Consider the following 246,273-nt stretch of genomic DNA (forward strand, 5'->3'; position numbering starts at 1 on the left):
AGGGGCCGGAGAGACAGTACAGCGGGGAGAGGGCTCGCCTTGCACGCAGCTGGCCTGGGTTCCCTCCCTCTCATCCCACATGGTTCCCTGAGCCTGTCAGGAGTAACCCCTGAGCACTGCTAGTATGGCCCAAATGCCAAAAAAGAAAGAAAGAGAGAAAACAACTTCCGGGGGGGGGGGGGCTGAATGATAGGACAGAGGGTAGGAGATTTGCCTTGCACACAGTCATCCCAGGTTCAGTCCCTGGCATCACCTACGGTTCCCCGAGTCCACCAGACGTGATCCCCGAGCACAGAGCCAGGAGTAAATGCACCGCCTCAAAACAATCAATCAAACAAACAAAACACCTAAAGCTTTCCAGATCAGATGTAGCTTCAAATCAAGCACCTGAGTCCAGGCAGAGAAGTGTCCACCTCTTGGCCAATCCTGGTGGCTCTGCCTGGGGAGAGGGGCTGGCCATAGAGTCCCAGACCAATCAGTGGAGGCGGAAGCCACCATTGCCATCGTGAGGAACGTGGCTGTGAGGACGCCAGGCCGGGCCCTGGGTCCTGGGCTGATGGAGGGGACAGAGCCCGCCGCAAGGAAAGGGCTGACGCTGAGACTCGGTAAGTCGGGGTGGAGGCAGCGCGGGGGATTCACGTTGCAGCTGCTGGATGTGGGAGAGCACCTGGCCGGTGGCCGGGAGCCATGGGGAGAGGGCCCGGGCCAAGGCTGGACTCGTAAATCTCCCAGGGCTCCGGCGAGGGGCAGGGGGGGCCGGCGCTGGGCTGCTTCTGGGCGGCCGCACGGGGCCAGGCCACGGGGCCAGGCCGGGGCAGGTGGGGGTGGGCCCCGGCCGCCTCCTCACCAGACCATATAAGTCCAACCTCACAGGCCTGTTTTTAAAGTCAAAGACAAGATCTTCCTGCTGGAGCTGGAGGAGGGAAGGAAGAGACGAGACCAACGGCCTTCCAGGCTGGTGGCACACAGTCCGCCTCACCTGGCGTGGCACGGGGCGAGCTGGCCTTGGGGGCACATGTGGGGGGGGAACAGTTGGAGCTGGCGGGGCCCCAAGGCATGGAGCATCTTCAGATAATGGAGGAGAACTTGGTTTGGACAACCCCCCCCCCCCCCGCCCCCGCCGCCCCGCACAGCCTTGCCTAGACTCCAGCCAGTGCCAAGGAACTTCAGATCACCGGGCCCCCAGGAGCCAAAGGGAGGATGGGGGGCTGGGGAAGGGAGGGGGAGGGGCCCGGGAGGGGCAGTAGCCAGAGATTAAGGGCCTCAAATTATAGGGATTAAGACTCTTGCCTTCCACCTGGCTGAGCCCATTTCAAACCCCAGCACTGCGAGGAGTGATCCCTGAACACAGACAGAGCCAGGAGTAAATTCTCATCATGGATCCAAGACCAAGAAAGCAAAACCAAACCCAGAAAGAACCTAACCATGGTTTTGGATCTTCAGGCTGCCCGGCCTCTTTCTACACTGTGCCGGGTAGTGCCTGGGGTCAGAGATCACCTCCCCCAGGAGAGCAGCCCCTGGCACCCTGATCAGTCGGGGCAGGGAGGGAAGGACTGAGTGGGCAGGGGACAGGGGACATGGCCTGGCTTAGGACTCACAGGATGGCTGGCCCTCTGGGTCATGCAGGGCCACTGCCCCATCCCAGGGCATCAGGCCCCTTCTCCCTGAGTCACCTGTGTGCTGGCTTAGAGGTGGGTGAGCTGCAGAAGCACAGGGGTGGGGCGGGCGGGGAGCAGAGCTGGCACAGCGAGAGTTGATGATGAAGCTGGAGACTGCGGGTTCTACCCAAGTGGGAAGCAAAGTCATTCCACAGAGGAGGCCGAGGGCTGAAGAGATCATTCGGGGATGTAAGAATCTCATCTCGAATCAGCAGACCCTGGTTCCGATCCCTGGCACTGATGTAGGCAGACAGACAGGGAAAGGCCCTCGGCAATGAAACTTAGAATTTTCCTCCCAGAAGTTATCTAAGACTGATCCACCCTGTGGATACGGAAAACAGAGACCTGATAAGACCTTCAGCAGCTGACTCTGAGGAGATTGGACCCCTCCCCATGAAGTTCCTCAAACCCTCAGACCTCTCCCTTAATCGATTAACTTTAGTGATTCAGCCCCGAGAAGACTCCAGAACTTTCTGGATCAAGACCACCCAAGAAGAGCCTATAAAAGCCACCTTGAACAAAGGAAGGGCGCGCCTATGCTGCCTGAGCACATGTGTTGCCTGCATCTCCCCTCTTGAGATGTGTACTTTCATGCTTTCATGTCTAGTGCTGGGATGTGTCTAGGGGCTCTCTCCGCCCTTGGAGAAGCCCATGTTCTCTCTTGAGCACGTTTCTCTGTCTCTCTGACTCTCCACTCTCTCCCACTTTGCCTCCTTCCCTTCAAAAACCCTCCAAATAAAATCTGTTTACTGCTTGTCTACTCCTGAAATTCCTTTCTGCGAGGTGAGACAAGAACCCAGGAACCCTGGGTTTCTGATGGCAGAGGCGGATGGGGAGAAAATGATCGTCTTTATCCTCCCCGCTTTACATGAGCCACCCGTGGGGTCCCCAACATCAGCACCACCAGGACTGACTCTGATCTCAGCCAATAGCCCCTACCCACTGCTGGGTGTGGCCCTCAAAAATCCCCCTCAAAAAAAGAAAGAAAAAGAAAAAAAAAGGAGAAAGGAAAGAAATGAAAGGAAAAGAAAAGAAGAGACCCATCTCTACTGAGAAATTCCATTTTCAGCCCTGTGGAAAAGGGCTGGGTAGGACAATGAATCAAATGGCATTTTCTCCTCCCTTTGGTGGCACACAAGTCCTACACCCAAGGCCCTAGAAAGTTTAATCTTTTATTTTTTTTTCTTTTTGGATCACACCCAGTGATGCTCAGGGGTTACTCCTGGCTCTGCACTCAGAAATTACTCCTGGAGGTGCTCGGGGGACCATATGGGATGCTGGGAATCGAACCTGGGTTGGCTGCATGCAAGGCAAATGCCCTACCTGCTGTGCTATTGCTCCAGCTCCAGCCCCGAAAGTTTAATATTCTTTTAAAAAAATAATTTTGTTGTTGTTTGGGGGCCACATCTGCAGTGGTCTTACTCCTGGTTCTGAGCTCAGGGATCACTCCTGGCAGGGCTTCTGGGTGCTAAGGTTCGAGCTCAGGTCAGCCAAAGGCAAGCAGGCTCCTTATCTGCTGTAATATCTCTTCCAGATCAGGAGTTGGCAAACAAGACCTCTGGGCCAAATTCAGCACATTCCTGCCACCACCTGGTTTTGCAAATAAAGTTTTATCGGAACTCACGTTCACTTATTTACATTCCCTATGGCTGCTGTTTTGCTTCGAGCAGAGTCCAGTAGCTGAGGTTGACGGTAGAGTCTTACATGGTTCCCATTGGATAATTTACAAAATCAGTGTGCTACCCTTCATTTTCTGTCAGACGTAGGGACAGTGTCTCAGGGAACCCTGGAGGCCCCCGAGTTCCCTACAGTGGTCTCAGTGATCAAAACTATTTTTATAATACCAACATGCCCTTTTCACTCTAATTTTCTCATTCACTGTCACTGTCATCCTGCTGCTCATCGATTGCTCGAGTGGGTGCCAGTAATGTCTCCATTCATCCCTGTCGCATGCTAGTATAGCCCAGTGGCATCTGCTCGCTCCAGGAACATGAAGAGCACTTTATTGTTACTGTTTTTGACATATCAAATATGTCACGTGTAGCTTGCCAGGCTCTGCCATGTAGGTGGGATATCCTCAGTAGCTTGCCAGGCTCTCCAAGAGGTATGGAAAATGAGTAGGGAGCGTCTTATGATGTGTCGCGGCTGTGCAGTCCAGGAATATGTTCACTGGTATGTGGAGCTTGGCCCGAATGTGTGGGAAGTGACCTGGAGCATGGTGGCAGTTGGGTTGTGGAGGTCAGCTGTAGGGGTGGGGAGGGCTCACACCCGCCCCCCTTAGGGGTGCCCCGAGTGGAAACAGCCTGGCGCAGAGTCCGGTGGCATGGTTATGGGGGCCTCATTTTATGCTCCCTTCCAGGAGAAGCAGCCATGAGTTCTGGAGGGTGGCCGATGAAGAGATTATCTGGCGCTGGCTGGAGGTGGCTTATGGGCGTGACGTGGGTCACTGGAGACTGGGGGAGGCAGGCAGAGGATCTCTGCTCCCAGGTCCCTTTGAGGCCAGAGTCCAAGGTCACAAAGTTCTGCATTACCTGGGTTCCGTGGGACTTTACTCATGCGTGAGGCTCTGCCCGAGCATGTGGGAAGCAGCATGGAGCGTGGTGGTGGTTGGGTTGTGGAGGTTGCCTGCCCCGGCTGGGTCCCTTGGGGCAGGAAGGGCTCTCACTCACTCCCCTCTGGGGTGCTCCGAGTGAAAACACTAATTTTCTCATTAGTGTAGAATTTTCCAGAAACTATATCCCACAGACATTGCAAGAGCAGCAGTTAGAAGGATTCAGCTATTATAGCAGATTTGATATTTGCAAAAGTGTAAAACAATGTCATAGACAAATATTTTCCATTGTGGAAAAGAATTGAAAATATGAATGCTGTATATACTCACATCTAATGTTCTAATTGCTATTTAAAAAAAATCTTTGGGGGGGCTGGAGGATAGCACAGCGGGTAGGGCGTTTGCCTTGCATGCGACCGACCCGGGTTCGATTCCCAGCATCCCATATGGTCCCCTAAGCACAGCCAGGGATAATTCCTGAGTGCAGAGCCAGGAGTAACCCCTGTGCAGAGCCAGGTGTTGACCCAAAAAGCAAAAAAAAAAAAAATCTTTGGGGGCCGGAGCATAGTACAGCGGGGAGGGGTAGGGTGTTTGCCTTGCACACGACCAACCCAACTTGACTTCATTTCCCAGCAACCCATATGATCCTCCCGAGCACCGCCAGGAGTAATTCCTGAATGCAAAGCCAGGAGTAACCCCTGTGCTTCGCCGGGTGTGACCCAAAAAGCAAAACATAAATACATAAATAAATCTTTAAAAAAAACTTGTCTCCTAATTTCTAGTTTGGGAAATATGAGTGGATATAAAATATAAAAGCAAAAACTCTTTGGACCTTAAGAATGTCTACAGGGTGGGGCTGGAGTGATAGCACAGCGGGTAGGGCGTTTGCCTTGCACGCGGCCGACCCGGGTTCGATTCCCAGCATCCCATATGGTCCCCTGAGCACCGCCAGGGGTAATTCCTGAGTGCAGAGCCAGGAGTAGCTCCTGTGCATTGCTGGGTGTGACCCAAAAAGCAAAAAAAAAAAAAAAAAAAAAGAATGTCTACAGGGGACCGGAGATATAGTATAGCGTGTGAGTGTTTGCCTTGCACGCAAACAGCTGGGGTTTGAACATTGCCAAGAGTGATCCCTGAGCAAAGAACCAGGAATAATTCCTAGCACTGCTGGGTGTAGAGCACACCTCCTTCATACACACACACACACACACACACACACACACACACACACAGAGTTTCTGAGTGAACACGGGACACTGGGTGAAGGCACGCAGAGGATGGAAGGACCAGCCCCGAGGGCTGTCAAGGGGAGCACCAAGGTGAGGGGTGTTGCTGGCATCTGGGGCTCTCTCTCCTTTTGGGTGTTTTGGTTTATAATACAGGCACTAAGCAGCCATCATGTTTGGTCCATAGTCTACTTTCAGCACACATCTATCATCCTGAGCGATCCCTCACACGTTCCCCCCAAGCATGACAGGAATGATCACTGTGCCAGGAGTGAGCCCTGAGAAATACTGGGTGTGTCCCAGAAATAGCAAAACAAAAGTTTAAAATTATAATTTAAATGTGATGGAGAAATACTTTTCTCAGGCAGGCAAGACTTAATAGGTTTTCATCACTCAGACCTGTTGGACAAGAAATCTTGAAAATAAATCTACATAGGGGCTGGAGCAATAGCACAGCGGGTAGGGCGTTTGCCTTGCACGCGGCCGACCCGGGTTCGATTCCCAGCATCCCATATGGTCCCCTGAGCACCGCCAGGAGTAATTCCTGAGTGCATGAGCCAGGAGTAACCCCTGTGCATCGCCGGGTGTGACCCAAAAAGCAAAAAATAAATAAATAAATAAATAAATAAATAAATCTACATGAAAAGAAGAAACGAGGGGCTGGAGCAATAGCACAGTGGGTAGGGCGTTTGCCTTGCACGCGGCCAACTCGGGTTCGATTCCCAGCATCCCATATGGTCCCCTGAGCACTGCCAGGGGTAATTCCTGAGTGCAGAGCCAGGAGTAACCCCTGTGCATCACCAGGTGTGAGCCAAAAAGAAAAAAAAAAGAAAAGAAAAGAAGAAACGAAATAACAAAAAACTTTGAGCAGAGAGTAACTAGACATAAAGAAGACGGAACATAAGAAAGGACTATGTGGCTGGAAAGATAGTACAGGGCTTAATTGCCTTGCATTCAACAACCCTGGTTCTAATTCCTGGCAGCCCTGAGGTCACAAAGGGTCACTCTAAGTACACAGTCAGAAACAGTCCTTGAGCAGGGGAGCGGGGGCTCAGGCAGTGACGAGCTGGAGGAAGGGCAGGCTGGGCACAGGAGCCAGGAATCGGGCCAGGCTGTGTAGAAGGTTCCGGACTCAGGCCTCGTATTCCCCCTGAGGGCAGAGGCGCTGTGAGTCTTCTTGAGGTGACCCTGCACCCCCACTGTGTGGTCTCTCCTAAGGCTCAGAGCTCAGGAAGAACTCAGCCAAGAACCCACTAGAAGTCAGCCAAGGAAAGCGAGTCACAGACTCTGGGAAACCCATATTCTCTGAGTGTTGAGAGAATTCTCAATATTCTCTCAGTATTCTCGGACAAACAGCCTGTCCGTGACTTGATGTGCCCCATCTATTCCCCTCACCCCAGTGCAAACTACTGTGAGAAGACCCCCGCCACCACCACCGCCAGACCTCCAGGCCCCCCACCTTGCTGGGTCAACCACACTTCCCTGTGACCCGACAGGCATGTGCCCCCAGAAGACCGACCGCAGTCTTTGTGGATGATGACCCCCAGAAGTAAGTCTTGGACCAGAGCGATAGGATGGTGCGTAGAGCTCTTGCCTTGCACACATGCACCTGGGTTCGATCCCCAGCACCCCATGTGATTCCCCCTGAGCCTGCCAGGAGTGGTCCCTGAGCACAGAGTCCGGAGTGAGCCCTAAGCCCCTCCAGGTGTAGCCCCAATACAAAAACTAAAAACTAAATAAAGAGAAGTGTGTCTCTTAGTGGAGCAGGGTTATTCTATTGCCCTACTCCAAACTCTGAGATCTGCTTCTCCTATCTCTCGTTTAGAGATAAGCCCCTCTCCCCGCCAAAACGGACAAACCAGCATTGAGTCAGCAGAAAAGAAACCTAAGCACTAAGGAGTGAAATGCCGCGAGCAGGAGCCCAGATGTTCCAACGGTGCTGATCCCCCGCCAGGGGGCGCTTGTGGGACTGGAGACCAGCCGCGCGCTGGACGTCCCGCAGGCGGGAGGGCAGCTGAAGTTTCTCACCCTGAAAAGAAGGATCAAAATAACGATCCTGGAACCAGAGCAGAAACGATCTTCCTGCCAAGGATTTTTACAATAAATCAGGCTGAACTGCAGAACTGTGCAGGCTGGGGCGGGTGAGAGCGACCGTCGCCAAGCTAAACGAACGTGGATGCGGGTCCCACATCCCTGGGACCACAGACCTCCTTACCGTGGCCACCGGGGCCCCTGGAGTTCTGGGGTCCCCCCAGAAGCACCTGGACCCTTTCAGGGAAGATGCAGACTTCGAGGGCAGGGGACGAGGCTCTGTGATGGTGGGCTAGCCTTTCCCCGGTGAGGCCACACAGAAGATGCCCTTGGGAACAGGTGTCCAGAGGGAGTGGCCGCCAGGGATGTGCCTGGCCCTAGGGCTGTCTGGCCGCCCCGGACCAGGCAGGTCCCTGCGGAGCAGTGGACATGGTCCCGTCTGTCTGTAAAGGGCTCCATGTCCGCAGCTCTGGGAAAGTCACCACATATGGCATGTGCTGAGCGACCAGTCCTTGCCCTCTGTGTGCCAAGGCTGGGGGGATGCACCTTGCCAGATACTCCACCCAACTGGCTGAGGGAGGGAGGCTCCCTTTGATCCGACCCCCACCCCACCCCACCTTGTGCGCACCCCCACGTCTACGTGGGACCAACCTTATTTCCCAGACATGCGGACAGACTTCTTTGATGTTGGACGATTATCTTAAAACTGTCGCTGGAGCCAGAAAGGTAACACAGGGGATATGTACAGTTGTACTTGCAAGGGCTCCAGGGGGTACTTATAGGGGTTCTACGAGGGTTAAGGCATAGACCTTGCATGCAGCCAACCCTGGTTTGATTCCTGGCACTGCCCCCCAAGCACTGCCAGGAGTGACCCCATCCAAGCCCAGAGCCACCCCACCCCAAAATGTACCATTGATCCAGACGAGTGGGACCCTCCTGTCCCTATGCCTATAAGAGGAATGACCACCTGTGCCACTGAAAGGTAGTCAGTGGGGACAGAAATGGTGTTAAGGAAACAGTGGGTGTTTCAGAAATTTGAGCAAGAAACAGGTGGCACCCAGGAAGTCTGAGGGGGCAACCCACTTTATTACTCATGTGGACTGAACCTGGCTATGGCCAACATGGGCCAAGCCTCAAACATGGCTCAAAGGGCACCTTTATAGGCTGGAGACAGCCCACATCATTTCCATGAGAACCATTTCCAGAAACACACACAATGGTTGCCAACATACATGATTCTGGGTATAATCAGTGATTCATACAATTTGTGTTTCGTTCAATATTGACATTTACTAATTGTTTCTGTGACACCATTTTGTTCCTGCCCAAGCAAGTTGATGAGTTGCAGTTATTTTTTCTTTTCTCCCTTGGTGATTTATGACCTATTCATCTTTGCCCTGTTCCTAGAATGGGTCATTCTGAGGTCCCGCCTCTAGTTTTTTGCTCTGCCTCCAATTTTCCGGATTCATGTGGAGCTTCTAGACTGTATTTTTGAGCACAAGACCCGGATTAACATTTTCATGGGCGGAGGGAGTGTGTGGGGGGCCACGTGTGAGTCATGGGGCATTGAAGAAGAACTTGACACTGCAAATCCTCCAAAGAAAGCTGCAGGCCTGCTTATCTAAAACCAAGATAAGGAAAGAAGAGGGCCAGAGTGTGCAGATTAAAAGAAGCCACTGTCAGAGCGAGAGGGACAGGCATAGAATGCTTGCACTCATCTGTGGGATATGAAGAAGCATAGTATGAGACTAATATCCAAAGATAATAGAAATGGAGGCCAAGAGAGCTGGTCCTTAGTAGAAAGCTTGCCACAATGGACCAGTAGGGGGCTTTGGGGAATTAGGGCGGGGGGGGGGGGAGGGGCAGGGAAACCATGGGTGCATCAGAGGGGATAAGAGGGTAGATACAGGGCGGGGGCGGGGGGGTCAGAGAAAAAACCACCCTGACAATGATAATGGAAAATGATCCCTCAGGACAAGAACTGGGTGCTGAAAAGAGGTAAAGTGATATGCATGATACCCTTTCAGTGACAGTACTGCAAACCACAGCACCCAAAAGGGAAAAAGAAAAGTGTCTGCCATTGGAGGCAGGCTGGGTGCAGGAGGGAAAGTAGGAGCATTGGTGGAGGGGAGTAGACCCGTGAAGGGATGGATGCTTGGATGTTGTACTGAAACTCAATCATGAACAATTTTGTAACTTTGTATCTCATAGTGACTCACTAAATTTTAAAAAATAAAATAAAGGGCTGGAGTGATAGCACAGCGGGTGGGGCGTTTGCCTTGCACGCGGCCGACCCAGGTTCAAATCCCAGCATCCCATATGGTCCCCTGAGCACCACCAGGGGTGATTCCTGGGTGCATGAGCCAGGAGTAACCCCTGTGCATTGCTGGGTGTGACCCAAAAAGCAAAAATAAAATAAAATAAAATAAAATAAATTTTAAATTAAGATAAAAAGAGAAGCCATGGTGATTAGTGCAGCTATGGACAGAAGAGTAGAAGTGCCTCTTTTTTTTTTTTTTTGGCTTTTTGGGTCACACCCAGTGATGCTCAGGGGTTACTCCTGGCTCATGCACCCTGGCGGTGCTTGGGAGACCATATGGGATGCTGGGAATCGAACCCGGGTCTGCCGAGTGCAAGACATACTATCGCTTTAGCCCCACAAATGCCTTTTTTTTTTGAATAGAGTTTTTCAGCCCTTGGGGTCAATGCCAAGAAGTGGAATTGCTGAATTCAAGGACCAATGAGGGGCCGGAGCGATAGCACAGCGGGTAGGGTGTTCGCCTTGCAATGCGGCCGACCCGGGGTTCGATCCCCGGCATCCCATATGGTCCCCCAAGCACCGCCAGGAGTGATTCCTGAGTGCAAAGCCAGGAGTAACCACTGAGAATTGCTGGGTGTGACCCCCCCCAAAAAAAAAAGAAAAAAAAAAGAAGGACCAATGAGCTGGGACTAGATAAACAGTACAGCAGGGGGGGCACTTGCCTTACTTGTACCCAGCCTGGGTTTGATCTCCCACACCACATACGGCTCCCGGGTTCCACCAGGAGAGATCCCAGAGCCGGAAGTAAGTAAGCCCTGGCTGACTGAGGTCCAAAAGCAAGCAAACAAATGAATTAACAGATGACAGAGATTGCACACCTTCGTTTCGGTGTGTTGCTTACACACATGCCCAGCTGGAATTGAACTGCTGGCAGCAGAGTTTGTACCTGGTTTATTTGTGGTGCTCACATACGCCTGCCTTCCCTGGTGCTTGCGGGGGTCCCGGGCAGGAAAGCTGCGGGGACCATGCAGGCACCAGGGCTCCCACTGCATAGCAGATACCTTTGGCCCATGAATCATCCCTGGGGCCCCAAGGGATTAGTTTGTTCCTTTATAATGTTGGGAGGATGATCTTTGTACAAAGTCAGAACTGGAGTTGTTTAGAAGTTTCCCAGGAAGACCTAAATGGACCAGGTGTCTCTGTTGAAATCGCGCCTCCGGCTTCTTTATCTTAGCCTCCGGAAGTTTGCATCCCACACCAAGAAGATCCTCCAGTTTGAAGCAACACCCAGCTCTTTCTAAACTGCAAAACTGGAAGCCCGAACTTTTTTTTTTTGGGGGGGAGAGGTGAGGGTTGGGGCCATACCCAGTGATACACAGGGGTTTCTCCTGGCTCTGCATTCAGGAATGACTCCTGGCAGTGCTCAGAAGACCATATGAGATGCGGGGATTGAACCAGTGATGTCGGTGGGCTCACGGGTTACTTATGTGAAGTGGGGAGGAGAAAGGTGGTCACTTTCTCCCCATCCGCCTCAGCCATTGGAGACCCAGGGTTCCTGGGTTCTTGTCTCGCCTTGAAGAAGGGCATTTCAGGGGTCTGGAGTGATAGCACAGTGGGTGGGGCGTTTGCCTTGCATGTGGCCAACCCGGGTTCGATTCCCAGCATCCCATATGGTCCCCTGAGCACCACCAGGGGTAATTCCTGAGTGTAGAGCCAGGAGTAACCTGTGAATTGCTGGGTGTGACCACACACATACACACACACACACACACACACACACAAAGCATTTCAGGAGTAGACAAGCAGTGACAACAGATTGTATTTGGAGTTTTTCTTTTTTCTTTTTGGGTCACACCGGCAATGCACAGGGGTTGAATCCTAGCCGCTATACTATCGCTCCAGCCCCTTGGAGGTTTTTTTTGAAGGTGTGGAGGGAGAGTGACAGAGAGAGTAATGCGCTCAAGAGAGAACACGGGCTTCTCCTGGGGTGGAGAGAGCCCCTAGACACCTTCCAGCATTAGACACCAAAGCATGAAAGTCCACATCTCAAGAAGGGAGATGCAGGCGACACACGTGCTCCAGTGACACATGTCTCGGCCACGTGGGCACGAGTAGCACATGGGCTCCCAGGTAGCGTATGTGGGCCCTTCCTTTGTTCAAGGTGGCTTTTATAGGCTCTTCTTGGGTTGTCTTGATCCGGAAGTTCTGGAGTCTTCTCGGGGTTAATCACTAAAGTTAATCGAATGAAAGAAGAGATCTGGGAATTTTTTTTTCTTTTTGGGTCACAAGGCAAACTCCCTACCCGCTGTGCTATTGTTCCAGCCCCTCTGAGGATGTTTTGAGAAGAGGAACTTCACGGGGAGGGGTCCAATCTCCTCAGGGTCTGCTGAAGGTTTTATCAGGTCTCTGTTTTCCGTATCCACAGGGTGGATCGGTCTTAAAATTTTCCTTCCCAGAAGTTTTGTTGACCTAAGTCTCATTGCTGAGGACCTTTCCCTGTCTACCTGCCTATAACACCAGGGTCTGCCGTGTGCAAGGTAAACACCCTACCCACTGGCCCCAAGAGGATGGCCCTTCTTGATCACTGTCACTGTCACTGTCATCCCATTGCTCATCGATTTTGCTCTAGTGGGCACCAGTAACATCTCCATTGTGAGACCTGTTGTTACTGTTTTTGGCATATCTAATAAGCCACGGGTAGCTTGCCAGGCTCTGCCATGTGGGCAGGATACTCTCGGTAGCTTGCCAGGCTCTCTGAGAGGGGCGGAGGAATTGAGCCCGGGTTGGCCGCATGTAAGGTGAACACCTACCCGCATGCCTTTCTTGATAGAAGCTGATAAATAGGGCTGACCAATTCTCTCATGACCTTTATCTTCTAACTGTTCCTGGACGAAGGAAGTCCTCTAGAGACACAGGCTGGCCGCGCACTTTGCATGCAGGAGGCCCCTGAACCCCTGAGCACCACTAGCAATGACCCCCAAACACCAAGCCAGGAGTAGCCCTTGAGTAATATGAGGTGTGGCCCAGGAACGCGAATGAACAAAAGAAATGGCAGGTATGAGAACACTTGGATTTGTAGAATAGTTTTTTTTTTTCTTTTTGGGTCACACCTGGCGATGCACAGGGGTTACTCCTGGCTCTGCACTCAGGAATTACTCCTGGCAGTGCTCAGGGGACCATATGAGATGCTGGGAATCAAACCCGGGTCGGCCGCATGCAAGGCAAACGCCCTACCCGCTGTGCTATTGCTCCAGCCCCCTAGAATAGTCTTCACCATGGAAAAGAATGAGCTGCCTTAGAGGCTCCTGCAAGGGCACCATACTTTCTCAGAAACGTTACTGAGGGTTTGGAGTGATAGGACAGCGGGCAGGAACTTGCCTTGTACGCAACTGACCCAGGTTTGATCCCCAGCATCCCAGATGGTGCCCTGAGCCCATCAGGAGTGATCCCTGAGCAGAGCCAAGAGTAAGCCCTGAGCACCACCGGGTGTGGCCCAAAAACTAAAAAAGAAAGAAAAATACCCCACAGGGCGCTTGCCTTGAGAAGAATGTTACCCTGAGCCTGAGTGACCCCCCAGCCGCTGTCGGCAGACGGTAATTGTCCTTGCTGGTGACTTCTCGCTTTATTTTTCTAGCGATGTCTTTGTCGTAAGGGTGCTCATCCAAGTGGCCAATTGTTGGCCATCGTTGTTCTTCCCGTTTCTCACGGCACAGAAATTTGAACTTGCAGATGCTGAGGAAGGCATGGAAGTTCAAATATTTTCTTGTTTGAGAGCCACATCCAGTGGTGATCTTGGCTCTGTGCTTGGAGGTCCATATGAGATGCTGCAGATCGAACCCGGGTCATCCACGTGCAAGGCAAATGCCCTTCCTGCTGACCTATCACTTCAGCCCTGAAGCTCAAAGGTTTTCATTTGAATGTTACATATGGCTTCAAATTCAAGTCTAATAGTTTATCAAAGACCCTTTGCTTACCTATGCTCAGTTTCAGAAGCTGAGCCAGGCCAAGAGAATTATGCCACAGAGCAATGTTATGTAAGAAAAAAGATCACAGAAGAGAGTAACAGAGGGGTCAGAGTGATAGTACCGCAGGTAGATGTTTGCCTTGTATATGGCCGACTCGGGTTCAATCTCTGGCATCCCACATGGTCCCCCAAGCACCACCAGGAATAATCCATGAGCATCGCCAGATGTGACTCAAAAAACCGAGAGGAGTGGAATTTATGTTAGTGGTGCTGGGGATCAAACCCAGGGCATCACATACAAAGCAACTACTCTACCACTGAGCTAAGTAAGTGGTAGAATGTTTGTTTTTCAAAAGCATCTACAAGTTTTTAAATGAATCCTTATTGGTTACTGAATCCTATACATACATTTGCAAAACTATTTTTTCTGTGTCTATATCTTAGTATACACCGAAAAAAAAATTAGCTGAGGTTTTTCTTGGGGGAAGAGTGTGTGTGTGTGTGTGTGTGTGTGTGTGTGTGTGTGTGTGCAGACACAGCAAGCAGAGCACTTGCCTTGAGTGTCTAAGGTACTGGGACCCAGCCCTGTACCACAGCAGTGACAACAGCCAAAACACAACCAGCAAAACACAAGATGGGGCCATCGCCGGGAGTCCTTGAACGAAAGGTCACAGCATACTTCCCAGACATTTCACAAACGGGAACCGTCTTGGTGACCCAGAGTGATGTGAGTTTATTTTATGTGAAATGTGTGAGTTCAATGGCTGGATGACCCAAGAGGCAAAGCGGGAGGGGGGAGATAAAAGCGAAACGCAGTCACTGAAAAGTTACTGCAAGAGAACTCAGTGTCCTTTCCGAATCGAGATATGCTCTGAGCAGGCAAGAAAAGCCTCCGGATAAACTGGTCTGATAGGGAAATCCCTCGGGAGGGGCGGGGGGAGGCATATCTTTGATGATAACAGTGAACTGATGGTTTGGGGATTGCGCTGAGCTCTGCCTCTGCAGAGTGTGGTCAAAGCAGCCTGCCAACGCTTTAAGAGCAAGACAAAAGGCTCTATAGTACCCTTATGTGACTACAGGGTACTTGCCTTGCATGCAGTCGACCCCAGTTTGGTGCCTGGCACCAACTATGGTTCCCCTGAGCACTGAGCCAGGAATAGCTTCTGAGTACTGCAGGGTATGGCCCTAATCACTGAAGCATAAATACAAAATACAGACATATATCCAACCCCAGAAAAACCTCCAAGTAATGGCCAAAGGGATAGAACCAGACCATGGCAAAGTCTGCCTCTGGGCCGGAGGGGGGAATAACCCCAGCGCAAGATGGAACCACTGTCTGAGTCTCACTGGGCTGATTACTTGATGAGACGATATCGGGTGAACATTGCTCAGAGGATTTAACAGAATGTAGAGCCTCGCAACAGACACTCAAAATATCAAGAATCAGACCAGAGAGATGGCTCAACGGACTGAGTGTAGGCATGGCATGCAGGAGATCTGGGTTCGAGTTCTGGCACCCCTTGGTCCCCTGAGCACTGCCAGGAATGACCCATGAAGACCAAGTCCTGAGCCCTGACAGGGATGGACAAATCAAACAAACAAACAAAACAATTGGGGGAAATGTGATAAGTTCTCAAAAATGGGGACGATAAAAATATTGTCAATTTCTTTGTAGAAGTGACCAATTCAGAGCAATCCCAGCACTTCATCAGACCTTAGTTCCAAGTTGAAAGTAGCCCCGGAACACTGCTGGGTATGTGCTCAAAAGATCTAAAGAAGGTCTGGAGTCATAGGACAGCGGGGAGGGCATTTGCCTGGCACGCGGCTTACCCAGGTTGGATCCCCGACATCCCATATGATCCTCTGAGCTGCCAGGAGCAATTCCTGACATCCCATATGATCCTCTGAGCTGCCAGGAGCAATTCCTGACATCCCATATGATCCTCTGAGCTGCCAGGAGCAATTCCTGAGCCCAGAGCCAGGAAGAACCCTTGAGCATCTGTGAATGTGACCCGAAGAGCCAAAACAAACAAACTGTAAAAAACTAAGGCACGCTGATGGGCGTGTGCACTCGCAGGCTCTCCAGGCGGCTCAGTCTCATGGCCCACGTTCAGTGCTCTGGAACCGCTGTATATGAGCTAGATCGGGGCTGTTGGTCAAGGACAGGCGAAGGAAGAACGAGGACCAAGCTGGTTGCTGATTAGTTACCGTTTATTCAATCTTCCATCTTTCTCATCCCCCACACTCCCAGCTCCAGCCTGTCTCTGGGTCTGCTGCAGCTCTCTGGATTCTCTAGTCTCTCCCCCTACTTGTCTCTCCCACCTTGCCCTATAGGCTACACACAGCCAGGTAGCAAAATCAACATAAGAAAGCCCTTCCTGAGGGCGGGTCATTCCAAAGCCCTTCCTGACTGTCAGCAGGTAAAATACCTCTTAAGGTTATTCTCCTTTCTTTAGTCCAAGAACTTATTCACATCTTAATACTAGTTATTTTTGTATGATATAATACTAGTTATTTAGCAAGAGATACATTGAGGCTTGCAAGGCAGCTCTCCTGGCAACATCTTGCCATGGACTCAGACTACAGCACTCAGGCCAGATTAATCATTCCTAACCCTAGCAGGGTCCGAATCTAGTTATCACTGTTTGGATCAGGACAGCATTTGTCCATGACCAAGCTCTTAACTTATAGTTAAGCATTAGGCCCTTTGGCCAGGCCCATCTCGATGCCAGGGTAGCACACAACTCACCGCTTGCCCTGGGTCCTCATCAGGACCTGATTTTGGGGGTGCTAGGAAGTAAGGGCAGCTGAGGCTTAGCTGAGAGAACATATGCCCAGGAGGAAAATATTGTGTAGAGTCAAATGACTCCCAGGTTACAAAAGCATAGCATTTGCTAAGTCTTCCTGTGTCCATACAAAAAGGACATTGCTCTGAATAAACTATGCAAAGGACTCAAAGAGAAAAACAATATTTACAAGTCAACAGAACACTAAGAAAGAAGCTACAAATAAACACAGAGGAATGGGAGCACTGTGATGGGAGTAACCAATAAACCTAAACTACCTGAGGCTATGTTATCCTATAACAAACAAACAAACAAAATGCCTAAAGAAAAAAACTAGAGCAGCTACTATAAACATGCTCTATGAAGAAAGAGAGTCTCTTGCCTGAGCGGCTGGCTGTCTTCCCTGGGGCCTCCTCGGAGGGGAGGGGCTCCAGCTTCCCTCCCAGCCCCAAGCAGAGCTCCTGGTGGCCGAAGACCTCCAGAACCTAGCCACAGCCATGCTCAAGGCCCCTCTCCACACGTTCGGACGAGCCTCACGCATGAAGGAACCGGCAGAGAAACCCAGGTGTGTGGGACCCGGGGCTGAGACCTCCAAGGCTGCTCGGATCGGGACTGGGCCTCCTCCGCCCAGATTTCCCATTTCCCAGTAGCTAGGCGGTCACACCCAGGGATTGCCCCCGGGCGCTGTGTAATCCTGTCAATCCTGTCAACGACCAGCGTCCAGAGACCTAAAAGCAAGCTCCTGGAAGCGATATCTTATAGCCTACTACTCCCTCTGGGAGAACCTGGCAGACTACTGGAAGTTTCCTGCCCACATGGGAGAGCCTCGCAAGGTCCCCATGGTGTATCAGTAACAAGCTGGGTCTCATTCCCCTGACCCTGAAAGAGCCTCCAGTACGGCATCGTTGGAAGGACGAGTAGAGAGAGGCTTCTAAAATCTCAGGGCTTGGACTAATGGAGACATTACTGAGACCACTCAAGAAATTTGACGATCAACAGGATGATGATGATGATGATGATGATGATGATGATGATGAAAAAAGAGAAACATTCTTTTTTTGTGGGAAGGGAAGGGCACCCCAGTGATCAGGAGTGACCCCCAGCATGCCAGGTGTGACCCAAATGCACCCATCCCCACCTCCCCCCAAAAGAGAAATACTCTTTTTCTGTTAATTTTTTTTTTCTTTTTGGGTCACACCTGGCGATGCACAGGGGTTACTCCTGGCTCTGCACTCAGGAATCACTCCTGGAGGTGCTCAGGGGACCATATGGGATGTTGGGAATCAAACCCGGGTCGGCCGCGTGCAAGGCAAACGCCTTACCCGCTGTGCTATTGCTCCAGCCCCTTTTTCTGTTAATTAAAAAAAAAAAAAACTGTTGTCTAGGTATCATGGTAATAATAGCGTTAAAAAGTTTATGATACTGATGTAACTGCACCCAACCTCCACCACAGCGCCTCATAAATTCTACCACTGTCCTCATGTGACCTCTGGTCTGACCTTCATTTGTTGGACACGGAGCGGGGGCAGGAGCAAGTCCATCATGCCTGGTTCCTGCTTCACATTTTGTTTTACTTAAATCTTTTTGTTTTTCTTAAGACCCCGTTTCATCACCGCTATTCACTGTCTATAGAAGCCACCCAGACACAAGCAGGGTGGGTAGCTGCCAGGATGTTCTTGAAAGCATGTCTAGATCACCTATCTGTGACTGCTTGTTTGTACTATTTGAAAGTATGCTTTCTTCTGAATTATGAAACTTGCATTTTCACTTATGCTATTGTTAAAATTCATAAGTGCAGGCTATGACGTAAGCACCGACTATAAAATTTGTGGCTTTTCTCTTGTTCGGGGTCTTGCTTTGGCCTAGAGGCTTGACCCCAGCTAGCTGGGCTTAATAAACTTCACTTCTGTGTTACATTACTGGCTGAATTCTTAGTGCGGGTTCGGAGAGGGGGAAGTTATCGACAATGGACCCTAACACATTCCTCACTCCCCGCCCTGTCAAGAGCAGCATTCTTTTTCTTTTCTATTTTCTTTTGGTTTTGGACCCCAGTTCTATCCCTGGCACTACTTTTGTATGGTCCCCTGAGCACAGAGCAAGGACTAAGCCCTGAACACCTCCAGGTATGGCCCAAAATCCAAAACCAACCTCACCCAAAGGAAAAAGATTCAAATAAAATGAAAAGAATTAAAAATTAAAGAAACCATACCACACGTTTTCTCCCTCCCTCTCTTCCTCTCCTTCTCCCTCCCCCTCTTCCCCTCCTTCCCTCTCTCACTCTTTCTCTGTCTCTGTCTTTCTCTCTTTCTTCCCTCTCTCAGTCTCTTTCTCTGTCTCTGTCTTTCTCTCTTTCTCTGTCTTTCTGTCTCTGTCTCTGTCTCTGTCTCTCTCTCAGGTCACATGTCACACCCAGTAACAATAGTCCCTGAGCACTGCTGTGTGGTTGAAAAACAGAAAACAAAGCAAAAACAAGACAAGATTAAAAAGCTTTAGAAACTGATTAGAAATATAGGCGAGGTGCCGGAGAGAGAACAAGGATTAAAAGGGTTAAGGAGCGTGGCGTGCGCTCAGCCAAGCCTGGTGAGGCCCTGGCATGAATATGATTTCCTGATTCCCACCAGCAGTGACCCCTGAGCAGAGCCAGGAACATGCCCCTTGAGCACTGCCGGGTGTGGCCCCAAACAAAACAAAACAAAAATATAGTCACAGGGCCAAAGCACATGTCCCGGAGCACACGTTTCCACACGGGAGTCCAGACTAGTAATTTGGCACCTCCGGGTGCCCCAAGAGAGTCAAGGTTAGCCCCTGCATACCCCGGTGGCCAAACTGCTCCCCCAAACCAAGTACCTTCGTGTTGGGGGTTAAGTCTCTATACCATAAAAAGTGGGAAGGGGCTGGAGTGTAGCACAGTGGTTAAGGCTTTTGCCTTGCACGAGGCCGACCCAAGTTCGATTCCCAGCATCCCATGTGGTCCCCTGAGCACCGCCAGGAGTAATTCCTGAGTGCCGAGCCAGGAGTAACCCCTGAGCATTGCCTGGTGTGACCCAAAAAAGCAAAAAAAAAAAAAAAAAAGTGGGGGGATAATTCAACCTGTATCACGATGATGGAAATGTTCTGGAATTAGGTGGAGCCAATACTGGCACAACTTCCCTTGATTTTGTATCTTTCAATAACCACCACCAGCACAACACCCAGAGTACTGGTGCCACCACACACTGGCACTAGGATGCTTAAATTTTGTTTTTGTTTTGCTTTGGGGGCCACACCCGGCAGTGCTGAAGGGTTACTCCTGGCTCTGTACACATCCTGGCAGTGCTCAGGGGACCCTATAGGCTGCCAGGGATTGACTCAGGTCATCCGCCTGCGAGGCAAGTGCCCTACTCATTGTACTATCTCTCCGGCCCCATATATTTGTTTTTTAAATTAAACAAAAATGACAACATTCAGTGCTGCCAAGACTGTGCAGAAACCAGAACAGTGCCAACATTCTGGAAAAGTTTGGAAGTTGCTTATAGACTTAAGCATACACATACCACAGATCCCAAGAATTGCGTTCTGGAATATTTACCCAAGTGAACTTAAAGTTCTGTTCACCAGAAATACGGAAAACCCAGAGGCCTGGAGGAAGACCTCGGTGCGTAGGTTGCTGTCTGGCAAGACTGAGTTCTCAAGTTCAGCCAAAAGCACAGCATGGCCCCCGAGACACGAGAGTTTCCACTCTCATGCAGTGGGCATTCGAGAGCAAGTGTGCGACCCCCGGCAAGTAGCACTATAAAAAGCTGTGAGGGCACTGTGCCCAGGAGGTACAACCCCTGCTGAGCTCCTCTGTGAGCACCAAAGTGACCCCTGGTGAGCAACGGAGAGGAGAGCCACATTCTGTGAACACCTCCCGAGTTTCAACCCCTGTTGGATAACATTGGTTTGTCCTTGCCCCTCCCACAGGGAGCTTAGATTTATTGAGTTACTTCCAGCAACAGTGCTCCTAAGGCACACCCAATTGCATCAGGCACTCCTAATCCTATACTGCATTTCTCTTTCCTTTATGTCCTTTGCATGGTTTAACAATGTCCTTTTTTTTTTGCTTTTTGGGTCACACCCAGCGATGCACAGGGGTTACTCCTGGCTCATGCACTCAGGAATTACTGGCGGTGCTCAGGGGACCATATGAGATGTTGGGAATCGAACTCGGGTCGGCCACGTGCAAGACAAACACCCTACCCGCTGTGCGATCGCTCCAGCCCCAACAATGTCCTTTTTGTATAGACACATGAAGACAGTTAATGCTATGCTTTAGTAACATGGGAGTTAGTTGACTCCGAATAATATTTACTCCTGGGCATCCATCATATACACTTGACTTAAGCCTCAGTTGCCCTTACTTCCTAACATCTCCAAAAGGAGGGTCCTGACAAGGAGTTGGATGGATTCAGGTCAAGCTGTGAGCTACCCTAGCATCGAAAAGGGACAGGCCAAGCACCATAAAACTTGTAATAAGCTAAGAGCACGGTCATGGACAAACTCTGTCATGACCCAAAAAGAAGTAAGAGATGGACCCTGCTGGGGCTAGGCGAGACTAACCGGGCCTGAGGACTGTGGCCTGGGATAGATAGTGAGATGTTCTCAGGAAGAGTCACCCTTTAAGCTTAATATAGCTCTTGCTGTGTTCATACAAAAATAACTAGAAATAGATGGATTACTAGCTAAGGAAAGGAGAAAGCAATATGTCCTGAGACGGAATCGGCCCTTGAGTGGATATCTCCTAGTAATCTAGAGTAATCTAGAGCGCTGAACCCCCAGATGAGATTTTTGTCCGTGAGTTAATGTCCCAGAATAATTTACCCTGAAGGAGGGGCTTTACATCTGTTTATTGTTATGATAATGTCCAACCTCACCTATGTGTACCCTCACCCTTCACGATTTCTATGTAATTACACTGTAAGAAAGAAGAAGACAGAAATAAACGGTCACTGATTGCCAACAAGCCTCGGGCCCTATTCCTCCATCCCTTGTTCCTTCACTATCTATCGCGATTGGCATGCGTCACATGCCCACCCACACTCTCTGAACTCACAAGCCCCGATCAGTGCCAGGGCTAAATGTGCGAGCACCCCAGTCAGGTACTCATACATGTGTGTGCACACATGCATTCACACATGATCCCTGATCATTGCAACAGCAACATCACTATCACCAACAACAGGACCCAAGAGAGGTTCCATGCCACTGACCCAGGTTCCGGTCCCCAGAGGGTCCTCTGAGCACCACCAGGAGCCAGTCGTGAGCACTGAGACGGGAATAGCCCTAAGTGCTGCCAGGTATGGCACAAAACCAACCAACTGACCAAACAACAACCAAAAAAATGCCCACAACAAAGGAAAGGAAAGGAAAAGGGGCAGAAATACATATGATATAATTTTTAATGTATTTATATATACACATGCATATATATTTTTTAGTACATAGGATTAACTTTAGTCTCATGCATACAAGGCATATGAGTTCCTGCTGAGCAAATGGGCCCTGGTCCCACGGAAATAGATAATTTCAAAAGAAAAAAAAAAACACCAGCTCCAAGTGTTTATAACAACTGTGTTCAAAATTGCTCCAAGTAAAAGCAATCCAATAAATCATGCATCCATAAAAAGAACAACTAATTGGCAATTAAAAGGCAAAAACTATTGGGCCAGAGAGAGATAATACAGCAGAGTGAATGCAATTAGTTTAGACAAGGTCGACCAAGGTTTGACCCCCAGTCTCCCATAGGGCTCCCCAGGCACCACCAGGAGTGACCCCTGAGCACAGAATCAGGAGTGCATGCTGAGCCCACCAGGTATAAAGCAAAAATAGGCAAAAACTGTTGCTATTACAGTGGCAGAGATGCACCAATGCACGTGAGGGGCCTGAAGCCGAGACAGCATTCTCCGTGGTTCACTCACATCACAGGGAAAGGCCAGAGTCGGGGTGCGGGAAGGTTAGGGGTTGCCTTTACATCCTGCGCCAAGCAGCAGACCTCCCCAACAGAATCCAGCTTTGCCCCCAGCACCCCTGCCGTGATTCGGGGTTAATCCTCTCTCCCCCTGCTCACCAGGTTACCTGTGCCTCCAGCTGCTTACTTTTTCCTGCCTTCATTCCTTCTCTTTTATTCCTGGTCTCCTCACTATCAGTCGGACTGAGAGCATGCAAACACACACTTGTCTTACGTGAGCCGTTTAATTAAGTCTCCATATGGTTCCCCAATCTCTGACAGGAGTGGCCCCTGAGCACTGAGTCAGGAGTGAGACCCGAGTACCACTGGGTATGGCCCCCAAACAGAACAAACCGAGAGACCAAAACCAACCCAATAACAAAATAAAAGACAGTGTTGAAGTGGAGGGTTGGTGATATAGATAAAACCCACCTTTTGTTAATTTTAGAATAGCAAGTATTTGAAAATGAAGAAAACTCACTGAATGTTTAATAACCATAACATGGGGCTGGAGCGACAGCACAGCGGGTAGGCTGTTTGCCTTTCACGAAACCAGCCCAGGTTCGATCCTCAGCATCCCATATGGTCCCCCGAGCACTGCCAGCTGTAGTTCCTGAGTGCAGAGCTGTATCACTGTATCACTGTCATCCCGTTGCTCATCGAATTTGCTCGAGCTGGCACCAGTAATGTCTCCATTGTGAGACTTGTTGTTACTGTTTTTGGCATATCGAATACACCATGGGTAGCTTGCCAGGCTCTGCTATACGGGTGGGATACTCTCGGTAGCTTGCCAGGCTCTCTGAGAGGAGCGGAGGAATCGAACTCAGGTCGGCTGCATGCAAGGCAAATGCCCTACCACTATGCTGTCACTCCAGTAACCCCTGAGCATCGCCGGGTGTGACCCAAAAAGGAAAAGAAAATTAAAAAAAAACCAATAACCATAATTTTTTATGTGTGGCAAATATTTTATTTTAAAAATACATATGAAAATACAAATACATGTGTAGAGAATACAGACAGATGTCTCCCTCTTATCCTTGTCTCCTTTTATTCATTTATTTATTTTTCTAGTATAGCCACATTTTGGATGGAGGGAGGCTTCCCAAACCGTGCTATGGTCCATATGGGATGCCAGGGATCAGGGATCGAACCAAGGATGGAGCCTGCTACCACCAGGGTGCGAGGTAAGTACCATCCTCCTCACTCCCCTCCCCCCACACACACACTCACGCACACACATCCGCTTCCCGCCTTTACCATCCTCTTTCCACTTGGATTTTGCTGATAGACTGAGGGAGGCGCCCACCAGACCACAGGCCTGGCTTTGGACACTGAGGACCCCTAGTGGATCATTCAGGTAGCTCATGGCTTCAGGGTCTGCAAATCAATGCTCAACAGAAGTTGGGACTGGAAAGATAATCCGTGAGTTACAGCTCTTGCCTTGGGTCCCAGCTACCCTGGCCCAAATCTCCAGTGTGGGGGTCACTCCTGAGCACCACTATGTGTGGTCCAAACATGGCCCCCTCCCCAAAAGTTGAACCAAAGCTTCAAGCTGCTCCCTGGATCCACTCCCATCTGGTACCTGACTCAACTCTGCCTGGACTAAACATTCTTTTGCACTGCCAGGACAGAATGTAGAACCCCCTACCCAATGGGCGTGCGCTAAAGTGCTGGCCTCACACCTCCGGCCAGCAGATTAATTTTTTTTTTCTTTTTGGGTCACACCTGGCGATGCACAGGGGTTACTCCTGGCTCTGCACTCAGGAATTACCCCTGGCCGTGCTCAGGGGACCATATGGGATGCTGGGATTTGAATCCGGGTCGGCCGCATGCAAGGCAAACGCCCTACCTGCTGTGCTATCTCTCCAGCCCAAAAATTTGTGGGTTTTTTTTTTTTCTTTTTGGGTCACACCCGGCGATGCACAGGGGTTACTCCTGGCTCTTCACTCAGGAATTACCCCTGGTGGTGCTCAGGGGACCATATGGGATGCTGGGATTAGAACCTGGGTCGGCCCCGTGCAAGGCAAACGCCCTACCCGCTGTGCTATCGCTCCAGCCCCAGCAGATTAATTTTTATATTTAGTGCAATTCCAGCTGAAGGTTAACAGGATTTATTGTTGTTGTTGTTGTTGTTGTTGTTTTGACTACACCTAAAACTGTTCAGGCCTCACTCCTGGCAATGCCCAGGAGACCATACGTGATGCTGGGAATTGAGCCGAATTGGCCTCATGCAAGCAAGCACTCTGTCTGCTCGACTATCTCTCCCGCCCTCTTAATAGGATTATTAAGTGGTGAGTTAATAATCCTGATTCTCTGGGCCAGCGAAATAGGTCAAAGAGGTTGAGGTCTCCGAGAACCACTGGGAATGAGTCCCGAGCCCATATTGGTAGTAATTCCTGAGCACCACCAAGTGTGGCCAAAAGGAAAAAAAAAATCCGATTCTCTTCTGGAAGAGAAAATATCTGATGGCAGCGAAAGTGAGGGTGGAGGTGACTGATTTTGTCCCAAAATCCATAAAGCTCTATAAACATCATACACATAGGTTTAGCAATACAGAGCTGAAGGACTGAAAGTAGGCAGATAGGTGAGTGGAACAGAATAAAGTGCAGGAACTCATCCACGTACAGGGCCCATGACGCTTACACGAGAGATGACACTTAAGCATACAAAGGCTACTTTTGCACCAACTCACTAGGCAGCTGCTCTCTGCAGGAAAAGCAGCATTTGACAAACCCTCCCGCCCTATCATACCAGACACGGATGGTGCAAACCATCAAATATTTAGAGAAAATAATAGTTTTGTCTTGGGCTCACACTCAGAGTGCTCGGGTTACTCTCAGTTTAGTGCTAGGAGGTCGCTCAGGAACTGGGCCAGGCTCCTGCTTGCAAATGCTTCAACTGACTGAGCCCCACATTCAAATATTTGAAAGACTTTTATTTTCTCTCTTTTATTTTCCCTTTTATTTTTTGGCCTTTCCAAACAGGTTTAGGAGACCCAGGGGCCACACCACATGGTGCTGACGGCGGCGGGGGGGGGGGGGACCCTTCAATGTCAAAGATCACATTCATGGCTAGCAAATGTCAGGCACGTGTTCTGGCTCTTTGAGTCATTTCCTTGGCCCTAACTTTTGTTTGTTTGGGTTTGGGGCTACAGTCAGCTATGCTCAGGGCTTACTCCTGGCTCTGTGCGAGGGGGATTACTCCTGGTGGGGCTCAGGGGGTGATGTGTGGTGCTCAGGGGATGTGTGCCAGGGATGTGTGGTACCAGGGATGAAACCTGGCTTGGCCACATGCAAGGCAAGTGGCTCACTTACCTGCTAGACTACGTCTCTGGCAGCCTAAAGGTTTTCTTTTTTGTTGTTTTTTTTTTCTTTTTGGGTCACACCTGGCGATGCACAGGGGTTACTCTTGGCTCTGCACTCAGGAATTACCCCTGGCCGTGCTCAGGGGACCATATGGGATGCTGGGATTTGAACCTGGGTCGACTGCGTGCAAGGCAAACGCCCTACCCGCTGTGCTATCGCTCCAGCCCCCAGACTAAAGGTTTTCTAGCTCTGTCTTTTTTGGGTAGAGGGATGTCTGGGGTTAAACTCAGGGTATCAGATAAACTCAGGGCAGGGGAGACAGTTCGAGTAATTGAGCCTAACATATGAGAGACACTGGGCTTGGATCTCCCACACAGCGAGGCTCTCACACACCTCCAAGTGTGGCTCCTATTAGAAAAAAAAATAACGGGGCCGAGAGATAGTACAATGGGTTGGGTGCTTGCCTTGCACAAGACTGACCCAGGTTCAATCCCCAGCTCCCTGTTACAGTCAGGAATGACCCTGAGCACCACCGGGTATGACTCACAAACAAAACAAAATAAAAATAAAGCTCAGATACACAGACGCACAGCACATGCTCTAACACGGAGTTCCAGTGCTAGCCCCCACATTTAAAGTGACAATAGGGTGAACAATGATTTCTCAAACAAGATAAAAGATACAAAACCCAGAAGCCATACGAGAACAACCTATTTGTTCTCGTAAAATTTAAAACTTCTGGGGCCAGAGTACAGTGAGTAGGGCATTTGCCTTACACAAGGTCAACCTGGTTCAATCCCATATGGTCCCCTGAGCACCACCAGGAGTAACCTCTGAGCATCACCAGGTGTGGCCAAAAACAACCACCCCCCAAAAATTAAAACTTATCTTTAAAAATATAATAGGGCCTAGAGAGATAGTATAGTGGGTAGACACTTGCCTTGTGTGCTGTCAACCTGGATTTCAACCTCTGGCATCCCATATGGTCCCCTGAGCACTGCCAGGAGTGATTTCTGAGTGCAGAGTCAAGAGAAACCACTGAGTATCACCAAGTGTGGCCAAAACACTTATATATATATATATATATATATATATATATACACACACACATATATATGTATATGTGTATGATATATACATGTATATATATACAATATATACATATATATATGAAGTTCAGCAGAGCCTGGCAAGCTACCCATGGCATATTCGATATGCCAAAAACAGTAACAAGTCTCACAACAGAGATGTTACTGGTGCCCGCTCGAGCAAATTGATGAACAACTGGACGACAGTGCTACAGTGCTATATATGAAGTTAAAAAGAAATTGGAAAGAGGGTCCAGGGAAGTAGTTCACCAGGCTGACACACAGGCTTCACTTTGCATGAGGGAGTCCTGGGTTCCAACCTCCACACTGCTTGTTTCCCCAAACTCCGCTAGAAGTGACCCAAAGCACAGAGCCAAGAGTAGCCCTTGTATACCCTCTGCTGCTGGGTATGGAAAAAAAAAAAAGAAGGAGAGAAAGGGGGGAATGTGTGTGTGTGTGTGTGTGTGTGTGTGTGTGTGTGTGTGTGTGGCATAGAATTAGTAGCTTAGATATACGTGTATATATTAAAGTTCTGTAATTGTTATTTAAATCAACAAAGGACATGGCTAGAAAATTCACTGAAAAATTTAATCTGAAAAGGAGGAGGAGGAGGAGGAGGAGGAACATAGGGATAAGGAAGTAGAAATGAGGGAAGAAGAAATGCAAGAAAAGGAAAGGAAAAAAATTAAAAGGCGTTCCAGCATACCAGCATTAAGACAGAAAATTGAGTTGGTTGGGTTTTGTCCTTGTTTGCCAAGCGACTTGATCTGTATTACAAAGACCACCTTTGTTTTGTCCCACTTTGGAGGGACCCTGAACTTTTATCCCACGTGACTGAAACTTAACTACAAGGACAGCCGGCAAATACAGGTTGGAGAAAACAGAGTTGACTGTTGGCAAGCTCGTCACCTAACCAGGTGAGCCCTGATTTGGGGATTACAGGCTTGTACACGTACATCATGGTATGACACATGACAAACATTTCCAACTGGCTTATAATGTCCAGATGAGTTTATCTTTAATATATCTTTAATTACTATATTTTTATTTATTATTTTTTGTTTTATTTTTTTAAAAGTTTTATTTATTTATTTATTTATTTTTTGCTTTTTGGGCCAGACCTGGCGATGCACAGGGGTCACTCCTGGCTCTGCACTCAGGAAACCATATGGGATGCTGGGAAACAAACCTGGGTCGGTTGCATGCAAGGCAAACACCCTACCCGCTATGCTATGGCTCCAGCCTCTATTTTTGTTTTTTTTTGAACTACATCTGGAGATAGTATACCCTATCCACTGTATTATCACTCCGGTCCCATAATCATCATATTTTTAATATGCTTCTTCAAAATCTTTCTCAAATATTCATATATATATGGCTTCAAAAAACATGTTAAGGGGCCAGGGTCATAGCACAGTGGGTAGGGCATTTGCTTTGCATGTGACCAACCCAGGTTCAATCCTTGGCATCTATATGGTCCCCCTGGGGTCAGAGACATAGTACAGCGGGTAGGGCACTTGCCTTGAACGTAATGAACCTGGATTCGATCCCTGGCATAACATATGTTCCTTCAAGCACCACCAGGAGTAACTCCTGAGTGCAGAGCCAGGAGTAACCCCTGAAAATTGCTGGATGTGACCAAGAATAAACAAACAAACAAACAAATAGCTCACATGAGTTCCACCAGGAGTCATCCCTGAGCATAGAGCCAGGTGTAAGTCCTGAGCACTGCTGGGCATGACCCCAAAACAAAACAAAACAAAACAAAAAAATAGGGGCTGGAGAGATAGTACAGCAGGTAGGGCGCTTGCCCTGCATGTGACGGACCCAAGTTTGGTTTCCGACATCCCATGTGGTCTCCTGAGCCCTGCCGGGAGGAATTCCTGAGTGCAGAGCCAGGAGTAACCCCTGAGCATTGCAGATGTGCCCCAACACAAAAAACGAAAACAAAATAAAACAAATAATAATAAATAAATAAGCACGTAAATGAAATAATACTTTTAGGACCAGAACACAGCTCAAAGGGTTGGATCACATGCTTTGCATGTGGCAGGCCTGAGTTTGATCCCTGGCACTTCAGGGTCGCCCAGCCCCCCATGTGTAACCCCTCCCTGAAAAAAATTTATTATCAGTGATAATTTGTTCAAAATCAGAATGTGTGGGGCTGAAGCAATAGCACAGCGGGTAGGGCGTTTGCCTTGCATCGGGTTTGATTCCCAGCATCCCATATGATCCCCTGAGCACCGCCAGGGGTGATTCCTGAGTGCAGAGCCAGGAGTAACCCCTGTGCATCACCAGTTGTGATCCAAAAACAAACAAACAAACAAACAAACAACAAAATCAGAATGTGTAAAAGGCACCAAGATGAGACATAGGCTTCCCACCCAGTTAAGACCCTGAGAGGCTGCCAAAGAACAGCTCCTGAATGGCCATGATCCTGGAGGCACACAAACCAATTTCGTAACCCAGTGGCTTCTGGGTTTAATTACTAAAATACCAGAAATCCAAAACCGCGTGGCCGCTGTCACGGCTGCGCGACCTCATATGCTCTTCAATATCAACAATAGAAAACATATTATCAAATGATGCCTTTTTGGCATGTCTGATTGTTTGGGGAAAATTCCAAATAATAATAGTGAGTTTTCTGTTGAAACATTGAATGTAATCAAAGTAAAGAGAGAGTAAAGTGAAAATCATCAGCCACGCAGGCAGGGTGGGGGGTGGATGGGGGTATACTGGGGTTCTTGGTGGTGGAACATGTGCACTGGTGAAGGGATGGGTGTTTGATCATTGTATGACTGAGGCTTAAACCTGAAAGCTTTGTAACTGTTCTGACGGTGATTCAATAATAAAAAATAAATAATTTTTTTTAAAAAGATGAGATATAAGGATCCCCTTTTGGCAGGCCCTTGTTAGCGTGAGTTTTCCTCTACTTTTCCAGAGCTGGTTAGTGCATTAGTAATGAGTCAAGGTATTAATATTTTTCCTCATTATTTTACTACAAAAATGCTATTCTATATTATTCTTTTATTTATAATGTGGGAGCACTGCTATTTATTCAGCCATTGAGTAAGCTGATTGAATTGGGCATGAACTCCACATAACTTTTTTGTTGTTGTTGTTAATTTTTAAATTTTATAAGTTAGTTCACAATGTTTGATTACATTCAATATTCAAACACCAATCCCACCACCATTACACCTTCCCACCACCAAATTCAGGATGTTTCCATCCCAAACCCCAATCCCTGTCCCAAAGCACAACCGAAATAATATATTTCATATTGTCTGTTATGAGGAACTGCTGAACATGCTTACAAAAAAAGCTCATATAGGAAACAGTGTGACGATTGTTCTATTTTGACAGGAGCCATTAAGACATTCTATAGGATATCACTAACATGGTGTTAAAGTTTGGGTGATGTGAGCTTCGGTATATATATCTGAAAATATGTATATATGCATATATATTTCCCTCTATGATTTGTTGTATGTGTGTGTATTAACCCATCTATGAGATCCCTCGGGCAGAGCGATGATAGCACAGCGGGTAGGGTGTTTGCCTTGACTGCGGCCAACCCAAGTTTGATTCCTCCCTCCCTCTTGGAGAGCCTGGCAAGCTACCGAGAGTATCCCTCCCGCATGGAAGAGCCTGGCAAGCTACCCGTGGTGTATTTGATATGCCAAAAACAGTAACAATGGAGACATTACTGGTGCCCACTTGAGAAAATCAATGAGCAACGGGATGACAGTTGCTACAGTGCTATATTTGTTGTCTACTATCTGAACCCCATCAAATGTGGTGTGGTAATTATGGAGAATGGGTAGGGAGTATTTTGTGATGTGTTGCAATGGCCACAACAGCGGCCTCACGGTCCAGGAATAAGGTTACTCATACGTGAGGCTCGGCTGGAGCATGTGGGGAGTGCCTTGAGCATGGTGGCAATTGGGTTATGGAGGCTTTTGGCCGCCAAAGCTGGGTCTCGTGGGGCAGAGAGGGCTCTTATCCAACCCCCTCTGGTGCAGGGTCAGGACTTTCTATGACACTCTCTTTTGGGAGTATTAGTTTATAGTCCCGGGGTCTTGGCCGTTGATGAGATCACATGGCAGGGGTAGTTTGTGGGTATGACTGCCAAACTACAGGAAAACTGGGGACCTGGGGGGAGGAGGCCCAGTCACGATCCAAGCGGGCCTAGAGCTCTCAGTCCTAGGTTCCCACCTACCTCTGCACTACAGGCCCTAACTGCATCTTTTGATCTCTTTTGAGATTTATGGGTCTCTGAAATAAGGCCAATAAATGAGCTTATATAGCTGAGCCGGAGGTGGTTTGTGGGTGTGTCTCCCACATACCTAACTTTTCGCCGTTTGATTTCTTGGTAAACTTGGCCCCAAGTTGTTGGGGTCTTGCCAAAGGCACAGCAGCAATTTTGGGGTATCTGGAAGGCACCATCAGGCTGTTAATGCACTTGCCCCACAGGTACAGGTTAACCTGCTGACAGCACTATACCCCCTATTCTATATTATTCTGCCTCTTGCTTGTTCGTCTCAACAAGAGTAATGTCCAGTGCCCTATGACATTAGTAGATTTGAATTTATAAAGGGAAATATTCCTGTTTGTTTGTTTGTTTGTTTGTTTGTTCTTTGGGCCACATTGGCGATGTTCAAGAGTTCCTTCTGGCTCTGCACTCAGGAACCACTCCTGGTGGGCTTGGGGGACCATATGAGATGCTGGGGATCAAACCTGGCTTGGCTGCAGTCAAGGAAAATGCTGTATTATCTCTCTAGCCCCTGGGAAATAGTCTTAGCCCCTATAAAACATGTGTACGGGGTTGAAAGCAAACCTTTGGGGCCAGAGACAGCCCTGAAGGGGCAGAGCACATGCTTTGCATGCCTGAGGCCTGGCTCAGATCCCTCGGATGGAGAGTTTCCTGAGCACAGAGCTGGGAGCAGCCCCTGAGCACTACTGGTTGTGGTTCAAAAAAACAAACAAAAAGAATAAATAATAGGAATGATAATGTTTGGCCTCTCTTAGAGTCTTTTGTGTGCTTGGGCATGTGAGGCCGTGGGAATGAAGCCCGGGCCTTCCTGCTCACTCTGGGACTTTCCTTCTTCCTTCCTTCCTTCCTTCCTTCCTTCCTTCCTTCCTTCCTTCCTTCCTTCCTTCCTTCCTTCCTTCCTTCCTTCTTTCTTTCTTTCTTTCTTTCTTTCTTTCTTTCTTTCTTTCTTTCTTTCTTTCTTTCTTTCTTTCTTTCTTTCTTTCTTCCTTTCTTTGTCACATCAGTGATGCTCAGGGGTTACTCCTGGCTCTGCACTCAGGAATTACCCCTGGAGGTGCTCAGGGGACCATGTGGGATGCTGGGGATGGAATCCCAGGTCAGCCCTGTGCAAGGCAAACTCTCTACCCACTGTACTATCACTTCAGCCCCTTTCTAAGTTTCTGTGTCATCTTGAGTCCGGGCCTGGCCTGATAACCTTGTTGCAGATGGCACTAGCAAAGCTTGAGCCCATAACCCCAAGGGTGTCTGGAGAGTGCTTTCAGTCATGGGACCTTCTTCAGGAGTCCCCGTCTCATGCCCTTTTCTTGGTGGGGGGTAACACTCGGCAATGCTCAGGGGTTTCTCCTGCCTCTGGACTCAGGAATTACTCCTGGCGGTGCTTGGGGGACCATATGGGATGCTGGGAATCGAACCCAGGTTGGCTGCGTGCAAGGCAAACGCCCTACCCGCTGTGCTACCACTCCAGCCCCATCATGCCTTTTGTTCATTTTGACTTGGGGACCACACCTAGTGGTGTTCAGGGGCTATGACCAGCTCAAAGCATATGGGGGGGCTCCTGGTTCTTCCTTGGGAACCCCGTGATTTGGGAGCTTCCTCCAGGGCCTCCTGCCTGCAAAGAATGTGCTCAGGCCTTTATCTCTCTGCCCACCCAGCTTGAGACTTTACCTCAAATTATTTGCTTGTGGTTTATTCTTACATGCAAAATGTACATGAACTAGTTGAATCGATTTGTTGCCAGATGTAGAGATAGGCGACATTCATGTGCTCCTGGTATGTGACATGCTTGGAAATATTTTGTACCATTTTGCTCAGCCTTCCCAGGGAGCCTGCTCCCCCTTGCATTTCTACACCAAGTCTTTGGGAATCAAGTTTGGCTGCTTTAGCCCGTGTATTATTTTCTTCCTCTGGTGTGGGAATGGTACATCTCATTTCTATTCTATGTGTTTAGTTCACACTTAAATGTTTCTGTTATCCATTTTTAATTTTTATCCTGTTCTCTGGACCCCAAAACAAAACACAAACTAATGAAAAATGGTCAGGTGGCCCCAGGCCCTGCGTCCATCCCACCCTGCCCCTCACTTTGTGCCCTTTGCATGGAGGGGCCGTATGCCTGTCAGCCACGCTGGCCAGGGGATCCTTCGGCCCTCTGGGAGGGGCTCGTCCGAGACCGGAGGCCTTGGGATTCTGGGGGCATTTGTGATGGGGAGAAGAGAAGGAACAGGTTCTGCGCCTGAGAACCGGGAAGAAAGCCAAACAATGGAGTGTTTTTCAAATACTCTGTGGGTCAGAACTCACCAGTAGGTCAGGCGTGAAACGAGTTGTACTGGCAATACTCGGCCGACCTGACCGCAGCAGAGCTGGGGCTGTGCTGGTCAGGGTGACACTCAGGTCCTGGGACCAGTAGGGCGTTGTGGTCCTCCAGGTACCAGGAATCAAACCTTCCTTACAAGTGCCCTGGCCCTGGTACTATCTCCCCAGCCCTCTGTTTTTTGTTTTTGTTTTTGTTTTGTTTTGTTTTGCTTTTTGAGTCACATCCAGCGACCTCGGGGGTTATTACTGACTCTGCACTCAGGAATTACTCCTGGCAGTGCTCAGGGGACCATATGGGATGCCGGGGCTCGAACTCGGATTGGCCGTGTGCAAGTGAACTTGGGTCAGCCGTGTGCAAAGCAAATGCCCTACCCACTGTACTATGGCTCTGGCCCGCCCCAGCCCCCTGAATAGTAACTTAAGAAGGAGCCGGAGATGGCCCGAGAGACAGAACCAGGGTTAAGGCACTTGCCTTGTGGAGGACAGATCCCGGCTCAATCTCCAGCATTGCACAGGGGCACCTGAGCCCTGGCAGGAGTGATCCCTGAGCACAGACCTAGGAGTAAGCCCGAGCATCACTGGGTGTGGCCCACAAACAAACAAAGGGGCAAGAAAGATAGCTCGGGGGTTAAAGTGCATGCATTGTTGGGTCCCTCCCTGGCACCTCATGCGCCCCCCCCCACCCCGGCACTGTCAGGGTGCTGGACCCTACTAGCAGCACTGGGCCAAGCCCTCAGCTGAGTATCATTGAGAGTCACCCCCTGGCCCTCTGAGCACTGCTTGAGAAGACCCACCTCTAAAAAGTTACATACAGGGGAACCCAGAAAACCGTCCAGAGACTCACCGCTGACAGTGTGAGCGAGAGGTCAGAGGCTGAGGGGCCCGAGTGATAGTACAGCGGGGAGGGCACTTGCACTCAGCCAACCTGGGTTAGATCCCCACATCCCGTATGGTCCCCAAAGCACCTCGCTAGAAGTGATTCCTTACTGCAGAATCAGGAGTAACCCCTGAGGCAGGTGTGAACCAAAAAGCCAAAGAGAAAAAGAAAAAGAAGAAACAAAAAGAAACCCTTTTGGAAAGAAAGAAAGAAAGAAAGAAAGAAAGAAAGAAAGAAAGAAAGAAAGAAAGAAAGAAAGAAAGAAAGAAAGAAAGAAAGAAAGAAAGAAAGAAAGAAAGGAAGGAAGAGAGAGAGAGAAAGAGAGAGAGAAAGAAAGGAAGGAAGGAAGGAAGGAAGAAAGAAAGAAAGAAAGAAAGAAAGAGAGAGAGAAAGGAAGGAATGAAGGAAGAAAGAAAGAAAGAAAGAAAGAAAGAAAGAAAGAAAGAAAGAAAGAAAGAAAGAAAGAAAGAGAGAGAGAGAGAGAGAGAGAGAGAGAGAGATGGGGCTGGAGCAATAGCACAGCAGGTAGGGCGTTTGCCTTGCATGCGGCCGACCCGGGTTTGATTCCCAGCATCCCATATGGTCCCCTGAGCACCGCCAGGAGTAATTCCTGAGTGCAGAGCCAGGAGTAACCCCTGTGCATCGCTGGGTGTGACCCCCCCAAAAAAAAGAAAGACAGAGAAAGAGAAAGAGAGAAAGAAAGAAAGAAAGAAAGAAAGAAAGAAAGAAAGAAAGAAAGAAAGAAAGAAAGGAAGGAAGGAAGGAAGGAAGGAAGGAAGGAAGGAAGAAAGAAAGAAAGAAAGAAAGAAAGAAAGAAAGAAAGAAAGAAAGAAAGAAAGAAAGAAAGAAAGAAAGAGAAGAGAGAAAGAGAGAGAAGAGAGAAAGAGAGAAAAAGAGTGAAAGACGGAAGGTCAGAGGCTGAGTCCCCAGAGCTGCCACACGTGGGAGTGCGAGCACCACCACTAAAGGATGTGAGTGCCCCACAGCTGGGAAGCGCGTCTGTGTGTGAACCCCGTGAGGACCCCCGCAAGCACAACAGCCTGAATGTTCTCGAGCATCATTAGATCCCGTCCCATCCGGCACCACTGCAAGCACCACGAGCAAAGGAGGGCGGGTGGAAAGGGCCAAGACCGGAAGTGTCGCTCCCGGCGAGCACCACCTCTAGACACTGCAGCTCCACAGCCAGGCTTGTGTGTGTGTGTGTGTGTGTGTGTGTGTGTGTGTGTGTGTGAGTGTGTGTGTGTGTGTGTGCGCGCGCGCGCGCGCGAGCGCGCGTGCGCTGGGTGAGCATGTGTGCCTGTGCGTGTGCGTGCTTGTGCGTACATGCGTGTGTGCGCGCGCGCGCGTGTGTAAAGGAGGGGAGGGGCCACACATAGTCTTTCTGTCGTGTCTCATCAGATACTACCTGTGTGCCACCCCCGTTCCCAATGGCTTGCTTTGAGCACTTAATTAAGATGGTATCTGCACGTTTCTCTCCCACGGTTATTTCCTCCCCACTTGGAATCAATAGCATTTTGTGCAGAGAGAAGCATTTAAAACCATATCAATAAAATAAAATAAAAACATCAACTCTTCCTCATCTAAGTTCTACCCATTTTGTTTTGTTTTGGGGGGCCACACCCTGCAGTGCTCAGGCTTACTTCTGGCTCTGCACTCAGGGGTCACTCCCGCCTGGCAGGGCTTGGGGGACCCCAGGGGGTGCCGGGGATGAAACCCGGGTTGACTACGTGTTAGACAACTGCCCTAGCTGCTGTCCTGTCACCCCAGTCCCTCATCACTTGGTTGCAGCAGGATGAGGTCCTGACTGTCCCTTCGGTCCCAGTGACCCATGACCATTCTTTTCGGGCTCTGCTTGTGCCGGATCTGGCGGGGGCGTCCCTTTAACTGTCCTGTTGATACGATCGTGTTCCTGGGGCAGATCTCCGGCGCTGGCACACGATGTCCTAGACATAACTGGTGCTTGGCCCTAGAAGTCCAGATTTGACTTTTCGAGGTCTCGAGGGAGCAGGGCTGTCGGTGTTGCCCGTGGAGAATGGTGGTGTGAGGCATGTGCTGCCATCGGACGGCTTCCAGACCCTTCCGCGGGCAGTGCCGCCTTCGTCCCTACCTGTGCCGTGTTTGTCTAGATCTGCTGGTACTGGGGAACCACTTCCTGTCGCTGCCGCCTTCGTCCCTACCTGTGCTGTGTTTGCCTAGATCTGCTGGTACTGGGAAACCACTTCCTGTCGCTGCCTCTTGGTTCCGCCCGTGCCCCGTGAGAAATGGGGCTTCCTTACTTCTGTATCCCCCAGAACGCAGGCGGCTGAGCCCCATCACTGTCTCTCATTGGAGGCTCCCCACCCCGGGCTGCTCCCCGCTTCCTGGGCTCTACTTCTGGGGGTTCACTCCTCACGACGCCCCGGCTCCCACGCCCCATCATGCTCCATCACTCTGCGCGGTGAACACCCGCACATCCACCGGACACGCTCACACAGGGCGGATGGGCCTCTCTGGCTGACACCCCATCTTGGGGCCCCCGACAGAGGCTCCCTGCTCACCCCCACTCCAGTCTACCACCTAACCAGCTCTTCTTCTTCTTCTTTTTTTAAAATAATTTATTGAGAGAACATGGAAAACTCATTACCCACCACCAGTCATACGACACACGCTCAGAAAATGTTTGTTTAGAAAGAACAGTATCTCACATCCTGACATATGTTCAGTGGAGTAGGATAAGCACACGATGGTCTGCAGGACTTCAAATGGTCCCTAGGAATAATTTTGGAGCTTTTTGAATCACCGTGAGATAGACCATTACAAAGCTGTTCGTGACTGGGTTTCAGAATACAATGTTCCGGCACCCATCCCTCCGCCAGCGCACCAGTGTACACCGCCAATGTCCCCAGTTTTCCTCCCACCCCCACCCCCTCCCCAACCTCAATGGCAGGCACCTTTCTTCTTCCTCTCTCTCTCTCTCTCTCTCTCTCTCTCTCTCTCTCTCTCTCTCTCTCTCTCCTTCCATGTGTTCTCTTTGCAATACTGGTACTAAGAGGTCATCATGTCTGTTCAGGGCGTTCAGTATTTCCTGTCGGGAAGGTACAGCCACCAGCAGCTCTTTCCCAAGGGACGGCCCCGCTTCCTCACTGCCCGGGCCCCCACCTGCCCCAGGTTCTGCCATCCTGTGCCCGTGCAGTGCTGGCTATGAGGCAGTGAACCAGATCCCCCCACACCCAGAGGGTGGGGAGAGATGGAAAAAAACGGCAACTTGGACCAGTACTGGCACCTCTGAGATGTTTTGTCTTGACATGCAGTTTTTCTGCTGGGACGTGCCCAGTGGCTAATTTATATGGGGGTTCTTGTGCTGCTCCGTCACGTATCTCCAGCTATACTCTGTCACGTCTCTCTCTCTCTCTCCGGAAGATCACACCCTCTGTTTTTCTTTTTCACCTGCTTTTGGGGGCCACAGCTAGCATGGTGCTCAGGGTTTGCTCCTGGCTCTGTGATCAAGGGTCACTCCTGGTGGTGCTGGGGTAGAACTCAGGTTGGCTGTGTGCAAAGCAAGCACCGTCCCCACTGCTGTCCCTGTCACACGGACCTGGACAGTCACAATCTCTGCACCTCAGCGCCCCCTCCGTAGGAATGCCGACCTTCTGCCTCACGGAACCTCTGCAGGAATGCCAAGCTCCTTCTGTCCCTCAGACTCTCCACAGGATAGAAATGAATTATCTGGAGAGGAAAATGAAAAAAATAATAGTGTCTATTTCCTGCAATTCTTTCTCCATCAAATGTTATTTTTGTTCATTTTGGGGCCATACCCAGTGGTGCTCAGGGCTTGGTCCTGGCTTTTCACTAGGGATCACTCCTGGTGGGCTTGGGGGACCATATGGGGTGCTGAGGATCGAATCTGGGTTAGCTGGATACAAGGCAAACTCCCCCCTGGCTGTGCTCTCACTCTGCCTCTCCCATAAAATATGTTAATAACTTAATGCAAGGGAGAGTTTTTGCATCATGATGTATGTTTTTGGCTTTTTATGTTCATTTGTTTTTGTTTGTTTGTTTTTAGCCACACCTGGCTATGCTCAGCATTTACTCCTGGCTCTGCACTCAAGGATCACCCCTGACAGTCCCGGGTGACATTATAGGATGCCAGAGGTCAAATCCGGGTTTGACCCACGGTACTATCCCTCCAGTACCATTGTATGCCACCTCCTCTTCCCTTTTCTTCTCTTTCTCCCTCCTCCCCTCTACCCTGCTTTTCTTCCTTTCTTTCTTTTTCTTCCTTCCTTCCTTTTTCTTCTTTCTTCCTTCCCTTTTCCTTCCTTTCTCCTTTCCTCTTATTTTTTTAATTAAAAAAATTTTTTTAAATAACGTAGGAGTACTGCTATTTGTTCAGCCATTGATTATTTAAGCTGATTGAATTGGGCATAAACTCTACATTACTTTTTTTTTTTTTTTTTTGCTTTTTGGGTCACACCCGGCAATGCACAGGGGTCATTGCTGGCTCATGCACTCAGGAATTACCCCTGGCGGTGCTCAGGGGACCACATGGGATGCTGGGATTCGAACCCGGGTCGGCCGCGTACAAGGCAAACGCCCTACCTGCTGTGCTATTACTCCAGCCCCTACTTTTTTTTTTTTAATTGTATCATCATGAGATATAGTTACAAAGCTTTCATGTTTGAAATTCAGCCATACAATGATGGAACACCCATCCCTCCACCAGTGCACATTTTCCACCACCCACATCCCAGTCCTCATCCTGCCTCTATGGCAGACAATTTCCCCAATACCCTCTCTCTAATATTTGGCACTGTGTTTTGCTTGAATTTTCCCACCACCATTCAAGCCTACATGCCAGGGGCAAACACTAGATAATTTATTTTCCATTACTCATTTTGAGTATCATGAGAGCTCGCACAACTATGATTGTAAATGTAAATTTCTAGATTGTAAATGATTGGGTTCCAGAGACATTTCTGTATGGCACTAATACATTTTGGGATTCAATTGGGAGTCTCTGGGCCAGGGCTGTTGGTGCGCTAAGATGGAGCCTAGAGACAAATTGTGGACATGACAGTCAGTCTTCTAGCAGGCGGGGACCTGGGGGGGTGGGCGGGGACAGCCCAGGTCCTCTGCCGCCATGTGGCCTGGAGATTCAGTCCTGGACCCGCATAACTGGGCCTTGCTTATGGAAGCTCCTGGTCACCGGGATTCCATCTGGAGTAGGCGGGGAGACTGCACCTGCTCCATCTGGGGTGCCCCAGTGAAACTGGCCCGGTATGGGGCCCAGAGAGATCTCCAGTGCCATGGTGTCTTCCGGGACTTGCTGCTGTGGCTCTGGGTCAGGGCTGTTGGAGTGCTAAGATCCACATTACACAATTTTCAGCAGATTATATCTTGGTGAGGTCCATCCTGAGACGGTGGATTCAGGCTGGGGGTATTGTGGTGATTTTGGATTGTGGAAGCAAGTGGTTGCCAGGGGCTCTGCTTGGGCAGGCACAGGCCAACCCGCCCCTCTCCAATTTATCCCAGTCTTTCAGCCATGCACAAGTCTGAGCTTTTCTGAAATCAGGCCAATAAATGAGCTTGTATAGCTGAGCCAGAGGTGGTTTATGGGTGTGGTTCCCACATACCTAACTTTTGGCTGTTTAATTTCTTGGTAAACTTGATCCCAAGTTGTTGGGGTCAGGCCATAGGCACAGCAGCAATTTTGAGGTATCAGGAAGCCTGAAGTCACCATCAGGCTGCTGATGCCCTTTCTTCTTTGTTTTTCTCTTCTTTTTCTTTCCGTTTTTCTCGTTTTTCAGCCACCCCGGTGGTACTCACAGGCTATTCCTGGTTCTGTGCTCAAGAGTGACTCCTGATAAAGCTTGGGGGGACCATAGAGGTGCCAGGGGTTGAATACTTGCAAAGCAAGTGCCTTTTAACCCCTGTAATTCTCTCTCAGTCCTATGACACATTTCTTAATGTGAGAATCAGTCAAGAACATTGAAAACTGTTGAAAGGTTCTAGAAAGGTTCTAGACCAATGCATCCAATGCCTCAGTTTTCTAGGCTGCTGAGGGACCCTGTCACCTGTGGGAACCTCCCCACCTTGCCCTAAAGGGACATTGTCTCCATGGAAATGTAATCTATCTGGGATGGGATGGGATGGGAGAGCCGGATTCAGCTCCAGTCAAGCCCTTGCGTGCCGAGCAAGCAGCTACCCCCGTCTGTTGGAAAAACAAATGCCAACTGGAAGGATTCCTCTCGTTAGAGGGAAGGCTGGGTGAGGGAGGACAGCTGCCCACAATGGGGATCACAGCCCCAGGAATGGACAGAGCTCTAGGCCCTTGGTCTACCCCGTGAATGTCGCATCCCTGAGAACAGGAAACCGCAGTTTCCGGATGGCCGCTGGATGCACCAGCCTGGGGCCAGCACGTCTGGAAGCACCGCGCTCTCGCCCTCGCTGCACAAAGCACCTTTATGAACCATGTCAGAAAAGAGGTGCTGGGCATGAGGCTCGCGTCTGAGCCCGGAACCAGCCCCCAGCTGCCGAGTGAGCACCATCCTGGGGATAGCGCTGTGAGACCCTAGAGTCGCAACCACCAATTGACTCCGCATACTGCAGCCAAGCGTGTGAGCACCTCACTAGAAAATGTGAGCACCTCACCCCAGAGAGTGTGAGCACCTCACCCCGAAGAATGAGCACCTCACCCCGGAGTGTGTGAGCACCTCACCCAAGAGAATGTGAGCACTCACCCCAAAGTGTGAGCACCTCACCCTAGGGGGTTTGAGCTCTGTCATGAAAACAACAATAAAAGGAAGAGGGAAGAAAAGAGTGAGAAACATCTTTATTCTACTCTGGGATTTTTACAGAGAATTGAGTCTTTCAACCATTTCCCCTTACATATGGTGACCCGTTAAAGTTCTGGCCCAGAGACACGTACAGGGGCTAAGGCACTTGTCTCATATGGGGCCAACCCAGATTTGGTCCTCAGCACATCAATCTCCCAAGCACTAGCAGGCATCATTCCTGAGCACCGAACCAGGAGTAATCCCTGAGCACTGACAGGTATCAAACAAAGTCAAACAAAGAATAAGTAAAAATTGCATAAAGTCTGAGTCTTTTCTAATTGAAAATGGAGATTCTGGGGCTGGAGCGATAGCACAGTGGGTAGGGCGTTTGCCTTGCATGCGGCCGACCTGGGTTCGATTCCCAGCATCCCATATGGTCCCGAGCACCGCCAGGAGTAATTCCTGAGTGCATGAGCCAGGAGTAGCCCCTGTGCATCGCCGAGGCTATGCAAAAAGCAAAAACAAACAAAATGGAGACTCCAAGGCTGCCTGGGCTGTGGTGCTAAGGCCTGGGGCAGTGGGTGTGTGTGTGGGGGGGGGCGGGGGGCACAGTTGGTCCTTTAGCTGTCAAGTGGCAGCCACAAGGGGCCCATCAGGGAGGAGGTGAGAAAAATGGGCGAAGAAGGATGACATGAGCACATTAGAGCTAGAACACAGGCAACTTTTGGGGTGCTTCTGGGGCCCCCGGTCGGGGGGGGGCTGCAAGGGGAAGCCAAGTGTAGGGAGCCATTTTACCTTACTGATCATGCCACACCTAGCAAAGGTTGCCACTCCTAATCTTACTGATCTTATCCTATCAGCATTTGTTTATTACTAGCTAAATCCCGTGCCACACCCTGCATTTCTGTTGGGGGTCCTGGCACCACCTCCTCCCAACAGGGAGGTATAAAATACTGTAACTGCCATAGAATAAATGCCTTTTCTCCCTCCTCCAGGCTCTTCACGTCTGTTCTTTCGGCTGTGCCCTACGAAGGGTTCTCCCTCCTCAACAGAACGAGACCTCCACATCGACTTCCACAGCCAAGCCTGGAACTTTGGGGCCACCCGTGCAGGGGAGCCAGGCTGGAGATGCAAGAGAGAACAGTGCAGTGGGACCCGAGAGATAGTACAGTGAGTGGGGTGCTTCCTTTGCACCCAGGTTTGATCCCCAACCCCCTTATGGTCCCCTGAGCCTGTCAGGAGTGATCCTGAGTACAAAGCCAGGAGTAAGCCTGAGCAAGTCAAGATGAGCCCCCACACGAACAAACAGAACAGAAAGGTCACAAGGCTGGAGATATGTAGCGAGTAGGGTTTTACCTTGCATGTGGCTGACCTGGATTCGATCCCCGGCACCTCCTAGGGTCCCCTGAGCTCACCAGGAGTGATTCCTGAGTGCAGAGCCAGGGGTGGCCCCAAACAAACAAAAAAGGCCAGTGCTCTGAGTCCAAGGGGGACCCATTTCCAGCCCAGTTTTGGAGAAATACCCCTGAGGTGGTTACTCTGAGATACTCTGAGAAATACTGAGAAAGTCCTGGGAGAGGAGATGTCAACCAGTCCAGAGTCTCTCCTGCAGCCACTAGCTGGCAAAAAGGCAGTGGTACAGAGGGTCTGCAGTGACGGGACAGTGGGGAGGGTGTTCACTTTGCAGACAGCCAAGCTGGGTTCAACTCCGGCATCCCACCTGCCCCACCTCCCCTGAGCCTACCAGGTGTGACACCTGAGTACAGAGCCAGGAGTAAGTCCTGAGCACCATGGGGTATGCCCCCCCCCAAAAAAAAAAATCAGGGATACAGAGACCAGGTCCCAGGAATTCAGAGATAATCTTCCTTCACCAGTTCCGGGGTCTCTCTCCTGCTTTGGTTGCTAGGGCAAGAAATCCAGCTTTCAGAAACAAGGAAAGACCTAGGTTTGCCAGAGAAAGATGCAAATAAATCATTTGCTTGTCATGCACAGAGCTGACCCAGGTTCAATCCCCAGCACCCTGTCCCTCCCAACCCTACTAGGTGTGATCCCTTGAGCACAGATCCAGGAGTAAGACCTGAGTACCACCAGGTGTGGCCCCAAAACCAAAAGAATAAAACTTAAAGAAAACGTGAAATGAGTCAGAAAGAGAAGGACAGACATAGAATGACTGACAGACACAGAACGACTGCACTCATCTGTGGAATATAAAGCAACACAATGGGAGACTAACACCCAAGGGTAGTAGAGATAAAGATCAGGAAGATTCCTCCCCAGCTTGGAAGCTGGCCTCACATTGGGGGGGGGAGGCAGATGAGATAGGAAAGGGAACACTGAGCAAAGGATGCTTGAGGGGTCGCTCAAGATGGGAGATGCGGGCTGAAAGCAGACTATAGACCGACCATGATGGCCACTTAGTACATGTATTGCAAATCATAACACCCAAAAGGAGACATAAAGTTAAAGGGAATGTGCCTGTCGCAGAGGCAGCGGGGTGGGGGGGAAAGGAGGTGGTGGTGGGAGGGATACTGGGAACATTGGTGCTGAAGAATGGGCACTGGGAGGGATGGGTACTCGACCACTGTAAGACTGAAACACTTGGGGCTGGAGCAATAGCACAGCAGGTAGGGCGTTTGCCTTGCACACAGCCAACACAGGTTTGATTCCCAGCATCCCATAGGGTTCCCTGAGCACAGCCAAGGGTAATTCCTGAGTGCAGAGCCAGGAGTGACCCCTGTGCATTGCCAGGTGTGACCCAAAAAGCAACAAAAAACAAAACAAAAAAACTGAAAGTTTTGTATCATGAAAGTCTGTAAGTCTGTAATTGTATCTCATGGTGTTTCATTTAAAAATTTTTTTAAAAAAAGCATTAAGGGGGCTGGAGCGATAGCACAGCGGGTAGGGCGTTTGCCTTGCATGGGGCCAACCCGGGTTTGAATCCCAGCATCCCATATGGTCCCCTGAGCACCGACAGGGGTGATTCCTGAGTGCATGAGCCAGGAGTAGCCCCTGTGCATCGCCGGGTGTGACCCAAAAAAAAATAAAATAAATAAAAAATAAAATAAAAAAGCATTAAAACTGAGCATTACTATAAAGCTTCTCAATCGAACACTGTCTTTTTTTCATGTTTCCATTTGCCTAAAAATAAAAAATATTTGAAAAAAAATAATAAAAATGATTTGGGTTTGAAGAGCCTGCCGAGAGGTCAGTCTGACTCCCAAAGCCCCTAGGAGGAGAAAAATGAGCCTCCTCCCTGCAAGGTTAGAATCTTCTTATGTTTCTACTCTAAAGTTTGAACCCTCCAGCAAAAACAAGGCAGGCCAGATCTCAGGGCCTCCGTCCAGTTTCTGCGCCGGGCTCTGGCCAGACTCTTGTGTCCACACTCACTGCCGCCGGGTCCTGCGGTGCTCAGCTGTTAGGCTGAACCCAAGACCTCCTCTGGGAGAAACTTCCAGGGCAGCCAGGGGTAAGGCCCAACTGGGAGCCACCACGGCCTCGTCTCTAACTCATCAGGCCCCCCTCCCCGAGACAGGACGAGGCCGAGTGGGGAGCCGCTCAGGGAGGAGGGCCAGGACCCAGGATGCTCTGGCACAGACTCCCAGGGGCCTGCGCAGACCGCAGCGCTGGACGTCGGGCGCCCGCGCCGCGGAAGCAGCACCGTGTGTAGGGTCAGCCCGGGTGCGGCGCTCAGCAGGGAACCGGGGTCGCCTGGCTGGCCACGCTGCTGCCTGGAGGGGGGCTGCAGTGCTCCCGGGGTGAGGCACTGCTGCTGGGGGCTCCTGCCAGGCCCGTCAGCGTCCCGGGAACGACTCAGCAGCCTGAGAGCCTGGTAACGCCCAGCCTGGCAGCCATAGGCACGAGGGGTGGGCGGGGACACACACACACACACACACACACACACACACACACACACACACACACACACACACACACACACACACAAAGCAGCTCTGGTCTCGGGGTGCAGGGGAGGCCCAGGTCGTGGCAGTGACCACAGGGCGGGCGGAAAGCGGGGACAGGTCTCAGATCTGAGGTGTGGGGAAGGCGAGCACCTAAGTGGGGAGCAGGGAGCCGCCTGTCCGCTCCCATGCTGGCCTTGCCCCCACCTGGGGGCCGCGGGGAGCACGGGTCGGGGTGCTGCCAGGGAGGAGCGCCCCAGAGGGGAGCGGAAGAGCCAAGGAGTCTCAGCGGGCTGCCCGGACTGTGGGTGCTCCTGACCCACAGATGCGCCACAGAGGGGGCGGCCTGTGTGTCTGGAGGGTCCCTCCCTCCCCAGGGGCGGGCAGGGGCGCGAAGCAGCACAGGCGGGCGGCTCTCCATCCCACAGCAGTGTTTATTCCCCGGGAACAAGGGCGTGTGGGCGGGACGTGTGGGGACACAGGCAGGAAGGAGTGGCGCGGCCAGGCCCTTGGCGGGGCATCCCCCCCCCCCGGCGGCCGCCAAGGAGCTGGGCGCGCCTGCCTGTTCCGAAGGCCTATCGGGGACACCAGGCCCCCCCTCTCGGGAATGGAGGTAGACAGACAGGAAGGGGCCTGGGTGTCACAGACACCCGTGGGGTCCCGGGACCCTGGGGGCTGACAGTGTGTCCATGTGGGGGGCCACGGCGGCCCGGGCAGCTGGCGCGTGCCAGGACGGGCAGAGCCAGCCCCGTGCTGCCCACGGCAGGCCCGTCCTGGGGCTGCAGACGCAGTGGCGGCCTGTCTGTGTCACAGTGAGGTCTCCTGGAGGACGAAGGTGGGGCTGTTGCCCGGCTGGCCCACGGGGCCCGCGGGGGCCCGCGTCACGGCCTCCTTCTTGCCACTGTCCTGCAGCGTCCCGTTACTCATCTTCTCGGGGAACATGGCGCTGTCCATGGAAAGGTCCTGGGACGGACAGGGGACACAGGGCTAAAGGGGGTCCCGCCAAGGACGGAAAGACCAGCCCTGGGGGGGCAGAGGAGAGGAAGGGCTGGGGGGCACGGTGCCCCCCGCAGAGCCGCAGGGAGTCGGTACCTCCGGGATGCAGGTCCTGCAGTGGAGTTTCTTCTGACAGGAAAGGAGGGCCCAGAGGCGGGGCCACACTGGGTAGATGGTCCGGGGGTTCAGGGTGCGGCCCTGCATTCCCCCTGAAGGCAGAAGTGCTACTGAGTCTCTTTCCCGGGCCCTGCACCCCCGCGGGGCTTGGAGACCCCTGCAGTCCTGTTCTCGCCAGCCCCAGCACTCACCCGTGAGCAGGCTGACGGCCAGGCCCACCAGGATGACGGTGGTGGAGTTGTGAGCACTGTACCACATGTAGGACAGCTCATAGAAGCGCTGCAGCCCCGTGACCCTGCAGAGAGAGGGGGGAGCCGGGAGCTGCAGCCCCGCCCCGCCCCGCCCCATCCCGCCCGCCGGGCCCGGAGACTCACCTGGGCTGGCTGGTGGTGGCCATCAGGGTGGTCATGGTGACGGCGGTCAGGTTGCTGGGCAGTGGGAGGCTGGTGGCATTGGGGAGTGGGGGGGCCCCGCCGGAGCCCAGGTGGCTCACCGTGCTCCCGATGCCGATCCAGAAGGCCATGACGAGGCCGGCCAGCAGGCCCACGATGGCGCCCTGTGCAGATGACACGCGGGACCGCCGTCACGGGCTGCCCACTCTCGCCTGCCCCCCTGCCCCCCGCCCATGACCACCGAAGGCCCCACTCACAGGAGGGTTGGCACACGGGAAGAAGATGCCCAGGCAGAAGAGTCCGAGCAGCGGGCCCCCGACCATGCCGAAGATGCTGATGGCGGCCTGCAGGGCGGGGCAGGGGGACAGGGGAGGCCTGAAGGGGGTGTCGGGGGCAGGAGCCCTGGAGCTGCCCGGGGCCTTCTGCTGCTGCCATTGGTCCCAGGTGGGTCGCTGCAGAGGCATCCGGCCCTGGGCCGCTCCCTCTGTCCCTTCCCTGCCCCAAGCGGCCCCTCCTCTGCCCCCTCACAGTGCAGCCGGGGGCAGCCCGCAGGCTGAAGCACATGCCTAACATTCCTGTGGCCCCAGCACCCCAGGGCCGGCCAGCAACCCCCGGGGGTACCCGCCTTAGGCCACCGGGCCAGTGGCAGCAGGCCAGGGCCCCGTACCTGCAGCACCGGGCCCATGTGGGAGGAGAGGTAGGCCATCCCCAGGCACAGCAGCCCGTAGCCGAACGCTGCGGAGAGGCGGGAAGGAGGGAGCGCACGTGAGCCACCGGGGAGGGGAGGAAGGAGAGCGAAGCTGCCCCGGGAGCCCACCCTGGCCCCCTGCAGGGGGCGTCGGCACACCCAGCGGGCAAGGCCGTGCTAAGCGGGGGGGGGGGGGGGGGGGGGGTTGGCTGTCAGGTACAACGGGTCGCACCGATGACGCGGGACAGCATGGTGGCCCGGGCTTCAGAGACCTCGGGAAACCACGGTCGGATCAGGTCCTCCATCGTGACAGTCGCCAGCGAGTTGAAAGCCGAGGAGATGGTGCTGGACGGAGGAGGAGGGGGCGCAGTTGAGCGGGGCGCACAGGGGGACCCTCCACGGTCAGCTCACGGGACGGGGGGAGTTACCTGAGGGACCCGCTGAACAGGCAGGCGACGAAGAGCCCCGGCAGGCCCGGCAGCCCCTTCAGAAGGTCCATCACGAAGTACAGGACAAACTGCGGGCAGAGCAGGGGACACGGTCTCCTGGGAGCGGAGCCAGCACCGCTGGGGACATACACAGGGGGAGCAGGGAAGCCGGGTACCCCCGCCCCAGAAGCCGCTTCCTCCTTCGGGCAGGGATCAGGGCCACGTGCTGGGGGCTCGGGCACAGCCTCCCCGGCGGGTCTGTAGCAGCCCCCGCACTGATCTTTTTTTTTTTCCCCTTTTTTCCTTTTGGGTCACACCTGGCGATGCTCAGGGGTGACTCCTGGCTCTGCACTCAGGACTCACTCCTGGCGGTGCTCGGGGGACCAAATGGGATGCTGGCGATTGAACCTGGATCAGCCCTCCCCGCTGTGCTGTCGCTCCGGCCCTCCCCAGCACTGATCTCAGGGGGCAGCGCTCTCACCTGGTCGGGGGCCGCCTGCGCCTGCTGGGGGCTCATGGGGAACTGGCGGTAGTAAGCGAACATGACCAGGCCGATGAGGCAGCCCATGCACAGCACCACCTGCTGGCAGGGGAACACGGCGTAGCAGGACCTGTGGGGGGAGAGGGGGCGTCACCCACGGCCCGGCCCCGCCCCTCCACCCCTGCAGCACCCCCCCACCCCGGGGTCCTTGCCCGCACTCACAGCATCGCCGCCTTCTCTGTGCGTGAGCTGAGGTACCGCTGCACCTGCGCCTGGTTCACTCCGTACAGGGAGAGCATCATGAAGACGCCCCCGAACGCCAGCGTCCAGAAAGTGTGTCTCACAAAGGGGTCCGGGTTGAGACTGCGCAAAGACCACCATTAATGCCCGGCCCGGACGGCTCAGGGGCGGGCAGGGCAGCTGGCACTGAGAGGGGCAACTCCCCTCTCCCCTCCCTCCCCCACGCCCCCACCACCGCCCACCTGCTGCCACCTCTATGGGCCCAGGGGGGGCAGGATACTCACTCGATCCCGGAGATGAGGTTGTTCTGGGAGGCCACCTCCCACACACGCCCCAAGCCGCCCACCTTGGCCGAGCCCACAATGATGACGGTGAGCTGGCCCAGGAACATGACGAGCGTCTGGAACACATCTGTCCAGATGACGGCCTTCAGCCCTCCCTGCGGGGAGAGAGCCGCCCGGCAGTCAGACGGGCTGCCCTGCGGGAGCCCCCTTTCACACAGCCAGAGACTGACCCTCCCTGCTACGATAATCAGCTCCATTGGCAGTGCTCAGGGGGCCAGGTGGGGTGTCAGAGATGGAACCAGGGGCAGCTGCAAGCAAGACAAGCACCCTACCCGCTGTACTATCTCTCCGGCCCATCCACTCTGCCCTGCAGTTCCTAGAACTGGCTGAGGTACCCCTGCTGTAAGAATCTGGCCCGCTAGATGTCCATTCTATGCCTCTGCCCCTAAAATTCCTAGAACTGGGGCTGCAGTGATAGCACAGCGGGGAGGGCTTTGCCTTGCATGCGGCTGACCCGGGTTCGATTCCCAGCTCCCATAAGGTAATTCCTGAGTGTGAAGCCAGGAGTAACCCCTGTGCATCACCGGGTGTGACCCAAAAAGAAAAAAAAAATTTCCTAGAACTGGACACATTTCACCCTTCCTGGGATAAGCTAAAATTATTTTATTCACATTTCATTGTGCCTATATGATTGGCTTAGAGTACTTCACGGTTGATTTAAATTACTCTGTGTATCTATACCCTTTCTGTGGGACTTAGAATATCCTACATACAATTTACTTTCTCCTATACATTGAGTACCTGTCCCCTGCTCGCTCCCTCCCTGGAATAGCTCGTTTGAGAAACAGAAGTTTTCCTCCCGAAGCAGCCCAGAAGTTGCCGGTTTCCCTGACGAGTGCTACTCAGGTCGCCTCTGGAGGCCTCCAAGAACCAGTCCAGCCAGTGAACTCTTCAATAAACTGACTTTACTCTGCCTCAATCATCTCCTGGTAAACGTTTTATTGTTGCTTTGGGGCCATACACAGCGATGCTTGGCAATCACTTCTGTGCTTGGGGACCATGTGGGATGCCGGGGTCCAACCCAGGCTAGCAGGGTCCAAGGGAAGAGCCCTACCCCACTGTACTATCACTCCGGCCCCATGCCCCCGGGATCCCAACCCTTTAACCACCACCTCACTGCAGGGCGTCCTCCCACCAGGCTCTGTTAGGCCCCGCCAGCAAAGCTCCCGCATGCCGCTGCAGACCTCCAGCTGCACCCCGAGGACACGTCATCCTCTGTGTCAGAGTCTCTCCCCGCCTCCCGCCTTCCTTCCCTTTCCCATCCCCCCGCCCTCCGCCTCCTCGCAGCACTCACCAGAGCAGTGTAGATGGTGCAGACGATGCCCAGGGTTAGCACTGACATCCAGAGGTCAAACCCAGTGACTGCAGACAGAGAAAAGGCACAGCCCTGCCTCTGTGGGGGCTCCGTCGGGGAGAAGCCAGCCAGAGCAGCCCTGGGGGAGAGGGGCCGGCACCCCCCACATAAGCCCCAGACCGGAAGTCAATCATTCGCCACGATGGCCAGGACCACTTACTGGGCTCCACCAAGAAGTGGTGATTAGCCACTGCAGAAGGGGCAATGTTCGCTCATCTCTCCAAGGAGGGGAGCAAAGTTCCTTTGCCTGGACAGACCGGCCAAAGGTGTGGAAGCCAGGCTACTGCCTGCCCCTCCCCCAGACATTTTCCCAGGGGGCCTGGGGAGGAGCCTGTGGCCTCTCACCTGCATTGAGGGCCAGGGAGGGGGCGTAGAGGACCACGCCCATGTAGATCACCTGCAGGGGAGAAGGGCCGGGAGGTAAGGGCGGGCAAGGGGGAGGCCGACTGGACATCCTCCAGCAACGCCTCCACCTCGCTCCCTTCCTCCCCTCCCAAATCTGGGCTCGAGGCTAGAGCGGGAAGTGAGAGAGGGGGGCACTCGAGGGTGTGGGGGACAGTGGCCCCAGCAGGACCCTCGGGAATGGCTCTGCTGCCTCATAGCGCGGCGCGGGGGCCCCTGCCACGATGCCTCTCGCCACTTACCATCTGGAAGATGAAGGTCACGGTGCCGCACATCCGCACGGCCTTATTGAACCGCAGCTCCAGGTACTATAGGAAGGAGCAGAGGGAGGGGAGGCGCTACGGCCCGGGCCGCACGCACAGCGGCTCTCTGGGGGCCCAGCGCCCGACCCACCCGAAGGACCCCACCCGAAGGACAACCCAGGAAGGAGCCCAGGAGCCCAGAAGCAGTGCCCGGCTCCCATCGAGGGATGGCGGCCCCCTGGGCCTCCACTGGCCCGACTTCCCCTGGAACTTGTACCTGCACCACGCAGCCCTGTCACCCCCACCAGGCAGGGGCGCTCGTGCTTACCTCCTCCTGCCCACGCCTGGCCCTGGCGGTCCCCTTGCCCCCCACCCCACTCACCTCATAGGCGCTGGTGAGATGCAGGCGGTAGAAGATGGGGATGAAGACGTGGGCGGGGATGAGCAGCCCGAGGATGTACGAGCAGCCCAGGAACCAGTACTCCGTCCCGAACCGGTAGATCTCTGACGGCACCCCCAGGATGGCCACGGCGGACTGGAAGGTGGCCAGCAGGGACAGGGCCACGGGCAGGCAGCCCATCTTGCGGTCCGCCAACAGCAGCTGGCCCACGGTGTGCCGGCCCCAGCCCCGGCACGCATGGTAGAGGCCGATGGCCAGGGAGAGGACCAGGAGCAGGACGAAGACCACGTAGTCCACGGTGGAGAAGGTGGATGTGACGGGGCTGGTGGTGTCCATGAGTGGGGGGACGGGGGCGTCGGTGTGACCCCCCACGCTCATCGCTCTGCGGTCGGGGGCCTTCAGCTACCTGCTGTGCGTTGGCTGCGGGCGGCCTCTCGGCGAGGCAGGCAGGGTGGGTGGAGGCCACTGGGCTCCCGGCCGCTGTCTCACAGTCTTTAGCCAAGTGACATTGTCCAGGGGCTGCTGCAAAGGAATCGACTCCGGGTCAGGCCGGCCTGTATCCGCCACCCGCCTCCCCTGGCCCGTGCGTCCTGGGAAAGGGTTGGGGAGCCTGAGCACTAGCCCGGTGCCCTGTGGAGTGGACACGGCGGAGAAACGCGAGAACATGCTCAGGTCTCCACCCGCAAAGAAAACTCGGCCCAAGCCCAAAAGCCTCAAGCTCCCTGCTGCCCCGAAGGCCCAGGCCCAGCCGCCACGACGCAGGACGCCAGAAGGACCCAGCCTGGCGCCAAGGCCCAGCGGGGAAGCGCCGCACGCTCGCCGCACGCTCGCCGCATGCTCGCCACACGCACGCACGCACGCACGCACAGGCTGCCTCCCCATCCCCCCATCCCGCTCCCACCCTCATCCCCCCATAAGGCCCCCTGTGGGGGAGAGCACCTCCATGGTCCCCCCCCAGACCCCACCCTGGGCATCTCCACACCAACCAGTGCCTGGCCCTTTCTTTCCTATTTTTCCTCCCTGTGTGGGGTGCCGGCTCGAACCCAGGCTCTCATATGCGCATGAGCTTCACTTCCGAAACTTCCGAGGCACATCCTGGTCCCCTGGGCGCTTTTCTTTTATTTGGGGGAGGAGGGGGTGTGCACACCGGATGCTCAGGAGTTACTTGGGGCGGGGCGATGCTCAGACCATATGGGATGTGGGGGATCCAAGTGCAAAGTGCAAAGCAAGCGTTTCCCACGTTTCCCACCCCCCCACCCCCCATTTCTTAAGCGTCTCCCCATCACCACCAGGTGAGCTCTGCAGCTCCCTGTCTGCCGCTACCTGTGTGTAACATGAGGCCACCGCCGTGCCAGCAGGAGCCGAACAACAGAGGGGACGAGCTAGAGCTGGGGACCGGGCTTGGGTCTGGGGCAGAAGCTAGACAGGGCCCAGCCTACCTCAGAGGCAGCCCCGCCCCGCCTCCCCAGGTTGCGGGCTGGAGTCTGAGTGGAGAGGCCGAGGGGTGGGGCAGAGCGGAGCCCAGCGGCTATTCTGTCCTCACCCCATCTCCCGGCGGCCCCCAAACCCCAGTTCAGCCCGGGAGGCCTCAGACACATTGGGGAGCAAGGGCCGTGCCCGGCAGCATTCTTGGCTGGATTAGGTGGCACTCGGAGCTGCGCTTGGCACCGGGCAGGCAGAGACGGGGAAGGCAGGCCAGTTGCTTTTCTGACTCCTACAGAGGAAACAGGCGCCCTCAGAGGCGGAACCACCGTCCTGAGATGAAGGGGAGGCGCCCGGGACACGTGAGACCGACTTTGGGGAGAGCCCCAACCCTGAGAAACCCAAGACTAAGGGGTAATTCTCTTCCTTGGGGCCAGGGCCTGAACCCGGGGCCTCCCACTGGCCCTGCTGCGGAGCTACCCCAGCCCTGCGCTGCAAACAGCTGCTGCTAACATCTGCACGGGACCGGAGCTAGCTCAGCAGCAGGACACCTCCCTACCAGCAGGAGGCCACAGAACAGACCCCCCTGGTGACATCTGGGACGCTGCAACGACAGCGTGACCCCATTAGTGATTCTCCAGCCGCCCACCACCCAAGCCCACCTGAGTGCCATGGCGTGGTGGTGACATCCTCAAAAATATCACCAGCAAAACCATGTGGGAGCCCCAGCAGGCGCCACAGCCCAGCGGGTGCTGTTCCCAGTGATCCCAAGCACAAGTGAAAAGGGACGGAAGGGGACGCGGCTAGACCCCCGGGAGCCCGGCCAGTCTCAGGGGTTCTGCAGAGCGCAGATGGCGCTCACTCCATCTCGGTCCAAACTTCACTGACACACCAGGAAGGTCAGAACGTGGAGAAACCGGCCGCGGTCCCCAGCACAGCCCCCCTCTCGTTTATACCCCTGAAGGGCTCCGATGGCTGCACCCGAACCATCTCCCTGTCAGAGGCCGACAGACCCGGAGCTTTCTGCTAGAGGTTACTCCCCGCAGTGTCACAGGCCTGGGCAAACAAATATACCCGGGGAAGTCAAGCAGTAAAACAGCCTTATGTTATTTTTTTATACTGTGAGCCCATCGGGCCCATGCCATGTCACCGTCCTCCCATTGTTCATCGATTTGCTCGAGCGGGCACCAGTAGCGTCTCCATTGTGAGACTTGTTGTTACTGTTTTTGGCATATCGAATATGCCACGGGTAGCTTGCCAGGCTCTGCCGTGCGGGCAGGATACTCTCGGCAGCTTGCCGGGCTCTCCAAGAGGAATCAAACCTGGGTTGGCCGCGTGCAAAGCAAACGCCCTACCCACTGTACTATCGCTCCCTAGCACTGTGCTAGGGCCATAACACTGTGCTAGGGCCCATGCCAGATGCTTTAGAAATATGAATAGTGATAAGCAATAAAGAAGTAACAAGGAGTTACTGCCAGTACAGCAGGTCGGGTTCTTGCTTCACACATGGCTAACTCAGGTTCAATCCTGGACATCCCCTATGGACTCCTGAGACCCTGGAATGACCCCTGAGCGTCAGGAGAAAGTACAGGGCAAGGAGTAAAGCCGGAGCACTGCTGGGTGTGGCCCCCAACAGAAAGAAACCAAGAGCTTTCTAAACAGCCTGAATGTCTGGTCACTGCTGGGTGTGGCCCCCAACAGAAAGAAACCAAGAGCTTTCTAAACAGCCTGAATGTCTGGTCACAGATTTTATACGAATACTCTCTGGTTCTTAAGAAAACTGAGATGCGGCGTTAAGACAGGACCAGGGAGAAAGGTATGCCATTAGCGATTCCCCGGGCACACTGTCCTCCACCCCCGGGCAGGAGAACATTAACCGTAGTCAGCCATTCAGAGAACAAAGTTTTAGAGTTCAACTAATTTAGAGAGATATTAATACGAGGGATCTCTTCTTGCCCACTGGGAGAAAGATCATCCTGACTGCTGTCTGGTTGTCTCACGCCACATTCTTAGGCGGGTACGATCTGGCTGGCAAGACGGGGCCTCCTGCAAACCAAACCTGAACTCTGACCCTCGTGGGGCCAGTGAAGAGAGAGAACCAGACCTGGCAATGCCGGGATCACATGGTCCCCGGAACAACGTTCCCAACAGAACACTCTGGTGTAACCGGAAGATGTCGTAGCCTTCCCAGGCCGCAACAACATCTGAGAGTTCCCTCTCTTCCGGCAGATGCCCACTGTGATGTCAGGGGTGATGGGAAGCTGACAGGGGTGACAGAGAAAAAGAGCAGCAATGGGCTCTGTGCGCAAGCAAGAACGGGTGATGGAAGGAGGGATCCGCGCAGGGCTGGAGAAAGACATCAGGGTCAACGTGAAGACAGGCCTGGGAGGTACAGGGCAGAAGGCTCCCCACGGCGAGCTAAACTGGCTTCCCGGCAGGTTTCTTGGCTGGCTGGCTGAAGAGTGAGAGGCGAGAGGAGACCGGAGAAAGCAGAGGCCGCCACAGCCTTCACCACCGAGGAGGCCAAGGACAGGATTGCGCCTTTCTAGCAGCCTTCACGGACCTACACCAGGGCTCAGCAGCTCTGGGAGACAACGGGCGCCCAAACCAAGTGCTGAATTGTTTCACTAAAACCCACTAACACACAGGGGACAAACAGTGGCTGGGGGAGCAGGGTCAGCCCCCAGCCCCCTTTGGTCACCCCCACCACGCCCTGGTTACCCATTACTCCAGAGGAAGAGCTTTGCCGGCTTGGCTTTGGAAGCGCAAGGAAGCCACAGCAGGGGCCAATCACTCCCCCCACCCCCACCCCCATCCCGCCCCTCCCGTCCATTCTTTCAAAATCTGCCCTTGGGGCCTGGAGAGAACTCAAGGGGCTAAGCTGGCTTTGCGAGCGCGCCAGGCCAGGTTGGATCTCCAGCACCACCTGTAGTGTCTCCCAGGCAGCCCGGATCAACAAGCAGGGAGTAAGCACACCCCAAATACCAAGTGCCTCCAAAACAAACATCCCCCCCAAACAAAACCTGGGGCCAGAACGACAGTAGAGCATGTAGGGTGCTTGCCTTGAACTCAGCCAACCCAGGTTTGTTGGATCCCAAGATCCCTGGCATCCGATATGGTTCCCGCCTCCCTGTACCGCACCCCCTGGAGTAATTCCTGAGCGCAGAGCCACCCCTGAGTACCAATGGGTGTTGCCCACAAAAAAAGAAAAAAAAAAAGCACAAAAAGAAAACCCAAGCAAACAAAACACCCAGGCTCTGTGTGCTTAGGAGTCACCAAGTCTAAAAGGCTCCGGGGAGCGGGGGAGATGCTTTTCCAGAGACTCCCGATAGAGGTACCTGGGAGGGGAGAGGGGTGTAAGTCCGCGGCGGCTGGCATGAGCCGCACTGAGCTCGGGGCTGGCCCTCTGTCGCTGCGGCCGCCCTGGGGACAATGCCGCCTTACCTCTGGTCTCGGCCAGGGCTAGGCAGGTGCCCGCGCTCTCGGGATCAGCATCGCTCGCGCCCTGCGAAGGCAAAGGAGACGCGCGTCAAGGCGGCGAGCGGCCCGCGCCTACCTCCAGGTCGTCCGCGCTCCGCAGAGCCGCCAAGGGGACGGGCAGGGCGTCCGGCGCGTCCGCGGGCTCGTCCCAGCGCGCCCGGCTGTGTCCTTCGCTCCGCGCTCCTCCTTCACCCCTGCCCTCTTTTATTGCCGGGCTGCCCTCCTCCCCTCCCCACGTGAAGCGGCGGGACCACCTACACCCGGCCGGGCGCTCCGGGGCTTCCCGGGCCCCCGCCGTCGCGGGGCCGGCCCGCCGGGCTCGCCCCCCGCCCCGAGTCCCCGGCAGCCTCTCAGCGGCGGCCCCCGCCCTCGCGGCCCGCCCCCGGCCGGCCCACCTGCCGGGTCTCCACGTGGGTCCGGCGAGCGGCCGGGAGCCGGGTCCGCCGCGGCGCGGCCTCTTGACACCGGGCCCCGCCCCCGGCCGGCCCCCGCGCCGCCATGTCTACTGAGGGCGGAAGCGGCGCTGCCCGGCGCGGCCCGGGCGTCCGAAGGGCGGGGCTCGGGCTGCGGACGGGTGGCGAGCGGGCCGTCGCGGACGCGGGGCGAGGGGAGGACGTGGGCCGGGTCCCTCGCGGGCCCCCGGGGCTGCCCGAGACGCACGCCCGACCACCGCCCGCGGCGACAGCCCCCGGCGCAGCCCGCCGCCGCCTCCCCGAGGGGGGGGGTGTCTCGGCCGGCGGAGCCACGCCCCGGACACAGGTCTCGCGACAGCTGAGCGAATCACACGAGCGGAAAATGGCCTGTCGCGGGCCCGGCGGCCCCGCGAGCCTGGCGCCCTGGGCGGCTGCCCTGCTCCTCGCCCTGGGCGTGGAAGGGGCTCTGGCGCTACCCGAGGTACCGAAGCAAGTTAGAGGCCGGCCTGGAGCAGAGTGGCCGGCCAGCCGCGGGCTGCGTCGCCTCGGCTCCCCCCACTCCCCGGCCCCGGCCGCAGGGGTCCGCGGCCACTCACGCCCCGCCGCTCTCCCGGCGTCTCGGGGTCGCTCGGATCCACAAACCTTTGCACTTTGACCCCCTCGCTCCAAAATCTTGGAATAGCTTTGAGTTGCCCTTTGTCCGGACGCAGCGGGTGCGAGTCCGCGGGGTGCCGCTTGCGGAGCCGCGTCCCTGTGGTCCGGTCCCCGTCGGCCGAGTTGCAGGTGTCCGGCGGGGAAGTCAGGCGGGGAAGTCACGGGGAAGGGCACGAGAGAGCCGTCCGAGTGGCCGTCCTCGAAGATGAGGCTCCCACGGCACAGGCTGCCACGTGAGGTCGCCGCCGCGCCGGTGTGGTGGCCGGGGCCGGGGTAGACCGAAAGGCGGCACGCTGCCCTTCTGCCCTTGGCCGCGTGCAGTGCCCGAGAGGTGTCTGGTACTGCACGTTTGAATCCCGGCGGGTTCTTTCCTTTTGCCTGCTCTCTCTCGAGTCCTAATGGATTTGTTCTTCCACAGATCTGCCTGGAGTGTCCCGGGGACGTGCAAAACGTGTCCGAAGTGGCCCGTTATTGTAAGCAGACACCCGCGCTAATGCTGCATGCCCGCTGCTGCCTAAATCAGAAGGGCACCATCCTGGGGTGAGGGAGAAAGGAGTCCCTGCGAACTGCAAGAGCTTCCTTTGGGGTGGGAGGTGTGTGTGTGTGGGGGGGGGACGTGTGTGTGTGTGGGGGGGACACCTGGCCTTGCTCAGTGCTCACTCTTGGCTCTGTGCTCGGGTTAATAATAACTCCAGGCCGGCTCCGGGATCTTATGGGCTCCAGACCGGAATTTCCTCTTTTTAAAGACTTGCTTAATTGTCTGACTCCTGGGATACTTGTGGGTGTGAAGTAAGATTCTCTTGAATTAAAATTACTTTGAAGGACAGCAGGATGTGGGGGAGAAAAAGAGAGGAATAGTGTTCCCCAGAGAACAGTGGGGTTGGAGGTAGTGTAGCAGGGTAAGGCAGACATAGCCAACCTGGGTTCAATCCCTGGCATCCTGTGTGGTCCCCTAAGAGCCAGTAAAGTCGTGAGCACAGGCATGAGTGGCCCCGAAACAGAAACACAGAAGAGAATATGGGCTTCTCCAGAGTGGGAAAAAGCAGGAAGAGAAACATGTGTTCAGGGGAGAGCCTGGGCTTGGATGAGCAAGCCTCCTGGGTTGAATTTTGGAGTTTTCATTTTGGAGGCATCAAAACCATGATTCTCACTTTAAAATTCATGATAGCATTTTTAAAAATTTTATTTTTATAAAGTCGTTCACAATATTTGATTACATTTACTACTTGAACACCAATCCCACCATCATATTTCCGTCCCAAACCCCAAACCTTGCTCCCCAAGCAGAACCGAAATCATTTATTTTGTATTACTTATTGTGAATAATCTGCTAAAATGAGACAAAAAGGGTCTCTTAGAGGAAAGTGTATGAAGATTGTTGTATATCACCCAGGAGCCATTAAGCTCTTCTACTCTTCCATAAGAGGTTAAAGATTGAGCCTTGTGTACTTATAACTGTAGAAATATATGTAATAGCATTTTTTTTTTCCTTTTTGGGTTACACCCAGTGATGCACAGGGGTTAACTCCTGGCTCTGCACTCGGGAATAACTCCTGGCGGTGCTTGAGGGACCATAGTGGGATGCTGGGAATCAAACCCGGATCAGCCACATGCAAGGCAAACGCCCTACCCGCTGTGCTATTGCTCCAGCCCCCATAATAGCATTTTTGACTTGGAATATAACCCCCTGATTCTCCCTGCTTGCAGAAGTCATAATTTTTGGCCAGTGTTTTTAGTTTTATTTTATTATTTTTTTTTTTTTTTTGCTTTTTGGGTCACACCTGGCGATGCACAGGGGTTACTCCTGGCTCTGCACTCAGGAATTACCCCTGGCTGTGCTCAGGGGACCATATGGGATGCTGGGATTTGAACCCGGGTCGGCCGCGTGCAAGGCAAACGCCCTACCCGCTGTGCTATCTCTCCAGCCCCAAGTTTTATTTTTTTAATTTCAAGAAACTTGAGGAATGGAGACTAGGGAAGTAGCTCAGGGATCAGGAGGCATGTTTGGATGCCTCTGTGCCCCTGCACCCCTGTCCCCTTCACCCGAGCACCCGTGGTGACCCTTGGCACTGCTGGGTCTGAGCATTGAACGCTGCGGCCCAATGTTCTGAGTATTGCCAGGAGTGACCTTCTCTGACATAGTTTGGGGGGCCCAAAATAAAATCAGTAAAAAATAATTTTTTTAAATTTCCTCTTTGTTGTGATGACTAGGAGCCACACACTTGCAGGAGTGGGACTTGAACCCTTTCATTTCCTGCTCCGACAGCCTGGCTTGTTAGGACGTTACATGCTTGGGCTCCCGACTTTGTAGACGAACTGCAGAGACCGTCCAGGGGCTCACACTCATTCCCCCCTTGCAAAGCAGGAACTTTCAGCAGCTGAGCTGTAGCTGAGCCCTGTTGGGTTGGGTTTGGTTTTTGGACCACAACTCACCCAGTGGTACTTTTGGCTCTGCACTTTGGGGGCAATAGGGAGTAGAGGGGGGGCATGGGGCTTGTCCATATGTGGTGCCAGGTATCAAACCAGGGTCCACTAAGTACAAGACAAGACCTTGGACCCTGCACTATCTCTTGAAAACCAACATCTTGCCCTCAAGATAAAGTTCAAACCACATTCTATGTCAGCTACTCCCAACCCATCATCCCAACATTGTGCCCAATTTTTTTTTTATCCATTCCCGACTGTCCACTGAGGTCTGACCTCATCCAGCTTGCTGGGACCCCGCAGGTCTTATGCCTTTGCTTCTTTTGTTCAGACCATGCGTGCCTGAGATTGTGTCCTAGCTCCCAATTAGTACATATCTATCCTTCAATTCCAACATCTTTTTTGTGTCCCCTGCTTTTTTAAAAACTTCTCTATTGCTCTATTTGAGTCGATTGCTCAAATTTACATCCAATTTTGAGCCACCCCACTTGAGGTTATTTGGTTCATTTGAGGTTAGTGAAGCAAACAAACATCAACAGATGAGAAGGACATTCTGTACGAGAACATGGCTATAAATGAGCCAGGCTGAGGGTGTATATTCTTAAACTGTCATGGAGGCTGCTGTTCTCAATCTCCTTTATTTCTGGGAGGAAGGTGGGGTCTGCTTAGTGCAACAAAGCCAGATACTCTAGGACTTTGCCTGCAGTGAGATCAGAATCTCTGATAAAAAGGTACAAACAAAAGAAAGAATTGCAGACTTCCTAAATCTGGGAACTCTTCATTCTTTAAAGGTTTCTCTGAAGCCCTCAGGGCCCTGGTTGGTTTTAGTTCCTCCTGACACTGGAGAAAGTGTGCTCGCACATCTGGGGAAAGTCTTTTGAAAGCCCTGTTCTTAATTGTTCCGTGATTTTCTTTTCTGTTGTAAATTTATTTGTATTTTTTGTTCTTTTGTTGTTTTGTTTTTGTTTTTGGGTCACACCCGGCGATGCACAGGGGTTACTCCTGGTTCTTCACTCAGGAATTACTCCTGGCGGTGCTCAGGGACCATATGGGATGCTGGGATTAGAAGCCGGGTCGGCGCCCTACCCGCTGTGCTATCGCTCCAGCCCCAATTTATTTGTATTTTTGGTAATGGGCTTGTAAGCCAGTTGAAAGCTGAGACTTGAGGGATTTGAGTTTTTTATTTTGGTTTTGGGCCACAACTAGAAGGACTCTGGGTTTACTCTTGGCTCCGTGCTCAGGGATCACTCCTGGCAGTGCCCAGGAGATCTCTCTGGGGTTGTCCATGTGTGAGACGAATGCCCTACCCGCTATACTGTCACTCTAGCTTCAAGGGTTGTTTTTTGTTTTGTTTTGTTTTTTAACTTTTGGAGCTACACTCAGAAGTACTCAGTTTACCCCTGGCTCTTGCCCAGGAATCACTCCTGGCATTTGGGGAGCAAGGGGGGGGGGACCAGAATCACTCCTGGTTGTTCTCGGGGGATCATATGGGATGCCAAGGATCCGAACCAGGTTGGCTGTGTGAAAGAAGGTGCCCTATGGATTATACTTTCTCCTAGGCCCCAACCCCAGAGGCTTTACTGTTTTGTTTTGTTTTTTGTTTTTGGGTCACACCCAGTGATGCACAGGGGTTATTCCTGGCTCTTCACTCAGGAATTACCCTTGGCGGTGCTCAGGGGATTAGAACCCAGGTTGGCCTCGTGCAAGGCAAACGCCCTACCCACTGTGCTATCAGCCCGGCTTTTCTGTTTTGTTTGCTTGTTTTAGTTTCAGTTTGGGGATTAGAACCCCGGTCGCCTCAGTGCAAGGCAAACACCCTACCCGCCCTACCCTCTGTGCTATCGCTCCAGCCCAGCTTTTCTGTTTTGTTTGCTTGTTTTAGTTTCAGTTTGGGGGCCGTACCCAGTGATGCTTGGCTTACTCTTGGCTCTGCACTCAGGGGTCACCCCAAGCAAGGCGCAGGGGGCCATATGGGAGGGCTGGGGATCAAACCCAGTCAGCCACATGCAATACAAGTGCCCTGTCCGCTGTGCTCTCTCTCCAGTCTGGGTCTTTTAGTTTTGATTTCGGGCCACACCTGGTTCTCAGTGCTCCAGACTGCTCACTCAAACCCCGTCTCCATCATGGAAAGCTTGTATTCCAGCCCTTTAAGCAATCTCCCCAACCATATGGAAGGTTAAGAAACTCTCTTTGGTAGTACAGCAGGTAGGGCGCTTGCCTGCATGCAGCTGACCAAGGTTCAACCCCTGGCACTCCATAGTCCCACAAGCCCCTACATGAATGAACCCCGAGCGCAGAGCTAGTAATAAGCCCTGAGCTTTGCTGAGTGTGGCCTGAAAAGGAGCTGGGACCATAGTTCATTGGGTAGGGCAGTTGCCTTTCACGCTTCTTATCCAGGGTTCAATCCCTGGCACCCCAACCCCATATAGTCCTCTGAGCCCCACCAAGAGTGATCCTGAGAACTTCTGGGTGTGACCCAGAAAAATCTAAAATAGTTGGTTTGGAGCGACAGGACAGCAGGTAGGGCACTTAGCTTGCATGCAGCAGACCCAGGTTCAATCCCTGGCACCTCTATATGGTCCCCAGAGAGCACCAGGAATGATTCTTGAGTACAGAGCCTGGAGTAAGCCCTAAGCACTGCCACGTGTGGCCCCAAACCAAAAATAAATAATTCCCCTAATTCCTAATTTTGCCACTAACAGATACTCAGTAAATGTCTGGGAATAAAGAAAATGGCTGGGAGGGGGATGAGTGTTGGGGGGCGCATGCTAACAGAATAGTATACAGCAGGTAGGACACTTGCCTTGCACACAACTGACCTGGGTTCAATCCCCGGCATCTCATGTGGGCCCCCATGCACTGCTAGGAGTAATTTCTGGGTGCAAAACCAGGAGGCACCCCTGAGCATCGCCAGGTATAGCCTCCCGCCCCCAAAATTTTTTTAACCAAACTGAGGGCCTGAGATATAACACAGGAGGTAAGGTGCTTGCTTTCCATGTAGTTGACTCCCCTTAGATCACCACATATGGTCCCCTGAGCATGGTCAGGGGCCGCTCCTGAGCGCAGACGCACAGAGCCAGGAATAGCCCCTAAGCACTGCCGGGTGTGGACCAAAGGAATTAGGAATTCAAAGGAACAAATAGCTTTGGAAGCAAAAATAATGTGTCTTCATAGTTGACACCTGGTCTGGTAGAAAATATGCTTGAAATTTCCCCCCCAAGTATATGCAGAGGTATATAGGTATATAGAAACATTCCACATCTTTACTCTCCCACATAGTAGCCTCCAACCACATGTTACTGGTTGAACATTTGAAATATGGCTAATACAAATGAACTGAAAAATATTTTTATTTTTTTGGTTTTTGGTTTGGGGGCCACACCTGGCAGTGTTCGGGGCTTACTCCTGGCTCCGTGCTCAGGGATCACTCCTGGCCGTGCTTATGTCAGGAGACCGTATGCGGTGCCCGGGAACAAACCCAGGTGGGCCGCATGCAATGCAAGCACTCTGCTTGCTGTACTATTTCTCTGGTCCCTGACAATTGTAATTTCATTACATATACTCCGTGGCAGCTGAATTGGCCCAGCACCAAGCACAGGGCTCCAAAGCGCTATGTTCAATTACTGTGAGCTGAAAGTGGGGCGCGGCAGCTTACTGTGTGTGGGTGCGGAGGGGGAAACTCCACTACATGGGGAACTTTATCTCTCCAGGCTGGATCTCCGGAACTGTTCCCTGAAGGATCCGGGTCCACGCTTTCCTCAGGCGCTCACTGCGGTCATCATGTAAGTGGTCAGCTCTCGCACAAGGTGCACTCGGTGGGCTGGGGAATAGTGGCGGACCGGACTCCTAAACGATGTAAACACAGATGACTCAGAGACCTGGGCAGCCGTCCAGGTAGAGGTGCGAGTGGAAGTGGGTGTTTTCCCTGGAGCGTAGCGCTAACCCTGTGTCTTCCAGAGACCTGCAAGCAAACCCCCTTGAGGAGAACCTGACCGACACCTTCCGGGGCTTCACTCAGCTGCAGACTCTGTGAGTGAGGTGGGACGTGGGGGGTGGGGTGCGAATCAAAGAGGGGCAGTGCTGAGGCCGGCCACGTATGGAGCATGGCTATCGTGTGCATTCAGGGTCCTGCCACGAGACGTCAAGTGTCCTGGAGGAATTAAGGCCTGGGATAATGTCACTGATGGTCGAGAGAACAGAACCTGCCTGGGACAAAGGAATCTTTGCAATGACACCAGAGACCCAGGTATGTGGTCTCGTGGGAACAGCCCCGCCAGTGTTCTCCAGCTAAGGACAGACAGATGTTTTCCTTAAATGTCTTTTCCTGTCCGGGTCCTGTGGCTCTAAAACCTCAGGAAAGGAAAGATTTTTTATTGTTCCTTATTGAGTCACCTCGAGATACAGTTACACAGCTTTCATGTTTGAGTTTCGGTCAGACAATGATCGAACACCTGCCCTCCCCCAGTACATATTCTCCACCACCAGTGTCCCCAGTATCCCGCCTGCCTCACCCACCCCTCCCGCTGCCTCTGCCGAAGGTGGATAATACTGTTGCTGCGGTGGCGGTTATCCGCCATCTTCTACCTCCCACCGAGTAAGCTGAGACTCAGTGGAAGGGGATTGTGAGAAACATTCCGAACGAGGCCCAGGGATGTCGGTCTCCTGTCTCCTAGCAATGTGTCCTGAGAACGGCTCCTGCGCGCCCGATGGCCCAGGTCTCCTGCAGTGTGTTTGTGCCGACGGTTTCCACGGCTACAAGTGCATGCGCCAGGTGAGGCAGGAGGGCTGCCCAGTAGGGACAGGTGCAGGTCCCTGGGCAGGCACCGCACGGAGCAGAGAGCCCCGAGACCCGGAGCTGATGCGGACCCCCGAGAAGGAAGGGGAATATGGACTCCGGGGGAGGGGGGGGAAGAGGGGGTGGGTCCTGGTGTAACGCCGTGTGGGGTTCTGTTTGTTATCCGCAGGGCTCTTTCCCACTGCTTATGTTCTCCGGGATTCTGGGATCCACCACGTTAGCCATCTCCGCCGTGCTCTGGGGCACCCAGCGCCGCAAAGCCAAGGCGTCCTGAACCCCCCGCCCCACCCCAGGTCGTGCTTCCCCCGAAAGGGCACCTGCCTGCTCTCCGCCCGGCAGGGCGCTCTTCTTCCTGGCTGGCTGGCATCGCTGCCCGGGCGGATCCTCGGCACTGAGGCCGCCCCTGGAGAGAGGAGGGAAGCGGACAGCCCTGCAGCGTCCAGGCCGAGACTGGACCAGTACCAGGGAAAATTGTGTGTCGTTTAATTGTAATAAAGTCGTTTGTTTGGTTTCTTTTTTTTCCTTATTCCTTAAAAAAAAAAAAAGAAAGAAAGAAATCTCTGATTTGTTTCCCCGGGTGGGGAACGCGCGCATCCCTTGCTTGGGCCCGGAGGTGGCCCGGCCCCGCGGGGCGCCCGACCTGGCCGCGCCGGCCCCGCCCCCGACGCGCCCCGCCCCGCACGCCGCCCGCCGCCCGCGCCGCCGCAGTGGCCGCCGCCCCGCGCTCCCCGCCGCCCGCGCTCCCGCCGCCGGCGCGCCCAGCCACGTGGACCCGCCGGGCTCGCTGCCCTCACGTGCTTCCAGCATCTGCTGGGGCGAGCGCGGCTCCATGGCGGCCCTGGTGCTGGAGGACGGGTCGGTCCTGCGGGGCCAGCCCTTCGGGGCCGCCGTGTCGACTGCCGGGGAAGTGGGTAAGCCAGCCCGGCCGGCCTGCCCTCCCCGGGCCCGGCCGCGCTCCCGCCCGCGCCCCCGCCGCCCCCCGCCCCGGGTCCCGCCCGGCCCCGCGCAGCCCCCGCGGCTCGGGCCCGGCGTCGCCCCACCGCCTCTCTCTTCCAGTCTTCCAGACCGGCATGGTCGGCTACCCCGAGGCCCTCACCGACCCTTCCTACAAAGCCCAGATCCTAGTGCTCACCTACCCTCTGATCGGCAACTACGGCATCCCTGCAGATGAAGTGGACCAGTTCGGTCTCAGCAAGGTAGCCGCGCCCAGGCCGTCCCGCGCCCCTCTCCGCGTGGGTCCCCCCCGCCGAGCCCCGGAGAGAACAAAGATGCGCGCGGAGAGAGTTACTTAGTTCCGTGCCCCGAGCGCTGCCCCCCCCACCCCGAGGCCGAAGCCCGGCGTCCGGGCTTAGTGAGACAGGTGCAGATTGGAGATGAGGACAGGGGATCAGGTCACGGAGGTTCCTGGGGAAGGGACAGGGACCAGGGCTCACCCCTCTGCCGGGGCTGGAGAGTGCCTGGGAAGATAGTTCTCCACCTGCTTCTCTGGCGGCTCTTGCTACCTCTCGCTCCGGGGGAAAAGTTCTCTGCCCTAGCTCAGAAACCTTGTTTCCTCCCACCGAGAGGCTTTCTCTGGGCTCCCCCTTGGGAACTTGGAAACGAAGTTGCATTCGGAGAAATGCAAGTATTAAACAAGTTAATTGCAGAAGTTAACTGAAGCCAATGTTTCCCACAAAGCTCCTTTGGTCCCAGTCCCAGATCTGCCTTCTGGTTTGTTTTGTTTTTATTTTCTTTCTCTCTTGAACTCCTGATCTGCCCCTCTAGGCCACTCTTGTTCTTGGAAAGGACACCGGGCCACCCTGAACTGCCCTAATTTCTGATGCAGCCTGGGTTACCCGCAGCGTTGCTCTCTCCAGTTTAGCAGGTTGACAGATTGAGTTGATAAACCTGCAAGACCAGAGGCCCTGATGGACCTAGAGGGGTTGGGGCCTGAGCTCTTGGAACCTTCCCCAGCCTGTAGCGGTGGGCTGGACCTAGTACCAGCATTAAAGGCGTGGCCATTCGGCACTTTAGCATGCCTGAACACTGAGGGAGGGTCTGCCCTGCCCTTCCAGTACCTAAACAGTCTGGACTGGCTCAGCCATAAAGCCTTACATTCAAACCCAGCTGTTTCCGCCCCCCCCAAAAAAAAAAGTGAGGCCAGAGGGGCCACAGCCATAGTACAGCAAATAGGGCACTTGCCTTGCACACTGCTGACCCAGGTTCAATTCCCAGCATCTCATATGGTCCCCAGACTCCACCGGTATACCGTGATTCCTGAGTACAGAGCCAGGAATAACCCCTGAGCATCACTGGGTGGGACTCAAAAATGAAGATTAAAAACAAAGATTAAAAAGTGGAGCTTGGGGGGGGGCGAAAAAAAAAATAAAAAGTGGAGCTTGTGGGGTTGGAGCGATAGCACAGCAGGTAGGGCATTTGTCTTGCACGCAGCCGACCCGGGTTCGATTCCCAGCATCCCATATGGTCCCCTGAGCACCGCCAGGGGTAATTCCTGAGTGCAGAACCAGGAGTAACCCTTGTGTATTGCCGGATTGCTGGGTGTGACTCAAAAAGAAAAAAAAAAAAAGTGGAGCTTGAGAAGTGGCACAGAGGGTAAGTGACCTGCCGTATTTAACCCTGGAACCCCATATGGAACCCGTGACCACTGTTGAGTATAGCCCAAGAGCTGACCCACCAAGTACCTCTTTTTTAAAACTTTATATATGATGTCAGTTAATTTCCAATTTCAGTTCCTTTTTGTTTAGTTGGGAGTCACACACTTAGTGCTCAGGACTTCTGGCTCTGCACTCAGGAACTATTCCTGGTGGGGGTCAGGGGACCATATGGCATGCCAGGAATCAAACTCAGATCGGCCGCACATAAGGGAAGCACCTTACCCACTGTGTTATTTATTCATTTATTTTTGCCCTTTGGGTCACACCCGGCAATGCACAAGGGTTACTCCTGGCTCATGCACTCAGGAATTATTCCTGGCGGTGCTCGGGGGACCATATGGGATGCTGGGAATCGAACCCAGGTGGGCCGCGTGTAAGGCAAACACCCTACCTGCTGTGCTATCATTCCAGCCCCATCTCTGTTATTTTTTAAATCATACCATATGGGGGAGATATAAATACATGATAAATATATGTAGTTATAAACCTCTCTTTTTATTGAGAGAGATGTTGTGTACTTCATTTATCATTGTGGATTCTTTGTGCTTGCTTTTTGGGCCACACCCGGCAGTGCTCAGGGTTCACTCCTGCCTCTGTGCTCAGGGCTCACTCTTAGCAAGTCTCCCCACTGGGGGCCATCTGGGGGATCAGGGTTGAAACCCGGGTCAGCTGCATGCAAAGCAAGCATCCAGCATGCTGTCTTCATTCTCTCCAGCCCCCTGCACTGTTCCCATTTCATACTAATTTAATCGTCTTCACCTCTTGTCAAAATGTTGAAATCCTTAAGTAGCAAATTAATAGACAGGGAGCCCAGGGCTCCTCCCGGGCTGTATTCCCCTCCCTGGCACCTGCTAGGTACTCAGGGTGTTCCCGGGACACCCGCCTTGCTTTTGAGGAGTGCGCGGTTCTGGAGAAAGTTCCCCTCCCCCCGCGCCCGATAATACTATGGAGCAAGAAGAATTTCAGGGCGTCCTAAGGGGCTTTCACAGCAGAGAACATTCGTGATTTCCATCTGGGATAAGAGAATAATGTCACACACACACACACACCCCTTCCCCCTGGGCTGGAGTGATAGAACAGCAGGTAGGGCAGGACGTTTGCCTTGCACGTGGCCAACCTGGGTTCGATCCCTCCATCCCTCTCGGCGAGCCCGGCAAGTTACCGAGAGTATCTCGACCACCCAGCAGAGCCTGGCAAGCTACCTGTGGAGTATTTAATATGCCAAAAACAGTAACAAGTCTCACAATGGAGACGTTACTGGTGCCCGCTTGAGCAAATCAATGAACAACGGGACGATAGTGCTACACTGCTAATGTCACCGCTAGTCATTCAGCAGGCTTCCTGGCCTGCGTGTCTTGTCTTTCTCTGGGGGGAATGAGGAGGCGTGTGGTTGGTGACGGGCATGAGCCCGGGGTGCTGGGTACGTAGAGGAATGAGTGACGGCTCGTTCCCTGGCACGGAAGGCCCCTGGTGGGTGCTGCCTCTGCCCCATGGCACCTCCTTCTGTCCACAGTGGTTTGAGTCCTCGGGGATCCACGTGGCGGGGCTGGTGGTGGGCGAGTGCTGCCCCACGCCCAGCCACTGGAGCGCCACCCACAGCCTGCACGAGTGGCTGTGTCAGCACGGCATCCCCGGCCTGCAAGGTACGTGCCTGGACAGAAGAGACCATGGCTAGACCTCGGGGCCCCGCTGGGAGGGGGGAGGCCACCATAGTGACGGCATGCTCTGCCCTGACCTGGTTCCAGTGGGGGGCTGGAGGGGAAGAAAGGGATTTCCTGGCCAGCCCCTGCCCCACAGGTGACTTTGAAGCGAGTCTTCTAGGCATCTTTCCCTTCGAGCGTCGAGTTCTGTGTGTGCGAACCTTGTGGTGTCCCCAGGGCACTCTCTTGGGACCCTCAGTGTCCTGATTCCATTCAGCTGTGGGGTTTTAGAGGGGCTTCCCTCCTGGGCATGCACTTGGCGGTGGGCAGGAGCTCGGGGGCCACAGAACAGCTGCCCCGTGACATGGCCTCTGGACGGAGGAAGCGCGGCTCAGGGTGTGGCCTGGCGCTGGTCACGGCGCCTTCTCACAGGTGTGGACACCCGGGAGCTGACCAAGAAGCTGCGCGAGCAGGGCTCCCTGCTGGGAAAGCTGGTCCAGGACGGGACGGAGCCTTCCACCCTGCCCTTCGTGGACCCCAACTCCCGGCCCCTGGTGCCAGAGGTCTCCATTAAGGTACAGAGCTGGCGCGGGAGAGGTGAGGGCAGGAGCAGCGGTTTTTCAGCCTCTGGATCCAAAGAGAGCCGAAGGCCACTTCGCTGGGGCACAGGAGCGCAGAGGCCCGTGGGGAGGCAGGTCCCCCTGCTGGCTTCGTCTCCGGGGAGGACAGCTGCCAATCCTGGCCTCCCTGCCTCCATCCCGCAGGCACCGCGGGTGTTCAATGCGGGGGGCTCCCCTCGGATCCTCGCCTTGGACTGTGGCCTCAAGTATAACCAGATCCGATGCCTGTGCTCGCGGGGGGCCGAGGTCACCGTGGTCCCGTGGGACCACGCCTTAGACAGCCAGGGTGAGTGCGCGCTGACCTCCCCTGTGTCCCCACGGCGTGATGCCAGGCGGAGGGCTGTGGGGCTGACGGACTGTCCGAGTGGTCACTGTTTTACGTCTCTTTCCTGCTTGCTCCAGAATACGAGGGACTTTTCCTGAGCAATGGCCCCGGCGATCCTGCCGCCTACCCCGGCGTGGTGTCCGCACTGGGCCGGGTCCTTTCGGAACCAAACCCCCGGCCCATCTTTGGGATCTGTCTCGGACACCAGCTCTTGGCCTTGGCCATCGGGGCCAAGACATACAAAATGGGGTGAGACTGGGCAGGAGCGGGTGGGCCGGTGCTTCCAACGGGCGTGGGGGGTGTGGGAGCAGAGCAGGCTGGAGGGCTGCAGGGGTCACGGACCCCGGGAGGGGTGGGGGCGCCTGACTGGCCGGTGACACGGGCCGCGTCCACCCGCAGGTACGGGAACCGAGGCCACAACCAGCCGTGCTTGCTGGCGGGCACCGGGCGCTGCTTCCTGACCTCCCAGAACCATGGGTTTGCCGTGGAGACGGACTCGCTGCCCGCGGGCTGGCTTCCTCTCTTCACCAACGCCAACGACCGCTCCAACGAAGGCCTCGTCCACCACAGCCTGCCCTTCTTCAGGTGAGGGGGCCCGGCCCCTCTGGGGGTGGCAGGTGGAAGAGGGAAGCCCCGAGGGTCAGCCTGCGCTGACAGGTTCTGCCCCCTGTCCCCTCACCAGTGTCCAGTTCCACCCGGAGCACCAGGCTGGCCCTTCGGACATGGAGCTGCTCTTTGATATCTTCCTGGAGACTGTGAACGCAGCCAAGGCTGGGAACCCTGGGGGCCAGACAGGTAAAGCATCGGGCCAGCACGATGACGGAGACCAGGGCGGCATCTGGGATGGACATCAGATGCCCAGGACACGTGCCTGCTTAGGAGGCATTGAGGCACCAAGTGTCCACTTAGAGAGAGAGAGAGACAGGACCAGTGAAGCCAGAGAGAGAGAGAGTACATACGTGTGCATATGTGTCCATCCATCCCTCAGGATGTTCTGAATGTCTCTTGCCTCCACAGTCCGAGAGCGGCTGACCGAGCGCCTCTGCCCCCCTGGGAGTCCCACCCCTGGCTCGGGGCTCCCTCCCCCCCGAAAGGTCCTGATCCTGGGCTCGGGAGGCCTCTCCATTGGCCAGGCGGGAGAGTTCGACTACTCCGGCTCCCAGGTAGAGCACCCGGCCCTGCTCTTTGCAGGGCAGGTCTTCCAGAGAAGGCCTGATACCTTTGGTGCTCGGGAGCCTGGCGGGGCTGGGTTGGGGAGGTGGGGCTGAGCATCCCCCCTGACCCCCATACACTCCATCCCCAGGCGATCAAGGCCCTGAAGGAGGAGAACATCCAGACGCTGCTGATCAACCCCAACATAGCCACGGTGCAGACGTCCCAGGGGCTGGCCGACAAGGTGTACTTCCTGCCCATCACCCCGCACTACGTCACACAGGTATGAGTCCCTGGCTCAGGGGTTCCCCCATAAATCTTCGGCACGCTCGCTCACCCTGGGGGGGGCCTCTCTCCCGGCCCAGGTGATCCGTAACGAGCGCCCCGATGGTGTGCTGCTGACGTTCGGGGGCCAGACGGCTCTGAACTGCGGGGTGGAGCTGACCAAGGCCGGGGTGCTGGCTCGGTACGGGGTGCGCGTCCTGGGCACGCCCGTGGAGACCATCGAGCTGACCGAGGACCGGCGGGCCTTCGCGGCCCGGATGGCAGAGATCGGGGAGCACGTGGCCCCCAGCGAGGCGGCAAACTCCCTGGAGCAGGTGCGGTCCGTGGGGGAGGAGGGTCTCATTCCTGGGGGGCCAGCCCACCCTGCCCCTGACGCCCTGGCCGCTGTCCCCGCCCTCAGGCCCAGGCTGCAGCGGAACGCTTAGGCTACCCGGTGCTGGTGCGCGCCGCCTTCGCCCTGGGGGGCCTGGGCTCCGGCTTCGCCTCCAACAAGGAGGAGCTGTCGGCGCTGGTGGCGCCCGCGTTCGCACACACCAGCCAGGTGCTGGTCGACAAGTCCCTGAAGGGCTGGAAGGAGATCGAGTACGAGGTGGTGAGAGACGCCTACGGCAACTGTGTCACGGTGAGAGGCGGCTGGGGCCAGCAGTGTTCCCCCGCCCCCGAGGCGGGGTGGCATGACCTCAGAGGCCAGACAAAGCTGGGGGGCCACTTCCTGCCCCCTGGCCACCGCGTCTGCACCCCACCCCACAGGTGTGCAACATGGAAAACTTGGACCCCCTGGGCATCCACACCGGCGAGTCCATCGTGGTCGCTCCCAGCCAGACGCTGAACGACAGGGAGTACCAGCTGCTGCGGCAGACGGCCATCAAGGTCACACAGCACCTGGGGGTCGTCGGCGAGTGCAACGTGCAGTATGCCCTGAACCCCGAGTCGGAGCAGGTGAGCACGGGGCCCTGCCTCACGTTCAGGCCACGGTTATCTCTGTCGCTTTCCGCTCGTCTGGATGGAGGGCTGTGTCGCTCCCCTCTCCCTCCCTGTCTAACCCCCGCCGGGGTCCCGCCCTGCTGGGTGCTCAGGATCCCCTCTGGGTGTATATGTGTGCGGGTGAAAGCTCTCGGCCTCCCCCCGGCCTGGCAAGTGCTCGAAGCCGCCATGCCCGCTCCTGGGCCCGTCTGCCTTTCCGGGAGCTGCGGACAGACAGCCGCTGCCTCTCCCCGCAGTACTATATCATCGAAGTCAACGCCAGGCTCTCGCGCAGCTCCGCCCTGGCCAGTAAGGCCACGGGCTACCCACTGGCCTACGTGGCCGCTAAGCTGGCTCTGGGCATCCCGCTGCCCGAGCTCAGGTACGTGGGCTGAAAGGAGATGGGGGTGGAAGGGGGTGCCAAGGGGGCAAGGAGAGGGGTGGGGAGCCGAGAAGACGCCCGAGGATGGGAGGGAAGCAGGATCGCGGCCTGGTGTGCCGGCTGGACAGAACCGTCTGCAAACTCCCCCGGGCGTCTCCAGGAACTCGGTGACCGGGGGCACCGCAGCCTTCGAGCCCAGCCTGGACTACTGCGTGGTCAAGGTCCCGCGCTGGGACCTCAGCAAGTTCCTGCGCGTCAGCACCAAGATCGGGAGCTGCATGAAGAGTGTCGGTGAGCAAGCTGGGACCCCCCCGAGGGGCCCCCTGGCTGGGCCGTGGTGGAGGCGGTCGGGCGCGAGCATGCAAGCTCCCGTTTTATACAGGAACCCACCGAGGCGCCCACGGGAGTGTCTTGGTGAGGCAGAGCCCAGAACTGAAGGCTCGGCCCAGCTCTGAGCGACACCCGGTCACTGTGGCGCCCGGCCTGCCGTCGGTGAAGCCAGTTCCTCGAGCCCAAGCCACAGCATGTCACATCCTCCTGGCCGGGCTTTTGACCACAGTGACCTTTTGTTCTCTGCACTCGGTTAAGTGCCACGGTGCGGGACTCGGCTCCGGCCTCTCTCTGCCAGCCGTCTCCATCTGTGCTGGCGCCCAGCCCGCTCCCCGGGTGTCCGCCTCTCCGGGCCCTTCTGTGGCCCCGGGGAGGTTTTACTTTGGGTCTCTGTTGTGCCGTCAGAGCAGGGCAGGGCAGTGCCCAGGTGGTAGAGGGCACTGAAGCGGGTCCAAGCATGTCCTTGGACCGTCTGTGGGAACATTCTGCCCATACAAGCACAGCTCTGTCCCGGTGACACCCCCATCAAGGGGGACAGGGACCCTCGGGCTCCTGGGTGCCAGGGAGAGCACTGCGGTGGCCTTCGGGCCAGTCACCCTCAGCTCAGTTGGAAGTTCCAGAAATCCGAAAAGGCTGCCGGCTTGTTCCTTCTGGAGATGAATTTCTGCTACATGAAAATTTAATAAACATGGGAATGGAGCCATAATTAAGTTGTGGCTAAAAGAAATGAAATGTAAAAAGGACAAAGATTGATTCCTGGATGAGACATTTAAACATTTTGTGTCTCGAAGGATTCTTAGATCTTTTTAGAAAACTGAATTTTTTTTTTTTTTTAATAATTTTTGTTTGGGAGCCACATCTATCGGTGCTCAGGGCCTCCTCCTGGCACTGTGCTCAGGGATCGAAACCTGTCACATATAAGGCAAGTGCCTTACCCGGATGTACTGTTGCTCCAGTCCCTGAGACTTTAATTATGTGAGATACTTGAGCTATTCAGAATTGGAGCAGGCAGTCTTAAGAAGTTCACTGTAACTTTGTTTCCTGGATAGTGACTTTATAGATACTCATATGTGTCCCCACTAGTTTTTCAGGTCCATATATGCATGTACATGTATCTTGTGTGCATGTACACAAGTATGTAGGGTTTCTCTTTTGCTCAAAATGAAGTTGTAAATCACGCTACACAGGAATTGAACAAAATAACTACTTAGAAGCAGTTTGCTTCATAAGTTTCAGCATCTGAGCAATTAAAATTTTCTTCTTTTTTGGCAATTTGGGCCACATTCAGCATTGCCAGAGGCCACACCCCAGCTCTGTTTGGTGGGGGGAGGAATCAGGTGATGCCGGGAGTTCAAACCACCCGGATGAACACTTGAGAGAGTTAAGCGTTCTCCCGCACACGAGCACTCATGTCACAGTAACTTGTGGTGCATGTAGAGACGAAATGTACCTGTGAGGAGACGTGGGCAGGAAGACACTGAGTCTCTGAATGCGGGAACTGTGTGAGCTATGCTTGTGTCTGTGCTGGTTGTGAACAGGACCCTCTGCGGGTGAGGCAGAGTAGTGAGGCCATCTTCCCATTACCCAAGGGATTTTTCTTTTTTTCTTTTTTGGGTCATGCCTGGTGTTGGGGTTGGGGTTACTCCTGACTCTGCATTCAGGAATTACTCCTGGCGGTGCTCAGGGGACCCTATGGGATGCTGGAGATCGAACCCGAGTTGGCCGTGTGCAAGGCAAACGCCCTACCTTCTGTACTAGAGCTCTAGTCCCCCCACCCCCCAGGGGGTTTTAAATGAAGTCTGAAGGAGGAGCCAGGTGCCCGACGGTGGTCTCCGAGCACGGGCGGAGCCAGCTGGGGACTCACCTGGAGACCCTGACCTCAAGGGAAGCCCCCCTCGGCCAGCTCTCAGTGCTCACGTTCTGTTCCTCAGGTGAGGTCATGGGCATTGGGCGTTCCTTCGAGGAGGCCTTCCAGAAGGCTCTGCGCATGGTGGACGAGAACTGTCTGGGCTTCGATCACACCGTCAAGCCGGTCAGTGACATGGTAAGTGCTGCAGCTGACTTGGACCCGCTCTGTCCCCCTTTTGCCTCCGGTGCTCCTGGCAGCCGACCATCCCAAACTCTGACGGTTCTTCCTCCACTGAGAACCGTGCCATCTTCTCAGGAGTTGGAGGGGGGCCTGTGGCGGGGTGTGGAATTGACCGGACACACCACCACCTCCGTCCACCACCCACCACCACTCACGACCACCCACCACCTGTCCACCTGGCCTCTCCCCGCTAGGAGCTGGAGACGCCAACCGATAAGCGGATCTTCGTGGTGGCCGCCGCCCTGTGGGCCGGCTACTCGGCGGAGCGCCTGTACGAGCTGACGCGCATCGACCGCTGGTTCCTGCACCGCATGAAACGCATCATCACGCACGCCCAGCTGCTGGAACAGCACCGGGGTCAGCCGCTGCCCCCCGACCTGCTGCACCAGGCCAAGCGCCTGGGCTTCTCCGACAAGCAGATCGCGCTGGCCGTCCAGAGGTCAGTGACGTCGGGGGGCGCCCGGGCTGGGACATGTGGGGGAGGGGACACGCAGAGTGCTGGGAGCGCCGCTGGCTTCTTCCCATGGGATCGCGTGCCGAACCCTCTCGTCCTTCAGCACAGAGCTGGCCGTCCGCAAGCTGCGCCAGGAGCTGGGGATCTGCCCGGCCGTGAAGCAGATTGACACGGTGGCGGCCGAGTGGCCGGCCCAGACAAACTACCTCTACCTGACCTATGGCGGCACCACCCACGACCTCACCTTCCGGTCCCCTCACGTGCTGGTCCTGGGCTCCGGGGTCTACCGCATCGGCTCCAGCGTGGAGTTTGACTGGTGCGCCGTGGGCTGCATCCAGCAGCTGCGGAAGGTGCGGACCCTGTGCTCGGCCTGTGTGTGCGCGTCTGCCCAGCCCCCTCCACCCCAGGCGCTGCGGCCCCTGCTGCTTCCCGTTCCCTCTCCCGTCCCTGTCCCCCTTTTCTCCATTGTTGCTGTGCAGACGGGCCTGGCTGTGCTTGGCTTTTATTTACTTTTGGGTGTGGGTTTTGTTTGGGTTTTGCTTGTCTTTGCTTCACACCTGGTGATGCTCAGGGCTCCCTCCTGGCTCTGAGCTTAGGAATTAGTCCTGCTGGGGCCAGGGGACCATATGGGATAGGATGCTGGGGATCCAACCTAGGTTGGCCTTGTGCAAGGCCAATGCCCTCCCCGCTGTCCTGTTGCTGTGCTTTTAGCTGTGACCCTCACCTGGGGCCACACACCAGGCTCCATTCACACTGTCGGCCACAGTGCTCACAGGCCCACTCAAGCACACTTCCTGGCCACGGAATTTGCACCTCCTCTTAGTGGGGCATCTTTAGCTGGTGCTTAGACACAATGGCTGCTCGCTTCTGGTAAGTGCTTGGCGTGCCAGGGGCCACCGACAGCAGAGCTGCTGGGATCATGCTGGATACATGTGGGGCACCAGGGATTCAAACTCATGACCACGGGCTTGTACGGCAGGTGCTGTAAGCCACTGCTACCAGTATGGCCCTGCCCCTCCCGTGGCCCCTGCCAGCTCTTCTCGCGGCATTCTCTGCCTGTTTCTGCAGAACTGCCTTGGGCAGCTCGCCCGGCTCGCCGAGGCAGGGCTCTGAAGTCTGGGCGCCCGCCTCGTTGCAGATGGGGTATAAGACCATCATGGTGAACTACAACCCCGAGACAGTTAGCACCGACTACGACATGTGTGACCGGCTCTACTTCGATGAGATTTCCTTTGAGGTAATGGCCCTCGTGACCCCAGGTGGGAGATGGCTGGCGGGTGGGGAGCCGTGAGCAGGCCTGGGACCCACGAGTCCCTCAACACATGTGTCCGCCCCCGCCCGGCAGGTGGTGATGGACATCTACGAGCTGGAGAACCCCGAGGGTGTGATCCTGTCCATGGGCGGGCAGCTGCCCAATAACATGGCCATGGCCCTGCACCGGCAGCAGTGCCGGGTCCTGGGCACCTCGCCCGAGGCCATCGACTCGGCCGAGAACCGTTTCAAGTTCTCCCGGCTCCTGGACACCATCGGCATCAGCCAGCCCCAGTGGCGGGAGCTCAGTGACCTCGAGGTGGGCCGGGCCCGGGCGGGGGCGCGGGGCTTGCTGGGCGGGCCACAGGGACCAACGGCTCAGCCTCCCGTGCCCGCAGTCTGCCCGCCAGTTCTGCCAGACGGTGGGGTACCCCTGCGTGGTGCGGCCCTCCTACGTGCTGAGCGGAGCAGCCATGAACGTGGCCTACACGGACGGGGACCTGGAGCGCTTCCTGAGCAGCGCGGCCGCGGTCTCCAAGGAGCACCCCGTGGTCATCTCCAAGTTCATCCAGGAGGCCAAGGTGCGAGTCGGGCTGGCTGGCAGGCTGCGCGGTGCTGGCGACACCGGAAGGGGAAGTGCCCGGGGGGAAGTAATGGACCAGACGGCCCCAGCCTTCAGCACATTGTCCCGTGCTGCCCGTCCCCCAGGAGATTGACGTGGACGCCGTGGCCTGCGATGGCGTGGTGGCAGCCATCGCCATCTCGGAGCACGTGGAGAACGCAGGCGTGCATTCAGGTGACGCCACGCTGGTAACCCCGCCCCAGGACATCACCCCCAAAACCCTAGAGCGCATCAAGGCTATCGTGCACGCCGTGGGCCAGGAGCTGCAGGTCACGGGGCCCTTCAACCTGCAGCTCATTGCCAAGGTCAGTGGACGGGGCTGCGGAGAGGGGTCGCAGGGCCCCTGGCTTCGTGGTGGTCAGACAGACTCACCCACACACACAATGGTGGGCAAGGCGGGGAGTCAAGTCCACAGCGCGGTGTCCACCCCCAAGAGGGAAGCCTGACCTCTTGCCTGTCCTCTGTGCCCCAGGACGACCAGCTGAAGGTCATCGAGTGCAACGTGCGCGTCTCTCGCTCCTTCCCCTTCGTCTCCAAGACCCTCGGGGTGGACCTCGTGGCCCTGGCCACGCAGGTCATCATGGGGGAAGAAGTGGAGCCCGTGGGGCTCATGACTGGCTCCGGCGTGGTGGGGGTGAAGGTGAGGAGCGGAGGTGGGGGGAGGGGTCAAACGGGTTGCCCAGGAGCCTTTTTTCTCGGCCTGTGGCCGGATGGGCGGCAAGAGAAAGCCCATGGGGTGCGGCTCCCCGAGGGCCAAGGCGGCTTGAGGGAGTGGACTGGGGGATGGGCAGGACGTGGGCACAGCAGGGCCTGGGGCCGGGGGAGAGCAGAGCTTGGAGAATTTGGAGCCTCCAGCCAAGGGGACGTGACCGGCACTTCCAGGAACAGTGGGGTCCCCTCATGCCTCCCCCCACGCCCCCCTCCTGTCCCCCAGGTGCCCCAATTCTCCTTCTCGCGCTTGGCGGGGGCTGACGTGGTTCTGGGCGTGGAGATGACCAGCACGGGGGAGGTGGCCGGCTTCGGGGAGAGCCGCTGCGAGGCCTACCTCAAGGCCATGCTGAGCACGGGCTTCAAGATCCCCAAGAAGAACATCTTGCTGACCATCGGCAGCTATAAGGTGCGAGGGTGGGGCCCTCGTAGGCCAGGGAGGTGGGGGGAGCGGCCGAGCTGCCTCCCTGCAGAGACGAACGGTGTGGTCTTCTGCCTGCAGAACAAGAGCGAGCTGCTCCCGACCGTGCGGCTGCTGGAGAGCCTGGGCTACAGCCTCTACGCCAGCCTGGGCACCGCCGACTTCTACACCGCGCACGGCGTCAAGGTACGGCCCCGCTCAGCGCCGGCCAGGGACAGCAGGACGACCATGCGCTCGCCGCAGCCTCCACCATCCCCCTCGCGACCCTGCCGCGAGGCCCCAGGCAGCGTCCCCTGGGGCTGGCCCACCTGACCCCCACCTCCACGCCACAGATCACCGCCGTGGACTGGCACTTCGAGGAGGCGGTGGACGGCGAGTGCCCGCCCCAGCGCAGCATCCTGGAGCAGCTGGCCGAGAACCACTTCGAGCTGGTGATCAACCTGTCCATGCGGGGTGCGGGGGGCCGGCGCCTCTCCTCCTTCGTCACCAAGGGCTACCGCACCCGGCGCCTGGCCGCCGACTTCTCCGTACCCCTCATCATCGACATCAAGTGCACCAAGCTCTTTGTGGAGGTGAGAGGCCAGGTGTCGGGTGGTGGGTGTGGCCCCCGCGGTCTCGGAGGGGGGGGGTACCTGCAATCCAGGCTGCCCCCCTCCCGAGTTGAGGCTGATCCAGGTGCACCCTTCCCTCCACCCCCGCCACCGCCCTGGCAGGCCCTGGGCCAGATTGGGCCGGCGCCCCCCATGAAGGTGCATGTGGACTGCATGACCTCCCGGAAGCTCGTGCGGCTCCCTGGTGAGTGCTCCCTGCTGAACGCTCCTCCCCCGTGGGTGCTTCTCGGGGTCTGCGCACAAGCCAGCAGCTGGGCTGATGCCTTGGAGTGGTGGGAGAGGGTGGTCGGGCCGTGTATGGTAGGGTCTTCACCGCCATCCGTGGCCGCCTCTCGCTGCAGCAGACGCTGCCGGTTTTCCAACCAGCCCTGCTCACCTGTCTCTTCGTCTCGGCTCTTGGGGTTCAGGCGCTGGGGGTGGTGTGCATCCAACAGCGGGGGCGCTGGCGGGGGGCTACTCGCAGCTGTGCTTGTGCCTTCTCCTGGTGGCGCGTGGGGGAACGTGAGGTTCTGGTCTTGAGCCGGGGATTGGCCATATACATGGCCAGTGCCGTCCCCCCACCGGGGCTGTCTCCTGGCGCCTCCTCTCCTAGCCCCTGTGACCTCTGACCTCACCACCTGTGCCCCCAGGCTTGATTGACGTGCATGTGCACCTGCGGGAGCCTGGTGGGACACACAAGGAGGACTTTGCGTCGGGCACTGCCGCGGCCCTGGCCGGGGGCGTCACCATGCTGTGTGCCATGCCCAACACCTGGCCCCCCATCACCGACGCCCCGGCCCTGGCCCTGGCCCAGAAGGTGAAGGAGGAGCCTGCCCTTCCCTGCGCCCCCACCCCCACCCCCTGCTGGGCTGGCGCGGGAGCTCACGGGCTTTCTCTCCCCTACACCACCCCAGCTGGCAGAAGCCGGCGCCCGCTGCGACTTCGCCTTGTTCCTCGGGGCCTCGGCGGATAACGCGGGCACCCTGGGCCCTGTGGCTGCGTCGGCCGCGGGGCTGAAACTCTACCTCAACGAGACCTTCTCCGAGCTGCGGCTGGACAGCGTGGCCCAGTGGATGGAGGTAAGGGGGCCGGGCCCGCCAGCGCGGTGAGGGCCGGGGGCGGAGACCGCACACTGCTGAGAGTCGCCCCGCGTGTGTCCACCTGCCCCAGCACTTCGAGACGTGGCCAGCCCACCTGCCCATCGTGGCCCACGCCGAGCGGCAGAGCCTGGCGGCCGTGCTCATGGTGGCCCAGCTGACGCAGCGCCCGGTGCACATCTGCCACGTGGCCCGGAAGGAGGAGGTGAGTGGGGGGCGTCTAGCCCCCAGGGCTGCCCGCTGGGGGGCTGGGGCGCTGGGGGGGGGAGGGCACAAAGACATTGTTCGGCTCCATCCCCAGATCCTCCTGATCAAAGCCGCCAAGGCCCGGGGGCTGCCCGTGACGTGCGAGGTGGCGCCGCACCACCTCTTCCTAAGTCGGGACGACCTGGAGCGCCTGGGGCCGGGCAAGGCCGAGGTGCGGCCCGAGCTGGGCTCGCGCCAGGACGTGGACGCCCTGTGGGAGAACATGGCCGTCATCGACTGCTTCGCCTCGGACCACGGTGAGGGGCCTGGAGGTGTCCTCCGCGGGGACGCAGGGGCGGCAGCTGGGCTGGCGGGGAGTGATGGGGGCGGGGCCGGCGGGCGGGGAGTGATGAGGGCGGGGCCTCAGAGAGAGCGGGGCGGGGCTGAGGGCCTCCCGCTGTCCCCCCAGCGCCCCACACCGTGGAGGAGAAGTGTGGCCCGCGGCCACCGCCCGGCTTCCCGGGCCTGGAGACCATGCTGCCGCTGCTGCTGACCGCCGTGAGCGAGGGCCGCCTGAGCCTGGACGACCTGCTGCAGCGCCTGCACCACAACCCCCGCCGCATCTTCCACCTGCCCGCGCAGGAGGACACCTACGTGGAGGTGCGCCCGAGTGGGCGCCTCCTGGGAGGGCCGAGGGGGGGCGGGGGCGTTCCCCAGCATGACCCCCGTGGCCCCACCTTAGGTGGACCTGGAGCATGAGTGGACGGTCCCCAGCCACATGCCCTTCTCCAAAGCGCGCTGGACACCCTTCGAGGGGCAGAAGCTGAAGGGCACCGTGCGCCGCGTGGTCCTGCGAGGGGAAGTGGCCTACATTGACGGGCAGGTACGCGGTCCCTTCCCGCCCGCCCCCCTGCCCTCCCCCACCCCCGCCACGGCCGGCCATCCAGCAGGAGGCAGCCTGGTACCCTTCTGGTCTGGCTGCTCACCCCCATGCCCACTTTCCCACCACAGGTCCTGGTGCCCCCAGGCTACGGGCAGGATGTGCGCAAATGGCCTCAGGGAGCCGTGCCCCAGCCCCCGCCCCCCGCCCCTGCCTCCAGTGAGATTTCCACGGTGAGTGCTGCTCGCGCTGCTCGAGGTTAAGGGGACCAGGTGCTTGTGTCAATCCTTCAGCTCCCTGCCATGCCCTCGGGGTTTCCTGACACCCCCAGAGTGACCTGTGGAGGGGGTGACCGCGGGTCCTCGCATGCTCTCTCCCCAGACGCCCGAGAGGCCCCGCCGCAACACCCCGGGGCTTCCAGAGAGCCGTTTCCACCTGCCGCCCCGGATCCACCGAGCCTCCGACCCCGGCCTGCCCGGTAAGAGCCGGGGCCACGCGCCCCCCCCCCCCTCAGCAGGGCAGGGAGCCGCTTCCTCATTGTCCCGGGTGGCAGGCTGGGCCCTATCCAGCCTCCCCTCCTGGGCCTTCGTGGCAGGATCCCCTGGGGGGCTGCCTCTCGGCTGCTCCTCACAGCCCTTTCTTGTCATGGGCAGCTGCGTTCCTCTGCCCGGGAGCCAGGACCCCGCGGGGCAGCAGAGTGTGGGGTAAATCCAGGTTGCTGTGGGTGTGACCCTGGCCACCCCGCTTGCCATGGGTCCCCCTTGGGCTGGGGGGCTGCAGGTGGGGGCAGGAAGACCCTGGAAGTCACATGCCTGTCCCCAGCACTGTGTGGCCTTCTTGCACCCCCCAACCGGCTGTCGCGTGGTGTGTGTTGGTTTGACACGTGCACTGGGGTTTGGAGTGTGGTGTGGGGGCCGCAGCCACAAACTGGCTGACATCTGCCTCACGTGGCCCCTTTGCAGCCGAGGAGCCAAAGGAAAAGCCCTCCCGGAAGGTGGCAGAGCCCGGTGAGCCATCCCACCCTCCCCCCTACACACACACACACACACACACACACACACAGTCTCACACACACATATAAACACACTTGTCACCTACACACACACACACACACAGTCTCACACTCATATAAACACACTTGTCACCTACACACACACGTCTGTCTGGGGACCCCAAGGAGGAGTTCTGACCCCTCTCTCCTGCCCCATCCTCCCCTGCAGAGCTGACGGGCACCCCGGACAGTGCCTGCTACCCTCCACCACCAGTACCTAGACAGGCATCGCCCCAGAACTTGGGGGCCCCGGGCCTGCTGCACCCCCAAACCTCACCCCTGCTGCACTCACTAGTGGGCCAGCATATCCTGTCTGTCCAGCAGTTCACCAAGGACCAGGTGCTGTGGGTGGGGGTGTGGGAGCGAGGAGGGCCCCCTTCCCCACCCCAGGAGCTTTGAGGACCTCCACGGTCGGGGCTGTGGGCCCTGCGCTGATGGGGCGGCGGTGATTCTGCCTTAGATGTCTCACCTCTTCAACGTGGCGCACACGCTGCGGATGATGGTCCAGAAGGAGCGGAGCCTGGACATCCTCAAGGTCAGGGGCAGACCTGGCAGCTGGGCGCTGGTGGGCGGGGCTGAGTTCCAGGGGGCGGGGCTGAGACCCAGGGGCGGGGCTGCCTCTCTCTGGCCACACAGGGTCCTGCCACCACCCCCAACCTGCTCCCCGTTCTCACGTGATGAGCCCATGGGGACGCGTGTATGTTTCCTTCCCTGCCTCGTGTGGAGGCCGCACCGCAGCCCGGGGGTTGGGGATGCTGGAGCAGGGATGGTGGGGGTCTGCCCCTTAGCGCCCCTGTCCTGTGCCCAGGGCAAAGTGATGGCCTCCATGTTCTACGAGGTGAGCACGCGGACCAGCAGTTCCTTCGCCGCGGCCATGGCCCGGCTGGGCGGCGCCGTGCTCAGCTTCTCGGAGGCCACGTCGTCCGTGCAGAAGGGCGAGTCTCTGGCCGACTCGGTGCAGACCATGAGCTGCTACGCCGACGTGGTGGTGCTTCGCCACCCCCAGCCCGGCGCGGTGGAGGTGCGGCCAGAGCGGGGGCTGGGAGGGCCCAGTGGGGGGGGCTGGGGGGGCACAGGGCGCGCAGGGGCCCGGGTCTGCCCGAGATCCTCCAGCCCCCACCATGTCCACAGCTGGCGGCCAAGCACTGCCGGAGGCCAGTGATCAACGCGGGGGACGGCGTGGGCGAGCACCCCACGCAGGCCCTCCTGGACATCTTCACTATCCGCGAGGAGCTGGGCACTGTCAACGGCATGACGGTGAGGCCCCCCGGGGCTGCTGCGGGGGGGGGGGGGTGGGGGTGGGGGGCGGGGAAGACCCCCGGGGAGGTTCTCCTTGGTCCTGGCCTGAGACCCCCTCCCCCGCAGATCACCATGGTGGGTGACCTGAAGCACGGGCGCACGGTGCACTCCCTGGCCTGCCTGCTCACGCAGTACCGCGTCAGCCTGCGCTACGTGGCGCCGCCCGGCCTGCACATGCCCGCCAGCGTGCGGGCCTTCGTGGCCGCCCGGGGCACCAAGCAGGTGAGGCGGGGAGCCCCGCGGGATCCTGAGCGCGGCCCGTGCCCCTCCACCACGGCACCCTGCCCTCTGCCCTCCGCCCTCCGCCCCCCTGCAGGAGGAGTTTGAGAGCATCGAGGAGGCGCTGCCCGACACCGACGTGCTCTACATGACCCGGATCCAGAAGGAGCGTTTCGGCTCCACGCAGGAGTACGAGGCTGTGAGTCTGGGGCCCGCGGGAATGGGGGGGCCCTGGATGGGGGGAGGGCAGCGTGGCTGGCGGGGCGGGGGGGGCGGCTCCCTCTGCCCAGGGCACTCACTAGGGCCTTGTCTGCCTGGCAGTGCTTCGGCCAGTTCATCCTCACCCCCCACATCATGACCCGGGCCAAGAAGAAGATGGTGGTCATGCACCCCATGCCCCGCGTCAACGAGATCAGGTAAGCGGGCAGCCAGGGGGCAGGGGGGCTGCGGCCGGAGCTCTCCGCAGGGGCTGACCCACACTCTCTGTCTGTCTGTCCGTCTGCAGTGTGGAAGTGGACTCCGACCCCCGGGCCGCCTACTTCCGCCAGGCCGAGAACGGCATGTACATCCGCATGGCCCTACTAGCCACCGTGCTGGGCCGCTTCTAGGCCGGTGCCCCCCACGGGGGCAGCCCACAGGGCACCTTCCAGGCCCCGGGCAGGGCCGATGTACTCGCTCGGGCCTGAGTACAGGGCCTGGGACACAGGGCCCGGTCACCCCACCCCCCTTCCCAGCCTCCCACCTGTACAGTCACTTTTGTACCGACCCAATAAATCTGAATTGTCTCTCTGGCCTGCCGCCCCGGGGTCTCATGCTGAAGCCTAGGTCGCGGGCGACATCGGCAAGTGTCCCCACCATGAGTGCCCCCTGCCAGAGGCCAAGAGACCCCCTCCCGATGGTGGCGTCAGCCCGGCTCCCCTCGCTGCCAGGAGCCACAGTGGTGGCTGCGTCCTCAGCCCGGCGCCTGGTCCGAGGATCGATGGCTCCTCCCTGCCCCCTACCCGCTCCCCAGAAGCCCCCGGGTGTCGACATCTGCGGAGTCTGTGCCTGGTGCTTCCCTCGGTCCCTAACTTGGCTCCCTCCAGCTGAAAAGCTATGGGTGAGGCACCGGGAACCTAGGTCAAGACTGGCACATGTGAGAGACTTGGGTTTGGTTCTAGCACCACCAGGCCCCACCTCCAGAAAAACCACCCTGAACAGACATCAAGGGTGAGCAGGGTCGCTCAGGCCAACTAAAGGTCCCACCCAACTGGAACAAAAAGCTTGTCCGAAGGGAGCGAGTACTTCCCTACATCGTGTCGTTCCATCCTCACTTGGAGAATTTCTGGGCAGCTCACCCCCAATCTGTGGTCCACGGGGCCTCAAGCCTACTGGGCTGGGAGGAGGATGAAGCCCGCCTCAGCCCTGGTGCAGGGTCTGCCGGGAGGCAGGCGGGGGATGGGCCTTCCTTAGGGCTGAGTTCGGGCCAAGGCCTGAAGCGCGAGTAAAGAGGGTCCCTAGCCCAGCCCGGGGGCCGAGGGTTGGGGAGCCGTGCCCAGGGCCCGGGTGCTGGGCCTGGGTTTCCCTGGAGCTCTTGGCTGGTGGGAGAAGAGTAACAGTTTCAGAACACGCCTCCTCCTCGGCAGAACTTGAGTCGCCCACTTGGGCAACGATTTCTGCAGGTTCCCGAGAACCCGTCACACACGCGTCCCCACAGCCCCCGGAGCCCAGTGTCTGGGCGGGAACAGCCTTCGCTGCCAGGCCCGCGCTGGTGGGAGGTGTTCCCGCTCCTTTCTCGGTTCTCCTAATCGTAACTCCGCTCCCAGCCGAGAAAACTTTCCCACTCAGCCAGAAATACTCGGGTATCTCTTAGGGTACTGGAAACTGCTAATGAAGCTGCTGACCAGACACAAACCACGCCCTGCAAGCGAGCCAAGACCCCGGCTGGCCTCTCACAAGCCCACTGAGAAATGAGCTTCGTACCCAGCCACGGTCACGGGAAAATGAGGATCTCCCTTCCTGGGGTGCTGAAGAGTTTACCTACGGTCTGTTTTCAGGAGAGTTCAGGGGCCGAGTGATAGTGTGGTGGGTAGGGCAAGTGCTCTAGTCAGCCTCAGGGGGAGTGCTCAGGGACCACTCCTGGCAGTGCTCAGGGATCACTCCTGGCGGTGCTAAGGGATCACTCCTGGTGGTGCTCAGGGACCACTCCTGGCAGTGCTCAGGGATCACTCCTGGTGGTGCTCAGGGACCACTCCTGGCGGTGCTCAGGGATCACTCCTGGTGGTGTTCAGGGACCATACATGGTGCTATCTTTCTGGCCCCTCTAAACATTTGTTGCCGAGCATGGACAAGTGAACCTTGGCCCAGAATCTGCGTCTGAGAAAGTGGGAGAATCAGGCCCCCACCCCTCCCGCTCCCTCTCCACTCCAAGGGGCCCACACTTGAGGCACGGGCTGTGTGGGACGAGGAAGCCAGGGGCCAGGACCGCCGAGGCTGGGCCTCTGAGGCGGGGGTGGAGGTGCCTTCTGCCCAGGGCCCGGCCGTGGTGAGTCACAATCGTTGATCAAAGGGCCTGTGCAAAGGCCCTGGGGGCTGAGTTGGGAGCAGTACTGGAAGGCGATGTCCAGGGCAGGGCCTGGGACGGGTCACCCACCCTGCACAATCCCAGACATTCCTCTCGCTAGTGCCTCCCACCTGGCACAGCTGCAGCCTGGCCCCGCCGCCCGGGGATGGAGCTGTAGGGGCTCTAGTAGTGGACCCCCGTCACTTCTCCAAGGGTCACACTGAGCCGGGAGCCCTGGGGACACACAGGACAGAGGCAGGCCCTGCCCCAGGAACGCGCCCGTCTCAGGCCCTCGCCGGGCCGGGTCTGAGGCCTGCTCAGGGCACGGTGTCCGGGACGGCAGTGGGCAGCCTGGTTCTGGCCAACTTCTCAGTTGGGAAATCACCACCTGGCATCTGGCGGGCTTGAAACCTGCTGGTTCGGGTAAGCTTGGCTCTCTCCGAGTTCTTGGATCTGGTTCTTTTGTTTCTCCCCCGGTGTTTGGCTACAATCCTCTTCATATTTATAGCTCGTCTGGGTTGAGTCAAGGGAACAAGGAAGCGGAATGGGACGTTCAGACCGGTCAGAGCTGGGCAGTGCCCGGGGCCAGACATGTGGGCTCAGCTCCTCTCTCCCTCCTCCCTGCCCTTCCCCTCCTCCCCCCATCTCGGAACTCAATGGGGCGGGGCCTGGGGGACTCACCTCTACCCAAGTTTTCCCCTTCCGTTCTCAGCTAGACTCCTGCTTACTTTTTAAAAATAAGGGCCACAGGAGCTGGAGTGATAGCACAGCGGGTAGGGCATTCGCCCAGCATCCCATATGGTCCCCCGAGCACCGCCAGGAGTAAATCCTGAGTACAGAGACTGGAGTAACCCCTGAGCATCGCTGGGTGTGACCCAAAAAGAAAAAAAAATAAATAAGGGCCATAACTGGGGGTACTAGAACTCTCCCTAGTGCTGTTGGGGTCCAGGGATGAAACATGAGGCCCTAGCATGCCTGGCGATGCTTGGGGGACCATAAGGGATGCTGGGGATCAAACCCCGGTTGGCCATGTGCAAGGCAAGCACTCCCCCCCGCCCTGCCCCGTCCTATCACTCTAGTCCTGTTTCCATTTTTTTTTTTTTTTTTTGCTTTTTGGGTCACACCCAACAGTGCACAGGGATTACTCCTGGCTCTGCACTCAGGAATTATTCCTGGCAGTGCTGGGGGACCATATGGGATGCTGGGAATCAAACCCGGGTCAGCCGCATGCAAGGCAAACGCCCTACCCGCTGTGCTATCGCTCCAGCCCCTCATGAGGTTTCCATTCTTAAAGGCAAGCAGAGTGGGGCCAGAGAAATTGTGCAAGGGTTAGAACACTTGCCTTGCCCAGCTGACCCGGGTTTGATCCCCAGCACCCCATATGGCCTCCCCAAACCACCAGGAGTGATCTCAGAGCACAGAGCTAGAGGAAAGCCCTAAGCACAGATGGATATAACCCTCTAATTTTTTTAATTAGAGAAAAACGGTGGGGAGAGTTGGGGGGTGGCCTGGGTGGCCCCTGGCTGGTATAACTCCCCAAAAAAGAATGGAAGCTATAGCCTTGTCCTAGAGCAGAGCCCTACTGGGGGGGGGCACCTAGGAATGGGTCTGAGCTGCAGAGGAAGCGGCAGGCGAGGTGAGGTGGACAGCGCCTCCTGACTGGCCAGTGCCCAGGGGCCCCACGTATGCCAGATTGCTGCAGGGGGTGCCTCGGGCAGCGAGGGAGCCAGCTGGAGTGCGGTGGGCTTAGGGAGAGATGGTTTCTAGCCTGGGGGCCCCCACACTGACAGCCCCCCCACCCCAGTCCTGAGAGACCCTTTTTTTTTCTTTTTGGGTCACACCCAACGATGCACAGGGGTTACTCCTGGCTCTGCACTCAGGAATTACTCCTGGCAGTGCTCGGGGGACCATATGGGATGCTGGGAATCGAACCCGGGTCGGCCGTGTGCAAGGCAAACGCCCTACCCACTGTGCTATCATTCCAGCCCCTGAGGGACCATTTGGGATTACACCTGCACCCTAGAAGGGGAGACGGGTCAGAGGTCATGGTTCCGGCCCTGATGTGGGGAAGGGCAAGCATGAGCTGGGCTGGTCCTGAAGCTCAGGCAGGGGCCCCAGAACACTTCAAGGAGACAAGGAGACTCCCCAAATAGTGCTCCACAGGTGGGAGACTGGCAGGAAAAGGGGTGCCATGTTCACTTTCCTACCTAGGTCCAGAAATTCCCTCCAGAGCCGTCCAGTGGCCTCCACTGCCACCATAGCACTGGCCACATGGGGGCGCTGCTCTCCCTTGCACTGCCCAGCAGCGGGGGCAGTAGCCTCACTCCAGGACTTAGGGCTAAGGGGACCACTGGACCGAGGGCCGACCTCCACTTTTTCTGTTTGTGTTTGGGGGGCACGCGGCCGTGCTCAGGGGATACTTCTGGCTCTGCACACAGGAATTACTCTTCGCAGTGCTCAGGATCCCCAGGAATCAACCCCTGGTGGTCCCGCTACACTCTGGCTTTATCACCCTGTGCCCCGCTGACCCCAGGTGGGCTGCTCCCCTGGCCAGGAGGTGGACAGCCCTGCTGCCCGCATGTGGCCATTCCTGGGCTTCCATGCTTGCTGCTGTCTTGGCTGTTGGTGCCTCCGGAGCACGAAGCCCCATGCCAGCCTGCCGCCTCCACCCCCCACCCAACCACCCTCCCCCCAGTTAATCAGCCGTGGAATGAGGGGGGTGATGAATGGGAGAGGCGCCTTCCCGCAGAGAGGGGGCCGGCAGGCAGGAGATAAGGCCCTGCAGGCGGCTCCTGCAGATAAGGCTTCCCGCCTCCCTGGGGAGGCTGTCTGAGACGCTCCTCACCCCCGTCCTTCCCCGGACCCCCACACTGAGACAGATGCCAAGCTGGGGGGGAACCTGGGAGACCGGCAGGAATGGGCCGAGGGGAGTGGGGGTGGGGGGGTGAGCCGGGGGACAACCAGAACTGATTCACCCCCAACGGTGGTGATTTCAGCAGCAGGGAAACCTCAGTTTCCCCCGTCTGCACAGGGCAGGTAAGACTGGTCAGGGCACCGTGCCCGCATCTGTGTGACAACCCAGCCCACGCTGGCTTCTGGCCTGGCTGTCAGGGTGCCGGGTCCCCTCGGTCCCCCCAGACTGTCTCGTGTCTGGATTCACCCCTTTCCTGGCAGCATGTCACAGGCCAGTCACAGAAGCTGGCGAGGACAGCGGGCCCAGAGCAGGCGGGCGGGGGCGCAGCTGGCGGAGAAGCTGCCTCTGCGGGACCGAGCCGGGCCTGGCACCTCTGCCACGCGCCGCTGGGTAACCTGGGGGTGTCCTCTCCCTCCCTGGGCCCGGGCTCCTCCCCCGCCAAGGGACCTGGTCACCCAGGGCCAAGCCATTCACGGCTGAGATCTATGCTCGCCTTGCGCCCACCCCGCCCCCCTCCTGCCGCTGGGGGCTTGGAATCAATGAGACAGAAAATGAGAAAGTCTCGGAGCAGCGCAGCGTGGAGAGCAGCTGGGGCGGCCTCGCGCTGCAGGGGATGGACCGTCCCCCACCCCAGCGGCGGCCGGGGCACCCCAGCGGAGAGCAGAGCGGGGAGGCCTGCTTTCTGGAGGACTGCCCTTAAAGAGATGGATGTGTCGGGGGCAGCAGTAGTGGGGCAGGGTCTGCGTGCACAGGGGGCAGGAGATGGTGAGAGGGGGAGAAAGCGTTTGCTTTTTGATTTCCACACGTCTTCGTTGGACGCGCTCTGCTTCCTCGTGGGGCAGGGAGGCCTGGCAGAGCGATCCATGGGTTGATGGGATGTGTCTATGAAGGCTGGAGTGATGGCAGCCCCGGCTGCTGGAGGCAGGGCTGCACCCGCTCAGACACAGCAGGGCTTCTGGAATCCGAGCACAAAGCCGTGGGGGTTTATTGTTTGGGGCCCACGCCCAGCAGTGCTCAGGGCCAACTTTTGATTCGGTGCTCAGGGGCCATATGTGGTGCCAGGGATCGAATCCTGCCCAGAGGATGGCAAGACGGGCATCAACCTGCATGAGAGTCTTTACCCTGGTGGTGATGCTTGTGGAACCAGGGCCACAACCCACTTTGCTGAGGGGACACCAGGGTCACCCCCCAGTGGTGCTTGGGGGCCCGTGATGCCACACAGTGCTAGGGATTCGGCTGTGTTGGATTTAGAATTTTTTTTTGGGGGGTCACACTCAGGAGTGCTCAGGGAGGCTACTCCATGCATCAGGGTCACTCTGGGACATGCACTGGGGGAACCATGAGGGCCTGGGGGTCACATGGGCTCCCCGTGTGCCAAGCATGTGTCCGGCCCTCTAAGCCATCTCTCCGGCCCTGGGCTGGAGCTGAAGAGAAAAGTCAGAGTCCTGAGAGGGAGGACTGGGCTGAATTCACATGCCTGGCTTCCTGCCGACCCCAGAGCAATACCCGGTCCTGACTCTGGTCCCCCGAGCACTGCCAGGGGTCACTCCTGAGCATAGAGCCAGGAATAGCCCCTGAGCAACTGCCAAGTGTGGCCTCCAAACACAAAAATGAAACAAAAGAATCAACACTCCCTTTCCGAGATGCTTGGCAAGACCAAAGCTGCCCAGCTGTCCGGCTCTACAGCACGGGGGAAAGTGCCCGTCAGAGCGGGTGGCGGCTGCCTGCATCAGGGCCCCAGGCTGGGTGTCCTCTGCCGGGGCTGGGGTGGGGTGCTGGCCTGACCAAGCGTCCCAAGCACTGTGTGGGGACCCAAACTCTCACCCAAACTCTCAGAGCAGGACAGCTCCTCTGAGGCCACTCTGGCCCGGGAGCCTCCAGCAAGCACCCCCCAGACCCCGCAGTGGGCAGGCGGGAGGGGCAGGGGCTCTGAGGCTGCCCCGAGTGGCTCCAAGCCCACCGTCACAGGAGCCGGACAGAACAGACACACGTTTATTAGCGGGGCTGTGCAGCGTCGCCCCCCCTCCTCCGGGACAGCCGAGGGCCCAGCACCAACCGCGGGGGGGTGACAGACCCCTGAACATGGAATGTGCAGACGAGAGAGCCCAGCGCGCAGACGCACAGGCAGACAGGCACACGGCACGCACCCACAGCGACAACACGACAAAGTGCGAGCATGGGGGCTCCTGCATAGACAGCGAGGGCCAGGGAGGGGCGCCCCTGCGACCCCCGCCCCCGGCGAGGCACACAGCAGCACACACGGGCTTGCCCCAGCCAGCCAGCGGCAGCACAGACGAATGAAGTGCACGAGAAGGACACGGGGGACCCCCAGGCTGTGGGGTGCAGGGACCCCAGGACCTTGACCACCCCCACTTGCCCCGGAGCCTGGGGTCCCCCTGAAGTGGTCACATCTACTCAAGCTGACCTGCTCCCCCCACTTTGGTCTTGCCCTCTGAGGCAGGGGGCCGGGGAGTTGGCAGGCAGGGGAGGGACGAAGAAGGAGTGCAGCCCCCAGGCCCCGCACCGACCCCTCCCGCGAGCAGTGACCCGAGTCCCCGTCCCAGGCTGGCGGCGGGGGGCAGTGGGCAGCCTCAGGCCTGGGGCGGCTCTCGGCAGCGCGGACACTGGGCCATCTCCGGCTGATGCCGCTCCACCTGCACCGTGCAGCTGGCGAAGCCGAAGCGCGAGGACAGCCGGCTGGTGGCTTCGGCCAGGACAGCCTCGGGGTCCGCCGTGGACTCTGCCAGGGGTGATAAGAGGCAGCAGTTTCCCAGGGGAGTCGGCAGCCAGACTGGGGCAAGATACGGGGCAGGGCAGGGGGGTCCGGGGGGTGGCCGGGCCTGAAGGCTGGGCTCGAAGCAGGCGGCTGCCGCCCTCCCTGGATTGTCCGCAGAAGTGTCAACACCACAAAAATGCCGGGAGCACACCCCCACTCACACCCCCCACACACCCCACACACCCCGCACATCCTGCACACACCCCATTCACACCACATACACACTCCACTCACACCACATACACACCCCACTCACACACCCCGCAATTCCCCACTCACACCTCACACACCCCACACACCCTGCACACTCCCCACTTATACCCCACATACACATACCCCACTCACACACACCCCACACCCCACTCATACCACATACACCCCCCCACTCACACCCCCCTCATACCACATACATACCCCACTCACACTCCCCGCAATTCCCCACTCACACCCCACACACCCCGCATACACCCCACTCACACCACATACACACTCCACTCACACACCCCGCAATTCCCCACTCACACCTCACACAGCCCACACACCCTGCACACTCCCCACTTCTACCCCACATACACAGCCCCCACTCACACACCCCCCACACCCCACACACACCCCACACATCCCGCACACACCCCACTCACACCACATACACACCCCACTCACACCACATACACACCCCCCACACCCCCCTCACACCACATACATACCCCATTCACACCCCCCGCAATTCCCCACTCACACCCCACTCACACCACATACACACCCCATTCACACCCCCCGCAATTCCCCACTCACACCTCACACCCCCCACATACCCTGCACACTCCCCACTTCTACCCCACATACACACCCCCCACACACCCCATACATACCACATTCACACCCCTGCACACTCCCCACTCACACCTCACACCCCCCACACCATGAACACACCCCACTTATACCCCCACATACACACACCCCACTTACACACCCCACACACGCCCTGCACACACCCCACTTATACCCCACATACACACACCCCACACACAGTCCATACATACCCCACTCACACCCCCCAAACACCCCCCACTCATACCTCATACCCCCCACACACTTCACACCCCCCACACCCCCACAAACCCCATATACACCCCACACACACCTCACACACCCCACACACTCCCCACACACACTCCACTCACACACATACACCACTCACACATATCTCCCCCAGTAACACCCCACATATACCCCTCACACATACACACCATTCACACATCCCCCACAAGTCCCCAGACATACACCACACACACATGACACACACATCCCCCACTCACACACATCCCCCACTCACACACATCTCACACACAGTCCCCAGATACACACCATACACACACGCCATGCACACACCATACACACACCACCACTCACACACACCCCACACACTCCCCACACACTCCATACACCCACACACACACCCCATATACATACACCCACACCCCACACACACACGCCACACACACACTCCATTCACACACACCCCACACAGACACACCCACACTCCCTCCACCCCCCACAGCCCCCACACACCCCTCCCTCCTGCGCGGCCTGTGCTCATGGGCCGTGCGCCGAGCCCAGCAGGGCCTTGCAGAGGGGCACCTGTGCCCCACGTCCCGTCTACGGGCAGCAGCAAACCACATGGAGCCTATTCTCGGCTTCTAAATTGCAAGCCTCTGATTGCTTCTTGCATCTGGAAGAAACTCAAAACTCCTTTGTCAGCTCGTGAGTCACCGTATACATTTTAATAGTGGGATCAGCATGTGGACAGCGCTCGAGTCTATACCCCAGCCACACGCCCGGAAACTGGGCTCCAACAGGTGCCCCGCCCGCCCTGGGGTGCAGCACTGTGACCCGGACCCCAGACCAGTGACCTTCCAGGGCAGCTGTCGCTGCTCACTCTCTGGGACGCATGTGTGTGTAGAAGCAGACAGGAAGCCCCCCTCCCAGGGCCCAGCCCTCTTCCTTGTGTGCGGGGGAGAGGGAAGGCCCTGACCCCCCAGACTCACCTATGGCCAGGTGTGTGGACACCACGTGGTACGTGAGCGTGAGCGACCACAGGTGCAAGTCGTGGATGGCCTGGACGCCGGGCACGGAGAGCAGCGCTTCCCGCACGGGCTCGTACCCCACATTGCGGGGGGTAGCTGCAAGCAAGCGTCCATCATGCCGCTGCGCCTGCCCCAGAAGCGCCCCCACGCCCAGGCCCGCCCTGCTGCCCACGTACCTTCCATGAGCACGTACAGCACGTCCCGGAGGGTGGACGCCGTGGAGCCCAGGGCGCAGATGGAGAAGAGGAAGGTGCTGATGGGGTCCGCCGCCTTGCACTCGGGCTTCAGGGAGAGATGCCCCTCAGCCCAGGCACCTGGGGCCCCTCAAAGGGACATCCTGGGGCATCCTGAGAGGCCAGCTGAGAAGCCAGGGGCCAGAAGCTGGGGCAGGGTTCAGGGGGAGTGGGGGCTGCAGTGAGGGGCAGTTGTGGGTCCTGGGAAGGGGGGACCAGGGGCTGGAGTCTGGGGGGATGGACAGGGCGAGAAGGTACCTTGAAGTAGATGAGAATGGAGGCGGCCAGAACCCCAAAGCTCTGCAGGAGGTCCCCCAGCACGTGCACGAAGGCCGCCCGGACACTGGTGTTGCCCAGAGGCAGAGGCTCGCCTGAGCCCTCCTCCAGGGGGGCATACTCCGACCCGTGAGAGCCGTGGCTGTGGGAGGGCCCAGCCTGGTGCAGCACAAACGCCATCCTGAGGGGGAGAGAGCAGTGGGCGAGGCCTGCCCCCCGGAAGCCCCTCTCCTCCCACACCCTGTTTTGCGTCCCTCTCTCCCATGTCCAGAAAGGCAGCCTGCGCAGCCTGGGGCCAAGGATGGCATCTGGACTCAGATCCTGGCGCCGCTGTGCTGCATGGCCTGGACAAGCCACTGTCCCCTTTGGCCAGTTTCAGTGTGAGCGAGCACAGACGCCCTGCCAGTGGACACAGGGCAGCCCATGGTGCGGGAGTCACTAGGCGGGCGAGGAGCTGCATGTGACCTTCAGGCTCCATCCTGGTCCTGTTCAGGCCCTGTGTGCATTCATAGATGTTTGTGTGCACATGTGACCATGTGCATGGGTATGTATCCTGTGTATGTGTGCATGTGCACACATATACATATGCATGTGTCTATGTCTATTTGTACAGTCACATATGTGTGCATGCATGTATTTAAGCTTGCATGCTTATGTGTAGATTCATGTACATGCATGTGTATGGGGATATGTACCTATAATCATGTCTACATGGATGTGCACACATATGTGACATGTGCATGTGTGTTGTCTTCTATACATGTGTGTGTCTATATGTGTGTCTATGTGCATGCAAATATCAATTGTAGGAGCATGCATGCGTATCTGTGTCTCCACGTATGCAGTGATATGTTCAGTGTGTGGACACATGCACAGATACAGGTGTCTGTGCACACACATCTACATGTACACATGCATGTGCGTATCCGGCTGCATCTGTTGGCGGCGCAGTCTCCGTCTGCGCGGGCCGCGGCAGGACGTACAGGAGGTTGGCGCAGACGGCGATGCTGGCGGTGAGCAGCATGGCCTGCCCCTCGATGTGGTAGTCGCTGTGCAGCAGGCGGATGAAGGCCAAGTACAGCAGGACACCGGTGACGAGCCAGAGGGACACCACGGAGGCCAAGGCGCCCAGTGTCTCTGCGGGGACACAGCTCTCAGGGACCGGCCCGTGCCCTCCAGCAAGACTGGAGCGTGACAGGGCCGGAGGGGCCTTACCCGAGCGGTGCCAGCCAAAGGTCATGGTGCGGGTGGCCGGCCGCGTGGAGAGCCAGAGGGAGAACAGGCTGCCCGCCATGCTGCCCACGTCCGCCAGCAGGTGCGCCGCGTCCGTCATGATGGCCAGGCTGTGGGCCAGGTACCCGCCTGCAGGGGAATGGGGGGCGGGGGGGGCAGTGTGGGTGCAGGGCCAGGGGGAGCTAGGGGGGACTAGCCCAGCTGGGAGAGCAGTTTTCCTCTGCTTTCCTTCTTCCCTTTTCATTTTCTATCCCTTTTCCTTTCTTTTTTTGTGGAGGGAGTGCGGTAACGCTCAGATCACAGCTGCGGGCTCCGGGGAACACCTGTGGTGCTGGGGTGGCTCAGGGCGGTGGTGCGGGCCGGTGCCTTAGCCCCCGCGCTCTCAGCCCTGACTCACTGAGTCTTTGCAGTGACGTTGTTTTGTTTGTTGGGGGGCCCAGAGAGCTCACGGCCACTCCCTGGTAATGCTGCAGAGACCACGCGGTGCCACACTCAGCCCGAACTCTGGCCCGTCCAGAAAGGCCCCTTGACACCAACAAGTCACCCAGAGCCCCTCCCGCCACCCCTCTCCTGGTGCTAAGGGCACCCTGACTCTCCATCCCTCTCTGCACCGCCCTCCCACGGGCCTCCTGGGGGCTGGGGGGCTGCCCCCACTTACCGACAACCTCCCCGGCCATGAAGACGCAGCACACAGCGCAGGCAGCGTAGAGCTGCCGCTGGGCCCGCAGCCTCTCAGGGGTCAGCCCCGTCGCTGGCAGGGGGTCCCTGTGGCAGTGGTGGTCAGGCATGTTCAGGGCTTTGGGCTCCTGGGAGAGGGCCGCAGAAGACTCTGGAAAGAGACTGAGGGGCGGCCTCGTCACCTGGGGCCTGGCCACAGGCTCATCCTACGTCTCTCCCGGGTGCTGGGGCCCGAGGGAGCGAGTCAGCATCCATCTGACGTCCCCTACGTGGCCCCGTGAGGCCGGGCGGCGGGTGAGCGTCTTCGAGACTGTCTGGGCTGTGCTTCAGTAAAGTGCCCAGAGGTTTCTGGAGGCCACCTGGGGAGTCAGGACTGGACTCCCTGCAACTCTGTTCCTCGGGATGGGAACAACAGCCCAGCTGACACCTTGATTTCAGCCTCGTGGAGGCCACAAGAGGAAGGGCGCGTCTGGCCTTTCTGAGCTCTGGAGTTTTGGGGGAACAAGACAAATGTAACCTGAGCTGGATGGTGACAGGAAAGGGCTCGAACAGGGCCTGTCAGTGCTCTGGGCCAGAGGCCAGAGTCACTCTACAGGGCAGGTCCGGTGCCCCAGAAGGAGCCCCAAGCAGGGCCGAGAGGGCGGGGTGGCCGTGAAGAAGGGGAAGGGGCAGGGAGGACACCAGGCCCCGGCAGGAGAGGCCTTGGGGCAGGTGGGGAGAGGGGACACAGCACAGGAGCCAGCGCTGGGTCCCTCCCGGGTTCTCTCCCCATACCTGTGGTCAGGCCGGTGACGGAGGGGCGCCTCTGAGGAAGAGGGCGGGCCTGGGCCCACCGCGGCTGGGGCTCCCAGCCCAGAGAACTCACGGGTGGATTCCAGAGCTGGGGTCGTCATGGGGAGGACGGAGCGCCGGCCACTGTCACTGAGGGGGCAGGATGGGCCCACTGGACCAGCACCAGCGTCCACTCCTGTCTCTCATGGGGACGCCACTCTGGCCCAGTTCTTGCCCTCATGTTGACCCACCTCAAGCCTGGCAGGGCCCCGCCCTGCCCACAATAAAGACCCCGGAGACGATCAGTGCTCTTCAGTGCTCGTGGAGATGTGAGCACAGGGCTCAGGAGTCAAAGTGAAGATTCCAGAGCAGTACCAGCACCTCCCTATTGAAGAAATCACGGCCAACGGGGCGCACTGAGGTGCCAGGCATGAGGGGGGGGTTCACTGGGTGCTTGTGGGGAAAAGGCCAGGCTGCAAGGAGCTTGACTTCTTGAGCCTTAAAAGCCCCTCACCAGACTTTGCATCTGGACTTGGGGCTCCAGGCATGCCCGGAGGCGATGCAGGTGATGGAGGCACTTCAGGGACCTGTGGCTGGCCGGGGGCCACCCATGGAAGCCAGGCCTGGGGCGGCAGTGTCCCCAGATGCTGCAGGAGAAGCTGGTGCTCTGGGGAGAGAACAAGGAACAAAGGCCAGGCCACAGTGGGGGAGGAGAGACCCCCAAGAGGGGGGAGGGGGGGGAATCGCAGACACCTCCCAGGAGCCCCAGACCACCAGTGGCTGTGGCAGGTTGTGTGGCTCGGGGCGGGGGTGGGGGAGCGGGGGAAGGGGAGGGGTGGACTCCCCGGACAGAGACGCTGCTGTCTGACTGGTGTCTGACGTGACAGTGCTGTGCGGGCTGCAGAGATCTGGGGAGAGGACACGGAAGGGCCCAGAAGAGCCAGGCCCGGGCTTCCGGCGCAGGATTTAGGAGGGGCAGGTAGGCAGGAAGCGCCTCTTTCCGAAATACTGCAGGGCTGGGTGACTAATGGTCATATGAGGGGGAAGAGGAGCCGGTGGTCAGAGAGGCCTGGCTGAGGTGGCTTGGGGGCTCCGCTCGCGGTCCCCATCGCCCTGCCACTACCAGCCCCGTGCCACCCATCAACAGGCTCTCTCCCTTTTGTTCTCGCAAATCGGTCCCGGAGAAGCATCGTTGGCTGTTGGTGTGCGAGTGGGCGTGGGCGTGTGGGGGCTCCGCGCCAGCGAAGACAGGGCCCCTTGCTCCCCGCAGCCCCCTGGACCCCCTCCCCCGCCCCTGCCCCCAACCTGCACACCATTGAACAGGCCTGGGAGAGCTGCGGGGACAGCAGGCGCGGTCAGGCTAAGCCCCGAGTGTCTGGGTCCCTGCGGGAGACCCTGCCAGCCGCCCACGGTCTACGGTCCTGCAAGAAAGGCGGCGCCGCGAGTCCCTTCCCTTCTGCCCCCCAACCCCACTCCCCACGACGACCCCCACCAGGGAAAGCAGGAGAATCGTGCCCCGCGGAGGCCGAGACAAAGGGAGAGGGACCTCGAAGACGGCGGCCTTGCTGGGCGAAACAGGGGGAAAGAGAAAGCGGGGCTGGGCTCCGGGACAGGCGGACGGACGGACGGACGGACCGACAGCCGGCAGGCAAGAGGGCCAGCAGCGCGGCCGCGGGGGGCCGGGGCGCCCGCTCCGGGGAGCCGGCGGCGCCGCCAGCGGGCTGCGGGCGCGGGCGGGCGGCGGGACGCGGAGGCGGTTCTGCGGCCGCCCCCGGCCCGCTGTCCTGGCCCGCGGCGCCTCATTTCACACCTCGCCGCCCCCGGGCCCGTCTGTGCCGAGCCGGGAATACCCCCCGGCCGCCCAGCCCGCACCTGCTCCTGCGCCGCCGCCGCCCCCTCGCTTCCCGCGCCGCGCGCCCGCCCCGCACCCCAGGGCCCGCACAACCGGGCGCCGCGCTTGGGGGGCGCACAGCTGGAGGGGGCGCCCCGGCCCCGGCGCGCCCCGGGAAGGGCCTCGGGAGCCGCCGGGGTGACCGGGTGCCGCCCTCGCCGGGCCCCGGCGCCCGGGGGACACCGGGGTGCGGGCGCGCAGTCCGGCCCGACGGAGGGACCCGACGCGGCGGGGACAGCGCCGTCAGAAGCGGGGAGACCGGGAGGGGGGCGGGCGAGCGGCCGGAGGGGACCGAGCGCGGCTCGGCGCCGGCCGAGGGGATCCCGGGGAGCTAGGGCGCACGCGGAGACAACGAAATGCGGCGCTGGCGGGAGGGTGGCGACCCCCCGGACCCAGGCCCGAGCCGGGGCAGTCCTACCTCTTCAAACGCAGGCTGCCCCCCGCGCCGCCGCGCTCCCGGGGGCTCACCAGCCTAGTGGTCTCCGAGCCCCCCGCGGCAGGAGTCGGCTCCATGTCCCGGCGACCCCGACCGTCAAGGCTGGGCGGGCCCCGCGCCCGGTGCCGGCGGCCAGGCGCTCCCCGGAGTCGGGCCGCGGGGCCACCCGAGTCAGAGAACTGCGGCCACTGTGGCGGGGAGTCCGGACCGCAGAGCCCGCGGCCGCCCAGCCCCGCCCCGCGTGGGGCGAGCGCCCCAAGCCCCGCCTCCGGCTCCCCGGCCGCCCCCCGCGCCGAGGCCCCGCCTCCCCGCGCCCAGAGCCGGGCTGGGGACCCCCCTCCACGGCGGCCGGCCCCGGCCCGCAGGACCCTTACCCCGGCCCGGGGACCTCCCCGCCCCCCACCCGCAGAGGCACGGGCAGCTGCAGATCCGGCGCTCGCCCGAGAGGGGAAGGACGCGGGCAGCTCGGACGGGCACCCTTGGCGGGGCGTGCGGGGTCGGAACTCGCCAGTTCCACCCTCATCACAGATTTCTATCACGACTCTGGGTGACACGCAGCTCTCTACTCGCCTAGGATCCGTCGTTGTTCCTGCTTTTTCGAGGGGTAAACTGAGTCCCTGAGGCAGCGTCCGGGCGCGCACTGAAGCTGGCTCTGCGCCGCTCCCGGCCCGCGTCCGGCGCGAGGAGCGGGCGCTCTTCCTGGCCTGGAGGGAGACTGCGGACAGCTGCTGGCCCTTTGCCTCGGAACTTGTGGCACCTGCCCGGGACATTTATCGCCCGGTTCTCACCGGGGCGCGAGGAAGCAGCGAGTGACCGCTAGCACGGCCTGGGGACCCCCACCCACCCACCCAGCCCAGTCCTAGCACCGGACGCTCCCGCGGCCCCTCACAACTGCCACTTCAGAAAAAGGGGGTGGGGAATGGGCTGCACTGGGTCGGGGGGAGGGGGTCGCAGGGGGAGGGGAGGGGAACAAGTGGGCCACGATGGCAGGAGTTCGTGACCCCGGGAAGAAACCCATCAGCTGCCCGGGAAGGTCCTGAACGCGGGGGTGAGGGTACACCTGGCCCCGACATGGGGATCCCAGACAATGAGGCCGCGTCTGCACTCGCGGAAAACCCAGCACGGGTGGGGCGCGGGCAAGTGAGTGGCTGGGAGGGATGGGGTTAACCCGGGAGAGCTTCGCGGAGGAGGTGAGGCTTGAAAGGATTAGGCAAGCTGGGCGGCGGGCTGGCTGTTCCGGCGGGGGAGAGCGCGGCTCGTGCCAAGGTCTGCGGGCGGCGAGCGCGAAGGGCTGGTACTGCGCCCGGGAGCGCGGCGGAGCGCAGCGCGCCGGAGTCTGCCGCGCGCCCCCGGCCCCCTAAGGCACCGCCCAGACAGCGCCCCCCGCAGCGGCTTTCTCGCAGCGTTCTCCCAGAAAGGGCATCTGGGCCTCAACTCCCTCCTGGGGGATGGGGAGGGACAAACCGTGGCGGGGCGTGGGGCACCCACCAACCAAGGTCCAGCCAAGGTCACCTTGTTGGCTCGTGCCAGCCCCCGGGATATGCTAAGGGCCACAGTGCCTCCCGCTCGGCGCCGTCGGTTTTGGAAGGTTGGAAGCTGCGTGCCCGTATCTGGGGCTTCCCCCATGCTGAGCCTTGGGGCCCGGGGTGCCACCCCCCAGTTTCATCTCCCCCACTGCGTACTTCAGGTCTGGGATGGGCCAGTCTAGCTAGGAGCACGGGGGCCCAGGGTTGGAGAGCGGGGAGGGAAGGGGCTGCCGGGCACCGTCTGGCTGATGACCTCCGGTCGGGGCCTGACCCTGGCATCCTCCGGGATAGCCAGTCCTGGGCAAACACCCCCCCCCCCGTTCCCTTGCTGGCATGCACCCTCCCTGCCCCCCGCGGGCAGAGAAGGGTAAGGGGCTGGCGGGGCAGGGGGATGCGAAGGACTTTGGAAGAGGAGAGCACGGGGCGGATTGTGGAGTCAGGCCATAACATCAAGAGCCGCCTTGGCTTGGGAATTTACGCCAGGAAAGCCTGGCAGAGAGCCCGGCCGCGTGCACCTGTTTCTCCAAGAGCCGTCAAGTGGCCGAATGAAAACCTTTGGGAAGGTCCCCTTTGCCAGGCCCGGGGAAGGCGGGTGGCGCCCTGGAGAGGAGCTAGGGAAATGTAGGAGTGAAGCCAGCCAGCTCTGGGCGGGCGCCCCGCGGGAAGCTGTAGTCGCGTAAGAACGGTTCATTCAACATTTACCCAACGCTTGTTCCTGCAGCGCGCGCCCTGCCAGTAGCCGGGATTCCCGGGGAAATGCTCAGAGGCTCCTTCCTGCCTCGATCTGGATCGCAACATTTTGATTCCATGGGTTTTGCTACTTATGTGCCCACATGCTGGCTCCTGCCTTCCTTAAGGGCACTTCGGGAAGCCTTTCTCATCTCCCCCAAGATGGATCACATGCTCACCGCATCCCCGTTCACTCCTCTGGCTCACTGGAGTACAATCACACCCAGGGCAGGAGTTCCCGTGTCCCTGGCGCCCCCTCCTGGCTGATACATAGCCCCCACCACCCATACAGCCGTCCCAGGAAGAAGCTGGTGGTCAGGGCAAGTCAGAGGTGGAGTTTAGTGAGACACAGGATGTCAGACAGTTGCAGCTGAAATGTCACCTCCTCAGGGAGGACTTCCCTGATCCCCAATCTAGGTTTGTCCCCATGTATAGACTCACTGTACATGTCCTTTTCTTCCAGAGCACTTATCACACTGCAATCAAATTGGTACTTATTCGTTTTCAAATCGTGACTGATTTTTCTCAACTTGGTTTCCAGGGTATCATAATCTGGTTTTCCTCCTGCCTCACTGACTGCATGTTCTGTCTCCTCTGCTAGTGCCTCCTCCTCAGTCAGTGAAGGAGGGGGAAGCCCAGGGCTCACCTGATCACCCGCTTCCCCTCTCCGCGCTCCCCCAAGAGCGCTCAGGCTCCAGGCTTGAAAGAATAGCTTGCAAGAAATAGCAGAAAGCACGGGTTGCTGACTCCGGAGGCTGACTGCATGGAGGATGGTTGTACTACTCTATTTTTGCATGTGTTTGGCATTTGCTATTTAAACTGTTTCGAAAATAAACGAATGAGGTTTATTTTCCTACGATGAGGTTCCCAGATCTCCCATTTGAACTCTAAACTTACGTGCCCAAATGTCTATGTGACCTTTCCTCCCTACTGCCTACTGGACACCTCAAGCTTCCTGCGTCTAAAACAGAGCCCCCCTGCCCCCCCCCCAAACACACACACACACTGCCCTCCATCCCCAGGCCCCTGTCTGAGCAGCCTCCCCCAGCAGAACTCTGTCCTGCCTTCCATTTGTCAGGGCCAGAACCCTGGGGCTGGTTTGGTTCTGTTTTTACCCCCTATCCAATCTGTCAGCATCTCCTGTTCCCACTGGCGCCCAAATCCCTAGGATCTGCATGGCTTTGGGACTGGAGCGATAGCACAGCGGGTAGGGCATTTGCCTTGCATGCGGCCGACCTGGATTCAATTCCTCCGTCCCTCTCGAAGAGCCTAGCAAGCTACCGAGAGTATCCAGCCCACATGGCAGAGCCTGGCAAGCTCCCCGTGGCATATTCAATATGCCAAAAACAGTAACAAGTCTCACAATGGAGACGTTACTGGTGCCCACTTGAGCAAATCGATGAGCAACAGGATGACAGTGCTATAGCGCTGCTTGGCTTCTTGCAGTGGCCTCCTAGCTTGTCTGCCTCTCCCTACCCTTACTGCCCTCTAGTCCTGTCTCACCCCAGTGACCAGACAACACAGACCAGGTTCCGTCACTATCCCTCCCACTCAGGCCCAACCAAGACAGCCCCAATCCATTGCCTCTGATCTTGTGTCCCACTATTTCCGCCTTGCTCCACAGTGACCCTGACCTCTGTGGGGTCCTGCTGCCCCACCGCTGGCACTTCCCTTGCTGAGATCTTTACCTGCCATGCACTCAGCCAGATGTCTACCCCACTCACCCAAGGACCTGCTTCAAGTTCTGCCTTAAATATCAGGCCCTGTGCGTTTTTGCTATTTCTGGGGGCTGGAGAGAAATTTCAGGGTATAAGGCACTTGGCTTTCATGTGGCCACTTTGGCTGACATCCGTTCCATCCCTGGCACCACATATGGTCCACAGAGCACCACCAGGCTCAGAGTCCTTTCTGAACACTGACCTACGACTATTTCCTGAGCACCATGTGGCATGCCCCCCTCCACAAATTGCTATTTCTGGGGCTAAGAATGTGTTTCAGTACATGTTTGGGACTTGAGTTCTATCTCTGGCAACACACACACACACACACACACACACAAAATATTGCCATCTCTCCGTAAAAATTCTCTCTACAGGGGCTGGAGCGATAGCACAGCAGGTAGGGCGTTTGCCTTGCACGTGGCCGACCCGGGTTTGATTCCCAGCATCCCATATGGTCTCCTGAGCACCGTCAGGAGTAATTCCTGAGTGCAAAGCCAGGAGTAACCCCTGTGCATCGCCAGGTATGACCCAAAAAGCAAAAAAAAAAAAAAAGTTCTCTCCATGGGCCAGAGAGATAGTACAGGGAGTGAGTTGCTTGCTTTGCCCCATAATTGCATCCTAATACCCTGAACAGTGTCAGGTTTTACTCCTGAGATCTAAAAATAATCCCTGAATGCCAGTGGGATATGTGCAACCCTACCTCCCAAATTCTGTCTCCATCCCACTTCCTGTTTCCCTGTGACCATGATTAATACCTAACATAATATATCTTTTTTTGTTGTTTGTTTTGGGTCACACCTGGCGATGCACAGGGGTTACTCCTGGCTCTGCACTCAGGAATTACTCCTGGCAGTGCTCAGGGGACCATATGGGATGCTGGGATTTGAACCCGGGTCGGCCTCGTGCAAAGCAAACGCCCTACCCGCTATGCTATCACTCCAGCCCCTATCTTTTTTTTTTTTTTATTCCTGGCTTTGCACTCAGGAATTACTCCTGGCCGTGTTCAGGGGACATCATATGGGATGCTGGGAATCGAACCTGGGTCGGCCGCGTGCAAGGCAAACGCCCTACTCGCTGTGCTATTGCTCCAGCCCCTCTTTTTCTTTTTCTACCATCTATCTTCTCCCACACAAATGTATGTTCCATGATAGCAGAAAGTTGTGTCTGTTTTCTATGCTGCTTTAGCTCTAGCATCTAGAACAGTCTGGCATATGACAACACCCAATAAGAACTCATCAACAATGTTAATGAATGTCTGTCTTCCACACTAGGCTGGAATCTCTATAAGGGCAGAAAAAATGGAACCAATTACCACTGTATGCAAGGTACTAAGTATAGAGCCATGCTTCATAGAGCTTTGTTAGATAAGCCAAGTAATTAAGGAAAGGGACTATTTATAAGGGAAAATGGAGTGAGAACAATAACACAGAGCTGAGACAGAACAGGAACATTTCAGTAAGATCAGTTTAGCTGGTTCGAGAGGTTCATGATAGGATAATACTAGAGAATGAGTTTGGAGGGCTGGGTTGGCACCTTGCTACAGCACTCACTATAAGATTAAATAGTTTGGGGGCTTGGGGACCACACCTGGCAATGCTCAGGGATTCCTCCTGGCGGGGCTCAGGAACCCACAGGTAGTGTGGGGATCGAGTGGGGTTCAGCCCCATGCACGGCAAGTGCCTTCCCCTCTTTTCCAGCATGGAAAGCTGTTCTGTGTCTGGAAGTTAAGAATAAAAGAAGGCATGATGGAAGTGTGAGTTTCAGGACTCGGGTTTGAGAGATGGAGGAGCAGGAAGAACAATTAGGACAGCGGGTGTGGTATAAAAATCGATTAACTGGGTGCCTGAAGGCTGGGGGATCCAAAGGAAGACAAATTCTGAAACAAATGAAACTGAAAAAAACAAAAGCTCTGGGGCCTGATTTAGGCGGTGGCAGTTGGAAGGCAGCGATGTCTGGGTTTTATGCACTGTCATCTCAGAAACAGTCATGACACTGACATCCACGAAGAGACGTTTGGGGACAAGGTTGAAATTCAGACACTGAATGTGGGTGGACGCTGGTGTGTGGGCGGCGCCTGGGGGTCAGCTGAGATCTGGGGGAGAGCCAGGATCTCCGAGGAAGACAGGGGAACCGGCAAACACGGGCTGGAAAACCAACCCTGTCTGGATGCAGTTCCAGTCAGAAGGCAAAGGAAGGAAGAGGAGGCGGAAAGATGACCAGGAGCAGCAGAGAAGGGGGACACAGCAGAGTAATGAAGCATCACGGAAACTAAGTGATGCAAAATTGGCGTGGAACCGAAAGACATCTCCTCCTCAAACGCTGTAGCACTGTAGCACTGTCGTCTTGTTCATCGATTTGCTTCAGTGGGCACCAGTAACATCTCCATTGTAAAGACTTGTTGTTACTGTTTTTGGCATAACAAATACGCTATGGGTAGCTTGCCAGGCCCTGCCGTGTGGGCGGGATACTCTGGGTAGCTTGCCAAGGCTCTCCGAGAGGGACAGAGGAATTGAACCCCAGGTCAGCCACATGCAAAGCAAATGCCCTACCCGCTGTGCTATCGATCCAGTCCCCTCAAACACTACCTACTAGTTGTTTTTTTTTTCTTTTTGGGTCATACCCAGCATTGCTCAGGGGATACTACTGGCTCTGCACTGAGGAATTACTCCTGGCGGTGCTTGGGGGACCATATGGAATGCTAGAGATTGAATCCAGGTCAGCCACATGCAAAGCAAACGCCGTACCTGCTGTGCTATCACTCCGGCCCCTACCCACTAGTTTTCACTTCACTTAGTCACATCACCTGGTTTAATGGGTTATTCCCTTTGCACTAGTAAGAATTAAGAGGATGAGGTATTCTGTCTCTCTCCTATTTGAGTGTCTGATTTGTTCTTTTTGTAGTGCCAGGAATTTGACCCAGGTCTCATGCATGCAAGGCACTTTATCTGGGCCCTGCGTTAGTAGTTGTTTGAATCCATTTCTACCCCTCCACAGGGATAATCCCATTTGACGTAGATTACGATTTTTATTAGAAAGGTTGAAAGGAGAGCCAGGGCAATAGTGCAGCAGGGAGGGCACTTGGCTCGCATGAGCCTTATCTGGGTTCAATCCCTGGCACTCTGAGGCTGCCAGGAATGATCCGCGAGCACAGAGCCAGGAGTAAGCCCTGAGCACCACTGGGTATAACCTACCCTCCAAAAAAAGAAAGGTTTCAAGGAAAGAAAATTTGAAATTGGGGCTGCTCAGGTGGTGTGGACTGTTGGGGGTACTCTGGCTAGCTAGAGGGCAGTGTGAAGATTCTGGGTAGGAAGTGAGAAAACGAGGGAAGGAAAGAGAAAGGGTAACTGACAGCAGTGACTACTTGAAAATCTCCTTAGGAGACAACCCTGATCTTCCCTTCTACCCAGAAACAAAGGACTGGAGCGATGGCACAGTAGGTAGGGCGTTTGCCTTGCACGCAATCGACCCAAGTTTGATTCCTCTGTCCCTCTCAGAGAGCCCGGCAAGCTACCAGGAGTATCCTGCCCACACGGCAGAGCCTGGCAAGCTCCCCGTGGCGTATTCAATATCCCAAAAACAGTAACAACAAGTCTCACAATGGAGACGTTACTGGTGCCCACTCGAGCAAATCAATGAAAGATGAACAGCGGGAGGACAGTGCCACAGTACTACCCAGAGGCAAAGTGAAAAGCAACTTCTGGGGCCAGAGAGATAGCACAGCGGGGAGGGCATTTGCATGGCATGTGACCAACCTGGGTTGGATCCCCAGCACCCCATCCAGTCCCCCAGCCCTGCCAGGAGTGATCCCTGAGTGCAGAGTAAGGAGTAAACTCTGAACACAGCTGGGTGTGCACTCCCTCAAAAAATAAATAGCCTGGGGTCAGAATGATCATACAGAAGAAGGAGCATTTGCCTGGCACATGGCTGACCGGGGGTTCAATCCCTGACACACAATAGGTGGGATTCCCTGAGCACTGCCAGGAGTGATTCCTGAGGGCAGAGCCAGGAGTAACACCTGAGCACAGCTGGCCCAAAGACAAAACAAGACAAAAAGCAACTTCTCTCAATCAAATTTGACATAAAAAAAAAAATGGAGGAAGCAAGAGGAGCGGGAGGGGAAGGAAGAGAGGAAGGAGGAAGCCCCCACCAGGTCCACATGAGATCCTTTAGCCCCCTAAGCCCCCAGCAGGCAGACACGAGTCTTTCACTTCATCAGACCCGTGACCTTGAGCCCTGTGAACTCTGAACTCTGCAGTGTGGGTTGCAGGTCAGGGGGGATCCAGCCACAAAGCAGCCTGCTGCCACCTCCTGCTCCCAGGGTCCATCCCACAGGGGACAAGCAGAGGAGGAATGCTCTGGGTCACAGGTCGTGCCAGTGCATTCAAGTGGTGGGTGGGGATGAGGGCAGGGAGAGGCCTGACGGGACCCAGGAAAGGGGGTAAATATTTCGCACAGCTCCCCCTGGCTCCCTAGACCTTGGAAGCTGGCACGGGGCCAAAGCTGAAGCTCAAGGGCCCTGGGGTTGATCCCTGGCACCACACGCATGCGCACATACACATGCAATAATAATAAAGCGGGGAGGGGGGTCTCTGGGCATGAGGAACCATCACAGTGGGAACCCTGAACTTGGAGTTCACAAGAGCTGGCCCTCTGGGTGACCTTGGTAGACCAAACCTCTCTGAGCTCCACTTCCTTCACCGACACAACCAAGGCAATGCACCCCTTTTTGTCCTGAGGTCCCTCCTTGCTCGAAAGCGTACAGTTGCAGAACCTGGTGTTTGGGTATGACAAATCCTGATCTCTCTCGCACCGCATATGTTACAAAGTGTGATATTTTGAGTATAAATATGCCAATGTCTGCTGTCTGTATGTATACTCCAGCTATATGACTAAAACTTTAGTTGTTGTGGGTAAATAGGAGAAGCTTCTTGATTTTCCTCAAGAGCGACCAAATGGCGCTGTGAGGTAGTAAACTATCCACTCGCTGACTCAAGGTACTGTGAGAGGACAGATTCCGAGATTCCGGAGAGGGTCTCTGTCAAAACCCCCTTTTGCACACTTGCACACTTCTTTGTATTTTTTTTTTTTTGCTTTTTTTGCTTTTTGGGTCACACCCGGTGATGCACAGGGGTCACTCCTGGCTCTACACTCAGGGATTACTCCTGGCAGTGCTCGGGGGACCATATGGGATGCTGGGAATCAAACCCTGGTCGGCCGTGTGCAAGGCAAAAGCCCTACCCGCTGTGCTATCACTCCAGCCCCTTCTTTGTGTTTTGGTTTCTTTCTTTCTTTTTTTTTTTTTAAGCTAATCAAATTTTTTTTTTTTTTTGACATCTGTTCTGGGAATGGGCACAGGTTTTTACAGAAATGGGAAAAGAGGTCCCAGCATGATAGTGATGTAGGGGGATAGGGAAGGCCCTGCCCAAGGCAATGGCTAAAGCCAACCTTGCAGAAAACAGGAAATAAACAGGAACTAAGGCCTGGATAAGACCCTCACCTATCTACAGCCACAGCCAGAGAAGCTCCTGCAGAAACAAAAGGCCAGGAAAGGAATGTCAAAGAAGACCATCACCACTCCCAAGCCCCCTGGTAAGCGCCTTAGCAACAGACTTTGACCTAGGTAAAAGCCCCACATGGGGGCAGGTTGGAGAAACCCTATAAAGGCCACGTTGAACAAAGAAAGGGAGCACATACGCTGCCCTGCCGGAGCCCAGGTGCTGCTTGCACCCATGTGGCCGAGCACATGTGGCACCCCAGCACATGTGGCGCCCGCATCTCCCCTCTTGAGATGTGTACTTTCATGCTTTCGTGTCTAATGCTGGGATGTGTGTAGGGGTCTCTCAGCCCTTGGAGAAGCCCGGATTCCCTCGAGTACGTTACTCTCCACTCTCTCCCACTTTCTCTTCCTCCTTCCCTTCAAAAACCCTCCAAATAAAATCTGTTTACTTCACTGCTCATCTACTCCTGAAATTCTTTTCTGTGAGGCGAGATAAGAACCCAGTAACCCTGGGTCCCGGGTGGCAGAGGCGGATCAGGAGAAAGTGACTGTCTTTCTCCTCCCCATTTCACATGAGCCACCCATGGGGGCCCCCCCCGACATCAAGAGTACAGCAGGTCTGCTTGCCTTGCATGTGGCCCACCCAGGTCCAATTCCTGGCACCACATAAGGTCCACAGGGCCCTGCCAGGAATAACCCCTGAGTCTAGAGCCAGCAGTAAGCCTGAGTACTGCCAGGTAATACTCAGGAAAAGGAGACAGATTCTCAGAAGTGAAGGGACCCACGAAAGGAATTCTGTAAGAGAATAACAAATGCCCATAGAAACAAGAATTGGGGAACTGGTCTTCAGTAGAAACTTGCCTCTGGAATGTGGTGGGGTGGGGGATAAAATTAGGGAAGGGACCAGGAGGAGGGGAAGGTGCCTGCCACAGTAGCAGGCTGGTGAGTGGGGAGAGGGAGGAAACGAGGGACATTGATGGAGAGAAGTGAGTGGGTGCTGGTGAAGGGTTTGGTGTTGGAACATTTTATGTCTGAAACTTTGTTGTTGTTGAGGTTTTTTAGTATGCCTGAAACTTGATAATGAATAACTCTGTAACTCTATAACAGGGTGATTAAACTTTTTTGTTTGTTTTAGGGCTGGAGTGGAGCACAGTGGTATGGTGTTGGCCCTTCACGCAGCCCACCAGTGTTCGATTCCTCCACCCCTCTCGGAAAGCCCGGCAAGCTACTGAGAGTATCGTGCCCGCAAGGAAGGGCCTGGCAAGCTACCCGTGGCATATTTGATATGCCAAAAACAGTAACAACAAGTCTCACAAAGGAGATGTTACTGGTGCCCACTCGAACAAATCGATGAGCAATGGGATGATAATGATAGTGACAGGGCCAGAGAGGTGGCACAGTGGGTAGGGCTCTTGACGTGCACATGGCTGGCCCCGGTTCAATCCCTGGCACCCCCATATGGTCCCTGAGCCCTGCTGGGAGTGATTCTGGGTATGCAAAGCCAGGAGAAACTCCTGAGCATTGCCAGGTATGGTACCTCCCAGGAAACAAAACAAAACAAAACAAAATATGTTTTAAATAAAATAAAAATCACAAAAGCTGGAACTCTGGGTGACCTTGGGTAGGTTAAAACTCCTCTAAATAAATAAAATAAAAATCATATATCCTGGCGGGGCCCCTGAGCCCTGGCCCATGTGTTTGTTTGAGGACTGGGCAGGACTCTGAGAGATGCCCTGGGCAGAGAAAACCATCGATCTGGGCCAGGGCGAGGGGTGAGGCTCTGAGCTTCCTCCTGTCTGTGTGGACTGTTGGCTACCGCGTTGTCCCTCAGAGCAGACACTCAGCAGCTCAGAGCCAGTGCTGGACACACATGTGCCTTAATACTCACACACCATCTCTCTGAAGCAGAGCCAAGAGATATGAAGAATTCACAAGACTCCACAACCAGAAAAACGGGTGGAGGGATAGCTTAGTGGATAGAGCAGGGATGGGTGAGCCCTGAGTTTGACCTGGGGACCCACCTGGCCCCCTGGCCTGCTGCTTCTGGTTGTAGTAGCTCCTGGACAGTGTTGGGTCAAAGTACTAAATCACCAGATCCACAGCACTGAGTGTGACCTCGAGGGTTCCCAGTGCCAGTTGTGTGAACCCAATTTTTATTTTATTATTATTATTATTATTATTTTGCTTTTTGGGTCGCACTCGGTGATGCTTAGGGGTTACTCCTGGCTTGTGCACTCAGGAATTACTCCTGGCGGTGCTCAGGGGACCACATGGGATGCTGGGAATCGAACCCGGGTTGGCCGCGTGCAAGGCAAACGCCCTACCCGCTGTGCTATCACTCCAGCCCCTGAACCCAATTTTTAAATAAAATAAGAAGTAAAAGAACCAAAGAGGTAGTAAACGGGAAGAGGCTCACCGTGCACACGGCTGGCCTGGGTTCAACCACACCACATTTGGTTCCCCAAACACAGCCAGCAGTGAGTCCTGACTGCAGAGCTAGGACTCCCTGGGCAAATCTGGGAACGGCACCTCCTCTCCCCACACGTCCACCCAAGAAAAGAAAAAAAGCCCATCAAAAGGTGGGAGAAGAACTGAATAGACACCAGACAAAAACATGCAGATGGCCAATGGCACAGGAGAAAAATGTTTGTCAACACTTTCTTTTTATTGAATCACCAGAAGATATACAGTTACAAGCTATGCATGGTTGGGTTTCAGTCATACAATGTTCCAACACCCATCCCTTCACCAGGGCACATAGCCCGCCACCAATATCCCCAATTTCCCTCACACCACCTCCCCGGCCTGCCTCTATGGCGACATTTTCCTTCTCTCTTTTTCTCTCTTGCTCTCATATTTTCTTTTTAGGAGCTGTGGTTTGCAATACTGTTACTGAAAGGGTATCATGCATATGACTTCCTCCCTTCAGCACCCAGTTTGTGTCCAGAGTGACCACTTCCCGCTATTATAATCATAGCGGTCTCTTCTCGGTCCCTTCTCAGTCCCTTCTCTGTCCTAACTGCTCTGTCCTTCCCCCTCGGTGGCACGCTTCCTACCACGGACCAGTCCCTCTGGTGTTTATTTCTACTGTCTTTGGGTATGATTCACTATGTTTTTTTTGTTATTTTTATCCTACAAATGAGTGCAGTCATTCTATGTTGTTATCACTTATTATCACAGGCTTATAATGAGACCCCTGCCACTTCTTACCTGGGAGAATAGTTTGGCTGAAGAGGACTAGAAACAGCAACTGTGGGCAAGGCACAGAGAATCAGGAAGCTGCACTCACCGTCGGTGGGAGGGCAAACTGGTGTGGCCCCTGCAGAAAGCAGTACGGAGATGTCTCAAAATATTAAAATAGATTTACCATATGGTCCAGCAATTCCATTTCTAGGTATCTACCCAGAGAACACAAGAACATTCATTTGAAAAAATATGCCAACGACTTCTGTTCACTGCAACACTATTTGTAAGAGTTGAAATACAGAAACAGCCCAAAGGCCCGATGATGGATAAATGGATCAAGACGGTGTGGTGGGGAGGGCACTTGCCTTGCACGTGGCTGACCCAGGTTCGATTCCCGGCTCTCCACATGGTCCCTAGAGCCCCACTAGGAGTGATCTCAGAGCACAGAGTCAGAATTGAGCACGGCTGGGTATGACCCCAAAACAAACAAATATGAATCCGACCTTCAAAACCATAGGGTTAGAACTGAAGAGGGTCATACTAAGCAAAATTAGTCAAAAAGAGAAAGACAAAAAGCCGAGTATCTCATACCTCAGTATTGTCACTGTCATCCCGTTACTCATCGATTTGTTTGAGCGGGCACCAGTAACGTCTCTCATTGAGAGACTTATTTGTTACTGTTTTTGGCATATCGAATACACCATGGGTAGCTTGCCAGGCTCTGCTGTGCAACTGCGATACTCTCAGTAGCTTGCCGGGCTCTCCGAGAGGGGCAGAGGAATCGAACACGGGTCGGCCTCGTGAAAGGCGAAAGCCCAACTGCTGTGCTATTGCTCCAGCCACCTCAGTATTATTTAAAGAAATAAAGCAGGAATAGGAAAAGGCAACTGAGGGCATGTCCTTGAACTCTGAGAGCTGAACTAAGGTGGAGGAGAGTCGACACACTGGATGAGGGTGGAGGGACATAGGTAGTGTGGTAGTATGGTTATCACACATTTTGGGGGTGTCACATGCAACAACGCTTCAGGGTTACTCCTTACTCTATGCCTGGGGCCACTCCCCAGTGGTGTGCCAGGAATTAAGCCCTTTGAGCTCTCTCCCTGACCCCAGTAACATACTTTTGTAGGAGGTGAAAAACTGGGCTCCGAAGACTTATAATCTTTTTTCTTTCTTTTTCTTTTTGGGTAGCATCTGGCGATGCACAAGGACTACTCCTGGCTTTGCACTTAGGAGTTACTCCTGCCGGTGCTCAGGAGACCATATGGGATGCTGGGAATCGAACCCAGGTTGACCATGCCCTACCCGCTGTGCTATTGCTCCAGCCTCAGCTTATAATCTTATAAGCCAACGTTACCTTGTTAAGAGAGGGCCAGGGCCAAAGCCATAGTAGAGCGTTTGTCTTGCATGTGGCCAACTCGGGTTCGATTCCCCTGCATTTTATATGGTCCCCTGAGCCCACCAAGAATAACTCCTGAGTACAGAGCCAGGTGTAAGCCCTGATCACTGCTTGGTGTGACTGCCCCCCACCCTCCCCAAAAGAAAGAGGGCCTCAGAGATAGCACAGGGTGGGGGTGGGGCGGGGTAAGGTCTTGCATGTAGCCCACCCTGATCCCCAGGACTACGTATGTTTCACCGAGCACCACCAGGGTGAGCCCAGAGCCAGAAATACCCAAAGTACCATCAGGTGTGGCCCCAAAATATGCTCCCCAAATAGAGAAAAAGAAAGGAAGCACTGTAGCACTGTCATCCCATTGTTCATTGATTTGCTTGAGCGGGCACCAGTAACATCTCCATTGTGAGACTTGTTACTGTTTTTGGCAACTAGAATATGCCACACGTAGCTTGCCAGACTCTGCTGTGCAGGTGGGATACTCTCGGTAGCTTGCCGGGCTCTCTGAGAGGGACGGAGGAATCAAACTGGGTCAGCCGCATACAAGGCAAATGCCCTACCCGCTGTACTATCACTCCAGCCACACGTAATTCCCGTTTGGTCAAATGCCCCCATCTCTGGGTGGAAGCATTGGTTTATCACGTACAACCACCAAGAAGTGGGGAAATGAATGACGGTGGGGCCTAGGTGAAGGTACAGTGGGTAGGTGCCAGGAATAATCCCTGAGCCCCACCGATTACGACCCAAAAAAACGAGAAACATAAAAAGAAAAAAGAAAAAAGTCAAAGAGGGGGAACGGAGAGAGATTATTAAAATAATAAGGCTTCTCCAATGACATGCTCCACAAGGAACTGAGTGCCAATCTCAAGAAAAGAAGAGTCTGGGAGCTGTTCTAAGAGGCACAAAAACTGTCCCCTGCAGGAGGCGATGAGAGCTGAGGTGGCACAGGGAGTGCTCACGCCCACAGGCACCGTGGCAGGGTCGAAACTTTCCTTTTGGGTCCTTTCTAGGAAGAGGGTTAGAATATAGATCAAGAACCACAAAACTGGGGGCTGGAGTGATAGCACAGCGGGTAGGGCATTTGCCTTGCACGCGGCCAACCCAGGTTCGATTCCCAGCATCCCATATGGTCCCCTGAGCACCGCCAGGGGTAATTCCTGAGTGCACGAGCCAGGAGTAACCCCTGTACATCGCCAGGTGTGACCCAAAGAAGAAGAAAAAAAAAAGAACTACAAAACCTTTTGATCCAATAATCTTACTTTGAGAAATGTTTACCCTAAAGGGAGGGGGGATTTAAATATCTGTCAATTAAATTTTTCATTATAGGGTTGGAGCATTACAGGACTTAGAGTGTTTACCTTGCATACCACCTCATATGCGCCCTCCTCCCCAACACTGTCAAGGGTCACTCACTGCAGTGCACAGAGCTAGGATATAACCCCTGAGCACTGCGGGGTGTGGCCAAAATTATTTTTTTATTATAAGGTTATTAATAAGGTTGGAATAACTTCATGTGTGTTTGTCCTCAGGGTTCTCAGCACCAATGATGCTCAGGGGCCACTCCTGGCTCTGCACTCAGGAATTACTTCTGGCAGTAATTGGAGGACCATAGGGGAGGCTCAAGATTGAACCCCAGTCAGACAGCGTGCAAGACAAGCGCCCTACCCACTGTACTATCTCTCTCTGGCCCCAATTTAATGTAGTCTGAAAGAACACACCCATCCAATCTGGAGTCTAGCAAGTGCAGTCTTGTTGCACCACACAGTACAGAGGAGGTGGTGCCTCTTCGGGATGCAGCCGTGTATTTAAAGGAAGTTTCTGAAGAACTCTGGGGACTGGAACCGCACAGGCACTGACTCACAGGGAAGCAAGAACGAACAACGACTGAGGGCCCCGAAAGGCTTTGTAGGTGCAAGGTAGGCACAGCGGAGGGTATGCAGGAAGGATTCTCGGGAGGAGTGCTGGCATTCAAGGTGGGTCTCCGTGGATGCACTTTCCAGGGGGCAGGTAGGGAACGAAAGGATCAAGTGGATTCTGAAAAAGGCTGGGGTAAAAGAATAGCCCCTCAGCCACCTTCCCGCTCCTCCAGCTGGTCTGCACGCCCTGAGCACGGTCAGGAGGGTGGCTGGCCTCCCCTGGCACAGGGATGTCCCTGGATGCTGCGACCGGAGGCTGGCAAAGACCAGAGACAGGACGGGCAGCCGGGTCAACGCCACACTCTGCGTTCTCCCGCGTGAAATAAGACCCGGGGCTCACACAGTTTGGCCTCCCAGCTCTTCCGGTGGCGCCAAAAAGCTCTCAGGCGCAAGGCGCATGCGTGCGCAGGCGCAGTAGCCCCCTGGGCCCGGCGCTGTGAATTTTCACAGCCTGGCGGAAGTTGCGTGCGGGCCCCAGCACTGAACAGCGAGTAGGGGTACAGAGTCCGCGGGGCCGGGCTGGGGAGCACCAGCAGCCCCTTCGGAGCCTGGACCCGGGGTTGTCCCGAGTCCAGGCCTCCCAAACGCTGCTGTAGTCCCCGGGTTCTGCTCCCAGTTCCCTCTCTGGGCCCCATGTCACTCCTGTTTCCTTCCTTTCTCATCCCCCGCGCTCCTCCCGCGCCAGGCCTGGGCGGGTTGAGAAGCATCTCAGGCCTGGCTGAAGAGGGCCTGTGGGATCCCTCTCCCAACCTCTGCAGGACCTGAGCAGCCCCGATCTTTCCCAGCTCCCCAACTCCACCCCTACCCAGTGGGCCGGGCAGGTCCCGGGCTGCTGGACTAAGTCCGTCTCTCGCCCTGGCTTCCGCCTTCACGTGCCCCAGCTCGCCAATGAGGACTGTCCGAAGGAGCCCCAGGATGCTGGGGAATCTGATTTCTTCCCTTTCCTGCCCCGTCCTTCTCTTGGTTGATATTGTTATCCTGGTGTGGGGGGGGTGGTGGGGGGGAGTCACCAACTCCCCCATTGGCTGCAGTGCTAGCACACCCCTGGTGGCAATGCTAACGCAGTTGCAGCCCTCGGGATTGCAAAGGCAGACTCCAGAATGGGCCCCCAGGTGAGGGTGGCACTGGGGATCAAACCTGCCACTCAGCACGGAGCCACATCTCTTTCAAACTCTTATGTATTGGCTACTGAGCCCATTTACTATTGCACACACACACATACACACACACACACACACACACAGAGTCACTTGCCAGGGGCCAGGGAGACAGTACAGCAGGTAAGGCGTTTGCCTTGCATGCGGCTGGCCTGGGTTCGATCCCTGGCATCCCATATGGTCCCCCCCCCCAAGCCTAGCAGATGTGATTCCTGAGTGCAGAGCCAGGAGTAAGCCCTGAGCACCGCCAGGTGTGGCCCCCAAACAAAACAAAGCAAACCCCAAACAAACAAACAAACTGGGCAGCCCCTCATGGACTCAGTGGGGGCGGGGGGTTCTTCTCCAACAGCTCCTTCTGGCCATATGAGTGATACCAGAGTTTATTGCCAGTTTTCATCCAAATCCTCTGGAGAATTAGATGATTCTGCTGCTCTTTGCCAAGAGCCACTTTATCCTGAAAATCTTGTGAGATGCCGTGGCAGGGAGAGGCGCTGGCTGAGCAAAGGAGGGAGAAAGCCCCTCTGGGAAAACATGAACTTGAATGTCTTCTCCACTGGTCACAGACCTGGCCCCCTGCCCCCACTGTTACTGTCTTAGACTTGTCCCCGGGGACATTGTTTGCCCAGGAGGCTCCGAGGCATGGCTTTTCTGCCACCGGAAGGTCACCTCCAGTGTCCTTGCCTGTGTAAGTTGTCTTCTTCCTGGCCCCAGGTCATGGCTAATGTAGACGAAGCGGCCCGCCGGCTGTCAAAAACTGGGAGCACCCTCTACACTGTGCTGGAACTGAAGAAGGGGGCTTCTCCCGCAGATGTCAAAAAGGCCTACAGGTTCACCCCAGCCCCTGCCCCTGGCTAGCCTGAAAATGCCCCCTCTGATCTTTTCTCTTTGATCGCTGGCTCGATCCCCAGTCTGCACTTGGGGGTTGGACAGGACCACCCTCCGAGGAGCGGCATGAAGGGAATTAGTTGGGCTGTCCTCTCCCAGGGGCTCCTGGGCGTGGAGTCACCTCTCCTCCTCCTCCAGCTCCGGCCCGTCCCATCCATCCTTCATCCCCACAACCCTCTTTCCTGGCATTCTTCGTCCTCTTCCCACTATTCTTTTGGGCATTGCCTGGGCAGGAGACTGGCCTTGAAGTATCACCCAGACAAGAATCCAGGGAATCCTCACGCGGCAGAGACGTTCAAGGAGATCAATGCCGCCCACTCCATCCTGAGCGACCCGAAGAAGAGGAAGATCTATGACAAGCACGGCTCTCTAGGGATCTATATATATGATCACTTTGGCGAAGAGGGTGTCACGTACTATTTTATGATGAATAGTTGGTGGTTCAAGGTACCCGATTCTTTCCTAGTCCCTTAAGAATAAGGACGGGGGAGACCCTCACTCCCCCAATGAGCTCAGGTGGAAACAGAAGCTTGTGGGACTGAGGTCATTTCCTCTGCCTTTTATTTTATTTTATTTTATTTATTTTATTTTATTTTTTTGCTTTTTGGGTCACACCCAGCGATGCACAGGGATTACTCCTGGCTCATGCACTCAGGAATTACTCCTGCCGGTGCTCAGGGGACCATATGGGATGCTGGGAATCGAACCCAGGTCGACCGCGTGCAAGGCAAACGCCCTACCCGCTGTGCTATTGCTCCAGCCCCCTATTTTATTTTAATGTTTGTTTGGGGGGCCACACCCAGCGGTGCTCAGGGGTTGCTCTTAGCTCCGTACTCAGGAAGAATTACTCCTGACAGGCTTGCGGGTGCCATAGGGGATGCTGGGGATCGAACCCGGGTCGGCTGCACACAGGGTGAACAGCCCTTCCCGAGTCCTGTCTCTGGCCCTCCTCTGCCTTTTAGACGCTTCTCTTCCTGTGCTGTCTGGTCACCTGCTACTGTTGCTGCTTCTGTTGCTGCTTCTGCTGCGGGACGCTCAAGCCTCCATCTGAGGAAGTGGTCAGAAGAAGGTTTCAGAACGCCCAGAACCAGCAGCCTCCAAGAGCAAGTGAGAGCCTGGGTTAGGAAGTAAACGGGTGGGGATTCCGAGGCGTGAAAGAACAGGCTCGGAGGAGAAACACTGAGGCCCTGAGTGTGGGGCCAAGAGAAGAAGCTGGAAGGTTCGCGCTCCGGAGGGGCTTGGACGGAAGCATCAGCCTTCCTGTCATTTTGCCCACCCACAACTCTTGGGAGGAGTGGGACGGCAGTTAAGGGGTGCTGTGGGAGGCCACCCTGGAAAAGGCAGTTGTCAAAGACAAGCTAGAGGGTGTGTCCAATTGTTGGTCCTCACCTGGCTGAGAGGTTGAGGGGATTCCCTCTCCCCCGGGGCTGGAGCAATAGGACAGCAGAGAGAGCATTTGCTTTGCACACAGCTGACCAGGGTTCAATCCCCAGCACCCCTGAGGGTCCTCTGAGCCCTCCAAAAGTGATCTCTGAGTAAGCCCAGAGCACTACTAGATGTGGCCCAAAAAGCAAAACAATAGGGGCTGGAGTGATAGCACAACGGGTAGGGCGTTTGCCTTGCATGTGGCTGACCCAGGTTCGATTCCCAGCATCCCAGCAGGGGACCCATGTGGTCCCCTGAGCACCGCCAGGAGTAATTCCTGAGTGCATGATCCAGGAGTAACCCCTGTGTACTGTGCATCGCCGGGTGTGACCCAAAAAAGCAAAAAAAAAAAAAAAAAAGCAAAAAAATTTAATATCCCACGGGTTTAAAAAAAAAAAGCAACCCAAAAGGTGGCTTCACAGATGGTCACGCCACCTAGTGATGCTGATGCATAACTGCAGGGAGGATGAAAATTAGTAGTGAATGTATCTTAGTTTCTTAAATTCCTTCACAGGAAACAGAGCAAGATATGCACCAGAGGAAAGTAGTGAAAGTGATTAAAAGATGAAGAAAATTAAGGTATGGAAATGAGATGGAACAATAGGGTAAGGAGAGATGGGCTGGAGAGAGAGTACAGTGGGTAGGGCACTTGCCTTGCACGTGGCTGACCCAGGCTCCGTCCTCTGTGGTTCCCCGAGCCCTGGCAGGAGGGATCCCCGAGTGCAGATCCAGGAGTAACCCCTGAGTACTGCCAGGCGTAGCCCCCAAACAAAAGAAGAAAGAAAAGAATATCGACTCACTTTTAGATGGGTCGCGAGTGGCAGGCTTTTATCTTTGAGTGCAACCCACCGGCATTTCTATCCCTATGGGGGTTTGCTTTCCCTCAGGCGATTCTCCTCTGGTCACTATGTCACTTTCTCTGCCTCAGGTGCTGACCCAGTGAGGTGCTGTCCACCGGACATCTTGAAGAGCACAGGTGATCCAACCCAACACTGACCCCAACTTGCCCTTGTTGAAGAACCCCCGCCTCAGAAGCAACCATGGCATCTGTCCCCACGAGGGACTTGGTGGCATCTGTCCTCGGTGGCATCACCAGCCACTCTTCCTCTCCCCTCCTTCGCGATCTTAGCCATCAGGGGCAGCCCCCGGCCCTCCGGTGAGGAGCGCTCGGGCAGCAGCGGTAGACTTTTCTCAAGCATCCCTTTGTCCAGCGTCTTCCTTGGGATTTGGGCCATGTCAGCTGGGAAGGTCCCAGAGCCACTTGCTATTGCTCCACCAAGATGCTGATATCTGAGCTGCTGCTCCAGCACCCCCGCCCCCTCGGTTGCAACTCTGAGCTCCCAGAATCCTTAGCGTCACCCGCCTTCCCAAGCCCGGACGTCTTTCTGATTCTGGCTCATCTCTTGGTGCCCAGGTGCTTCTCTGAGTGCATCTGAGCCTGAGGAGCATTAACCTGGGGGCTGGGGTGGGCTGGCTCCCTGCAGGCCGCCCTGTGACCCCAACTTCTGCAGGGGAGTCAGCAGACATTTGGTTCTTAGAACAGGGCAGGACACCCGAGGACGGAGAGATTCTGCTCCCACTGCCCCTGTCCCCACGGTGACTCTCTGGCCTGTTGGGGACCTCCCCGCCCCCTCTGTCTCCCTCCATCCTTGGTCAGAGCCTGGGAACAGCTCAGACTTCTCTCTCTGACCTGGGAGAAGGGCCAGGGGACCAATAAAAGCACTTTTGTTCAATCCCAGTACATATGGATAGGTCAACACACACACACACACCACACACACCACACACACACACACACACACACACACACACTGTGTCTGTGAGCCAGAAAAAGGCTGCAAGAGAAATCTGCAGACTCGTGCCCACGTCTGTGCCTGCCTTGAAGAGCAGGAGTCAGGCCATCGGGAGCTTGGGGCAGACGCCTCGTCATTGTGACCATGCGGCTCTCACAGTTCCCTGGTGCCCAAAATAGGTCCCAGCGGTCAGATGTTCCCTGCCCCACCCAGCTCCTCTCAATTTCCCGACAAGCTGGAAGTCCCTGGGCTGGTTCCAAGGATGCATTCAGGGACCAGAATCTCATACTTCCCTCAGGGACATGATTTTGGGGGTCAAGATACTGAGACAACCTGTAGCTCTCAGCTGCTGGATGTTTTTTTTTTTGGGTGGGGGGTGTTGTGGGGGCCACACTCGGCAGTGCCCAGGACTTACTCCTAATTCTGTACTGGGGGATGATCACACCTGGCAGAGCCATATGGGCTGCTGGAGATCAAACCTGGGCCAGCCACATGCAAGGCCAGTTCCCTGACCCCTGTACTCTCTCTTCAGGCTCTTCCGCCCTAACCGCTGAGCTTCTTACTGAGGGTGATTACGTGGGCTTGGGCAGGGGCCAAGAGATAGTGCAGAGACTAAGACACTTGCGTTGCATGCAGCCGACCTGGGTTCAATCCCCAGCACCCCGAGCCCCACCAGAAGTGAGCCCCGAGTGCAGAGTCAGGAGTAAGCCCTTGATCACCACTGGGTGTGGCCCCCAAATAAAACAACAGGTAAACAGTGAAAGGTTACCCCCAATCTTTTTTTTTTTCTTTTTGGGTCACACCCGATGATGCACAGGGATTACTGCTGGCTCTGCACTCAGGAATTACTCCTGGTGGTGCTCAGGGGACCATATGGGATGCTGCGAATCGAACCCGGGTCGGCTTCGTGCAAGGCAAACGCCCTACCCGCTGTGCTATTGCTCCAGCCCTGGTCCCCCCCAATCTTACCCATCTGCTCTCTGGTGCTCCTGTTTTGAATCCTGGGGATCAGAGGAAGAGGGGTCACAGGCTAAGCCAATGTCCACTGGCTCGAAGTCCCCGCCAGCCCCTGTCCCCAGCTTCCTGTCCTCACCCAGGCTCAAGGAGCGAGACTCTGCGGGGAGTGAGAGCCAGACCCCCTTTCCCTGTAAGCTGGGCCCGCACCGGCTCTCCACAGAAGTCTCCATTGCTGCGTGAGTCAGGGTCAACGCTGGGGACAGCTGTGGCTCCCGTTACAGGAGCTAAATTGGGAGCTGGAATGTCATGCAGGGGCCCTTTGCTCCCCACCCCCACGCCCCAGTTAATCTCGACTGCGGAGAGAGGGACAGACAGTGCAGCCCAGAGTCTGGGCAGGAGAAGTTGGGGGGACAGGAGACGTGTCGGGGGGCAGACGCAGGGAGGCAGGCGTTAGATAACTCTCCGGAACAGCACGGAGAGAGGCCCTCTGAGGAGCAGGCAGGGACAACGGGGCGGGACAGCTGAGCCTCTTCAAGAGGGAGCGAGAGAAGGGAACGGCGGGCGAGAGCCAGAGACTGTCAAGAGCCCAGGAGGAAGGGTCCAGAGGCAGTGAGGGAAGGCCAGGACCAGGGCCAAGGCCAGGCCGGGCACGAGCGCAGAGGGGATGAACTTCACGGTGGGTCTCAAGCCGCTGCTCGCGGATGCGCACAGCATGGACAACCTGGAGAAGCAGCTCATCTGCCCCATCTGCCTGGAGATGTTCTCCAAGCCGGTGGTGATCCTGCCCTGCCAGCACAACCTGTGCCGCAAGTGCGCCAATGACGTCTTCCAGGTGCGTCTGGGCCGGGGCCTGGGCGGAGGGTCACCGCGTGGGCTGAAGGCGGCTTCTCTGTGGGGCAGAGCTGGGCACCCAGAAGGGCTCTGGTGGGAGCTTGTGAGAGGGTTGGGGCTCTTCCGGTCTGGGTCCTAGCAAATCCTAAAGCGAGCATGAGTCAGCAGCCGCTGGGAGGGCCGGGGAGAGGCCGGGGTGTGGGGCAGTTTCAGCCTCTGGATCCACCAAGTGGGGAAACCCCGGAGAAACGGGATGGGGGAGGGAAGCAGACCCAGGTGGACTGGACCGAAGAGCTGTGTCTGCGATCCAGTGGGGAGTTTCAGATTTTTGTTGTTGTTGTTTTGGGGTCATACCCAGCAATGTTTAAAGCTTGGCTCTGCGCTCAGGGATAACTTCTACGGGTGCTCAGGGGACCGTGTAGGGTGTCGGAGATCGAACCCGGGTCAACGGCGTGCAAGGCAAACACCCTCTTGCAGATTTTGAAGATATAGAAAAGTGGAGAAAATATCAGAGAAGGAAACACTAAAAAGTAAATTCTGTGAGAAAGATCTACTACGGCAGTGACATGATTCGTGTTTCAGGCGAAGGTCTAAGCTTCCATCTTTGGGGGTCAAGCTAGAGTGAGAAGGAGGAAACTGGGAAGTTCACCCCAACCAATATTTATGCCTTGGCCAGGGCCTCATCATTAGGAAGGCTCTGGGGCCAGTTCAGCAGAGAGGAGGCAGAGAAGAACGTTTACTTGCCAGAAATGCACCCAGTTTGGGCTTGTTTGTGGTCGTGGGGTGAAGCAGAGGGAGTGAAATCCAGAGCCCGTTAGCTGCTAGGTTAGACTAGGGGTTGTCTTCCTGCCCTGTGCCCCTGCTGTCACCTCTAGGCATCAAGGAGAGGGAAGGGAAGAGGCATGCACACACACTCACACAAGCACACACACGCATGCACGCACACACAGCCCTTGCAGACAAAGTAAAGTGAACAGATCAGAGCTCGCTGGGTTAGTATGCACTGTGGGGATGAGGGGCACCAAGAACACATGCCTTTTGCATTGGAAATGATGAGGAGATGTGTGGGACTCCAGTGGTATTTAACGGTAAACATGTGCTTCTGTGGGTCGGTTTGTGGAGGGGAAATGATGGGCTTCTGAGTTGGATGGGCTCCTCCGGGCCAGCCCCCAGCAGTGCCCTGGGCATCCCGACCCTGGACCGCTGTCTTCTTTCTTCACTGAGTGTCCAGGCAGGGACTCTGCTGCCCTCTTCCCATGGACACCCAGTGCCCTCTTCTCTTCCTCTTAGTGGCCGGACCTGCCATGACTTGATTCCAGAGTACCCTAGAGCCAGTGATTCCCCTTCTTGGGGACCTATACCAACTGTCATAACCTGTTCAACTTGGTGTCTTTAAGTCACAGCCAGACGGTTGTGCCTTGCCCGCTATCTTGGTTTTCCTCTTGGTCTCAGTAACGCTCAACTTCCTTTAGTTGAGAAGTTTGTGGGCCAGAGAGAGTGCAGCAGGCCGGAGGCTTGCTTTGCATGTGGTTGACCCAGGTTCAACCGCTGGTACCACACAGAGTCCCCAAGCCCTGCCAAGAGTGACCCCTGAACACAGAGTCTGGAGTAAGCTGGGTCTGGAGCAATAGGACAGCAGGTAAGGAGCTTGCCTTGCACGCTGCAGACCTGGGTTTGATCCTGGGCATCCTACATGGGTCCCCCAAACACTGCCTGGAGTGATTTCTGAGTGCAGAGCCAGGAGTAACCCCTGAACATCGCTGGAGTGACCCCAATACAAAAACAAAACAACAACAAAAAAGAGGAATAAAGGGGACTGGAGTGATAGCACAGTGGGTAGGGCGTTTGCCTTGCACACGGCCGACCGGAGTTCGATTCCCAGCATCCCATATGGTTCCCTGAACAACGCCAGGGGTAATTCCTGAGTGTAAAGCCAAGAGTAACCCCTGTGCAACATCGGGTGTGACCCAAAAAGCAAAATAAATAAATAAATAAATAAATAAGAAAAAAAAAAGAGGAATAAACCCTGAGTACCACTAGGTGTGTTCCAAAGCTGTTCCAGAGAATAGCAACAACAACAACAACAACAAAAAGGGTCCAGGAAGGAATTCTAGGAAGATTTGGCCATCTCTTCTCATGAATTTGGTTTTCGGTTGTTGGTTGTTGGTTGTTTTGGGTTTTGTTTTCATTCTTGAACCACAGCCAAGGACTGTGGCCAGGACTTACCCGTGGCTCTGTTCAGGGATCAGAGGTGAAGGTGTTCCTGAGGATGCTCAGTGGACCATTTGGGATACCAGGGATCAAACCTGGGTCAGCTGCATGCAAGGCAAACGCCCTACCCACTGTACTATCTTTCCAATCCCCAACCTTCTAGTGAGTTTGTAGTGACGTATGTTTTCTTTAGAGCCTGACTTGTGTGAAGCAAAGACAAGCTGGGGAAGTGAAGGTCCTTTCAGAGGGGGCCGGTGCTGGCTGCTCCAGTCATCAGGGACCACGCCAGGAGCCGATGCTCTGCCAGAGGGCAGGGAGGGGTTTAAGGGCTTCTTCTGTTTGCATCAGCAAACAGACCCTCTGACACTGTTCAGGACAGCATTATAGGACAGTGTGACAGGACAGTGAGCCCACAAAGACCCGGGAGTGGCCTGGGTGAAGCCCTGTGCAGAATACTGGGACCAGAGGTTGACTCTGGAACTGTGGGATAACATCTCTCCGGTACTGAGCACCCGGGCCCCTCCGCAGGGAGAAGGCAACCACCCACTTCCTGATGCCTTATTTGGGGCGGCCTGGTGGGAGGCTGACCCACTTCCTTGGCACTCTTATCTATATCCATCTCAGCAGATCTCCCTCTGAAAGATGAACAGATTTCGTTTCTTCACACATTGCCTCCACATTTTGACAACTTGAGGCATAATCAGATTGTCTGTTTTCTAAGTACAGGGACGAGAATAGGACTTTTGGTTCCTCTAGTCGAAAATCCCTTAGGAATCCTAGTCTTAGAACACTGTCTAGAAAGTTAACAGGACTTAGATGCGTGAAACAGTCTTTCATTTACACGTGTGGGTGAGTACACACACACACACACACACACACACACGCACACACACACACAGAGTTGTTTTTCTAGTTTCAGAACTCCATATCATGAAATGTTTATCTTCACCACGGACCCTTTTTCCAGATGGAGGTAACATTACAGTCTTTCCTTAAAATTTACCTTTAGGGTCCTAAGCGATAGTACATGAGTCGGGCACTTGCTGGGTCCGATCCTTAGCACCCTCTCTGGTCCCTGAACATCGCCAGGGGTGATCCCTGGGCACAGAGCCAGGAATAAACCCCTGAGCTTTCTGGGTGTGGCTCCCTTAAACAAAAACGAACCAAAAACACACACACACATTTTAATTAAAAAAAATTAAAGGATAATTAAATTTATTTTTAGGGTGGAGAATGTGGCTCCGTGGTGAAGCCGTGTAAGCACGAGAGCTGGGTTCGACCCTGACAGCGAAATGCAGTTTCCCCTTTTCCACACTTGCTTGTCCTGGTTATGTCCTCTCCCCTGGTTGATGTTCCCTAGTCACGATATTTGAATCTCTGTCTTTCTTTTCAGATACTATGGAGGGTTTAATGATTAGGACTAAGCCCTAGCAATCAGTCTTCTGAAATGTGTTTTGGGGGGTTGTTTCTCGAGCTGGGGATTGAACCCAAGGCCTCATGCCCGTAGGCAAAGGGCTCCAGCACTGAGCCAAGCGCAGCCCCATCCTCTACAGCGTTTATCTGAGGCTCGCTGCTTCCCTGCCCCACACCTGCCATCGGACAGCGGGGAGGGCACTTACCTTGCTCACAGCTGACCTGGGTTTGATCCCAAACATCTCATCTGGTCCCCTGAGCACCACCAGGAGTGATTCCTGAGTGCAGAGCCAGGAGTAAGCCCTGAGCATCATCAAGTGTGGTCCAAAAAGCCAAAAGAAATAATTCAATTAAAAAATAAGACTGCTATGATGGACACTGAAGATGAACGGGAAATTTTATAACACCAGGTTAACAAAAGAACCAGGAAGTGAACTGTGAAAAGTTAAAACACTCCGTTAGGTGGAACCAGAGACATAGTGCAGCTGGTAGGGCATTTACCTTGCATGTGGCTGACCCAGGTTCCATCCCCAGCACTCCATATGGACCCCCCTACCCCTGTCAGGTGTGATTCCTGAGTGCCGAGCCAGGAGTAAGCCCTGAGCACTTCCGGGAGTGATGAAAAACAAGAACCAAAAAAGAAAACAAAACAAAAAAAAAAACCAAAAAACATCCCACTGGGACCAAGGATGTGGCTCAGTGGGCAGAGCACAGGCCTTGACTCCACGAGGCCCAACAGCCAGAATGACCGAGGCGAGTGTTGGGCAGCGGGCAGGGTGTGGGAGGATCCACCGTGCCTCAACGGAATCCCTTCAGGTGTGCGGGCTGCCGTCCAGCCCTGCCCCAGCCGTGCTGTGACACAGCTGCCCCCCTGGTGACTTTCCTTGGAGCTGCGATTCGTGTCTGCTTGGCAGCAGAACAAATACAGCAGCCCCTGAGCGCCTCCCTCCCCCGTCCCCACACTCGCCCCCACTCAGCCACCAAGAGGAAAGCTGTCAAGAGTGGCGCTTCGGCACAGACGCGGCCATGTGTGTCTGTATTTGTAAACTCGGCTCCCTCCTCAGCGCCTTCGTTTATTTTTATACCTGCCCCCACTTCTCGGGGGCACTCGCAACCTGTTGTCATCGAACAGGCACCCAGAAGGCCTGGAACGAGGCTGTTTGCGCAGGATGTTTCTGGACGGCGTCCACTTAGGGAAGGAGAGAAGAGAGAGGCAGGGGCCCACGTGTCTCAGGAGAGGGCGTTGTGGGGAGGCCATGAGCTCTATTTTGCTGCACCCCACCTGTAATTCTTCTGGGGTGGGGGTGCGCTTTGGGTCACACCGGGCGGTGCTCAGGGCTAACTCCTGGCTCTGTGCTCAGGCATCATTCCTGGAAGTGCTTGGGGGATCCTGTGTGGTGCCAGGTGCAAACCAGGGTTGGGTCATACACAAGGCCTGCACCTTCCCAGGTTCTGTCTCTCTGGGCCCTGGTTCTGATTTTTGTTTTGTTTTGTTTTTGCTTTTTGGGTTGTACCCAGCAATGCACAGGGGTAACCTCCTGGCTCTGCACTCAGGAGTTACTCCTGGCGGTGCTCAGGGGACCATATGGGATGCTGGGAATCGAACCCGGATCAGCCGCGTGCAAGGCAAACGCTCTACCCGCTGTGCTATGGCTCCAGCTCCGTGGGGCCTGGTTCTGATCCCAACAGTTGTCCCGATGCACAGGCTGGTCCATGATAAACCCTCCCCTGCCTGCCTCTCTGGGTCCCCTACTTGCATACCCCCGTCAGGTTTCCCTGAGAAATTAGTTCACTGAAATTTTGGAACTTCATTAACCAGAGGCAGCTTTGGGATATTCCCAGGGGAACATCTGGGTGGGGCCTTGGTACTTCTGGGCATGGGTCCCTCATGCCAGGAATCAGGTGGTTGGTCATGTGACAGGAACCAGACCCTGGCCCCTCTCCTGGCCACACACACATGAAAAGGCCCGGGTGACATCTTGGGATTCTAACCGTCTGATTGCACAGATTCCAGATGTGTCATTAGGACTTTCACTTAAACCTTTCCAGGACCAGGGAGAGACTCAAAGGGCTGGAGCACAGGCGAGGCCAGTCCCAGGACCACAAGCTTCCCTGAGCACCACCAGGTGTGGCAACGACACATAAAAACCAAGGGCTGGATGGGGCTGGAGTGATAGCACAGTGGGTAGGGCGTTTGCCTTGCACACGGCCGACCCGGGTTCAAATCCCAGCATCCCATATGGTCCCCTGAGCACCGCCAGGGGTGATTCCTGAGTGCATGAGCCAGGAGTGACCCCTGTGCATTGCTGGGTGTGACCAAAAAAGCAAAAAAAAAAAAATTGCAAAAAAACCAAACAAACCAAGGGCTGGAGGGATAGTATAGCAGTTAGGACGTTTGCCAGGCAAGTGGCCAACCTGGGTGTGATCCCCGGAACCCCTGTCCCCCAAGCACTGCCAGAAGTGATTCCTGAGCCAGGAGTAAGCCCTGAGCATCACGGGGTGTAGCCCCCCCAAACCAAAAATAAATAACAATCAAACTAGAAAAGTAAAAGTAAAAATCCAGAAGAGTGAGTGTCCTGGTCACAGGAACAATAACAAGGAAGGGCAAGGAAGGTGGGAGAAACAGAAATACATGACTTTATTTATTTATTTATTTATTTTTGGGTCACACCTGGCGATGCTCAGGGGTTACTCCTGGCTCTGCACTCAGGAATTACTCCTGGCGGTGCTCGGGGGACCATATGAGATGCTGGGAATTGAACCTGGGTTGGCCGCATTCGAGGCAAACGCCCTACCTGCTGTGCTCTCACTCCAGCCCCGACAATGTATTTTCGACTTGACTCACTCTACTTCCCAGCCTTCCTCCCAGCCAGCCCCAGCCCAAGCCGCTGTTCCAGGCTCGGTGTTGGGGTCAGCGGGAAGGGCTGGTGCATCACTTAAAATCCCTCCCTGGCACAGCTCAGCTTTTTCATTGGCGGGAGGTGGGGGTGTGTGCGCGGGATGGGGGGTGGGCTGGCCACACCTGGCAGTGCTCTGCAGTGCTCAAGGCCTTTTCCTGGCTCTGTGCTCAGGACTGACCCCTGGTGGGGGACAGTCTGTCCTGTGAGGAACTCAAACCAGGGTCAGACGCAGCCTCTCTTGCCCCAGCACAGCGGAGCTTTGACAAACACACGATGCCTCAGGGCTCTCTAGCTCTTCTGCTACTTTTCGGTCTCCTACCTGCCATTTCTCCACAGGTTTTCCAGCATATTCTATGGTACTATGCACTACTGACCAGTCCATGTGGTTGGGGGAAAGAGCCTTCAAGCCCCCACCTCACCTCCTGGGCCCTTGTCCTGACTGACGTCACTGTGGGTGGCCAGGAGGGGGGAAACACCCCAAGATTAGTACATTGGATTGAGCATCCGCATTCCCAGGACATCAGTCTAGATGGTGTTAGACTGATTATTGCAGGAGCGGTTCCTTTTTGCTTGGTTTTGGTTTTTGTCTTTGGGTCACACCCAAGACTTACTCCCGGCTCTGCACTCAGGGATCACTCCTGGCATTGAGTGCAAAGCCAGCGCCCTACCCGCTGTTCTATCAGCCCAGGCCCAAGATGGGTCATTTCTCCCCGACACTGGGGTATTCGAGGGTAGCAGGAGATATGATACTGTCCAGCCTCGAAGGACAGCAGTCATGGCCGGCTGTCCCCCAAGATTCCTGAGCACAGCCCAGGATTAAGGACCATGTGTTTATTCTGTTCCGTTCTCTCGAGGACGCAGAACAGTTCCAAGGTGCCATATCCTGGTGAGTCCCAGCCTTCCCTGCCCGTCACTGATTTTGTTTGTTTGGCTCTTTGGGTCATACCTGGCAATGCTCAGGGGTTACTCCTGGCTCTGCACTCAGAAACTACTCCTGGCGGTGCTTGGGGGACCATATGGGTTGCCGGGGGTTGAACTCAGGCCGGCCATGTGCAAGGCCTTCCCCACTGTGCTATTGCTCCTACCCCAGTCGTTGTTAGTGTTGCAGTCGTGCACCTGCTCTTGGTGCTTGCAGGGAGCAGGGGCTGCACATTCGGTTACAATGCCTGCACAGGGCTCACCCCAACGCCTTTCACCCAGCTACTGGCACACATTGTGGTTGCAGTACTCATAGGCGTCGCAGGGGGCGCTCTGTGGTATACACACACACCCCTCGGCCCTGGTGCTCACAGGAAATCAACCACACACTTTGTGCATTTGTTGTTGTTGTTGTTTTGCAATTCCAAGAATTGGATCTCGGACCTCATACATGCGAGGCAAGTGTCACAGCTACACTGAGTCAGCTCCCCAAATCACACACTTCATCATGGCACTGGGACCCCCCCCACACCAACAGCAAAACAGGAGGACAATGCAGGGGGCATCAGGGATCAGGCTCAGCCTCAAACTCAGGATTATTGCCAAGTAGCAGGTGATTTCGCCGCTGAGCCATTGGATGATATACCGTTTTTCCCCCTGGGTTTTGGGCCACACCTGGCTGTGTGCCCCAGTCAGTCAGACCATACTCATGTGGCCACATGGTATTGGGAATCAAACCCAGGGCTCCCAAACCCCAGAGCTTGAGTGTGACGCTCAAGCTCCCAGCCCCCGGAGCTGGCCCCTGGCCCCTGGCAATCTAGCTCTGGGGCTTATGTGAGGACGGATAATACCTTGGCCATGCTTTGTGATTTATGGATCTTTCCATGCGTGGTGCATTCTGGTTAGGGAGAATGAGTGGATACCATCCATCTTACAGGGAGAAAGCAGGAAACAAGTTACAGCTGCACACACCAAGAGAGCCTTAAATCTGGATGCTCAAACCTCCTCGGTGGGATTTCCTCTTCCTGTCACTTGTTAAGCGTGTGAAGCCCTACTTGCCGGGGCTGCCTACCTCGTGGAAACGAGGGGATTCAAGAAAAACAGACATTTACGTGCCCATCAGTCAAGTCTTAGCCTGGATTTTAACACAATTTAAAAAAACAAACCGTGGGGCTGGAGTGATAGCACAGCGGGTAGGGCGTCTGCCTTGCACGCGGCTGACCCGGGTTCAAATCCCAGCATCCCATATGGTCCCCTGAGCACCGCCAGGGGTGATTCCTGAGTGCATTAGCCAGGAGTGACCCCTGTACATTGCTGGGTGTGACCCAAAGAGCAAAAAAAAAAAGAACCAAAAACCGTGATGTCAAAGTTTCCCTTTCAAGCTCCCCCGTCCCTACAGACTCTGGTTTCTGGTAACTCTTTCCTCTCACCCGTCTGCTCTGCCTACCCCTTATCCCTGAACTCAGTCCTTGAAGCTTCTCCCTAGCGCCCCCGTTCATTCAGGTCAAGTTTCAGTTTTGCTTTGGGGGCTGAGGTGCCACATCCGACGATGCTTGATGCTTGATGGATGCTCCATGCCCGCCTTGCTTAGATGGAACCCGGGATCCTGCACACAAAGCCCACGGTGCTCTCTCCCCAACCCATCCGTGGTTCTTTATCAGTGAAGAGTGTTTGTGCTACTTACTCAAGCCCATCCTGAGGACACTTTCCATCGGTTCCCACCCTTCCTAGTGTGCTGGATTTTTGTTTGTTTGCCACACCCAGTGATGTTCAGGGGTTAGTCCTGGTTCTGCACTCAGGAATTACTCCTGGCGGTGCTTGGGGGACCATATGGGATCTCAGGGATTGAACCTGGATTGACCATGTGCAAAGCAAACATCCTACTCACTGTACTATCGCTCCGGCCTCATAACTCATGTTGTTTTATGGGGCATACACCTGGTGATGTTGTTCAGGACTCACTCCTGGCTCTGCGCTCTGGGATTATTCCTGGTAGTGCTCGGAAAACCATAGGAGATGCAGACATGAAACCCTGGTCAGCCACGTGCGAGGCAAACGTCCTGCCCGCTATACTGTCACTCTGAGACCACCCCTTGTTATCTCTCTGCCCAAAAGAACAAGATTTAGGGGTGGTTTTTCTTTCTTCCTTTCTTTCTTTCTTTCTTTCTTTCTTTCTTTCTTTCTTTCTTTCTTTCTTTCTTTCTTTCTTTCTTTCTTTCTTTCTTTCTTTCTTTCTTTCTTTCGGAGTCACACCCAGCAGTTCTCAGGGATTACTTCTGGATCTGCACTCAGGAATCAGGGGACCATATGGGATGGTGGGGATCGGACCCTGGTCAGCTGCATGCACGGCTAGAGCCTTACCTGCTGTCCTATCGGTCTGGCCCCAGAATGTGAGATTTTGAAAGGCTTCCATCCAAAGAGCCAGCCCCATTATTTATTATTATTATTATTATTATTATTATTATTATTATTATTATTTTGCTTTTTGGGTCACACCCAGCAATGCACAGGGTTTACCTCCTGGCTTTGCACTCAGGAGTTACTCCTGGTGGTGCTCAGGGGACCATATGGGATGCTGGGAATCAAACCCGGGTCGGCTGCATGCAAGGCAAACTCTCTACCCACTGTGCTATCGCTCCAGCCACCCCCCATTATTTTTTGAGAAAAAGAGGGGCCCAGGTCATTAACCCAAATCCCACGGTAAGCCCTAAAGCCAAAACTGTCCCAACACTGGACTATCCAAGGAGTAGCATCGGCATCCGGTATATCCAGGGCTGGCAACATTCTCAAATGCCAGCAGGGGCAGAAGGCTGGCCTGCAGGAGCACCTAGATTGGACCAGCATGGGGAGGCCGGGTCGGGCCTGGGGGTGCTCCTGCAACTTCAGCCTCATCCCACTTCCGGAGCTGGACCATAGCTGGGGGACATCTGTGCTGTTATTCAATCCAGATGGTCCCCAGCTTGCCGTGGTTCCACTCGGGATCTTTCCACTCTTCGATGGTGTGAAAGCACGACACAGCCCATAGAAACGGGACTCCTAATTTTGAATCAGAGAGTTTTGATTTTCACTTCCAGTCCTGCTCTCTGTGGATGGCAGTAAGTTCCCTGTTAGGTTTTGCCCGCAGCCTGTCCCTGGTCCCCGTGCACGTTTCAGGCTGGCGAGGCTAAGCCAGCATGAAGGTTAGGCGTGTCACAAGTGTGTTCAACCCACGCTAGCTTCCATTTACAATGAGCTCATCATCAGGTAACGTCATACGTCAAGAGAGAACTGTGTTCCTAGTTAAAGCAACTCATGTCCAGGGGGCTGAGAGATAATGCAGGGTTTAAGGTGTTTGCCTTGCACTGGGTTGGCCCCAGGTCGATCCCCAATACCTCTTAGTTAGTCCCCTGAGCATGTTCTGGAGTGATCCCTGACCACAGAGCCAGAAGGAAGCCCTGATCACAGCGGATGTGGCCCCCAAACCAACTAATAACAGAACTCCCTTTGGGCCGGAGAGACACAGCCAGGAGCAGGCCCCAGGCACGGAGTCTGGAGTGACACCCTCAGCCCCCAGCACGACTTGGTCTGGCCCCAAACCAGAATCACTAAATGAAACTGTGGAAGGGGAGGGTTCTAAGGGCTGGAGAACGCGCTTTGCACCTGGGAAGCAACCCCCTTCGTACCCCCACCCCTAGCTGGGTGTGACCCAAAAAGAACCCTGTCAAATGAATAAAAGCACTCATTCTGAAAACTTAGCTATTTGCTGATATCTTTCTTTTTATGGTTGGGTGGGGGGCACACCCAGGGGTGCTCAGCACTTGCTCCTGGCTTTGTGTTCAGGGATCACTCCTGGCAGGGTTCAGGGGATGAGATGGAGTCCCAGGGATTGAACCCAGGTCGGTCACGTGCGAGGCGAGAGCCCTACACGCTGTACAAGTGCTCCAGCCCCCACTTCATCTTTCTAATGACAACACTAGCTTTATAGGCTTTATTTTTTGTTGTTGTTGTTTGTTTGTTTTTGTTTTTTGGGTCACATCCAGTGATGCACAGGGGTGACTCCTGGCTCTGCACTCAGGAATTACTCCTAGCGGTGCTTGGGGGACCATATGGGATGCTGGGAATCGAGCCTGGGCCAGCCACATGCAAGGCAAACACCCTCCTCCCTACCCACTGTGCTATCGCTCCAGCCCCTAGGCTTTATTTTGTAAAACACATTCAAGCAAACATAACAGGGGCCGGAGTGGTAGTACAGCAGTGAGGAGTTTGCCTTGCTGGGTTCAATCCCTTCATTCCATATGCCCCCGCCCAAGCACCGCCAGGGGTGATTCCTGAGTGCAGAGCCAGGAGTAGACCCTGGGCATTGCCAGGTGTGGCTCAAAAACAAAAACTAAGTAAAATGAAATAAACAGACACAATTGAAATGCTTCCCCTCCCAGCAGCGAGCACGCTTCCTGTTTGTCATGGATTCCTGCACTCTGCCAGGGTCACACGAGCAGGGCAGAGAGACAGCACAGGGGTAAGGTTCGAACCCTGGCACGTCAGAGGGTCCCAGGACAGGAAGCAGCCCCAGCACCACTGAGTGTAGCCACCCTCCCCCAGCCGGAAAGCCCAGTGAGAACCACGTGGCCAAGATAAAGTTCCTGGTGCAGTCACTGGTCAGTTCTGCCCCTGCTATCACAAATACATCTGGACAGGCAAAGGAAGTGGGTCAGGTGAGGGTTGGAGGGCTTTGCTGGAGCAGCCAAGAAAGAACAGGGTGCCAGGGCGTACAGAGGAAGCCAGCCGGGGTAGGGGTGGGGGGTGTGAGCTGGGAGAGGGAGGGGACCTCAGGGTTCTGGGAGGGGGAGACCCAGCTCTGAGTCCTGAGCCCACAAATTAGGAGCAGAGAGGCCGCTCTCGCACCCCTGCCTATTAGCCAGCAAAAGACCTGGGCACTGATGCCTCCTCTGTGCCCCTGGTCCCCAGAGGACAGTGACCAGATGGACAGGGCAGTGGTGAGGGGGTCTGTCCCTCAGTCCAGCACAGGTCAACCTAGGAGGGGGAGGTCTGACTGTCGAGGCTGACCGAGTCCTGCCCACGTGCTGGTGACCAGGAGCTTTTGACTTTCCTCCTCCCGCTCCTGCTCCTCCGCGTCCTCCTTCTGGCTGTGCTCGGGGCTTACTCCTGCCTCTGGACTCGGGGATCACTCCTGGCAGGGCTTGGGGGAACATATGGTATGCTGGGGACGGAACCCAGGTCGCGTGCAAGGCAAGCGCCTACCCGCTGTCCTGTCTCTCCAACCCCCCTTTCCTCTTTTTTTAAAATACCGTGCTGGGGGGGCTGGGGCAATAGCACAGCGGGTAGGGCGTTTGCCTTGTACCCGGCCGACTGGGGTTTGAATCCCAGCATCCCATATGGTCCCCTGAGCACCGCCAGGGGTAATTCCTGAGTGCAGAGCCAGGAGTAACCCCTGTGCATCGCCAGGCGTGACCCAAAAAAAGCAAAAAAAAAAAAATACCGTGCTGGGGCCAGAGAGGCAGAGTGGGCGAGGCGCTCGCCTGGCATGCGGCTCATGTGGGTTCTAGCCCTGGCACCGCCTACGGTCCCCTGAGCTCTACCAGGAGGAAGCCCTGAACTCGGCCTGATGTGGCCCCCAATTCGAAAACAACAACAAAATCGTGTTGTTTCTGGCTTCGAGACCTCCTCCAAAGGATTTTCTCCGTCTGCCTTTGCTTGTAGAGTTTTCCCTGCTCTCCGAGAGCAGGAGTGGGGGGCAGCGGCTGCAGGGGCTCTGGCCCTGCTCCCAGAGAGGCTCAGAGCCAACAGGGATGGATGGCTGCACTCCAGGGCCCAGGGCTGAGTGACCGCCCCCGCACTGAGGGACCAGGGCTCCCCAGGGGACTCAGAGGTCCTCACGCCCTCACTCCTGTGCCATCTCCCTGTCCCTTCCTGTCCCCTCCTGTTGGACGCCTTCAGCCTCCACTCCTCTGAACAGGCCTGAGGCCGGGACAGATTTCAGCCTCAGCCCCTCTTTCCTTCCCTTCCCACTGTCCTCCGAAGTGGGGGACAGCTTGGGTGTTATCCTTGGGGCTTTATTGCCTGGGGCCACACCTAGCAGTGCTCAGATTTCTAGCTCTGCACTCAGCGATCACTCCTGGAGGGCTCAGGGGAAGAGGTGGCAAATGCCTTCCCACTGTACTGTCACTCCAGCCCCCAGGGCCATATTGGCCACATCTCTGCTCAGTACTTTGGCTTCACAGGCCAGTGGAGGGGTGTGATCTGCGTTCCTTTAAGGTTGACGGTCCCTGTGTGGTCGTGGGGCCTTGGATATTTTTCAGAGAATCTATTGGAAGAAGCTAGGGAGCATCTGAGATCCGAGGCCTGGCAAGGCCTCGTCTGGGATTTGGGGTGATGACTTGGGTTGCAAGCTACGCCCACTAGCAAGCACCTGTGACAGGGATTGGCATGCAAGGGTTTGATCTTGGCCCAAGTCGCTGAAGCACCACTGGCTGAGGCCTCTGAACAAAGAACTGACAGTTTAATCCATTCTCTCAACCCAAAGATACCCACAGGTTCTAGCTACAAGAAGGACAAACACACAAACCAGCCAAGATCATCCCCAGCCTTTCCATTTTATTTATTTATTTATGTATTTATTCATTTATTCATTTATTATTTTTTGGCCTTTTGGGTCACACTGGGCTGGGAAATGCACAGGGGTTACTCCTAGCTCTGCACTCAGGAATTATGCCTGGCAGTGCTCAGGGGACCATATGAGATGCTGGCAATCGAACCCAGGTCAGCCGCGTACAAGGCAAAAGCCCTCCCCGCTGTACTATCGCTCCAGCCCCAGCTTCTCTATTGTAGTTCTACGACAGGTTAAAGTAAATGTTCATCTCCTCTGAGTCTCCAGGACACACACACACACACACACACACACACACACACACACAGATACACTTTATTTTAATTGAATTACCGTGAGATACAGTTACAAAGCTTTCAATAATAAGTTTCAGCCATACAATGATCGAGCACCCATCCCTCCACCAGTGTACATTTTCCACCACCAATGTCCTCAGTATCCCTCCCCCCACCCTTCCCCCACCCCATCCCCTGCCTCTATGGCAGACACTTTCCTTCTTACTCTTTCTCTCTCTACTTTTGGGCCTTATGATTTATAATACAGATACTGAGAGACCATCATGTATTTATGTATTTATTCATTTATTATTTTTGGTCCTTTATCTACACACATCTCCCATCCTGAGCGATCCCTCCAACCATTATTGACTTAGTGATCCTTTCTCCATCCCAGCTGCCTTCTCCCCCAGCTCATGAGGCAGGCTGTTGTGTGAATATTTGTTCAGTCAGAGGCGATAAGACAAGGAACGCGAGATAAATTATATTTCACAGAGGGTCTGGGCTCGCTCAGTCCCTGTGACAAAGGTAGAGTGCCCTGAAATTTCCTTTTACTACCATCCTACTGCTCATACCTCTAAAAATTTTTTTCTTTTTGGGTCACACCTGGCAATGCACAGGGGTTACTCCTGGCTCTGCACTCAGGAATTACTCTTGGCAGTGCTCAGAGGACCATATGGGATGCTGGGAATCGAACCCAGGTCGGCCACGTGCAAGGCAAACGCCCTCCCTGCTGTATTATCGCTCCAGCCCCAACTGCTCATACCTCTAAAGGGCTCCATACAGTGAGGTCATCAACAAAGAAGTTACAGGAAGAACGTGCAAAGCCAAAAGCTTTTCTGTATGCTAAAAACCAGGCTAAGTACCTGAGATCTGCATACTGAAAACAAATAGGCTAAGTAAGCACCTAGGATCTGTGAGAAGAGGAAGACTGACTGAAATTTATGAAATTATTTACTGAAGGCAGCTTAAAGATAAAGCTGTTCAGCCTCATCCAAACCAGTCAGGACACACGAGAAATCTCCCCATTTTCATGGGGCCCCTGTTCCTGCCCGTGTGCAGTGCAGTCTACACGGCCCCATCCTGACGGCTTCGTCCTGCCCCAACAGCAGGCTTCCAACCGTGGAGCAATCTTCCTGGCCCTTGTCTCTACTGTCCTTGGGTCACATACGCTTTGGTCTGTGCGCCTCACTCTCCCTGCAGTGACCCAGGCCCCCACTTCCGGCCTTGCAAAGGGAAGGGAGGGGAGGGAAGAAGCAAGGACCGGGAGGAAGAGCAGTGGTTAGGGTCATGCACCCAACCCGAGGTCCAGCCCCACGCAGACCCCCGCACAGCGGGGGAGGTTCGGGGTACCCCCTGTGACTCAGGGCCTGAGCAGCACTGTGTCCTCAGGCCTCTGCGTAGTGTCACCTGTTTGCCAAGAGTCATCACTGGGGCTCCTGGACACTTTGGGCCCCACTTGGGAGGCACAACCCCCTGAAAGGGAAAGAAACCCCAAAATAGGTGTTTCAGGAAAGTGAAAAATTGTTTTGTTTTTAAATGAGAATCTGGAGAGGCAGGTCAGGTGTCTCATCGGAGATGACTTGTTGCTATCCTCAACCCCTGGCTGCCTCATAGCTCAGGATGGCTGCTGCAAACAAGCCATTTCCTCTTCATTCCAGACAGCAGGAAAGAGTAAAGAAGAGAAGCAGGACATGCACTTCCCTTTAGAGATACTCCCTAGGTGCTGGAGAGGTAGTACAGCAGGTAGGACACTTGCCTTGCACGCGGCAGCCCCAGGTTTGGTTCCCGGCATCCCATATGGTCCCTCAAGTCCACCAGGAGTGATCCCTGAGCACCACCAAGTGTGGCCCAACACTCCCCCCACACCCCCAAGAAGGATACTTCTAGGATCTATCTGCACAGACATTTCCATTTCCTCCCGCAGCTGAGCTCAGCCACTGGGCGCACAGCTGCAGGGAGGCCGGACGGCTGGTTTGCATTCTGCGTCTCCCTAAAAGTCAGGGCCGTTGGACCATGGGTCAGATACTTGGCTGGCATACGCCAGCCTGTGTTTGATCCCCAGCACCTCAGATGCACCCCAGCCCCTGCCAGGACTGACCCCTGGGCACGGCTGGGTGTGGACTCAAAGTCAAACAAAATTTAAAACCCTTAAAAGCTCAGGCCATCAGTGAAGGCACCTACAAAGCCAGTCCCCCGAGTCCCTCACCTCTGCTGCTCCTCACAAGGTGACCCCGAGCACCCAGCCACCGTGGTTGCCGAGTCTCAGTCCCCAGATCCTCGAAGGAAATGTGGACCATCCTGGGGTGCAGCTTGGGGCATCCCCCTCCGCTCAGAGCCATCCCCGTGCGCTCTGCCTTCAAGGGCAGGAACAAGCAGGATCTCGAAGCGCAAGTGCGAGGAAGTGACACGTATCCCCTGGAAGACCCCCTCCAACCTGTTATCCCCCAGAGGGGCGCCTGCTCTCTCGTCCCCAGGGACAGAAGCCAGAAGCTGTTATTTGTCTCATTCTCAGAACCTAGCGATTATGAGCACACCCTGTATTTGTTGTCGAATGAATGATTCAATCTAGTCCTTATTATTATTGTTATTGTTATTGCTATTTGTTTTTCTTTGGGGGCCACATCCGATGGTTCTCAGGGGTTATACTCCTGGCTCTGCACTCAGGAATCATTCCTGGTGGTGCTCAGGGAATCATATGGGATGCCGGGGATGGAACCTGGGTCAGCCGCGAGCAAGGCAAGCCCCCTCCCTAAGGCAAATGCCCCTCCCCGCTGTACCCTGGCTCCGGCACTAATTCCTTATTATCATTCCTTTGGTTGGGGCACCTCTGCCAGTGGTGCTCGGGCAATACCCGACTGGAGCTCCGGGGTCACCCTGGGAGGAAGCAACAGGACTCTACCCCTCACGTCTCGGCTTCTCTCAGACGTGGCCTGGTCACCCCCCAGCCCCTGCAGACCTCGGGCTGCCCTCTCATGCTCCTGTCCCCACAGGCCTCGAACCCGCTGTGGCAGTCGCGCAGCTCCAGCACGGTGTCCTCGGTGTCCTCGGGAGGCCGTTTCCGCTGTCCGTCCTGCAGGCACGAGGTCGTCCTGGACCGCCACGGCGTCTACGGGCTGCAGCGGAACCTGCTGGTGGAGAACATCATCGACATCTACAAGCAGGAATCGTCGCGGTGAGCGAGCGCGGACCCGGCCTTGAGGGGGGAGGGGCAGCCGCAGCACCGCTGCAGTCTGGAAATGAGCGGCCTGGACCCCCCCCCCCCCCCGCCACGGGAGGGACTTGCCCCCGGCACCCCCAACTCAACTCAATGATCTGTTTCCTAGCCAGGCGACCCCCTCACCCATCTCAACCTGCAGAGGCGCTGGCTGTGCCCTGATCTTTCTGACCTTCGTAATTCTGCCGCCTACAATGCTTCTGTCCCCTAGAATAGATCATCTTTTTTGGGTTTTTATTTGGGGCCATACCTGGGTTTGCTTAGGGATTACTCCCGGCGCTGCACTCAGGGATCACTCCTGGCAGTGCTCAGAGGGAACTATAAGGGATGCTGGGGATCTAACCTGGGTCAGCGTCATATAAGGCAAGTGCCCTACCCACTGTGCTTTCTCTCTGGCCCCTGGAATATATCATCCATGGACACATCTCCTCTACCCCCTTAGATCTTTCTATTCTAAAATGAAAAGTTTGCTTTTGTTCGGGGGACACATCCAGCTGTGCTCAGGACTTACTCCTCATTTTGAATTCAGGGATCACTCCTGGCGGGGTTCAGGGGACACTATGGGGTACCAGGGATTGAACTTGGGTCGGCTGCATGCAAGGCAAGTAAGTGCCTTCTCCACTGTACTATTGCTCCGACCCCTGAAATGAAGAGTTGTTGTTTTTTAATTATCCCTTGGGGTTTTTTTTGGGGGGGGTCAAAGCTGTGTCGAGGCTTATTCCCAGTTCTGTGTTCAGGGGTGACCCCTGGTGGTGCCCAGGGGACCATATTCAGTGCCAGGGATCGAGTTGTCTTTGAGCACAGCATGAAGAGATCTTTCTAGCGGGGAGAGCCCTGCGCTCCCTTGCTGCAGACCTTGGCGTGGTCCCTGACCCGTTGCCCCCGCAGGCCGCTGCACTCCAAGGCCGAGCAGCACCTCATGTGTGAGGAGCACGAGGACGAGAAGATCAACATCTACTGCCTGAGCTGCGAGGTGCCCACCTGCTCGCTCTGCAAGGTCTTCGGTGCCCACAAGGACTGCGAGGTGGCCCCACTGCCCACCATTTACAAACGCCAGAAGGTAGCCAGCAGTGGAGGGAGTGGGCCCAGGGATGCGGGGCTGAGGACAGGGATGACTTCTGTCACTGATGGGAGGCACGGACAGGAGGGGGTGCCCAGCCACCCGACACACAGCTCAGGTGTGGCCTCGTGTAAGCTCTTTGCCGGCAAGGGAGGACAGAGAGCTTCGTTCTGAGAGTTGCTCTAACAATCCAGTTAGGAATGAAGCCTTCGGCGGCCAGACAGATAGTACAGTGGGTAGGGCACTTGCCTGTCGGGTGGCCGACCTGAACTCGATCCTGGCATCCCATGTGGTCTCCTGAGTACTGCCAGGAGTGATTCCAGAGTGCAGAGCCAGGAGTAACCCCTGTGCATCGCCAGGTGTGACCCAACCGCCGGGGGGGAAAGGGGGAGCGATAGCACAGCAGGTAGGGTGTTTGCCTTGCACGCAGCCAACCCGGGTTCAATCCTCAGCATCCCATAGGGTCTCTCAAGCACCACCAGGAGTCATTTCTGAAAGAAGAGCCAGGAGTAACCTCTGAGTATCACTGTGTGTGACCAAAAAAAAAAAAAAAAAGAACAACTGCGGGGCTAGAGTGAGGACAGCAGGAAGGGAGTTTGCCTTGCACACGGCCGACCAGGTTTGATCCCCAGCATCCCATATGGTCCCCATACACTGCCAGGAGTAATTCCTGAGTTCAAGGCCAGGAGTGACCGCTGAGCAATGCCAACTGTGACCCCCAAACAAAACAACAACAAAGACAACAAAAAATTATCCACAGGGCCAGTGAGACAGTTCAGTGGATAGGGCGCTTGCCTTGCATGCGGCTCACCTGGATTTCAAATCCCAACATCCCACAGGGTCCCTTGGCCAGGAGAGACCCTTGAGTGCAGAGCCAGGAGCAAGTCCTGAGTACTACGGAGTAAACCACACCAAACAAAATTTACTCATAAGTAAAGATACACTCAAATCAGCAGGAAAAAAATTTATAAACCAGGGTCCCTGAAGAGGCTAGATGTTAGGATAATTATTTCATTTGTTTTTTGAGCCACATCTGGCTCAGGGGGTTACTTCCAGCTCAGTGCTCAGGGTTCAGTCCTGGGGTGCCTGGGGGCCCACAGGGGCTGGGGGGCTCAATCAGCCCATTGAACTATCTCTCGGGCCCCAGATATAGATATGATCAAAGTCAGCTCTTGGGCATAAGGCATAACATGTTTTTGAAAATGGGGGGAAACTTCCGGGTATGCCTCCCCCCCAAAAAAAAGAAGACAGTAGCAGATTTGAGGACCAGAGAGATAGTACTGAGGCCAGTGCACGTGTCTGGCATGTGGCCGGCCACTATTTGATCCCCAATCCCACACGGTCTCCTAAACCCTATAGGGTGTAGCCATCAGTTACAGCGCGAGAGAACCTCAGTACAGCCGGGGTGGCCTGGGTAACCCCCTGCGACTGAGCAGTGGTGCATTCTTGGGTCCTTGTACCGACCCAGTGGCCAAGAAGCCTGGGAAGGATCTCCTGGCTTTCTGAGCAGCACTTGAACAATTGTTACCAAAAAATGCCCATAGATGTGGAGCCAGAGAGATAGTACAGCAGGCAAGGCACTGGTCTTGCTTGCAGCTGACCTGGGTTCGATTCCCAGTACCCCAGGTGGTCCCCTGAGCACTTCCAGGAATGATTCCTGAGGACAGAGCCAGGAGTAAGCTTCGATCAGAGCTCGGTGTGACCCCCAAACCGAATATAAAATGAAAAAGCAGGGGCTGGAGAGATGTTACAAAGTAGGGCATTTTCCTTGCATGCATCCAACCTCAAGACCCCGTATGATTCCCAAGACCACCAGGAGTGATCCCTGAGTGCAGAGCCAGGAATAAGCCCTAAACACTGTGGGGTGTGGCCCCAACCCCCCACCCCCAAAAAGACCCACTGTAGCACTGTCATCCCATTGTTCATCAATTTGCTCAAGCAGGCACCAGTAACGTCTCCATTGTGAGACTTGCTGTTACTGTTTTTGGCATATCCAATACGTCATGGGTAGCTTGCCAGGCTCTGCCATGTGGGGGCGGGGGGGAGACCCAAAAAAGCAAAAGCAAAACATGAGTTAAGTGACAGATTTTTCTGAAGAGAGAATTAATGAACAGGAAGAGTGGACTGAGCAATAGTCCAGCAGGGAGGACACTTGCCTTGCATGTGGCCAGCCTGGGTTCGATCCCCAGCATCCCATATGGTCCTCGAGCTCCCCAGGAGTAAGCCCTGAGTTCAGAGCCAGAAATAATCCTGAGCACTACCAGGTATGGCAAACAAACAAACAAACAACCCTTTCAAGTGTAGCACTGCAGATGCGAAGGGCTGACACCCAGCTGATCAGTGACAGGTGAGAGAGTAGAGAAAGGTGGCAGTATTGCCTGACGTCCCTCATGGCTCAGGGTGGAAGGCTGACACAAGTCTACAGATACAGCATCTGCCCAGAAGCCCGGGCTCTGGCGAAGATTTGACAATCTTCTCCTTTGCTCCCTTCTCCTTTCAGAGTGGAGCGCTGCCCCGCTTCCTTTGCTTCCGGAATCTATAGATTGTGTTTCTGCACTTCTAAGCTCTAAGGTTTTTTAACTGTGGGTCCCAACCCTGTGTAGGTTCTTATAATGAATGAGGGAGTGATGGGAAAAAAATAGCAATAGCGAAAGACTTCTTAATGCCTTTTGCAGAATGACCGAATAATTCAAACTTATTATTATTATTATTATTTTGCGGGGGTTGGGAGGCACACCCAGCAATGCTCCTGGGTTACTCTCGGCTCTACACTAAGGAATTATTCCTGGCAGTGCTCAGGAGGATCATACAGGATGCCAGGGATGGAACCCAGGTTGGCTGCAAGCAAGGCAAGCTCCCTGCCCGCTGTCCTATCTCCCCAGCCCCACAGTCCCTACCCGCTGTGCTACTTCCCTGGCCCCACAACTCAAACCTAAATGTTGCACAAATCCAAGGTGTCCCAGCAGTGCTGGCCCGAGAGACATTTCCTGGGGGAGAGGGGTGGGGAGTGGAGACGCTGAGCCCTAATGTGCTGCTCCCTGCAGCAGCTGCCCTGCTGGTGCCTGGGGGAGGGGGAGGGGGAGGTCTCTCCTAGGATGAAGGTTTTTTATTGGTGGGGGGGTGGGAACATATAATAAAGCCAGGTCCTCAGTGCTGACTGTGTGTGTGTTGTGTGTGTGTGTGTGTGTGTGTGTGTGTGTGTGTGTGTGACAGAGTGAACTCAGCGACGGCATCGCGATGCTGGTGGCGGGCAATGACCGTGTGCAGGCAGTGATCACGCAGATGGAGGAGGTGTGCCAGACGATCGAGGTGAGCCTGGGGGGGGGGGGCGGGGAGGCTGCTGGGCTGGCTGCTGGGGTGGGTGACAACTAGTGGCACGTGCTTAGCTGAGCGACTGAGTGTTGGTTTTCTTTCAAAAACAGACCCCAATGGGGCTAGAGTGATAGGACAGCAGGGAGGGCATTTGCCTTACACACGGGCTGACGTGGGTTCAATCCCCAGCATCCCATAAAGTCCCCCAAGCCCGCCGGGAGTAATTCCTGAGTGCAGAGCCAGGAGTAGCTCCTGAGCATCACTGGGTATGGTCACAAAACAAACAGAAGACAGAGGCTAAGGGGCCAGAGAGATAGTACAAAGGGTAGGGCCCTTGCCTTGCACGCAGAGACTCCACTTGATCCCTGGAACTTTATGTGGTCCCCGACCCTACAGAAGTGATCCCGAGCACAGAGCCAGGAGTAATCCCTGAACACCACCGAATGTGGTCCCAAAACCAAAATAAATAAATACGGAGGCCAGGCCAGAGAGACAGTAAAGGGGTAAAGGCACTTGCCTTGCATGTGGCTAAACTCCATTCAGTTCCTGGCACGGCCAGGAGTGACACCCCCTCCACCAAGCACAGAGATGTGAGGGGCTCCTAGGAATCGTCCTGTATGACTCCCCCAAATGAAGTAAATAACAAATGTCTAGAAGTGTTGGTGGGGAACCTGGGGCCAAGCCTGCCCCAGCAGCCAGGGTTTAGCCCACACCTCCAGATGGGCGCACTACCATCCGAGTTAGCGCCTCCGGGTTGGAATCCCAGCTCTGTTCCTCCTCTGTCTCTGGCCCACTTGCTGAACTTCTCCAGCCTTCGGTTTTGATTTTCCCTCCATCAAATGGTTATGGTGAAATGACACGCAGCGAGATCACCGGATCTTTTGGAGAACAAACTGTGATCACACACGTGAAAACCAGGACTTGGCAGAGCTGCTTTTAAAGCGCATGTTAGGAGAAGATCTAGGGCTCGCAGCTAATCTGCGGGGCAACAGACTCACGTTCCTTGTTGGCCTCTGGACCGTCCTTTAGGGGGTGCGGGCGCGGCCGCGAGGCCGGAGGGAAGCTCGCTCCGCAGAGCCGAGACCTCACGCTCGCTCCTGGGTTGCAGGACAACAGCCGCCGGCAGAAGCAACAGCTCAACCAGAGGTTCGAGACTCTGTGCGCGGTGCTGGAGGAGCGGAAGGGGGAACTGCTGCAGGCGCTGGCCCGCGAGCAGGAAGAGAAGCTGCAGCGCGTGCGCGGCCTCATCCGCCAGTACGGGGACCACCTGGAAGCGTCTTCCAAGCTGGTGGAGACGGCCATCCAGTCCATGGAGGAGCCGCAGATGGCGCTCTACCTCCAGGTGGGCCGGGGAGGCGGCCCCGCGCGCGCCCCCGTCGTCAGCCCCGCTGAGTGCCTCGTCTTTAGTGAACGGAGATGGGCACCCCTCCCCCGCACCCCGTAGGGCCGGGGTGGGCATCGGCCGCGGGACTCCCCCGACTCACGCTCCCCCTTCTGTTTCCCACCTTGCCACCCCCGCAGCAAGCGAAGGAGTTGATCAATAAGTGAGTAGGCAGCGCGGGGGAGGAAAGGCGGGTGGGGGGCGGCGGGGGCGCCCGGGCCCGGGGAGGGGTGGCGGGGACCCGGGCGGTGGCCGACCCGCCCGCCGCGGCCGCCGCAGGGTCGGCGCGATGTCCAAGGTGGAGCTGGCAGGGCGGCCGGAGCCGGGCTACGAGAGCATGGAGCAGTTCTCCGTGGGCGTGGAGCACGTGGCCGAGATGCTGCGGACCATCGACTTCCAGCCGGGTGAGCGCGCGCGCGGGGCCAAGGGCCGGGGGCGCCGCCCGCGCCGGGGAGAAGCGGGGCTCACGGGCGCGTGCTGCGGCGCAGGGGCCTTCGGAGACGACGACGACGACGACGCGGCTCTGGACGCGGAAGACTGCGGCGCGGGGCCCGAGGAAGAGCGGCTGGACGCGCCCGAAGGTGAGCCGGGGCTCGGCGGGCCAGGCTGCGACGCCTCCCCGCCCCGCGCCCCCAGCGGCCGGCCCGCCCGCCTCTGCGGCGCCTCCCCGCCCCGAGCCCCCGCGCCGCGGCCCGGTAGCGCCCCCTCGGATCGGCCAGACAGGGGTCCCACGGTCCCCGCGCCGTTCCCGCGCCAGGCCAGCCTGCGCTCGAGGCGAGCGCCTCCTGGCGCGCGTGCAGAAACGCTTTCTCCCCACCGGCCCCGTTCCAGCGCGCTTTGGGGGAGCCCGGGCGCTGCCGGGGCCCCAGGGAGAAGGGGGAGTTGGGGTTTCGGAACTGCCCGGGCCCTTGGCAGGGCCGCCCACCGAACTTTCTTTCCCGACCGCAGGCCTGCACTGAGCCGCGCCCTGTGCGGGACCCCGCGTCCCCAGGGCCGGGCGCTCTGCGCTGAGACCACGCGCCTCTCCCTCGGGGTTCAATAAAAGGCCGAACGCGACCCCAGCTGCTCCTTTCACTGCGCTCCCCTCTCCGCCTCTGTGACCACTGGGGGGGCTTGGGTGGGGGAACGGAATGAAGTACCCGGTATGTCCCTGATGTCCGGGACGGAGCCCTGAGCCCAGAGCCCTGGTCCCAAGGGAAACGGGCGGCGGGTGGACCTGGATGCAGGCGGCGCCCCCAGCCCTCCCACAGCCTCAGGTCCCCTCCCCTCCACGGTTCCCGGGCGTCCCCGCAACACCAGCCCGAGGCTCTTCAGCACTTTTATTAAAAACTGCCGCGCGGCGTGCCCAGGGTGGCTGCGGGCCGCTCTGGCTCCCAGGGGACTACGGTCCGTCCTGCCCATCCAGCCCCCGGGACGGGCGGCGGGAGCGGGGATCGTGGGGCTCGAGGTTCCCGGGGGCCCGCAGCGCCGCCCGTCACGTCACTTGCCCACCGAGTCGAAGAGGATGCGGTTCTGCTCGGCGCGCTCCCGCTGGCTCTGCGTGCGCGCCAGCTCCAGCAGGGCCCGCAGCAGGTGGAAGGTGAGGTCGATGGACAGCGGAGGGTCGTTCCGTCGCGGCCGCTCGCCCGCCGCGACCCAGCGGCGCGGGAAGCGCTCGGCCAGCAGCAAGAAGAGCGCGCGGGCCCCGCCGCCGGGGTTGCGAGCTCCCGGGCTCCAGCGCAGACTCGGGTCCCGGCCCCCCGCCGCCGCCGCCGCCGCCGCCGGGCTCCACTGGCCGCTCCCGGGGCGCAGCTGTGCCAGGAGCAGCAGCGCCGCCAGCAGCGCCGCGCGTCCCGCCTGCCTCATGATGCCACCGGCCCTGGACACACAGGGGCAGCCCGGGGTGAGGTGCGCTTCTCTCCTCCGGCCCGCGCACGTCCAGCGTCCCCACCGGGTCCCCGGGGCTGCCGTCCGCGGTCCGCCGCCCGCCGCCCGGTCCTGTGCCACCCTCTCCCGCCTGCCGCGGACGGACTCGCTCTGAGCCACTCACAGTTGCGGGCCAGCGTCTGCTCTGGGCCCGACGGAGCTGCCGGGCACCGTCCCTCTGGGCGGGCTGAGGGCGCCTTGGGGAGCACGGGGTCCCGGGCCCGCCGCCAGCCTTATATAGCGCCAGGACAGCGCCAGCTGACGTCAGCCGCCACATACACGGACTGTGGCAGCAGTGACGACCGCAGCTCCCAGCCCGCCCCAGGATGAGACCCCGAGGGGTGCACAGGGGACCCTGGAGCCAGTCACAGAGGTTGGCGTGGGGAAAAAGAGTGCTCCGGAAGCTGAGTCCTTCCAGCTGGCAAGTGCCCAGGTGCCTGGGGCCGTTCCCAGACGGGAGCAGTCCAAGAGGCCCCGGTCTTACCTGGCACCCAAATGGGAGGCGGCCTGTGGTGCCCACCCTGACCCCCCACTTCTCCGAAGGGCCTGAGGCCTTGGGGAAGGCTGCAATTTCAGACCCAGGCCCTTGTTTCAGCATACCAAGTTTTTTCTTTTTTTTTTCTTTTTGGGTCACACCCAGTGAAGGGTTACTCCTGGTCATGCACTCAGGAATTACTCCTGGCAGTGCTTGGGGGACCATATGGGATGCTGGGGATCGAACCCTGGTTGGCCACGTGCAAGACAAACACCCTCCCTGCTGTGCTACTGCTCCAGCGCCCTCCCACCAAGTTTCATTTTAGCTGCAAGGGTGAGGGTGGGGGGCGTCGCAGAAACAGGGTCTCTGGTCCAGCAGCTCAGAGGCAGGCCCTGGCTGGATTGTAGGCACCATAAATGAGGAAGGGAGAAGCCCAGGTCCTGGCTGGTCCCAGTGCCTCTGGGTTCGCCCTAGAGTGGGCTTCCCTGCCCCGCCACTCCCCCCGCCAACCACTTTAGGAGCTTCTGTAATAACCAGGACACATCCCCAGCCTTATACGTGTTTATTGCTCACAGTGGGAGGCTGCAAGTTCAAAGTCAGGGCCCAGGGGGTGGCCTGGAGGGGGGGCCCCACTTTCTGGGTCAGAGATGGCACCCTCCCCCAACCCACCCGGGGCTCTCATAAGGCACTGATTCCTCTTGCACATGAGGGGTCTCCCTCTCCCCGCAAGGCCCCATCCCACCACCCTGGTCTTTGCACATGAATGGGGGCGTGGGGTGGGGGCGCTGTCTGTATGTGTCCACCAAGCGCTGGTTTTGGATGCGGCAGGTCACCTCCTGTCCTCGTCTCTGCAAAGCTGGGCTGGGCGGTCTCTAGGCTTCTCTGTAGAAGCTACAGTGCCCCGGCTGTTATCTGCCGGCTCTGATGCCCGACCTCTGTGGGGCTGACCATGTCTTTACTCACAGGTATGGAGGCTCAAAGGGGAGCTGGAGCCACCCCCGGGCCAGGGGCTGACGGGGTAGGGCTGCTGCCATTTGTGGACGTATGAATGTAAAGGGCCGCTGACACACTGTTCACTGAAGAGCCACAGGCCCGGGGCAGGGGGAAGGCCATTCTACAGCCGCTACAGCCGCCCCAACTCAAACCCCAGCATCCCCTATGGCCTCCCGAACCCCACTAGGGGGTTCCTGGGGATTCCTGAGTGCAGAGCCAGGAGTAACCCCTGAGCAGAGCCGGGTGTGGCCCAGACAAACAAACAAAAACCCCAAAGCAAAAATAAAGCTTCTAGAGTTCTGCGGGAGTCGGGCACCTTCCCGGGCTGTATCCTCCTGCTAACACGCAAGCAAAGTCCGGGGAAACGGCTGCCGGAAGGGGTCGGGCCGCCCCCCTGCTGTGGGGGACGAGGGAGTCCAGCGGCCTAGAGCTGATGCGCCTTCCAGGAGAGGTAGGAGTTCCAGACCACAGCCACGCACTGCACAACGGCCAACCTGCAGCGGGCAGGGCCCCGTGAGGAGGAGCGAGAGCCCGGGGAGAGGGGGAAGCGTGGCTGGAAGGGTGGGCTGGACGCGGGGGACGCCCAGGTTCAGGCCCTTTCCCTCAGCGCCTGAGGAGGACACCTGGCTGAGACGGACGGCAAGGGCAGGGTCCAGGGCCACCCCCGGCTCCGACTCCTGGACCAGAGGCTCCGTCAAGCCCACAGCCCTCCGCCTCGGCTCTGGTGTCAGAGTGGTTCTGGTTAAGGACGAGGTGGTTGTGCATTTTTTTTTGGGGGGGTGGGGACACACCTGGCTCATTTTATCAGGGATCACTCTTGGCTGCAGGCGGTGCCAGGGACGGAACCGGGCTCAGCTGTGCGCAGAACGAGAATCTTCCCCTGCCCTGTCTCTCCAGTCCTAAATCCTGAAGTGATGGATCCTGGTCTTGAACCCGTCCCTTCTATTTTCCCATCATTGTTCTCTAGCATTTTTCTTCTAGATCCTGGACTCCTGGCCCAGAGCTGACCAGGAATACCCCCCCCCCCCGTGGTACTGCTGTGGGGGGCGGCTGGCATGGGGGCTGGGGTGAAACTCGGAGTGGCCCACTGCATTCTCCTCCGCAGGTTCGCCCTAGAGCTGCTTATTATTAGGGTAAAATTCCGTGCAGTAACCTGACGCCCCCCAGGCCCTGTCCCCGCAGACACAGCTCAGCGGAGAGGCCCCCAGGGAAAGGACGACCAGTGGGCAGACCCAAGGGGGCAGGCTCTGCAAAGGGTCAGGGAGGCTGGACAAAGTGCCCGGGCGTCTCTGCTAAAATAGCTCAAGGTTGAAATGCAAATCACTGTCTCCACCTGGGGCCTGGGGGTGGGGTGGGGGGGCTGCCGTACCTGTACTGGAGTGGCACCAGGTAGAAGTTGGCTAACTGCACGGCAGGCCACAGCTGTGAGGCAAAGAGAAGAGGGAAGGGTTGGGGGCTGCCTCCCTCCCTGGCCCCCCCGACTCCTGCCCTGCCTGGTCCCTTCCTGACCTCTGCTGACCAGAGCTGAAGTCAGGGAGCACTTCCGGGTGTTTCCTCACTGGGAATGGCAGGTGTGTGTGTGTGTGTGTGTGTGTGTGTGTGTGTGTGTGTGTGTGTGTGTTAGACCAGGAGCCCCCGTCCCCTCCATCCCTGGACATTTGGGGACACTTACATAGTAGTTGGTGATGAGGGCATCAGGGTAATCCTGAGGGGACAAGGACAAGAGAGACCGCATAAGCAGCCCACACAGGCCCACGCCCACCGCCTCCTCCCCTCCTGCAGGGCCCGTCCACCTTGCCCAGCCCACAGCCGGGAGCCCCCCTGCCCAGCCGCGATCTGCCACTCACCCGCTGCATCTTGGCCCAGTTGGCCTGGGCTGACAGCCCGTTGAGCGCCCCCACCAGGGGGAGGAAACAGCCCAGGAAGCAAGGGGCGAAGGCCCCCTGGGGGAGGAAATGCAGAGGTCTGGGTATCTGTGCCCGCCCACCTGTCGCCTTTGCCCCTCCACGCCCCTCCTTTTTGCCCCTCCACGCCCCTCCCCTCCCCCCCTCACCTGATCCAGCAACATCTTCTTGAGCGCATCCACCTTGGTGGTGCCGGGGACGAGCCGGTCCAGGACCCGGTACCAGCCTCCGATCACGGGGCCCTGAAAGCAAACCCCGGGGAGCAGCGCCGGGCTGCGTTCAAGGGGCCGGGGGGCTTCCCAGCAGCCGGCGTTTGGCGGGGAAGGGAGGCCCCGCGGCAGAGCTTACCACGAAGCCGCAGCCTAGGGAGAACATGGTGAGGGTCCGAGTGGCCTGGTGCTCGCGCAGGCCTCGTCTCTCCACCAGCTGCTGCGAGACGGCGTCCCCCAGGCCCATGAGGGACCCTGCGTGGAGGGACACGGGGGCGTCAGGAGGCCTGACCCATCCTGCCACTGCTGAGCCCCAGGGAAGGGGACCCCAGTGTGACCGTCACACACAGGGGCGAACAGCCCCGGGAGAGGGAGAGAGGAAGAGGTGAGGGTGCAGGAGGGAGAGGCCGCACCGGCAGGCCCCGCTCCAGGACAGAGGCTACGGCCTGCTCCCCGCCGGCCTCCCGCCCAGAACAGGCCCAGGACTCCGGCTTCCTCTCCCGGCCCCGGGCAAGGCCTGAGTCAGTGTCTGTCCTTGGGCGGGGGTCCAGCGAGAGCGGTAGAGGACAGTGACAATGAGTCTTGGTGGAAACACAATGCCCAGGGTGCGGGGGAGGCAGACGGTGGGTTGAGTGGCTCAGGGCCCACGGGCAGATACTGGCAGCCTCTGAGCGATGCCAGGTGAGCCCTGATGCCCCCACTTTCCTCCCACTGAGGGGGCATGGCTGTGCCCTCCCCTCCCTTCCCTGGGACTGCAGCCCCTGGCACCCAGCGGCTGAGCTGGAACCATCTCTGTGGGCAGGTCCCGGCAGCGCGGTGGCCTGCTGGCCTCCAGCGTGCATCCACTGAGACAGCGGCTGCTATTGACCATCTGACCCCCACCGGCCTGCTAATCGTGCTGGGTAATGAGAGTCCCCCCCGCAGCTCCATGGCTGCACGGTTCCTGTGCCCCCAATTACCCTGGCAAACAGCCTCCCCAGAGCGGGGCCCGTCTGTGACGTCTGTGCTGGTCTCACACTCCCGCCAGACCCGCGGCCCCTCCCCGCCCAGCAGGCTCAGCGGGGGGACTTGGGTAGTGACCGTGCTCAGCCCCTGCCTCTCCCAGGGGTGGCTGTTCCTGGCCAACCACCCCAAGGGCCAGGCCGCTGTCCCGGGGCCTGTTCCCACCGCCCCCGACCTGTGTTCAGAAAGCAAACTAAGAGGACAGCATGGTGTGGGGCCCCCCAGCCTCCAACAACGGGGCTGCTCTGGGGAAGGGGCAGAGCCCAGCCTGGCCGTTCACCTTGCGAGGAGGGCAGTGGGCAGCGGGCAGCGGGCAGCAAGGTGCCGGGGAAAGGGAGTCACAGGCGAACAGTGTTTCCATCTTGCCAAGTGCCACAAGCAAAAGGCAGAGCGGAACGGGAAAAGCAAGTCACTGACTTCCAGCCTGCAGCCTTCGGGGAAGCCGGTTCCAGCCCCCCACACCCCCTCCCGCCCCAGGAACGCTGTCCGTCCAGACGGACGACCACGCATCTGGGCAGCATGGGGCTGGGGGGCCCTGCGGGCTCAATCTATTCTGAATTCTTTCTTTTTTGTTTTTAACTGACACCCGGTGGTGCTCAGGAATTACCCCTTTTGCTTGTGGCACTTGGCAAGATGGAAACACTGTTCGCTCTGCACTCAGGGGTTACTCTTGGGGCTCAGGGGACCATGTGGGGTGCCGGGGATCCAACCCAGGTGGGCTGTGCGCAAGGCAAACTCCCTCCTGACTGTACTATAGCTCCAGCCCCCTGGTTCATTCCATTTCTAACAGGACAGTGCCCGGGGGTCTCTCCTTGGCCGCAGGTTAAGGCCCTCCACCCCCGGACCCACGGCAGGCTGGTTGTGCCAGGGCCTGGGTTGGTCAGACAGCGATTCTGGTCTTGCCTGGGCTCCTGCGAGGTGGGGACAGAGCTGGTGGGTGGGAGCCTCCCAGAGCCCTGTGCTCCTGTCCAGGGCTTGTTTTGGGGGTGCCCACAGAGGCGGGAGCTCCAGAGGAGCAGGGTGAGGGGCGGCGGGGCAGGGATGCCCCAATGCCAGGCTGGGCACAGAGCCCAGCAGCAGACGTTGGTTCGGATGTGACATCATGGTCCTGGGCAGGTGCCAGTTCTCATGCCGTCACTCACCGTCAGATCCGGTGGGGGAGGAGGGGAGCCTCGGGGCGAGCTCTACCTGGGAACCCCTCCTCTCCCACCCCACCAGTGGAAAAGCCCCAACTTCCACCGCACCCCCCTTTCCTAGGCATGGCAGGGACTAAATGCCCAGCTTCCCCGTTCCTCTCTTGGCTCTTGGGCACGGACTCTTGGGTGCAAGGAAGGAAGGTGCTGGCAGAGAGCAGGCGGAGGGGGGCAGGACTGTCCTGGACGATGGGAGGCTGGGGGGCAGCCAGAGATGCTGGCACAGCGGCTGCAGGTCTCAACTCCTGCCTGGAAGCTTCTAACAATACAACAGCTGCCTGGGTGAGGGGCGGCGGCTGGCAGTACCCAGAGGGTCCCTAGGAGCAGGGAAGCAGGAGCCACTGGGGCTGAGCTCTAGCTGCCCCCCCCACGCCCCAGCCTGGACCCTCCTGAGCACTGAGGCAAAGTGGATGGTCTACGGCTTGTCAGTGACCCATGTCTCAGCCCTCCTCAGGGCTGGAGGTGTCCTTGGTTTGAATGCCAGTCCTGTCTGCCACCAGGCAAGACCCCAGTGTCCTCGGGGTATCCAGAGCTGGACTGGACAGTCTCTGCAGCTCCCGGCCTCCTTCTGGCACCCGGCACTGGCCGGAGAGAGTCCAGTGGTACAGGGCTTGCCTTGCACACGGCCAACCCAGGTTCAATCCCTAGTATTTGGTACCCAGGGGTGATCCTTGCGCGCACAGCCAGGAGTAAGGCCTGAGCACAGTCAGCTGTGGCCAAAACAAAACCAAAATAAATAAATAACTCGAACTCCAGGGAAAACCTGCGTCTTCAGCTTGGCTGCTCCCACAGCAGGCCTAGGGGGGCTTAGGTTGAGCCCTAGGTCCAGGGAAGGGCAGGACAAGGCAGACTCCGTCTCACAGTACGCGCAGCGCAGAGGGCTTGGCCCTAGCTGCCCGGGGCCTGCCTCGGTGTATCCGGGCACTGTGTATCCCTTTTTTTGGGAGGATTCACGGCCACTTGTGCAGTCAAACCTTACTACTGAGATTCTGGCCGCAGGCTGAAACGACCCCTGGCCCAGAGCAGGTACAGCAGAGAAGGCGTTTGCTTTGTATGTGACTGACCTGGGTTCGATCCCTAGCATCCCATGTAGCCCCGCCAGGGGTGATCCCTGGGCACAGAAACAAGAATAAGCCATGAGCCCTGCCGGGTATGGCCCTAAAGCAAAAACAAACAACCAAAAACCCAGGAATCTCTCTGCCCATGCCCAGAGTGATGGGCCTTTCTGGGGGATCTTGGCTGTAGAGGTCGGAAGGAACAGCCCCCTGAGTCAATTCACTGAATCTCTTTTTTTTTCTTTTTGGATCACACCTGGCAATGCTCAGGAGTTACTCCTGGCTCTGCACTCAGGAATCACCCCTGGCGGTGCTTGGGGGACCATATGGGATGCTGAGAATCGAACCTGAGTCGGCCATGTGCAAGGCAAATGCCCTCCCCGCTGTGCTATCACTCCAGCCCCTCACTGTCTCTCTTTAATCTGCAGTTTCATTCAACACTAGAGGGTGGAGTTCATGCCCAATTCAATCAACTTAGTCAATGGCTGAATAAATAGCAGCACTCCTACATTAAAAAAAAAAAAAAAAAAAACCACTGGGAGGTCAGTGGGGAAGGCCTGAGAAGAACAGACCTGAGGGGTGCTTCCGGCTGGCTCAGACAAGCCACAGCCCCATCCCAGGGCGCTGAGCAGCTGCTGCCTCGGGTCGGGAAACACAAGGACTCCCCCTTCCCCGCTATGGGGAGCAGGAGGGCGCCCTGATTTCCGGCGGCAGGAGCCCGAGGGAATGTGAGGCCGGGCAGAGGGCCCAGCGTGTCAGTTCCCATCACAGACACACAGTCCAGCGTGAGTCATCGGCCAGGTGAGTCATGCAGCCTGACGGACACTCTGAGGACAGGACATGGGTGGCGGGGCGGAGGGGGGGGGAACGGGGCAGGGGACGGCTGTCTGCTGGCCAGACACCTAGAAGTTTCTAGTACCGAGGTGGGGTGATTCCAGAAACTGCACCCTCACTCCGCCCCAGTTTTCTGCAGCTCCCCAAGCCCAACTCTGAAGTCTCCTCTCAGAAGCCCTGGTGTTCCTTAGAGGCCTGGCCTTCCCTCCAAACACCCGAGCCCTCCCAGCCAACTCCTCCCCTAGAGACGGGCCCTTCTTGCCACCCATCCTCTCGTATGGCAAAGAGGGGATTAGTGCAGGTAAGTCACTGCCAGAGCGCTACTCCCACCTCCAAGACTGGAGTAAAAGACAACCTTGTTTATTTGGTTGTTGTTTTGAGGTCACACCCAGCAGGCCTCAGGGCTTACTCCTGGCTCTGAGTTCAGGGATTCCCCTGGAAGGGCTCAGGGAACCCTACATAGTGCCAGGAATTGAACCAGGATCAGCTGCATGCAAGGTAAGTGCCCTCACTGCTGTCCTGTCACTCTGGCCATGGGATGCTTGGTTTCTATATTGTTTGGGGAGATAAACAGAACTCATCTAAGAAGAACAGAAGAGTAAGAGGAAAATGGCTCTCTTGAGGTATTGAGTTAGGGAGACTCACTCAAAACTAAGTTCTGACACACAAGTACAACTTTTTTGCTTTGTTTTGGGGCTCCGTCCCTGCAGCGATACTCAGGGGTTACTCCTGGCTCTGCACTCAGAGAAGTTATTCCTGGGGCTGGAGCGATAGCACAGGATAGCACAGCGGGGAGGGCATTTGCCTTGCACACGGCCGACCCGGGTTTGATTCCCAGCATCCCATATGGTCCCCTGAGCACCGCCAGGAGTGATTCCTGAGTGCAGAGCCAGGAGTAACCCCTGAGCATCGCGGGGTGTGACCCAAAAAGCAAAAAAAGAAAAAAAATTATTCCTGACAAGCTGGGTAGATCCATTGGGATGCCAGGGTTCGGCCCTAGGTCAGCTGTGTACAAGGCAACTGCCTTACCCACTGTACTATTGCTCCCGGCCCCCAAATACTATTTTGTTTTTATTTTGGGGTAACCCCTTCTGGTGCTGGAGGTTGCTGAGGTGCTCAGGGGATCCTGAGGTGCTTGGGGAAGTGAACCTGGGCCTTCTGCATGCAACACATGTACTCTGGCTCTTTGAACCAACTCCCTGGCCACAGAAACATTGTTTTGACAGTGTCATGTGTATATGCATGTCTTTGTCGTTCGTGGCATGTTAAGCTATATTTCACAATTTTAAAACCGAAGACAGGTTGATAGTACAGGAGGTAAGACACTTGCTTTGCCTGTGACAGCTTTGGCTGTGACCCTGGTTTGATCCCTGGCACTACAAACGGTCCCAGGAGCACTGCCAGGGGTTGTTCCTGAGCACTGATCCAGGGGTAGTCCGTGAGCACCACCATCCCCCTCGGTCAACCACAGAGAAACATGAACCGAGGAAAGAATCCTGACGGGGGCTACGGTGCTCTCAATCGCTCAGACTTGGGCGAGGCCGTGTGGAAAGTGTTTAACAGGTTGTTAGTTTCCAGGCTAAGTAGCTGCCCAGTTTATCTGGAACCGGTGCCACCTCAGCCCTTCCGGGGGCCCCGGATACAGACCTCGGGGACCCTCCAAATGGAGCGAGGGGCGGCAGGGCGCCCGCCTGCCCCCACAGGCCTCTCTGGTCACTCACCGGCCGTCAGCACCTGCGTTTTCCAAGGGTGAGCGGTCAGCGCCCGCTGGTACGCCCGCCAGAGTGCCATGCCTCCTGCTGAGCCGAGAGGAAAGGGGGTCACCCTCGTGCCCCTTCCAGAGATGGGGCTTAACGCACACCACCGCCAGGCTGGCGTCCAGGCGTGCAGGAGACCCCGTCCCGTCCCCGCAGCCGCCCCCAGCCGTGCTCCCGGGCAGCTTCGCGTAACCGTCGGGGCAGCCCCCAGCCCCCGCCGCGGGGGTCCCCCTTCCCACGGTTGCACGCGGGACGAAGAAAGGCACGTTTGCTCGGGCCTTTCTTCATCCAGAGCCTGGCCGTGGCCCCCGCTTCGGACTCCGTTGGGAGCCGCCTGCATCCTTCCTCCGTGCGGACTCCGCTGGGAACCGCCTGCATCTCCTGCGTGCAGCTGCTCCCGGGGACCCGGCATCGCCGCTCCCGGCCCGCCACTCACCTGGCCGCGAGCGCAGCCCCCACGCCGGGCCGACTTCCGGCACAAGTCCCGCCCCTTCCGCCAGCGGCCTCCTCCCGCCCTCCCCTTGGGGGGGCCCCCGCCCGCTGGACCCCCGCGCGGCTCCCCCGCCAGGAGCTGGCCAGGGTCCTGACTCCCTGGGCTGTCTCAGCAGCTTGGACGCTAAGCTGGAGTGAATAAACCTAGTGAAATGCGTGTGACTTTTTATTTAAAAACGAGTGTGATGTGTGCTGAAAGTAGAAGGACCAAACATGACAGCCTCTCAGTATCGTTATTGCAAACCAGAAGGCCCCAAAGCAGAGAGCAAGGAGGAAATGGCCTGCCATAGAGGCCCGGGTTGGGTGGGGTGGGGCTGGCAGGAGGGATACTTAGTAGCGGAAAATGCACACTGGTGGAGGGATGGGTGTTTGATCATTGTAGAACTGAAACCTAATCATGAAAGCTTTGTAACCATATCTCATGGCGATTCAATTAAAAACAACAAACTAGTGTCTGCTTCACCAGTCTCAAAGGTGGAACTGGCTTTTGTGCATGTTTGATGGCATCAGAGCAACTAGTCAGCCACAGCAGCTTTGGAATTGAGTTTTTATAACCCCTGGAGTGGAGGATTGATTTTCAAACAGCTCCTCGGTTTTAGGGGAGATGTAAGAAGGTGGGGGTGGGTGGAGGAAGAACCATTACAAACCTTTAGTTTGGATGGGCCAGAAAAATAGTACAGCAGGTAGGGTGCTTGCCTTGCACGCTGCTGACCCTGGTTCAGTTCCTGGCACCCTATATAGTACCTTGAACCCACCAGGAGTGATTCCTGAACACAGCTAGGAGTGCCCCCCCGCACCCCCCCTCACACACTGTGTTTCAAAACCAACTGGTGACTTTTTTTTTTTTTTTGCTTTTTTTGGGTCACACCCAGCGGTGCTCAGGGGTTACTCCTGGCTCTGCACTCAGGAATTACCCCTGGTGGCACTCAGGGGACCATATGGGATGCTGGGATTCGAACCTGGGTTGGCTGTGTGCAAGGCGAATGCCCTACCCACTGTGCTATTGCTCCAGACCCTGGTGACTTGTTTTGGATGGAGGCCATACCTAGTAGTACTACGTAATTACTCCTGGTGGCACTCAGGACTAGATAGTATGCCAGAGATCAAACTCTGATCCACAGCACGAAAGGCACCCGCTGTACTATCACTCTGGACCCAATAGGTGACTTTTTTTTTTTTTTTTTGCTTTTTGGGTCACACCCAGCGATGCTCAGGGGTTACTCCTGGCTTTGCACTCAGGAATTGCTCCTGGCAGTGCTTGGGGGACCATATGGGATGCCGGGGATCAAACCCAGGTCGGCCGCGTGCAAGGCAAACGCCCTACCCGCTATGCTATCGCTCCGGCCCCTAGGTGACTTCTTAATGCCTTTCCAGGTCCAAACATTGTAAACTGTATTGAATATACTGCGACTATCTAGGTGGTGGAAACTCCTGCTGTGGATCTGGCAGGCTGATGGGTGCAGTTGCTTCAGGAGGCAGTCACAGAGAAACCTCTTTCTTTCCCAGCTCTCAGTCTGATTAGATCCAGTCCCAATTCACATAATTCCTGTATAAATCAGGTAGGGAGAAACCTATCACAGATAATGGAGAAACACAGCAAAGAAGCAATAGAATCTGATGTCATAACATTTAACTTAAGGTTCCCTAATATGAGAATTTACATTAGTAACTAGAGTAGGCAGCCAAATGTAGCAGGTATCAAAGTTGTACTGTTTAGGTCTAAATCCCAAACCATCACTTAATAGTTATGTGACATTATTTTATTTGCTGGAGAGGAGGGGGCACTCCCTCACCCAGTGCTCAGGGGCTTCTCCTGGCTCTGTGCTCTACAGTGATTCCTGGTAGTGCGTGGGCACCATATGCGATGCTGGGAATTGAACCAGACTTGCAGCTGAAGTGGCCACTTGCAAGGCAAGTCCCTCACCTCCTATACTCTCAGGCCTTGTTCAGAATCTTTTACCTTGTCAACTTTGGCAGAGGACCTCACTGGATCAACATATACCAAGTATCTGAAATAGAGCAAGTGCTTTCTAGTTATAGTTTTTTCTTCCTTCCCTGATGGGAGCACAAAGGAGAAAGAGTAAGGTTGTGTGTGTGTGTGTGTGTGTGTGTGTGTGTGTGTGTGTGTGGTCTGGGGGCCACACCTGGTGGTGCTCTGCACTCAGGAATCACTCCTGGCGTACCTGGGGGACCATATGGGGTGCTGGGGATCCAACCCGAGTCAGCCATGTGCAAGATAAGTACCCTACTCTCTGTACTGTGGCTCCCATCCCTCTTATTTGAGGTGCCATGAATGGCAGAGCCTCAGCCATGCGAGACCAGTCTGCTACTGCAGTGCTAGGCTCCCAACCCTCAGTTCCTTTGTTCATAAAGAGTTTCTGATGTGTGATCAATCCCCATATTCTAAAGAGGCAGGCGGTGGTTGCTAGGTATTTGCCCAATCAGTCTAGAATGCCAGAGGGCATAGTTCTAGGGAGGCCCCTCCCCCCAGTCCAGATGGTTCTATCCATTCCATGCTGTGGTCTGCCTGTTTCTCATGTGTTTTGTGCCACATGAGTTTGCTTAGCAGGCTTCACCGGGGCACCCTGAAGAGAACTCCAACAAGACCAGGCATTACAGTGCCTTCCTGTGCTGCCCAAACCCCTCCTAGAGTGAAACAAAGTAGCTAACACAGTTAAGCCACAATGTGACATTATCTTGAAACATCAAAAATCATGGGGTGAGAGAATAGTTAAGTAACTGAAGATGTTTAATCTACAGAAAACTTGGGAAACACATGATAGCTATTGTTAAATACTTAAAAGGGCAATCACAAGAATGACTAGGTTTGCTAACAACACCCATGGTAAAATTTATAGAGGTATACTCTGACTTGATACAAAGGAAGTTTTGAAACATGACTGTCTAGAACTATTCAAGTAGGGTCAGCTGGCCAGTGACCGCACAGTTCGGAAGCAGGAGCAAGTAAGGTCTGGGCCACTGATGGACGGCTAGGGTGTCTGTGGTGTCCCTTGGCTGAGGACGCTGCTTCTGTCCAATGGATGACAAACCCCTCGCCACGGGCCTGTGTGTGGGCAACTAGAAAAAGGAAGTCTGGGGAGGCCGGAATCGTGGATCCTGGGGTCAGAGAGGCGCCTTCACGCAGACACCATTTCCAGTTCTCCAAACACCCAGTCGTGTGGCTGGAAACACCCAGTACCTTTACTTCGCTGTGCTACTTCACAAGGTGCTCAATATGAGCAATTCCGCTCCCAGGCCTGCGGCAGGCCTGAGGATTTCGCAGGAGCCTGGGAGATGGAGGGAGAGCCCTCTGCCTGCAGGAGGCTGTGGCGATCAGTCTGTGGGCGAGAGGGGGCTAAGGAGTCCCGGGGAGGCAGGGCTAAGGTCCGGGCTGGCAGCACTGTCCAGGCAGGCCCTTCCTATGGCTGTTTCTCGGCCGACTCATCCCGAGGGTCCCGTGTGGGCCTGACTAAGGACTAGGCAGAAGGCGATGGCTGGCGGGGGGGAAGTCAGGCGCTGTCGCCGGGGAGGACGGCTGGAACATAGCGCTGAAGTGAGCCCGGCTCTCAAGCTGCATCCGGTGACCCAGCGGGGAGGTGAGTCCACGGACAAAATGGATCCGAACCAGCCCTGACTGGCCCCCTGACACCAGCCAGCCGTAGGAGTCCAGGTTGGGGCTGAAACGTACCTGTGGAGAGCAAACAAGAGAGGCTCACGGTCGGTGAACTAGCAGAGGCCACGCTGCCGGGGCAGGACAGGGCCGTGGCGGGGAAGAGGCGGGAACGGGCAGCGGCGAGTGAGCTCTGGAAAGCTTTAAGTCGCTTCTTAAAACTTTCCCCACTCACAACACCTTTTCAGATGGAGGAATTACTACGTGATCCCGGGTACACAAGTGTATAAAACAGATATACAGATCAAACACTTACTGATAACAAGTCATAAAGAAATTTTTATTTTCAACAAATTCTTTTTTCTATTTTGGCAACCCCACATCTACTTACACGACCCCAGAGGGGGTCACAGCCAGTTTAAGACGCCAGGCTCAGGGATGAGGCCGCCTGGCCGGAGCAGACCCGGGGGGAATGGGGACCAGACAGCGCTTACCTTGTGAACAGCCTCCAGCTGCAGCCTGTCCAGGCAGAGCTGGGCGTGCCCCTCTCCCTCCTGCATGCGCAGTATGGGCTCCCGACGGAGCAGGTCGTGGAAGGAGCCCTGGGGAGGGGTCGCGAGAGAGGGGGGAGCAGCCTCTTAATCTGGAATCTTTGGGAACGCCCGACGAGCTCTCCGGTACCATGGAGACGGACGGACGTTTTCTAGGGTTTTCTAATGCCACACCCATTCTCCTGGCCTCAATTTACCAAGTCTGTATCCTGAAAGAGCAAGTAGTGGTGGTTCACGGTTTCAGCGTAGGTTCTCGCCTTGGGAGGAGGGTTGGGGGCCCCGGTGGAGGCCGAGTGGTCTTCATCCTCATGCCTGTCCTGGTAAGGCATCAGGTCCGCTTTATAAACAGGCTGGAAAGGAGACGAGATGATCAGACTCTACACCACCAAAGACAAGACGCAGAGAGAAAACTACCTTTTGCATGGAGGAAGGGCGTGTGTTTAAACACATACGCAGATACGCAGGCTAGGAAGATTATGTAGATGCCAAGACTCAGGGATTAAACACTAGGGCTGAGATACCTCAAACTAATTTCTACGCTCCTACTCAGTTACAATCCTAATCTGGGAGGCCACGTGGCTCAGGACCCAACAGCTGCCATTAGAGATTCATATACATACAAATCTTCGTTCTGCAGGTCGCTTGACATTTATTGGGTTCAGGGCCATATCAGGCAATATGGCTGCAATGAGCTCCCCGGAAATATCTCCTGCGGCAACTGTCCCCAGCCAGTCAGATCCGGAAAGACTCTAATAGGAAAAGACAGAATTAATTAATTCATTCACTCACTCACATTCAGTCTGTGAGCTGGCAACAGTTACTGACTCTTGCATGTATAAACCACCAAAGACACACACACACACACACACACACACACACACACACACACACTCACTCACACACACAGAGAGCTGTAGAGTCTTAGGATGACAGAGACACCAGACACACATGTCCCTCACAACAGGGATCACACAACCATCTGTCCCTGTGCTCAGAACAACTGCTTCTCCCTGCCCAACACCAGGAGGGAGAGGGAGTCATTTCCTGGGAATGAGGGAAGGGAGGCTCACCCAGACGGTGCCTTTTCGAGGGGCAGTGAAGTAGGCCTTGAAGCCAAGATAACCAGCATCAATGTAGTGAATCCCACAGAGTCCGAAACTGTAAGAGAAAGAAAAGGTCAAATCCGCCCTTCCTAAGGTTCCTCTCACTCCTCCTAGACTCCGCACTACCTCAATAACAGGATCCTCCGCCCCCTCTCCTCACAACAGCCCGACACTCTATGCCCCCAGCCCGTGGGCCTGTGCCCGGGCTCCTCCGCTCGCCATCCTGCCGTACGAGGCATAGCAGTTGTCCTGAGCCACGGTGACACCATTGTAGGGGAGCAGCCAGGCCAGCTCTGTACTCAAGAATCGCTTGATAGAGTTTATGGGCTCATAAGGTCGTCGAAGGTCCCAGAATTTGATTTTCCGGTCACTCCCCGCAGAGACTAGGAAATGGCTGTGGAAGGAGGAGAGGGGACAGATGGCACTGAAAGGGGCCTGAGAGAGCCTCCGGCTGGCCGCAGACTCCCCTCCGCGTCGGTCCCTGCCATACCTGTTTGCTTTGCACCACTGAAGGGTGCGCACGGCCTGGTCGTGCGCGAGGATGCACTGGAAGGGGTAGAGCTTCAAGGAGCCGTCGGACAGCCGGATCCGCTGCAGGGGCGAGTTAGTGGGAAGGTTCCAGAAAACCACCATGCCTGAGACAGGGACAGAATGTGTTGTTATTAAAAGCAGATTCTTTCCTCTGTGCTCTAGTCTCTTCCTCTGGGTTCCTGTCTTTGTCTTCCACCCTCGGATCTGACCAGAGGATGGGAACAGGGCTTATGAGTAGCTCGAGAGAACATTCCCGCCATGATATCAAGACTTACCCTGACATTTTAGCTCTAATTCTCATCAACAAGTAATCGCTCTTTTCAGGGATTTGATCCCTGGCACCACCAGGGGTTGTCCCTGAGCACGGAGTCAGGAGTAAGGCTTACCAGATATGGCCCAAAAACAAAAATAAAAGAATATGGCTCCCCCAAATAAAAGTAAAAGTAGGCAATATAATTTGGCCATGGAGGTGGAGACAGGCAATCATGTCAACAAAGGATTATGATGCAGAGGCCGGAGCGATAGACAGCAGGTAGCGCATCTATCTTGCACATGGCTGAGTCAGGTCTGATCCCCGGCACCCCATAGGGTCCTCTGAGCCCCGTCAGGAGTGATCCCTGAATGCAGAGCCAGGAGTAAGCACTGAGCACCACAGGCTGTGGCTCCAAACCGAAGCAAACTATGATGCAGTCATTGGAGAACTAAGAGCAAAACAGCATCAAATATTCCACACCATGACAATGTAGGAATCCCCTCCCCCACAGAAACCCAGTTGAACGGGGATGTCAGGAAGAGCGTGGATCTGTTTTCTTCCTAGCACAGTACCTAAGAACACAACTAACCTGAAAATAACCCATCATGTTTGAACCACTTGCTCTTATTTACCAATTTTATTTTCCTTCCCAATTTATTTTCCCTTTTAAAAGTATCTTGAGGGGCTGGAGTGATAGCATAGCGGGTAGGGCATTTGCCTTGCATGCGGCCGACCCGGGTTCGAATCCCAGCATCCCATGATGCTGGGCGGTCCCCTGAGCACCGCCAGGAGTAATTCCTGAGTGCAGAGCCAGGAGTAACCCCTGTGCATTGCCAGGTGTGACCCAAAAACAAACAAACAAACAAACAAAAAAGTATCTTGAGCACTGGAGACAGAGTATAGGAAGATGCCTGTCTCGGCTAAGGCTACCCTGGCTCCTATCCCCGGCACCACACATGGTTCCTGAGCCCCACCAGGAGTGATCCCTCAGCTCAGAGCCCAGCGCAAGGCCAAAGCACAGCTAGTGGAACCCAAAATCCAGAAGAAAAGGAAGTATCTTTAGGGGGTTGGAGTAATAGTACAGTAGGTAAGGCGCTTGCCTAGCATGCAGCCGACCCCAGTTTAATCCCTGGCACCGCACATGGTCCCCCAAGCGCCAAGAACCACTAGAAGTGATCCCTGAGCACAGAGCCAGGAACAGCCCCTGAGTACTGCCAAGGAGAGTCTGAAAGCCGCCCCACCCACACTAAAAGAAAATGCTTACATGCGAGTCAGGGAGATAGTTCATGGGCCAGGGCCCATTTCCTTGTGTGAGCAAAGACCCGAGTTCAATCTCCAGGACCACGTGACCCCCTGAGCATTGCTGGTGGTGGCCCAGGGACCACCAATATTGCTGGGATTATTATTGAACTATCAAGACTACTTGGCCCAAGGTGGTCAGGAGAAACCCCTGGGACCGGGAGCACTGCTTGGGAGCCTCCCAAACAGAAGAAAGAGGTGGGGTTCATAGTATGCTCGCAGGAGCCCCAGTCTGTCCCCGGAGGGTGATACCCCTGAGCAGCAAGCAGGGAACAGTCCCTGAGAGTTGTCCACAAACAACAGGAACAACAGAGCACTGCTTCGAGAGTCAGGTCCCACTGTCACAGACTGCTCCCCCATGCCCTCCACTCCTCCTGTTCGCACTGCTGTGCCTCTCCAGCAGTGCGGGGGGCCGTCAGGGCTCCAGCAGCCGATGCTACGCTGAGGGGTGACACCCCCAGGCTGATGCTTCAGCCCCTGAGTCACCTCCCTGGCCCCTGCCACTCTCTTCGGTAACTCGATCTACAGTGAACGCCATGAGATGCTCATCTGCTCTGAGTTTTCTCCCACCCAAGTACTAACCAGGCTAGTACTTTAGCTGTTAGCTTCCAAGAGCAGGCAAGATCGGGCGTGATTACGGGGGAAGGGCTATAGACGGCTTTTAATTTTTCTGAGTAGAAAACAACTCTAGCGGCCTTTTTCTTCTTCCTTCCTACACTGCTTGAATATTTATCTCTGCATCATGCCCAGATTCAAAACCAAGCAGCCAACCCACCCCCAAAGACAACCACCAAGAGGCGAGCATCAGAGGTTCCGGGAGCACTGGCTCCCTGTGCTCGGCTGGTTCCTTACCGTTGTAGTATCCAGCCGCGAGGTGGTGATGGGGCCGGGTGGGCATCCAGGCCAGGCTAAGGCACTGCCCACACTCAGAGGGGTCTGTGGCTTGCATGGAACCCACCTGGAGGGTGGCCACACACTGTACCTGCAGCGACAAGAGGCAGGGTTAGGGGGACAACAGGCGGGGGGGGGGGGGCGGGCTGGGCCGCACCGAGGCAGGCTCCTCACTCACCTTATAGATGGCGGGCTTCATGGCATCTGTGGGGAAGAGAACAGAGGTCCGGGCTCCTGATGAGGCTACGGCCCGCGGGATTCTGCCCTTGCTCTGCCCACCCTGACTCTCAGCCCCCTCCAGAAACCTGTCCCAGGAGTGATGCCATCCCGCCAATGGGTACGTCCGTCCCGCCACTGCTCTCTCCTCTGCTTACTGGCACACCCTTCCCTTCGCCTGCATGGTCCATATTTTTCTCTCCCTTCTGGCTAACACTCATATTCGCACATTGACATGCACTATTTCTACTCCCCAGTACAACAAGCTCAACCTTCCTCTGCCCCCACCTGCTGGCCAGCCACCAGCCTTCCCAGAGCTGTGGCGACAGCCACCTTTCCTCCATCAGCCCAGGGCCCCGCCCGCGCCTCCCTCCCTCCCTGTTTCCTCCTAGAACAAGAGTCTTCCTCCAACAAGACAATCTATGTGCTTCTGCGCAGGCAAGAACAGGGGGGCCAGGAAGAGGGCCCCTCGGGTGCCTAAGCCTTCAGCAGGAGGACACGAGACAGTAGCCCAGAGCAGTGAGGGGGCGGGCCGGGAGTGGGGTGTCAGGGGAGCAGGAAGAGGGGGCCGTGGGCCTGCAGAGGAGACTTGCAAGAACAAAACGTGATGTCAGAGCGGAGAGTGTCAGGGGAGCGGGCGGGCCCCGCCCCCACCTAGCTGCGCTTCTCACCTGGAGGCTGCAGAGCCAGCAGGGCCTCGGGGTGCGGGAGACTGAAGAGCAGCACCTTCCCGTCGGAGCAGGCAAGAGCCAGGAGACCCAGACGGGGCAGAAGCGGAGCCTGGAGGGCGAGACCAGAGCCGGGCTGGGCCCCTCAGAACCCTGGAGGCGCTGGGCAAAGCCACGCTCCCAGCTCCTTCCTCAATTCACAAGTAGCCGGGGCTCTTGGTCCTGGCCCCGGGGACACCCACAGTCAACGGGAGGTACCTTCCGAGGGGTGCTCGGGAGCTCCCAGGCCCCACTGGGGCAGAACTTGAGGTCCCAGATGCAGCCGTGGTCACAAGCAATCCCATAGACGAAGTGGGCCCTGTTGCCAGCGCTGAGAAGGAGCACACGGGAGAATGGGGGGGAGAAACGGCGCCCCATCCTCCACCCGCGCCGCCTCCCCCTCCCCCTCCCCCGCCCGGCCAGTGTCCCCGCCCCACCTCACCAGCTCTCTTGCTGCAGGGTCCCCAGGCCCCAGAACTGAAGCAGCCCAGGGCCGGAATGCAGCTGGCTCAGAGGGTGCGTCTCATTCATGTCGGGGCTGGAGAAAAGGGCCACATACTGCGAGGCGACGGCCCCCTCCGGCACCGGGCACCAGTCCAGCGCCCAGAGCGGGCCCCCCGTGAAGAAGGACAGATCCCAGCGCTCGGGGTGTGCCGTGATGGAGCTGAATCTAGAGACAAGACAACCGTGGCATGAAGAACTCGAAGGCAGAGAGAGTGTGAGCAGGGCAACGGACAAACAGGGGGTATCCAGGCCAGGGGCAGCTATCCACAGACGGGGCGTGTCCAGGCCAGGGACAGCTATCCACAGAAGGGGCGTGTCCAGGCCAGGGACGCTATCCACAGAAGGGGCGTGTCCAGGCCAGGGACGCTATCCACAGAAGGGGCGTGTCCAGGCCAGGGACAGCTATCCACAGAAGGGGCGTGTCCAGGCCAGGGACGCTATCCACAGACGCTATCCACGGCTATCCAGTCTGAGAACCAAATGAGTTTTTCAGTCCTGACAAGGCCTGGAGGAACCCAGCGCGTGTAAGGCAGCCATGGCAGCCCACTGACCCCAACTGTGTGAAGCCTAGAGAAGGTGGAACTACAGAGAGGGGTCAGGAGAGTGGGGGTGGGGATGGAAGGAAAGAAGCAGAGCGTTTTCAGGGCAATGACGCCACTCTGTGTGACACTCCAGTGGTAGACACATGTCACTGTATGTCTGTCTGGACTTAACGGCATGTACACCACCAAGGGTGACCCCCAAAGTAGACCATGGCCTTTATGTGACAATGTGGGTCCCGGGATCGTGAACTGCCGTGCAGTGCCCGGGGTGCTGAGCGGCGGGGGTGGGGAGGAGGTATGCGTCTCCGTATGTGCGATATCCCTTTACCTTCCCCCAGGGTCCAACTCTGCTGATCCTTACACTGCTCTAACGCACTATCTAGAAATGAGAAAAAGGTAACAAGGACAGAGGGGCAGCACGACCTGAGCTTGTCAGGAGTGGCCTAAGCAAGGGCCAGACCCTCAGGAGAGCCCGGGGGCCACGGTCCTCAGCCCTGTCGCGCCTCCTCCAGACCTGCGGGGCTGGGGGAATTCTGGACCAGGCTGCCCGGGCCCATCTCCAGTCACCATGCCCCTGGCCCTGCAGACCGGAAGGCGTTCCCGCCCTGCGGACCACAGGGGCCAGCACCGGGGAAGGACAAGGCTAATCTGCCCGTCTCTCGAAACACCCATTTCTCCTCTCTCTGCCTCCGCCAATCCCAAGGCAGGCGGCAGAGACGCAGCGTCACCTGTTTATCCGGTAGAGGGTGCCGTCCTCGGGAAGCCCTTCGCGCTGGACAGAGAACAGCGGCGACTTCTCCTCCTGGGGGAGGTAGGGAGCCGCCTCGCTGGCGAAGGGAAAGAAGAGCTTGGATCGGAGGCGGGTTCACTGGGCCAGGGCGCTGCCAGCCTCCCTTCAGAGCCCTCTCTCGACTTACAGTTCAGACAGTAAGTGCCACTTCCAGGCTAAAGGGATCCATTCTGCAAACTCCCAGTAGGAATGCTTCTGCTCTCGGCTAGAGGAACAGAAGCAGCCCTCGTGAGCGCGAAACGCTCGTGCAGTGCCGTGCAGACGCTCTCAGGGACTAGGGGCGCGAGTTTCCATCTGTGCTGCCCAATACTCGAGACAACACTTCAAAGGGGACCAGTGTAACTTGGATGCCAGCTTGGTCTTGTCATTTTGTTGCTCCGACCACTCCCAAGCTGTGCTTATCCGAGGCTCTAGCATGTCAAGCCTGGCTCCAGCCCTTTGAACCCTCTCTCCAGCTCCTAAATCTTTTTGTTTTTCTTAAATCTTTGTTTGGGGTCACACCCAGTGATGCTCAGGAGTACTCCTGGCTCTGCAATCAGGACTCACTGCTGGTGGCGCTTGGGGAAGGACCATAAGGGCTGCAAGGCAAGCGCCTGACCCCCTGTACTCTCCCCAGCCCGCTCTCATTCTCATGAGCTTAAACAGAGGGCGCCTGAGGCCAGCACCGCTGTGGCACCATGCCATGGAACAGCATCACTTTCTGCCTTCCGGGTGCCTTCCTCCTTCCCAGGGCCACACGCATGGAGGGTTCTCAGTGCCCCCCAACCCCCGGTCGCCCCAGGCCCTGTTCCCAGCCTCACAGGTCTTTGGTGAGATGGAGACATTTCCAAACCGGAGCCATGATGTGGTTCGGCAAGCCGTTGGGGGCCACGCCCCGGCAGTGCGGCTTCTGCTTCTGAGGAGCAGACGGGGAGAAGGAGGTTATTAGAAGCCTAGAAGCCGAACAGACCCGCCAGGGCACAGCCTTCTCGGCTTCCCACTTTTTCTTCCTTTCTGTTTTCAGTCTTGGGGCCATACCCAGTGGTACTCAGGACTTACTCCAGGTACTGTGCTCAAGGACCACCCCTGGCAGTATTCAGGGGCCCCTGTGGTGCCAGGAACCGAGCGAGTGAGCACCTTCCCTCCTGTACTATGTCTCTGGCCCTGCTGGGCTGTCCTTGGCACGATGCCCCCTCTGAATCTTTAGCTGCAAAGTCTTCTATTTGAACCCTGACGGTAACTTCTGTGCCTTTTGCTCCTGCATTGAAACTGAAAAGCCTGTCACCTACTTCCTGGGCCTCTTCCCTGATACCCCCATGGCCTCTGACTCAGGGGACTCCCTTCTGCTTCTCGAAACTCCTGAACTGTGGATGCTCCTTCTTCTTGTCACCTAATATCCCTTCGCAGGCTCTCCCTTCCTCTGAGCAGTGTGACTGATAATTCCGTCCCCCAGAGTCCCTTTTTCTTCTCAGCACTCAACTCAATATTCTTGGTCGTCTGCTCCTATGTCCTGGGTTTAGATGACCACTTACACAGACAGCTCCATAAATGGAGACTGGTCCAGTTTCAACTTCTCTACAAGTCTTAGATTCTGGGACTGGAGTGATAGCACAGCGGGTAGGGCGTTTGCCTTGTACAAGGCTGACCCAGGTTCGATTCCCAGCATCCCATATGGTCCCCTGAGCATGGCCAGGAGTAATTCCTGAGTGCAGAGCCAGGAGTGACCCCTGAGCATCGCTGGGTGTGACCCAAAAAGCAAAAAAAAAAAAAAAAAAATATCTTAGATTCTTACCAAGGCAATGGTGAGCCATGTTAGAGCCTAAGGCAAGAAGAAAAGTCATACCGGTCCTGTCTTAATTTAAAATGTGGAGATTGGGGGGCCAGAGTGATAATACAGTGGATAAGGCGCTTGCCTTGTGTGTGGCTGACATGGGTTCGATCCCTGGCATCCCATATGGCTCAAAAACATTGCCAAGAGTAATTGCTGAGTGAAGGGCCAAGAGTTATTCCAGAGCACAGTTGGGTGTGACCAAAAACCAACAAAGTAATAAACTTTTAAAAAATAGACATTGTTCTTGTTTTGGGTTGAAACCCAGAGGCTCTATACTCAGGGGCTGCTCCCAGCAGTACTCAGGGGACCATGTGGTGCCAGGGATTGTACCCAGGCCTTCACTATGCAACTCTGAACCTAAAAATGTAGGTATTTTTGTTCACAACAGATTTGCTGTAATCATTTTAGCTTTTGAAAATGTTGCGTCAAGGGGGTATGTTGCTGCCAGCAGGTCAACCTGTACCTGCAGGGCAAGTGCATCAGCCTGATGGTGCCTTCAGGCTTCCTGATACCCCAAAATTACTGCTGTGCTTTTGACTGGACCCCAACAACTTGGGACCAAGTTCACCAAGAAACTAAATGGCCAAAATTTAGGTATGTGGGAGCCACACCCACAAACCACATCCGGCTCCGCTATACAAGCTCACTTATTGGCCTTATTTCAGAGACCCATAAATAAATCTCAAAAGAGATCAAAAGGCACAACTAATCTCGGACCTGTGCATGGCTGAACAGACTGCGGTAAATTGGGGGGTCGGGGGTTTGGGTTGGCCTGTGCCTGCCCAAGCAGAGCCCCCAGCAGCCGCTTGTTTCCACAATCCAAAATCGCCACCATACCCCCGGCCTGACTCCACCGTCTCAGGACAGACCTCAACAAGATACAGCACTGTCACTGTAGCACTGTCATCCCGTTGTCCATCGATTTGCTTGAGCGGGCACCAGTAACGTCTCCATTGTGAGACTTGTTGTTACTGTTTTTGGCATAACAAATATGCCATGGGTAGCTTGCCAGGCTCTGCCGTGCGGGTGGGATACTCTTGGTAGCTTGCCGGGCTCTCCAAGAGGGACAGAAGAATCGAAGTCGGCCGCCCTACCCGCAATCTGCTAAAAGTTCAGGTATGCGGGTTTTGTGACTGAAATCTTCAGGCTTTCTCAGAGCTGGGGTGGGCTACCTCTCCCCACTTCCCAATACTCCTGGAAGCACTGGCAGTCACCCCCACGAACCAACTCCATTGCCATCATGTAAGCTCTACTATAAACCTTGCTTCAGAGACTCATAAATAAATCTCTAAAGAGTAAAAAAAATGTTGCATCAAAATATTTACCTTAAGGGTGAAAATAAGATAGTACGGGGCTAAGACACAAGCCGTGCATGCAGCCAGCCTGGCGATACCCAGCACTGCAGTGTCCCCCAGCAAGGCAGGGCTATTGCTTTCCGCTTTTTTTTTTTTTTTCTTGAGGGGAGGTTTGGAGCACAGATGGCAGTGCTCAGGGGTGACTCTGACTCTTAGCTCTGCACTCAGAAATTGATCGTGGTTGTGCTCAGAGGATCACATGGGTGCCAGGGATTGAAACCAAATCGGCTGCGTGCAGGCAAGTACCCTCCACTCTGTGCTCTCTTGAGCCCGTCTGTTTTCCTTTCTTTCCTCTTTTCTTTCTTGGGATTGCTCAGGGCTCATCCTGGCGGTGCTCCATGAGCACGTGAGGCTGCAGAAGGAACTGGAGGTGGGAGCATGCGGGGCAGCGCCCACACCTCTGGCCGGCCCCTGTCTGTTCCCTAACACAGGATGACACTCGGCATAGGAATGAATGAGCCCGGGACCCGCGGCCAGCTGGCCTGTCCCTTTCCCCTGCCTCTCTTCACCAACACCACACACACCAGGGCTGCCTGCTGACCCCCTTGTGGCCCTTCTGACCCTCCCCCCCTTTCCTGACCCCTGGTTACCCCGGAGGAGGATCCTCGGTGGGTGCTTCGGGACACCGTGGGCTCGGGGTCGGAGGAGTTTTCACTGGGCACCTCGCTCTCCTCTTCGTCTTCAGCCTCCACCTGGAGGACGAAGTCCTCATCCTGCGTGGCGGTGGCCTCGTCTCCCCCGGCACAGGCTGCCTGCGGCCGGCCTCTGCTCCGCTTGGTGGGGCTGCTCGCCTTGGCATTCTCGGGACAGGCCACGGGGGCGGGCAGGGTGGTCGAGAGCTCTTCAGCCAGTTCCTGAAGATACAGAAGCGCCCTGTGGGACGGGCAGAGTCAGAGCCTCTCGGACACTCGTGGGGCCCGCTCCAGACACCTGGCCGACTCTGGGCGCACCGAGGCAGCGATGCGTTCCCCTCCCCTCGGGCACATCGAGCAACAGAAATCCAGGCATGGAAGTGACCTGGCCAAGGAGCATCAGATAACTTATGAGGGAGGTCCTCGGACACCAAGTCCAAAGCGTGTCCACTCTCCCAGAGCCGAGGGCCCAGCAGGGCCAAGGGAAAGAATGGAAGGACACGCCGAGCAGCGGGAGTGGGGAGGAGGCCGGCGGGAAACCTCTCAGACAGGGGGAGCAGCGAGCCGAGCAGCCGAGCAGCCGAGGCAGGAGCTGGAAGGTGGCACCCAGACCCAGGCCCCGCCCCGCTTACCTGATGCCTCAATCCCCCAGCCTTTCCCCCATCCCCCCTCCACCAAGCCGTGCCCCACAATCCTTACACTTGGGCAGCCCTTCGGCGGGGTCGTTCCCCAGGGGGGGTCTCAAAGTCCTCGGGGGGCCGCTTAGGAAGTGGAGACTCCGGCTGCTCTAGGTCTTTCGACAGCTTCAGCAGGAGCATGTCCCCCTTGGCCTTTCTGGCGCGTTTCTTGGGCATGGGGGCGGGCAGAGGGCTGGACTGGTCTAAGAGGCCAGGAACCAGAGGGGCCGGGGGAGGGACAGGCTGCTGGGACCTCTTGGGGCCTCTCCGAGTCCTGCCGCCTCGCTTCCGGCCAGGCTTTGTGGCCCGAGGCTTGGAGACCTTCGCCATCTCTGAAGGAAGATCTGTAGAGAAGAATGTGGGTCTGTGAGATGGGACCGGCACTCAAACCTCTGTCCGTCAGCTCCTGTGAGCTCAGCCTGCTCGCGTCCTTCTCAGCACGGGGAGGTGTTGGAGCATCGCTCTAAACATTTTAGGATAACATGGTGTGTCCTTCCTCCCTCGCCACAGGAAGCTCAGCTTAAGCGCTCTGGAGTTGCTCCATTCCTTTGTTTATCTGTAACCTCTTCTCTGTGCTCTCCTCCCCTACCAGTTAATCACCTTTTTTCCCCTAACCAGATTCTATTAACTTGTAAGGTCAGATCCTTCTAAGGACACTAAACTTGTATTTTAAGTTAAATATTGTTTTTCCCCATCTTTCACATAGTTTACTTTAAAGCAATGTTCTTTTTGTATGGACACAGGAAGACAGTTAATATTATGCTTTTATAACTTGGGAGTTAATTGACTCTGTTAATATTCACTCCTAGACATCTACTTTCTTGACTTAAGCCTCAGTTGCCTCTAGTTGCCTAGCACCCCAAAAGCAGGGTCCCAATGAGGGAGATAATGGACCCACGGCAAGCTGTGAGCTACCCTGGCATCGAAATGAGCCAGGCCAAAGTGCCACAATAATTAACTATAAGTCAAGAGCACAGTCATGGACAAACACTGTCAAGACCCAAAAGAAGTAACTGGATAAAGACCCTGCTGGGGTTAGGGAGACTAACCGGGCCTGAGGACTGTGGTCTGGAATATATAGTGAATGTCCTCAGGAAGAACCAAACTATAAGCTGGATATATCTCTTACTGTGCCCATACAGAATGACATTGCTAGAAATGTTAGAAGTAAATTTGCTACAACTATTTAAGTGGACTCCTAGCTGAGGAAAGAAGGAAGCGAAACACCCTGAATGGAATCCTGCCCTCCTAGTAATCTGGAGTGATCTCCTTAGATGAGATTTTGTCCCTGAGTTAATCTCCTGGGGGAGTGGCCTCACCTCTCTTTGTTGATTGGTTAATGTTCAACCCACCTTTGTATCCCCACCCTACGTGGTATCTATATAACCTAGGCTGTAAGGATGGGCTGGGGGTCCCAGAGAGAGAAGAAGGAGAATCGGAGGAGAATGGAGAGGAGATTGGAATAAACTGCAATGGATACTGACCAGCCTGGCCCTCGTTCCTTCCTTCGCCTGCCCAGCGCCGTCAGCCTCCCCGGGGTAGGGGAAGCGGCGAGAGAGAGAGCGCTGAGAGAGACGAGCTGCCCTCCAGTAGACGCACAGGGAGGCAGGAGGACGAAAGGCCGCGGTACGTACCTGGCTCGTCCAGCCTGGACAGGCCTTCCAGCTCTGTGGGGAGCCTCCTCTCCTCGAGAGAATCCTCAAATCCGGGCCCAGGGGGCGCGAAAGACATCGCTATGGACGCCTCCGCATTGGTGGTTTCTGAAGGGGCCTCGACATCCAGCGGGCTGAGCGCCTCTGGTCCCGGAGAGTCTACCACAGTCACGGTCCCCACGGGGCCGGCCTCCCCCAGGGCAACATAGCCGACCCCGCAGGCATCCATCAGCACCCCCTAAAATGGCTGCCCCTGCACACAGAGACATACGGATGAGTAGCGGGCAAAGGCTGCTGGCCGAGGCTCCCGCTTTCCGGCCTGTGCTCCCCTCGCTCTCCCCCAGCCCAGAGCCTCCGCCTCCTGCCCGCTCCTGCACCAGCCTGGCCACGGCGCAGCTTCCACGGGGCGGCCTGACTCCGGGAACTGGAGTCGACAGGGAACACAGACAAAGCATGGGATTCATAGGCAAGTGCGAATGACGATGAGCAAATACTAAAATACTTATTTTTTGTTTATGCGCCTCATCCGGAGGTGTTCAGGGTTTACTTCTGGCCAGCTCAAGGGACCATGTGGGGTGCTGGGGTCCGAATCAGAGTCAGCTGCGTGCAAGAAAACACCCTACCGGCTGTACTATCATTCCAGCCCCGACTACACTTATTACAAGCCTACTACTGCTGAGTTACATACCCAGTCCTAATTTATTTAACTTAGCACTGTCCTCCTGTTGTCTGATTTGCTCGAGCGGGCACCAGTAACGTCTCCATGGTGGGACTTCTTGTTACTGTTTTTGGCATATTGAATATGCCACGGCTAGCTTGCCGGGCTCTCCGAGAGGGACGGAGGAATTGAACTCAGGTTAGCCGCGAGTAAGGCAAACTCTTAACTCTTGTACAATCTCTCCAGCCCTATAAAATTGTTGTAAAGCTATAGCAGTAGACAAACAATCTAGTGAAATAGATCACCTCCCTTAAAAAAAAGGGACGGGTTGGTGAAAGAAAGAAGTAAACCAAAGCAATACTATGAACCTCAGAAGCCGACGGGTTCTTATAACCGTCCAAGGAGCTGCCCTGGGCCGAGGAAGCTCGGGGTTGGCGCCAGGCTCTGGACCAGGTTCCAGTTTGATCTTCGGCACCACACGGTCTCCCAGGCACCACCAGGAGCCACAAGAGCACAGAGCCAGGAGTTACCCAGATCATTTACTACTGGAAGATGCAAACCAAACTGATGGAAGCTGACTGCCTGGAGGAGCACTAACATCCTTTTCTGTAAATGGGCCACTGATGGGACTTATTTAAAATTAAGTAAGAGCCGGAGAGCCTCAACATCAACCTTTATCTGGCCGGGAGAGGTGGGGACGCGGAGACAGTTCCACGGAAACACTTTCCTCACTAAAGAAAGCACAGAGATCTTTATTCTCTTCCACCCCAGAAAATCAGCTACAACCATGACGAAGGGCTGGTATGACAACACAGTGGGTAGGGCACTTGCCCTGCATGCGGCCAAACTGGGTTCAATCCCTGGTGCCCCAATTGACCCCCTGAGCTTGCCAGGAGAGATCCCTGGGAGCAGGGTCGGGACCAAGTCTGAGCACTGCAGGATGTGGCCTTCAAACAAAAAACCAACAGATAAACAAAACAATAGTCATTAAACCCCAAACAGAGACTTCCGATAGCCCCGACTCCAGGGGGGAACTCTCCCACCTCGAGGCCCCGCCATGAGGGGGTTAGGCAGATATCTCAGAAGGCTGCAGCCTAGACTCTCACACTCCAAGCCCCACCTGCAGCCTCTGGCACCGCAGGGTCCCCTGAGCACTGCTGGGAATGGACTCCAAACCAAACAGGGGAACCAACTCATCAGCCTCTGCGGGGAACTGCACAAACACAGTGTAACATCCTACAAATGAAGGTTCTTAACTGTCTCTCTTGAAGAAGCAAGAGTCTGAGCAGATTATAAACCAGAGACTATAAAACCAGCTCCTGGAAGAGAGCAACGCAGAATCTCTTGCCCCCCCCAACCCTCGCACACCTGGCTGTCTTCACCGGGGCCCTTCAGAGGGGGTGGGTTGAGTTTCCCTCCCTGCCCCAGCAGAGCCCCAGCAGCCGAAGACCTCTGGAACCCAGCCACAGCTATGCTCAAGGCCCCTCTCTACATGTTCGGAGGAGCCTCACGCATGAAGGAACCGGCAGAGGAACCCAGGTGTGCAGGACCCGGGGCTGAGATCTCCAAGCCTGCTCAGATCGGGACTGGGCCTCTTCCGCCCAGATCCCCCATTTTCCAGTAGCTAGGCGGTCACACCCACAAACTGCCCCGGCGCCCTTGTAATCCCATCAACGGCCAATATCCAGAGACTATAAAACCAAGACATCTTATAGCCTAGTTCTCCCTCTCGGAGAACTTGGCAAGCTACTGAGAGTTTCTTGCCCGCATGAGAGAGCCTGGCAAGCTCCCCGTGGCATATTCATATGCCAAAACTAGTAAAGAGCCAACTGTCTCTCTTGAAGAAGCAAGAGTCTGAGCAGATTATAAACCACAACAACTAGGTACTAAGAATACAATTTGATAATCAGTATCTCAATAGTAAATCTCCACCAGTAAGACTCCAGCTACATTGCTTTTTGATAAATAACAAGTCCTGACAAAAGTAGCACTGTAGCACTATCGTCCCGTTGTTCATCAATTTGCTCAAGTGGGCACCAGGAATGTCTCCACTGTGAGACTTGTTACTGTTTTTGGCATATCGAATACGCCACGGGGAGCTTGCCAGGCTCTGCCATGTGGGCGGCATATGCTCAGTAGCTTGCCAGGCTCTCTGAGAGAGACGGAGAAATCGAACCTGGGACGGCCACGTGCAAGGCAAACGCCCTACCCACTGTGCTATCGCTCCAGTCCCGACAAAAGTACTCCATTAAAAATCTTAAACAAAAAATGAGTCAGAAAGAGAGAGACAGATATAGAAAGATTGCACTCATCTATGGTATATAGAATAACAGAGTGGGAGACTAACACCCAAGAACTGTAGAAATAAGTACCAGGAGGTTGACTCCATGGCTTCGAGGCTGGCCTCACGTTCTGGGGAAAGGGCAACTCAGAGAAGCGATCACCAACTATAATGTAGTCGAAGGCCATGCGGGGGAAGGGAGTTGCGGGCTGAATGAGGGCTAGAGACTGAGCACAGTGGCCCCTCAACACCTTTATTGCGGGCCGTAGAAGCTAAATAGAGAGAGAGAACAGAAGGGAATGCCCTGCCACAGTGGCAGGGTGGGGTGGGGGGGAGATGGGATTGGGGAGGGTGGGAGGGACGCTGGGTTTACGGGTGGTGGAGAATGGGCACTGGTGAAGGGATGGGTTCCCGAACTTTGTATGAGGGAAGTATAAGCACAAAAGTACAAAAGTGTATAAATCTGTAACTGTACCCTCACGGTGATTCTCTAATTAAAAATAAATAAATTTAAAAAAAAAATCTTAAACAAAAAGGATACAAATGGGCCTATGCTTACATACTACAGAAAAAGAAATCAAATGCAAAAAACATAATTGCAAAAAACTTCTCCAGAAAATAAAAGAAAATGCACAATCAAATCTTTTTTTGTCTGTTTTTGGGCCTCACCTGGTGATATTCAGGGGTCACTCCTGGATCTGCACTCAGGGATCTGCACTGGAGGGGCTCAGGGGGCCACATGAGATGCCAGGGATTGAACCTGAGTTGGCCACATGTCAGGCAAACGCCTGATCTGCTAAACTATTCAGCACCCCCCCAACCAAATTTTTCTACACTAAAATATAAACAAAAGCAAAAAACCCAAAGCACCACCAGCATTCGCAAAATTCAAGAAACAGGACTCAAAAAAAGATAAGATGCCAGCAAGGAAGAGACTAAGCTGGCAGCCTAAAGGAAAGAAAATGAATAAAGAACAATACAGGCTGCAGAGACAATATGGAAGTGAAGCTCCTGCCTCGCCAAGTCAGATCCTGGTTCCATCCCGGGCCCCACGTCTGTGGCCTGAGCCCTCCCAGGAGCGGCCCCTGAACACAAAGCCTGGAGTAAATCCTGAGCACTGCTGGATGTGGCACAAAACCAAAAACCAGAACTGGTGCCCAGGGTCAGCCGTCCAAGGAAAGGGCTGGGCATGAGCTTTGCCTGCGGGAGACCCAGGTTCAATCCCACACGGAGTGGGGCAGAGGCCCCGAGCATTGCTAAAAATCCATCCCCTCATGGTCCCCTGAGCATGGCCAGGGGTGATTCCTGAGTGCAGAGACAGGAGTAACCCCTGTGCATCGCCAGGTGTGACCCAAAAAGAAAAAAAAAAAATCCATCCTCCCACCTGCAGAGAAAGGAGAAAATAGGAAGAATTGATGCTTTTAAAGAAATGAAAAATGGAACCAGAAAACACTTCTTTATTTAACAGAGGAAAATTTCCTGAAATAAAATAGGAATGCTTTTCTTTTTTTTTTGTTTGTTTTTTGGGTCACACCCGGCGATGCACAGGGGTTACTCCTGGCTCTTGCACTCAGGAATTACTCCTGACGGTGCTCGGGGGACCATATGGAATGCTGGGAATTGAACCCGGGTTGGCCACGTGCAAGACAAACACCCTACCCGCTGTGCTATTGCTCCAGCCCCAGGAATGCTTTTCTAAAAGAAAAGACCTGTCTGTGGATAGGGCTTGTGTGAAGAGATAAAAACCAGTAACAAATCATCAAGATTAGACACACTGAGTAAAAATATTAAAATTCTCATGAAAAAAATATCAGATCAGGGAGTCTGCCTTGCACATGGCAGACAATCCAGGCTCATCCCCAGAGCCCTCTCCAGTCCCCATCTGACCCCCGTCTCCCCCAGGTCATTCCTGAGCACAGGGCTGGAAGGAAGCCCTGGGCATTGCTGGGTGTGCCCAAAATAAAAATAAAAACAAAAAAAAAATCATCGGTCTTAGAGCTGTCAGAAACATTTGATGCCAGAAAATATAAAAAAACCACTAAAAGCATCAGGCCTTAGAACTGGCTCAGCATACAGAGCTCCCGCCTTGCATTTGTGAGGCCCAGACTGTCAAAAATCTTTTGGAAACCACAATGCCATTCTCAATATACATGCTTCTATGAATTAAAAGGCTTGGGCACCCTTACTTTGAAGAAAATCCACTTGAAGACCTAACTGACCTAATTTAGTTAGCTGAAAGACAAATCAAAATAAAGAACTTTCTATGGCATGCAAAGATTGCAATAAGCCTTTATCCTGAGTTTAAGAAACCATGAAAATTTCAACTATAAAGTAGCCCAAACTTAAAAAACTTAAAGGGCCATACCATAGGCCAATATCCTGAATGTAGTCGATTCAGACCAAGAAGTATCTCAATTCTGCCTCAAAGTTTGATAAATTAAAAAATGTAGGTTAATGTCATTCAACAATTTAATGTAGCGAAACACAAGACAACAGGAACTTGAATAGTATTTTATATATTTTCCTTTTAGCAACAATGAGAAAAACAAATCAACAACACATGATGGTAAGTAAGGAGCTGCTCTCTTACACGCCACTCCATTAAAGCCAGAGTCTGACGGACAAGTTCAAATGGGGATTGAAAATTCTCACCAAGTCTCAGGAGAGGTCCAAGAGATAGGACAGCACCAAAGGCCCTTGCCCTGAATGCAGTCAACCCAAGTCAACCCGGCACCGCATATGGTCCACAAAGCACCACCAGGTGTGGCCCAAAAACCAGTCACTGTCACTGTCATCCCATTGCTCATCGATTTGTTTGAGCAGGCACCAGTAACGTCTCTCATTGAGAGACTTATTGTTACTGTTTTTGGCATATCCAATACGCACGGGTAGCTTGCCAGGCTCTGCCGCTCGGGCTCGATACTCTTGGTAGCTTGCCGGGCTCTCCAAGAGGGGCGGAGGAATCAAACTCGGGTGGGCCTCGTGAAAGGCGAAAGCCCAACTACTGTGCTATCGCTCCAGTCCCAAAAACCAGTAAGAAAGAGTTTTGGGAGCCAAAAAGTGTTGTTGTTGTTGTTTTTTTAAGACCACACAATAAAAGATGGTTTTGTTTTGGCCTGGAGGTCAGACCCAGCAGTGCTCGGGGCTTACTCCTGACTGTGTTCAGGGATCACGCCTGGAGGGGCTCAGGGACAATATGCAATGACAAGGATCACTGCATGCAAGACAAGTGCCTTAACTCCTGTACTATTTTCCCAGCCCCAAGAGAAAGGACTGAAAATAGAGGCTGGGGGCTGGAGCACAGTGGCAGAAGGCATGCCTTGAATGTGTGCCACCCTGGGGTCCTGGCACCCCCCCACACCCACACATACACGTGATAAAAGGTGGTGTGTTTCGTAAAAAGCCAAACTTTTCATGCTTTTGAGAGCTATCTAAAACAAAAGAATGCAGGGCCAGGTGACAGCTGAAAGGTTTGAGCACAAGGTCCAGAGTTCAGTCTCTGGCCTCACACGGCCTCCAGAGACCAGCCAGGCATTACTCAGGGAGCCCCCAGCACTTCTGAAGTGGCCCTCGTGGCCCCCAGCACTGCTATACCCGAGCACGAATCCATCAGGCATCCACAGTCATCCGAAACACAAATCTTAAAAATAAAAGAAGAGAGGGACCGGTGTGATAGTACAGCGGGTAGGGCGTTTGCCTTGCATGCGACCAACCTGGTTCAATCCCCAGCATCCCAGTTGGTCCCCCAAGCACCGCCAGGAATAATTCCTGAGTGCAGAGCCAGGAGTAACCCCTGAGCATCACCAGGTGTGACCCAAAAAAGCAAAATATATTTTTAAAAATAACTAAAAATAAAAAGAGAAGTTTTGTAATGTTAATTTTGGGTGGGGGAGACCAGGATCTCATACATGCAAGGCCTAAGTTGTACACTGAGTCACATTCCTGGCCCAAGAACTACTAATGACAGACAAATTAAATTGACAACAGAGAAGATGGGAATAACATAGCCACCTCTATAGGGAACTCAAGGTTCTATTTCTCCCTAGCCAGTTCAGGTTAAGAGGTATTTATTACAGGGTATTTAATGAGTGACATCAAAGTATGACCTCTAAACGGTAGCAGCTGGAGGCCAGAGCAATAGTACAGCAGGCAGGGCGCTTGCCTTGCACATAGCTGACTCAGGTTCAATCCCCAGCACCCGGTGTGCTTTCCCAACTCTGGCCAGGAGGGATCCCTGAGCACAGAGCCAAAAGTCAGCCCTGAACACCCGCCAGGTGTGGCTCAAAATCTAAACAAAACAAAAAGAAAGAAAACAGCAACAGTAGCATTTGCAAATCTGGCCAGGGGGAAATTCTGAGACCTAATGAATGAGAGTTTAGGAACAAGCGTCTGTCAAACTGGGAAGACGGAGGACAGGTGCTGACTCCAGGACCACACAGCTCTCCCCTGCCAGGATGAGCCACCTACTGAACTGAGAAGCCACAGCCTGGGTGAAGAGCCCACAGCCGCCTCTGCTCTGACCAGGAAGTGACGGGCCTCTGCTCCCAGGTCCTGAACCACGCGGAGAGGGTTCCCTCGTGCCACTGATCACAGGGCACACGCTAGGATCTTTTGTCTTCTCAATTCCTCTCAATGCCACGTCTAGACCAACAGTCTGTCTCCACGCCATATAAGACTCTTGTTCCTCTGAGCCCAGGAGAGCTAAACCATAGCTACTGCACTAGCACGTCCTTTAAAATCGCTCAAGCATCCCACTCTCATCACTGTAGCTCCAGTGCTCAGCGAGCACCATGGCCTCAATAAGGCTTATCCACTGACAACCAAGTTCTCCCTTGTCGGCCATATCCCACCTACCCGAGATTTTCTATTGTAAATATTATGAACTTTCTTTTTGTTATTTTGTCCCAGCAGCCTGGAGAAATTAAAATTCTAGATTGAGGGCCAGAACACTAAGTACAGCAGGCAGGCAGGGTAGGGCCCTTCGACCCCAGCATACCACACGGTCTCCTGAGCATGCTAGGAGTGACTCCCGAGCACAGAGCCAGAAGTGCCCTGGGGCACTGCTGGGCATGCCCAAAGACCAAAAGGAAAAAAATTCTAGTGGGCAACACTGTCCACTGAAATGATGCGGAGTGTGGGGCGGGGACAGTAGTAGCTTCAGCAGCCACAGCTGGTGCTGCTTTCTATTGTTCACTTACAGTAGGTTCCAGGGCAGTTTCCCCCTCCGAGGGGACAGCTAGTCAAATGTGTCAGTGAGCTTCCGGCCTTGATGAACCCCCATCATCCCGCCTCCCCACCAGGTAGCCTGGTGGGTCCCCGGTGCCACAGAGCCTAAGCAGCACCAACTCTAGGGCCTGGCTGGCCCAGTGTCCCCAAGAGTGGCCCCCAGTCCTCCTGAGCACTGCTAGGGGGCTCCCTCCACACCACGGTTTTCGTTTTCTCAGGGATTTTGCCCAGCAGTAGAGCACACACATCACATGTATGAAGCTCCAGATTGAAGAACCTCCTCTACCTCTTACGATAAAGCACATGTGAGGTCTGAGCTTTCCTGCTAAGCCACACCCACCCTCAACTTTGTTGTCTCTGGGCAACACCTGGCAATGGTCAGGGGTTACTCCTGGCTCTGCACTCAGGAATCACTCCTGGTGGTGCTCAGGGGACCATATGGGATGCTGGGAATCGAACCCGGGTCGGCCCGCGTGCAAGGCAAGCACCTTACCCACTGTACCATTTCTCCGGACATCCCACTTTTTAATGGATTAGTTATACTCAAATGTTATATACGGAAAATGACACATCAATTTATAACAGTAAAAAGCTTCACAGCCAGAGAGATAGCTCAACTGGCTGGAAACACAATCCATTCAGATCTCCTGCTTTATGAATAGATCATAATGCTATTGTTCACCTTTTAGCACTATCTCTTCATTAAGGAAAAGTTACTTTCTTTTTGAAGTGGCATCACTATGCTGGGATGAAGGGTTTATTCATTTCAAAATGTGATACTATAAAATGACTCAGCAGGGGAAAACCAAATTCTATTCCTAACTTTCTATCGATACCCATTTGTGAGTGTGTGGGAAGGTACTCAGGGCCAGCTGGTTCATGGAGGCCATGCAGTGACAGGGATCAAACTTGGGGCGTCACACACACAAGAGATGAACCCCTCAGCCCCGAACCATCTCCCAGGCCCCAGGTCAGTACCCATGTTACCACACCCTTGCTAGTCTTTAATTTTTGCTAATGTGATGGGTGCAAACATTCCTTCCTACCGTATATATTTGCATCATCCTGCAGTAACTGAGGCTAGCAATTTCTTTTTATATACTGGCCGTATCTCTTATGAAATGCATGTGTCTGTAATTTGTCCATATTTCCAAAGGGCAAATAGGCTGACTGACCTATATGTAAAGTTATCTGTGATAAAGGTTTTTTTCCCCTCTGTATCTACCTGTTTAAAAAATCTTTCTAGGGGCCGGAGCGATAGCACAGCGGGTAGGGCGTTTGCCTTGCACGCGGCCGACCTGGGTTCGATCCCCGGCATCCCATATGGTCCCCCAAGCACTGCCAGGAGCAATTCCTGAGTGCAAAGCCAGGAGTAACCCCTGAGCATCGCTGGGTGTGACCCAAAAAGCAAAAAAAAAATAAACAAAAACAAACAAACAAAAAAAACCAACAAAATAAAAAATCTTTCTAAGAGCTGGAGAGTACAGCCGGTAGGGTGCTTGCCTTGGATGCGACTTACCTGGATTTGATCCCCGGCACCCATATGGTCCCAAGAACCCTGCCAGCAGTGACCCTATGTGCAGAGCCAGGAGCAAACCCTGAACACCACTGGATGTGGCTAATAAGTTTATGTTGGCTTTTTTTGTTTTTAGTCACACCAGACTATGCTCAGGGCTTACTTCTCTTGAGTCTCAGGGGATATGGGGTGTGGGGGATTGAACTCAGGTGGGTTACGTGCAAGGCAAACATCCTACCCAGGGCACTCTGCAGTCCCCCAAAAGTTTTTATTTAGTACTGTTTTTTGCTAAACTTGTTACATTTCGAATTAAGTCTTCATGGCTACTTTGTGTCTTCAAAAGGTATGGTGAAGTAGCTCAGTGTATGAACACATGGTTCAAATGCAAGAGTTCCTGGGTTCAAATCCCTGCACATACAGAAAAAAAAAAAAAGAGAGAGAGAGAGAAAGAAGAGACATGGGAGATGGAGGGAGGTGAGGAACACGGAGGGAGAGAACAATGTGCATTCCTCTCCCTGCCCCAACTGCTGTCAATTTTCTAGTTTGGGATAGTACATATAAGTAGCCCTTTGACCCATCTGAAATTTTCTTATCATAAGAAATATACATCTTAATTCACATCCATCTCTCCAGAATCTTTCGTCTGATACTGATCTTGCCTGACTCACAACTGTATTCCAAACCCTGTACACAGTAAGTGGAGTAACTTACCCTGTCCATTTGGATTACCAACTTCTCAAAGTACAAAAACCCATTTAAGGATTCATTTATCTGGTGGGGACTAGAGCTCAGTGGCAGGGCATTTATCTTGCAGGTATGAGGCCCTGGCTCCCTACTCACATACCCCTTCACTTTTCACAGGAGGCAGCAGCAGGGAATGGGGAGTGGGGATTAATTTTCATTTCCACAAAGAAAATTTGAGCACAAGGAAAGCCTGTAAATGTGTACTCTTGCACATTTTTACACCTGTACCGCATCTTAAACGGTCAGCTTGAAATCCCTTTAAATGAAACAAATTAGGTAACATTGTTGCTCCAAGGAGTTACTTTAAAAGGGGGTTAGAGGGAGAGAGCTAGATGCCTGGCTAGCGAGAGGCCCCGCTTTCCATCACCAGCACCGAGAAGGGAAAATAAAAGGTCAACATTTTGGTCTAATACACTGTATCCTGGTTCCTAAAGAGTTTGGTGTAATATACTATATCCCGTTTCCGGAAGTGTCCCTTACCATACACATCCTTACCGGTGATGATTTAGTGGTACCAAAAAAAAATGAGCAACTTTATTTGCCTGATTCTATTTATAACTTCCATTAAAAATAAACCTATGATCCACGTTACCCATGATTTCATCTATATGGCGCTGATCGAGACTGAAGCACTTAAACTTTCAAGGAAAGCCTAACGTCAGTGCACTGTCAACGAAAGACTTGTCCCAGCAACAGTGTGCGGTTGCCCCAGCCCGCCCTCTAACAAAGCGAGTCACCAGGGGTGGGGTGAAGCCGCCACCCCCGCCCTCCCCAGCAGACAGCCCAATGGCCGAGGGATGAGAAGCCCAGGCAGGGAAACATAACTGGCCCTTGGCTGCGCCAATGGGGTTGCAGCGCGCGGGGCACAACCCCCGGGGTTAGGCGAGCCTCCCGGAGGCCCCGGCTGGCACCCAGCAGGAGCAGACGGACCCCGAGCCGCTCGGGGGCTGCCACCCGGCCTGCCCATCCAGGGTCCTGAGCGCGCGCGCACCTTCCACTCCCCGCCGGGGCGCGCGCGAGCCCCGAACTTGGCCGGCCGGGGACGACTCGGGCTGGCCCGTGCGGGGGACGCAGCGTGAGCAGCGCCCGGGTCGGGAGGCCTCGTCCGTGCGCGCGGGCGGCAGCGGCGGCGGGGCGGGGGGGGGGGGGGCAGGATCCGCGGTCAGCGGACACAGGGGATGCTCGGGGGCCTCGGCGGGGCAGGAGGTGGCGGGCGCGACGGCTTCCGCAGGCGGTGCCGAGCGGGGAGGGAGGCGCGGAGCCGCGAGCGGGCTCCCCCGGAGCCACCGCGACGGAAAGAGGAGGGGCGGGCGCGATGGCGGTGCCCCCCGCACGCCCCGCGGCGGCACACTCACCCGCACCCAAGTCCTTCCGGAAGTCCCAGTTCGAAGATGGCGCCGCCCGTCTGGTCGCGGGCTGATGACGACAGCGGCCCGCGAGCCCGCTCCGCCGCGCCCCCCGCCCGAGCCGAGCTCCGGCTGCGCCCCGCGCCGCCCTCCTGGGGACCCGCCGCGGCCTCCCGCACACTCTCGCCTCCACAATGCAGCGCGGCGCGGGGCACGCTGCGGGGCCTTCTGGGAGATGCAGTGTCCAGGGGCGGACGACGCCTGCGCGGTGGCCGCCGGCGCCCCCTGCGGCCTCCCCCGCGCCGGGCCCCGCGCCGGCCCCTGGCACGGGGCAGCGCTGCCAGGCCCGAGGTGAGAGTCCACTCCCGCGGTCCCAGGCGAGGACAGAGACCCGCAGGCGCCTAGAGGCCTTGTCACCGGCCTCCCGATGATGACGCTAGCCGCCGCCGCGGGGCTGACTCCCCGCAGACCGGACACTAGTGAAGTCAAGGATGGACGGTGATCGAGACTGTCCAAGGGGGCCGGGTCAAGGGCCAGGAAAAGGCAAAACCTGGCCCAGCTCTGCCCCCCCAGGTGGGATGGAGTCACACTGATTTCTGCTCTCTCCGGGGCACTGAGAAATGCAGTTCTTGATACTGTGCAGGAGAGTTTGGGGTGCGTGATGGGGACAGGAGGGTAAACCAGCCTTTCTCTTTCCAAATAACCTCCCCGATTACATCCCTCTGGCTACACAAAACACTTAAGAGAAAACTTGAGGAAGCAAGCCAAAACAAGCATCGGGACTGGAGCAATAGTACAGCCGGTAGGGCGCTTGTCTTGCACGGGGCTGACGAGGGTTCAATCTCTTTATCCCATATGGTCCCCCGAACACCTCCAGGAATAACCCCTTGAACATCCTCGGGAGCCCAAAACAAATACAAAACAAACAAAAAAGACAAGTATCAGAAAATTCCTATCGCATACCCCTTTGCAGCCTAAAAGATAGATGGAGAGTGTGCTGTGACTTAATGAGCAAGCACAAGATTTGGCTGTAGTGAAGGCAGTGCTCAGGCGAAGAGGTGGCACCGGGGCCACATCTGGTGGTGCAGAGGTAGAAGAGTGTATGCCAGGGCTAGCACTTAGAGAGCCAGTGCTGGGGCTCTGTCACATGCCCAGAGGAAGAGCTCTATGTGTAGATGTGGAACAATCTCCTCTGTGCATTGTTTTTTTCCCTTTTTGGCTTTTTGGATCATACCCTGCAATGCTCAGGGGTTACTCCTGGCTCTGCATTCAGGAATCACTCCTGGCAATGCTCTAGGAACCATATGGGATGCCGAGGATCCAACCTGTGTTGGCTGCGTGCAAGGCAAATGCTCTCCAGAGTTTAAAAGAAGCAGGCTGCAGGGATGGCACAGGGATTAAGTCACTTGCCTTGCACACTTTTTTTTTTTTTTTTTTTTTTTTTTTTTTTTTGCTTTTTTGGGTCACACTTGGCGATGCACAGGGGTTACTCCTGGCTCTGCACTCAGGAATTACCCCTGGCCGTGCTCAGGGGACCATATGGGATGCTGGGATTTGAACCCGGGTCGGCCGCGTGCAAGGCAAACGCCCTCCCCGCTGTGCTATCTCTCCAGCCCCAGCCTTGCACACTTTTAACCCTAGTTCCATCCATGGCACCCCATATGCTTCTGTGAGCACAGCCAGGAGAGCCAGGAATAGACTGAACCAAATGTGATCCACCCCAAACCCCAGCAGGGTGCAGGTCTTTGTAGCTGCTGTGATTGACTGGGGGAGGAGATGAATTACTTTCTTTTTTTTTTTTTTTGGTATCAGGGATCAAATCAAGGGCTTCGTGCATGCAAAATGTGTGCTCCAGCACCAACTCATACCCCTGGCACAGGGGGCAAGATGTGTGTGTATGTGTGTGTGTGTGTGTGTGTGTGTGTGTGTGTGTGTGTGAATACAGGAAATACCTTGGATGTTCAATAAGAAAACAATTAACTGCTTGCACATGTGACCTAGGAGGTAATAAATGAAGTCTTCACTTTCTGCTCTTTGTCGCCTTTGGATGTTGAGCCATGTGAATGTCTTATTACAATAGTTATCAAAGTAAGAGATTTAGGGGGCTGGGGAGATAGCTCAGGTGGCTGAAGTGCATGCTTTGCACGCGGGGGCCTGGGGCTCAATCCCCAGCACTGCGTGGCCCCCCACTCCCAGTTACTTTCAGTTGTGCCCCTACCCACCTCAGAAAAAAATTGAGATTTAGCAGTGAAGTTTAGCCTAATCCACAGGAAGGATGGCCTAATCCAAGGCAACAGGAATGGACTGATGTGTCCATTACGGAGCCTGAGAACTGCCCATGGGCGCTGAAGATGTGATGTATTGGTCCGGGTGGATACCGAGGCTGGAGTACATGTTGAGCATGCTCTGGGCCTTAGAGCTGATCCTTGACACTATATGGTCTCCTGAGCACCTCTGGGTATAACCCTGGTGGCATCAGCACTAGCTGGAGAGACCCAAAACAAAAGTTAAGTATCAGGGAATATTCTCTCAACAGTGCTTGGGGACCATGTAGTGCTGGGGTGAGGGATCAAAGTCAGGGCTCCCTTAGGCAAAGTATACCCTTGGAGCCATCTTCCCAGCTCCTACTACGAGCTACTGCCCTATAGCACAGACCAGACCCCGTTGGGCCGGTGCTTCGTTTTATTGAGTGACATGCTCAGTGAGTAAAAAATCGGAAGCCAAGAACGTTAAAAACAAAGTTAAAAAGAAAATCAGCACTCACTGTGTACTACTAGACAAAACTAGTGACCAAGTCCTGAAACTGATAAACATCTTTGTAAAAAGTACAAATGTGCACGCGGAAGGGGTGAAATGTGTGTGTTGTTCGAGGGCTCTCGGGGCGGCTCTCTCTCTCACCACTCACGTTCGGTGCTCTCGAGCCGCTGTGTATGGACTGGATCGGGATGGCTCCTCCTTGTGTTCTGCTTCTGTGTGTGCCACTGTACTCTCTTCTGTCTCTGTCTCTGTCATCTCTCCTCTGGTCTCTTCCGACCTCTGTCGTCTCTCTTCTGGTCTCTTCCGATCTCTCTCTGGAGCCCCACTCACTCTCACTTCTGACTCTGACCCGCTCTCACTTCTGACTGACGCTTACTTCTGACTCAATTTGCACTCTTTCTTTCCCCTGCTTCTGGATCCGATGACTCCCTGATTCTCTTTCACTTTGTGCTCTGCTTCTGTGTCTTCTCCCCCTACTTCTCTTACAGTCTTAATTTACATAGCAATCACATAGGATGGTGACACAAAGGTGGGTTGAACATTGACAAATCAGCAAAGAGAGGTAAGACCACTCCTCCAGGAGATTAACAAAATCTCATCTAAGGAGATTACTCCAGATTCTAGGAGATCCGCTTAAGGGCGGGAATCCCATCGAGGGCATGTTGCTTTCTTATTTCCTCAGCTAGTAATCCACTCAATTAGTTGTAGTAAATCTACTTCTAATATTTCTAGCAATGTCATTCTGTATGAGCACTGTAAGAGATATATCAGACTTAAAGTTTCGTTCTTCCTGAGGACATTCACTATATATTTCAGACCATAGTCCTCAGGCCAGATTAGTCTCAACCCCAGCAGGGTCCTAGTCTCATCGTTACTTTTGGATCATGACAGCATTTGTCTATGACCATGCTCTCAACTTATAGTTGAGTACTGTGGCGCTTTGGCCTGGCCCATTTTGATGCCAGGGTAGCTCACAGCTTGCCCTGGGTCCATTCCATCCCTTGTTGGGACCCTGCTTTTGGGGTGCTAGGAACTAAGGCAACTGAGTTGAGAAAGCAGATGCCTAGGAGTAAATATTATTGGAGTCAATCAGCTCCCAAGTTACAAAGCATAATATTAACTGTCTTCCTGTGTCCATACAGAAAGGACATTACTTTAAGGTAAACTAAGTTCCCTGTGGCAAGGCTAAAAGGACAAACCCAATGTTATCTTACAATCTATTGTGCCTTTCCAGTGTGAATAGTACGAGAGGAAGTTTTGTTTTGTTTTTTTTTTTGCTTTTTGGGTCACACCCGGCGATGCACAGGGGTTACTCCTGGCTCTGCACTCAGGAATTACCCCTGGCCGTGCTCAGGGGACCATACGGGATGCTGGGAATCGAACCCGGGTCGGCCGCGTGCAAGGCAAACACCCTACCCACTATGCTATTGCTCCAGCCCCCCCCCCCATGAGAGGAAGTTTTATATAGATTACTGACTGGTGGCAATGATAAAATTGTGGGGAGAGGAGAGGATGGGCAACATTTTTCACCCCCTAATCAAATAGTTCAGGCCATAACCACCTGCGGATAAAACCAGTAAATAAAAGCTTACTGGGAAACTAAATGCCTGGGTGCACTCATCACTAAAAATAGACTATTATTTGGGACCTGGTGGGAAGTAATATGAAACGGCACCAGTAAACTTTAACTTGTGGACAAAGAAAATTGAGAGATGATTTAAACGATACCACAAGGAGGCAGTCAACCTAGGGAACATTTATAAGATTGACTGGTTTCTGAAATAAATCAATATCATGGAAAAGGGTGTTTGGGAAACCGCTTTTAATTTTTTTTTTTTTTTTTTGCTTTTTGGGTCACACCCAGCGATGCTCAGGGGTCACTCCTGGCTCTGCACTCAGGAATTACCCCTGGCCGTACTCAGGGGACCATAGGGGATGCTGGGAATCGAACCCGGGTTGGCCGAGTGCAAGGCAAACGCCCTACCTGCTGTGCTATCACTCCAGCCCTCCACTTTTAATTTCAAATAAATTTAAGATATAACCAAATTTGATGTGAATTTGTTTGGGGACTGTGTGGTGCCAGGAATGGAACCCAGGACTTCAGCATTCAAGATCTATGCTTTAGCCCTTTGAGCTATCTACCTGGCCCCAAAATTCCTTTCATGAGACAACCAAGAGAATTTAATTATGGACTAGATAATACCAAAAATGAATTCGTTAAGTATGATAGCATGGTGAAATGCCATACTTTTGGAGAGACACTTATGTTCACAGATGTTTATGAATAAAACAGTATGTTTGCAATTTGCTGTAAGGCAAAGGAAAAAAAAATAAATGTGGCAAATCTTGGTAATTGCTGTATTTGATGATGAGAATGCTTTATTCATTCCTGAGATTGTTCAGCTAAACGTGCACATACATGTAACACAATAAATCTCCCTTTTTTCAGACTTGCCAAAACGGTGAGGCTCTCGGGGTCTGACCTCACCCTAGTGGGTCTCCAAGTGAGCCTGGGTTCTACCTTCATCACTCTAATGATGCTTTGGAAGTGTGGCCCCTTTTTGGGGGGGCGGAAGGGGTGCAGGGAGGTCATACCCCACGGTGCTCAGGGTAACTCCTGGCTCTGCGTTCAGAAATTACTCCTGGCAGTGCTGGGGGCACCATATGGCTATTCTGGGGATTGACTCAGGTTGGTTGCATCATGCAAAGCCAGTGTCCTACCAGCTGTCCTATGGCTCCGGCCCAGGAAATGGGCACTCATTTTAAGCCTATTCTTTATTTATGTTCAAACTGTGTCCTGGCTCACCTGCTTTCCCGTTCTTTTTTATTCAGTTCTGGGCTTTGGGCCTCATCACCTAGTGGTGCTCAGGGATCACTTCTGGTGGGGCTCGGGGGATCAAACCCGGGTCTGCTATGGTGCAGAGTGAAACACCTCGCCCACTGTACTCTCTGGCTCCTGCCTTCTCATTCTTTTCCAAGTGGGAAAACTTCTTATATCCTTCAAGGATGAGTTCAGAGGTAACACCTGTGAGGTCTTCCCTAAACTAGGGAACTTCCTGGTGCCATTCTTGATCCAGGAAGTCTGTTCATACTACCAGTAGCTTATGTGACTCTAGATACTGCCTTCCTGCACCAGCAGTTCTCCTTAACACACTGATGCTGCAGTCTGTGTTAATTAAACCACAATCAAGTGTGAGCCACAGCGGCTGAGCACCAGCAGCAACAGGGCCAGTGGCAGCCAGTGGGAAAGTGGGGCCGGAGCGAATAGTACAGCAGACAGGGCATCTGCCTTGCATGCGGCCGACCGGGTTTGATTCCTGGCATCCCATATGGTCCCGAGCACCGCCAGGAGTAATTTCTGAGTGCAGAGTAACTCAGGGTAACCCCTGAGCGTCACTGGATGTGACTCAGAAAAGAAAAAAAAAAGGGCAGAATCTCTGGGTGCAGAAGGCCTGAGATCATTTGCTGGCTCAGTTCACTGTACTATGGACAGGACTCATTTGTCCTTAGATTCTTCCTCGAATCTAACACAGTGTCAGGTGCACAGATGTACAGCAGGTGGTGGACAGTGCAGCAAGTGTTGGGTCCCCACGCTGACCTTCACTTTTGGTTCCTAAGCACTGGCATAGAATCCGACACCTTGATGGTCCTTATAAAGGCCTTCGGGGAGTCTCAAAGATACAAAGGCGGCAGAGCTGCGGGCTGCAGGGAGTAAGTCATTTATTGATCCTGAGGTTCCCCACTCACTGGTCACTACTCTTGACTCGTAGGACAACTGGTACGGAACTGCAAGGAATCATCCCCAGCTCCGTGATCACCAGATCCACGAGTTCTGGGGGGGTCACGTCATAGACCAGATTCAGCAACCGGAGGGACGGCTGGTTCTGCCAGTTCGCCAGCGTTATGCAGTCTCGCTCACACAGAAGATCGTCAGGGTCATCTGCAGTAAGGGGGTCATCCACTCACCTCCCGTCGGAAAACAAAGGGGCTCCCATTTCCTGTTTCCCTCCCAGGTGTCCAGGGCCCCGGCCTCCCTCTGCCCTCCTGTGCTCCTTACCCAGCTCGTTAGAGACGAAGGCGTCTGTCTGTACCCGCTCACAGAACTTGTACGTTTCACAGCAGACCAGCACTGGCACGTTATGGGCTCGTGCCACCAGGGCCAGCTGGGCTGTCCCTACCCGGGACATCACAAACCCATTGGCCAGGAGTGCGTGAGCTCCCAATAGCACCTTGGAAACCTGTGCGCATGGGTGGACGGGAAGGGGGAGACATGGTCTGTGACCGGAGAGAGCAAGGTGGCCCACTCTTCCCCAGGACACTAAGGCGAGGACCGAGTCTCCATGCTGGCTCTACGTGGAAGACCCCGACCGCAGACCCACACTTCCCACAGGAACACGAAACTCGGGGGCAACTTTTGTCCTGTTCCCTCTCGGTGGCCTCCACTTTACAAAGCTGGACGGACAGAGCTCTATCTAACATGCTAGCAGGTGTTTCCCCTACTGAACACACAAACAGCTGGACAAGTCCATTCCCAAACAGCTGTCACCGTGGGGAGGTGGAATTCTGTACGACCGGGCCCTTTTTTCTCCAACCTTGGAGTCCCTTTCCTCTGCCCTCACCTCTGGGAGCACATAGGAGGCTGCAGGAATCAGCAGGTAGGAGGCAGGGACCCCAGCACGGACAAGAGAGCGGAGCGTGTGCCTTCCCTCCAGCCGTGGCCGGCTGTCCACCACTACCACCCGAAACCGCCGGCCCTGAGCCCAAGCCTCCTGGAGGATTCTCGACACCAGAGACGAGCTGGAGTGAACGAAGAGGAGGAGTCGGTTACGAGTGGCACTCGCTGGCGGCCAGCTCATCGCAGAGGGCGAAGAGGACCTCTTCCGCAACACCCCCCTTCCCCCTGCCCCCCCGCCCCCGCCCCCCGGCCGCTGGGGCATTCACACAGGGGCTGCACTTCCTGGACGTGGTGCTCGCCAAGGTGCTCAACGCGCTGTGGTGTGGCCTGTGGTTGCCAAGGAAATACTCTGGCCCCTAGGTCACAAGCAGCGCCAATGACTCGGGCTGGTGGTGCCCTCAGGTGTTGAACTTAAAGCTTGCAAGGCAGCACCGTTTTTTGCCTTTTAGCTATTCCTCTCGGCCAAAACTGCTTAAAGCAGCTTAAAAAAGGCAGAAAGCAGGGGCCAGGCAGGGGGCTCCACGGGCTGGAGTGCAGCCCCTGTCTGCGGGAGCCTGAGCACTGTCTAACGTGCCCCCTTACCAACACGAGCGAAACAAACAGGGCCTGGAAGATAGTTCAAAGGCCACGTTCAATCTCCAGGACCACGTGGTCCTCAAAACAAAACAAAAATCGAGGCCGGGAATACGGCGCAAAGGCTCAAGGGTTCTTGGTGCACAGGCTCTGCATGCAGGAGGCCTGGGCCCGTCCCAGCACCGCCACCGCACAGTCCTCTTAGCACCTCCAGGAATGACTCCCGCAACTAGGCCAGGAGGAGCCCCTGGGCACAGCCCACTCTGGTCCACAGCAAAAGAAACAAATGGCCCAGCAAAATCAATAAAGTGAATGGCAGGGGCTGAGCTGTGCCTCACGTGGGTGAGGCCCTGGATGTCCTGTTGGGCCCGCAGCCCCTGGGCACCGCAAGGTGAGTCCCCAGATCGAATAAGTCATTTTAGAGGCTGGAGCAATAGCACAGTGGGCAAGGTGTTTGCCTTGCATGTGGCCAACTCGGGTTCAATTCCCAGCATCCCACAGGGTCCCCCGAGCACCGCCAGGAGTGATTCCTGAGTGCAGAGCCAGGAGTAACTCCTGAGCATTGCCAGGTGTGACCCAAAAAGGAAAAAAAAAGAAGTCACTTTAAAAACAGCAGACAGGGGCCGGCCGAGGTGGTAGTCCAGTGGGTAGGGTGTTTGCCTTGCATGCGGTCAACCCGGGTTCAATCCCCGGCATCCCATATGGTCCCCCAAGGACTGCCAGGAGTAATTCCTGAGTGCAGAACCAGGAGTAATCCCTAAGCATCACTGGGTGTGACCCAAAAAAGCAAAAATAAATAAAAAACTTTTAAAAATAAAGCATATAGGGGCAGGAGAGATAGTACAGTGGGGAAGGTATCACCTTGCCCATGACTCACCCGGGTTCAAGGTCTAAACGGTCTCCTGAGCACTGCAAGGGGTGCTTCCTGAGCACAGAGCCAGGAAGAAGCCCTGAGTGCTGCCAGACGAGGCCCCCAAACCAAGAAAATAAAAAATAGAAGGCCAGAGTGATAGTGCAGCAGCAGAGCACTTACCTCGCACATGGCTGACCAGGATTCCATCCCCAGCACCCCATATGACCCCCTGAGCACTCCAGGAGTGATCCCTGAGCACAGAACCTGAGCTCTGCCAGGTGTGGCCCAAACTCCAAAATAAAATTTTAAAAAGCATATATTCATATATGGGGAGAGGAGCCAGAGTGTCCCCCGTCCCCTCCCTGCCATCCTCGGGCTAGGGCGTGAGCCATACCATCCATACACCAGGATCACGTCTCCATTACTGATCTTCTTATAAGCAAAGCGGGAAATGGCCTCGGCAGCCAGGACAATCTTCTCTCGCACATACCGGTCTATGGCGCTGTGAAGTTCTGCCTTGGCCTGAATGGAGAAAGATGCTTAGAAAACAGGAAACACACATTTCTCCCACCTATCTCAGATGCTGGATATACGGTGGGCTCAAAAGGGGGCTGGAGAACTCAAGCGTGGCACAAGTCACGGGGCCCGGCCACTCCCTCCACCCGCGACCGGGTCAGACCGTGCGCACTGCCCTTCCTGGGAGTCCCGGGCATGTGTCTCCGCTCCACCCACCGGCGTGCTCATTACTCATACTCATCACCTCCTCCTCCCGCAGGGAGCTGCTCATGGCTGTGATCTCCTTATTAAGGTACTTGATGGCGTTGTACATGCTTGCCGACAGGGGGCGACACTGAGCCAGGAAGCTGCAACAGGAAGAGCTGACGTTTGTGCCACTCTTCACAACTTGGCAAAACTTTCACATTTTAAAAAACCGTCTTTTAGGGTTGGAGAGATAGTACAGTGGGTTGGCACCCAGCCAGTCCAGATTCAATCCATGGCACCCTGGCCCATCAGGAGTGATCCCTTGGTGGAGAGGCAGAATTAAGCCCTGGGCACTGCCGGGTATGACACCAAAACCAAAAAGGCCCTGCGCACTCTCAGGTATGGGCCCCACCAAAATAAATAAATAAACAAATAATAAATATACATGGGGGGAGGGGACAAATTATCCCTCCCCCCACCCCCAACACTCTGCTTAGGGTTTGGGCCATACCATCCAAAAACCGTCCTAAAGGCAATCAGGAGGCCAAGGGTGGCTCAAGGGTAGAGTGCCTGCCTTGCAAGTGTGAGTTGTTGAGTGAGGCTCCAAGTTTGACCTCTGACACTGCCCCACGTGCCCAAGTGTGGTCCCTGAGGCTCTGCCATTTGGGATCCCCAGTGCCATGAAAAATTGTGTGATCTCCACTGTGCAACCCCAGTCACTGAAGGAAAAGAAAATGAATAAAAAATAAGTGGGGGTCAGAGACACAGTACCGTAAGGCGCTTGCCTTGCATGCAGCCAATCCACGTTTCATCCCCAGGATCCCCTCCTGAGCACAGAACCAGGAGTAAGCTGTGAGCACTGCCAGATGTGGCACACACACACAAAAAAAAAAGAAGTGGAGGGGCTAGAGCAATAGCACAGCGGGTAAAGCATTTGCCTTGCATGTGGCCGACCTGGGTTCGATTCCCAGCATCCCATATGGTCCCCTGAGCACCGCCAGGGGTAATTCCTGAGTGCAGAGCCAGGAGTAACCCCTGTGCATCGCCAGGTGTGATCCAAAAAGCAAATAAATAAATAAATTTAAAAAAAAAAAGAAGAAGTGGAGCCAGAACAACAGCACGGTGAGCAGGGCACCTGCCTTGCACATGGCCGACATGAATTGATCCCCTGAGCTCAATCAGGAATGGCCTACACACCTCTGAGTGTGGCCCCAACCTCCACCCGCACCTCCCTCCAAAGATGGAAAAAGCAGAATCTACAAAGAAGAGGCAGAGGAGTGAGAGATACAGGAGAGACAGGACATGGCATCCGCGGGCCTCTTCCTGCTTTCCTTACCTGAAATAGGGCTTGAGTTTGTTTACCAGGTCCCTCGAGAGCTCCTCATTAGGAGGCGTTGTGTAATCCTGAATCACCTGGGGGGCGGACACACAGACACATGGAAACGGTGGTCAGCAGGACGCCTCTACAAACACTCTGAAAGGGGCACTCGGAGAGACTGGTTTGGGAGCGTATGGGGAACCAGAAGGCGTGAGAAAAGGCAGGGCTGCCCACCTGCTGCAAGGCACGAAGCAGGGCGACACAGCGGGCGTTGGAGCCGCTGACGAGGCCCTGGGAGTACTGCAGGCCGAGGCGCACCATGGCTGGGTGGATCACAGACGACGGGATGCTGAGGGGATGGCGGTGTCACAGCACGCAGGCCTGCTGGGCCTGGAGGGGGAGGAACCTCCTTCCCAGGCACCCACACCCCGATTCCCCCTCGACTTTCACCCCGGGTTCCTGCTTCCTCGGATCCCATCCCACATTCTGTGCCCCCTGCAGGGCCGAGTTCGGCAAACACCCCAGAGGAACGGTTTGCAGGGTTTCCCAGGCTCCTACCTCATATACTGGGTCAGAGAGTTCTGCCGGCTGTACTGGGGCAGGTGGGAGAAGAGACTGACTTTGGATCCATAATCTTTCCGGGCAGGCACCTGGACAAGACGGGGAAACGGGACCCACGGCCCAGAGTCGCAACGCTTCAGGACGAAGCTGCACAGGAAGCAGACCTGAATCCCAGCCTCGCCCGGGGTCTCCCGAGCCCTCTCCCCACCTGCTGCCGCTCGGGTCTCTTAATAAGTCTCTTCAGAAGCATGAGGTCGTCCGTCTTTGAGTGCTCGGCCAGCGGCTTCACGCCTGGAAAGACAACCTGGGTGGTGGTTTCTAGGCCACTGGCGGAGATGCAGAAAAAGTGACCTTTCAAATCCGGGGCAGCAGAAGCGGGGTCTGCGGGGGATGGGGGAGGCAGAGAAGAAACTGAGGAAGGGAGAGGAAGGGAATTTTGAACTCGGGAGCCCAAAGTGAAGGCCTGGACGGGAGCGGCAGGTCCCCGAGGAATAGGAATGGCCACCAGCAGATGAGCAGGGCACTTGAGAGGCCGGGCAGGTACCTGACGGGGGCTCTCCCGTGGTGCCGGGGGCGGCCTGGGGCGGCTGCCCTCCTGCTTCTGCTTTCCTTGCCTGTTTCAGGGCCCGCTCGGCCTCCTGCTTGGCCCGCCGCTCGGCACGAAGCTCAGCTTTACTCCGGCCAGCTGGAACTTTCTCGCCCGCAGGCCCCGGCTGGGTGCCCGGGGCGGGCTGCTCTGCGGCTGGGCCAGCTGAAGGGAGAGGAGGCGGCGAGCGTGACTGGTCCCAACCTGGTCCCACGGCGCCCAGCATCCTCCACGCCCCCGCCCGTGCCCCCCCCCCATTCTCCCCCAGCCCCGATCGGCCCCACGGGTACCTCGGCACGGGGCTGCCGACGCGGGGCAGCCGGCTTCGGTGTCGGCGCCCTTCTCCTCCTTCCGTTTCTTCTTCTGCTGCTTCTTTTCCTTCCGAAGCTGCAGCTTCTCCTCTTGGGTCAGCTCCCGACCGCCGGCCTGGGGCGCGCACGGAGAAGACGGCTCGGCCCGGGCCGACCCCATCCCGGGTGCCCCGCAATCGCCCGCCCTCCCCGGCTCCGTCCCACGGCCCCCCGAAGCCGAGAGCTGGGGGCAAGCTCCGGGGGCCGGCTCGGGGGTCCCCCACTTACCCCAGGCCGCGGGGAGAGCTCCGCCTTCATGCCCGACGCCGAGTCTGCGTGGGGAAAGGGCGCGCGGTCAGCCCGGGGCTCGGCGTGGGCACGCGGGCGCGGCGGGATCAAAGGGGAGGAGGCGGGGCGGACACCCCCTCGCCCTCCCCCGCGGGCAGCAGCCGGTGCCGGCGCGGGTCAAGCCTGAGCCCCGGGCGGCGCCGAACCGAACCCCGGGGCCCGGGGCGCAGAGGGGCGCGGGAGGCGCCGGGGCCCGGGGGCCGCCGTCCGGGAGCCTCGCGGGGCGCGTCCGCGTGGGTGCGCCTGGCGCGACACTCACCCTCGCGAACAGCCACGGCCACGGCAGCCATCGGCCTCGTTCCTAGGCTCCGCCCCGGCGGTCACTGGCCCGGCAGCGCCACCTGGGCCGCCTCCCCGGGCGCCGACTACAACTCCCGGCGTGCCCCGCGGCCCCGCCCGCCCGCCGCTACGGGTCGCGACGAGGCCCCGCCCCCGCCGCGGCTCCCGGGCGGACTACACGTCCCGGCGTGCCCGGGGGCGCGGCGCCCCGGCGGCCGACGTCCCGCCGCCCTGCCCACCGCCGAGCTCGGGCAGGCCCCCCCAAAATGGCGAGTGAGGCGGCGGGGACGCGCTGAGCGACGGAGGCGAGCGTGCCCAGCCGCTGCGGCCCGCACAGTGTGGAGCCCGGCCGGGCCCCGGCGCAGGGAACATGCACTTTTCCATTCCTGAAACCGAGTCCCGCAGCGGGGACAGCGGCGGCTCCGCCTACGTGGTGAGGAGCGGCCGGAGCCGGGCCGGGCAGGGGCGGGGATAACGGGCCGGAGCCGTCTCCGAGCGGCCCCCCGAGGCCTGGCCGCCCCCCCGCCGGGCCTGCCGACGGCCTGTCGCGGAGCGCGGGGCACGTGCCCGCCGCGCCCGGAGCTCGCCCCGCGCCCGTCGGGCCTTTGTTCGGCCGCGACCGGGCCGGTGGGCGTCACCGGCTTCCTGGGGAGGGAGGCGGCGGCGCGAGCGGCCGAGTGTCCCCGGGACTTCGGCCGCGGACCTGGCCCGGCGGGGGGCGGGGGGGCGAACACCGACCGACCGGCAATCGGAGGATCTCGACCCCGGTGGTACCCAGGCCGGCCGGTGCCAGGCAACTTCCGGCCCGGGCGCTCAAGGGGGACTCCCTGGCCGGCACCCTAAAAACAAACAAACAGAGCAACGCTTGCCTGCTTTTGTGTCCTCAGGCCTACAACATTCACGTAAACGGAGTCCTGCACTGCCGGGTGCGCTACAGCCAGCTCCTGGGGCTGCACGAGCAGGTGGGACCAGCACCCCGCCTCCGCCTGGCCCCAGCGCCTCCACTTCCCTGCGCCCTGGTTCACCCCATTTAATCACCGCCACCGGGGAGGATCTGGTGCTTTATTGAATCGTGACGTTTCCGGGGAACTCCCTGAGAAGTGAACTGAAATGTCTGCCACGCTGACGCTCGGCGGCTCCTAGTACTCACATCCTCCTTCCTGCTTCTGTCCCGCCTCGCCACAGCCTTTGCCCGAGCATGGAAAACAAGAGCTTCCCCCTCCCTTCTCCCCTCCCCCACGCCCGCAGCCTGAGCACATTCCTTCTGTCATCCGAGCTGACTTGAAATTCTTTTCCCTGCGTCTCCAAACCCTGCACTGATGTCTTTGTTTTCTTTGGCTCATCCCGGGCCCGAGCCTTCCCGGTTGTCCTTATGTATCTGTGATGCAATGTGTCTGTTCTCCCCAAATTGTGCAGCGTGTCTTTAACTCAGTAAAGAGCCCTGATTCTCATGACTTAGTTGTGCCGCGCTGAGCAAGTACCTTATTTCTTCGCCCTCCCACCAATCCATAGACTCCTGTAGTCCCCTTAAGTCAGAGGGTACTTGGTGAATGCGGTAACTGTTGGTAGCAGTCATGCCCTGGAGAGTGTGGCCTGCCTAGGGCAGCCTGGGACTCCCAGGCCTTGGCCCCAGCCCCTCCACTTCCCCATACTGTGAAGGGCCTGAACTGATAGTAGGACCGAAAAAAAAAAAGAGGGTCCGTGGGGGTGCAGGGCAACCCCTCCATGCAGAGAGAAGGGAAGGGAGCCTCGAGAAGTGAGGGGATTGCCTGCTCATTTGCCGTGTTTATGTGAAGGGTTGTATCTCTCTCTCTAAATAGCTTCGGAAGGAGTATGGGGCCAATGTGCTTCCTGCATTTCCCCCCAAGAAGCTTTTCTCTCTGACACCTGCTGAGGTAGAACAGAGGAGAGAGCAGTTAGAGAAGTACATGCAAGCTGGTGAGTGGTCGGAGAGAACTTTAGACTCACGTCACGGAGGCCTTGGGGGAGAGACACCAATGCGCTGATTCCGTCCAGGGCCCGAAGTTCATTCCCAGACTGGGGCCGCCTCCCGTTCCTTTGAACTAGCACCAGGACAGGGCATGTCAGGATGTGCTAGAGGCAAGGAAAGCCACTGGAGAATAAGGATAGCCACTGAGAAGGGGGGAAGAGCGGCTTTCACATCTGGTGTGCTTTAGAGTAACGTTACTTCTCCAGCCTTACAGACTGGACTCAGCTAGCTGGCAGCGGGGGGAGGGGGGGAAGGGCGGAAGTGAAGAATTTATGCAGTGAGTGAGGTGAGGCCAACTAGGGGAGCTGACAGGCCATCAGCAGCCCAGGAGAGGGGTAGGGGGGCACCTGCCAAGAAGAGAAGTGAGGGGAGCCAAGCGGGAGACTTGAGTGACCGGAACTTTGTTCTCTTGTCCCCCAGTTCGACAAGATCCATTGCTCGGAAGCAGTGAGACCTTCAATAGCTTCCTACGTCGCGCACAGCAGGTAAGGCTGCAGGCAGGGCCCTGAAATCCAGAAAGGACAGGCCCACGGGGCCCCATCCTTCGAGTGGGAAGTCAGACTGGCACCTTTTCCACGGACTGGGCTTCTGTGCCCAAGCATTCAAGAGCCCCAGCCTTTAATTAAGGTGCCGAGAATTGGGCTGGGGAGAGCTGGGCGGGGTCACTGCCCTGTCTGCTCACCCCCAGGAGACACAGCAGGTCCCCACCGAGGAGGTCTCCTTGGAAGTGCTGCTCAGCAACGGGCAGAAAGTTCTGGTCAATGTGCTCACTTCGGATCAAACAGAGGATGTCCTGGAGGTGAGGCATTCGTTGGGCACGCCCCCCCCCCTTCCCAGGGCCTGGGTTTGGGAGTGATTGGACCAGCCAGTGTGACAGGCGCCGCCTCTCCCTGTCCCTAGGCTGTGGCTGCAAAGCTGGATCTTCCGGATGACCTGATTGGCTACTTCAGTCTTTTCCTCGTTCGAGAGAAAGAGGACGGGGCCTTTTCTTGTGAGTTTCTCCGGACTTTCTGCCCTCCCTCCTGCGCTTCCGGTGATTGGCGTGCAAGAAAGTGGCATTTCTTCCAGGCTCCTCTTGATTTCTCTTCCCTTGAGCCTCATACATTTTTCTTTTTAATTTAACCCATAGTTGTACGCAAGTTGCAAGAGTTTGAGCTGCCTTATGTGTCTGTCACCAGTCTACGGAGTCAAGAGTATAAGATTGTGCTAAGAAAGAGGTCAGGGCTGGGCTTGGAGGGAGGAGGGGACTGAATTGGATTATCGGGTCATGTCATGGGACAGCGTAGTCTGGACAAGGGGGTAGCAGTGACTTTTTCTGCCAGGATTCCCAAACTTCATCCCGCTCCCTAACGTAGCTCCATTGGCCCGACAGTTCCAGCCCGCTCCCTGTCTGCCTGTTCTCCATTCGGCCTCTCTGCTCGCCCCGGCTTAGCCCCCATTACTCCTTTCCACCCTCTGCCTCACAGTTATTGGGACTCTGCCTATGATGATGACGTCATGGAAAATCGGGTTGGCCTGAACCTGCTGTACGCTCAGGTGAGCTTGGAGCTGCCTCTGAAAATGACGCCGTTGTCCCCCTTTGCCAAGAGAGCTCAGGAGGGAAGAAGTTCCTAGAATGTTGTCGGGGAACCTGGCGTCACCACCAGGCTACCTCCTTGTGAGCGGGTGTGGTCAGACTCGGTGCAGTAAAGTCCCTCAAGCATGGAGCCCGGCCCGGTTGCTGACCGCCCGCCCTGGTCCCCACTGTAGACAGTGTCAGACATCGAGCGTGGATGGATTCTGGTCACTAAGGAACAGCACCGACAGCTCAAATCTCTGCAAGAGAAGGTCTCCAAGAAGGAGGTGAGGGGTACCCCCCGCCTCCCCGCACGCGATGGGTGACTTCCTCTGGGCGCCCTACACTTCCCCTCCCGACCGGCCATGTGGTTTCAGTTCCTGCGGCTGGCGCAGACGCTGCGACACTACGGCTACTTGCGCTTCGATGCCTGCGTGGCAGACTTCCCGGAAAAGGACTGTCCCGTGGTGGTGAGCGCGGGCAACAGCGAGCTCAGCCTGCAGCTCCGCCTGCCCGGCCAGCAGCTCCGCGAAGGCTCCTTCCGGGTCACCCGCATGCGGTGCTGGCGGGTCACCTCTTCTGTGAGTTGGGGGTGGGCTTCTGGGCCGGCCTAGAGCTTCGGGAAGAGCCCGCACCTGATTCTTTCCCCCACTGCCCCTCCCCGCTCCCAGGTGCCACTGCCCAGCGGGGGCACGAGCAGCCCAGGCCGGGGCCGGGGCGAGGTGCGCCTGGAACTGGCTTTCGAATACCTCATGAGCAAGGACCGGCTCCAGTGGGTCACCATCACCAGCCCCCAGGTGTGAGCCCCCCTCCCGCCTGCTCCAGAGCCCATGGCGCCGTCTCTCTTAGCCCCCCGAGTCTAGGGCTCCCAAGACTCCACGCGAGTGGGAGCCGCTGTCCGCGGGGTTTGGGGCTGGGGGACCGGTCTGGCCAGGCTCAGCCGTGTCCGTGCCCGCAGGCCATCATGATGAGCATCTGCTTGCAGTCCATGGTAGACGAGCTGATGGTGAAGAAGTCCGGAGGCAGTATCCGGAAGGTGAGCCGGTGGGCGGCGCCTCCGGGCAGCGAGGGGCGGCCCCTGGAGTCCCTAAGGGACTGACGCTGCCCCACTCTGCGCCCGGGTCTGTGTCCAGATGCTGCGCCGGCGGTTGGGGGGCACCCTGAGACGCTCTGACAGCCAGCAGGCAGTCAAGTCCCCGCCGCTGCTGGTGAGTATCCCTGTCATTCCCCGGGCTGCGCCGCAGGGCGCCTCCCCCTGAGGTTCTCACCCCGCCTCCTCTTCCCCAGGAGTCCCCAGACGCCAGCCGTGAATCTGTGGTCAAACTCTCCGTGAGTGCCCCGGGAGGGCTGGCGTGGGCCGAGCGCGGAGGGTGTCTGGGGGAGGTGCGACCCCACTGACCCCCCACCCCCTGTGTTCCAGAGCAAGCTGAGTGCCGTGAGCTTGCGGGGGATCAGCAGTCCCAGCACCGATGGCGGGGACGTTCACGGCAACTTCGCCTTCGAGGGCATTGGAGATGAGGACCTGTAGTCTCCGGTGGCCACCGTCACCCTCCACCCCGGAGCAGTGTTGAAACCTGCCCTGTGCCTGTCTTCCCCGAGCTGGGGAGTCTTTTCCTTCCTGCTTTCCTGGTTTTCTTTTTCTTCCCGGCCAGGAGCCTTCCTCACCCACCATTCCCACGTCACGCCCCCCCTCCCCCCCAAAAAAAATCTCGAGGCTGGCTGCACAAAGGATTAATCCCCCTTTTTTCAGAGCTGGGCCTCAATGCCAAGTTAGCATTTAGTAATTTTGCACAAAGTCCAAGGGACCATCGCTCCCTGCCTGGGGAGGAGCCACAGCCCCCTCAGGCTGCTTCCGGCTTCCGGGGGCCCCGGGCCGAGGGGATGGGGCAGAGGTCCGTGCTGGGTCTGGCCCAGCTCCCCGTCATTAAACAGCCTGATTGCTGCCTACCTCTGCTTCCCTCTCACTGCCCTGCTCCCTGCCCCAGCACAGGCGGCAGTGCCCAGGGGGCGGCCGAGCTGTGCTTGCCACTGCCAAGCGCGCAGACACGGCTTTGTTAGTGTTTCCTTTATTATAAAGCACTGAAATAAGTTAAACAGGTGGGAGGCTGGGCAGTCCCCCCGCCAGTCCCTCCACCACCCCTGGGAGCAGTGGCGGTAAACGCAGGGCCTTTCCACTGAGCTCAGAGGCGCATCAGCTGAGGCCAGGCCCCTGGTCCATACGGGCCCCCCGCCCGTGGGGTAGGGGCTGGTCCATACAGCGCCTGGGTTAGTCTGGGTGCAGCCCCTGGCCAGCAAGGGAGGAAGAAGGTGGCTTCAGGTCCGTCTGTATAAAACATACAGGGAGGTCAGGGCTCATCCATGGGCCCCGGGGAGGACCTAGTTCAGGGCGAGTCTGTGTGGAGTGCTCGGCTGCTGGAGCCCAGGGCGGTGGGGCCCCGGGAGCTCAAGACAGAGGGGGGGCTGTGTGGCGGGGCCCAGCCCTCCGGGGCAGAGAGGCCAGGCCCCACGGCCCCGCCGTGGCCGTGCACCTTCTGGTGGCGTTTGTAGTTGTCCCAGTGGCCCGTGGTGTAGGCGCAGGTTGCGCAGCGGAAGGGCTTCTCGCCGGTGTGCCGCAGCATGTGGCGCTTGAGGTTCATGCTCTGGTTGCAGCTGTAGTTGCAAAGGCTACACCGGAAAGGTTTGTCCCCCGAGTGGATGCGTCCGTGGCGCTTGAGGTTGGCCAGGTTGCCACAGGCATAGGGGCAGAGGGGGCACTTGTAGGGCTTCTCCCCCGTGTGGACACGCTGGTGCCGCTTCAGGTTGTCCAGGTGCGCGGAGGCGTAGGGACAGCGCGCGCAGCGGAAGGGCTTCTCGCCGCTGTGCGTCTTCATGTGCCGCGCCAGGTGGTTGGGGTAGTGTGTGGCGAAGGGGCAGAGGCTGCAGGCGAAGCCTTTGTCGCTGGGCGCCTGGGACCCCCCGCTGGCACCCCCTCCCGCCTCGCCTCGCATGCAGCGCCCGCACAGGGCAGCGCCCAGCCGGCTGCCCTCGCCCTCCTCCAGCTCCTGTCCACAGTTCCGGCAGGTCCAGGGGAAGAGCAGCTCCGGCAGTGGTTCCGATCCAGTCCCGCACAGGCCCTCCCCTTCACCCCGCAGCTGCCCACAGTCTGGCAGGAAACTGGCACCCCCTGGTGGCACGTGGAGGCTCAAATCCGGGAGCAGCAGAGCGTCTGTGAGGAGAGGGGGGGGGGGCTCTGAACCCAAGTGCCCCTCCACACTCCCAGCCCGCCCTCCCAGGCGCGGGGCTCCCCGGCGCTTTACCTTCCGGTCGCCGGGGCACTGCCCCCTCCTGCTCCGTGGGGCTGGGAGGCCGCGGTGGGCGCGGAGCACAGCAGCGGAAGCCGCAGGTCGGGCAGGGGGCAGCGGGGGGCCCCGCGTGGGTGCGCTGGTGCCGCCTCAGGTTGCCCAGGCTGCTGCAGGCAAAGGGGCAGTGGGGACAGCGGTAGGGCTTCTCGCCAGTGTGGGTGCGGGTGTGTCGCGTCAGGTTGACGAGCTGGGCGGAGGCGTAGGGGCAGCGGCCGCAGCGGAACGGCTTCTCCCCGCTGTGGGTCTGCATGTGCCGCTTCAGGTGGCTCGAGTAGTGGGACACGAAGGCGCAGAGGCGGCATGAGTACAGGAGCCGTGGGGGCAGCGGGGGCCCCCCACCCGGCCCTCCGGCCCCGCAGCACGGCCCCTCACCTGTCGGCCCCCCACACAGGTGGCAGGCTGGGCCTGGCCTCTCACCCCTGGCCTCCCCGGGCCCCCTGGCCGGCTCCTCCACTTCACTCTCGGCACTCAGTGCCCGGCCGCCCCCAGACTCGTCGTCGCTCAGCCCGTAGGGAAGCCCGGGCCTGGCCCCCAGAGAGTCTCCTGGGGAGGCAGACAGAAGAGAGGTCACCAGGGCGGCCCGGCCGCAGAGTGTCCCCGCTGGCCGGGGCCCTCCCTGCTCCCCGCAGCTCTCGGCAGCCTAACGAGGAATGCACTGAATGAAAACAGATGAAGGGCCAGCGCTGGCCAGACGGACACGCAGCTCTAACGTAATTAAAGAGCCTCCAGAGAAGGCAAAAACACACGGAGCAGAGACCGAGACCTTCGCTACGCCCGACAAGGCTGAGGTCCTTTTAATCATCTATTTAGGAAATAGGAGACTGTGGCTTGACACAAAATGTGGAGGAAAGTGGAAACAAAGTATGGGAACGGTCCCACTCAGCCCCAGGAATGAGTTTCTGCTGTCAGACGCCCTCCCTACGGGGGTGGGCAGCGCTGCATTCGGGTTGGGGAAGAAGGCTGGGGGCTGTGGGTGCTGCTGGCGGGGGAGCGCCCCCGAACCTCAACACAAAAGGCACTGCGCGCACGATCGAGAAAGTGGCTTCCTTGAGCCTCTTAAAGGAAACTCGCCCAGGACGGCTTAGGCGGAGGAACAAGGTTATCAAAAGGGCATTTGCTCCGAACCCGCACTCCCGGGACTCGACCACGACCCCGCGCACCCGCCTTTGGCCCGGCCCCAGAACTTGAGAGTGATGGAGCGGGCAGGACAGCGCCGTCGGGCCAGGGAACTCGAGCACGGGTCTAAAAGAAGTCGGTCCCAGCGGTGGCAGGAAACGGCTTTCACCAAAGGGCCGGGGTCGCACCGGCCACCAACCCCTTCCCCCGCGAACCCACCTTCCGAGTCTCTCTCGAAACCCATGAGCTGGTCGCTGTTGCCGTCACCTTCCTCCTCTTCCTCTTCCTCTTCCTCCTCAAACTCCAGGTCCTGGCCTAGCAGCAGATCACTCTCCAGGACCAGGGCCCCCGGTCCTTCGTCCAGGGAGTCTTCGGGGTCCGCTGGAGAGGGGCGGGGGGTCAGGAGCCGCACTTCCCGGGCGCGCCGGCCGCCCGGCTCCTCGCCGGGGAGCGGGGCGTCCCGCTCGCCCACCCCATCCCTCCGGAGTCGCCCGGCGGCCCCCCCCCACCGCTGAACCCACGCCGCTGACCCCCGCACTCCTCCCCCCTCGCGGCCCCTGACCCCTGACCTTTGACCCCCTCGCATTTCACGGGCTGCGGGTGGCTCTGCTTCCTTCGGGGCATCGTGCCCGGCTCCAGCCCGACGCGCCTCCGGTCCGCGGCCGCCCGGCCCCGCCCCTCCCCGCCGGCCCGGCCCGGCCGCGGCTCGACTCAGGGCCCGCGGGCCGCCCCCCGGCAGCGGCGCGGGCCCCCGGGCAGCCCCCGGCTCCGGCCCCGGCGCCCAGCTCAGGCCGCTCCCGCCGCCGCCGCCGCGTCCATTCATGGAGCCCCCTCCCCCCCCTACGGAGACCAGCTGGTACCTCCGTCCGCGCTTCCGCTTCCGCCGCCGCACAGCCGCTCGGGACGCGTAGTCCGCGGGGCGGGCCGCGCGCCTGACCGGGAAGTGATTGTGACGACACGGCCCCGCCCACCGCGCGCCCCGCAGCCCGGGCTCCCGACACCGCACTCGGTGCTACGCGCACGCACACGTTACACACTACTCACACTACACACGCGCACTCACTCCACGCTACACACCACACACACGCACTCACACCCACACGTACACTACACACGCGCATTCATTCCACTCTACACACGCGCATCTACTCCACTCTACACACATTCCACTGTACACACGTGCACACACTACTCAACACACCTGCACGCACGCACACACACTCACTACACTCTACACACATTCCACACGCACTCACACACACAACTCCGCAGGGCTGACCCAGTCTGGAACAGAGAAAAAAAGTACACCAAGGGCACAATTAGGTTTTGGCCTTTAGTCTGAAAAAGTGTTGATTGAAAGTGTACAACACAGAGCAGGTGCAAGCGGCTGGGGGCCGTGGAGCCGCCAATAAAAAAGAATGTCCTTAAATAAAGTTCACAGAGTAAAAACCAGAACCTCAGTCCTTCCCTCCAACACAACAGCACAGGCACAGAACCGGTGATGAGCCCCAAGGAGCCAGGAGGAGACTGGGCGTCAGCAGCGGCTCCTGGGCCGCTGGGCAGAGGGAGCCCCCGCTCCCCCGCACACCGCATAACCACTGCTAAGGCTAAAGGAAAAAGACAAAACTCAGTCTCAGGTCCGGAGGAGGGCTCGGAAAACAGTCCAGGTGGGCAGGGTCTGGGCACACACTAGTCCAGCTTGGCCTTCTTGCTGTCGCTGTTGCCGTTTTCTTCCGCCCCCTCCTCAGAGAGCACCCCCTCCAGTTTCCGCTTGCCACTCTCCGGCTGCAGCTCTGCTGTGTTCCGGGGCTTGAAGCAAATGATAATGCAAGTCATGTTGTCACAGCCTGTGCCGTCCCCAGAAGTGTCCGGTGCCAGGCACTGATCCAGCAGCTACAAAGGAGACAGGGTGGGCAAGCTTCAGGGCCTGGACACCTTCCTGGGGCTCTCAAGTACCACAAGAGGGTGGGCCACGTACAGAACAGCCCACCCGCAGTCCGTAAGGCGTACTTTCTGGCCAGGGTCTGGCCTCATGAGACTCCCCCTCTCGAGAGCCCGGAACTCACCTCTTCCACAATGGATGACAATAACCGAAGCTCCCCATTTTCATCGCGCTGGCTGATCTTTGACTGAATAAAGTCTATAACTTCCTGGCTGCTCATCACATTCCTGGGGAAAGAAACGATGAGAACCTTCCAGAGTTGCCCCCTAACAGAGGAGAGCAGCATGGCACACAGGCTATGGCACAAGCCGATGCAAACAGCCCGTAACCCTCTCCTGCCCTCGCCCTGGGGGACTCCGCGCCAAGACGTCTTCCTAGGCGCTAATCCTGAGCAGCGTGAGGAAAGCTACTAAGGCAGCCATGAGAGGGATCGAGCCAAAGCAGCTCCAAGCCCTACCAGAAGTGACGCTGCAGAGAAAAGGGAACTTGAGTGCCTTCGGCCGGTGCTCACCAGATGCCGTCACAGGCAATGACCATGAATTCGTGATCATCCGTGAGAGTCAGCACTTTGATGTCTGGAAGGGCGGAAATCATCTGTTCCTCGGGGGGCAAGTTTTTGTTTCTCTTGTAGAAGTGGTCTCCTGAAACAAAGAAATGGTTGGGAACGGGTGACTCGGGGGCTGCCAGACTGGTTTGAGGCTGGTCAAGCATTTCCCCTCGTGAGAAAGTATCGCTGTCTCGTGGGATGGAGTGGTGGGTTCTGGTTTTTCTGGGTCAACCCTCTCTTCAGTTTGCTGGATCTTAATAACGCCACTCATCTTTCGACCCACGGTGACACCGGTCTTACCAATTTCACAAAAGGATGTAATGATAGGAAGGAGACACTGAAGTACTTGGAAAGGAATAGCACTTGGAAAGCAAGAGCCCAGAAAACATCCCTGCGGCTGTCTCCTGGTCCTTACCAATGGCTCTGGAGAGGTTGAGGCCCCCGTTGACTCTGCCATCCATGGTGACCTTGCCACCAGCATTCTTTATACGTGCCAGCTCCACTTCATCTTCTGGCTTGTGGTCGTAAGACATATCTAGAGCTTTGCCAGCCTCGGACACCACGCAGCGGGAGTCTCCTGCATTGGCTACAATCAACTGCTTCCCTCGTATCAGAGCCACCACGGCTGTCGTACCGCTGTCAGAGCCCGGCTTGAGAGGGAGAGAGGGGGACTCAGGGGAGCACTGCACACAGGCTCCTGATAGGTGCTCCCCTGACCAGTCCCCTGTGGCCACTAAGAGAGCGAGCTTAAAACAGTTAAGGGGCTGGAGTGATAGCACAGCAGGTAGGGCGTTTGCCTTGCACACGGCTGACCCGGGTTCAAATCCCAGCATCCCATATGTTCCCCTAAGCACCGCCAGGGGTGATTCCTGAGTGCATGAGCCAGGAGTGACCCCTGTGCAACACCAGGTGTGACCCAAAAAGCAAAAAATAAATAAATAAATAAATAAAAATAAAACACAGTTAAGCTGTCTGGACACTAAGATAATTCCACCCAAAGGCCTCCCCCTCACGGACTATGTGCTTGCTTCCCAGCAGTGACCAGGTCAGACCACAGTACCAAGAAGGTATCACTGAAGCTACAAAAATCAACCCCAGGAGATGATGCACATTTGCCTCTCAGCTTCCAAGCAGGCCGGGCTCCTCAGCCCCACTTACCTCCTCTTTGCCTTCCATCCCGGGCACCATCATCTCCTCCTCTTCTTCCTCATACTCCTCAGCCTCCTCCGTGTCATATTCCTCATTTTCTGCCTCTTCACTGCTGTAGCCATCCTCTTCCTCACTGCATTCCTGCCAGGGAAATGATCCCAGGCTGCTGAAGACGCCCCCAACTATGAGACCCCCCACTGTGCATAGGCCCTCGTAACCCCCAAAAGCCAGAGAGATAGTCAAGGTGTTAGGTGTGCACCTTGCACGCAGCTGACCTGGTCTTGGCTGTGTGGTCCCGGAGCCCCCCGAGCAGAGAGCTGGGAGCGCCCTGCCAAGTACCACTGAATGTGGCCAATGTCTCCCCACTGCCAGAGCGACAGTACAGCAGGTAGGTGCTGGCCTCCCAAGAGCCAACCCGGGTTCAGTCCCTGGAACCACTTATGGTCCCGAGTCCTGTCAGGATTGATTCCTGAGTGCAGAGGCTGAAGTTAAGTCCTGATCACTTCTGGGTATGACTCCCAAACAAACCAGAAAACCTGAAACAAATCTCCCACCCCTCAAAAACCCAGAAGTCCCTTAAAACAAACAAACAATTTTAAGGACTTGAGAGACGGCACACAGGGTTGAGCACAGGGCCAGAGAGCAAGTGAACAGGCTGGAGTGTAAGCTCTGCACACAGCAAGCCCTGCTCAATCCTCAGCAATGCTGGGATTAACGCCCGGGCACAATGGGCTAAATGCGAGCCCCGTGCTCAATCGCCAGCAGTGCATGGACCCCAAGCACCTCTGGGCAACCCTATGCACTACCAGGGAAAAGGAGGGAAAGAGAGAGGGAGGGAGTTAGGGAGGGAGAGTAAGAAGGTAGAAAGGGGGGCTGGAGCCACAGCACAGCGGGTAGGGCGTTTGCCTTGCACACAGCCGACCCGGGTTCGATTCCCAGCATCCCATATGGTCCCCTGAGCACCACCAGGAGTGATTCCTGAGTGAAGAGCCAGGAGTAACCCCTGTGCATCGCCAGGTGTGACCCAAAAAGCAAAAAAAAAAAAAAAAAAAGGTAGAAAGGAAGGAAGGGAAGGAGGGAGGGATAACGACGCTGGTGGAGGACAAATGGATATAATGGATTCCTTGAACTGGAAGCTCTGAGGAAGGCAAGAGCTGTCGCCAAGTTCTTCTTCCAGTGACCGGAACGACAGTAGAGCAGGAGGGCATATGCCTTGCATGTGGCCCACTCGGGTCTGACTCCAAAGGAAAACCCACCGTCATCTTCTTCTCTCAGAAAGACAGGCCTCAGGAGGCTAGAACTTCTCTACTTGCTACAGAATTAACGGCAAATAAAGCGAAAGGTCAGAGGCCCAGGAGCCTATGCTGCTGGGGAAAAGGATTCAAGAAAAACCTCCAACAGGATGATGTCAAAATAGGAGCGGGGAAAAGTCAAAAGCCGTGGCGGTCTCCTGGCGACTTTAGCCTGTGTCTGGTTCCATGGGCCCTTACCTCGCTGTCTTCCTCTTCCTCCTCCGCCTCATCTGACTCATCTTCACTGTCCTCAAAGAATTTGGACTTGGCCACACGAGGCAGCTTGTCAGAAGCTGACGAGCAGGAAGGTCCAGCCTCACCCGTGGGCGTCCCAGGCTCACCACCTTGGCCTGCCTCAGTCCCGCGGTCCGAGCTGGAGGAAAGGCCTGTGTGGGCCTTCGTGGTGGGGCCATTTTCCTCGGCAGACGTTTCCCTTGCCGGGTTCTCGGGCCCGGCCTCCCCGTTGAGGCCCTGGGAGCCCGGCTCCTCGCCTGCCCCAGTCCCGGCCTTGCTGTGGGGGACCCCCTTGTGACAGTTCTGCCCGTAGCGAGTCAGCAGCTCCTCAATAGTCATGGTGGCCTCTTCGTGCAGCAGCGCAGCCTCCTCATTGTCCACTGCAAGGGAGAGACGCCATCAGCACCCGCCGGCCTGGCCTCACACCACCCCACGCCCCAAGCCTCAGAGACCCCCTCACTCCTGCTCCTCTGAACAGCAGCCTCCAGCCGCCCTAGCCCGCCTGGGCCAGAGAACACAGACGACTCCTTCTCCTCTATGTTCTCTCTCTTCTCTTTTTGCTTTCTGGGTTGCAGCTGGTCACAGGAACTCGGCTTGGGGGTTGTTCCTGGCAGCGCGCAGGGAACCACGCAGTGCTGGAGACTGAACCCGGGCACCGTGCAGTGAAGTACTTGCTGGGTTCTGCGCTAACTCTGACCCCCTCTTTAAAATAGAGGCCGAACCCAACGCTGTCTAGGGGCCCCCTGGCTACCCTGGCGGTGCTGAGGAGTCAGCCGTGCTGCAGCCATCACTTTGTTTTAGCCACCCCCGGTGGAGCGCAGCAGCAGCCCCCAGCTCAGTCCCTAGGGGCTGGCGCACGCCAAGGACTGAAGCCACGGACCACTAGTTCTACCACCTTTAATGCTAATTTGAAAACCCTACTGTGGGGCTGGCGAGGTAGTACCGAGGGTAAGGCACTTGCCTTGCACACAGCTAACCTGGGTTCGAGCCCCTTCATTCCATCTAGTCCCCTGAGCACTGCCAGGCATAATCCCTGAGTGCAGCCCAGATACTTGGGGACACACACAGACACACACACACACACAGACACACACACACACAACAAAAACCTACGGTGGCCCAGAAGCCCATGATACCAACTTGGGCGCACAGATCAAACTTCATGACAGGCTCCTGTGCCAACAGCAGCTGATCGTGAGAAAGACCCCGCCACAGCACTCCTCAGGAAAGCGCAGGTCTCTCTCTCCCCCCATCGGCACAGGCAGTCCAGTGAACAAAGCTCTCAAGGGCTCTACTCGGCCACCCTTTAACGCTGACAAGTAACCCACGTGGCAGAGTGACTCTTTCCATTTCCACACCTTAGGAGCCCACACGCAGCGGTACTCGGGATGAAGCTGGAGCTTCTGCGGAGAGCACGCGCTCCCAGCCCCTTTAGTGTGCTTTACTCCAACCGAAGCTGCCCAACCTACCATCATCTTCATCAGCTACTTTTTCTTTTTCGTCCTCATCCTCAGTGGGCCGTCCTGCAATCTGTGCCAGTTCCTTAATGACTTCCTCCGTGGTCAATTTTGCATCGATAGCCAAGAAAGCATCTTCCAAAGCCTGAACATACACAAAATAGGATGAGACAAGTACAGAGTGCTGCAAAATGAATTTTTACAGACAATCCTGGGCACAGGTTGGGATAGAAATTAATGTGACCCGCCACACTCAGACATAAATAAAAACCTGTCCAGAGACCTAGAAAATGGTAAGGCCAAGTGGAAATAAGTGCATTTAGGCTTAGAAGGAGAAGCTGGTTGGCAGAAACACGGGAACAGCAAAGCCGTGGCCAACAGCGGCCAATCTATAGACGGGGAGAATGAACAGTAAGGGAAGACAGACCTTATGTAGCTTGCCTTCTTTGTAAGCCTTCTGCTCCTTGATAATGTCAGGAAGATATTTGGCACAGTACAAGGCAACTTCCTCCCCTAGAAGAAAGGTAAGGTAATTCAGAGCACAGCTTCGCACCCATGCAAAGTGATAGAATACTTACATGCCATACCAGAGTGACCCAGGATGAGACCAAAAAAAAAAAAAAAGGGGGTGGGGGTAGGGGAGCAGATTTTGGACCACAGCTGCCATACTCAGGGCTTACTCCTGGCTCTGTGCTCAGGAACAACTACTGGCGGGGCTCAAGGAACCATACAGGGTGCCAAGGATCAAACTGGACTGGCTGCGTAAGCGCCTAACCCGTTGTACTATCTCCAGCCCTGAAAACCATCAGGACTTCTGACCCAGACACATTTTACCATGCTTTCTTTTGTGCTATATAGCAACACCCCTTGTGCTTTCACACCTGCGTATTATCAAGTCCAGGGGTGAAGGGGACATGCTAATGTAGGAAGAGGTGCTTGGATTAAATCTAAGCATGGTGAGGTTATGAACTAACACATTATCCCACTGGAAAGAAAGAACAGCAGAATATAAAGAAAACAGCACCAGGGGCTGGAGTGATAGCACAGCGGGTAGGTCATGTGCCTTGCACGCGGCCGACCCGGGTTCGATTCCCAGCATCCCATATGGTCCCCTGAGCACCACCAGGAGTAATTCCTGAGTGTAGAGCCAGGAATAACCCCTGAGCATCGCCGGATGTGACCCAAAAAAGCAAAAAAAAAAACCAGCACCAGGTAAGAAATGATTATGTGAGGCCTAGAAACCATAAAATGCAAAAGGTCAAAGGATCTGCTCTTGTGCCACAGAGCCCCAAATTGGGGCCCTAGAATGTAACTAGCGTGCTCTGCTAGAGTTACCTCCGTGTCCATCGTAGACAGAAAACATGGCTGTCTCACTGTCCAGTTCAGGAATACAGTTGTGAGCATCCTAAGGAAAAGGAGAGCATGGTTGCGTTTTCTCAAGGCCAGAGCCCATTCCTTCTGTGCAGCACAAGTGATAAAGATCACCTTCACACCTTATTCTCACTAGCCCTTCCCTGGCTGAACTACATAACCTAGAAATGAAAAGGGATGAAAAATAACGATAAAAACAACAACAACAGAAAAAAAAATACACAACAAAGTCTAGGACAGGGAGGAAAGGCAGGAGGGCAGGGGAAGGGACGGGCGTGAGGTAAGAAGGGGGGAGACGGGAAGAAGGTCACTACCTCTGCGTTCTAGCAGTCTCAGACTAGGAGATCTCAGTCCAGATGGCAGAATGTTAGAACTCTAGACCTGACCCCTTTGGATATGTGGCAACTATGGGAAGAACCAGAATAAAAGATCTTTAAAGTCACTTCCAGACCCATTCTATGAATCAGTGAACTGCAAGAAGGAAATGTTAGAGAAGATAGCTGAAAGGACCTTATGAACTAGAGAAATTTCTTAACAAAATCCTGAAACAACCTAAGTGGAAACTAGAGCTCTAATGCTATACACACTTACACTTCCCGTCCTCCCGCCAACAGCACCTCTCGTTCCTCTTGAAGCTTAACTCACTCAAGAAGTTACCCTCTTGGGGCTGGAGCCATAGCACAGCGGGTAGGGCGTTTGCCTTGCACGTGGCCGGCCCGGCTTCGATTCCCAGCATCCCATATGGTCCCCCGAGCACCGCCAGGAGTAACCCCTGTGCATTGCCGGGTGTGACCCAAAAAAACAAAAAAAGAAGACACAGAAGTTACCCTCTTGAGTGAGTTAAATTTATCTTGAGGAAGATAATTTATAAAAGCTATCTTCCCACCAAACACCATTATTAAACTCTACTGTGCTCAGTACTTGTCAGACTACACCAGAGCTCATCCAGTGGGTCTCCCCGCCTACCCCAGCGGGGACTGAGGCACACATTCAACACCGAGGACACAGCACGCCTGAAGACAGACTACACTCCTACTACACTCACAGTTTGGCGGAGCGGCTGGGCCGGATGATCAGATTCTTCTAATAACTAGATTCTGCTACTCCAAGCCAATGTAGCAGGTGTTTCAGTGTACCAAAGTTCAACAAGACTATCAGACCGAGGGAAAAGTGTGCCGCGGCTTACTCTGCCCCAACGAAAACCACCCAACTTTTCTTTCACGGACTCTCTACAAAGAGAAAGGATATAATCAACTATTTACTTGGAGTATCCTTGTGTAAGTCTTTCCTTTTTCAGTATTAAAATGTTAACCTTTTTTTGGGGGGGAGGGAGGTTCAGAGCTTACTCCTGGCTCTGCGCAAAGGGATCATTCCTGGTGGGGTTTTGGGGGCCATAAGGGGCACTGGGGATCGAACCTGGGTCAGCGATGTGCGAGGCAAGTGCCTTAACCATTATACTAATCACTCCAGCCCCAATATTTTAATATTTCGAATTATATTAACAAAAAATCTGAACATAATACTTCTGTTGTCACTCAAATAAGACTATGCCTTCAATATACGAGTCTAGAAAGTAATGGTTACTACAAGCTAAGGAAGGCAGGCATGGAAGTAGTTTTGTCTCCGGAAGAAACTGTCCCAGAAGCTACTGGGCTGCCATGGACGGCCCTTGAGGTCCACCCAAGACCATCACTAACCATCCCTTAGCCTCAGTGCAGGACCGAGGGCACGTTACTGACCCAAGGGTCTCTTCCCTCTTTTTGACAACCCTCCACCTGCCACCCTGGTCTCTCCTCCATGGAAGGCAGGGTTGATCCTTCGGGATGGTCTCTCACCACCATTCAGCACCTTCTCTGCCTCTGGTTGTCCATTCCTCACGGTTCTCAAAACCCATGACTTTCAGACTCGACTGTGCCCAAGAGTTCATTTGCTCACCCATCGACTCGTTCATTAAATAGCTGGGTTTGCATTCTGTGCCAGGATCTGATCTGAGCACTTGGGGTACATCAGTGAACAATATAAAGACCCACACTTCATTAAAAAAAAAAAAATTACACTCCAGTGAAGAATATACACAGTAACAGGTAAATCATAGGGAGTGGTAGCATAATGCACCAAGAAAATGGTTGCACTATGAAAGATTAAGAGACGGATTCAGGAGGGCTGGATTACAGAAAAGGAATACAAGCGAATGGGGCAGACAGGCTGGCATCGCCAGGACTAGCCCGAGTCTCCCTAGGGACAGTTTGCAGACAACTACCCCAAAAAACAAAAAAAGATGCTGGGGCCGGGAATAAAACTCAGCAGTAGAGAGCACTTGCCTTGCATTTGCATGTCCCTGAGTTCAATTCCCGGCACCACAAAAACACACAGGAAAAACAAGGATTCTGACTAAAGTTATGATTATTTATAACATATATAAAAAACATAACAAATCATTATCATTGAAACCAAAATCAAGTATTGTTTATGTGTCAATTATACCCTAATTTAAAATAAACTCCCAGAACAGCTACCAACAGTACATCCCACCGATGGAAAGCATGGCCCTAAAATGAAACAGCGCAGGGACCCCCATAAGAACCTGAACCTTGTCAGTGCTGCCCAACTCACACGTGCTGGTCTAACTAGTTTAGCAAAAAAAAACCACGGCACACTAATGCTGATTTTAGTTCTGATTTTGCATTTTATTGGCAAGAAACCTGGTTAGCTCTACTTTATACATTTAAATAACATTAAACTCGTTTTAGCGAATACTGGAGTATCACAATTATTTTCTTTAAAATACAATTCTAGGGGCTGGAGCGATAGCACAGCGGGTAGGGCGTTTGCCTTGCACGTGCCGAATTCGATTCCCAATATCCCATATGGTCCCGAGCACCGCCAGGAGTAATCCCTGAGAGCAAAGCCAGGAGTAACCCCTGTGCATCGCCAGGTGTGATCCAAAAAGAAAAAAAAAAACAAAACAATTCTAGGGGCTGGAGTGATAGCACAGCAAGTAGGGTGTTTGCCTTGCATGCGACTGACCCGGGTTCAATTCCCAGCATGTCATATGGTCTGAGCACCACCAGGAGTAATTTTGCAGAGCCAGAGCCTGTGTATCTGCAGGTGTGACCCAAAAAAGCAAAGAAAAAAAAAAACCAATTCTAAGGTGAGACAGTACAGGGGAAGGGTTAGGGCACTTGCTGCAAACCCCGGTTTCAGTCCCTGCCCCATACACAGTCCCCCAAGCACCACCAGAAGTGATTCCTGAGCACTGCTGGGTGTGGCCCGAACTCTAACAATCAAAAAACTTTCACTCGGGGATGCAGAGATAGCCCAAAGGTCTAGTGCCTCTGCCTGCCAAAGGCCCAAACGTGATCCACGGCACCATTTGGCCCCCCAAGCACCACTGCTGAGCACAACCCCCAATGAGAAAAGTGTTCTAGTATTCCAACCCGCGTGGCCCCCTGTAAGCAGACAACCCAGTGGGGTGACCCCCAATCACTGCAATCGCAGCAGCAGGGGATCCGGGTGGGCTTGGCATTCAGCTGGTCTCTCGCAGGTCATCTGAAGGCTGGAGAGATCATTCGTGGGAGCGGTAAGGCACATGCTTGCAAGTAGCAGACCCCACTTCCAGCAGTCTCCATGAGCATCACTGGGTGCAGCCCTGGAAACCTCCAAAGCATGGGGCAGGAGCCCCCCCAAAACACTGCGAGGGTGACCTGGGTGGTCCCTGACACTGCAGGGCCCGAGCAGCACCACATGCTCAGGCCTTTGGTTGAACCACTGGCCTCATGGGCTGAGAACTGGAGAAGTTAACCTGTGGTTGCCTGAGCACTTTTTGGGAGGCCCGCCACAAACACATACACGCGGGCCAGAGACAGTACAGTAAAGGTCCAGTTACGGGGCAGTGACCTTCTCACGGAGCTTTCTGCAGACACGCGGCTGAAGACCACTGCTCTCAATCACAGCCGCACCATCTTTTTTTGTTTAACCCACACTGCATTTAAACATTTTTTAAAGTTCCTTATCTACTACTAACTCAAGCATGCAGTTTTAAAGCAGAAAAATCTACACTTACTGAAAAAATAGATATAAAATATCTAATATTCAGAATAATCAAATGTAGAATGAAAAAGAAAAAGAGGGGATGAGGGAGGCAGAGCCAGGGAGATCGGTCCAAGGGCTCCAGAACTGTGTGACATACAGAGGCCCTAAACGCAAGCCCTGGCCCCCAAGCACAGCACCAGGCTGAGCACTGAACCATCTGATATGGCCCCACGAGCACTACTTGGGAGGGCGCCAAAATAAATTAAACAAGGATGTAAACTAGACTCATCAGGACATTGTGCAACATACGCTGAGTACCAAATCATCATGCCTGACACCTAACTAAATTTATTTTAAATGTCACTAGCACCTTTATCTCAAGTGGATTACAAATAGTACACCCCACCAAAGAAGTACAGAGCTGTTGGAAATAATGGGCATGTGTTTACTTGGGGAAGACTTTACATTTCACCATAAAAAAAGAAGAAGGAAAAAATAGAGGGCTGGAAAAGTAGCTCTGCAGTAGAGCCCCTCCCGGCCTTTGTAAGGACATAAGAGGGGAAAATAATATTTTTAAGAATTAGCAGGGCTGAAAAAGTAGTACTGCAGGCTGGGTACTTGTCTTGCATGCAGTCAACCCAAGCCCACCAGGAGTAACCCTGAGTGCAGTCAGGAAAAATCCCTGAGCACTGCCAAGTGTGGCCCCAAAACCAAAACCCCAAACAAAACCAAGGTGTTTTTGTTTGGTTACAGGATGCCTGAACCCTAGAAGATCAGATAATAAGATTTTGTGGGGGGTAAGATCTGCATAATTATTTTTCTACCACAAGCATCAGCAGCAGGATATTATATACGCCACACAGGCCAACAGCCATGCCCGCGCCCCGCCCTCCACACAGGCTCCTAACACCCACCACACCCATCTGGTCTCCACTGCTGCAAGGGGGCGGCAAAGAGGAGGTCAAAGTCCCGGAGAAACTGGATGGAGCGCGGACAAACACACCTGGCCCGGTATTGATCATCTGGCCTGCACTCTCCTTTTTCTCAAAGAGGGATGGGTGCCCGGTCAAGATCATTTCAAGCACCTCCTCCGCTGTGGTGACACTCTGGCTCTCTCAGTCACTTGGAGCCACTCTGCCTTCCCCACACTCCATCCGACCAGAGCCTCCCTCTCTCTCTCTCTCTCTGCGCCTCTCAGCCAGGGCCAAGTATTTCATCACGGTTTTCAGCAATCTGGAAACTCATCCCGCCTTGTTTAACCTGACCAACTGCTTCTATAACCCTGAATCAGAACCAGTAGTATTAGTCAGAAGATGCCATGAAATTACGTTCATTGCTGTCACTACTTCCATTCAGCACTTTTTTCTGTATTCTTTACGAACTCAAGTATGTTGACTACGGCCAGTCACAAACTTTGCCCACACCGTCCAAGTCCCCGGTGTTCTTCCTTCACCCTTAGACTGGACGCTAACCAGACTTCACTCAGCTCCAGTTCGTATTTCAGAAACTACCTCATCTTCTCTGGTCTACCTCAAAATTTCTCACAGCTTTATGGGAAATCTCTCAAAGGCAGCACTTCTTTCCACTTTCTCCTACATCCCTAACCTCAAACTCTTCTTCAAGGTCTTGCTTCACGGAGCGGGCAGGAACCGTCACAGCAATCCACAGAGCCACTTGGCGTTGGCTTTGCAATGCTGCATAGGAATCACGCAAACTGTCCGCTTTCTTGAAAATTATCCTGGATTCTGGGAAGGTGTGCATTTGGGTACCTCCCGACACCTGTTCCTACAGGCTGTCTCTTCCCCACCTCAGAATGAACACGTGAACAGGAACCAGCATCCCCCAAGGCCCCATCATCCACATCTGTTCCTGCGGCAGGAACCTTAGCCCACAGGCAACACCTATTCCTTAACTTTCCAGCCACGGTGGCTATGTCCACTGAGTCGTCCTCCACACCTCTACCCCTGGATTCTATTTTAACGCCACTCCTGTCCATACTTGGAGCCCGCCCCCATAATGCAGCCACATCATCTTGCTGTCAGCTTAATCTCCCTAGAACCTGCCATAGATTCTACAGTATATCAAACAAATTTCATTTAGCAAAATCAAAGGCAAATACCATTCCGAACCATCTTATAACCCAATCTCAACTTTCATATCATCCCTCAAAAATTACTCCACTACTGACATTACTCCTGAAATGACTCCTCTTCATCCCAGCAAGGCACTGAACGTACCCTCTCAATCGTGCCTCCTAGCCCTTTTAATATTATTCCTCACTCTTCTTTCCTCATTCTCATTTGTCTGTTGGACCACTTGGTTTTGTTTGGGGAGGGATATGGAGTGTCTTGGGGCGTTCCTGGTGATACTTGGCCCAATACCCCTGGTCCGGTGCTCAGGCCCAGCAGTGCAGAGCTACTTGCAGCTCACAGTGCTCTGTCACACGGAGCACTGTGGGACAGAGCATCTGAACGTGTCAGGCAGGCCCGAAATGTGCTCAGCCCTTTAAGCTCTCTCCCTGGCCCTGGATGCTATATTTTTCCTTAGGATAAAATTACTCTCATCACCTTCAAAAGATCTTTTTTGGGGGGGCCGGGGGGCCAGGATTGGGCAACACCCACAGTGCTCAGGGCCTACTCCTGGCTCTGCATTCAAAGCTAACTCCAGGCTGGGCTCAGGGGCCCATATGGGATGCTGGGGATCAAACCCAGGGGGCTCATCATGCAAGGCAAACACCCTCCGCGCTACACTGTTGCTCCCGCCCCTCCCCCAAAGAGATGTCTCCTTAAAAACAAAAACAAAACTAAACACCGGCATTTTACAAAGTTGTTCCTAATCCAGCTGTTTCAGGCACTCCATGTTCAAACACCAATCCCATCAGTGTGACCTTCCCTCCACCAGAGTCCCCAGTTTCCCACCACCACCCCAAAGCCTGCCCCCTTAGCAGGCACAAAATTGTCTACTTTGTATTGCCTGTTAAGACTCACACTAAAATATAAAATTACTCTTTCACTAATAATTCCCTTTGTGGTGGGGATTGCTGCGGGAACGGGGCTGCACATGCTGCTGGCTCCCTGAGGCTGCACACTAACGCCGGCTCCCTGAGGCTGCACACTAACGCCGGCTCTCTGAGGCTGCACACTAACGCCGGCTCTCTGAGGCTGCACACTAACGCCGGCTCTCTGAGGCTGCACACTAACGCCGGCTCCCTGAGGCTGCACACTAACGCCGGCTCCCTGAGGCTGCACACTAACGCCGGCTCTCTGAGGCTGCACACTAACGCCGGCTCCCTGAGGCTGCACACTAACGCCGGCTCTCTGAGGTTACACACAGGGCTGGCTGAGGTTACACATGTGTGTTGACTCTCTGAAGATACACACAGGGCTGGCTCTGAGGTTACACGTGCATGTTGGCTCTCTGAGGTTACACATGAGTGTTGGCTGAGGTTACACATGCATGTTGGCTGAGGTTACGCATTACACATGTATGTTGGCTCCCTAGGTTACACATGCATGTTGACTCTGAGGTTACACATGTGGGTTGGCTCTCCGAGGTTACACACAGGCACTGGCTCTCTGAGGGTTGCACATGTTAGCTGTGGTAAAAGCACACATGGCGGCACTGCTCATTATTTTAGCTGCGCACCAGAGCATCACCACCACCGCCCAGCCTTCCCAAGCAGGCACAAAATACCTTACTTTATATCGCTTGTTAGAATAAGGAATTAACAGAAAACATCAACAAGTCAATTTGTGATCCCTATTGTATCTCAGAATGGTGCTACTAAATGCCATCATGAGAATCTGGGGAGCTGACAGGCGGTGCTGAGCCTTCTGTGTTACTGCTTTTACTAAGTTTGGTGCTGTTTTGTTTTGTTTTTTGTTTTTGCTTTTCGGGTCACACCCAGTGCTGCGGTGGGGAATTACTCCTGGCAGTGCTCGAGGGACCATATGGGATGCTGGAAATTGAACCCGGGTTGGTCACACACCCTACCCACTGTTGCTATCACTCCAGCCCTGCTTGGTGGTCTTCTACTCAACTTTCCCAGGAAACCTATTGTGTCCCTAATGGACTGCCAGCACTATATTATTTGGAAGTGTCACAAAAGTGGCCACGCACTCCAAAAGTTGGAAAGATTTGGTGGCATGGCAGCTTGATGAGTTTCTCTTGCAGAGCTGCTGTTTCTATGCCTAAGGGTACTGAGTGTGGGCGGGGGCTGCTTGGGGCTATGGGGGTCCAGGGTACTGGGAGACAGAGGCAGAATCTGTCTGCCCCCATGTTGAGATCCCAGAGTTCTCAGCTTGGACCTGTCTACCTGGGAGATGCAGGGGCTTGGCGTTCTTTTCGAGACCAGGTCCCAAGAGATCTTTCCTAACAATACCAACCGTCCATGACCAGCTCTTCCTCTAAGCTCCTTTGGTTACCTCCACCAGTAACTTGGGGTCCAGTATATGCTTAACTTATCTAACATGGGGAGGGGGAAATCTTAGAAGCCAACCATCAAGTAATAATTTTCTGGATGATAAACTTAGATCCTGAATTATACTGCAAGTTTTCTGACTGGTAAACAAAAAATTTCTCTGTAGCTCTGGGGCCAGACTACATATTCTGCAGCAAAGCAGGGACTCCATGTTTGCTTATGATGACAAATTCCCAGGGACCACACCTTCAGACCTCCTCCTCCGTTTCCAAGAGATCTCTGTAACACAACAGCTAATGTGATAGCCTGGACAAATGACTCAGAACAAGACAGGTGACATGAGTCAGGACTCTCAGATCCTGCTTTAAGAAATTATGTATCCTACACCTCTTCTGACCTTCCAGACACCCAATGGCCCTCTTATCAACAAAGGACCGGCTTATGCTTCCTGGTGTCACTCTCACAAAGTTATAAACACACCCACAAATGTTTCTGTGTCACTTGCCCAACTATTTAGATTTATGATGTGGGGGTGGTCAGGGATAAGGTGAGCTAATAGTGACATAAGGACAGTGGGGAAGTGTTTCCAGCATTTTGGTGGTGGTACAGGTATAATAATTTTGTACACCAAAAACATGACTTAATATTGTTGTAGAACATGTCATCTGAATAATGAAATTAAACAGAATTTTGATACATAGATTGTCTTTACAACTAGATAATTGAAAGTGGCTGAAAGGAACTACATTTTTGACTTAAAATATATATTCCAAAAATATATATTTTATTTTTTATATATTTTATTTTATTTTTTAAAAAAGAAAAAACAAATATATTCGACCAGGCATGTGACTTAAATGACAGATTTCATGCCCTCAAAGTGTGAGGTTCTGGGTTCAATTCCTGGCACTGGATGCTCCTCACCCCCATCTAGGTATACTCCTAATGGTCCCTAGTAGTAGCACATTACTAACTTTTAAACATATAGTTATTGGGGGCTGGAGCAATAACACAGCAGGTAGGGTGTTTGCCTTGCACGCGGCCCACCCGGGTTCGGTTCCCAGCATCCTATATGGTCCCCTGAGCACCGCCAGGGGTAATTCCTGAGTGCAGAGCCAGGAGTGACCCCTGTGCACTGCCGGGTGTGACGCAAAAAACAAAACAAAACAAAAAAACCCATAGTTATTACTTTGATTTAAAAAATAAATAGAGGATCAGGGGCTAGAGACAGTACAGGTAAGGCACTTTACCCTGAATGCAGCAGACCCATGTTCAATCCCTGGCACCACGTGAGGTTCCCCAGCCCCTAAATTCAGAGCCAAGAGGAAGCCCTGTGATCACAGGACCAGAGAGATAGTACAGTAAGGCACTTGCCTTGCACACAGTCAACCTGGGTTCAATCCCCAGCACCATATATGGTCCCCAGAGCCCTGCCAGAAGTGATCCCTGAACAAAGAGCCAGGAGAAAGCTCTGAGTACCACCGGTGTCCACCCCAGCCCCCAGTAATATAACAATAAGTCATTACTGGGAGTAGAACGTCAGCTTTCCCCTAGTTTTTTTTTTTTTAAGTGAATATCTTAAAATACTGTTCAAAATATGCTGGTATATGAAGGTGGAGGCTTTGGAAAGTGATTTGGATGTAAGGAAGAAACACTTGGGTGAGATGAACGCTGCATAACTGAGACCTTAGGGCAAGGACATAGTTCACCGAACTGGAGCCCAAGCTTCGTCAGCAGTACTGCACGGTCCCCAGCACCGTGGGAGCCCCCTAAGCTCACCACCCACCCTGAAACTTAATGAACTGATCTTAAGTAAAAGAGCACAGGGAACACTCCTGCCATGTGAGGGCACAGAACATAGTGGGGTTTATTTATGTGTCAAAAAGTGGCCCTCATCAGACACATTCATCTTGGGCAGAATCAAAAAGGTATTTGTATTAGTAGCAGCTTTATTAGCCACAATAGCCAAAATGTAGACACAAAGTCAGTATTTAACAGATAAAATATGGTTACGGGGGCTGGAGCAATAATACAGAGAGGGTGAGGCACGTGCCCTATACACGGCCGACCCGGGTTGATCCCGGCATCCCATATGGTCTCGGGGGTACTGGCAGGATTCCTGAGTGTCACAGGGTGTGACCCAAAAACCAAAGCGGAAAAAAATGTGATTTCTCACACAAACTCACACAACACACACACAGAGGAATATTACCCAAACTTAAGAAGGAAATTCTGGCTGGAGTGATAGCACAGCGGGTAGGGCATTTGCCTTGCACTTGGCCAACCCGGGTTCGATTCCCAGCATCCCATATGGTCCCCTGAGCACCAACAGGAGTAATTCCTGAGTGCAGAGCCAGGAGTAACCCCTGTGCATTGCCAGGTGTGACCCAAAAAGAAAAAAAGAAAAAAAAAGAAGGAAATCCTAAGCCATAGACTGATGAACCTTGAGAACACTATACTAACTACGTCAACCACAGAAAGATAAATCTGGGGCCAGGAAAGTAGCTCAGTTGAGCGTTTGCCTTATTACATGTGATGTGAGGCCCCTGCACTGCAAACAACAACAAAAAGTCAAATGGGTCTTCATGATACCCAAGGTGGTCATGGGGTACCTGGAGCAGTCAAGTTCAGAGACAGAGAGTAAAGTGGTGGTTAGTGGGGCTGAGGGAAGGTGATACGGGATGTTGTTTAAGAGGTACAGATTTTCGATTTTTCAAGATGACAAAAGCTGTGAAAATTGATCGGTTGCAGGACATGAGATCACTACTTAAAACTAAATGGTGGGGGCTGAAAAGTTAGTACAGAGGGTAGGACACTTGCCTCACATGTGACAGACCAGGGTTCATTCCCAAGCATCCCATATGGTCAGTCCCCTGAGCGTTCTGGAAGTGAATCCTGAGTGCAGAACCAGGAATAACTAAACACTGCCAAGTGTACCCCCCCCAAAAAAATAATAATAACAACAAAAAATGTGTCTCATGGTGATTAAATTAAAAAGAAAAATAGCTGGGGCTGGAGCAATAGCACAGTGGGTAGGGCGTTTGCCTTGCACGCGGCCGACCCGGGTTCAATTCCCAGCATCCCATATGGTCCCCTGAGCACCGCCAGGAGCAATTCCTGAGTGCAGAGCCAGGAGTAAACCCTTAGCATCGCCGGGTGGACCCAAAAACAAAAAAAACAAAAAAAAAAAGAAAAATAGCTTATGCTATGGCAAGCTATGCCAAAAACAGTAACAAGTCTCACAATGGAGATGTTGCTAGTGCCCTCTCGAGCATATCGACAAGCAACGGGATGACAGTGACAGTGATACAGTGGATAATAATAATAATAATAATAATTTTTAACTAAAAAAATTTCAATGATATTTCTAGCCATCAATAATGAGCAATATGAAAAAACAAACTATTTACAACACTAAACAGGAATTTTGAAAACGCATGAAAATATGAGCCCTGAAAACTGAAAGATGTTGGTGAAAGAATTAAAGATCAAAATAAACAGAGGTACTGTGCTCATGAATAATGAAAGCAATCCTGCAGGTAGGGGCTTGCCCTGCATGTAGCTAACCCAGGTTCAATCCCTAACATCCCATATGGTCCCCCAAGTACCACCAGAAGTGAGTCCTGAGTGCAAAATGAGAAGCAACCCCTAAGCATTGCTGAGTGCAGCCCCCCAAATAAGAAAAACACACACAAAATATTCATACATAAAAGCTGATATATTTTGATTCCATATTAAGTAATGTGCTGAATAGATGAGTCCATTACAATTAGTGGTTACCAAGGGTGAGGTGAGGAGATGGGGGAGACTGAGAGCGCTAATCAAGCTCCTTCCTGAGGTAATGCAAATCATATTGATAATGGTGGGCCTGGAATAATTAGGCAGTGACTTCGAGCGGAGCATTGTGGTCATGTGCTTAGGACACACATGCCGCACATCCTGGTAGCGATGCTGTGATCCCTGGCACTACAAGCAACTTTCAGCAACATCACAGGCAGATGCATACAAACACCTCAAAAAGAACTCTAACCCCTACTAAGAACCACAACAAGGAAAAAAGTGTGAGACAGTATAACCTCTGCTGAGCACTTATCTGGGCACCAATGACCCCTGGTGATAGCCCTAATCCTAACTTAGTACCTCAAACAAAAGTGCAAGTCCCGGTGAATGCTTTTGTCAACACTGAGATTAAAGGAGGACAAACACCGGTGCCACCACAGCCTGATATATGGCCCCTGGCAAGCAGCGCTGCCAGGAGCATTTGAAACAACAATGAAGAGAAAGGTGGGGTAGGGATTAAATGAAATAGACAGTGGTGATGGCACTAAAATCCAGTGAATATGCTAACTCAGCTGAAACCTTAAATGGACATATCTCAAGTATACCTCAACCAAGTTAATTAAAAATGATCAATGGAGACGTTACTGGTGCCCGCTTGAGCAAATCAATGGGGAAAGGCGGGCAGAGCGACAGTACAGCAGGGAGGACGCTTGTCTGGCATGCGGCAGACCCGGGTTGATTCCCAGGATCCCATAAGGTCCCCCCAAGTTTCCCCAGGGTTAACCCCTGAAAGCAGGCCAGGTGTGTCTGTCCCCAATAGAGGAGACAACTCAAGGGGCTGAGCACATGCTTTGCAGAAGGACCCAGGATTGATCCCTGGCACTATATGGTTCTCTCAAGCACCGCAACGCGTGATCCGAGCACAGAGCTGGTATGGCCCCAACACAAAAGACCTGCACAGTGGGCAAGCCACAGCTAAACTGTCTGAATGCATGCTTGGTATGTGGGAGGCCTGGGTTCCTCCCTGGCACAGTGCCAGGAGTAACTACTAACCACCACTGGGTGTAATTGCCTTTTAGTTGGGGCCCACAGTTCTGCACTCTCAGTTCTGCACTCAGGGATCACTCCTGGTGGGTTCGGGAGATGCTTTGGGGTGTGAGAATTTAACCAAAGTCAGCTGGAGACGAGGCCAATGTACTACCACGGGTAGCTTGAGAGGCTCTGCCGTGCAGGCAGGATAGTCTCGGTAGCTTGCTGGGCTCTCCGAGAGGGACAGAGGAATCTAACCAGGGTCGGCCACGTGCAAGGCAAACGCCCTACCCGCTGTGCTATCGTTCTAGTCCATAATTTATATGTGTATGTATACATATATATATATATATTTTTAATTTAAGTTGGTTTTTTGGGTTTTGAGCCTCAGGTGTTACCTGGCTCCATGCTCAGGGATCACTCCTAGAGGGGTCTGGGGGATCAAGTGGGGTGCTAGGGGAACAAACGGGCCCAATGGGGGGCTGGAGTGATAGTACAGCGGGTAGGGCATTTGCCTTGCACACGGCTGACCTGGGTTCAATTCCCGGCATCCCATACGGTCCTCCGAGTACCGCCAGAGGTAATTCCTGAGTGCAAAGCCAGAAATCACTGGGTGTGACCCAAAGAGAAAAAAAAAAAGGGCCCAATGGGTGCCGGGACTGAAGTCAGGTCAGCCACATATAGGGTAAGTAGTCTATCCACTCGCTGTACTCTCTCCAATCCTCAAAAAATTACTTTTGTTTGCATTTTTGGGCTAACCCAGTGGTGCTCAGAGCTCACTCCTGGATGCGCAGGGATCAAACCTGAGTTTGCCGCACGCACCCTACCTGCTATAGTCTTTGGCCCCTAAAGGAAAAATAATTTTTTAGTCTATTATTTTGTTGTTTGTTTGGGGTGATACCCTATGATGCTCAGGGGTCACTCCTGGCAGTGCACAAGGGACCATACAGGGTGCTGGGAATCAAAACCTGGGTCGGCCGCCTATAAGGCAAGTACCCCACCTGCCGTACTAACACACCAGCTCCTCAAATTAAAAACATAGTTTTAATGGATCTGCATATATGCCTTCAAATAATATATATAATTGAAAGTTTTTATGCTCTTTCTTTTAAATGAGATGTGGAGGGAAAAAGAAAAAACTCCAGTGGAATCAGTACTTGGACTACAGACCATCATTAAACACCAGTCACACTGCAAGGAAAGCCCTAAAGATCTATATGCCAGAGAGGAATTTTTAGTCACTTACAATGGCAATTTAAAATGATAAATTTGTTAAATTTTTACATCCAAATTCAAGCCCTTACCTCTGAAGAACAATTTCAAGATGATAACTCAACAGAGTGCCAGACATAGTAGTAATAACAATGTTAGGAGATCAGACAATGGAAATAATTTATGGGAAATATTCCAAAAATCCTGAGGAATAAGTTCTGATTGCAATTTCCAATCACTTGAGATCTTATAAATAGTACCGTTGAAAACAATTCCTCCATATTCATGGGCATATACATCTGTATCATTCCCACACTATCTTTGAATTGTGAATTGGTGCTGCATGATAATCAAACAGAAAGAATGTCTTTTTTTGCGGGGGGCACACCCAGAGGTTATCAAGGGATCGTTTGGGATGCCAGGGATCCAACTCGGGTCAGATGCCGCTCTGGCCCCACAGATGTCCTTTTACAGAGATTGCTTGCTTAAGGACACGAGACAACTCAATGGACTGACCACACTGCAAACACCATGCATGCAAGAAACCTGGGTCTGAGCCACAGAACAGGGTCCCAAGAATCGCCAGAAGCAATCCCAGCGTCAACAGGTGTAACCCTCTCCCCTAAGCCCCCAAAACAGGTGAAATAAAAATAACTGCCTAACTGCAGCCAAGTCAAAGGAGTCCTGATCTGATTTAGTAAATAGAAAGTGCTTTTGCTACAGAAATGAGACACTAACCTGAAGATTATATAAAAAAAAAAAATCTCGTGGGGGGTGGAGAGATAGCACAGTATGTAAGACCCTTGCCTCGAACGTGCCTTACCCACGTTCTACACTCTGGCACCCTATATGGTTCCGCGAGCATGGGCAGGAGCGATTCCTGGGCAGTGTCAGTAGTAAGCCCCGAGTACCACCAGGTGAAGCCCAGAAAGAAAGGGGGGAGGAAGCAGAAAGAAAAAGAAAAGAGAGACAGAGGATAAGGAGGGGGGGAGAAGAGGGAGGGAGGGAGGCAGGAAGGAGGGAAGGGAGGAGCAGGAGATTAGAGTGGTAGTCCAGGGAGTTGGGGTTTTGCCTTGCATGTGGCCCATCCAGGCTTGATCCCCAGAATCCCACAGGGTTCACCCCAGCAGCACCAGGAGTAATTCCTTATTGCAGAGTCAGGAGGAAACCCTGAGCATCTCTGGGTGTGATGGAACGGAGGGAAGAGTAAGGAAGGTAGTTTGGTTCAATAAAACTGTTTTCAAAAGGGACTTCTCAGTCACCAAAACCTCAGACAGAGCCTTTCCCTGCATATTTCTCAGGCACCCTTCCACAACCTACCTCTGAAATCCAAAGACAAGCCTCAAACCTACTTAGAGCATCTCTCCAAACATAGGGAAAGAAACACTGACAGGCTTATTTTGATTACTTCTCAAAACAACCTGTTTCCACTGCTAGCGGTCTGGGAGGGAGGCAGGAAGTATAAATGTCAGCAATGGGCAGTGGTCAACTTTGCCTGAGAGAAGGCAAGCCCAACTCCCTAAGCCCAACACTGAATTTAAATAAAGTGTACAGAATTTGCAAGGTGTACCAGTATAATAAACTTAACTGCCTCATTAGAGTCAAACAAATAAACTCGATAGAGTTAATAAAGTGGTGGAATTAAGCCCTAAAGGTTAGTTAATAGGCGCATACTTTCTCAAAAGGTAAATGCACTGGAGCCAGTGATTTTATTGCCACAACAAGGAAACTATGTTGCTTTTTACAGAGAACAGAAGCAAAGCCAGAAGACAAAGTATCAATGAAGCAGAACAGGCTTTCAAGCACCATTCTGAGAGGATCTGATTGGGTGTATTTAACTATTCAAACAAAGGTAAATTCAAAAACAGCTTATTAGAGGATTTAAAAACCCTTAGTGGTTACCTCTCAGGAGGAAGATTAAGAATCCAAGGATAGTCTAGCAAGATCTTATAAACGAAACAGTTCCTGCTAGAAAAAGTCATTTTCTAATTACTAGAGAATGTAATTTTCTAATTACATTTTCTAATTTCTAATTACTTATCTCAAAATAAGGGGCAACATGCCAGGGAGATGGTTCAAAGGACTGGAATGCTTGTTTTGCATGTGGGAGCCCCTGGATTTGATCCCTGGTCCCACACGTCCCAGGAGTATAACCAGGACCAAACTCCAAGCATTGGTGGGTGTGGTACCAAACACAAAATATGTGGGGGAGGGGAGGGGCTGGACACTTACAGACGACCTGCCGAGAAGAAGCAAAAGCAAACACCACTGAATTACTAGGCAAATGACTTGGAAAATTAAATATCCAAGCAACCAAATTCATAAGGAAAGCAAGAAAGAGTATCCCCAGCCACCGAGGAAAAAAAAACCACAGAACAGAGAAACGATTCCCCTCTTTTTGAGAAACCTAAAGAAAAGCCTGTGACGAGAGACAGCCACCTCATTCTGCTAATAAATTAACAGGAATGCCTAGAAGCAGAACCCTCGAACTACCAAATCACTCAAACCCCAGCCTTTCCTTGGGAAGCTCTTCCCAGGGGACTCCCTAAAAGGGGGTGAGGGGGTAGCATTTCTCACTCCAAAACGCACCCGGGTGAACTCTGAATGCTAAAGCTTTTGGGGGGAAGTCTACTAGTGTCTGAACAATGTTCTACAGATTCTTCCCACAGAGGCGAAATGCACGAGCCAAAAGCAGTTCAAATCCAAAGGAAGCCTTCGATTTCATCAGCCTGCACTGTGAGGGCTCCACCTAAAGAGAACCGCTGCAAGTGAGTTGTAGGTATAAAATCTGAGTCTGAGGACAAATCATTTAAGTTTACACACTTGTCATTCCAGAGCTAACCACAGGGAGGAGTGAGGGATTTGAAGACATTCCCAAAGGAGCCAACATTGGGCTGTTACCTGCAGCCCACCTAGCTAGATAAACCCACAATCCCAGACAGAAGGAGAGTGCCCCCCGCCCCCTCCCCGCCTGCATCTAAGGCCCAGGACTACAAAGAGTCGCCCTACCCACGTCTTTCCCCCTTTCTTTCCTACCACAATTTCCCCCTCCTTTTCTCCTTTGTAGTTTCACGCCCGTTTTGCCCTGTACTTCGATTAAATGAGTCAAATCTGCCATCAAAGAAAGTCAGCTCTTTGTAGGTTTAAGGCCAAAAGGGGAGAAAAAAAAAAGTATTAATGAAATGACTGCAAAACAATCATGTAAACTATCAACTGCAAGCACAGGAAAAATGACAATGACAGAATAAGTTCTATTAAGAAATTAAAAAAAAAAAGAATCCCGAGTCGGGGGGGTGGGGGTGGGCAAAAAAAAAATCAGGCATCATAAACAAAGAAAGGACAGGTCTTGGCACAATTCAAGTTCTCAAAAGACAGTGGAGAAAGCTCGAAAGGGACCCCCCCCCAAAAAAAAAGCCAAATCGAGGGGGGTGAGGGGTGGGGAGGGGGGGTGCTCCGGTCGAGCCCCAGGAACGCAGCCGGCGTGCGCAGGGCCGAGCCCCACCACGAGGGCTGGCTGGCCGGAATCGCAGGCGGCCGCGGGCTGCGGTCCGCTGTCACCCCGCTGGCCCCGAGGGCCGCCCGCGCCGCTGCCCGCGCCGCTGCCCGCTCCCGCCGCCCGTTCCCGCCCCGGACCTCACGCCGCTTCCCCGGCCCGCGGGGCCGCGCCGGCACGCGAGGCGGGCGGCCGGCGGGCGGAAGGTGCCGCTACCCACATGGCCGGGCCCTCGCCGCCGCGCCGGCCACCGGGCGCTCGGGGCCACCCCGCCCCGGCCCCCGCGGGCAGCCCCCCGGGCGCCCCCGCCCCCCGTCGCGTTCCCGCCCTGCAGCCTCACCTCCATGGAGACGCGCCAGCCTTGCATGGCGGAGAAGCCGTAGGGCAGCGGCAGGCGCGGGGCGCCGAGCCCGTCCCCGGAGCTCTTGACCGTGTTGGGCTGCGAGAGGTAGGCGCCCATGGCGGCGGCGGCCCGGCGGCCTCGCGACTCTGGCGAGCGGGGCGCGAGCCGTGCCGGCGCCGGAGCCAGAGCCCCGGGGGCGCGCGCGGCACGAGCGGGGAAAGGCGCGAGGCCGGCCCGGGAGGCGGTAACGGGACCGGAGCCGCCGGGGAGCGGAAGCGGAAACGGCGCCTCTCCCAGACCCCGCCCGGCCGCCGCGGCGCGGCGCGGTGCGGCGCTGGGGACGGTCATTTCCTTAGCAACTCGCCCCGCCCCCCGGGACAACGGCCCGCCCAACCGCCGATCCCGCGAGACTACCGCGGCCACGCCCACCAACGGCCGCCGGCGGCGCGCCCGGGCGGCCCCAGTCGTCGCCCGCTGCGCCTCGGCCTCGTCTCTGCCGTCCCGGCCCCGCGTGGTGGCTTTTTGTTGGCTTTTGCTTTGCGGCGGCGTCCGAAGGCATTGTGTGGCACCCGGCGCCCCGCCCCGGGCCCCGCGCCCGCCCTCGGGTTCCGACACCCGCGCCCGGTTCGCTTCGCTGAAAATGGGGTGGTGGTGGTTGGGGGCGCGCCCCGGCCCCGGCCAGGCCCCGTGAGACCTGCCTGAGCGGAGCGAGGCTCCTGACAAAGGGACGCAGGACCCCCGTCTGTGACATCACCCAGTTAGCGCAGGGAGAAACGTCTGGCACGGTCTCTGCCCTGGGCAGAAACCCGGGAGGGGGCCGGACGCGCGGCCGCGCCCCGCAGGGGCCTCACGGGAGCGACCTGCCCCGGGCGCCGGGAACGGTGCTGCCAGGTTCACCCGGCCTGGAGAGAGAACGGCTGCTACGTGGGGGAGGCCCGGGAGCCGCTGGCCGGGCCCCGTCGGGAAGGCGACTTTGAGGGACATTCCCGCCACGGGCCCAGCTGGGGTGCCCCGCGGACGTCGCCGTGGTCCCCGTGTGCAAGCCAGGTGGTGGACAGCCTGAGACTTGGCTGGAGACGGCGCTCTTGATTGTGACTGAGGTGCTGACAGTGAACAAGACGAAATCCGTGATGGAGCGAACTGGAGTGATGAGGGATTGGATTCAGGGAGGGACGGGGGAAAAGGAGAACAAACGACCACCAGAGCGACTCTTCTGAGACCAAACACTAAACCTGACTCTCCACCTGCTCGCTGACAGTGTGGCAGGGACGCCTGACCCTGCTCCAACAACTTGTCTTGCCCACTTTTCAACTCCCTTCCCCCCTCCACCGCCATCTGAGTTTTTCGGTGATATCTCTGGGTTCCTCCAAAACCACGCTTTCCCCTGGTCTACAAACCCTGTAACACCCCTTCCCTATCCGCTTCACCAGACTTCCCCACCCGCCCCCCCCCCAGGAAGTCTTCCAGGTCTCTGCACTAGTTTGGTGGCGTTTCTCTTTTCCTAAACAACACTTGGAGATGGAAGAAACTGTCAGACGTGGGCCAGAGAGCTAGTACAAGGGTTAAGTCACTTGCCTTGCACCCAGCTAACCCTGGTTCAAATCCTGATGGTCCTTCCAATACAGAATTGATTACTAAGCACAGAACCAGGAATGAATGGAGCACTGCAGCTGTGCCACCCGCCTTCCCCCAAGTTATATCAAAGTTAAATCCTATAACCCAACACCCCTAGCACAGTTCTTGTTTGTGCTCAGTAGTATTTATACACTTGGTGAAATAACACCAGAGTGGGGTTTTTCCCCCCAATATCTGCCAGTTCCCCCGCCTTGCTACTGGCTCATGGTACCCTTAGCACAGCAAATGTAGCCGCGGCCCTCCTCCCCTGAAAAGAATGAATAACAGCAATGTTTGACCCTGAATAGCAAAAAAATTAGTAGAGCTGTTAACAGTGTATGTGTGTGTCAAAACTTATTGGGACTTGAACCCAGGGTCAAATTAGGGGGGTTGGAATTAGGAGTTTGGGTTAAGGTGACAATTACTACACAAACATGAAAAATACTGAAGTGATGAGAGTAGAAGATGTAATTAGGCTTTCAGGTCTTCATGGATCTGTCTGAGATCTTTGGCAAAGTGTAATGGGTAGTATGGAATCCCCTTTTTCACCCTCAAGCATAGAATGGGGCATTAAGAAGCACAGCTTTTGACATACATTAATTTTTCACAATATACTTGAGGTTTTGCTTTTTGTTATGTTCGTTTTGGGGTCACACCCAGTGATGCTTGGGTTACCCCCCGGCTCTGCACTGAGAAATTACTCCTGGCAGTGCTCGGGGAACCATGTGGGAGGCTGAAGATTGAACCCTGATTGGCTGTGATGAAGGCAAACGCCCTCCCCGCTATACTATCACTCCTGGGCCACAAGCTACTTATTCAAGACTCGGTTCTTTATCTGTGAAACAGACATACAGTATCTTTTTCAAGATTAAGGTTAAAGGGAACTGGCTATATATAAACTGCCAAATTTATGTACATTTATTATTAACCAAAAGACGACATTTTATTTATGCACACTAAATATGGAATGGAAATGACATTAACTTACATTTACAATGTATGCCTAAAATAAAGTGGGAGAAAAATAGGCAAGGGAAAAAGAAAGTATGACTCAAAGAAAAATGCAGTAGGAGGGCAAAGACATCTCAGCAGACATGGGGATAAAAATGGGGCTTACTAAGGGGCCAGAATGATAGTACAGTGGGTAGGGTGCTTGCTCTGCAGGTTGCTGACCCACGTTCAGTCACCTGAACCCCATACTGTTCCTGAGCATTGCTAGTAGTGATCCCTGTGTGGCAGCCAAGAGTAACCCCTGGGTGAGTGTAACCCAATATCCCAAGCCCCTTACGGGGCTCATTGAGCAGGAGAGAGTGTTCAATGGGTTCAGCACATGCTTTGCTTGCTAGAGGCCCGAATCTGAACCCTGGTATCCCACAGTTCCCCAGCACCACTGGGAGCACCCCCCAAGCACCATCAGGTGTGGCTCCAGAGCAATAAGAAGTGGGGAGGCATTCATTGAAGGAAATGAGGAGCTGGAATGATAGTACAGTGGGTAGGGCATGTGCCTAGCATGCAACTGACCCGGGTTCGATTCCCAGCATTCCATATGGTTCGCCGAGCACCACCAGGAGTAATTCCTGAGTGCAGAGCCAGGAGTAACCCCTGTGCATCGCCGGGTGTGACCCAAAAAGCCAAAAAAAAAAAAAGAAAAGCATATGATTACCCTGTTACTCTACCCCCACCTCCCACTCCATATCACCACAGTAACCCTTCAAGGACACAAATTTTTTTCTCTTTAGTAGGGAGTAAAATGTTAGTTTAAAAAAAATTCAGAATTCCCGGAGCCTAAGCATTGCAAAAAGTAGCAATAATCAAAGATGATAAAAGAAGCAGTAACTGAACATGTACTTTAGGAACTGGTTGAACTGTTCTTTAACTAGGACTAAAGGCAAAACAGTATGTTGTAGATAGGAAATAATTATCTTTGGGGGGCCACACCCACCTCTGCTCAGGGCTTACTCCTAACTATGCTCAGGAGTCATTCCTGCCAGTGACTGTGGTGCTGAGGATTGAACCCCAGATGGCCGCATGCAAGTCATCTTACCCATCTTACCCACTGTCTTGTTTCTCTGATCCAGAAAATAACTCTAAGCATTTTGCAATTCCTATACATATCACAAAAATTCCAGGTATCACACATTGCTTTATTTTTAAAAAGCCTGAGTTTTTTTTGTCTCAAAATGACCAAACATTGAAGATAACTGGCAAAATGCTGCTCAAAAATTAATTTTATGTCAGTTTCTATTAGTCTTTAATAGCTTTTTCCCAGTTGCTTTCCACTAGAGAAAGGAAAAGAGAAAACGTAGTTTGCCAGAATTCTCAAACACAAGAAATTGCTAGCCACTCAGATACACGTCTGCAGACCCCTGAGGCCAGCCAACATTCCCTTAGAAGTTAAATATAGCGGGGCTGGAGTGATAGCACAGCGGGTAGGGCGTTTGCCTTGCACGCGGCCGACCCGGGTTCAAATCCCAGCATCCCATATGGTCCCCTCAGCACCGCCAGGGGTGATTCCTGAGTGCATGAGCCAGGAGTGACCCCTGTGCATTGCTGGGTGTGACCCAAAAAGCAAAAAAAAAAAAAAAAAGAAGTTAAATATAGGAAAGGAGTGGCGGGAGGGAAATGGGGACATTAGTGGTGGGAAATGTAAACTGGTGAAGGGACCAGTGATGGAACATTGTGTAACTGAAACCCAGTCATGAACAGTTTCGTGACTGTATAATCATGGTGGTTCAATAAAAAATGATTATATATATACATATATATATATATACATACATATTGGGGCTGGAGCCATAGTACAGCAGGTAGGGTGTTGGCCTTGCATCCAGACTACCTGGGTTTGATCCCTGGCATCCCATATGGTCCCTCCAGCACAGCCAGGGGTCATCTCTCAGTTCTGAAAAAGAAGTAGTCTGATCATGGCCAGATGTCCAACAACAAAAGCAAAAGTTAAATGCTTGGAGCTGAGAGGTAAGCCCCTCCTGGGCTGGGGTTTTTCGTTTTCTTTCCCTTCTACTTTCCAATAAACCTTTCAATTTAAAAGGGAAAAAAAGTCCAGCGCTTGGGCTAGAAAGAGAATTCTAAGGGCTTGAGCCCCTACCTGACATGCAGGAGGGCAAGTTTGATCCCTATAGCCACAGGGTCCCTTAAACACTGCCTGGAGCACCCCCTGAGCACTATCAGAGTAGCTCCTGAGCACCTCCAAGTGTGACCAAAGCCTTCGAAAGATTAAATGCTAATGTCAAAGGAGAATGTGACATCTTTTCAGCTGTAAATTTAAACTCAAGATTACTTAAAAATTAAGCTTTAATTTTGATGCTTGAAAATGTCAACATTATAAAAATTAAAGTCCAGAGTTAAAATGCTAGGAGTCAACTAATACTGCCTTGGAAATCTATGGCTCCCAGAGGTCACAGACTGAGGAAGGAGACCTATCGGCTGACAATGTTAAGTGAGGAAAGAATGAGAACCCCAGGCTTTTCTTGTCCAACCCTCCACACCCCCCAAAAAAAGCTAGGTGAAGATAGCCAGTCCCCGGGGCAAGAGACTCTGCAGTATTTGGGGGCTATTTTTTTTAAATAAAAGCTTAGGGGTGGCTTGCCAATAAAACTTGGGGACCAGGCGCTGGTGGGGTTTAAACCTAGAGCTCTGCATGCAAAGCTTGCACTGCTGCTCACCATAGCTTTCTCCCTGACCCCTATATAAATGTTTGGGGACAGGAGTGGGGGTGATGGGTCACACCAGGTGGTACACAGCAAGGGAACAGACCGTGTGGTGCCTGGGATTAGAGCAGTGTCAGCTACAAGTTAGACAAGCACAGCCCGGTACTATCCCTCCACACCCGGATGTTCCCTGTGTTACTCAGGGGGATCAAATCAGAATCAAACCTGGCATGTGCTCAGAATGCTGCGCTGTTTCTCTGGCCTCTCTATACAAATGTTTTTTTTTTTTTTTTTTTGCTTTTTGGGTCACACCTGGCGATGCACAGGGGTTACTCCTGGCTCTGCACTCAGGAATTACCCCTGGCGGTGCTCAGGGGACCATATGGGATGCTGGGATTCGAACCCGGGTTGGCCGCGTGCAAGGCAAACACCCTACCCGCTGTGCTATCACTCCAGCCCCTATACAAATGTTTTAATTTAATTTTATTATTAAATTACTTTATGTATTATTATTACTGTGAGATACAGTTACAAAGCTTTCACGATTGAGTTCCAATCACACAATGATCGAACACCCATCCCTCCACCAGTATGCATTTTCCACCACCTATACCACCAATACTCCTCCCACCACCCCACCCAATCCCACCCCTGCCTCTGTGGCAGGCACCTTCCTTCTTACTTTCTTTCTTTTTTTTTTTTTTGCTTTTTTGGGTCACACCTGGCAGACCATATGGGATGCTGGGATTTGAACCTGGGTCGGCCGCGTGCAAGGCAAACGCCCTACCCGCTATGCTATCTCTCCAGCCCCCTTCCTTCTTACTTTCTTACTCTCTCTCCTTTTGGGCATCATGGTTTGCCATACAGATACTGAGAGGCCATCATGTTTGGTCCTTAGTCTACTTTCAGCACACATCTTCCATCCCGATCCATCCCTCCAACCACCATTGACTTAGTGGTCCCTTCTCCATCCCATCTGCCTTCTCCCCCAGCTCATGAGACAGGCTTGCAAACCGTGAAGCGATCCTGCTGACCCTTGTCTCTACTGTCCTTGGGTGTTAGTCTTGTACTATGCTACTTTATATTTCACAAATGAGTGCAGTCATTCTGTCTGTCCCTCTCTTTCTGACTCATTTCACTTAGCACGATACACAAATATTTTAAAACATAGAAAAGTGAGGGGCCTAGAGCAGTAGTGCAGTGGGTAGGGCATTTGCCTTGCACATGACCAACCTGGATTCAATCCTGGCATCCCAGATGGTCACCTGAGCACCACCAGGACTATTTCCTGAGTGCATAGCCAGTAGTAACCCCCAAGCATTGCCAGGTGTGGCCCCAAAACAAAAACCAAAAACCAAACACAAAAGCGAGAGGGAATTGTTGGTTTCGGAGGTATGGGATAGCCCAGGCACCCCTTACTACTCTTAGTGTTTTTCCCAGTTCCTGGGGCCTCACACAGGCAAGACAAGTGCTCTACCACCAAGCCACAGCTAAAGGCCCAGCCCCTGCTCTGATGTGTCAAAGGCTGCCTGATAAGTACTCCAGCTCAGTGCCTGGGCAGCCAGGGGGTACCAGGGATCCAACCCAGGGCTCCCACCTGAGAATCATTCACTTCCCTTCAGTTCTTTGAATTATCTCCCAATTTGCATTATTTCCTCCTGTTTTGACAGGAGCAGGGAACACCAGGTCCCAGGTGCTTATTTGGGGTCTGCCCAAAATAAGGATTTCTCTGCGCAGTTCTCAGGGGACCATATGCAGGCCAGACTGATCCAGGGTCAGCTCTAGAGGCAAGTGCATAGACCCAATACTGTCCTACCACATTCAGCCTTGATTGTCCTTGTAATATGGGAAGGGGAAAAAAATCTTATTGTTTGTCATGAAATGCTTTAAGGAGCTAATTAGAAAACTGGAAACTAGTGGAGTTGGGGGAGGAACAGCCACCTTTAGCCTCGTTAAAAATAGTGAAATGACCACAAACTGAAATTTAGATTTTCAGATAGCCTTGAGGGTTAATAAAAATAGCCTTGAGGGTTAAGAGCAATAAAAATGGCATTTTTCACAGAACTAGGCCTTGGCAAGGAGATAAAGATCCTTCCACCTCACCCCAAAATAAGAAAAGAAATGGAATGCTTTGTAGATCCTGGTTTATTCTTCGGAGACCCCGTTTGTGTGTGATGCTGTGGGTTGGACCAGGGTGAGCTGTGCAAGCCAAGTGTTCCAAGCCTTGTTCTGTCTCCAGCCCAGAAGACCTATGTATTCTTTTTTTTTCTTTTTTGGGTCACACCCAGCGATGCACAGGGGTTACTCCTGGCTCTGCACTCAAGTATTACCCCTGGCTGTGGTAGTGGACCATATGGGACATTGGGAATCGAACCTGGGTCGGCTGCGTGCAAGGCAAACGCCCTACCCGCTGTGCTATCACTCCAGTCCCTATTCTTATTATTTTTCATATTTTTAGTGATGCTTAGGGGTTACTTCTGAATCTGTGCTCAGGAATCACTCCTGGCAGTGCTTGGGGGACCATATGGGGCGTCCGGGATTGAACCAGGCTCTGCTGCGTACAAGGCAAGCACCCTACCTGCAGCACTATCGCTCCAGAACTTTTTTTTTTTTTTAAGTATGTCTTTATTCAAGTGGGTTTTTTTCTCACAGATCTTCAAACTGGAGCCACCCTGTGGAGTGTACCAGTCTTAACTCCCTACCCCAGTGACAGGTTGGCCTGTATCATCAGTGTCTCACATGGTGATGGTCTGAGAAGATAGTATGTCCAATCCCTGGGACGTATCTGTGGCCCATGGCATTGCATTAACGAGGCTGCAGAGAAGGTGAATTTTCACCCTAAGAAAAAGGAAGGCCGCTCATTTAGATTAATCTAGAGTAGAAATGAGCAGATTTTGAACTGACAGTTTGTTTTTATTTATTTTAATGTTTTTATTTTTTCCTACACCCACCAATGCTCAGCATCCACTCCTGGCCCTGTGCTCAGGGATCACTTCTGGTTGTGCTTGGGGGACCATGTGGAGTGCTGGGAATCAGACTCTAGTCAGCTACCTGTAAGGCAGGCGCCCTACTTGCTGGACTGTCACTCCCGTTCAGAAATTATCTTTATCCCCATGTCTGATGCTGGCCTTGGGATTCCAAGATGTCACGCAGAATGAAGATTCTTGTTGGGGGAAAGGCAAGCTAAGCTGACTCGGCCTCATTAGAAATCTGGGATCGTGATCCAAGTCCAGAGGCAAGTGGTCCATCACTTTCTTTTCTCTCTCTTTTGGGGGAGGGGGTGGGGGTGTCACTTATAAAGGCTTTTCCTCTGTGTTCTGCTAAACGGCTTCTCTGAGCAGGCCTGTTGGAATGCAGCCCTGTGGGGAACCTGACGGAGGTGGTGGCAGAGATCAAGAGCAGCAGTGGTTTGGAGCAAAGACAGCTGGAAGAGGCGAAAGAATTTCCAGGGAGGCTCTGTGGCGCACTTCACCTTCCTTAGGAATTGCCCCAGACAGTACAGCAAAAAGAGAACAAAAACTCCTTTGCCTTATAGGCCTCTGGGAACTGAGAACAGAGAATATGAGTCTGACAGATTAGCCCCAGAGAACCACCGTCTTACTTGGAAAAGTCTGATTGCTTCTTGTAATCATTGTGAGGGTTAAGGTTCTTATAGGAAGCTGGAATTCAACTTAACTAGCAACCTCACATTTGTAATCCGTTAACTCTGCAAATTGCTGCGGACTGAAAAAATAGCAGTGACAGAAAAGCTGCTGTCTGGAATCCTATCACCCTGTCCTATAAATGGCTTTGTCTCCACTGCTGGGCTGTCTGCTTCCTCAATTCAGTACAGGAAGTGACTCCGAATGTTCACACTAGAACTGGCCTAGTAGCTCCTTTATTTTTCATGGAGTTGGGGGGAGGGTCAAATCTAGCAGTGCTCAGGTCTTCTGGCTCTGAGCTCAGGACTCTCCTGGCAGGGCTCAGGGGACCGAATGTGGTGCCGAGTATCGAACCCGCGTCAGGCTCATGCAGGGCAAGTGCCCCCTCTGTTGTACTGTTTCTCCGACCCTGGTCCCTCTATCTTTTTTTTTTTTTTGCTTTTTGGGTCACACCCAGCGATGCTCAGGGGTTACTCCTGGCTTTGCACTCAGGAATTACTCCTGGCGGTGCTTGGGGGACCATATGGGATGCCAAGAATCGAACCCGGGTCGGCCGCGTGCAAGGCGAACACCCTACCCGCTGTGCTATCGCTCTGGCCCCTCTTTTTTTTTTTTTTTTTTTAAATCTCACCTGGTTATTGTGTTGCAAAGTCATCTTCTGCAAACACACAGCAAGCCATGGTATGATGGGCTGAACCTAGGGCTGCATACATGGAAGGCTTGCACCTTACCCGAGTTCCCTTCCTGGCCATAGAGCAAGACTTTTCAAATATCTAACCTGCACCTTTTTTCTTCTTTGAGTGTTCTGACCTGGGGGCCACTCCTGCAGTATTCGGGACAACTCCTGGCTCATTATTTGGAGGTTGCTCTGGCGGTATTCATGGGACCCTGGAATGCCAGGCATGGAAACCAGAGCCCCTGCAAGCAAAACACGGGTTCCAGTCCTTTGTACTAATTTCCTAGTCCCATTGTGTATGCTTGTTTTTAATAGTGAAGTCAGTAGATTAACACTGGGCTGAAGAGATAGCACGGGGGTTGATGTAGTTGACTTGCATGTGGCTGACTATGCTTCAGTCCCTGGCATCACATGATCCCGTAGCGCCACTGAGAGTGACCACTGCTATGCTCCAAGCAGGGAGCAAGGTGTAGCCCCCAGCCCCCCAGCACTGCTGGGTGTGGGCCCCCAAAGAAATGAACATTTGTTTTGCTTACTAGTATATTTGGATTTCTTTTTTTTTCCTTTTTTCTTTCTTTTAAATTTTTGGGCCACACACACAGAGGCTTACTTCTGCCTCTGTGCTCAAGGATCACTCCTGGCAAGCTCATGGGACCATTTGGGGTGCTGGGGATCAAACCCAGGTCTGCTTATGTGCAAGGCAAATACCCTACCCACTTACTATCATGGTCGTATCATGATACTATCACCCAGTATACTTGGATGTCCTGCTTCGTCCTGATTTGCATGTTCTCCCACCATCCTTTATCCTTTGCTTCTTTTTGTCCTCCGAGTCTCCTCTCCACTGAATGTTGAACTGATACTTTGCAATATTCCTTTTTCTGCTTGTTAGACATATATTTTCTTCTGCAGGTTAGAAGTATATTTCCAGGGCTGGTGAGATAATACAGGAGGAAAGTCATGTGAGCTAGGCCTGGTTTGAGTCCAGGAACAGCAAATGGTCTCTAAGAGCTACTAGGGATCACTCGAGAACAGAGCAGTAATCCCTGATCACCACTGAGTGTGGCCTCAAACCCAAAATAAATAAATGGGATATTTTTGTATGTTTTTTTTTCCTCTTCTCTTTTTTTTGGGTGGGTCACACCCAACTATGCTCAGAGATTACTCCTGGCTCTGCACTTAGGAATTACTTCTGGTGGTGCTTGGGGGACCATGGGGATTAAACTCAGGTCAGTTGTGTGCAAGGAAAATGCCCTACCTCCTGTGCTATTGCTTTATCTCTATTTTCATATGCTTTAACTTCAGTGATTTTAACGTTTTTGTTTGGGGATCCACCCAGCTGTGCTCGAGGCTTACTCCTGGCTCTGTGTTAAAGGATTGATTGAACTTGGGTCCAGGGTGTGCGCAAGGCAAACCTCTTAACAGCTGTGCTATATTTCTTTGGCCAAGATTTCTAACACTTTTTGCACCTGCACACTGCAACCATCTGCTGATCATTGGTCGAAAAATACTCTCAGTTAAGTGGCAACAACTTGGGGCTGGAGCAATAGCACAGCGGGTAGGGCGTTTGCCTTGCACGCAGCCAACACAGGTTCGATCCCCAGCATCCCCTATGGTCCCCTATAGCACCGCCAGGAGTAACCCCTGTGCATTGCCGGGTATGACCCAAGAAGAAAAAAAGAAATGGCAACAACTTTTCTATGAATTGACAGGAAATTTCCTTTCCAGGAATAACTGTTGAAAATTACCAATGGGGGGCCAAGAAACAGTCCAGGGACCAGGCACTTACCCTGTATATGGCTATCCCGTTTGATTCTCAGCACCACATATAATTTTCTATAGTTATGACTCTTTTATATTCCACAAATGAGTGCAGTCCTTCTATGTCTGTCCCTCTCTTTCTGACTCATTTCACTTAGCACAATGCTCTCCATGTCCATTCACTTATAAGCAAATTTCACGACTTCATCTTTTCTAACTCAGGTTTATTACATTTTTTCTTTTGGTCACACATACCCGGTGATACTCAGGGGTTACTCCTGATGCTGCACTCGGGTATCATTCCTGGCGGTATTCCAGGGACCATAAGGGATACCCAGGTTGGCAACATGCAAAGTTAGTGCCCTTGCTCCAGCTCCAGCCCTGCAAGTGTGTTTCCAACCACTGCTTCAGCAGATCTCTCTTTCCTAGAGCTCGTGTTATGTGTGTTGAGCTGTGAGCCTCACCTCTGTCTTCCCTATTTTTTTTATTGCTTTTATCCTGTGCTAATGGTTAACTTATTCTCTCTTCTGTTACACCCATTTTTTTTTTTCCTGGGGGATCGCACCCAGCACAGTGTTTGGGGAGGTCATTCTCAATAGCGCTTTGGATGCTATTTTGGGGGTTTAAACCTGGGACTCCACATTCAAAACATGCACTTTTAGCCTTTAGAAACTTCTCCTCGGCCTTTTTACATTTGTGTGTGTGTAAATACATACATATATAAAGATATATTAAAGGTTTTAGTGTGGACAATACTGAGCGGTACTCAGGGCCTAATCTGGCTCTAAGCTCAGGGGTTTCTCCCAGCAGTGCTGGAGGATCATGGAGTTTGGGGTTCAAACGTGGACCTCCTGTATACAAAGTATGTGCTCAGTTGTCCTGAAAAAATCACTTTGGTCCCATAACTTTTTGTGTTCAATATTTTGTTTCTCTTAGCCACAAACAAAGCAGGGGAGGAGTCCTATACCTCTTGTTGCTGCTTTTGGAGCACGCCTGGTGGGGGTATGGCTTGGTGCTCTGGGAGCACTCCCAGGTAATATGGGGGGAACGTGGGGGCCCCTGCTGTGCATGTGCTCTAGTCCTTTGGGTCATCTCCATGGCCTGTTCGCACACGTTTTAGCTGTGTTGCTCGCCTTTGTCACCTATCAGGTTGCAGTGCTTGTTCCAAGGTGTTCTCGTGGGGTCTGTACTCTAAGTCAAGGCACAGAAATAATGATGTGGGGGTGGGGAGGGGGAGGGCTGTGATAGTACAGGGGGCAGGGCACTGGCCTTGCACAAGGTAGACCCGGATTTGATCTGGTGTGGTTCCCTGAGCGCTGCCAGAAATAATTCCTGAGTGCAGAGCCAGGAATAAGCCCTTCTTGGGGGTGCTTCCTTGG

General features: G+C 55.1%; 12 protein-coding genes across 24 annotated transcripts; 5 read left to right on the top strand and 7 right to left on the bottom strand.

The window, feature by feature from the left end:
- Window positions 1-45,362: 45,362 nt before the first annotated feature.
- SLC5A6 (solute carrier family 5 member 6) lies at window positions 45,363-56,464 on the bottom strand. Of its 4 annotated transcripts, XM_055122641.1 has the most exons (17): window positions 56,330-56,464; window positions 55,899-55,959; window positions 51,015-51,554; window positions 50,633-50,698; window positions 50,334-50,385; window positions 49,929-49,996; window positions 48,575-48,729; window positions 48,273-48,413; window positions 48,051-48,180; window positions 47,570-47,658; window positions 47,374-47,486; window positions 47,121-47,188; window positions 46,711-46,797; window positions 46,436-46,617; window positions 46,253-46,356; window positions 46,041-46,153; window positions 45,363-45,911 (listed from the first exon to the last, which is right to left on the bottom strand). In XM_055122641.1, exons 3-17 carry the CDS (start codon window positions 51,408-51,410, stop codon window positions 45,756-45,758), a joined length of 1,920 nt encoding a protein of 639 aa, XP_054978616.1. In that variant the 5' UTR covers window positions 51,411-51,554; window positions 55,899-55,959; window positions 56,330-56,464; the 3' UTR covers window positions 45,363-45,755. The 4 variants fall into 4 exon arrangements, with proteins under 4 accessions (XP_054978616.1, XP_054978617.1, XP_054978615.1 ...); XM_055122642.1 differs by lacking the exons at window positions 55,899-55,959; window positions 56,330-56,464 and adding an exon at window positions 56,011-56,222 and having other exon boundaries at window positions 51,015-51,551; XM_055122640.1 differs by lacking the exons at window positions 55,899-55,959; window positions 56,330-56,464 and adding an exon at window positions 56,011-56,222.
- Window positions 55,886-64,733, top strand: ATRAID (all-trans retinoic acid induced differentiation factor). 3 transcript variants are annotated; one of them, XM_055122649.1, is made up of 7 exons: window positions 55,886-56,016; window positions 57,420-57,474; window positions 63,136-63,207; window positions 63,383-63,454; window positions 63,550-63,671; window positions 64,099-64,196; window positions 64,390-64,733. In XM_055122649.1, exons 1-7 carry the CDS (start codon window positions 55,887-55,889, stop codon window positions 64,492-64,494), a joined length of 654 nt encoding a protein of 217 aa, XP_054978624.1. In that variant the 5' UTR covers window position 55,886; the 3' UTR covers window positions 64,495-64,733. The 3 variants fall into 3 exon arrangements, with proteins under 3 accessions (XP_054978624.1, XP_054978623.1, XP_054978625.1); XM_055122648.1 differs by lacking the exon at window positions 55,886-56,016 and adding an exon at window positions 56,447-56,828 and having other exon boundaries at window positions 57,420-57,541; XM_055122650.1 differs by lacking the exon at window positions 55,886-56,016 and adding an exon at window positions 57,112-57,130 and having other exon boundaries at window positions 57,420-57,541.
- Window positions 64,734-64,927: 194 nt separating this feature from the next.
- Window positions 64,928-84,225, top strand: CAD (carbamoyl-phosphate synthetase 2, aspartate transcarbamylase, and dihydroorotase). Of its 2 annotated transcripts, XM_055120769.1 has the most exons (44): window positions 64,928-65,131; window positions 65,277-65,416; window positions 68,388-68,517; window positions 68,947-69,089; window positions 69,279-69,420; window positions 69,537-69,708; window positions 69,859-70,044; window positions 70,142-70,254; window positions 70,477-70,622; window positions 70,763-70,894; window positions 70,977-71,210; window positions 71,297-71,518; window positions 71,647-71,835; window positions 72,117-72,241; window positions 72,402-72,532; window positions 74,503-74,615; window positions 74,855-75,099; window positions 75,218-75,464; window positions 76,253-76,351; window positions 76,460-76,684; window positions 76,764-76,946; window positions 77,074-77,292; window positions 77,460-77,627; window positions 77,922-78,104; window positions 78,198-78,302; window positions 78,449-78,688; window positions 78,830-78,911; window positions 79,357-79,523; window positions 79,621-79,785; window positions 79,877-80,008; window positions 80,105-80,306; window positions 80,459-80,649; window positions 80,732-80,872; window positions 81,001-81,102; window positions 81,251-81,347; window positions 81,832-81,876; window positions 82,090-82,259; window positions 82,381-82,455; window positions 82,729-82,941; window positions 83,052-83,177; window positions 83,286-83,441; window positions 83,536-83,637; window positions 83,760-83,854; window positions 83,944-84,225. In XM_055120769.1, the coding sequence occupies exons 1-44, from the start codon at window positions 65,050-65,052 to the stop codon at window positions 84,044-84,046; spliced, it is 6,678 nt and encodes a 2,225-aa protein (XP_054976744.1). In that variant the 5' UTR covers window positions 64,928-65,049; the 3' UTR covers window positions 84,047-84,225. The 2 variants fall into 2 exon arrangements, with proteins under 2 accessions (XP_054976744.1, XP_054976745.1); XM_055120770.1 differs by lacking the exons at window positions 82,090-82,259; window positions 83,536-83,637; window positions 83,760-83,854; window positions 83,944-84,225 and having other exon boundaries at window positions 83,286-83,435.
- Window positions 84,226-90,872: 6,647 nt separating this feature from the next.
- On the bottom strand, window positions 90,873-99,497 carry SLC30A3 (solute carrier family 30 member 3). Its single transcript, XM_055122402.1, has 8 exons — window positions 99,258-99,497; window positions 96,158-96,339; window positions 95,482-95,628; window positions 95,250-95,403; window positions 94,249-94,447; window positions 93,934-94,039; window positions 93,719-93,853; window positions 90,873-91,634 (listed from the first exon to the last, which is right to left on the bottom strand). Exons 1-8 carry the CDS (start codon window positions 99,350-99,352, stop codon window positions 91,486-91,488), a joined length of 1,167 nt encoding a protein of 388 aa, XP_054978377.1. The 5' UTR covers window positions 99,353-99,497; the 3' UTR covers window positions 90,873-91,485.
- Window positions 99,498-115,291: 15,794 nt separating this feature from the next.
- DNAJC5G (DnaJ heat shock protein family (Hsp40) member C5 gamma) lies at window positions 115,292-120,217 on the top strand. The gene is made up of 6 exons (XM_055122405.1): window positions 115,292-115,297; window positions 117,109-117,224; window positions 117,516-117,729; window positions 118,245-118,389; window positions 119,222-119,286; window positions 119,636-120,217. Exons 2-5 carry the CDS (start codon window positions 117,112-117,114, stop codon window positions 119,266-119,268), a joined length of 519 nt encoding a protein of 172 aa, XP_054978380.1. The 5' UTR covers window positions 115,292-115,297; window positions 117,109-117,111; the 3' UTR covers window positions 119,269-119,286; window positions 119,636-120,217.
- Window positions 120,218-121,869: 1,652 nt separating this feature from the next.
- TRIM54 (tripartite motif containing 54) lies at window positions 121,870-146,636 on the top strand. Its single transcript, XM_055122403.1, has 9 exons — window positions 121,870-122,289; window positions 139,603-139,784; window positions 140,715-140,886; window positions 144,100-144,195; window positions 145,307-145,540; window positions 145,720-145,742; window positions 145,859-145,983; window positions 146,068-146,160; window positions 146,528-146,636. Exons 1-9 carry the CDS (start codon window positions 122,122-122,124, stop codon window positions 146,536-146,538), a joined length of 1,104 nt encoding a protein of 367 aa, XP_054978378.1. The 5' UTR covers window positions 121,870-122,121; the 3' UTR covers window positions 146,539-146,636.
- A 253-nt stretch (window positions 146,637-146,889) lies between these two features.
- MPV17 (mitochondrial inner membrane protein MPV17) lies at window positions 146,890-157,389 on the bottom strand. Of its 4 annotated transcripts, none has more exons than XM_055121492.1 (8): window positions 157,343-157,389; window positions 156,871-156,945; window positions 151,205-151,320; window positions 151,006-151,098; window positions 150,800-150,895; window positions 150,625-150,657; window positions 150,322-150,374; window positions 146,890-147,437 (listed from the first exon to the last, which is right to left on the bottom strand). In XM_055121492.1, exons 2-8 carry the CDS (start codon window positions 156,938-156,940, stop codon window positions 147,059-147,061), a joined length of 840 nt encoding a protein of 279 aa, XP_054977467.1. In that variant the 5' UTR covers window positions 156,941-156,945; window positions 157,343-157,389; the 3' UTR covers window positions 146,890-147,058. The 4 variants fall into 4 exon arrangements, with proteins under 4 accessions (XP_054977467.1, XP_054977468.1, XP_004618991.2 ...); XM_055121493.1 differs by having other exon boundaries at window positions 156,871-156,948; window positions 157,343-157,386; XM_004618935.2 differs by lacking the exon at window positions 146,890-147,437 and adding an exon at window positions 148,505-149,446.
- A 2,727-nt stretch (window positions 157,390-160,116) lies between these two features.
- Window positions 160,117-186,474, bottom strand: GTF3C2 (general transcription factor IIIC subunit 2). Its single transcript, XM_004618936.2, has 19 exons — window positions 186,302-186,474; window positions 174,504-174,774; window positions 172,892-173,213; window positions 172,151-172,433; window positions 169,196-169,290; window positions 168,523-168,600; window positions 168,334-168,432; window positions 167,002-167,229; window positions 166,779-166,890; window positions 166,524-166,632; window positions 165,815-165,840; window positions 165,598-165,727; window positions 163,153-163,297; window positions 162,895-163,056; window positions 162,630-162,717; window positions 162,180-162,308; window positions 161,757-161,909; window positions 161,503-161,610; window positions 160,117-161,086 (listed from the first exon to the last, which is right to left on the bottom strand). The coding sequence occupies exons 2-19, from the start codon at window positions 174,748-174,750 to the stop codon at window positions 160,868-160,870; spliced, it is 2,733 nt and encodes a 910-aa protein (XP_004618993.1). The 5' UTR covers window positions 174,751-174,774; window positions 186,302-186,474; the 3' UTR covers window positions 160,117-160,867.
- Window positions 186,475-191,406: 4,932 nt separating this feature from the next.
- Window positions 191,407-200,695, bottom strand: EIF2B4 (eukaryotic translation initiation factor 2B subunit delta). Of its 2 annotated transcripts, none has more exons than XM_055123567.1 (13): window positions 200,104-200,695; window positions 198,896-198,939; window positions 198,608-198,743; window positions 198,276-198,482; window positions 197,940-198,022; window positions 197,729-197,820; window positions 197,405-197,519; window positions 197,189-197,265; window positions 195,911-196,013; window positions 195,545-195,672; window positions 193,669-193,846; window positions 193,107-193,287; window positions 191,407-192,989 (listed from the first exon to the last, which is right to left on the bottom strand). In XM_055123567.1, the coding sequence occupies exons 2-13, from the start codon at window positions 198,923-198,925 to the stop codon at window positions 192,793-192,795; spliced, it is 1,527 nt and encodes a 508-aa protein (XP_054979542.1). In that variant the 5' UTR covers window positions 198,926-198,939; window positions 200,104-200,695; the 3' UTR covers window positions 191,407-192,792. The 2 variants fall into 2 exon arrangements, with proteins under 2 accessions (XP_054979542.1, XP_054979540.1); XM_055123565.1 differs by lacking the exon at window positions 200,104-200,695 and adding an exon at window positions 199,215-199,328.
- SNX17 (sorting nexin 17) lies at window positions 199,437-204,726 on the top strand. The gene is made up of 15 exons (XM_004618938.3): window positions 199,437-199,667; window positions 200,122-200,196; window positions 201,055-201,172; window positions 201,645-201,709; window positions 201,913-202,023; window positions 202,125-202,215; window positions 202,354-202,441; window positions 202,691-202,760; window positions 202,974-203,066; window positions 203,157-203,360; window positions 203,451-203,576; window positions 203,738-203,815; window positions 203,913-203,987; window positions 204,067-204,108; window positions 204,200-204,726. The coding sequence occupies exons 1-15, from the start codon at window positions 199,605-199,607 to the stop codon at window positions 204,305-204,307; spliced, it is 1,407 nt and encodes a 468-aa protein (XP_004618995.1). The 5' UTR covers window positions 199,437-199,604; the 3' UTR covers window positions 204,308-204,726.
- Window positions 204,727-204,829: 103 nt separating this feature from the next.
- On the bottom strand, window positions 204,830-207,980 carry ZNF513 (zinc finger protein 513). The gene is made up of 4 exons (XM_004618941.2): window positions 207,806-207,980; window positions 207,456-207,617; window positions 206,076-206,663; window positions 204,830-205,984 (listed from the first exon to the last, which is right to left on the bottom strand). The coding sequence occupies exons 1-4, from the start codon at window positions 207,858-207,860 to the stop codon at window positions 205,161-205,163; spliced, it is 1,629 nt and encodes a 542-aa protein (XP_004618998.2). The 5' UTR covers window positions 207,861-207,980; the 3' UTR covers window positions 204,830-205,160.
- Window positions 207,981-208,550: 570 nt separating this feature from the next.
- PPM1G (protein phosphatase, Mg2+/Mn2+ dependent 1G) lies at window positions 208,551-233,863 on the bottom strand. 3 transcript variants are annotated; one of them, XM_055123562.1, is made up of 10 exons: window positions 233,535-233,863; window positions 215,193-215,262; window positions 214,285-214,370; window positions 213,870-214,002; window positions 212,365-212,780; window positions 210,884-211,015; window positions 210,141-210,375; window positions 209,690-209,819; window positions 209,303-209,405; window positions 208,551-209,129 (listed from the first exon to the last, which is right to left on the bottom strand). In XM_055123562.1, the coding sequence occupies exons 1-10, from the start codon at window positions 233,652-233,654 to the stop codon at window positions 208,926-208,928; spliced, it is 1,629 nt and encodes a 542-aa protein (XP_054979537.1). In that variant the 5' UTR covers window positions 233,655-233,863; the 3' UTR covers window positions 208,551-208,925. The 3 variants fall into 3 exon arrangements, with proteins under 3 accessions (XP_054979537.1, XP_054979539.1, XP_054979538.1); XM_055123564.1 differs by lacking the exon at window positions 233,535-233,863 and adding an exon at window positions 216,274-216,430; XM_055123563.1 differs by lacking the exon at window positions 233,535-233,863 and adding an exon at window positions 215,543-215,610.
- Between the last annotated feature and the right edge of the window lie 12,410 nt (window positions 233,864-246,273).

Source organism: Sorex araneus, chromosome X, assembly GCF_027595985.1.
Source record: "Sorex araneus isolate mSorAra2 chromosome X, mSorAra2.pri, whole genome shotgun sequence".
NCBI classification, from domain to species: Eukaryota; Metazoa; Chordata; class Mammalia; order Eulipotyphla; family Soricidae; genus Sorex; species Sorex araneus.

Bases quoted from the DNA above. Each gene is read 5' to 3' on its own strand.
- ZNF513 (XM_004618941.2), bottom strand. From the start codon at position 207,860: ATGCCCCGAAGGAAGCAGAGCCACCCGCAGCCCGTGAAATGCGAGGGG. The intron at 207,618-207,805 runs GTCAGGGGTCAG...GCCCCTCTCCAG, and splicing joins GAAATGCGAGGGGGTCAAAG to CGGACCCCGAAGACTCCCTG. The intron at 206,664-207,455 runs GTGGGTTCGCGG...CTGCCTCCCCAG, and splicing joins TTTCGAGAGAGACTCGGAAG to GAGACTCTCTGGGGGCCAGG.
- GTF3C2 (XM_004618936.2), bottom strand. From the start codon at position 174,750: ATGGATGCCTGCGGGGTCGGCTATGTTGCCCTGGGGGAGGCCGGCCCC. The intron at 172,434-172,891 runs GTAAGGATTGTG...CCCGTCCCACAG, and splicing joins CGCCGAAGGGCTGCCCAAGT to GGCGCTTCTGTATCTTCAGG. The intron at 162,718-162,894 runs GTACGGCAGGAT...TTTCTCTTACAG, and splicing joins CAGGACAACTGCTATGCCTC to TTTCGGACTCTGTGGGATTC.
- EIF2B4 (XM_055123565.1), bottom strand. From the start codon at position 199,245: ATGGCTGCCGTGGCCGTGGCTGTTCGCGAGG. The intron at 198,940-199,214 runs GTGAGTGTCGCG...TTCCCCACGCAG, and splicing joins GGCCGTGGCTGTTCGCGAGG to ACTCGGCGTCGGGCATGAAG. The intron at 198,023-198,275 runs GTACCTGCCCGG...TTGTCTTTCCAG, and splicing joins CACGGGAGAGCCCCCGTCAG to GCGTGAAGCCGCTGGCCGAG.
- MPV17 (XM_055121492.1), bottom strand. From the start codon at position 156,940: ATGGCACTCTGGCGGGCGTACCAGCGGGCGCTGACCGCTCACCCTTGG. The intron at 150,896-151,005 runs GTGAGGGGGGGA...TTCCTCCCCCAG, and splicing joins AGAAGATGTTGCTGGATCAG to GGGGCCTTCGCCCCTTGCTT. The intron at 147,438-150,321 runs GTACGGCAGCCC...CTGTGTGTCCAG, and splicing joins CTGGTGCCACTCCAGTACAG to GGCCGGTGGCATCATGAGGC.
- ATRAID (XM_055122648.1), top strand. From the start codon at position 56,730: ATGGCCTGTCGCGGGCCCGGCGGCCCCGCGAGCCTGGCGCCCTGGGCG. The intron at 56,829-57,419 runs GTACCGAAGCAA...GTTCTTCCACAG, and splicing joins GGGCTCTGGCGCTACCCGAG to ATCTGCCTGGAGTGTCCCGG. The intron at 63,672-64,098 runs GTATGTGGTCTC...CCTGTCTCCTAG, and splicing joins CAATGACACCAGAGACCCAG to CAATGTGTCCTGAGAACGGC.
- SNX17 (XM_004618938.3), top strand. From the start codon at position 199,605: ATGCACTTTTCCATTCCTGAAACCGAGTCCCGCAGCGGGGACAGCGGC. The intron at 201,710-201,912 runs GTAAGGCTGCAG...GCTCACCCCCAG, and splicing joins TCCTACGTCGCGCACAGCAG to GAGACACAGCAGGTCCCCAC. The intron at 202,024-202,124 runs GTGAGGCATTCG...CCCTGTCCCTAG, and splicing joins AAACAGAGGATGTCCTGGAG to GCTGTGGCTGCAAAGCTGGA.
- PPM1G (XM_055123562.1), bottom strand. From the start codon at position 233,654: ATGGGCGCCTACCTCTCGCAGCCCAACACGGTCAAGAGCTCCGGGGAC. The intron at 210,376-210,883 runs GTAAGTGGGGCT...CTCCCTCTCAAG, and splicing joins GGATGGAAGGCAAAGAGGAG to CCGGGCTCTGACAGCGGTAC. The intron at 209,406-209,689 runs GTGAGCACCGGC...TTCTTTCCCCAG, and splicing joins ATTGCCTGTGACGGCATCTG to GAATGTGATGAGCAGCCAGG.
- SLC5A6 (XM_055122641.1), bottom strand. From the start codon at position 51,410: ATGAGCGTGGGGGGTCACACCGACGCCCCCGTCCCCCCACTCATGGAC. The intron at 49,997-50,333 runs GTGAGAGGCCAC...CTCTGTCTGCAG, and splicing joins CTCCCTGGCCCTCAATGCAG to TCACTGGGTTTGACCTCTGG. The intron at 48,730-49,928 runs GTGAGTGCTGCG...CTCTCCCCGCAG, and splicing joins GCACCATCTACACTGCTCTG to GGAGGGCTGAAGGCCGTCAT.
- SLC30A3 (XM_055122402.1), bottom strand. From the start codon at position 99,352: ATGGAGCCGACTCCTGCCGCGGGGGGCTCGGAGACCACTAGGCTGGTG. The intron at 95,404-95,481 runs GTAAGGCCCCTC...GTGTCCCCGCAG, and splicing joins CTTTGGCTGGCACCGCTCGG to AGACACTGGGCGCCTTGGCC. The intron at 93,854-93,933 runs GTACGTGGGCAG...GCTTGCTTGCAG, and splicing joins GCTGTACGTGCTCATGGAAG to CTACCCCCCGCAATGTGGGG.
- TRIM54 (XM_055122403.1), top strand. From the start codon at position 122,122: ATGAACTTCACGGTGGGTCTCAAGCCGCTGCTCGCGGATGCGCACAGC. The intron at 145,743-145,858 runs GTGAGTAGGCAG...CGGCCGCCGCAG, and splicing joins GCGAAGGAGTTGATCAATAA to GGTCGGCGCGATGTCCAAGG. The intron at 145,984-146,067 runs GTGAGCGCGCGC...GCTGCGGCGCAG, and splicing joins GACCATCGACTTCCAGCCGG to GGGCCTTCGGAGACGACGAC.
- CAD (XM_055120769.1), top strand. From the start codon at position 65,050: ATGGCGGCCCTGGTGCTGGAGGACGGGTCGGTCCTGCGGGGCCAGCCC. The intron at 69,421-69,536 runs GTGAGTGCGCGC...TGCTTGCTCCAG, and splicing joins CCACGCCTTAGACAGCCAGG to AATACGAGGGACTTTTCCTG. The intron at 77,293-77,459 runs GTCAGTGGACGG...TCTGTGCCCCAG, and splicing joins ACCTGCAGCTCATTGCCAAG to GACGACCAGCTGAAGGTCAT.
- DNAJC5G (XM_055122405.1), top strand. From the start codon at position 117,112: ATGGCTAATGTAGACGAAGCGGCCCGCCGGCTGTCAAAAACTGGGAGC. The intron at 117,225-117,515 runs GTTCACCCCAGC...TTGCCTGGGCAG, and splicing joins GATGTCAAAAAGGCCTACAG to GAGACTGGCCTTGAAGTATC. The intron at 118,390-119,221 runs GTGAGAGCCTGG...ATTCCTTCACAG, and splicing joins CCAGCAGCCTCCAAGAGCAA to GAAACAGAGCAAGATATGCA.